This window comes from Trichomycterus rosablanca, chromosome 1, assembly GCF_030014385.1.
Source record: "Trichomycterus rosablanca isolate fTriRos1 chromosome 1, fTriRos1.hap1, whole genome shotgun sequence".
NCBI lineage: Eukaryota > Metazoa > Chordata > Actinopteri > Siluriformes > Trichomycteridae > Trichomycterus > Trichomycterus rosablanca.
The window spans coordinates 24,452,721-24,741,078 of NC_085988.1; the positions used below are offsets into that span (position 1 = coordinate 24,452,721).

The 288,358-nt window shown below is 39.4% G+C and overlaps 15 protein-coding genes, 2 long non-coding RNA genes and 2 pseudogenes across 19 annotated transcripts in view; 14 read left to right on the top strand and 5 right to left on the bottom strand.

The window, feature by feature from the left end:
• The first annotated feature begins 12,082 nt into the window (after positions 1-12,082).
• On the top strand, positions 12,083-15,544 carry LOC134315731 (protocadherin beta-18-like). Its single transcript, XM_062996453.1, has 2 exons — positions 12,083-14,500; positions 15,431-15,544. The coding sequence occupies exons 1-2, from the start codon at positions 12,083-12,085 to the stop codon at positions 15,542-15,544; spliced, it is 2,532 nt and encodes an 843-aa protein (XP_062852523.1).
• A 726-nt stretch (positions 15,545-16,270) lies between these two features.
• LOC134315888 (protocadherin beta-16-like) lies at positions 16,271-21,036 on the top strand (annotated as a pseudogene).
• Positions 21,037-21,111: 75 nt separating this feature from the next.
• Positions 21,112-23,819, top strand: LOC134316046 (protocadherin gamma-A2-like). Its single transcript, XM_062996476.1, has 2 exons — positions 21,112-23,544; positions 23,787-23,819. The coding sequence occupies exons 1-2, from the start codon at positions 21,112-21,114 to the stop codon at positions 23,817-23,819; spliced, it is 2,466 nt and encodes an 821-aa protein (XP_062852546.1).
• Positions 23,820-23,877: 58 nt separating this feature from the next.
• Positions 23,878-26,319, top strand: LOC134316189 (protocadherin gamma-A11-like). The gene has a single exon (XM_062996544.1). The coding sequence runs from the start codon at positions 23,878-23,880 to the stop codon at positions 26,317-26,319; it is 2,442 nt and encodes an 813-aa protein (XP_062852614.1).
• Positions 26,320-28,132: 1,813 nt separating this feature from the next.
• LOC134309155 (protocadherin gamma-A4-like) lies at positions 28,133-141,236 on the top strand. 3 transcript variants are annotated; one of them, XM_062990801.1, is made up of 4 exons: positions 28,133-30,559; positions 125,152-125,210; positions 133,373-133,470; positions 139,136-141,236. In XM_062990801.1, the coding sequence occupies exons 1-4, from the start codon at positions 28,133-28,135 to the stop codon at positions 139,417-139,419; spliced, it is 2,868 nt and encodes a 955-aa protein (XP_062846871.1). In that variant the 3' UTR covers positions 139,420-141,236. The 3 variants fall into 3 exon arrangements, with proteins under 3 accessions (XP_062846871.1, XP_062846879.1, XP_062846863.1); XM_062990793.1 differs by lacking the exon at positions 28,133-30,559 and adding an exon at positions 113,827-116,397; XM_062990809.1 differs by lacking the exons at positions 125,152-125,210; positions 133,373-133,470; positions 139,136-141,236 and adding an exon at positions 35,352-35,401.
• LOC134318189 (putative protocadherin beta-18) lies at positions 36,539-38,989 on the top strand. The gene has a single exon (XM_062998996.1). The coding sequence runs from the start codon at positions 36,539-36,541 to the stop codon at positions 38,987-38,989; it is 2,451 nt and encodes an 816-aa protein (XP_062855066.1).
• Positions 43,195-46,556, top strand: LOC134318199 (protocadherin beta-8-like). The gene is made up of 2 exons (XM_062999009.1): positions 43,195-45,591; positions 46,506-46,556. The coding sequence occupies exons 1-2, from the start codon at positions 43,195-43,197 to the stop codon at positions 46,554-46,556; spliced, it is 2,448 nt and encodes an 815-aa protein (XP_062855079.1).
• Positions 47,094-49,583, top strand: LOC134318205 (protocadherin beta-15-like). Its single transcript, XM_062999022.1, has one exon. The coding sequence runs from the start codon at positions 47,094-47,096 to the stop codon at positions 49,581-49,583; it is 2,490 nt and encodes an 829-aa protein (XP_062855092.1).
• LOC134318209 (protocadherin beta-18-like) lies at positions 52,917-56,780 on the top strand. The gene is made up of 3 exons (XM_062999034.1): positions 52,917-53,281; positions 54,572-55,343; positions 56,760-56,780. Exons 1-3 carry the CDS (start codon positions 52,917-52,919, stop codon positions 56,778-56,780), a joined length of 1,158 nt encoding a protein of 385 aa, XP_062855104.1.
• Positions 57,286-59,754, top strand: LOC134318219 (putative protocadherin beta-18). The gene has a single exon (XM_062999044.1). The coding sequence runs from the start codon at positions 57,286-57,288 to the stop codon at positions 59,752-59,754; it is 2,469 nt and encodes an 822-aa protein (XP_062855114.1).
• Positions 72,591-75,320, top strand: LOC134318228 (protocadherin beta-15-like). The gene is made up of 2 exons (XM_062999055.1): positions 72,591-75,020; positions 75,315-75,320. Exons 1-2 carry the CDS (start codon positions 72,591-72,593, stop codon positions 75,318-75,320), a joined length of 2,436 nt encoding a protein of 811 aa, XP_062855125.1.
• On the top strand, positions 76,557-80,922 carry LOC134318237 (protocadherin beta-6-like). Its single transcript, XM_062999064.1, has 2 exons — positions 76,557-78,983; positions 80,914-80,922. Exons 1-2 carry the CDS (start codon positions 76,557-76,559, stop codon positions 80,920-80,922), a joined length of 2,436 nt encoding a protein of 811 aa, XP_062855134.1.
• Positions 80,968-83,573, top strand: LOC134318245 (protocadherin gamma-A11-like). The gene has a single exon (XM_062999075.1). It carries the CDS (start codon positions 81,117-81,119, stop codon positions 83,571-83,573), a length of 2,457 nt encoding a protein of 818 aa, XP_062855145.1. The 5' UTR covers positions 80,968-81,116.
• Positions 93,958-101,151, top strand: LOC134318253 (protocadherin beta-12-like; annotated as a pseudogene).
• On the bottom strand, positions 96,080-98,210 carry LOC134309177 (uncharacterized). Its single transcript, XR_010011008.1, has 3 exons — positions 98,186-98,210; positions 96,413-96,513; positions 96,080-96,299 (listed from the first exon to the last, which is right to left on the bottom strand). It is a non-coding gene; the product is annotated as an uncharacterized LOC134309177 (long non-coding RNA).
• Positions 141,237-158,546: 17,310 nt separating the features above from the next.
• On the bottom strand, positions 158,547-160,521 carry LOC134319808 (uncharacterized). The gene is made up of 4 exons (XR_010013571.1): positions 160,469-160,521; positions 159,657-159,699; positions 159,318-159,361; positions 158,547-159,145 (listed from the first exon to the last, which is right to left on the bottom strand). It is a non-coding gene; the product is annotated as an uncharacterized LOC134319808 (long non-coding RNA).
• Positions 160,522-165,102: 4,581 nt separating this feature from the next.
• LOC134309184 (protein diaphanous homolog 1-like) lies at positions 165,103-192,310 on the bottom strand. Its single transcript, XM_062990826.1, has 4 exons — positions 192,151-192,310; positions 190,417-190,558; positions 180,763-180,852; positions 165,103-167,543 (listed from the first exon to the last, which is right to left on the bottom strand). The coding sequence occupies exons 1-4, from the start codon at positions 192,271-192,273 to the stop codon at positions 167,353-167,355; spliced, it is 546 nt and encodes a 181-aa protein (XP_062846896.1). The 5' UTR covers positions 192,274-192,310; the 3' UTR covers positions 165,103-167,352.
• Positions 192,311-192,566: 256 nt separating this feature from the next.
• LOC134316284 (protein diaphanous homolog 1-like) lies at positions 192,567-228,609 on the bottom strand. The gene is made up of 8 exons (XM_062996659.1): positions 228,552-228,609; positions 225,818-225,901; positions 198,887-198,982; positions 197,226-197,320; positions 197,036-197,137; positions 195,428-195,667; positions 193,450-193,579; positions 192,567-192,706 (listed from the first exon to the last, which is right to left on the bottom strand). Exons 1-8 carry the CDS (start codon positions 228,607-228,609, stop codon positions 192,567-192,569), a joined length of 945 nt encoding a protein of 314 aa, XP_062852729.1.
• Positions 228,610-275,961: 47,352 nt separating this feature from the next.
• The window catches only part of LOC134316375 (protein diaphanous homolog 1), a 137,716-nt gene continuing 125,319 nt past the window's right edge, over positions 275,962-288,358 (bottom strand). The window contains exon 19 of the mRNA XM_062996771.1: positions 275,962-276,209. Within this exon, the coding sequence (XP_062852841.1) occupies positions 275,962-276,209 (248 nt within the window). The remainder of the gene's footprint in view (positions 276,210-288,358) is intronic.

A 288,358-nucleotide genomic window follows, 5' to 3' on the forward strand; every position in this document is an offset into this window, starting at 1 on the left:
GCATCATACACACACAGTACACATAATTACCTAGATACTAACACTTAGGGGGAATTAAAATTAGTCTGTACAACTACTGGTAGGCTTAGTTCCTGGAGATAAACTGTTAAAAGTTGTAAGCACTTAATTTAGTTGTATAGAGTTTATACAACGGTTAACAATGGTTGTGGCTGAAATACCTAAACTAAACAATAGGTAGGTGTGTCCACATACTGTTGGAGTTATGTACTGGGACATTTTAGTGTATTTAGACCATTTTCAGTGGCACTCCAATAAGTAGGTGTGTCCACATACTTTTGGAATTATGTACTGGGACATATTAGTGTATTTAGTGTATTTAGACCATTTTCTGTGGCACTCCAAAATGGGGTGAGATCTATTCCAATTGCTATGTTTACTTCAGATGTGTTTAGAATTGATCTGTAAAAAGTTTACTGGTTTCAATTTGAATTTTGGGTCTATAAAGGCACACACATTACACTGCTTTGTCAGGACAAAAAAAAAAAAAGACAAGAACTCCAAATAACTGTCTCTGGATCTTTGCAATAAAATAGTGGCAAGGCTTAGATCAGAGCACGGGTATAAAATAGTATCTAATGCTTTGAGTGTCTCCAGGACCACAGTGGCCTTAATAATGTTGGAATTAACAAGCCCTAAACATTTCTAGAGATGGTCGTCAAGCAAAATTGGACTCCAGGCATGATCGTCTTTTCTCAGGAGGTAAGAAATTAGTAAATACTATATTACCTTATCTCTAAGTATGTTATCTTTTACTCAGACAATGTGTTTTTTTTAATAATATGTGCTTTATTCTTATCTGTGTGTATTAAATTGGATTGGCTCAACTTCATCTATCTGTTTGTTATGTATCTTCTGTAACTCCTATCAAGGGGTCTGTCCTTGTGTGATAGTTCTTTTTCATCCTACATATGTGGGTGTATATGCAGGAGAGAGAGCTTTAAGAGTTCATAATTCTGTAAACAAAAATAAATAAATTGGGTAAGTAAATTAAAAAATAATAATCTAACACAAATCTCTGTGTAATACAGAAAACAGTTGCCATGGTTACTACAGGGCTGTGGTAGATCTCTGTAGCAACTGTCTCATGGCTTGAGCTACTTAACAAAGGTAAAACTTAAAATAGAGAAACAGTTTTTATTGTCTGATAGAGTCACAGTTTACTAAATAATCTGACATAACAGTTAGCTAATGTTTAGGATATCATGTTTTCCACATGCAGATGGTTCCACATGCAGTGCCATTGAATGTGGAATGTAGAATACTTTACATGGATTGAGATTTTTCCTTACATTTTTTTTACTATTTTATGTATGGTAAAATGAGCATAACATCCTAAATCAGTGGAGATTTCTCTAAGACTGCAAGGGAAGCTCAGCTTCCCCTAAAATGTCAAAAATTCAATGGTCAAATATGTACAGTTGTGTTAACATTTTATTGACTACAAATGCTTTAGAACACGTCTCGAAGAAGAGTTCGTTTAGAATCAGCTACTTATCACAAATCGACTGATTCCCTTAGCATCAATGCATTTGCCCGTAGAAGCTGAGCGTCTATTGACTTCAATGGGACTGCATGGAATGTTTTTTTTTCATTGCTTCGAAACTCGCCGGTCATCGGATAAATGCCACGATTTTGTCCCGCCCCCGGACGCTGAGCGTCTCTGGGGGTGAATGGAGCTGTGGGCGGGTCTGGACGCTGAGCTTCTGCAAGATGATTGGAGGATCAGTCAAAAGGCTGAATCCCGTTTTGATTGACAGCTATTTTGAGATCTACACCTTCACTTAATCACTGGGAGCTTCAGTCCCATCGCAAATTTTGCGAGCGAAGTCGAAAGACAAACTGCAACCCATGTCAGGCCATTTTCTTGAAAAGGAACGGAGAGCAGAATTTATGTATAAATAAATTGACAAATTGTGTGATGTAAGCCGACAATAAGCTTCCCCTCTTTGAAAGACCAGCAGCCGCCACTGTCCTAAATGTGTTCACATTTACAAAATACAATGAAGCTAATCCATAAAAACATTGGACACTGTCACAGCCAGTCTCCAGTTGTTAATCACTGCCAGCTGTGTTAGTGTATGTGTATCTGTACCAGATAATTAGAATCTGTGATTTTTAGTTTGTGCGTATTGCAGCTCTTCTCTTGTTTTCTGTCCTGGCTCCTCTCTTGGTGATGTGTTGCTCTGGTTGTCCTTGTTAATGTTGTCACTGTCCTTGTTTGTCTTGCATTAGTTTAATGTAGTCATTAGCATTTGTGTTAGCACTCCTGTTTGTCTGAGTTAGCGAGTAGTTTAGTCTAGGGATTTGTTCTATGTTTAGAGTTAGATCAGCCTTTAGCCATTAGCATTAGCTATTAGCATATCATAGCATTTTACTAGCCTAGCCTTGGGTCTCCCCTGTTATTGTCCATAATACTGTGTTGGTCTTGTCTTAGTATTTTTGTGTAAAAAATCATGTTTAATGTCTGCAAGTGTGTCCACCCCTGTCCTTGTCCTCAGCGTTACAGAAATCTTTTTTTTGTACTTTTGTGAGTTAAAGATTCAAGAGAATTAACAATCACATTTTTCATTTTACTAAATGTCCCAGCTTTTCTGGAATTTTTATTTATTTATTTATTTTTCATGATTTGTTGATGAATAACAAGATAATAAACTACTACATTAGTGTGGGCACAGGGTATATTACTGAAAAATACAGGAAGGTAGCTTTCTAGATTTAGTTGTTGCTAATCTGGAGCATAACTGCTGATGGTTAATCTTCAGCATTACAAACCTAAGCCCATTGTGCCAATAAGAAATGCTTAAGGGAAGAAAATGTCCTTAGTTGGCCAAATAAGTCCTGACCCAATTCGAGCAGGTTTGCATGGAGAAATAAGAGAAATTCACTAGCCAAAATGGTAAAGACACATCTCAACAGACTAATTGTTGTAGATGAAGCAAAATGGCTATACAAACGTTTAGCCTATTAAACTATTTGAACAACCACTTTTTAAACCTTGCTCTTTCCTTTTGTTAATTATAAGAACGGTTGCTTTTTTCATGTAACCTTGTGATGCCAAATGTGTAAATAAAGCTGAAAGATTGTGCCGGTTCCTCCTCTACAACATCAAGGAAGATTCGACCATTTCTCTCCATGGAAGCTACTCAGATTCTGGTCCAGTCACTTGTAATCTCACGGTTGGACTACTGACCTCCTGGCAGGTGCTCCCATGTCTACTACTAAACCCTTGCAGCTCATTCAAAATGCAGCTCCTCGCCTGGACACTAAACACTGCCACATCACCTCACTGCTGCTGCACCTCACTGCTGGCTTCCTGTAGTTGCACGCATTCAATGTAAAACACTGATGCTCACCTACAAAGCCAAAAATGGACCAGCCCCAAGCTACCTTTGTGGTCTAATCAAACCCTGCTCCGCACCACACAACCTCCGAGCCACTAGTCTCGCTCAACTTGATCCTCCACTCAGGACTCGAGGAAGACAAGCATCAAGGATCTTATCTGTTCTGGCACCCAAGTGGTGGAACGAACTTCCTCTGTCTGTCCGAACATCTGAGTCTCTTGTTGTCTTTAAAAAACGATTAAAAACCCACCTTTTGACTAAGCACTTAAGCTGACTTGTACTTACTTACTAACACTCATTCATTTCTTTTATAAAAAAAAAAATGTTTCTAACAGGGTTTTAGCAGATTTGTGTTCTTGGACTGTTGTTTTTCTTAAACTAGAGTAATGAAATGTTTACTATGGAAGCACTTCTGCAAGCCGCTCTGGATAAGAGCGTCTGCTAAATGCCAAAAAATGTAAATGTAAATTTTGATATTAAAAACAGTGACTATTTCAAGGATTTATGACTTTATAGACACTGGACAGATATGAAAAGGTGTACCTTTTTCAGTGGTTCATTTATTGATATGTCTAAACTTAAATCAAGTCCTTGCAATGAAAATGTTATTGATAATTTAATGATAATTTATTATAGAATATTCATGTACACAGTTCTAAGTTGACACTAATGCTAACAGGTAAGACATCATGGCTGGGGTATAAAACCAGGATTGACTAATAGTAAAGTTAGTCAAGTCAAGTCAAATAATAAGTTCACCACTTTCTGGCAAACTGTAGGAGAAAATGTGTCAATTAAAAAGGACAATTTTCAATGCAAGACTGCAAATAATTTATGTCAAGCCTGGGTGACATGTTCTGTTATCAAAATCCTCCACAGTTTCACATTTAGAAATCATGCAGGAAATGCACATTAAAGTGGTGAATGTGTGCAGTGTCCATTTATTAACAGTGAAAATTGTTTTAGTCTAAAGTTATAATTTACTACTATTTTAAGGGTACAGAAAAGGCCACTGCAGTTCTTCAACATTTAGTGTTGCATCAGTGGTGTGTGGTCTTTGACATGTACGTATGTGGCAAGAGTAGCAGATGTGGGCTTAAATAAAATTGAGTCTACATTAGAACACAGTTTTAGATTTTTGTATATGCATAAAGGTTTTAGGAGATCAAAGGTGTATCTATAATCTGCCAAAAGAACACAAACAATTTTAGAAAGCACTACAAACTTGGAAGAACCAGAATCTTGAATCCAATTGTGAAAAGTTTTCAAGACACTGTTTTACACTCTGTGTGGAGTTTTTTCCACTTAAAGAGTCACGATGTAGTGTAGACACTCCCATTATGTTTAAACTCCAGGTATTTTGCCAGGATTATTTACAATCGTTATTTTCTGCAACAATATATAAATTACTTGAGCAGTTAATTTAGCTGCCAATGTATTTTTGTTTAGTAATTTTCTTATAATTTTCTTTTTTAATTTTGTTGGCAATACTATTACTGTCATTTTAACAGTACATTTATACTCCCCTTTAATTAGCTTTCAGGTTTTACATCTGAGCCCATTTTATTTCATGACGGCCATTTTTAAATACTAATATTTTAATAGTTTTAGGGTTAGGAATCCTATCATATAGCCAGACTACAATCCATTCAAATAAAGCTGCCAACAAGATGTAATCTATGTTGAATACGAGGTATATTCAAAAAGTTTCCGCACTTTTATATTTTCGTTGGTGTGACGTGACAGCGGGAGGAGAGGTAATTGGTCGTGTCTGAGAGACTGGTAGAAAGCTTATAGTCTGGATTTAACGTCATCTGATTTATATCGTTTTGGACTGCTCAAATGAGCTTTAAAGGGAAGAAGATTTTCATGTGATGATGTAAAAGCAGCGGTGCATCAGTGGCTACACGCACAACCAAAAACATTTTCTGCTGATGGCATTAAAAAAGTGGGTACGACGCTGGGAAAATGCATCACAAGGTGACTATGTAGAAAAGTGATGTCATATGTTTTTGAAATTCTTAATAGAGTTTAAAAAAAAAAACTTTTTGAAGAACCCTCGTATTTTTATTTAATAAAATGAAAATTTTTATTATGTTTAACTTTCTCTGGTGTTTCATGTTTTAAACTCATTAGTTAAGATCATTTTACTGTTTTAAACAGTTATTAAACAGATAGGGCCACTTAAGAACATCATATATTTACAGATTACTTCAGTGTGCATAATCATTATCTTGCTGAGAGACCCAGTTTAGGCTTTTTGACCGAGGGACAATCAAAGAGCTTACTGCACTTAAATTCTGCTTTTTCTTTTTAGACTGTCATAATAAGGTCATCATTATTCAAAAGTATTTATTATTTGTCCCTAATAGTCTGGGGATCGCAAGATGGTTATTTTAGACATTCATTCACACACATGAACATTCACAAAACAGACAGACAAACACAGAGCTGCTTATCTAGCCCTTACCGTAGCCACACCATCCCTTACACTGGGTTACACGGCTACCGGTAAGTCTGGATACCATGGCCGCAAGTCCTTCTGGGTAAAGCCCATTCCGGCCCCCCAGTGGCGGACGCTACAATAAGTTTATAACTGGGCTTTTGTGGAGTCCAAGAACCATGGCTGGATTACTGACCGGGCCAGTGGGGCCAGCGCCCAGGGGCCCTTGAGGTCAGGGGGCCCCGGGGGGGCCCTGGCCCAAAACATTTTGCGATGCCTATTAACATTTATGATACAATATATTTTTATTTCCGAGGGCCCTCCATTTTAAGGATCCTCTGACTATTAGGGACTTTGACCCCAGGGCCTCTTGGGGGCCCTAGCCATGCTTTTGGGCCCTAGCCATGCTTTTGGGGGCCCTAGCCATGCTTTTGGGCCCTAGCCATGCTTTTGGGCCCCTTATGAAAATGGATGAGGCGTTGTGGCACTGCTCTGACTTCGACTTCTGGCTATTAGGGGTCCTAGGAAAGAGGGGGCATATTTTTAGAGGGCCCTTGATCATGAGGGCCCCTGCTATGGGGCCCTTGACTTCCATAGAAGTCGTTTACCATGGCTCCTTGACTTTCTAGGGACCTACAAATTGCCAGGCAAGCTACCATATTTAATAACAGACGTTTTGTTGCAAATATGCGATTCAGGCCCTTACTTAATGTTTCTGAATTTGTATTGTTTCAAAATTATTATGTTCAATTTCTCTTAAGCGCAGAGACACAAATTAATTTAGCAATTTTGCAATTATTTAAATTTAAGACAAGCAATTTCAAGCAGTTTGAATGCATACACACACTTAACTCTTTGCCCAGGGGCCCAGACTATCCTTAATCCGTCCTTGCCAAGAACTATTAAAAATATGTTACTATTCACAGATTTTATTTACTATTTATTTTTACTATTTACACCAGATTTTATTAGCTCTACTGGAATTCCCTGAGATTATGGCATAATGTCCTGGAGGGAGCTTTAAGATAACAAATAATTAAATTAGCATAACAACAAACATTTGATAAAATTACATGAATTTTAGAATTACTTTGTTTTTGATATTTCCCCTTTTGCTGCAATTACAGCATTCACATAAGCTGGCGAGGATTTCACAAGTTTGGGCATCCATGTCATCTATGTTAATATTTAATGATCCATGTTATTCCGGCGTGATTTCACAATAATCCAGATCATTTTGGGATGTTACAGAATGCATGACTTCACCATACATTCTGATTAGTGTCAGAATTTCTAACTTTTATTAAAGTTGGATATCCTCTGACTGTATTTTTCTCATCTTTTTTGACGTTAATTTACTATTACTACAATTCGAACTGCATTTGTGTACTGTTTTTGTGATTTCGTCTCAGGCCTAAGTGTTGTACTCTCTTTAAACATTAGGTGGTGCTGTTTTCTGTGTAACTGTGACATTCATTAATTCTACAGTATTCTACCTAGAATGGGTTGTGTCGTGACGTATAGTTGAAGATGGCTCACACAGTCTGAGCCACGATTTTGCTGAAGTGCACGCACACAGCACAAAACAACCACACAGACCTATGTAGGATCTTTTTGAGGATTTGCATTTGCTATTGCATGCGGACATTTTGAGGACTGTTGATGGAAAAATACCATGGAAAGGGGGTAAACTTTGGTATTGTAAACTATATTCTTTTTTTCTTCTTTCTTGATGTCTAGAACCAACAGTGAACGGACAAACCCCAGCTTTTTTGTTTGTGATAAAACCCAGCTTGTTTGGTGGGGCTGGACGTAAAGAGATTTATATCAGGGCGAGCACGTCTGTTTATTGATAACAGTATGCGTCGAGCTTAATCGTAACAAAGCCAATATGGTGTTTAAGAAAAGAATAAACAGACAGCAACAATGAGGTCGGTATTCATATAATCTGCCTACAGTCACGTACATATTTACGAGTAAACTCAATATGTTTTAATTGTAAAAGGATAATATCCCAGTAATTAAAATTATATATTTTCAGGTAAACGGATAAGGGAACACGATAATAATAATAATAATAATAATAATAATAATAATAATAATAATAATAATAATAATAACAATAATAATAATAATAATAATAATAATTTGCACTTTTCTCCACGTAATACTGACTACTGGAACAGTTTAGTATGTGCTGTCTACATAATGTTTATGAACTTATAGAATTGCTGGTTTCGAATAAAAAAAATTCATTAAATAAAGTATATTTGTCAAACTAAAGAGCAAAAGTTTAAAGAGCATTAACAGTTTTTGGCACATTGTTAATATTTGACATAGTCTTGTGGTGCTCTCCATGGTGCTGATTAAGTTTGCTTCTATTATTTCCCGGCAGTTCAGAAATAGGAGACATCAGAAGGCACACTTCAAATTTAAAACAGTAAATATTGATGTCAATAATTTAGTCCTGGCAATTTCTGAAGTTCTGTGTGTAATGATACTTGATTTGATATTTTCTCTGCTTTTTGTGTGGTTCTAATGCAAACAATGCAAAACACTGAAAAATTGCAAATCAATTTGGCATTTTACCATTTATTATGCATAAAAACATACATAAAAATTCCACCTGCACAACTGCAACAATTATTTCACAAACTACTAAAAGTGTATTTAACAGGAAATGTCATATAGCGCAGTGATAACCATGTCAACTTAATCATGGTCATGTTGCAGACATCAAATTCTAAATTTGTTTATATTGCCAAAATACAATTAAGATGGTCAGTGAAAGTTTACCTGTTTTACCACTTCTTTATCATGGTTGCACAGTGGGTAGCGCTGTCGCCTCACAGCAAGAAGGGCTTGAGTTTCATTCCCCGGCCAGGCAGCCCGAGTCCTTTTTGTGTGGAGTTTGCATGTTTTCCCTGTGTCTGCATGGGTCTCCTCAGGCTAACTAAAGCTACTAATATGCATTAAGTGTGAGTGTGTTCCTTTTGTCCAAATTAATCTGACCCACCAAGACCCTAACCAGGATAAAGCGGTGGTAAAACATACAGTAAATAAATGGTCAGCCAAAGTTTGTTAAATAAAAATGAGAGTTAATGAATCACGTATTCCTGTTTTATTGCACTTTACAAAATGTCCAAACGTTTCTGGAAAAGAGGTTTGCATTGATATGTATGTAAAACATTGATAGTTGTTGAAACTAAAAAAAAAAGTGGATAAATGTTCTAATTAAAATGCAGTCTATGATAAGACTTGGATAATTCAAATTTACTCTCAAGCTATGTAAAAATGGCCTCAACTATAATTAATAAATCTATTGTTTTTGTTGTTGTTGTTGTTGTAGTTGTTTATTTTCTTTGGATGTTTGTTTGTTTTCATCTATCAAAATAAACATGACAAAGTTTATAAAGTAATGCATTTTGTGTGTTTTGATGTTTCAATTGACAACTAAAGAATAATCTAAATGAATCTTTTGAACTTTGGATCTAATTTAAAATGTCAAAAAAGAAGTAATGATTAACGCCTTCTTGCTATATAGTGTGTGTAAATAACAATACATTATGGTTGTCTTTACAAATAACCTTTAAATTGCGTTAAAATGCAATAATTACAATGTTAATTGATGTACATTGTATTATTTACGGTGGCCGAGAAGTGCAAAACAAATTTACATTTCAGAAAACAAAATTACAAAAAAACCAAAACAAATTTACAACAAAAGCAAAAACAAATTTACAAGTGCTCGGGTACCCAGTGTTTGTAAATTTGTTTTGGCATATGTAAAAGTGTTTCAGCACTTGTAAATTTATTTTCGGCATATGTAATTTTGTTTTCTAAAATGTATATTTGTTTTGCACTTCCCGGCCGCACATTTCTGACGGAAAAGGCAGGGACAATAAACCGGAAGTGCGTGTTGCTTACCTGCTGTCAATCAAACTGTTTCTCAGCGATAAAGTGAACGGAGTTTGTGATGGTGACGATAAACAAGGTTTTGTCTAGTTTGTGGAAATCATTTTATCCAGTTGATCCGCTATTGTTTTTCTTGTGGAAAGTTTTGTGCAGATGTTTAGACGTGGCGTGTGCATCTCTATTTACCGTCCGCTCTTCTAAACATCTAAGAAATTCCCACAAGAACAACAAAAGCGAAATAATGAAAATAATTAACACAAAATGGACAAAACATTGTTTATTAGGGACGGAACATCTGATACCGAGGCTTTAAAACTTGTTTCACTTTTGTAACACTGGACTCAGTGTATCGGAGCTTATATTAAAGCAGCATGTGCGGGACTGATGAAGCTTTGGTGCTGTGTTTTATCTCACTCACTATATAAGAGACAATCAAACCAGGGTTACCAACCGTCCTGTAACATACAGAATCCTTCTTTATCTGGAGACTAAACGCCGCGTTCAGTATTGAACTGATACAGGACGCTTTGTTCCGTATTTTTATCAATGGGAGACGGTGGGAATTATATTAAGTAGTATTCACTTTTATTCTTAGTAACGGTGTGTGTGCGCTGGTTATAGCAGCAGGGGGGACCTTACACAGTCATGAGAACAAAGGTTTTATTTATGGTGTTTAAAATTTATTATTTTCATTCTTTATAATAAGTCAGAACCATATTTTAGGCAAAACAACGCACTCCGCCCACTGTGCTACTCATACAGCGGTGTATTAAACAGGTTATGTCACGTTACTAAGAATAAAAGTGAACACTACTTAATATAATGAATTAAGCAGCAGTTTCCTTGTTTTATACACCACACCGTCTCCCACTGATAAAAATACGGAACAAAGCGTCCTGTATCAGTTCAGTACTGAACGCGGCGTTTAGTCTCCAGATAAAGAAGGATTCTGTATGTTACAGGACGGTGGGTAACCCTGGTTTGATTGTCTCTTATATAGTGAGTGAGATAAAACTCAGCACAAAGCTTCATCAGTCCCGCACATGCTGCTTTAATATAAGCTCCGATACACTGAGTCCAGTGTTACAAAAGTGAAACAAGTTTTAAAGCCTCGGTATCAAATGTTCCGTCCCTAATAAACAATGTTTTGTCCATTTTGTGTTAATTATTTTCATTATTTCGCTTTTGTTGTTCTTGTGGGAATTCCTTAGATGTTTAGAAGAGCGGACGGTAAATAGAGATGCACACGCCACGTCTAAACATCTGCACAAACTATCTAATAACTTTCCACAAGAAAAACAATAGCAGGTCAACTGGATAAAATGATTTCCACAAACTAGACAAAACCTTGTTTATCGTCACCATCACAAACTCCGTTCACTTTATCGCTGAGAAACAGTTTGATTGACAGCAGGTAAGCAACACGCACTTCCGGTGTTATTGTACCTACCTTTTCCGTCAGAAATGTGCGGCCGGGAAGTGCAAAACAAATATACATTTTAGAAAACAAAATTACATATGCCGAAAATAAATTTACAAGTGCTGAAACACTTTTACATATGCCAAAACAAATTTACAAACACTGGGTACCCGAGCACTTGTAAATTTGTTTTTGCTTTTGTTGTAAATTTGTTTTGGTTTTTTTGTAATTTTGTTTTCTGAAATGTAAATTTGTTTTGCACTTCTCGGCCACCGTATTCTGCACACAAAAGAGAAGATTTTTTGTGCAGAACAAAAGTCATTTTGTGTGTGCATTTTGGGGGCTGGTCGTGTGGTTTTTTTTTTTATATAGTTAATAATATAATATAATGAATATAAGTAATATAATTATTAATTATTATAATTAATAATTATAATTTTGTGTTCCTGAAATAATTTTTCTCTCCGTTTGGGTATTTGGGTACTTTGGGAATTCCTCGCTATAAACCAATGTCATGTTCAGCTAAGCTATTAAATCACGACATCTGTTGTGGTAAATATTTGGTTTTAGCCAGTGTGGTTAAATTAAAAAAAAATCACATTTTCGACATTTCATTATTGTTCCTATATTTTATTAGTGAAAACTGATCGAAATCGCACTATTTCGTTTCAAGTAGTACAAAGAATAACGTGATTTGGATTTAGACGCCGTTTAAGTGTTGTACTCTGTTTCAACTTTGAGTGGTGCTGTTGCCCATAGAAATGATCACATCGTTCGTATTATTGCTTCTAGAATGGGTTGTGCCCATGAGGTAGATGGAGAAAGCTTAGGCAGTCTAATTTTAGCACGCACTTTTGTCATAGCCACATAAAAACTCCGATCTCTAATCTAATGCGTTAAATCTGTTAAGAGGTTAAGACTTCGCACAAGTTGTACGTGGATATGACGTGGATTATCGATGGGAAAAATGCCTTGGAAATAGGCCAACCTTTGGTTATGAAAACAAGGTTTGCCATTGTTCTTTGTTGCCTCATGGTCGCAGTAAATGGACAAATCCGTTATTCCATACCAGAAGAGATGAAACCCGGCTTGTTTGTTGGAGATGTAGCCAAAGACCTGGGGTTGGATGTAAAGAGGTTGGTATCAGGGAGAGCCCGTCTAGTTATTGACGATAGTAAACAATACGTCGAGCTAAATCGCAACAATGGTCATTTATTAGTAAAAGAAAGGATAGACCGAGAACAGCTCTGTGCTCAAAGGTCTCCATGTAGCTTTGGTCTTGAGATTTTACTTGAAAATCCTTTAGAATTCTTTTCTGTTACAGTTGAAATTGAAGATATAAACGATCACGCACCAGCGTTTTTTAAAAAAGAAATTACCCTTGAGACCAGTGAATCTGCTCCAATAGGCACGATTTTCCTACTGGATACAGCAACTGATCCAGATGTTGGTTTAAATTCTCTTCAAACTTACAACCTAAAACCTATGGACCATTTCGCTTTAAAGCAGCATACTCGAGTTGATGGTAGCAAATATGCAGAGCTGGTGCTACAGACTCCACTAGACCGTGAGAAAAACAGCGAACATTCGTTAGTACTAACTGCTGTTGATGGTGGAAATCCTCCGCGATCTGGAGCAGTTAAAATACGTGTTACTGTCCTCGACGCAAACGACAATATTCCAGTATTTACAGAATCTGTGTACAGAGCAAGTGTAAAAGAGAATACAGCGCCTGGCACCCTGATTATAAAAATTAGTGCCACCGATGAGGATCAAGGCCTCTACGGAAATGTCACGTATTCATTTACCAATTTGGATGACACAAATCAAGTTGTTCGTGTGGATGCACAAACCGGTAAAATAAGACTGATTGGTATTGTAGACTATGAAGTGGTTAAACTTTATGAAATAAATTTGCTGGCAAAAGACAGCGGAGGTCTCTCAGGCACAAGTAAACTCGTTATAGATGTTTTGGATGTGAACGACAATATCCCTGTTATTGACATTACATCTTTCTCAGGTAAACTCCCAGAAGACTCTCCTTCTGGTACAGTTGTGGCTTTGATCAATGTACAGGATTTAGACTCTGGTAAAAACGGAAATGTTAACTTAAATATTGAGCAAAATGTCAACTTTTTGATAAAACAATCACCGCGGAAATACTATACTCTGGTCACCGCTGGAACATTAGATAGAGAAAAAAATTCCAGTTTCAATTTGACATTAACTACCTCTGATGAGGGAACTCCGTCTTTGTCTAGCAAGAAAACAATCGTGTTAGAAATTACTGATATAAACGATAATGCGCCATTATTTAGTAAAAGTGAGTATAGAACAAACATCGTAGAAAACAATTCGCCCGGTGTATCTGTGTGGACTATTCAAGCAACGGATGCTGATACAGGACCAAACGCACGCATCACGTACTATCTCGTTGAAAGTGAGATTAGTGGTTCGTCTGTCTCAACATATTTCTCTGTTAATGCGGATAATGGAGTACTTTACGGCATGCGTTCGTTTGACTATGAGCAGATTAAAGAGTTTAAAATACAGGTGCGAGCTCAGGATGGAGGTTCTCCGCCGCTCACCAGTAATGCCACAGTCATAATTAACATTCAAGACCAGAATGACAACGCGCCTCAGGTTCTCTACCCAGTGCAAACTGGTAGCTCTATGGCTGCTGAAATGGTGCCTCGATCAGCCGATGTGGATTATTTTGTCACCAAAGTAGTGGCTGTTGATGTGGACTCAGGACAAAATGCATGGCTCTCATATAAACTGCAGAGGGCGATGGACAGAGCGCTTTTTGAAGTAGGAATTCATAATGGAGAAATAAGAACTATACGTCAAATCACTGATAAAGACGCTGTAAAACAGAAACTGACTGTTGTTGTGTCGGACAACGGAGAGCCCTCTCGTTCATCTACAGTAAATGTTAACGTGGTGCTGGCAGACAGTTTCCCTGAAATGCTTTCGGAGTTAACCGACTTTACAGGCGATAAGGAATACAACGACCACCTCACTTTTTGTTTAGTTTTGACATTGGCTGCAGTGTCATTTCTTTTTATAACTTGTTTAATTGTTATAATGGCAGTGAAAATCTACCGATGGCGACAATATCGTATGTATCAGTCCAATCTACCTGTTATACCGTATTACCCACCATGTTATGCTGACTCTTCAAGAACTGGAACTCTAAAGCATGTAGACAATTGTGATGTCTACATGAGTACCGATTTAGGAAAAAATTATGTGAAATACGCCGGACCAAACACGCTGGTGAGACTTAACTGTGCTAGAGCAGATTTTCTTTTAAAGGAAATTTGCTGTGACGACGATACTGAAAACAACTACACACCGGTAAGTTAAAGATTATCTTATGTGGTATTGCTATTCGTGGCACTGATGTGGTAGTCGGCGTTTTCTGACAACATATTACGGCAGTAGGAAATCATGAATATGATCAAACCAAAATGTGAACTAATTGCCATGCTGTAGTTAAACAACAGAAAGAGACAAACTGGTGTGTAAAGTGGACTTACAAAATGGAGAACCAAGAATAAATCACCGAGAGTATTTTTAGTCTGGATACTGGTGAAATGCAGATAGGTCAGATGAACAGATTAGCTTAATCGTTGTTTTCAAGCCCTGATTTCAGTTTCCTTAAATAGCTTATAACTAATTAAATACATTGCATATATTACCCTTATAACCTGTCAGGTGTCAGGAAGGAGGGTGTCCATAAACCCTACATGTAGAAACAAGAGACAGAACACTTGTGTTTAACTTGGCTGCAGGATTATTATTATCTATGTTAAGGAACATGTATGTAATTTTAAGGAATATAAACCAACCTGTATGTAGAAACAAGAGGCAGAACACTTAAACGTGTTTAACTTGGCTGCAGGATTTATTCTGCCTCCAATTGCCTCCTCCGTATTAAAAAACTTTTGTAAGTTCAAGCTATGCAAGCTGCATTACATTGTTGAAATGCTTTGTGCTAGGCTTACGGTACTGCTGGTATAAATAAATTACTGGTATGAATACAATACATTTGCAATTGCTATCTATTGCATATCAAGGCGCACAATTAACCTTTCATCCATCCAAAAGCACGTCAAGTCTACAGTGCAAACGGGAGCACAATTCAGGAAAGAGAGGGCTAAGACAGGTGGAGGTCAATTATCTGCAACAGGCCTTACTGTGGAAGAGGAAGAAACAATGTTAACCCTAGGCCGAACATGGAGTAGATGTACAGTATGTTTAAAGCTTCCATCTACCCCACCTCAGCCTACATCCCCTGTGCAACCCAGTCAACAGGACATCAAGGCCAAGCAGCTTTCTATGGCAGAGTTTCAGCTAACCAATGCCATCTATTTCTGTGCCAGTTATACTGCCCTCTGAGCAAGTGTTTTATTTAACTGTATACCATTAACGCAGCCATCTTGCAGCCAATGCAGTCATGCCAATTGGAGATACTAAAAAGTGTGTGTGTGTGTGTGTGTGTGTGTGTGTCTGTGTGTGGGGGGGGGGGGGGGGGGGGGGGGGGGGGCGAACTTTCTGGTATGTTTCCCGGCTTTCGGATAGAGAGGTAGTAAAACAGACAACAAATGAATGATGCAAGATTATACTCAAAAAATGGTAAAGCATACTTAAATTATGTAAGTAATCCAATACAAATATATATATTTTAAGTCATCTTTACTCATATTGTTTGCATAGAAACAAATGCTGGTTAACAGTGTGTCAACATTGCGAATTAGCCACAAATAATTAAAATACATAGACTTAATCAAAAGTAAACAACCTGTTTATGTTATATTCGGTGTTTGTGTGTGTGTGTGTGTGTGTGTGTGTGTGTGTGTGTGTGTGTGTGGTTAGCTGGCTGTGCAGTTCAGTCTATTGGACATAGAGTGCCGCTCTTGGTCAAGTAGTTGCAGACTGCAGTGCTTTTCGCTGAACCTCCCACTTTATTTGAATTGAAAAAGTAGGTCTCTGTAATGCGGTGACCGAGAAACGACACCTTAGCATTTATGCAAACATTTTCGGTCGTCGCTCTTTACTTATATCTGATCAGATTCTCCAAAAAAAATTGTTTTATTTTGGCCTTTCAGAAAGTGCCAAACAACGATGGCGCTCCAAGTTACGTTGTTTTTATGGCTCATTCATTTTAGTGCAGTATGCGGACAGGTTATTTACTCAATTCCGGAGGAAATGCCAAAAGGTTCGTTTGTCGGTAACATTGGTCAGGATTTGGGCTTGGATTTGAAGAGATTAACATCGGGTAAAGCTCGAATTTACACTGGGGACAACGCGGAATACATCGACATGAACAAAGAACGGGGAGTCCTGCTTGTGAAAGAGAGAATAGACAGAGAAGCCATTTGCGGACAGACAACGCCTTGTGCTTTACATTTCCAGGTTCTTCTTGAAAACCCAATGGAATTTTATACTGTTACAGTTTACGTTATGGATATAAACGACAACCCTCCTTCATTTAAACGGGTGGAAATGAATTTTAGAATTAGTGAGTCGGCTTCACCGGGGGCAAAATTTGTCTTAGAAAGAGCAATGGATCCAGATGTAGGTGTTAATGGTGTTCATAGTTATTCATTAAATCGCACAGACAATTTTTCACTAAAACTGCACAATCAGTCAGATGGTCATATATTTGTCGAAATGATTTTGCTCAAACAACTTGATCGAGAAACTCTCGAGCACTTATCCTTGCTCTTGATAGCTGTAGATGGAGGTAATCCGCCGTTATGTGGGACTGCACAGATATATATTACAGTTTTAGATGTTAACGATAATCCGCCTGTTTTCACAGAGCCAGTAGGCTATATAAAGCAACCATTACAGAGAGTTCGCAAAAAGGCATGGTTGTTACACGAGTTAGCGCAGCAGACGCTGACAAAGAATCTAACGGTAAAATAAAATATTCAATTACAAATACATTAGACACTGTTCCTGTATTATTTGCAATTAATGAAACAAATGGTGAAATTAAAGTGGCTGGAAATCTAGACTATGAACAGGCTCGTCAGCATCAAATTCAGGTACAGGCAACTGATGATGGCGGTTTAACTGATTCTGGTAAAGTCATTGTAGATGTGACAGATACAAATGATAACACACCAGTTATTAATATAATGTCTAAACTTAACACCATACCTGAAGACTCAAAACCAAACATGGTCGTGACAATGATAAACGTCCAAGACCCAGACTCGGGTGTAAATGGGGAAGTCCATTGTTTACTGAATTCAAATATCCCTTTTACGCTTAAATCAACCGCTAACAATTTTTTCACTTTGGTCACTGATAGCGATTTAGACCGGGAAAAGGATTTTGAATATAACATCACTGTTATTTGTTCTGATGAAGGATATCCGTCTTTTTCTATAGCAGCGTTACACTTTCCTTACAGATAACAGATGTTAATGATAACGCACCTGTCTTTGAGAAAAGCTCATATGAGGTATTTATTAAAGAAAACAACAAAGCAGAACTGTCCATATTTACCGTTAAAGCCACAGACGCAGACTGGAGCCAAAATGCCCAAATTTCTTACATGTTGGAGGATTCGACGGTTAATGGAGTTCCTATTTTCTTTTATGTGTCGGTTAACGCTGATAGTGGTGTTATCCACACAGTGCGCTCTTTTGATTACGAGCAGATACATTTTTTTCAATTCCACGTTAAGGCACAAGACAGAGGAAACCCTCCTCTTGTTAGTAATGTGAGTGTAAAGATAATTATTCAGGACCAGAATGACAACGCGCCTCAGATTCTGTATCCAGTACAAACTGGTGGCTCTGTTGTGGCTGAAATGGTACCTCATTCTGCAGATGTGGGCTTTCTCGTCACTAAAGTAGTTGCTGTAGATGTGGACTCTGGACAGAACGCCTGGCTCTCATATAAACTGCAGAAAGCGACAGACAGGGCTCTGTTTGAAGTTGGATTACACAGTGGAGAAATACGAACTATACGACAAGTCACTGATAAAGATGCTGTCAAGCAGAAGCTAAATGTTATTGTGGAGGACAACGGAGACCCCTCTCGTTCAGCTACAGTCAATGTTAACGTGGTGCTGGCAGACAGTTTGCCTGAAATGCTCTTGGAGTTCGTCGACGTAAAGCACAGACAGGAGCACAACCACATCCTGACTTTTTATCTCATCTTGGCTTTGACTTTAGTTTCAGTGCTTTTTATCGCGACAGTTATAACCACACTTTCAGTCAAATGCTACAGGTGGAGACGTGAACGGGCTTTTTACAAATCTGGTGCCAATCTACCTGTAATTCCGTATTATCCACCCCTTTATGCAGACTTAGGGGGAACAGGAACGTTTAAGCAAATGTAGCCTACAATAATGAAGCGAATGGAACAACTGACTCTATAAGGAGTGATTTGAAATATGCCAGACCTTCATCTGGAAACATAATTAGTCTGAACAGTGATGTAACACAGACACTGACGCTTGCGCATAGAAGTAATTTGACTAATCATGGTTTCAGAGATCAGGTAAGTTTTTTTGTAGTCACTTTAATCTCCCTAGTATTTTGGCATATTAGAGAAAATAACTATTTTAAATGTCATTTGTTTCCTTGCATTTGGAGTATTACACTAAGTGGTTTAAATCTTTGTTGCTGTCCATGGTGCTTAAACAGAAAATGTGCTTTTCTTTTTTTTTTTTTTTTTTCCTAGAAGCAATTTGTTATTTAGCATTAATTAAGAAATTACATCATTCTAAAACAGTAATTTGTGTATTTATTTTTAATTCCTTTTCGTCTTGGTTAGGGCGCCACCACAAAGCAAGGCAGGAATACATGCTGAACAGTGCGCCAATCCATTGTAGGGTGACACATACTCAGTTACAGCTGGCACTTCAAAATACCCCATTCACATGTTGGCATGTTTTGTGAGAAAAAAAACATATAGTAAACTTCTCACAGACTGATTTAAGGCACCCACTTACTTTGCCATTAGCATAGTTGTGCCATGTTAATTGATATACTTTGTTATTTAGAGAATTTAATTCTGTTTACTGCCCTATTATTAATTTTATATCATTCTGCACTGTAAGGAATTTCACTAAAATAACAGTAAAATGCTGGCATCTTTGCATCTACTGTAAATTATTTTAACATTATTTTACTGTATACTGAATTACAGTGTATAACAGTATAACTGTTTTATGGTAATTTTACAGTAAATGTCAGCATGCTGCTGTTATTTTCCAGCGTATTTACTGTAATATAACAGCATATTAATGTAAACTGGATTACAGTATGACAGTAGAATGACTGTTTTCTACAAAATATGCAAGCATGTTATTGTTTAATGCTACTTTTGCATTTTATTTATATAAAACCTCCCAAATAAAAGTAGAATGTCTGAAGGATACACTTTCACAAACATTGCTGTAGTTCATTTCAAGTTCTTAATGAAATTTACAGCTGAATTAATGACTTTACAAAACCCATGAACATAAGATGCAGAGTTTAAATAGCGTCAAGAACAATGTAGCACTGGCTTACAATAGTTAAATAAATAAAGAGTAAGATGACCTTAAACAAACTTTACAAAGGTCCTAAACTTTGGTGCTTGGTTGCTAACACTGCATAAGCTACAGAGCTTATTTACTAATTTTAGTAACGTGATGTCACAGACCAAATTAAAAACATCTGAAATCTTAAAACCGCAATAATTATGCAGACAAAACAGTACTGGACACTGCCGACAACAGCTTCCCCCTTGCTTACACTTAACGTGGACTGCTCTTACCAAAGCAGTCCAGTTTTGTCGGTCGCAATTAAACTGGTTCGTGTTGACTTCTTTTTGTGAACGATAGAATTAGGCGCTGATTTTAGGCCCAGGCACTGATTTAAAATTTCTTTCTTTTGTTAACTAAAACAGTACGCATTGTTTGGCACTTCATGCACTGACTGAATGTTGTGCCGATGTGCGAAACAGTCTACCGAGCAGTGCACATACTATAGGAGTGCGCGAACAGTTGAAAACAAGATAAACCGAAAGAATCTTCTACTTCTATACCAAATAATCTGGCTCATCACATCGCATCAAGCTCACAGTTCATCACTCAAAACAAGTATGATTAGGGTTATCATGAAAAGAAAAACATTAACCTTTAATCATTAGTACGATGTTGATGAATATTAACTGGATTGTTGTAAATTCACCGTAATTTATTACAGTATGTGTTTTAATTCATTGTTTTCTTTGTTTTTGTCACAACATTCACCAATCTAACTATGTTCTATCACATACTCTACTTTAAATGTTTGTACTTCTACATGATATGATGCCGCTCTTAATTATGGTGTTGGGATAACTTCGTTATAAATATTTTGAAATTTTTTAAATGTGTTATAAATATGGTGCTACCAGTTATTCCTTATTAATTACACATTTAGCCATTTGAAGGGGGAACGGAAACTGTACAATTATGAGACTTATGAAACCACTGACCTAAATATAAGTAATCTAAAACCTTCCACATTATTAGCACCTGTAACATAAAGACTCACGCATGACAGTGGTAGTCGGGTGAAGAGTAGTAACTCTGTTTTAGGGGTTATGATTATCTGACATTATTTAAATATTTCTGAAACAAATAATTTAGCATGTATGTATACGATCACCAATATGTTTTCTTCATTCGTCAACTTACTGTATTGCAATGAGTTGTCTTTCATTTTTGTTGCAATATTTATTTAATGCTCTAGGGGCCGCTGTTGGTCAGCGCGTGTCTTTTAAGACGCTCATTAGCAAAAGTGTACGACCAAGCTGATATTACACACTGCCGAATTTCTTCTCATTTTAAGTTGCCTCTCCAGGTGTACAACCCGACCGGCATTCTTAAAACCTAAAGTTAACATTCAAATATTTTAATTTTATCGATTTATTGAGTTTTATATTTTAACGTGGATTGTAGTACTGGTAATATGAGGTTTCTTTGTCCCTTCATGACCCGGAAAACTGGCGTTTCTCTGTGGCCGCTTTTGTTGCCCGTTCTTTTTTGCTTTATCGTGACCGTTGCACACGGACAGGTTCGTTATTCTATTCCCGAAGAGATGACCAGAGGATCACTAGTCGGAAACATCGTTCAGGATCTCGGATTGGATATTAAAAGGCTAAAGTCTGGTCGAGCGCGGATCTTTACGGAGGGCAGTCGTGAGTATATTGGCTTGAATGTGGATAAAGGCACCTTGGTAGTACAAGAGAGAATAGACAGAGAGGAGCTGTGCGCTCAAGTGTCGCCTTGCTCGTTACATTTTCAGATAATTTTAGAAAGCCCAATGGAACTGCATCATATTGATGTGGAAATCTTGGATATAAACGACAACGCTCCAGTTTTTGCAAGGAATGAAATCAGTTTTCAGATAAGTGAGCTGGCTCTTTCTGGTGCAAAATTTTCTTTGGATAATGCATATGACCCTGACGTAGGTATGAATTCCCTCCAGAGATACACACTTAATCCAGCGAATATTTTTTCTTTAAAAGAATCAACTGATCAAAACAATATAAAACACGTGGAAATGGTTTTACAAGCACCTTTAGATAGAGAGAAACAAGAAGAACACACATTAACTCTAGTGGCTTTTGATGGAGGGAATCCACAAAAATCAGGCACTTTAAAAATAACTGTTACTGTTTTGGATGTAAACGACAATGCGCCTGTATTTAGTTTTCCTTTATATCGTGTTTTTCTAGTGGAAAATTCACCTAAAGGCACGCAGTTGATAACAGTGACTGCTAGTGATAAAGACAAAGGAGCAAACGCTAAGGTGACTTACTCGTTTTCGCAAAGCACAGGAAAGAATTTGGAATTGTTTAATATTGACTCTGTCACCGGCGAAATCACTGTTAACGGTGATATAGACTTTGAAAAATCAAAACATATTCAAATAAACGTTGAAGCTACAGACATAGGCGGCCTAACAGATTCATCTAAAGTGGTAATTGACATAACAGATGTTAACGACAATGCGCCTGTCATAAATCTAATCTCATTTTCTAATACAATTCCGGAGGACTCCAAACCAGAGACTGTAATAGCTATTCTAAACGTCAAAGATTTGGATTCCGGGAAAAACGGACAAGTAAAATGTGGAATAGCTCAGGAGACACCATTCAAAATTAAACTAACGTCAACCAATTTCTACAGCTTGGTTACTGCGCAATTTTTAGATCGCGAGAAATTGTTTGAATACAGAATAACTATCACAGCTAATGATGAGGGTTCACCGTATTTATATACAAATAAAACGTTGATGCTCAAAATATCTGATGTCAACGACAACGCCCCTGTTTTCCAGAGCTACTCCTACACTTCTTATCTGATGGAAAATAATTTACCTGGAGCGTCTATATTTGCAGTGACAGCAACTGACAAAGACTCGGGTAATAATGCGCGTATTTCATATTTACTAGAAGAACAATCTGTCAATGGTGTGGCTGCCTCATCTTATATTTCAGTTAATGCAGAAAGCGGAGAGATTCTTGCCCTTCGGTCATTTGATTACGAGCAAACGAAAGAGTTCAACATATGCGTAAAAGCGCAAGATGGAGGCAACCCGCCTCTCAGTTGCAACGTGAGCGTAAAAGTAATTATTCAGGACAAGAATGACAATGCGCCTCAGATTCTGTATCCGGTACAAACTGGTAGCTCCGTGATAGCTGAAATGGTACCTCGTTCTGCAGATGTGGGTTTTCTTGTTACTAAAGTAGTGGCTGTAGATGTGGACTCTGGACAGAATGCTTGGCTCTCGTATAAACTGCAGAAAGCGACGGACAGAGCAATGTTTGAAGTGGGATTACACAATGGAGAAATAAGAACTGTGCGCCAAGTCACTGATAAAGATGCTGTGAAACAGAAACTGACCGTTGTGGTGGAGGACAACGGTGACCCCCCTCGTTCAGCTACAGTAAATGTTAACGTGGTGCTGGCCGACAGTTTCCCTGAAGTGTTCTCAGAGTTCACTGACTTTACCCACGATAAGGAATACAACGACGACCTGACATTTTATCTAGCATTGGCTTTAGTGGTAGTTTCTTTTTTCTTTATTGTGTCCATCATAACTATACTGTCTGTTAAATGCTACAGATGGAGACGTGAACGGATGTTTAACAAATTAGGCGCAAATCTTCCAGTTATTCCGTATTACCCACCCCTTTACGCAGACGGAGGAACATTGCAGCATATGTATAGTCATGAAGCTTATAGATCAACTGACTCTAGAAAGAGTCATTTGAAGTACGGCAAACCTTCCACTGAGAGCGTCATGAGTCTGGACACCAATGCAACACAATCACCCAATCGTGCGCAGAAGGAGGAACTGTTTAGCCAGGTGAGAATTAACCAGGTGAGAATTAGTGTACAGTTTATTGGTAATATTTTCTTTCTGTTGAATAATAATTCAGTGATAAAAAATAATTGTGTGATAAAAATGATGTGTAATATATATTTTTGTTGCAATATTTATTCAATGCTCTGAGGGCCGCTGTTGGTCAGGATGTGCGGTCCTTAAACGCTCATTAGAAGATCCTCCCTTGCAATCTGACATCATACAGAATTTATCTTGAATACCGACTGTCTCAAACGTGTATTGCCCGACAGGCTTTGCTTCATATACCCGTCGAATATATTTAAACATCCATAGTGTTTCTTGATTTTTTATATATTTGACAAGAACTGCAGGATTTGGAATATGATGTTTCTTTGTTCTTTCAGCGGAAAGAGTGGTTCCATCACTGATGTTTTATGGTTACTCCGTTCTCTTGTTCTGTTGCTTTTTTCCGTGGCCTTTGCGCAAGGGCAAGTTCGTTATTCTGTTCCAGAGGAGATGAACAAAGGATCGCTGGTAGGAAATATCATTCAGGATCTCAGTTTGGATGTTAAAAGACTGAAATATGGCCGAGCGCGGTTGGTCACGGAGGACAGTCGTGAGTACATTGGTCTAAATGTCGAAAAGGGTACTCTTATGGTGAAGGAGAGAATAGATAGAGAGGAGCTGTGTGCTCAGATCTCTCCATGTTCTTTACATTTTCAGCTAATTTTAGAAAACCCTCTGGAACTACATCAGATAGATGTAGAAATCACGGATATAAATGATAACGCTCCGTTTTTCTCGAGGAAAGAAATCAGCTTTCAAATAAGCGAATCAGCTTTCACCGGTGCAAAATTTTCATTAGACAGTGCGCATGATCCTGATGTAGGAAGTAATTCTCTACAAAGATACACTCTGGAGCCGACAAATCATTTTGTTTTAAAAGATTTTACTGATCATAATGGTTTGAAACAGGTAGAAATGGTGATACACGCACCTTTAGATAGAGAGACTAAAGAAGAGCATATATTAACTTTGATGGCATTTGATGGAGGAAACCCACAAAAGTCTGGCAACGTGAAAGTAGTCGTTACAGTTGTGGATGCCAATGATAATGCCCCTCTCTTTAGCTCGCCTTTATATCAAGTGTCCTTGCTAGAGAATTCGCCAAAAGGCACACATGTGACAACAGTGACTGCCAGTGATAAAGACAAAGGAGCCAACGCTAAGGTGACCTACTCGTTTTCGCAAAGCACAGGAAAGAGTTTGGATTTGTTTAATATTGACTCCGATACCGGTAAAATCACAGTTAGAGGTGACATAGACTTTGAAAAATCAAAAAATTTTCAAATTAATGTCGAAGCATCAGACAAATGGGGATTAACAGATTCTTGCAAAGTGGTGATTGAAATTATTGATGTTAATGACAATGCACCAGCCATAGGTGTAATTTCATTTTCGAATTTAGTGCCTGAAAATGCCCCTCCTGAGACTGTAATAGCTATTTTTAATGTTAAAGATGTTGATTCAGGAAAAAACGGACATGTGAAATGTTTAATAGGTCAGGATGAGCCCTTTAAAATCAAACCTACGTCCACCAATTTTTACAGCTTAGTTACTGCACAATATTTAGATCATGAAAAAAAAAACCAATACAATATAACAATCACTGCTGTTGATGAGGGTTCACCCTTTTTGTCTACAAATAAAACATTGGCAATTAAGATAACTGATGTCAACGACAATGCCCCTGCCTTTCAGCGTCACTCATACACCGCTTATGTGGTGGAAAATAATTTACCTGCAGTCTCCATATTCAAAGTGGCAGCGATTGACAATGACTCTGGTAACAATGCACGTATTTCATATTTTCTAGAGGAACAATCTGTCAACGGTGTTGCTGCTTCTTCATATATTTCAGTAAATGCAGAAAGCGGAGAGATTGTTGCTCTGCGGTCTTTTGATTACGAGCAAAACAAAGAGTTCAGTATTTGCGTAAAAGCGCAGGATGGAGGCAACCCGCCTCTCAGTAGCAACGTGACTGTAAAAATAACTATTCAAGACCAGAATGACAATGTGCCTCAGATTCTGTATCCAGTACAAACTGGTGGCTCTGTTATGGCTGAAATGGTACCTCGTTCTGCAGGTGTGGGATATCTTGTTACCAAAGTGGTTGCAATTGACGTGGACTCTGGACAGAATGCCTGGCTCTCATATAAACTGCAGAAAGCGATGGACAGGTCGCTGTTTGAAGTGGGATTACACAATGGAGAAATAAGAACTGTACGACAGGTCACTGATAAAGATGCTGTAAAACAGAAACTGACTGTTGTAGTGGAGGACAACGGTGACCCCTCTCGTTCAGCTACAGTCAATGTAAACGTGGTGCTGGCAGACAGTTTCCCTGAAGTGCTCTCGGAGTTCACTGACTTTACGCACAACAATGAATACAATGATCTGACTTTTTATCTAATCTTAGCATTGTCTGTAGTTTCATTTTTCTTTATCCTATCCATCATAGCCATACTATCAGTCAAATGTTACAGGTGGAGACAGGAACGAGCATTTTACAAAACTGGTGCCAATTTACCAGTTATTCCGTATTATCCATCCCTGTACTCAGGAGAAACAGGAACTTTACAACGTATGTATAATTATGAAAATTATAGAACAACTGATTCTAAAAATAGTGACTTTAAATGTGCCAGACCTCCAACTAAGAGCATCATAAGTCTGGACATCAGTGGGACACAGACACTGACGCATGTACAGAAGGACATACTGTTCAGTAACTCAGATGATCAGGTAAGGAGTCATTTATAAGCCTTTTAGTTCTTAAAAAAATTATTTATAAGAAAAGATGAATTAAATGTATCTTTTTATGAGCTTAAATATAGCACTCTCGATGCACATTACTTCAATTCTCAGGGGGCTGCTGTTCGCCAGAGTCTGCAGTCTTTTGTTGAAATGTGCAATTTGCTTGTTAAACCCTTCAAATACCTTTTTGCTTATATTAAGGGTTAGGGCCTTCTGGATTAGTGTTGATACATTCTTGATAAATGTTTGCTCACTCCTTGGAAGGTTCAACACTAATCCTAGTTTACTCCATTTTGGGAAATGTGCTTTCCTGGACTTTCAAAGCCTTAGCAATCTCTAACCTTTTCCAGACTGGTGCCAATTTTAATGACTTTGTTTAACATATGTACGTATTTGGATCTCTTGAGAGTGAGCATCATGCTGTTTTTGAAAACTTCACCCTTGCTTCAAATTACCAGACAGGTTCTATTTAAATGAGTTGATTAGATTCAACAGGTCTAGCAGTAATCATCCTTGGGCGTGGCTAGTAAATTTAAACCCAACTGTCAATTGGTCAGCTGTTGATTTGAGCTAAGGGGGGCATTTACTTTTTCACACAGTGGCAGAAAGGGCTGAACAGCATTTGTCCTTCAATGAATTAAAAAAAAAAACAGCTAAAAAGGATTTTGCCTTTTAATTGTAATTTTAATTGGGCTATTGTGCTCCAATTTTAAAAGAAGTATTATAATCAGAGACATATAACTGTGACAAATATGCAAAAAATAGAAGAAACATGGAAAGGACAAGTACTTTTTCACAGCACTGTATAAGTGTATCAGGTGGAGCAACAGATCTGGGATTTAAATACTGTTTATACTGTTTATATGGGGTGTTTAAATACTGCTTTTTTAATTACTTCAATATAGATACAAGGTATCCTATTAAGTTGTTATTGTACATATATAGTTATAGCTATTTTTAATGTGCTAAATCTTCTCAAGTTCTTTATCAGTAAACAGTTTCTGTTTTCAGGATGCTGTTGGCTTCATATTTTTGGTTGAAACATGATTGTATTCCCAGATCTGACGCAAAGGTGTTTTAAGAATCCTAACTGTACACCGTTGCTCCTAATAAACGTATACCAGTACAATACAGAGTTCTATGTCATTATGCTATTATAAATGGTGTGTTCTCTGTGTTGTCTAACACCCAAATAACATCTTATCAGTGGTGGTCCTGTGGTTTGTTTCTATTGTTGGATGGGGTTGAGAGGGCTGGCAATGTGTACAGAGCAACATATGGGCAACAGTCAGTAATTGTATAGCTACTAGTTGGTATACAATTGTAAACTAGCTAAATTGTAAATGTACAAGAGAATGTAAATAGTAGATTTAGCACATGGCAAGGTCTGTACAAGATGTCACAAATGAAGTGTTAGATTAGAGAATTTACTTTGTGCCTTGTGTGTGTGTCTATTTGTCGTGTGTGAGTGATGTAAAATTACAAGTGTTGATAAACTGGAGAATTAAAAAACACATACACAGATCTATCAGATAATTAGAGAAAGAGGTCAGTCAGTTAATCCTTGACTTGAGGTATAGAGTGTAATATGTATTTAGTACTCTAAGTGCCGCTGTTGGTTAGCTTGTGCGAATGTGATCGCTCACATTAACAGCCTTCCTTGTACTGTACAGTACATTACACTTGCATGCAGACGAATTGTCGCTTTGTTTCCGACGACCTTTGGATTTTAAAAGCACCACTAAGTATTGTTATTGCATTTATTTCAGTTTATTAAACAACGTGTTGTCTAATTTAGTCTACATTACAGTGTTATATAATGGCTGTTTTTTGCCCTATTAATGTCCGGGTAAAAAGCTCAATCGTTCTTGTGTCGACATGGTTGACAATGCTTTTGTTCGGATTTGTTTCATTTGTGGCCATCGCACACGGACAGCTCCGTTATACTATTCCCGAGGAAATGAAAGAAGGATCACTGGTGGGCAATATCGTTCAGGATCTCGGTTTGGATATTAAAAGATTGAAACATGGACGAGCTCGAATATTTACGGAGGACAGTCGTGAGTACATCGGTTTGAACGAGGATAAAGGCACTCTGGTTGTGAAAGAGAGGATAGACAGAGAGGAAATGTGCGCTCAACTGTCTCCCTGCTCTATACATTTTCAGATTATTCTAGAAAACCCAATGGAGCTACATCGAATTGATGTAGAAATACTGGATATTAACGACCATGCTCCTGCTTTTGAGAAAAAAGAAATCACTATTGAAATGTGGGAATCTGTTGCTCCAGGTTCTAGATTTTCTTTAGACAATGCACATGATCCTGACGTTGGACTAAATACACTCCAGAGATACACTCTTAACCCAGCAGAACATTTTATTTTAAAAGAATTTTCTAGTAGTGACGGCACTAAATACGTTGAAATGGTATTAAAAACGCCTTTAGATAGAGAGCAGCAAGAAACGCATACATTAATCTTGACGGGTTATGATGGTGGTATGCCTCAAAAGTCAGGAACAGTTAAGATAACTGTAACTGTTATTGATGCAAATGACAACTCTCCTGTTTTCAGCCAGCCGATATACCGTACATCTTTGCCAGAAAATGCTCCTAAAAATTATTTAGTATTGACAGTTAATGCTACCGACAGTGACAAAGGATCTAATGCTGAAGTTACATATTCGTTTTCACAAAGCAGCCGAAAAGCCATTGACCTCTTTAATATCGATTCAGATACTGGGGAAATTAGAGTAAAAGGTGTCTTAGATTTTGAAAAATCTAAACACTACGAAATGAATGTTGAGGCGATTGATAAAGGAGGACTAAGTGACACGAGTAAAGTATTTATTGAAATTACAGATGTTAATGACAATTACCCTGTTATCAATGTTATCTCATTTTCCAGCCCTATCCCAGAGAATTCAGCCCCGGAGACTGTTATAGCTATGCTAAATATTAAAGACATCGACTCCGGCAAAAATGGACAGATAAATTGTATAGTGGATAAAGATCTGCCATTTCACGTCAAATCCTCATCTGATAATTTTTACAGTTTGGTCAACAACCGTATATTAGATCGTGAAATGATCTCTGAATTTAATATAACAATCACAGCAAGTGATGAAGGTTCACCATCTCTATCTAGTAACAAAACGCTGACGCTAAAAATATCTGATGTCAACGACAACGCCCCTGTTTTTCCTCGCCACTCATACACTGCTTATGTAATAGAAAATAATTTACCTGGAGTGGCTATATTTTCAATAACAGCAAATGAAAAAGACACTGGAAACAATGCACGTATTTCATATTTTCTAGAGGAACAGTCTGTCAATGGTGTTGTTGTTTCATCATATATTTCAGTTAATTCAGAAAGCGGAGAGATTCTTGCTCTTCGGTCATTTGATTACGAACAATCAAAAGAGTTCACTGTTTGCGTAAAAGCGCAGGATGGAGGCAACCCGCCTCTCAGTAGCAACGTGAGTGTGAAAGTAATTATTCAGGACCAGAATGACAATGTGCCTCAGATTCTGTATCCAGTGCAAACTGGTGGCTCCATGGTAGCCGAAATGGTACCTCGATCAGCAGATGTGGGTTTTCTTGTTACTAAAGTAGTGGCTGTAGATGTGGACTCTGGGCAGAATGCCTGGCTCTCATATAAACTACAGAAAGCGACAGATAGAGCAATGTTTGAAGTGGGATTACACAATGGAGAAATAAGAACTGTACGACAAGTTACAGATAAAGATGCTGTAAAACAGAAACTGACTGTTGTAGTGGAGGACAACGGAGACCCCTCTCGTTCAGCTACAGTCAATGTAAACGTGGTGCTGGCCGACAGTTTACCTGAAGTGCTCTCGGAGTTCACTGACTTTACCCACGAAAAGGAATACAACGACAACCTGACTTTTTTTCTGGTATTGGCCTTGACTGTTGTTTCATTTCTCTTCATTGTGTCCATCATGACTATAATGTTAGTCAAATGCTACGGGTGGAGACGTAAACGAGCGTATCACAAATCTGGTTCCAATTTGCCAGTCATACCATATTATCCACCTCTTTACGCAGACGCAGGGGGAACAGGAACTTTGAAGCACATGCACAATTACGAGACTTACAGAACAACTGACTCTAGTAAGAATTATCTAAAATATGCCGTACCTTCGACTGAAAGCATTATTACTCTGGACACCAGTGGAAACCAGACACTAACACAGAGGGAGAAAGGAGACTTTGATTTTCAGGTAGGCTGTACCACAAAGAAATCTATTTCATACGTTTTTGCAAGTGTAAGTGTGTTATTTTCAACTTTTCATGCACCGCGCTATGTGGGCAAGTGTGATACATGTTTACATTTAACGTAAGGTGGGATAAATCAGGTCACTCCCCATTCTCTGTGAAACAATCCACAATTCATTATCTAAGTAGAATATACTTAAAGTTGCAATATATAACCCACTTGTACCAAATATACACAACTGCAAATGTGGAACAATAAATATAACAATTAGTCGTGCTAATACACTTCACATGTAAGTTTGATTACATCGCTTCTTGATGTTTTGATCTGACGTATGTAACATTGTAATATTGTAGCTTTCTTCAGATCTAACTCGGCAGCTTTTTGGGTTGGAGGATGACTCACAGTGGTGTACGACCATAATGTTCGAAGTACGTATCTCCCCTGACTCAATAAGACTATTTTACTCAGCAAAATGGGCGGCACGGTGACTATGGGTTGCCTCGCAGCAAGAAGGTCCTGGATTCTGGACATATAATGAAAATTTAATAAAACTAATAAAAATATAATGTTTTCTAACAGACAATAATAAAAATAATAAAAAAATAATTGAATTTCGTGGGTAGCACAGTTTCCTCACAGCAAGAACGTCCTGGGCTCGGGTCCAGGCGTGGTCCGGGTCCTTTCTGTGTGGAGTTTGCATGCTCTCCCCGTGTCCGCGTGAGTTTCCTCCGGGTGCTCTGGTTTCTACCCACAGTCCAAAGACTTGCAAGTGAGGTAAATTGGAGACACTAAATTGTCCATGACTGTGTTCGATATAAACTTGTGAACTGATGAACCTTGTGTAATGAGTAACTACCGTTCCTGTAATGAATGTAACCAAAGTGTAAAACATGGCATTAAAATCCTAATAAACAAACAAACAAACTTAGCAAAAGTAGTCAGTGTATCCAAAGTAACCTAACTGAAGCTTTAATATTTATATAACGTTTATGCCAATGTACCAAAACACATTTTAAGGAGGTATATCTATTTATATGTAAAATTTAGCAGCTACTACTGGCTCATTCTGAGTTTTGTTTAATCTTGCTGTCTGTCACATTTGCTTTGAGCAATTATTGTTGTGCATGACTAGTATGTTATATATTATATTTTATATGACGTGTGGTGTAACTCAAATTATATTGTAACTCGTTCTAGTGCTTATCATGTTTAATATAATATATAGTATAATTATTATTATTATTATATTATGGAATATGGAAGTGGCTTTGTATCTGCTGTGAACTATGATCAGGTGCGCTTTATTGCGTTTTAGTTAGTCCTTTGTACTGCGCTTTTGCAATTAACTTACTTACAGTATGACTATCAGTCTGTGTCTTTCTATCTCTTTGGCTGTATAGCCATCCAGCTATTCATCCATTCACTCTTTTCATCAAGTATAAAATGTAATAATAATGTAGTACTCTAAGTGACGCTGTTGGGCAGGCTGTGTTCATTTCAGTGCTCATAGGTATATCTATCTTCTCCTGTGTACTGACTTTAGGCAGACGAGTTTTCTCTTTATTTGACTGGCAACTGATTAGCATCATCAAAAAACTGGCTTTTAGTACTTTTGGAGAGTACGTGCATGGCTGGATTACTGACCGGGCCAGTGGGGCCAGCGCCCAGGGGCCCTTGAGGTCAGGGGGCCCCGGGGGGGCCCTGGCCCAAAACATTTTGCGATGCCTATCAACATTTATGATACAATATATTTTTATTTCCGAGGGCCCTCCATTTTAAGGATCCTCTGACTATTAGGGACTTTGACCCCAGGGCCTCTTGGGGGCCCTAGCCATGCTTTTGGGGCCCCAGCCATGCTTTTGGGCCCTAGCCATGCTTTTGGGGGCCCTAGCCATGCTTTTGGGCCCTAGCCATGCTTTTGGGCCCCTTATGAAAATGGATGAGGCGTTGTGGCACTGCTCTGACTTCGACTTCTGGCTATTAGGGGTCCTAGTAAACAGGGGGGCATATTTTTAGAGGGCCCTGGTTATGAGAGCCCCTACCAGGGGGCCCTAGAGAAGAGCAGGGCATACCATTAGAGGGCCCTTGATCACGAGGGCCCCTGCTATGGGGCCCTTGACTTCCATAGAAGTCGTTTACCATGGCTCCTTGACTTTCTAGGGACCTACAAATTGCCAGGCAAGCTACCATTATTCATAACAGACGTTTTGTTGCAAATATGCGATTCAGGCCCTTACTTAATGTTTCTGAATTTGTATTGTTTCAAAATTATTATGTTCAATTTCTCTTAAGCGCAGAGACACAAATTAATTTAGCAATTTTGCAATTATTTAAATTTAAGACAAGCAATTTCAAGCAGTTTGAATGCATACACACACTTAACTGAGCTATTTGATGTTCTTTTCATGCCTGACAATATGTCCAACAGTGAGCTCACTTTAAAGGCTAACTCACTCGCTGCAGCATATCCTTCAGATCTGAACATGAGCCTGGCAGATGAATTGATACAATACAAATCATTCATAACAGAAAAAGAAAAATGTCCTAGTAAAATGCTTTGCCCAGGGGCCCAGACTATCCTTAATCCGTCCTTGAGTACGTGTACTATAATAATTAATTACACAGTTTTACACTTGTTTAGTTTACGGTGTTTTTACTATATGTGGTCATTGTTTCGCAAATACCGGGAGAGGAAACCCTACCGTCCGCACGTCGAGATGGCTGACAGTGATTCTGGTTGGATTTGCTTTATTCGTGGCCGTTGCGCACGGGCAGATCCGTTATTCTATTCTAGAGGAAATGAACAAAGGATCACTGGTGGGCAACATTGTTCAAGATCTCGGTTTGGACATTAAAAGACTAAAATCAGGCCGTGCGCGGATCTTTATGGAGGATACTCGTGAGTACATTGGTCTGAATGTGGATAAAGGCACTCTAGTAGTAAAAGAGAGGATAGACAGAGAGGAGCTGTGTGCCCAAGTGTCTCCTTGCTCCTTACATTTTCAAATTATTTTAGAAAGCCCAATGGAGCTGCATCAAATCGATGTTGAAATACTGGATATTAACGACCATGCCCCTTATTTTGAAAGAAAGGAAATTGGAATAGAAATTTCAGAATCCGTTGAACCCGGATCATTTTTTTCATTGGAAAGTGCGCATGACCCTGATGTTGGATTGAATACTCTCCAGAGGTACACACTTGATCCAGCTGATTATTTTACTTTGAAAGAATTTTCTCGTACAGATGGCACCAAATACGTTGCGATGACAACAAAAACAGCTTTAGATACATTAATTTTGACTGGATTTGATGGTGGTACTCCTCAAAAATCCGGAACAGTTAGGATAATTGTGACAGTTGTTGATGCAAATGACAACTCTCCAGTGTTCAATCAGCCAATATATAGAGTATCTTTGCCAGAAAATGCTCCAAAAAATCATTTCGCAGTGTCGGTTAGTGCTACCGATAAGGACAAAGGATCTAACGGCCATGTTATATATTCGTTCTCACAAAGCACCGGGAAAGACGCTCTAGATTTATTTCATATTAATTCGAACACTGGGGAAATAAACGTAAAAGGTTCTTTAAATTTTGAAAAATCCAGGCATTATTAACTTGATGTTGAGGCAATGGATACGGGCAAACTTACAGATAATTGTAAAGTGTTAATTGAAATTACAGATGTTAATGACAATTCCCCTGTTATCAATGTTATCTCGTTTTCCAACCCAATTCCAGAGGATTCTGCTCCGGGGTCTGTTATAGCTATGCAAAATATTAAAGACAGTGACTTCGGGAAAAACGGACAAGTTAGATGCACTGTAAATACAGATCTGCCTTTCCGCATTAAATCATCGTCCTCTAGTTACTACACTTTAATTACTGACCGTATTTTTTAGATCGGATTTTTTAGATCGTGAACGAGCTTCGGAATACAACATAACAATCACAGCTAGTGATGAAGGTTTACTCTCTTTATCTACAAATACAACTTTGTCTCTTAAAATATCTGATGTGAACGACAACGTGCCTGATTTCCAGGGTTACCCATACACCGCTAATGTAACAGAAAATAATTTACCTGGGGTGTCTATATTTGCTATAACAGCAACTGACAAAGACTCAGGTAACAATGCGCTTATAACATATTCTTTAGAGAACCAGTCTGTCAGTGGCGTTGTTGTTTCATCATATATTTCTGTTAATGCAGAAAGTGGAGAGATTCTTGCTGTTCGGTCTTTTGATTACGAGCAAACCAAAGAGTTTAATATTTGCGTAAAAGCACAAGACGGAGGAAACCCGCCTCTCAGCACCAATGTGAGTGTGAAAGTAATTATTCATGACCAGAATGACAATGTGCCTCAGATTCTGTATCCAGTGCAAACTGGTAGCCATATGATAGCCGAAATTGTACCTCGTTCTGCAGATTTGGGCTATCTTGTCACTAAAGTAGTGGCTATTGCTGTGGACTCTGGACAGAATGCCTGGCTCTCTTATAAACAGCAGAAGGCGACAGACAGGGCTCTGTTTGAAGTGGTATTACACAATGGAGAAATTAGAATTGTACGACAGGTCACTGATAAAGATGCTGTGAAACAGAAACTGACTGTTGTAGTGGAGGACAACGGAGACCCCTCTCGTTTAGCTACAGTCAATGTAAACGTGGTGCTGGCCGACAGTTTCCCTTAAGTGCTTTCGGAGTTTACTGATTTTACGCACCAAAAGGAATACAACGACAGTCTGACATTTTATCTGGTATTGGCTTTGACTATAGTCTCTGTTTTCTTTATAGGGACAATCATAACCATACTTTTACTGAAAGGCTACAGATGGAAACGTGAGCGAATGTTTTTCAAATCAAGTGCCAACCTACCAGTTATTCCATATCATCCCCCGTATTACGCAGACGTGGGAGATACAGGAATGTTGCAGCATATCTATAATTATGAGTCGTATAGGACAAATGACTCGAAAAAGAGTGATCTAAAATGTGCCAGACCTTCAGCTGAGAGCGTGATTACTCTGGACATACATGGAACACAGACACTCAGGCATGCGCAGATGGAGACACTTTTTAGTGACTGCGACAAAAAGGTGAGAAGTTAACGCTAATAATTTCTCACATTCTTAATAAATGCATTCTTGATACCGCATATATGTCAAAGGAGTTGCTGCATCATATTTTATTTCATGTGTTTATTTCAAGAGTGGTTAGACTTTTGTTGCTCGGTCTGTTGATTATGTACATACAAAAGAGTTCAATATTTGAGTCCAGTCAGGACGGACCATGTGTGCAATTATAAGCATTCGATAACAACAGACAGACATCGTGTAATTGGAACACTTCTTTGTGTTGAACTTCTAAACACATTTATTGCATTAAATAAAACAATACACTGGTTGAATTAAATATGATTTCCTTAACCATACACAAGAATGGTATAATTTATCTATATACTGTACTGTATCATTTCGGTTCATCCATCACACTATCCATTCATCCTTACAGTATTATTGGGCAGTGGTGGCATAGTGTTTAAGCTACTGGACTAGTGATTGGAAGGTTACTGATTCACGCCCACTGCCAAGAAGTTACCATTGTTGGGCCCTTGAGCAAGGTCCTTAACTCTCAATTGCCTGCATTGTATTCAGTCAGAACTGTCAGTCGCTTTATGCAAAAGTATCCGCTAATTGCCATAAATGTCGATGTAAAGTAACTGTGAAAGTAATATTAAAGTGTAATAATTTTTAAAGACTCTGAGTGACGCTGTTGGGCAGGCAGTGACAATTTAAAATGGTCATTTGTAGATACTGCCCAGTTTTCTGATAACAAGCAGACGGATTTTCTTCGTTCTATACGGTCTTTGGTTTACTAGGACTCACGACAGATTTGCGTTTCTGGAACACTGAAGTATTATGTATAACATTATCTAGATTGCTTTACAGTTTTTTAATTTTTTTTTATTTATTTGTTTTGCTATGGGTCTTCTTTGTTTCGTTGAGGCCTGGATAAGAGTATCTACCGTCCACGTTTTGAAATGGTTGACCATGCATTTGGTAGTTGCTTTTGTCATGGGCTCTGCGCACGAACAGATACGTTATTCTGTTCCTGAGGAGATGATAAAAGGATCAATGGTGGGCAATATCGTCCAGGATCTCGGTTTGGATATTAAGAGATTCAAATCTGGCCGTGCGCGGATCTTTACGGAGGACAGTCGTGAGTACATTGGTCTGAATGTGGATAAAGGCACTCTGGTTGTAAATGAGAATATAGATAGAGAGGAGCTGTGTGCTCAGGTCTCTCCTTGTTCGTTACATTTTCAGATTATTTTAGAAAACCCAATGGAGTTGCATCAAATTGATGTAGAAATACTGGATATTAATGATCATGCTCCTGTTTTTCACAGAAAAGAATTAAGTATTGACGTAAGGGAATCTGCTGCACCAGGTTCACGGTTTTCTTTAGACAGTGCTCAAGATCCTGATGTTGGACATAATACACTCCAAAGATACACCCTTAATCCAACTGAATATTTCACCTTGAGGGAACTTTCTCGCAGCGACGGCACCAAATATGTTGCAATGATATTAAAATCGCCTTTAGATCGAGAGCATCAAGAAGAGCATAACTTAATTTTGACTGCAATTGACGGTGGGACTCCTCAAAAATCCGGAACAGCTAGGATAACTGTAACTGTTATTGACGCAAATGACAATTCTCCTGTTTTTAGTCAGCCAATGTACAGAGTGTCCCTACCAGAAAATGCTCAAAAGAATCAATTAGTAGTGGCAGTAATTGCTACTGACCAGGACAAAGGATCTAATGGTGAATTTACCTATTCGTTTTCACAAAGTACGGGATTAGATGCCCTAGACCTGTTTAATATTAATTCGGACACTGGGGAAATACATGTAGTGGGGGCTCTAGATTTTGAAAAATCCAAACAGTATGAATTGGATCTCGAGGCAATGGATACGGGCGGTTTAACAGATAACAGTAAAGTGCTAATTGAAATTACAGATGTTAATGACAATTCTCCAGTTATCAATGTCATCTCATTTTTTAATCCGATCCCAGAAAATTCCGGCCCGGAGACTGTTATAGCAATACTAAATATTAAAGACATCGACTCCGGCAAAAATGGACAGATACGTTGTAGAGTTAATTCAAATCTTCCGTTTCGCATCAAATCATCCTCGTCTAATTTCTATACATTAGTCAATGACCGTATTTTAGATCGTGAAATGTCTTCTGAATACAACATTACAATCACAGCTAGTGATGAAGGCTCGCCATCTTTATCTACTAATAAAACTTTTACTCTTAAAATATCGGATGTCAACGACAACGCGCCTGTTTTCCAGCGTCACTCATACACCGCTTATGTGGCGGAAAACAATTTACCGGGAGTGTCTATATTCGCTGTGACTGCAACTGACAAAGACACTGGTAACAATGCACGAATTTCATATTTTCTAGAGGAACAGTCAGTTAACGGTGTTGCTGCTTCATCTTATATTTCTTTTAATGCAGAGAGCGGAGAGATTCTTGCTGTTCGGTCTTTTGATTACGAGAAAACAAAGGAGTTCACTATTTGCGTAAAAGCGCAGGATGGAGGCAACCCGCCTCTCAGTAGCAACGTGAGTGTGAAAGTAATTATTCAGGACCAGAACGACAATGCGCCTCAAATTCTGTATCCAGTACAAACTGGTGGCTCTGTTGTGGCTGAACTGGTACACCGTTCTGCTGATTTGGGCTATTTGGTTACTAAAGTAGTGGCTGTAGATGTGGACTCTGGACAAAACGCCTGGCTCTCATACAAACTTCAAAAAGCGACAGACAGGGCGCTGTTTGACGTTGGATTACACAATGGAGAAATAAGAACTGTACGCCAAGTCACGGATAAAGATGCTGTGAAACAGAAACTGACTGTTGTAGTGGAGGACAGCGGAGACCCCTCTCGTTCAGCTACAGTCAATGTTAACGTAGTGCTGGCAGACAGTTTCCCTGAAGCGCTCTCGGAATTTACTGACTTTACGCACGAAAGAGAATACGACAACCTCACCTTTTATTTGGTCTCGGCCTTGGCTGTTGTGTCATTTCTCTTTATCGTATCCATCATACTTATACTATCAGTCAAATGCTACAGGTGGAAACGTGATCGTATACTTTACAAATCCAGCACCAATCTTCCAGTTATTCCATATTATCCGCCGCTTTACGCAGACGTTGGTGGAACAGAAACTTTGCAGCATATGTATAATTATGAGACTTGTCGAACAACAGACTCCAGAAACAGTGATCTGAAACACACTAGAACCCCCACCGAGAGCGTGATTAGTTTGGACATCTGCGGAAATCGGACATTGATGCATGTACAAAGAGAGAAAGCAAGCGAAACCTTTAATCAGGTGAGCACTATAAAATAACACTTCTATTACATCTCTGCCTCTAGTATACTCTTTTCGTACAACTGCTATCACCATTAAGTACATTAATTGATCGTGGCATCATATGTAGACCAAAATCTATAACTTAAACAAAATATAAAATATAAAACAAAAACAATTAAACTGTATATTTACTAGTACCTATTAAATACGACAGTTTGTTCATAAATGTATTAATATTTTGTAGAGCAAAGATATATCTCCATGTTCACTGCAAAACACATTCAGGTAGTAAATTTTTTAATCAGCTGCTTACTTTTGCATAATAATTTTCTGAAATGGTCATTTATAATTCAAGATATTAAACTCTTTGTCACTTGAAGATCGTATTTACGTCGTGGTTGCCAAACTTAGTAATTCCTAGTAAAAACAATTCAGGTTTAAGTGGCAACCATTACAGAAAGTCAGGAATATCTCGCATGTAAGTTTTTTGGGTAAAGAAATACATGTCCATACATGCTGTGACATAATATGCTCACCCACTCTGTAACTAATGGACAAATGCAAAGTAAAAACGCATGTGGTGGTCTGAGAAGTCCATTTCTCACATCGTTTCCGGGAAATAGTAGTAGAACTTTATTGTCACTATAAATTGCAACAAGTACAATTACAGCGAAAATAGCCATCCACCCGTCCAACATTCAATATGACAAGGAAGGGGGGGGGGGAGGGAGAGACAGGACGGGAAGACAGGATAAGAAACAAGAAATAATAAACACATTGGGAGGATAGGAGATAAAAAAAAACCAGCAACCAGATTGTGCTCCCTGAGGAGCACATTATGGTAACACGAAAAAAAAGCTCCTTAAGCACACAAGCACATGTAAACAAAACATAACATAGTCACACAACCAGCCACGGGTAGGGATGAGGGGATCAAGAGTAACCAACTGCGACAAGCAGCCATCTGGTGATTCGCAGCCAAACCAGCGCGCACTACAGACCTGTCCTGCCGTGTTGGTGGAATTAAGCTAAGAGTGGAAAACGTTGGGTTGGGGGTTGGGGAAATAATCTGTCAGTCATTCATTCCCGTAGCAAAAAGTCTGTACAAAGTTCGCGATAAGATGGCGTTTGCAGCAGTTGCTAACCAGAATGAAAAAACAGTCAGGGAGCAGGGGAGGGTAGATACGAGATAACCATAGCAACAGGTCTTCCGGAGGGATTTCCTATCAGCAAGGCCGAAGCTGATAACAGGAGAAGCCGAATAGCAGATAATGACTAGTTGTTTTGTCTGAGCACTAATACAAATTTAACACAAACTCTCAGAATGAATGCGTCTCTGGTTCATCTCATTTCGCAAAGCCGTTAGTTTCTCCAAAATGGAATCCATATTGCGATTAATAACCACAGTCTGAGTTCCAACAGCTCTACCCACCATATCAATCAAATTGGGCAGTTTCTGGGGACCTTTGACAACTGACCCAACTTTTTTAATTTCCCGATACAGCAGGGTAAAGCCTAATCCAATCAGCAAAAACCCCACAATCAAAGTTCCGAATAGGTAAACATCCTCTACGTCCTCCAACGAAAGTGGTGCCAGGCACACGACCCTCCACTTCTCCCACGAGTCCATCGCATATCCTGCCATCTGCGTTCCATCGGGGCATGTGGGTTCCCCCGAACCCGAACTTCTCGATGAGAAGATGGTGTCAATAGCATTCAGAGACCATTTAACCAATTCCATCATTTGTTCTTTGAGGAGCTGTGCTAAGAAAACCTCTGTAGAGTAGAGTAGACGAGATAAGACGATACAGGAGAAGCCAAGCAGGGAAGATAAGGGAGGAGGGAGAAGTGTGACCGTCTTCCACGAGTGCGAGAGAGAAGAAACCAAACCGTTAGTAACCGTTGTTACTAAACCAAAGTGGTAAGGTGCTATTTCTTTTTCCAGTGAAAGTTCAAAAGATAGAACGCAGACTGGTATGGGGAATGGCAACTTACACATCTGTAAGGGCACCTACAGATAATGCTGAGCAGTACATATGCATTTGATGGCGACATATGCTTCTATCTAGATTATACCTTTTTTCATGGAATTTCCTGCTTGTTTCAGAAAGACAATTACCAGTCAAATTTTTCACGTGATATAAGAGTGTGTCTTAATAGAATGGAAGAAAAGGTGCTAAGACCTTGCATGCAGTCCAAACCCGTTTGCTATTAAAATTGTGTGCCACATTATGAAGCACAATGTTTAACAACAAAGACTTTGGTCTTTGTTAAGCAGCTTAAGTGATAAGGCAAGCAATAACTATAATAATAATAATAAAGGAAATATAAAATAAATTTTAAAACTTAAATTTTTTTTAAAACTTTTAAAGCCATTAAAATTGGAATCGTTTACATAGGCTATACAAAACAAGGGTAATTATTCAGGGGTGCGTTTCCCAAAATGTTCGTAACGCTAAGTACTTCGTAACCTCGTACTTACGAACAATCTTAAAGTTACGAGTGTTTCCCGAAACCCTTCGCAACTAACATAGTACTTAAAATCTTTCGTAAATTAAGAGTAGTATGATCCATTCGTAACTCACTAAGTACCTCTTAACTTGAACTTTGCGTACACAAAAACGATAAATTAAGCCAATTTGCCTTTAAGAAAGCTCACAGACGCACTGGTTCTATACACCGCAACATCACCTTTATAAAAAATATTAACTATCATGAAATATATATATATATATATATATATATATATATATATGCTGCTGTTTGAGTCGGTCATCTTCTAAACCTTCATCAGTGGTCACAGGACGCTGCCCACAGGGCGCTGTTGGCTGGATATTTTTGGTTGGTGGATGATTCTCAGTCCAGAAGTGGCAGTGAGGTGTTTAAAAACTCCAGCTGCGCTGCTGTGTCTTATCATACCAGCACAACACACACTAACTGGTTTTAATGTTATATATATATATATATATATATATACTATATATATATATATATACAGTACTGTATATATATATATATATATATATATATATATATATATATATATATATATATATATATATATATATATATATATATACGTGTGTGTGTGTGTGTGTGTGTGTGTGTGTGTGTGTGTGTGTGTGTAGGTCATTTATTCATTCAATTTTGACTATAAAATAAGCACTGTTGTATTTCAATGTTTAAATCATTTTATTATTTTTTATAACTAAATCAATAGATGGCACTACTTAGCTATAATTCTGCCATTGAAAACTGCTTGGCCATGAAGTCCAGTTGATCAGGTAAAGCTATTTGACTGGACTGTGCAGAGGAAGGCCCAGGAGATGACCCAGGACTGCTGCAAAGTGAAGGCTGCACAAAAGGGAACTTTAAACATACATCTACTCCCCCAGCTATCCCCTCAGTGGCTGCTGGACCTAGTATTGTCAGTAATGCTTCCTCTTCCACATAAGGCTTGTTGCAGATAACTGACCTACACCTGTCTTGACCCTCTCTTTTCTAAATTATGCCCCAGTTTGCGCTGTAGACTTGGCATGCTTTTCTGGATTGATGCATGAAAGGTTAATTGTGCGCCTATATATAGCCTTAATATGCAACAGATAGCGATTGCAAATGTAATGTTTTTATACCAGTAATTTAAAGATATATTGGTTAGTAGTTTATAAAAAAGGTTTTCTTGAAGAATTATTTGCTTTTTGTGATGTAATAATGAGAAATTATATGATAATCGGTGATTCAGTGTTCGACTGGCGGTGCCTTTTCAGAGGTGGTGCAAACAAAGAACTACTTACACCTCGTTCGTAGTTTCGGAGACTTACGAGGGCTTTTGGGAAACACTCGCAAAATTGGCGTTCTTAAAGTTACGTCGTTCTTAATGTTGTTCGTAAATCGCTAAGATCAGTCGTTATCGGGAAACGCAACCCAGAACAATAAAGACCATGTGATTGGACTGTTTTAAATTAAATTCTCTTCAAAACCATGTCCACATATCTGATGACTTTACGTACTGTCCCGTGTTTTTAAAACTGCGTTTAGGTATCAGATGTAATATTTATTTAGTACTCTGAGGGACGCTGTTGGCCAGGCTGTAGAAATTTATAAGCTCTTACGTATACGTATGCTTTATTTGATACTCTAGTAGTACAACAGATCTGTCTAACAGCGCATATGGAATTGGTTTTATTTGTGTATTGATGCTCTTAAAAATGTTCTTATAAAAAGTTAATAGTAGTTAAAACATGGGCTCCGCCGTCCGCAACTTGACATGGAAGACAGTTGGATTTCTTTTTACCATCGCCGTTGCGCACGGGAACGTCCGCTATTCTATTCCAGAGGAAATGAACAAAGGATCACTGGTGGGCAATATCGTTCAGGATCTCGGTTTGGATGTTAAGAGATTGAAATCTGGCCGTGCGCGGATCTTTACCGAGGACACCCGTGAGTACATCAGTCTGAATGTGGATAAAGGAACTCTGGTTGTAAAAGAGAGGATAGACAGAGAGGAGCTGTGTGCTCAAGTGTCTCCTTGCTCAATACATTTTCAGATAATTCTAGAAAACCCAATGGAAATGCATCAGATTGATGTAGAAATAACCGATATCAATGATAATGCCCCTGCTTTTGACAGGAAAGAAATCAGTTTTGAAATATCTGAGTCTGCAGACCCAGGTGCATTGTTTCCCTTGGACATTGCACATGACCCCGATGTGGGATTAAATACAATCCAGAGATACACAATTAGTCCGACAGAACATTTTGTTTTGAAAGAATTTTCTCAAAGAGATGGCACAAAATATGTTGAGATGTTACTAAGAACACCTTTAGACAGAGAGCAAAAAGAAGAGCATACTTTAATTTTGATAGGACTTGATGGTGGTACTCCTCAAAAATCTGGAACAGTTAAGATCACTGTTACTGTTATTGATGCAAACGACAATTATCCCGTGTTCACTCAGCCAACATACCGAGTATCGTTACCAGAAAATGTACAAAAAAAACATTTAGTAGTGACAGTAACTGCTACAGACAAGGACAAAGGATCTAATGCGGAGGTTAAATACTCGTTTTCAAAAAGCTCTGGGAAAGAAGCAACCGACTTGTTTATTATTGATTCAAACACTGGAAAAATAACAGTCATAGGTGATATAGATTTTGAAAAATCTAAGCAATACGAATTAAACATAAGGGCAATAGACAATGGCGGACGATCTGATACCAGTAAAGTGTTTATAGAAATTACAGACGATAATGACAATTCTCCCGTTATCAATGTAATTTCGTTTTCCAACCCAATACCAGAGGATTCTGCCCCGGAGTCTCTAATAGCTATTCTAAATATTAAAGACATCGACTCTGGAAGAAACGGACAGATAAAATGTTCAGTAAATTCAAATCTGCCATTTCACATTAAATCGTCCTCCTCTAATTTCTACAGTTTAGTCACCAACGGTATTTTAGACAGAGAAATGTCTTCAGAACACAATATTACAATCACAGCTAGTGATGAAGGCTCGCCATCTTTATCTACTAATAAAACTCTGACGCTTAAAATATCTGATGTCAACGACAATGCGCCTGTTTTCCAGCGTCACTCATACACCGCTTACGTGATGGAAAACAATTCACCTGGAGTGTCTATATTTTCAATAACTGCAACTGATAAAGACACTGGAAACAATGCGCGTATTTCATATTTTGTAGAGGAAAAATCAGTCATCGGTGTTGCTTCTTCACCTTATATTTCTGTTAATGCAGAAAGTGGAGAGATTCTTGCTCTTCGGTCTTTTGATTACGAGCAAACCAAAGAGTTTAATATTTGCGTAAAAGCTCAGGATGGAGGAAACCCGCCTCTCAGTAACAATGTGAGTGTAAAAGTAATTATTGAGGACCAGAATGACAATGCGCCTCAGATTCTGTATCCAGTACAAACTGGTGCCTCTGTTGTGGCTGAAATGGTACCTCGATCAGCAAGTGTGGGATATCTTGTTACTAAAGTAGTGGCTGTAGATGTGGACTCTGGACAGAACGCCTGGCTCTCATATAAACTTCAAAAAGCGACAGACAGAGCTTTGTTTGAAGTGGGATTACACAATGGAGAAATCAGAACTGTACGACAAGTCACTGATAAAGATGCTGTGAAACAGAAACTGACTGTTGTAGTGGAGGACAACGGAGACCCCTCTCGTTCAGCTACAGTCAATGTAAACGTGGTGTTGGCAGACAGCTTCCCTGAAGTGCTCTCGAAGCTCAATGACTTTACGCAGGACACGGAATACAACGACAACATGACTTTTTATCTGGTCCTGGCACTGGTTACAGTTTCATTTTTATTTATTGTTTCAATCATAGCTATACTTTCAGTCAAATGCTACAGGTGGAAACGTGAACGAATGTTTTACAAAGCCGGTTCCAATCTTCCAGTTATTCCATACTATCCATCGCTTTACGCAGACGTTGGTGGAACAGAAACTTTGCAGCATATGTATAATTATGAGACCTATAGAACAACTGACTCCACAAGTAGGGATTTGAAACACACTACACGTCCAACTGAAAACATGGATAGTCTGGACATCTGCGGAAATCAGACGCTGACGCATGTACAAAGAGAAAAAACAAGTGAAGTCTTTGATCAGGTGAGCATTACAAAAATCTGTATTTTATTTTTCTGTAATTTGAATACAACTTTTGTCCTATTGAATTAACATCTCCGAGTGCTCGAGTTAACAAAGGTGTCATTTCGTGAGTGCCTTTTATACAAAGAGAAAAGAATCAGGCATTTATCTACCATATCCATCTATCGATCTTCTGTAGATTTGGGATATCTAGTTACTAAGGTGGTGTCTGTAGATGTGGACACTAGACAGAATGACTAACTCTCATTTAAACTGCAGAAAGCGACAAACATGGCACTGGTTGCAGTGGAATTACACAATGAATAAATAAGAACTGTACGCCAAGTCACTGATAAATATGCTGTGAAACAGAAGTTAACAAAGTTTTTCTTTATCGTACTCATCACACATATACTGTCAGTCAAATGCTACAGGTGAAAACAGACCTCGGAAACGGGGGGGGGGGGTTATCGTTGTGTTATAGATAGAGTTATTTGGGACTGCCATGCTTTAATTAATCTATATTGATATTGATCTATAATTAAAACACTTGTTGTATGAAAAATCCATATCCATTTGGTAGGTGTTCATTTATTTTTATTTTTTGTAAAGCTTTCATTAAAGTATTATTCAGATAACCAGTGCAAAGTTCAAAAGCTAGCATGTATCATGGTATGTGAATAGATAACTTGTAATCTATAAAGGTACCTACAGTTTATGCAGAGCAGTACCTATGCTTTTGATGGCACCACATGCTTCTGTCTAAACGATGCCGTTTTCAGGCACTTGCCTGCTTGTCTCAGAAAGACAATGACCAGCCACATTTTGCACGTTAAATAATACTGTTGTTTTATAGAAGGAGAGTGCATGTGCTGGAATTGCCTGCATTCAGTACAAACCAGTTTTGTATTAAAATATTGTGTCATATTTTGTAGTACAATGTTTTACAACAAATACTTCAGATTGTTGAGCAGCTAAAGTGTTAAAGCATGCAACGATGAAAGAAAGTTCCACTTTCATAACTACAACAATTAGTGTTTTAGTTCCTAAGCAATTACAGAAAGATGTTTAAAAGAAAATGTGACACTAAATAACAAACGTGTCGATGTCTATTTAAACTTTTTGCAGCCATCAAGATCGAAAGAGCTCACATATGCTATAAAAACAGTTGGTTAAAACACTGCATATCTTTTCTTTGTGCTGTTTGAATGAATTACACTTCAAAACGATGTCCAAACCACCTATGCCTGTTTTCTGTTATAGATATGACATAATATCCCAACGTTTTTGGAACATTTTTATAGTATCAGTTGTAATATTTATTTAGTACTCTGAGTGACGCTGTTGGTCAGGCTGTGTAGATTTAAAGGCTTTTACGTATAACCTCCCCTGAACGCGAACTGCTTCATTTGGTACTCTAGTGGAACAATAGATCTGTCTGACCGCACATACGGAATTGATATTATTTGTGTATTGCATGCAGTTACATGTTTTCGTATATAGTTGTTTGTAAGAGTGAAAATATGGGTGGTTGTTTCACTGATCTTCTAAAAAGTGTCTCATCCATCCGCGACCTGACATGGCAGACAGTTGGATTTGTTTTTGTCATCGCTTTTGCGCACGGACAGGTCCGTTATTCTATTCCCGAGGAAATGAACAAAGGATCACTGGTGGGGAATATAGTTCTGGATCTCGGTTTGGATGTTAAGAGACTGAAATCTGGCCGTGCGCGAATCTTCACGGAGGACACTCGTGAGTACATCAGTCTGAATGTTGATAAAGGAACTCTGGTTGTGAAAGAGAGGATAGACAGAGAGGAGCTGTGTGCTCAAGTGTCTCCTTGCTCTATACATTTCCAGATTATTCTAGAAAACCCAATGGAACTACATCAGATTGATGTAGAAATAACCGATATCAATGATCATGCCCCTGCTTTTGACAGGAAAGAAATCAGTATTGAAATTTTAGAGTCTGCAGACCAAGGTGCATTGTTTTCTTTAGATAAAGCGCATGACCCTGATGTTGGATTAAATACACTCCAGAAATACACAATTAGTCCGACAGGACATTTTGTTTTAAAAGAATTTTCTCGAAGTGATGGCACAAAATATGTTGAGATGTTACTAAGAACACCTTTAGACAGAGAGCAAAAGGAAGTGCATAACTTAATTTTGACTGCAATTGACGGTGGTTCGCCTCCAAAATCCGGAACAGTCAAGATAACTGTTACTGTTATTGATGCAAACGACAATTATCCCGTGTTCTCTCAGCCAACATACCGAGTATCGTTACCAGAAGATGTGGCAAAAAAACATTTAGTCGTGGCAGTGACTGCTACAGACAAGGACAAAGGATCTAATGCGGAGGTTAAATATTCATTTTCAAAAAGCACCGAGAAAGAAGCAACCGACGTGTTTAATATTGATTCAAACATTGGAACAATAACAGTCATAGGTGATATAGATTTTGAAAAATCTAAGCAATATGAATTAGATATTAAAGCAATTGATAATGGCGGACTGTCTGATACCAGTAAAGTGTTTATAGAAATTACAGACGTTAATGACAATTCCCCTGTTATAAATGTTATTTCGTTTTCCAATCCAATACCAGAGGATTCTGCCCCAGAGTCTGTTATAGCTATGCTAAATATTAAAGACATCGACTCTGGAAGAAACGGAAAGGTAAAATGTTCAGTAAATTCAAATCTGCCGTTTCACATTAAATCGTCCTCCTCTAATTTCTACAGTTTAGTCACCAACGGTATTTTAGACAGAGAAATGTCTTCTGAATATAACATTACAATCACAGCTAGTGATGAAGGCTCGCCATCTTTATCTACTAATAAAACTCTGACAGTTAAAATATCTGATGTTAACGACAATGCGCCTGTTTTCCAGCGTCACTCATACACCGCTTACGTGATGGAAAACAATTCACCTGGAGTGTCTATATTTTCAATTACTGCAACAGATAAAGACGCTGGTAACAATGCGCGTATTTCATATTTCCTAGAAGACCGTTCTGTCAACGGTGTTGCTTCTTCACCTTATATTTCTGTTAATGCAGAGAGTGGAGAGATTCTTGCTCTTCGGTCTTTTGATTACGAGCAAACCAAAGAGTTTAATATTTGCGTAAAAGCTCAGGATGGAGGCAACCCGCCTCTAAGTAGCAATGTGAGTGTGAAAGTAATTATTCAGGACCAGAATGACAATGCGCCTCAGATTCTGTATCCAGTACAAACTGGTGCCTTTGTTGTGGCTGAAATGGTACCTCGATCAGCAAATGTGGGCTATCTTGTTACTAAAGTAGTGGCTGTAGATGTGGACTCTGGACAGAATGCTTGGCTCTCATATAAACTACAGAAAGCGACGGACAGAGCGCTGTTTGAAGCGGGATTACACAATGGAGAAATAAGAACTGTACGACAAGTCACTGATAAAGATGCTGTGAAACAGAAACTGACTGTGTTAGTGGAGGACAACGGAGACCCCTCTCGTTCAGCTACAGTCAATGTAAACGTGGTGCTGGCAGACAGTTTCCCTGAAGTGCTCTCAGAGTTCACTGACTTTACGCAGGACAAGGAATACAACGTCAACCTGACTTTTTATCTGGTCCTGGCACTGGCTACAGTTTCATTTTTATTTATTGTTTCAATTATAGCTATACTTTCAGTTAAATGCTACAGGTGGAAACGTGAACGAATGTTTTACAAAGCTGGTTCCAATCTTCCAGTTATTCCATACTATCCACCGCTATACGCAGACGTTGGTGGAACAGAAACTTTGCAGCAGATGTATAATTATGAGACTTATAGAACCACTGACTCCAAAAACAGGGATTTAAATCGCGCTACACGTCCAACAGAGAACATGAATAGTCTGGAAATCAGCGGAAATCAGACGCTGACGCATGTACAAAGAGAAAAAGCAAGTGAAGTCTTTGATCAGGTGAGCATAACAAAAATCAGTATTTTACTTTTCTGTAACTTGTATGCAATTTTGTGCTGTTGAAATAACATCTCAAAGTGCTCGAGTTAACAAAGGTGTCATTAGCAGTCTGTTTTTCGTTAATCCCTTTTATACAAAAAGAAAAGAAGCAGGCATCTATCTATCTATCTATCTATCTATCTATCTATCTATCTATCTATCTATCTATCTATCTATCTATCTATCTATCTATCTGTTTTCTGTTTATCTAGCTAAACTTAGCTTACTAAAATATCGCGTGTAAACGCTGAAAATTGTGGTGTCAGCAACAACACGTCTTTGTCCAGCATCATTAATACACCGCTTCTGTGATGGAAAACGGTATTCTGCAGATTTTGGATATCTTGTTACTAAAATAGTGGCTGTAGATGTGGACTCTAGACAGAATTACTGGCTCTCATAGGCTGCAAAAAAGCAACAAACATGGCACTGTTTGCAGTGGAGTTACACAATAAATAAATAAGAACTGTACGCCAAGTCACTGATAAAGATGCTGTTAAACAGAAGCTATATGTTTTTTAGTCTTATCGTTTAGCTACAAAGTTGACGTGGTGTTTGCAGACAGTTTCCCTGAGGTCTTGTAAGAGTTCACTGAGTAAAATTTCATTACTGATCACTGACTACAACAAAAACCTCACCTTTTACAACCCCAAATTAGAAAAAGTTGGGACAATACGAAAAATGCATATAAAATAAAAATACAGTGTTCCTTACATTTACTTTGGCTTTTATTTGTTTGCAGACAGTTTGAATCCAAGATATTTCATGTTTTGTCTGCTCAACTTCATTTCATTTGTTAATTTACCTCCATTCCTGCATTTCAGGCCTGCAACACATTCCAAAAAAAGTTGGGACGGGGGCAATTTAGGGCTAGTAATGAAAAAACTAAATAATGATGTGACTACAAACAGGTGATGCCAACTGGTAATTGTAATCATGGTTTGGTACAAAAGCAGCATCCAGGAATGGCTGAGTCTTTGATGAGCAAAGATGATCAGAGGAATCGGGAGGAATTTCAGTGCGTAAAAGCCAAAAGCACAAGCTTAAGTTGAATGCCTGTGATCTTCGATCCCTCAAATGGCACTGTATCAAGAACTGCCACTCAACAATAGCTGATATAACAACATGGACAAAAGATTACTTTGGCAAACCTTTGTCAAGCACTACAATACAGAATAACATGCACAAATGCCACTTAAAACTTTACTGTGCAAAAAAAAAGCCTTATGTTAACCATGTCCAGAAGCGGCATCGACTTCTCTGGGCTCAAAGGCGTCTAGAATGGACAGTGGAAATGTGTATTGTGGTCAAATGAATCAGCATTCCAGAGCTATTTTGTGTGCTCCGGACCAAAGATGAAAAGGACCATCCAGATTGTTATCAGCAAGTCCAAATCCAGAGTCTGTCATGGTATGGGGCTGTGTCAGTGCCCTTGGCAAAGGTCATTTACACTTCTGTGATGCATCATTAATGCAGAAAAGTAAATTAAGATCTTGGAATAACATATGCTGCCTTCAAGACGTTATCTTTCCTGGCACGCACATGCCTTTTTCAACAAGACAATGCAAAACCACATGCTGCACACTTTACAAAGGCATGGCTGCGGAAGAAGAGGGTATGGGTACTGGACTGGCCTGCCTGCAGTCCTGACCTGTCCCCAAAAGAAAATGTGTGGAGAATTTTGAAACAAAAAATGTGACAACAATGACCCTGTTGCACATCTTTAGTTTTGTCCCATTCCTCCTGCAAACACATCTTAAGCTAAAACACTAAATCACTTGGTATCCTCGGTGCCAAAACGTCTTTTAAGTGTGGTGAAAAGGAATGGCAACATTCAAAAGTGGTGAATGCTTTACTGTCCCAACTTTTGTTGGAACATTTTGCAGGCCTGAAATGCAGGAATAGATGTTTATTAATAAATGAAATGAAGTTGACCAGACAAAACATGAAATATCTCAAGTTCATTCTGTCTGCAATGAATAAAAGTCAAAGTAAACATAAGAAACTATGTGTTTTTTTATAATTTGCATTTTCCATGCTGTCCCATTTCTTTTTTATTTGGGGTTGTGTTTGTTTTATTTTATTTTTTTGCCTTGACTGTAGTTTCATTTTTCTTTATCGTACTCATCACACTTATACTATCAGTCAAATGCTACAGGTGAAAATGTGATTAAATCCGGCACCAATCATCCAGTCATCCCATACGATCTGCCACCTTACGCAGACGTTTGTGGAAGAGAATCTTTACAGCACATAAATAATTATGAGACCCCAGAAACAGGGATTTTAAACATACTGCACAGGTTAATCATTGTATTATAGATAGAGAGTTATTTGGGACTGTCATGCTATAATGAATTACACCAAAATCTATCATTAAAACAGTTTTTGGTTGCATGAAAAATCCAAATCCATTCATGTGGTAGGTCTTTATTTATTTTTATTTTTTTGCATAAAGCTTTGATTAAAGTATTATTCCAATTACCAGTGTAAAGTTCGAAAGCTAGCATGTATCATGATATGGGGATGGATGACTTGTAATCTATAAATGTACATAAAGTTAATGCTGAGCAGTACATATGCTTTTGATGGCACCACATGCTTCTGTCGAAATGGTACCTTTTTCAGGCACTTGCTAGCTTGTCTCAGAAAGACAATGACGAGCCACATTTTGCACGTTAAATAATACTGTTGTTTATAGAAGGAGAGTGCACGTGCTAGAATTGCCTGCATGCAGTACAAACCAGTTTTGTATTAAAATCATGTGCCATAATATGAAGCACAATGTTTTACAACAAAGACTTCAGATTGTTGAGCTGCTAACGTGTTAAAGCATGCAACGATGAAAGAATGTTCCACTTTCATAACTACAACAATTAGTGTTTTAGTTCCTAGGCAATTACAGAAAGATGTTCAAAGGAAACGCGACAATAAAAACCAAAGGTGTCCATGTCTATTTAAACTTTTTGCAGCCATCAAGATCGAAATAGCTCACACAGGTAATAAAAAACAATTGGTTAAAACACTGAATATCTTGTCTTTATGCTGTTTGAATTAAGTACACTTTAAAAAGTCCAAACCATCGATGCCTGTTTTTTATAGACTTGACGTAATATCCCATCTTTTTTGGAACCTTTTTTTATAGTATCAGGTGTAATATTTATTTAGTACTCTGAGTGACGCTGTTGGTCAGGCTGTGGAGATTTAAAGGCTTTTACGTATAACCTCCCCTGAACGCTTCATTTGGTGCTCTCGTGAAACAACAGATCTGTCTGACAGCACATACGGAATTGATTCTATTTCTTTATTGCATGTAGTTAAACGTTTCGTGTATATGTAGTTTGTAAGAGTGAAAATATGGGTGGTTGTTTCACTGATATTCTAAAAAGTGCCTCATCCATCAGCGACTTGACATGGACGACAGTTGGATTTGTTTTTGTCATCGCTGTTGTGCACGGACAGGTCCGTTATTCTGTTCCAGAGGAAATGAATAAAGGATCACGGGTGGGGAATATCGTTCAGGATCTCGGTTTGGATATTAAGAGACTCAAATCTGGCCGTGCGCGAATTTTCACGGAGGACACCCGTGAGTACATCAGTCTGAATGTGGATAAAGGAACTCTGGTTGTGAAAGAGAGATTAGACAGAGAGGAGCTGTGTGCTCAAGTGTCTCCTTGCTCTATACATTTCCAGATTATTCTAGAAAACCCAGTAGAGATGCATCAGATTGATGTAGAAATAACCGATATCAATGATCATGCCCCTGCTTTTGACAGAAAAGAAATCAGTTTTGAAATTTCTGAGTCTGTAGACCCAGGTGCATTGTTTTCTATAGACAGAGCGCATGACCCAGATGTTGGATTAAATACACTCCAGAGATACACACTTAGTCCGACAGAACATTTTGTTTTAAAAGAATTTTCTCAAAGTGATGGCACAAAATATGTTGAATTGTTACTAAAAACACCTTTAGACAGAGAGCAAAAAGAGGTGCATAACTTAATTTTGACTGCAATTGACGGTGGTACGCCTCCAAAATCCGGAACAGTTAAGATAGCTGTTACTGTTATTGATGCAAACGACAATTTTCCCGTGTTCAGTCAGCCAACATACCGAGTATCTTTACCAGAAAATGTGCCAAAAAAACATTTAGTAGTGGCAGTGACTGCTACAGACAAGGACAAAGGATCCAATGCAGAGGTCAAATATTCGTTTTCAAAAAGCAGCGAGAAAGAAGCTACCGACTTGTTTATTATTGATTCAAACACTGGAAAAATAAAAATAATAGGTGATATAGATTTTGAAAAATCTAAGCAATATGAATTAAATGTAAAGGCAATTGATAATGGCGGACTGTCTGATACCAGTAAAGTGTTTATAGAAATTACAGACGTTAATGACAATTCTCCTGTTATCAATGTAATTTCGTTTTCCAACCCAATACCAGAGGATTCTGCCCCGGAGTCCTTAATAGCTATTCTAAATATTAAAGACATCGACTCTGGAAGAAACGGACAGATAAAATGTTCAGTAAATTCAAATCTGCCATTTCACATCAAATCGTCCTCCTCTAATTTCTACAGTTTAGTCACCAACGGTATTTTAGACAGAGAAATGTCTTCTGAATACAATATTACAATTACAGCTAGTGATGAAGGCTCGCCATCTTTATCTACTAATAAAACTCTGACCCTTAAAATATCTGATGTCAACGACAATGCGCCTGTTTTCCAGCGTCACTCATATATCGCTTACGTGATGGAAAACAATTCACCTGGAGTGTCTATATTTTCAATAACTGCAACTGATAAAGACAGTGGTAACAATGCGCGTATTTCATATTTTCTAGAGGAACGGTCAGTCATCGGTGTTGCTTCTTCACCTTATGTTTCTGTTAATGCAGAAAGCGGAGAGATTCTTGCTGTTCGGTCTTTTGATTACGAGCAAACAAAGGAGTTCACCATTTGCGTAAAAGCGCAGGATGGAGGAAACCCGCCTCTCAGTAGCAATGTTAGCGTAAAAATAATTATTCAAGACCACAATGACAATGCGCCTCAGATTCTGTATCCAGTACAAACTGGTGCCTCGGTTGTGGCTGAAATGGTACCTCGATCAGCAAATGTAGGATATCTTGTTACTAAAGTAGTGGCTGTAGATGTGGACTCTGGACAGAATGCTTGGCTCTCATATAAACTACAGAAAGCCACAGACAGAGCAATGTTTGAAGTGGGGTTACACAATGGAGAAATAAGAACTCTACGACAAGTTACAGATAAAGATGCTGTGAAACAGAAACTGACTGTTGTAGTGGAAGACAACGGAGACCCCTCTCGTTCAGCTACAGTCAATGTAAACGTGGTGCTGGCAGACAGTTTCCCTGAAGTGCTCTCTGAGTTCACTGACTTTACGCAGGACATGGAATACAAGGACAACATGACTTTTTTTCTGGTCCTGGCCTTGGCCGTAGTTTCATTTTTATTTATTGTTTCAATCATAGCTATACTCTCAGTCAAATGCTACAGGTGGAAACGTGAACGAATGTTTTACAAAGCCGGTTCCAATCTTCCAGTTATTCCATACTATCCACCGCTTTACGCAGACGTTGGTGGAACAGAAACTTTGCAGCATATGTATAATTATGAGACTTATAGAACAACTGACTCCAAGAACAGGGATTTGAAACACACTACACGTTCCACTGAGAACATGAATAGTCTGGAAATCGGTGGATATCAGACGCTGACGCATGTACAAAGAGAAAAAGCAAGTGAAGTCTTTGATCAGGTGAGCACTACAAAAATCTGCATATTACCTTTCTCTTATTAGTATACTAATTTGTGCTCTTGCAATTACATCACTCAGTGCTCCATTTGCTAGGGGTGTCATTGGCAGAGTTTTTTTTTGTGGTTTAGTATCTAATCTAATTGTGGATGAGTTATTTAGAAGACAATTTATAATTTAAACAGTATTAATACTTATTTTATTATTATTATTATTATTATTATTATTATCATCATCATCATCATCATTATTATTATTTGATCTTTTATTAGCTATTTAAAAAAAAAAGTATTATAATCAAAGCTGAGTAAATGTTTCATATATAGCTTTAAGACTGTGTTCACGTATTTGTCGCCAAACTCAGTTAAACAGTTCAGGCAGGGGCATATTAGTAAGAGAAAATAACAACGATTTAACGCATTAATGAATATACTTTAACGTTTAGGCAGCCCATATAGAACATTTATTGTCTACACTTTGAGCAATGCCTGCCGCACCTGTCACTGTAACTGTTGCACCTTTAAAGCAGACACGATCCCGTCTTCTCTTTGTTGGCAGTTGGCACTTTTGGAGTTGTATTTTTACGAAACGAGCAGAACTCATACACACGTTACAGACATGTTCATTCCATTCCCCCGCCCCCCTCCACTCCCCTTCTCTTTCTCAAGTGCTCTCTACTGCCACCTTAAACTGGATTACAACATACTGTACATCAACTATTAACATAAATGAGATATTATGGAAAATATGTGCAAAATGAAAATATATTGGAAATAATATGTGATCCCCATATATTACAAATTAAATAAAAATGTAAATTTTTTTACAAAGTAAATGATTAGCCATTCTCTAGGTCGCAACATAACCTTGCACATGATTAACATTTTTTTGATTGTGTGTGTATGTTGTATGGTGTTATTTTTAGATACATTTTTCGTCATGGGATATTTTACCGTATTTCGTGACTTGATCAAAATGTTTACTACCATTGAACTGTGCTATTACACATTGCTTTACATACAGCAGCACATAGTAAAAATTTAACCAATACAAAGTGTATGTATGAAACTTTTACGTTTTGAAAATTTTCTTTCAAATAAAAGTAAAACATACACTAATGTTTGCTATGTCCATTTGCACATATGATCTATCTATCTATCTATCTATCTATCTATCTATCTATCTATCTATCTATCTATCTATCTATCTATCTATCTGTCTATCTATCTATCTATCTTACCAGCTAGCTAGCTATATCGCTTATTAACGCCTAAAAATCTGTGGTAAATGGCAACGCACCTTTTTCCAGCATCATTCACACACCGCCTATGTGATGGAAAATAATTTACCAAAAGTGTCTATATTTGCTGTGACTTCAGCTGATATAGACTCTGGTAACAATGCTCGTATTTTCTATAGGACAAGTCTGTTAAGTGTTAAAGTTTCATCTTATATTTCAGGACTATAAAGTAGCTAAAGTGTTTAGAGCAAGCAATAATAAAAAAAAAGTTCAAACTGCTTAACTACAAGAATCATTGTTCTTAGTTCCTATGTAGTTACAGAAAGTTGTAAAACATGTGTCCCTGCATTTGTTTTTACTTTTTGCACTTATGAAAATCGGAAAAGTTCACATAGATACACAAATACTCCTGGCAACCATGTTCAAATCACTGATGCCTGTCTTCTGTACATACAGTAATATGTACGTTTTTGGAACGTTGCTTGAAGTATGAGGTGTAATATTCATTTAGTACTCTGAGTGACGCTGTTGGTCAGGCTGTGGAGATTTAAAAGCTTTTGCGTATAACCGACCCCTGTATGCAAGCTGCTTCATTTGATACTTCAGTAGCACAACAAATCTGTCTGACAGCACCTATGGGATTGATTTCATTTATGTATTGAAGCAATTACATGTTTTCTTAAAAATTGTTAATAGTAGTAAAATATGGGTGTTTTTTGTTTCAATTATGTCCGAAACAGTGGCTCCACAATCCGCGACTTAACATGGCAGACAGTTGGATTTCTTTTTGTCATCGCTGTTGCACAGGGACAGGTCCGTTATTCTACTCCCGAGGAAATGAACAAAGGATCACTGGTGGGGAATATAGTTCAGGATCTCAGTTTGGATGTTAAGAGACTGAAATCTGGCCGTGCGCGGATCTTTACGGAGGACACTCGTGAGTACATCGGTCTGAATGTGGAAAAAGGAACTCTGGTTGTGAAAGAGAGAATAGACAGAGAGCAGTTGTGTGCTCAAGTGTCTCCTTGCTCGATACACTTCCAGATTATTCTAGAAAACCCAATGGAACTACATCAGATTGATGTAGAAATAATCGATATAAATGATCATGCCCCTGCTTTTGACAGGAAAGAAATCAGTATTGAAATTTCTGAGTCTACAGATCCAGGTACGTTGTTTTCTATTGACAGAGCGCATGACCCCGATGTTGGATTAAATACACTCCAGACATACACAATTAGTACGACAGAACATTTTGTTTTAAAGGAATTTTCTCGAAGTGATGGCACAAAATATGTTGAGATGTTACTAAAAACACCTTTAGATAGAGAGCAAAAGGAAGTGCATAACTTAATTTTGACTGCAATTGACGGTGGTTCGCCTCCAAAATCCGGAACAGTCAAGATAACTGTTACTGTTATTGATGCAAACGACAATTTTCCCGTGTTCACTCAGCCAACATACCGAGTATCTTTACCAGAAAATGTACACAAAAAACATTTAGTAGTGGCAGTAACTGCTACAGACAAGGACAAAGGATCCAATGCAGAGGTTAAATATTCGTTTTCAAAAAGCAGCGAGAAAGAAGCAACCGACTTGTTTATTATTGATTTAAACACGGGAAAAATAACAGTCATAGGTGATATAGATTTTGAAAAATCTAAGCAATATGAATTAGATATTAAGGCAATTGATAATGGCGGACTGTTTGATACCAGTAAAGTGTTTATTGATATTACAGATGTTAATGACAATTCTCCTGTTATAAATGTAATTTCCTTTTCCAACCCAATACCAGAGGATTCTGCACCGGAGTCTGTTATAGCTATGCTAAATATTAAAGACATCGACTCTGGAAGAAACGGACAGATAAAATGTACAGTAAATTCTAATCTGCCGTTTCACATCAAATCGTCCTCCTCTAATTTCTACAGTTTAGTCACCAACGGTATTTTAGACAGAGAAATTTCTTCTGAATACAATATTACAATCACAGCTAGTGATGAAGGCTCGCCATCTTTATCTACTTATAAAACTCTGACCCTTAAAATATCTGATGTCAACGACAATGCGCCTGTTTTCCAGCGTCACTCATATACCGCTTACGTGATGGAAAATAATTCACCTGGAGTGTCTATATTTTCAATTACTGCAACTGATAAAGACACTGGAAACAATGCGCGTATTTCATATTTCCTAGAAGACCGCTCTGTCAACGGTGTTGCTTTTTCACCTTATGTTTCTGTTAATGCAGAAAGCGGAGAGATTCTTGCTGTTCGGTCTTTTGATTACGAGCAAACAAAGGAGTTCACTATTTGCGTAAAAGCGCAGGATGGAGGCAACCCGCCTCTCAGTAGCAATGTGAGTGTGAAAGTAATTATTCAAGACCAGAATGACAATGCGCCCCAGATTCTGTATCCAGTACAAACTGGTGCCTCGGTTGTGGCTGAAATGGTACCTCGATCAGCAAATGTGGGATATCTTGTTACTAAAGTAGTGGCTGTAGATGTGGACTCTGGACAGAATGCTTGGCTCTCATATAAACTTCAGAAAGCGACAGAAAGGGCTCTGTTTGAAGTGGGATTACACAATGGAGAAATAAGAACTGTAAGACAAGCTACTGATAAAGATGCTGTGAAACAGAAAGTTACTGTTATTGTGGAAGACAATGGAGACCCCTCTCGTTCGGCTACAGTCAATGTTAACGTGGTGCTGGCAGACAGTTTCTCCGATGTGCTCTCGGAGTTTACTGACTTTACGCAGGACATGGAATACAACGACCACCTGACTTTTTATCTGGTCCTGGCCTTGGCCGTAGTTTCGTTTTTATTTATCGTTTCAGTCATAGCTATACTTTCAGTCAAATGCTACAGGTGGAAACGTGAGCGAATGTTTTACAAAGCCCGTTCCAATCTTCCAGTAATTCCATACTATCCACCGCTTTACGCAGACGTTGGTGGAACAGAAACTTTGCAGCATATGTATAATTATGAGACTTACAAAACAACTAACTCCAAAAATAGGGATTTGAAACACACTACACGTCCAACTGAGAACATGAATAGTCTGGAAATCTGCGGAAATCAGACGCTGACGCATGTACAAAGAGAAAAAGCAAGTCAAGTCTTCGATGAGGTGAGCGCTACAAAAAAATCTGCACCATTTTCTTATTAGTATACTGATTTGTGCCTCTGCATCACCCAGTTGCTAGGGGTGTCATTGGCAGTGTTTTTTTTTTTTGTTTTGTTTTGTTTTTTTGTGAGTGTCTAATATCTAATCTAACTTTGGACTAGTTATTTAAAACACAATTTATAATTAAGAAAAGTATTAATGCATATTTATATTATTATCATTATAAGATTTTTATTAGCCTTTTTAACAAAACTAGTTTTAATTATAAATGAATAAATGTTTCATAGCTTTAAGATTGTGTTCACGTGTTTGTTGTATGGAGTTATTTTTAAGTAGATTTTTTTCTCCGTGGGGCATTTTACGTTCGCTCGTTTCGTGACTTGCTCAGAGACTATAGTACTACTGAACTTTGCTATTACACAGCGTATATATATTGGCATCATTCATACACCGCTTATGTGATGGAAAATAATTCACCAAGAGTGTCTATGTTTGCTGTGACTTCAGCTGAAAAAGACTCTGGTAACAATGCGCGTATTTCCTATTTGCTTAAGGACAAGTATGTTAACGGTGTAGCAGCGTCATTTTATTTTTAAGAACTGTTGAGCAGCTAAGGTGTTAGAGCAAGCAATAATAAATAAAGGTTTAAATTTCATAACTACAACAATCACTGTTCTTAGTTTCTAAATAATAACAGAAAGTTGTTAAATAGGTGCCCCTATCTTTTTTTTCTTTTTGCACCCATAATAATCGGAAAGTTTACATGAAAACACAAAAAACAAAGTCAATTTTAAAAATCTTGTCTACTTTTTTAAATTAAATACTCCTCAAAACGATGTCAAAATTACTGATGCCTGATTTATTTACATATTACGTACGTTTCTAGAACACTGTTTATAGTATCAGGTGTAATAATTATTTAGTAATCTGAGTGACGCTGTTGGTCAGGCTGAAGATATTTAGAAGCTTTTGCAGATACACTCCCCTGTTTGCTGAATGCGAGCTGCTTCATTTGGTTCTCTAGTAGCACAACGGATCTGTCTAACAGTAACTACTGAGATTACACGTTTTCTTATGAATAGTTTATAATAGTTAAAATATGGGTGGTTTTGGTTTCACTACTGTCCGAAAAAATGGCTCCATCATTCGCGATTTGATGTGGCAGACAGTTGGATTTATTTTTGTCATCGCTGTTGTGCACGGACAGGTCCGTTATTCTATTGCAGAGGAAATGAACAAAGGATCACTGGTGGGCAACATTGTTCAGGATCTCGGTTTGGATATTAAGAGACTCAAATCTGGCCGTGCGCGGATCTTTACGGAGGACACTCGTGAGTACATCAGTCTGAATGTGGATAAAGGAACTCTGGTTGTGAAAGAGAGGATAGACAGAGAGGAGCTGTGTGGTCAAAAGTCTCCTTGCTCAATACACTTTCAAATTATTCTAGAAAACCCTATGGAACTGCATCAGATTGATGTAGAAATAACCGATATCAATGATCATGCTCCTGCTTTTGACAGAAAAGAAATCAGTATTGAAATTTCTGAGTCTGTAGACCCAGGTGCATTGTTTATTTTAGACAGTGCGCATGACCCAGATGCTGGGTTAAATACACTCAAGAGATACACAATTAGTCCGACAGAACATTTTGTTTTAAAGGAATCTTCTCAAAGAGATGGCACAAAACATGTTGAGATGTTACTACGAACACCTTTAGACAGAGAGCAAAAAGAAGAGCATACTTTAATTTTGATAGGACTTGATGGTGGTACGCCTCCAAAATCTGGAACAGTCAAGATAACTGTTACTGTTATTGATGCAAACGACAATTATCCCGTGTTCTCTCAGCCAACATACCGAGTATCTTTACCAGAAAATGTGGCAAAAAAACATTTAGTAGTGGCAGTAACTGCTACAGACAAGGACAAAGGATCCAATGCAGAGGTTAAATATTCGTTTTCAAAAAGCACCGGAAGAGAAGCAACCGACTTGTTTAATATTGATTCAAACACCGGAAATATAAAAGTGATAGGTGATATAGATTTTGAAAAATCTCGGCAATATGAATTAAATATTAAAGCAGTTGATAATGGTGGACTAGCTGATACCAGTCAAGTGTTCATAGAAATTACAGACGTTAATGACAATTCCCCTGTCATCAATGTAATTTCGTTTTCCAACCCAGTACCGGAGGATTCTGCCCCAGCGTCTGTTATAGCTATGCTAAATATTAAAGACATCGACTCTGGAAGAAACGGACAGATAAAATGTTCAGTAAATTCAAATCTGCCGTTTCACATTAAATCGTCCTCCTCTAATTTCTACAGTTTAGTCACCAACGGTATTTTAGACAGAGAAATGTCTTCTGAATATAACATTACAATCACAGCTAGTGATGAAGGCTCGCCATCTTTATCTACTAATAAAACTCTGACGCTTAAAATTTCTGATGTCAACGACAATGCGCCTGTTTTCCAGCGTCACTCATACACCGCTTACGTGATGGAAAACAATTCACCTGGAGTGTCTATATTTTCAATAACTGCAACTGATAAAGACACTGGTAACAATGCGCGCATTTCATATTTCCTAGAAGACCGTTCTGTCAACGGTGTTGCTTCTTTACCTTATATTTCTGTTAATGCAGAAAGTGGAGAGATTCTTGCTCTTCGGTCTTTTGATTACGAGCAAACCAAAGAGTTTAACATTTGTGTTAAAGCGCAGGATGGAGGCAACCCGCCTCTCAGTAGCAATGTGAGTGTAAAAGTAATTATTCAGGACCAGAATGACAATGCGCCTCAGATTCTGTATCCAGTTCAAACTGGAGGCTCTGTTGTGGCTGAAATGGTACCTCGTTCTGCAGATGTGGGATATCTTGTTACTAAAGTAGTGGCTGTAGATGTGGACTCTGGACAGAATGCTTGGCTCTCATATAAACTGCAGAAAGCAACGGACAGGGTTCTGTTTGAAGTGGGATTACACAATGGAGAAATAAGAACTGCACGACAGATTACTGATAAGGATGCTGTAAAACAGAAACTGACTGTTGTAGTGGAGGACAACGGAGACCCCTCTCGTTCAGCTACAGTCAATGTTAACGTGGTGCTGGCAGACAGTTTCCCTGAAGTGCTCCGGAAGCTCAATGACTTTACACAGGACAAGGAACACAACTACAATATCACTTTTTATCTGGTCCTGGCACTGGCTACCGTTTCATTTTTATTTATTGTTTCAATTATAGCTATACTTTCAGTCAAATGCTACAGGTGGAAACGTGAGCGAATGTTTTACAAATCCGGCTCCAATCTTCCAGTTATTCCATACTATCCACCGCTTTACGCAGACGTTGGAGGAACAGAAACTTTGCAGCGTATGTATAATTATGAGGGTTATAGAACCACTGACTGCAAACATTTGAAACACATTACACGTCCCACTGAGAACATGAATAGTCTGGACATCTGCGGAAATCAGACGTTGACGCATGTACAAAGAGAAAAAGCAAGTGAAGTCTTTGATCAGGTAAGCACTACAAAAAGTCTGTATATCACCTTTTTGTCATTACTATACTATCTTTGCGTTACTGCAATTACATTACCCAGTTCCTTGCTTGAGAGTCTATAATTGCTCTAGTGGAGTCTATAACCAGGTAAGCACTACAAAATAATACCTATATTATATTAGTACTATTGCTATCAACATTAAGTGCACGATTTAATTATTAATCATAGGTAGAGAGTTATTTGGGACTTTTATGCTCTAATGAATTAGACAAAAATTATCATTAAAACAGTTTTTGGTCGTATGAAGAAATGCATATCCATACATGTTCAAAGTCTTTTATTTTTTTGCTTAAAGCTTTGTTTTAGGTTCTGTTCCAATTAACAATGCAAAGGTCAAAAGCTAGCATGTATGGTATGGGGTTGGGTAACGATGTCCAAATCATTATTGCCTTTTTTATTTATATTTTACGTATTGTCACATGGGTTTTTGGAACCTAGGTAATAGTATCAGATGTAATATCTATTTGATACTCAGAGTGACGCTGTTGGTCAGGCTGTGAAGTTTAAAACGCTTTTAAGTATCTGTATGCTGAATGCGAGCTGCTTCACTTGGTACACTAGTAGCACTAACAGATCTGTCCGACAACAACCATGAAATTGACTTTATCTGTGTACTGATACAATTACACATTTATATAACGTTTATAGTACATAAGATATGGGTGTTTTTTGTTTCAATGATGTCCAAAAGAATTGCTGCGGCACCCGCGACTTGACATGGCAGACAGTTGGATTTCTATTTGTCATCGCTGTTGTGCACGGACAGGTCCGTTATTCTATTCCAGAGGAAATGAACAAAGTATCGCTGGTGGGCAATATTGTTCAGGATCTCGGTTTGGATATTAAGAGACTGAAATCTGGCCGTGCGCGGATCTTTACGGAGGACACTCGTGAGTACATCAGTCTGAATGTGGATAAAGGAACTCTGGTTGTGAAAGAGAGAATAGACAGAGAGGAGCTGTGTGCTCAAGTGTCTCCTTGCTCGATACACTTTCAGATTATTCTAGAAAACCCAGTGGAGCTGCATCAAATAGATGTAGAAATAACCGATATCAATGATCATGCCCCTGCTTTTGACAGAAAAGAAATCAGATTTGAAATTTCTGAGTCTGTAGACCCAGGTGAATTGTTTAGCTTGGACATTGCGCATGACCCCGATGTTGGATTAAATACACTCCAGAGATACACAATTAGTCCGACAGAACATTTTGTTTTAAAAGAATTTTCTCAAAGAGATGGCACAAAATATGTTGAGATGTTACTAAAAACACCTTTAGACAGAGAGCAAAAAGAAGTGCATAACTTAATTTTGACTGCAATTGACGGTGGTACGCCTCCAAAATCCGGAACAGTTAGGATAACTGTTACTGTTATTGATGCAAACGACAATTATCCCGTGTTCTCTCAGCCAATATACCGAGTATCTTTACCGGAAAATGTACAAAAAAAACATTTAGTAGTGGCAGTAACTGCTACAGACAAGGACAAAGGATCTAATGCGGAGGTTAAATATTCGTTTTCAAAAAGCACCGGGAAAGAAGCAACCGACTTGTTTAATATTGATTCGAACACAGGAAATATAAGAGTGATAGGTGATATAGATTTTGAAAAATCTAAGCAATATGAATTAAATATAAGGGCAATAGACAACGGCGGACGAGCTAATACCAGTAAAGTGTTTATAGAAATTACAGACGTTAATGACAATTCCCCTGTCATCAATGTTATTTCGTTTTCCAACCCAATACCAGAGGATTCTGCCCCGGAGTCTCTTATAGCTATGCTAAATATTAAAGACATCGACTCTGGAAAAAACGGACAGATAAAATGTTCAGTAAATCCAAATATGCCGTTTCACATCAAATCGTCCTCCTCTAATTTCTACAGTTTAGTCAGCAGCGGTATTTTAGACAGAGAAATGTCTTCTGAATACAATATTACAATCACAGCTAGTGATGAAGGCTCGCCATCTTTATCTACTAATAAAACTCTGACGCTTAAAATATCTGATGTCAACGACAACGCGCCTGTTTTCCAGCGTCACTCATATATTGCTTACGTGATGGAAAACAATTCACCTGGAGTGTCTATATTCTCAATTACAGCAACTGATAAAGACACTGGTAACAATGCGCGTATTTCATATTTCGTAGAAGATCGTTTTGTCAACGGTGTTGCTTCTTCACCTTATATTTCTGTTAATGCAGAAAGCGGAGAGATTTTTGCTGTTAGGTCTTTTGATTATGAACAAACCAAAGAGTTTAATATTTGCGTAAAAGCGCAGGATGGAGGCAACCCGCCTCTCAGTAGCAATGTGAGTGTGAAAGTAATTGTTCAAGACCAGAATGACAATGCGCCTCAGATTCTGTATCCAGTACAAACTGGTCGCTCTGTTGTGGCTGAAATGGTACCTCGATCAGCAAATGTGGGATATCTTGTTACTAAAGTAGTGGCTGTAGATGTGGACTCTGGACAGAACGCCTGGCTCTCATATAAACTGCAGAAAACGACCGACAGGGCTGTGTTTGAAGTGGGATTACACAATGGAGAAATAAGAACTGTACGACAAGTCACAGATAAAGATGCTGTGAAACAAAAACTGACTGTTGTAGTGGGGGACAACGGAGACCCCTCTCGTTCAGCTACAGTCAATATTAACGTGGTGCTGGCAGACAGTTTCCCTGAAATGCTCTCAGAGTTCACTGACTTTACGCAGGACAAAGAATACAACGACAACATGACTTTTTATCTGGTCCTGGCACTGGCTACAGTTTCATTTTTATTTTTTCTTTCAATCATAGCTATACTCTCAGTCAAATGCTACAGGTGGAAACGTGAGCGAATGTTTTACAAATCCAGCTCCAATCTTCCAGTTATTCCATACTATCCACCGCTTTACGCAGACGTTGGTGGAACAGAAACTTTGCAGCATATGTATAATTATGAGACTTATAAAACCACTGACTCAACAAATAGGGATTTGAAACACACTACATGTCGCACTGAAAACATGGATAGTCTGGACATCTGCGGAAATCAGACGCTGACGCATGTACAAAGAGAAAAAGCAAGTGAAGTCTTTTATCAGGTGAGCACTACAAAAAGTCTTTGTATCACCTTAGCACTACAAAAAGTCTTTATATTACCTTTCTGTCATTAGTATAATATTTTTGTGTTACCACAGTTAATCACCCAGTGTTCGGCTCGAGCTAATAGGGCTGTCACTGGCAAAGTGTTTTTTCCTGTATTTTGTTTGGACTAGTTATTTAGAACACGGTTTAAAATCTAAACATGTTAAAATACATACATAATGTTAAAAAAAATTTTTCATATTAATGCTAATCTTATTATTAATAATATTATTTATTTTATCAGCTTTTTGTTACAAAATTTTGTATAATCAAAGCTGTATATCTTTCATAGCTTAAACATTGTGTTCACGTGTTTATCGCCAACCTCGGTTAAACCGTCCAGACAAGGGAATATTAGCACTGTCTGTCGCATCTGTCACTGTAATTCTGCGCATATTTATTTTGATTTATCTATCTAGGCCAGTGGTGTCCAAACTTTTTTCTGGGAGGGCCAGATTTGATAATGTGAAAGTGCCCGGGGGCCAACAGTCCCTGATGACATTATTTTAAACAATAAAATAAGCATATAAATACGCTGTTATTAAATAATATTATTTTCACACAGCGAACAACAACCAGATGTAAGCATTCAGATGAACAAATTTCTAACTAAACTTTAAAACTTTCAGAAACGGGGCGCATTCACAAAAATAAAGTTTAACGTTAACGTGGCTTTATGTACTAAAAGAACGACACAGGAATTCTGAGTTTCTCCAAATTATTACTGGGCATCAGTGCTCTCCACCACTCAAATTCTTAGTCATTGTTTTAGTACAATACGTCTCGCTAAATTTTTTTCCCGTTAATCGTTGTTTCTACAACCTGTGTCGCTTTTATCACGTCATATCAATGAGTAAGTCTCATTCACTTTTTTGCCGCTTCTCATGAATGCGTACTCACAGTGTTGCTGCCACCAATTGGTAAAAAGGGAAATTTACATCTTGAATTAGTATAAATTATTATTTTTTTCTGTTTGACTGTGCTGGCGGGCCACAAGTAATGCAATTTAAGACAGAAGACGCCGGACTTTGGACATGCCTGATCTAGGCTAAAATATTGCTTATACACGCTTAAAATATCTGATGGACCAGTCTGTTAACGGTGTTGCAGCTTCTTCTTATATTTCAGAACTTTTAGAGCAGAAAAGTGTTAGAGCAACCAATAATGAAAAAAGGTTCAACTTTCAAAACTAATACAATCAGTGTTTTAGTTCTTAAGCAATTCCAGAAAGTTTTTCAAAAAAAAATCTGACATAACACAGGTGCCATCACCAGGGGCGATTTAATGCATGGGCTTACCTGGGCTTCAGCCCAGGGGCCCCGAATAATTGAGGGCCCCGGATTGGCTGTTTTATTTTTTATTTATTTTGTTAGTTATTTTGGTTAATAAGAATGGGGAAGCTTACAACCAATGATTTTGTAAATCATTTACACCAGAGCGGTAGAGAGAGCTGGTTAGAGCTAGTATGTGAGTGACATTTAGCTCAGCCAATCAGAATGCAGCACCAGGTTTATACGCGTGTGTTCGGACGTACTGCAGTTAGTTTTGTATATGAGACTCGCCTTATGGTCCCTGCATTAAAGTTCGGGTTCTGGAATTAGGCGGTCTAAAGTGCTGTAACGCTCATTGAAGTCCTGACTAAACAGTTAAAGTGACTCTACCCTGTTGTGTGCCTTTATTCCCACACCTCCACCACCGCACAGCAAAAGACCCGCAGCATCCCCACCGGACAGCGGCTAGGTGAGCCCACCCTCTACAGTAGCAAGTGGCTAATGCTAGCGGTAAAGTGCCGCGATAGCGAAAGTAAAAACACGACAATATTTTCGTTAAGTATAATGTAAAAATAACTAAAAGACAATGAAATATCAGAATACATGTAATCACAATACACAGTGAGTGCACAGCAAGGGATTTTGGGAATCTGTGTAACCTGCTTAACGTTACTAGACAATATATATACTGTATATATATATATATATATATATATATATATATATATATATATATATATATATATATATAGTACAGTCCAACGTATAGTTTTCATAAAATCAGTACACAACGCAAGTGTAATAATTTTGGGCCACCTCTATATACGTGGGGGCCCACAACCAGCCGTAGCCCCTGGGCCCAAAGGCAGGTTAAATCGCCTCTGGCCATCACAATTGGAATTTCTCACATGGACTATACAAAACAAGGTTAATCAGTTAAAAATGGAATATCTTGTCTACTGTTCAACCTAAATACTTTTTAAAACGATGTCCAAATCACTGCTGTCCGTTTTTATTTACATGTTAAGCACGTTTTGAAACCTTTTTTATAGTATCAGGTGTAATATTTATTTAGTACTCTGAGTGACGCTGTTGGTCAGGCTGAGGAAATTTAAAAGCTTTTACGTGTAACCTCCCCTGAATGCTGAATGCGAGCTGCTTCTTTTGGTATACTAGTAGCACAAAAGATCTGTCTGACAACAACAATAGAATTGATTTAATCTGTGTATTAATGCACACGTTTTATTATATATAGTGTATACTAGTCAAAATATGGGAGGTTTTGGTTTCACTGGTGTACGAAAAAGTGGCTCCGCCATCCGCGGCATAACATGGCAGACAATTGGATTTATTTTTGTCATCGCTGTTGTGCATGGACAGGTCCGTTATTCTATTCCAGAGGAAATGAACAAAGGATCGCTGGTGGGCAATATTGTTCAGGATCTCGGTTTGGATATTAAGAGACTGAAATCTGGCCGTGCGCGGATTTTTACGGAGGACACCCGTGAGTACATCAGTCTGAATGTGGATAAAGGAACTCTGGTTGTGAAAGAGAGGATAGACAGAGAGGAGCTGTGTGCTCAAGTGTCTCCTTGCTCAATACATTTTCAGATAATTCTAGAAAACCCAATGGAGCTGCATCAGATTGATGTAGAAATAACCGATATCAATGATCATGCTCCTGCTTTTGACAAAAAAGGAATCAGTTTTGAAATTTCTGAGTCTGTAGATCCAGGTGCATTGTACAGCTTGGACATTGCGCATGACCCCGATGTTGGGTTAAATACACTCCAGAGATACACACTTAGTCCGACAGAACATTTCGTTTTAAAAGAATTTTCTCAAAGAGATGGCACAAAATATGTTGAGATGTTACTGAGAACACCTTTAGATAGAGAGCAAAAAGAAGAGCATAACTTAATTTTGACTGCAATTGACGGTGGTACGCCTCCAAAATCTGGAACAGTTAAGATAACTGTTACGGTTATTGATGCAAACGACAATTATCCTGTGTTCTCTCAGCCAACATACCGAGTATCTTTACCAGAAAATGTACAAAAAAACCATTTAGTAGTGGCAGTAACTGCTACAGACAAGGACAAAGGATCTAATGCAGAGGTTAAATATTCGTTTTCAAAAAGCACCGGGAAAGAAGCAACCGACTTGTTTAATATTGATTCGAACACAGGAAATATAAGAGTGATAGGTGATATAGATTTTGAAAAATCTAAGCAATATGAATTAAATATTAGGGCAATTGACAATGGCGGACTAGCTAATACCAGTAAAGTGTTTATAGAAATTACAGACGTTAATGACAATTCTCCTGTTATCAATGTAATTTCGTTTTCCAACCCAATACCAGAGGATTCTGCCCCAGAGTCTGTTATAGCTATGCTAAATATTAAAGATATCGACTCTGGAAGAAGCGGACAGATAAAATGTTCAGTAAATTCAAATCTGCCGTTTCACATTAAATCGTCCTCCTCTAATTTCTACAGTTTAGTCACCAACGGTATTTTAGACAGAGAAATGTCTTCTGAATATAACATTACAATCACAGCTAGTGATGAAGGCTCGCCATCTTTATCTACTAATAAAACTCTGACGCTTAAAATTTCTGATGTCAACGACAACCCGCCCGTTTTCCAGCGTCGCTCATACACCGCTTACGTGATGGAAAACAATTCACCTGGAGCGTCTATATTCTCAATTACAGCAACTGATCAAGACACTGGAAACAATGCACGAATTTCATATTTCCTAGAAGACCGCTCTGTCAACGGTGTTGCTTCATCTTATGTTTCTATTAATGCAAAAAGCGGAGAGATTCTTGCTGTTCGGTCTTTTGATTACGAGCAAACCAAAGAGTTTAACATTTGCGTAAAAGCGCAGGATGGAGGCAACCCGCCTCTCAGTAGCAATGTGAGTGTGAAAGTAATTTTTCAGGATCAGAATGACAATGCGCCTCAGATTCTGTATCCAGTACAAACTGGAGGCTCTATTGTGGCTGAAATGGTACCTCGATCAGCAAATGTGGGTTATCTTGTTACTAAAGTAGTGGCTGTAGATGTGGACTCTGGACAGAATGCTTGGCTCTCATATAAACTACAGAAAGCAACGGACAGGGTTCTGTTTGAAGTGGGATTACACAATGGAGAAATAAGAACTGCACGACAGATTACTGATAAAGATGCTATAAAACAGAAACTGACTGTTGTAGTGGAGGACAACGGAGACCCCTCTCGTTCAGCTACAGTCAATGTTAACGTGGTGCTGGCCGACAGTTTCCCTGAAGTGCTCTCAGAGTTCACAGATTTTACGCAGGACAAGGAATACAACGACAACATGACTTTTTATTTGGTCCTCTCACTGGCTACAGTTTCATTTTTATTCATTGTTTCAATCATAGCTATACTTTCAGTTAAATGCTACAGGTGGAAACGTGAGCGAATGTTTTACAAATCCAGCTCCAATCTTCCAGTAATTCCATACTATCCACCGCTTTACGCAGACGTTGGCGGTACAGAAACTTTGCAGCATATGTATAATTTTGAGACTTATAGAACAACTGACTCAAAAAATAGGGATATAAAACAAACTACACGTCCCACAGAGAACATGAATAGTCTGGACATCTGCAGAAACCAGACGCTGACGCATGCACAAGGAGAAAAAGCAAAGGAAGCCTTTGATCAGGTGAGCATTACAAAAGTAACGTTTTTGTCATTCGTATACTATTTTGTGCTATTGCAATTATATCACCAAGTGCTCGAGTTAACAGGGGTGTCAGTGGCATAGTGCTTTTTGTGAGTGTCTAATATATAATGTACTAGTTATTTAAAACACAATTTATTATTTAGACAGAATTAATACATATTATTTCTAACAAAATAGTAATAAAATAATAAAAATAATTATTATTATTATTGCTAGATCTTTTGTTAAATGTTTCTAACAAAATTAGTTATAATCAAAGCTTAAGTGTTTCATATCTTTATTATTGTGTTCACGTGTTTATCGACATCCTCAATTGACCCATCCAGGCTGGGGCATTTAAATAAGAGAAAAAAAGTACCAATTAACACATTAATGAAATTACTGTTTAGACAGACCCATACAAGAGATTTATTTTTTAAACTTTTACAGTAATATTTGTACCAAATTTTTCACTGTAACTTTGAGCATGGTTAGCACGTTTTATGTTCATGTTCTATCTATCTATCTATCTATCTATCTATCTATCTATCTGTCTGTCTGTCTGTCTGTCTGTCTGTCTGTCTGTCTGTCTGTCCGTCTGTCTGTCTGTCTGCCTGTCTGTCTGTCTATCTATCTATCTATCTCTATATATATATATATATATATATATATATATATATATATATATATCTACTTATCAATTTATCAAACTTAAATGGCTATGTAGCAAGCAATTTTCGCTTATAAACGCTTTAAACATGTGATGTCAAAAACAACGCAACTTTCTTCCAGCGTCAATCACACTGTTGTTGTGGCTGAATTGGTACACCGCTCTGCAGATTCGAGCTATATAGTTACTAAATTAGGGGCTGTAGATCTGCACTCTGGACAGAATGCGACAGACATGCAACTGTTTGCAGTGGGATTACACAACAAAGAAAACAATGTCCAAATCATGCCTCTTTTTATTTACATTTTCCGTACTTTTTGGAACCGTTTACAGTATCAGATGTAATATTTATTTAGTACTCTGAGCGACGCTGTTGGTCAGGCTGTGGAGATTTAACGTATAACCTCCCCTTTATGCTGAATGCGAGCTGCTTCATTTGGTACTCTAATCGAACAACAGATTGACAGAACCTAAGGTATTGATTTTATTTGTGTATCGGTGAAGTTACACGTTTTCCTATAGATAGTTAAAAATAATTAAAATATGGGTTGTTTTTGTTTTAATTATTTCCGCAAAAGTGGCTCCACCATCCGCGACTTGACATGGCAGACAGTTGGACTTGTTTTTCTCATCGCTGTTGTGCATGGGCAGGTCCGTTATTCTATTCCCGAGGAAATGAACAAAGGATCACTGGTGGGCAATATTGTTCAGGATCTCGGTTTGGATGTTAAGAGATTGAAATCTGGCCGTGCGCGGATCTTTACGGAGGACACTCGTGAGTACATCAGTCTGAATGTGGATAAAGGAACTCTGGTTGTAAAAGAGAGGATAGATAGAGAGGAGCTGTGTGCTCAAATGTCTCCATGCTCGATACATTTTCAGATTATTCTAGAAAACCCTATGGAGATGCATCAGATTGGTGTAGAAATAACCGATATCAATGATCATGCCCCTGCTTTTGACAAGAAAGAAATCAATATTAAAATTTTAGAGTCTGTAGATCCAGGTTTATTGTTTTCCTTAGATAGTGCGCATGACCCCGATGTTGGATTAAATACACTTCAGAGATACACAATTAGTCCGACTGAACATTTTGTTTCAAAAGAATTTTCTCGAACTGATGGCACAAAATATGTTGAGATGTTACTAAAAACGCCATTAGACAGAGAGCAAAAGGAAGAGCATAACTTAATTTTGACTGCAATTGATGGTGGTACGCCTCCAAAATCCGGAACAGTTAAGATAACTGTTACTGTTTTTGATGCAAACGACAATTTTCCCGTGTTCACTCAGCCAACATACCGAGTATCTTTACCAGAAAATGTGCCAAAAAACCATTTAGTAGTGGCAGTAACTGCTACAGACAAGGACAAAGGATCTAATGCGGAGGTTAAATACTCGTTTTCAAAAAGCACCGGGAAAGAAGCCACCGACTTGTTTAATATTGATTCAAACACTGGAAAAATAACAGTCATAGGTGATATAGATTTTGAAAAATCTAAGCAATACGAATTAGATATTAAGGGAATTGATAATGGCGGACTGTTTGATACCAGTAAAGTGTTTATAGAAATTACAGACGTTAATGACAATTCCCCTGTTATAAATGTAATTTCGTTTTCCAACCCAATACCAGAGGATTCTGCACCGGAGTCTGTTATAGCTATGCTAAATATTAAAGACATCGACTCTGGAAGAAACGGACAGATAAAATGTTCAGTAAATCCAAATATGCCGTTTCACATTAAATCGTCCTCCTCTAATTTCTACAGTTTAGTCACCAACGGTATTTTAGACAGAGAAATGTCTTCTGAATACAATATTACAATCACAGCTAGTGATGAAGGCTCGCCATCTTCATCTACTAATAAAACTCTGACGCTTAAAATATCTGATGTCAACGACAATGCGCCTGTTTTCCAGCGTCACTCATACACCGCTTACGTGATGGAAAACAATTCACCTGGAGTGTCTATATTTTCAATAACTGCAACAGATAAAGACGCTGGTAACAATGCACGTATTTCATATTTCCTAGAAGACCGCTCTGTCAACGGTGTTGCTTCTTTACCTTATATTTCTGTTAATGCAGAAAGTGGAGAGATTCTTGCTGTTCGGTCTTTTGATTACGAGCAAACCAAAGAGTTTAACATTTGCGTAAAAGCGCAGGATGGAGGCAACCCGCCTCTCAGTAGCAATGTGAGTGTGAAAGTAATTATTCAGGACCAGAATGACAATGCGCCTCAGATTCTGTATCCAGTACAAACTGGAGGCTCTGTTGTGGCTGAAATGGTACCTCGATCAGCAAATGTGGGATTTCTTGTTAGTAAAATAGTGGCTGTAGATGTGGACTCTGGACAGAACGCCTGGCTCTCATATAAACTGCAGAAAACGACCGACAGGGCTCTGTTTGAAGTGGGATTACACAATGGAGAAATAAGAAATGTACGACAAGTCACTGATAAAGATGCTGTGAAACAGAAACTGACTGTTGTAGTGGAGGACAACGGAGACCCCTCTCGTTCAGCTACAGTCAATGTTAACGTGGTGCTGGCAGACAGTTTTCCTAAAGTGCTCTCTGAGTTCACTGACTTTACGCAGGACAAGGAATACAACGACAACATGACTTTCTATCTGGTTCTGGCACTGGCTACAGTTTCATTTTTATTTATTGTTTCAATCATAGCTATACTTTCAGTTAAATGCTACAAGTGGAAACGTGAGCAAATGTTTTACAAAACCGGTTCCAATCTTCCAGTAATTCCATACTATCCACCGCTTTACGCAGACGTTGGTGGAACAGAAACTTTGCAGCATATGTATAATTATGAGACTTATAGAACCACTGACTCCAAGAACAGGGATTTGAAACACACTACACGTCCCACTGAGAACATGAATAGTCTGGACATCGGTGGATATCAGACCTTGACGCATGCACAAAGAGAAAAATCAAGTGAAGTCCTTGATCAGGTGAGCACTACAAAATATCTGTATATCATCTTACTGTCATTAGCATACTATTTTTATGCTACTGCAATTACATCACTTAGTGCACCAGTTACTAGGGGTGTCATTGGCAGAGTTTTTTGTGAGTGTCTAATATGTAATAGAATTTTGGACTAGAACACAATTTATAATTTTACTAGTATTAATACATACTATTTATTATTGTTGTTGTTGTTGTTATAAGATCTTGTATTAGCTGTTTCTAACGAAATTAATTATAATTAAAGCTGAATATATGTTTCAATATATGTTTCATAGCTTTAAGATTGTGTTCATGTTTTGTCGCCAACCTCAGTTAAACCGTCTAGGCAGTGGCATATTAATAAGAGAACATAACAACAATTTAACAAATTAATGAATTTACTTTTTAGACAGACAATATTGCAGATATATTTTCTACACTTGTACAGTAAGATTTTTGCTGCGCACACTTGGCAATCTGAACAATGTCTGCTGCACCTGTCACGGTAACCTTGCGCATGGTTAGAATTCTTTGATTGTATGTTCATGTTGTATGGCGTTATTTTTAGATAGATTTTTTTCTCCATGGAACACTTCACGATCACTCATTTCGTTACTTACTCAGAGAGTTTAGTACTACTGAACTGTGCTATTACACAGTGCTTAATATACAAACGCACGTAGTTAGAATGTAACCAAGACAAAGTGTACATAAAACGTTAACGTTTTGAAAATTTCCTTTCAAATGAAAGGAAACATGCACTTATGTCTGCCTGTCAATCTGCACATGTAAACTGGGAGTCTATCTATCTAGCTAGCTAGCAGAATATCGCTTATGAAGGCTTAAAAATTTCTACCGTTACTCATACACCGCTTAGGTGATGAAAAATAATATACCATGAGTGTCTATATTTGCTGTGACTGATATAGACTCTGGTAACAATGCGCGTATTTTCCATAGGACATGTATGTTAACAGTGTAGCAGTTTCATTTCATATTTCAGGACTGTTGAGCAGCTAAAGTGTTACTGCAAGCTATAATGAAAAAGGTTTAAATTTCATACCTACAACAATCACTGTTCTTAGTTCCTATTAGCAATTGCAAAAAGTTGTTAAACAGGTGCCCAAGTCATTTTTTTTACTTTTTGCACTCATGAAAACGGAATAGCTCACACAAGCTATAGAAAAACAAAGTCAATTAGCTAAAAAATGTTAAATCTTGTCTACTGTTTTAAATTAAGTACTCCCCAAAACGATGTCCAGATTAAATGATGCCTGTTTTTATTTACATATTGCTTACGTTTTAGGAACCTCGTTTATAGTATCAGGTGTAATAATTATTTAGTACTCTGAGTGACGCTGTTGGTCAGGCTGAAGAGATGTAGAAGCTTTTACGGATAAATTCCCCTGAATGCGAGCTGCTTCAGTTTGTCCTCCAGTAGCACAACAGATCTGTCTGACAGCATTTTCGGAATTGATTTCATGTGTGTTTTAATGCAATTACACGTTTTCTTATATATAATTTATAGCAGTTAAAATATGGGTGGTTTTTCTTTCAGTGATGTCCGAAAAAGTGGCTCCGCCATACGTGACTTGACATGGCAGACAGTTGGATTTGTTTTTGTCATCGCTGTTGCGCATGGACAGGTCCGTTATTCTATTCCAGAGGAAATGAACAAAGGATCACTGGTGGGCAACATTGTTCAGAATCTCGGTATGGATGTTAAAAGACTAAAATCTGGTCGTGCGCGGATCTTTACGGAGGACACTCGTGAGTACATCAGTCTGAATGTGGATAAAGGAACTCTGGTTGTGAAAGAGAGGATAGACAGAGAGGAGCTGTGTGCTCAAGTGTCTCCTTGCTCTATACATTTCCAGATTATTCTGGAAAACCCAGTAGAGCTGCATCAGATTGATGTAGAAATAACCGATATAAATGATCATGCTCCTGCTTTTGACAGGAAAGAAATCAGTATTGAAATTTCTGAGTCTGCAGACCCAGGTGCATTGTTTTCCGTTGACAGTGCGCATGACCCCGATGTTGGATTAAATACACTCCAGAAATACACAATTACTCCGACTGAAAGTTTTGTTTTAAAAGAATTTTCTCAAAGTGATGGCACAAAATATGTTGAGATGTTACTGCAAACACCTTTAGATAGAGAGCAAAAAGAAGAGCATACTTTAATTTTGACTGCCACTGATGGTGGTACTCCTCCAAAATCCGGAACAGTTAAGATAACTGTTACTGTTATTGATTCAAACGACAATTATCCCGTGTTCTCTCAGCCAAAATACCGAGTATCTTTACCGGAAAATGTACCAAAAAACCATTTAGTAGTGGCAGTAACTGCTACAGACAAGGACAAAGGATCCAATGCAGAGGTTAAATACTCGTTTTCAAAAAGTACCGGAAAAGAAGCAACCGACTTGTTTATTATTGATTCAAAGACTGGAGAAATAAAGATGATAGGTGATATAGATTTTGAAAAATCTAAGCAATACGAATTAAATATTAAGGCAATTGATAATGGTGGACTAGCTGATGCCAGTAAAGTGTTTATAGAAATTACAGACGTTAATGACAATGCTCCTGTTATCAATTTAATTTCGTTTTCCAACCCAATACCAGAAGATTCTGCCCCGGAGTCTCTTATAGCTATGCTAAATATTAAAGACATCGACTCTGGAAGAAACAGACAGATAAAATGTACAGTAAATTCAAATATGCCATTTCACATCAAATCGTCCTCCTCTAATTTCTACAGTTTAGTCAGCAACGGTATTTTAGACAGAGAAATGTCTTCAGAATACAATATTACAATCACAGCTAGTGATGAAGGCTCGCCATCTTTATCTACTAATAAAACTCTGACCCTTAAAATATCTGATGTCAACGACAACGCGCCTGTTTTCCAGCGTCACTCATACACCGCTTACGTGATGGAAAACAATTCACCTGGAGTGTCTATATTTTCAATAACTGCAACTGATAAAGACGCTGGTAACAATGCACGTATTTCATATTTTCTAGAAGACCGCTCTGTCAACGGTGTTGCTTCTTCACCTTATATTTCTGTTAATGCAGAAAGTGGAGAGATTCTTGCTGTTCGGTCTTTTGATTATGAACAAACCAAAGAGTTTAACATTTGCGTAAAAGCGCAGGATGGAGGCAACCCGCCTCTCAGTAGCAATGTGAGTGTGAAAGTAATTATTCAGGACCAGAATGACAATGCGCCTCAGATTCTGTATCCAGTACAAACTGGAGGCTCTGTTGTGGCTGAAATGGTACCTCGATCAGCAAATGTGGGTTATCTTGTTACTAAAGTAGTGGCTGTAGATGTGGACTCTGGACAGAATGCCTGGCTCTCATATAAACTGCAGAAAACGACGGACAGGGCTCTGTTTGAAGTGGGATTACACAATGGCGAAATAAGAACTGTACGACAAGTCACTGATAAAGATGCTGTGAAACAGAAACTGACTGTTGTAGTGGAGGACAACGGAGACCCCTCTCGTTCAGCTACAGTCAATGTAAACGTGGTGCTGGCAGACAGTTTCACTGAAGTGCTCTCTGAGTTCACTGACTTTACGCAGGACAAGGAATACAACGACAACATGACTTTTTATCTGGTCCTTGCACTGGCTACAGTTTCATTTTTATTTATTGTTTCAATCATAGCTATACTCTCAGTCAAATGCTACAGGTGGAAACGTGAGCGAATGTTTTACAAATCAGGCACCAATCTTCCAGTTATTCCATACTATCCACCGCTTTACGCAGACGTTGGTGGAACAGGAACTTTGCAGCATATGTATAATTATGAGACCCACAGAACAACTGACTCTAAAAACAGTGATTTGAAACGCATTACACGTTCCACTGAGAACATGAATAGTCTGCACATCTGCGGAAATCAGACACTGACGCACGCACAAAGTGAAAAAGCAAATGAAGCAGATCAGGTGAGCACTACAAAAAGTTTGTATATTACCTTCCTCTCTTTAGTACACCATTTTTATGTTACTGTAATTACAGTACGATTTTTGCCGCACACACTGAGCAATCTGAGCATTGTCTGCCGCATCTGTCGATCACTGTAACCTTGCACAATGTTAGCATTTTTCATTTTTATGTTGCATGGCGTTATTTTTTTTGATAGATTTTTTTTTGTCAATGATTTTGTACAGTCACTCATTTCGTGTTTTGCTCAGAAAGTATACAGTGTATCACAAAAGTGAGTACACCCCTCACATTTCTGCAAATATTTCATTATATCTTTTCATGGGACAACACTATAGAAATAAAACTTGGATATAACTTAGAGTGGTCAGTGTACAGCTTGTATAGCAGTGTAGATTTACTGTCTTCTGAAAATAACTCAACACACAGCCATTAATGTCTAAATAGCTGGCAACATAAGTGAGTACACCCCACAGTGAACATGTCCAAATTGTGCCCAAAGTGTCAATATTTTGTGTGACCACCATTATTATCCAGCACTGCCTTAACCCTCCTGGGCATGGAATTCACCAGAGCTGCACAGGTTGCTACTGGAATCCTCTTCCACTCCTCCATGATGACATCACGGAGCTGGTGGATGTTAGACACCTTGAACTCCTCAACCTTCCACTTGAGGATGCGCCACAGGTGCTCAATTGGGTTTAGTCCATCACCTTTACCTTCAGCTTCCTCAGCAAGGCAGTTGTCATCTTGGAGGTTGTGTTTGGGGTCGTTATCCTGTTGGAAAACTGCCATGAGGCCCAGTTTTCGAAGGGAGGGGATCATGCTCTGTTTCAGAATGTCACAGTACATGTTGGAATTCATGTTTCCCTCAATGAACTGCAGCTCCCCAGTGCCAGCAACACTCATGCAGCCCAAGACCATGATGCTACCACCACCATGCTTGACTGTAGGCAAGATACAGTTGTCTTGGTACTTCTCAGCAGGGCGCTGCCACACATGCTGGACACCATCTGAGCCAAACAAGTTTATCTTGGTCTCGTCAGACCACAGGGCATTCCAGTAATCCATGTTCTTGGACTGCTTGTTTTCAGCAAACTGTTTGCGGGCTTTCTTGTGCGTCAGCTTCCTTCTGGGATGACGACCATGCAGACCGAGTTGATGCAGTGTGCGGCGTATGGTCTGAGCACTGACAGGATGACCTCCCACGTCTTCAACCTCTGCAGCAATGCTGGCAGCACTCATGTGTCTATTTTTTAAAGCCAACCTCTGGATATGACGCCGAACACGTGGACTCAACTTCTTTGGTCGACCCTGGCAAAGCCTTTTCCGAGTGGAACCTGTCCTGAAAAACCGCTGTATGACCTTGGCCACCATGCTGTAGCTCAGTTTCAGGGTGTTAGCAATCTTCTTATAGCCCAGGCCATCTTTGTGGAGAGCAACAATTCTATTTCTCACATCCTCAGAGAGTTCTTTGCCATGAGGTGCCATGTTGAATATCCAGTGGCCAGTATGAGAGAATTGTACCCAAAACACCAAATTTAACAGCCCTGCTGTGAGGGGTGTACTCACTTTTGTGATACACTGTATAGCACGTAATCAACTGTCTTACATCTATATATCCAGCTAGCTAGCTATTTATCTACCACACAGAGCCCTTCTGTATTCCTATAAATTGCTGTGTTTAATTTAAAATTAAGACAATTATTACTTTGGGTTTGACTTATTGACTTGTAAGATGTACCCCTGATTGGTAAATAATATACGCCTGAATAAGTGTTCCAAAAATAAATTGTAGTGTTTTTCCCCAGATTAATAATTAGAGGTTTTTTTGATATCTTACCATCTACGTTTTCACCCTGTCATCCATTCCCGGCTTTTAATATCAAGTGTAATTTTTGGTTTCGTGCTCTAAGTGCCGCTGTTGGTCAGGCTGTGTAGATGTCAGCGTTCTTATGTGGATCCTCCCTTGTAGGCTGACTACATTTTGCACGAATTTTCCCTTCATTCGGTACCACCAGTAGATTATAAAACCATAACTAGTGAACTGCATTTCAGCGTTTTTTACTTTCAGTTTTTTGGGTTAATTTGACATTTTGCTCGTATTTGTGTGTAGTTTTATTACAATAAACAAAATGGGTTTTCCGCGTCACTTTGATGCCCGAGGGAGATACTTAGCCGTCCGTATTTCGACACTGCTGACAATAAACCTGATTAAATTTGCTTTGTTTGTGGCTGTTGCGCACGGGCAAGTCCGTTATTCTATTCCAGAGGAGATGATGAAAGGATCACAGGTTGGAAATATTGTTCAGGATCTCGGTTTGGATATTAAGAGACTAAAATCTGGCCGTGCGCGGATCTTCACGGAGGACAGTCGTGAGTACATCAGTCTAAATGTGGATAAAGGCACTCTGATTGTAACAGAGAGGATTGATAGGGAGGAGTTGTGTGCTCAAGTGTCTCCTTGCTCGTTACATTTTCAGATTATCCTGGAAAACCCAATGGAGCTGCATCGAATTGACGTGGAAATATTGGATATAAATGACCATGCCCCTGCTTTTCACAGAAAAGAAATTGGTTTTGAAATAAGGGAATCGAGTTCCCCAGGTTCACGTTTTGCTTTAGACAGTGCGCATGATCCGGATGTTGGACTGAATACTCCACAGAAATACACTTTAAATCCAACAGAATATTTTACTTTAAAAGAATTTTCTCGTAGCGACGGCACTAAATATGTTGAGATGGTATTAAAAACGCCTTTGGATAGAGAGCAACAAGAAGAGCATAAATTAATTTTAACAGCGACCGATGGTGGTACGCCACCAAAAACCGGGACTGTTATAATAAACGTTGCTGTGATTGACACAAATGACAACTCTCCTGTTTTCACTCAGCCTATATACAGTGTACATCTGCCAGAAAATGTTCCGAAAAGTCATTTAGTAGTGGTAGTAAGTGCTACCGACGAGGACAAAGGATCTAATGGCGAGGTTACCTATTCGTTTTCACAAAGTAACGAAATAGAAACCATGAACTTGTTTGATATAGATTCCGAAACTGGGGAAATAAAAGTAAACGGTTTATTGGATTTTGAAAAATCAAAGCACTACGAAATGAATGTCGAGGCGAAAGATAGTGGCGGATTAACTGATACCAGTAAAGTGTTGATTGAAATTACAGATGTAAATGACAATTTTCCTGTTATCACTGTAATTTCATTTGTTAACCCAATACCAGAGGATTCTGCCCCAGAATCTGTTATAGCAATACTAAATATTAAAGACATCGACTCCGGGAAAAACGGACAGATAAAATGTAATATTAATTCTCATCTGCCATTTCACATCAAATCGTCATCGGCTAATTTTTATAGCTTAGTCAACGACCGTATTTTAGACAGAGAAATGTATTCTGAATACAATATTACAATCACAGCTGGTGATGAAGGCTCGCCATCTTTATCTACTAATAAAACTCTGACGCTTAAAATATCTGATGTCAACGACAATGCGCCTGTTTTCCAGCGTCACTCATATATCGCTTACGTGATGGAAAACAATTCACCTGGAGTGTCTATATTTTCAATAACTGCAACTGATATAGACACTGGTAACAATGCGCGCATTTCATATTTTCTAGAGGAACAATTAGTCAACGGTGTGGCTGCTTCATCTTATATTTCAGTTAATGCAGAAAGCGGAGAGATTCTTGCTGTTCGATCTTTTGATTACGAGCAAACAAAAGAATTCAATATTTGCGTAAAAGCGCAGGATGGAGGCAACCCGCCTCTCAGTAGCAACGTGAGTGTTAAAGTAATTATTCAGGACCAGAATGACAATGCGCCTCAGATTCTGTATCCAGTACAAACTGGTGGCTCGGTGGTGGCTGAAATGGTACCTCGTTCTGCAGATGTGGGATATCTTGTTACCAAAGTAGTGGCTGTAGATGTGGACTCTGGACAGAACGCCTGGCTCTCATATAAGCTCCAAAAGGCGACAGACAGGGCTCTGTTTGAAGCGGGATTACACAATGGAGAAATAAGAACTGTACGACAAGTCACTGATAAAGATGCTGTAAAACAGAAAGTGACTGTTGTAGTGGAGGACAACGGAGACCCCTCTCGTTCAGCTACAGTCAATGTTAACGTGGTGCTTGCAGACAGTTTCCCCGATGTGCTCTCGGAGTTTACTGACTTTACGCAGGACAAGGAATACAACGACAACCTGACTTTTTATCTGGTCTTGGCCTTGGCCGTAGTTTCATTTTTATTTATTGTTTCAGTCATAGCTATACTCTCAGTCAAATGCTACAGGTGGAAACGCGAGCGAATGTTTTACAAAGCCGGCGCCAACCTTCCAGTCATCCCGTATTATCCACCTCTTTACGCAGACGTTGGTGGAACAGGAACTTTGCAGCATGTTCACAATTACGACACTTATGAAACAACTGACTCTAGAAAGAGTTATCTAAAGCACGCTGGACCTCCCATTGAGAGCATTATTAATCTAAACACCTGTGAAAATCAGACTGTTACACGTTCACATGTGGGGAAAGCGGCTGAAGTATTTAATCAGGTAAGTCCCTTCAAATAAATCTTTGCAATTCTTTTTTTTGCGTAATTTCTAAACATTTCTTCTATGCATATTCGGTTACTGAGTCTGCATAGGGGCGCTGTCCATTAATGAGGAAACAAAGTTCAATTCTATAACTTTTATTTTTTCTTATTTATAGTATACAAAAATGCTGACGTTAGGAGTAACAACAGTTGGGTAAACTCTGGTTAATTCTTTGTGCAAATAGGGCTGTAATTATTTTATAGCCATGTTTAATAAAGAGTAGGCCTATATGTGCGTTCATGCAACAATAAGTGAGTAATCAATTCCTTACTCCATTTGTATTATGGTTAGACGTATCTAAGTAGTATAGTATATATAGTAGAGTTGGTAGCATTAGCACCGTTTGAAATCGTAACAGACCACTTGCACAGAGGTCATGCACTTTGCTGTGATTATTTTACATACACCGACAAGACATAACAATATGACCACTGACAGGTAAAGTAAATAACACTGATTATCTCTTCATCACGGCACCTGTTAGTGGGTGGGATATATTAGGCAGCAAGTGAACATTTTATCCTCAGTTGATGTGTTAGAAGCAGGAAAAATGGGCAAGCGTAAGGATTTGAGTCTGACAAGGGCCAAATTGTGATGGCTAGATGACTGGGTCAGAGCATCTCCAAAACTGCAGCTCTTGTGGGGTGTTCCCAGTCTGCAGTGGTCAATATCTATCAAAAGTGGTCCAAGGAAGGAACAGTGGTAAACCGGTGACAGGTTCATGGGCGGCCAAGGCTCATTAATGAACGTGTGGAGCAAAGGTTGGCCTGTGTGGTCTGATCCAACAGACGAGCCACTGTAGCTCAAATTGCTGAAGAAGTTAATGCTGGTTCTAATAGGAAGGTGTCAAAATACACAGTACATCGCAGTTTGTTGCGTATGGGGCTGCAAAAGGGGGACCAACACAATATTAGGAAGGTGGTCATAATGTTATGCCTAATCAGTGTATAGCGTAAATTCATTGCACTGTAGGTAGTATAGACAGTGTTTACTTTGTTACTGTCAGACTGTGTATTGTATCATGAAAGTGGGTTATGCAAGGTCATAGATGTCATTGCTCATAAGGACTTCCTTGTCCTGCTGCTTCACATAAAGGTTAGAACTATAAACTCGGTAAATACTTGGTGTGCTTCTTGGGCGAATGCTTTAAACATTGAACTAGATGAACTAAAGTCCACCCAACAACAAAATGCCACATGTTATCCAACATTATATAACTGTATAACCATACTGTATAAAGAGTCTAGCGTCAAGATTTGAAATATGGCTTTTAAAATTACTCTTAATCCATTCTTAATTCATTTCTCTGAGCAAGAACAAGTACAAATAAGTTTCTGGGATGCAAAAACAATTAGATTTAAGTGTCCATTATGAAACTGGTAAAGGTAAAGGAAATTAAAAAAAATCATATAAATTGAGGGACGGCGGCAGGAACTGCATGTTAAATGCCAATAAAGTGAAAAAAGAATCTGCTCTACAGTGTGAATCAACACCCTCGTTAACCCAAAAGAGACATCTCAAAGAGCTGACCCCTGTGGTTTACACTCTTTTCTAGTATATTATGTTGTAATATAAGTATAATTCGTATATGGTCACTTGTTTTGTTAAAGCTATGCAGTGTTTGTGTGAGTGTATAAACACAGTGATTGTAATTATAGCAGAAAAGAATTTTCATACTACCATTGAATTCCATCGAAGCAGGCAGACACAAGTGGTTTTCTTGTTACTGGTTTATATGAAGGCTTTAATGCAAATCCACCGTTAAAACTAAACAAACAGTATTCATGATAAAAAAACACAGTTTAGAATAAAATAATATCATGCACAGCGTAACACTTTAAGGTAAAATACAAACAAAACAAATACCTCGTTGGCTGCATGCTACGAAAGCTTGAATAGTATTTGTGTTTTTAGACATTTCCTTATAAATTATTCATATTAAGTTAAAGTCTGTTCTGACCAACCTAAACTTACACCAGAAGATATAAGTCCAGGCTTGTAGCTAGTTTGCAGTTACTGCTAAATAATTTCACTCAAGAGGCTTGCGCATAACTTGAGTAGAAACTTCAAAACAAAAGTATCATTTCTACTAAATGGAATAGTAAACAATAATGCCTCTTCAATGAATTTTAATCTATGACATTCAGTTGATTAATGATCACATAATAACGTTAAAACTTTTTGTAAAGAAAAAAATGTTATTATCTCATTTGGTTATTATTAAAAATGTTATTATCTCATTTTTCACACAGTAAAGTTTTTTACAATAAATACACCATTTAATAACTACCATATTTAAACCATTTTACAGCAGTCAACTGGCCAAAAACATTTTTTTATCAACTTTTGAAAAAGTTTACTAAATCATTGTTGCTGAAGATGCAAGTATAGGGTAACCTCTCCTAGATTGTGAACAAGATGCTCCAGACTTCTTTTTGCTGCTGCTACTACTACTACTACTACTACTACTACTACTAATAATAATAATAATAATAATAATAATAATAATAACAACCCCAAATCAGATGAAGTTAGGACAGTATGGAAAATGCAAATAAAACAGTGTTTATTTCATTTACTTTGACTTTCATTTAAATGCAGACAGTATGAATTCAAAATATTTCATGATTTGTATGGTAAACGTTTTTTTTTTTCCATTCCTGCATTTCAGGCCTTCAACACATTTCAAATATTTACCACTTTGTAATGTTGCCATTTCTTCTTTTGGCACTGAGAATACCATGCAATGAAGTCTTTTAAAAATGTCTTAAGGTGTGCAAAAGTACTGGGTATTTGTATATTGTGTTTCAAATTTCTCCACACATTGTCTATTGAGGATAAGGCAAGGCAAGGCAAGGCAAGTTTATTTGTATAGCACCTTTCATACACAGTGGCAATTCAAAGTGCTTTACATAAGGAAAAATTAAAAGCATTAAAACATTCCTGAGATCTAGAACCTCAGAAAGACTTCTTGCAAACATTTAGTTACAATTAAGACAACATGAAATTCAAACAAGAGAGATAAAAATTAAGAACATGAAAAATTAAAAGAAAATATTGTAAAATATACCCTACAATTTGGGAAATACGAAATTAAAACAAGAGAGATAAGCAATTAAAACATGAAAACTAAAAGAAAATATAGTAAAATATACACTACAATTTAGAATGTACACTACTCTATAAAAAGAATTATTAAGAGCATGAAAAACTAAAAGAAATAGGGTAATAGCAAAAATTTCGAGCTCAATCATAGGCACAAGAAAAAATAAAAGTTTTTAACCTGGATTTAAACATTTCTACATTTGCGGAACATCTAATATCTCCTGGCAGTCTGTTCCAGTTATATGCAGCCCAACAGCTAAATGCTGCTTCACCATGTTTAGTTTGGACTCTGAGCTCAACTAGCTGACCTGAGTCCATGGATCTAAGAGATCTACTAGGTTTATATTCTCTAAACATATCTGAGATGTATTCTGGGCCGAACCCATTCAGTGATTTATAGACCAGTAGCAGCACTTTAAATTATATTCTGTAACTAACCGGAAGCCAGTGTAGAGATTTTAGAACAGGAGTGATGTGCTCAGTTCTCTTCGTCTTAGTTAAAACTCTAGCAGCAGCGTTCTGAATGAGCTGTAACTGTTTAATGGTCTTTTTGGGAAGTCCAGTTAAGAGACCATTACAATAGTCCACCCTACTGGAGATAAAAGCATGGATCAGCTTCTCTAGGTCTTGTTGGCACACTAGACCCTTGATTTTGGCTATATTTCTAAGATGGTAGAAGGCTGTTTTGGTGATGGTTTTAATATGGCTGGTGAATGTAAGATCTGAGTCTATTAGAACGCCAAGATTTCGGACTTGGTCTTTGGTTTTTAGAGCCCGGGAACTGAGGTGCTCACTGACACTAGACCTCTTTTCTTTGCTGCCAAACACCACAATCTCTGTTTTGTCCTTATTTAACAGTAAAAAATTCTGGCTCATCCAGTTATTGATGTCCTCCAGACACTGACACAGTGAATCTATTGGGCTGTAATCATCTGGTGAGAGAGCCAGATATATCTGTGTGTCATCTGCATAACTATGGTAATCAATGTTGTTAGCCTGTAGCATTTGGCCTAATGGCAGCATATAAAGATTGAACAGAAGAGGTCCGAGAACTGATCCCTGGGGGATTCCACATGTCATATCCACCCTGTCAGATTCACAGCTGCCAATAGTGACGAAGTAACTTCGGTCTTCTAAATAAGACCTGAACCAATTAAGGACTGTTCCAGAAAGTCCAACACAGTTTTCCAACCTATCCAGCAGTATTCTATGATCTACAGTGTCAAAGGCAGCACTAAGATCCAGTAAAACCAGAACTGATATTTTACCCGAGTCAGTATTCAGCCGTAGATCATTTAACACTTTTATGAGAGCCGTTTCAGTGCTGTGGTGAGCTCGAAAGCCTGACTGAAATTTGTCAAAATAACCACTGGAATTCAAAAAACTGCTGACTTGATTGTAAACAACTTTCTCAATGATCTTAGCTATGAAAGGAAGATTTGAGATCGGCCTGTAGTTGTTTAACACAGACGCATCCAGAGTTCTCTTTTTTAGGAGTGGCTTAATGGCAGCTGTTTTCAGTGACTTTGGGAAAACGCCTGATGCTAGTGAGCCATTAACTATTTGTTGCAAATCAGTTTTTACAGAGTTAAAAATAGTTTTAAAAAATTCAGATGGCAGCATGTCGAGACAACATGTCGATTATTTAAGATGCTGAACTGTTTTCTCCAGAGTTTTTTGGTCTATTGTATTAAATTGTGACATAATAGTCATGTTATTTTTAGGTGTCTGTAGGGGCGGCATGGTTTCATCGTTTGACTGAGTGGCGTTGATGGTCAGTCTAATAGTTTTGATTTTTTCACAGAAGAAATGAGCAAATTCATTACATTTCTCTGTGGACAGAAGTTCTGGTGTGATCTGTTTTGGAGGATTTGTAGGCTTGTCGACCACGTTGAATAGAGTGCGGGTGTTGTTGATGTTCCTGTTAATGATCTTAGAGAAGTGCAGCTGTCTAGCCCTGCATAACTCCGAGTTAAAACTACAAAGGCTTTGCTTATAGAGATCATAGTGGATTTGAAGTTTAGTTTTCCTCCACTTACGTTCAGCTCTCCTGCATTCTCTTTTCAGAGCTATTACCATCATTGTGTTACGCCATGGTGCTTTCTGTTTGCTCAACGTTTTCATGACTTTTACCGGGGCAACCACATCCATGACAGTCAATATTTTCACATTAAAGTTATCCAGGAGTTCATCAACTGACTCTGCAATTAAAGTTGGTGATATAGCTATGGCCTCCATAAACTGAGAACTAGTGCTTTCATTTATGTACCTTTTCTTAACAGAAACAGAGCTAGTTTGAGCATCTGGAGTGATCAGCATTTCAAAGAAGACACAAAAATGATCAGAGAGGGCCAAGTCCTTGACCATAACAGAAGAAATGTTAAGACCTTTAGAAATAACTAGATCCAGAGTGTGCCCTCGAGTATGTGTAGGCCCTTTCACATGTTGCAATAGACCAAACGTGTCAAAAAGACCAAAAAGTTCTTTGGTGTTATTGTCCTTGTTATTATCTAAGTGGATGTTAAAATCCCCAGTTATGATGAAAAAGCTGTACTCAGTGGAGATAACTGACAGTAGTTCAGCAAATTCATCTATAAAATGTGCAGAGTATCTTGGAGGTTTATAAATGGTTAAAAATAAAATTTTGGGAGTACCCTTCAAAATAAAACAGAGGTATTCAAAAGACATAAAATTGCCAAGCACAGTCTCTTTGCACTGGAATACATCTTTAAATAAGGCAGCTACTCCTCCACCTTTCCTACCACTTCGACACACATTCATAGAACTGAAGTTTGCTGGTGCTGTTTAAGTCAGGACTAAAGGCAGGTCAGTGTAGTACCCACATCCTCTTCCTTTGTTAAGTGTACAGCATGTGGTTTTGCACTGTCCTGATGAAAAATGCATGAACATCACTGGAAAAGATGTCATTTTTAAGGCAGCATAAGTTGCTCTAAAATCTCATTGTGCTTTTTGCATTAATCCTGCTATCAGAGTCAAGATCACTGACACAAGCCCATGTTGTTACCCTGGCTTTTTGACTTGTTGCTTAAAACAGCCTGGATGGTTCTTTTCAACGCTGGTCTGGAGAACGCATCAGCCATTTCTTTCGACAAAGATCTGGAATACTGATTTTCTGACCACAATACACATTTCCACTGTGTGATGATAGATATGTTCCATCATAGATGCCTTTGAGCCTAGAGAACTTGACGCTGCTTCTGGACGGTGCTACTTTTTTGTACAGTAAAGCTTTAAGCATTTGTGAAATTGTGTATTGTAGTTCTTAATAAATGTATGCAAAAGTAATCACTTGCCTATGTGGTCATATAAACTATCGATGAATGATGAACAACATTGTTTTTTAAAGAGTTTGGGTTTTTTCTGTGTGGAGTTTGCGTGTATGTTCACTCCGTGTCTAGGGGTTTCCTCTGGGTGCTTCAGACAAAGACATGCAGTCAGGTTAATTGGAGAGACTAAACTCTCCTGAGTATGTGTGTGTGTGTGTGTGTGTGTGTGTGTGTGTGTGTGTGTTGTGTGTGTGTTTACCCTGCAATGGATTGGTGACCTGTCCAGGGTTTTTTGTCCAGTGAATCGGACCGGCCGAGACCCTGAATGAAGCAGTGGTAAAACAGACACATCATTTACTTTTGCGACCTCGTTACTAGCCCTGAATCACCACAATCCCAAGTTTGGTTGTTATGGCCAAAAAAGGCTGATTTTAAATGTACAGTGTATCACAAAAGTGAGTACACCCCTCACATTTCTGCAGATATTTAAGTATATCTTTTCATGGGACAACACTGACAAAATGACACTTTGACACAATGAAAAGTAGTCTGTGTGCAGCTTATATAACAGTGTAAATTTATTCTTCCCTCAAAATAACTCAATATACAGCCATTAATGTCTAAACCACCGGCAACAAAAGTGAGTACACCCCTTAGTGAAAGTTCCTGAAGTGTCAATATTTTGTGTGGCCACCATTATTTCCCAGAACTGCCTTAACTCTCCTGGGCATGGAGTTTACCAGAGCTTCACAGGTTGCCACTGGAATGCTTTTCCACTCCTCCATGACGACATCACGGAGCTGGCGGATATTCGAGACTTTGCGCTCCTCCACCTTCCGCTTGAGGATGCCCCAAAGATGTTCTATTGGGTTTAGGTCTGGAGACATGCTTGGCCAGTCCATCACCTTTACCCTCAGCCTCTTCAATAAAGCAGTGGTCATCTTAGAGGTGTGTTTGGGGTCATTATCATGCTGGAACACTGCCCTGCGACCCAGTTTCCGGAGGGAGGGGATCATGCTCTGCTTCAGTATTTCACAGTACATATTGGAGTTCATGTGTCCCTCAATGAAATGTAACTCCCCAACACCTGCTGCACTCATGCAGCCCCAGACCATGGCATTCCCACCACCATGCTTGACTGTAGGCATGACACACTTATCTTTGTACTCCTCACCTGATTGCCGCCACACATGCTTGAGACCATCTGAACCAAACAAATTAATCTTGGTCTCATCAGACCATAGGACATGGTTCCAGTAATCCATGTCCTTTGTTGACATGTCTTCAGCAAACTGTTTGCGGGCTTTCTTGTGTAGAGACTTCAGAAGAGGCTTCCTTCTGGGGTGACAGCCATGCAGACCAATTTGATGTAGTGTGCGGCGTATGGTCTGAGCACTGACAGGCTGACCCCCCACCTTTTCAATCTCTGCAGCAATGCTGACAGCACTCCTGCGCCTATCTTTCAAAGACAGCAGTTGGATGTGACGCTGAGCATGTGCACTCAGCTTCTTTGGACAACCAACGCGAGGTCTGTTCTGAGTGGATCCTGCTCTTTTAAAACGCTGGATGATCTTGGCCACTGTGCTGCAGCTCAGTTTCAGGGTGTTGGCAATCTTCTTGTAGTCTTGGCCATCTTCATGTAGCGCAACAATTCGTCTTTTAAGATCCTCAGAGAGTTCTTTGCCATGAGGTGCCATGTTGGAACTTTCAGTGACCAGTATGAGAGAGTGTGAGAGCTGTACTACTAAATTGAACACACCTGCTCCCTATGCACACCTGAGACCTAGTAACACTAACAAATCACATGACATTTTGGAGGGAAAATGACAAGCAGTGCTCAATTTGGACATTTAGGGGTGTAGTCTCTTAGGGGTGTACTCACTTTTGTTGCCGGTGGTTTAGACATTAATGGCTGTATATTGAGTTATTTTGAGGGAAGAATAAATTTACACTGTTATATAAGCTGCACACAGACTACTTTTCATTGTGTCAAAGTGTCATTTTGTCAGTGTTGTCCCATGAAAAGATATACTTAAATATCTGCAGAAATGTGAGGGGTGTACTCACTTTTGTGATACACTGTACATAACACTTTGCATCACCAAACAAACATCATATCCACAGTGAACCATGGTGGTGGATGCCTTATGTTTTTGGTGTATTGTTCCAAAAATAAGTTAATTTAGGCGCAAATACTTTAGGCCTCTGCCAAAAAGCTGAAAAGGTATTTCCTCATTCAGCACGACAACAACCCAAAGAATAGGTCTTCAAAAGAATGGGTCTTCTAGCAAAGAAGAGTGGGCACAGATTGCCAAGTCAAGATGCGCCATGCTGATAGACTTCTACCCAAAAAGACTTAGTAGGTTTAATGACATCTAAGTAGGTATTTTAAAAGATCAAACAATCTTAAAGCACAAAAAAGACATGTTATAGTGAATTGTAGATTTCAGCGCATTGTTTGGCCTTTAAAGTTTTGAGAAACTGTAGGAATACGATGGGCCATTAATATTACAACGTCTTAAATGGTCGACATACAGGGGTTGGACAAAATAACTGAAACACCTGGTTTTAGACCACAATAATTTATTAGTATGGTGTAGGGCCTCCTTTTGCGGCCAATACAGCGTCAATTCGTCTTGGAAATGACATATACAAGTCCTGCACAGTGGTCAGAGGGATTTTAAGCCATTCTTCTTGCAGGATAGTGGCCAGGTCACTACGTGATGCTGGTGGAGGAAAACGTTTCCTGACTCGCTTCTCCAAAACACCCCAAAGTGGCTCAATAATATTTAGATCTGGTGACTGTGCAGGCCATGGGAGATGTTCAACTTCACTTTCATGTTCATCAAACCAATCTTTCACCAGTCTTGCTGTGTGTATTGGTGCATTGTCATCCTGATACACGGCACCGCCATTGGATGCACATGGTCCTCCAGAATGGTTCGGTAGTCCTTGGCAGTGACGCGCCCATCTAGCACAAGTATTGGGCCAAGGGAATGCCATGATATGGCAGCCCAAACCATCACTGATCCACCCCCATGCTTCACTCTGGGCATGCAACAGTCTGGGTGGTACGCTTCTTTGGGGCTTCTCCACACCGTAACTCTCCCGGATGTGGGGAAAACAGTAAAGGTGGACTCATCAGAGAACAATACATGTTTCACATTGTCCACAGCCCAAGATTTGCGCTCCTTGCACCATTGAAACCGACGTTTGGCATTGGCACGAGTGACCAAAGGTTTGGCTATAGCAGCCCGGCCGTGTATATTGACCCTGTGGAGCTCCCGACGGACAGTTCTGGTGGAAACAGGAGAGTTGAGGTGCACATTTAATTCTGCCGTGATTTGGGCAGCCGTGGTTTTATGTTTTTTGGATACAATCCGGGTTAGCACCCGAACATCCCTTTCAGACAGCTTCCTCTTGCGTCCACAGTTAATCCTGTTGGATGTGGTTTGTCCTTCTTGGTGGTATGCTGACATTACCCTGGATACCGTGGCTCTTGATACATCACAAAGACTTGCTGTCTTGGTCACAGATGCGCCAGCAAGACGTGCACCAACAATTTGTCCTCTTTTGAACTCTGGTGTGTCACCCATAATGTTGTGTGCATTGCAATATTTTGAGCAAAACTGAGCTCTTACCCTGCTAATTGAACCTTCACACTCTGCTTTTACTGGTGCAATGTGCAATTAATGAAGATTGGCCACCAGACTGGTCCAATTTAGCCATGAAACCTAGCACACTAAAATGACAGGTGTTTCAGTTATTTTGTCCAACCCCTGTAAGTATTTGTAAAGTGCTTACTTTTGTCTCTGGGTGTCGCTGTGGATTGTACTGTGGTTTATTTTTCTGAACTATAAAAATCATGCGCCTTGTTGTTTTGTAGCATTTGCACATATTCTGTCTAGAAGGGTTTACTTCATTACATTTTCGTTAAGTACTGGATCTGACAAGTTACTTATTTATGAAAGGGCGTTAGGACATTGAGAAGTGATCTTGTAAGAGACCTAGGAACGCTGCCGCATTACCATGGCTGAAAACGGTTTTCTTGTATGGCGCACATGTGTTTGTGTCGTCTGCGCGCTTTTTCTCCATGCTGCTTACGGTCAACTCCGGTACGCCGTACCTGAAGAACTGCTGCCAGGTGCGTTAGTTGGGGATGTCGTGAAAGATCTGGGACTGGATCCTAAGCGACTAATTGCGGGGAAAGCTCGTATATTTACAGCAAGCGGACGCGACTATGTGCAGCTGAACCGGTGTTACGGAGAATTCAGTTCCCCCTGTTTCCCCTTTAACGCGCATGTGCAAAAATCATGACGTTTTTTTCAGTCGCTTCGTTGAGCGTCGGTTTATTTGGAATATGTGTTTATAGCGGTATGTTCTTTTCACATTTCATGTTGTATGTTAGGTAGTTTGTGATTAAATACATACTTTAAAGTATTGAATGAACTACTGTCAGAGGTTTTATTGCTCCACCGCAAGTCAGAGGTTTTCACACTGCTGTCTTCAGCCTTGCTGTCAATCAACTAGAATTAACGTGTCAGATTTATTTGTAAATAAATCCTAATACAGGACATGCTCTTATTCACACACTAGTTTAAGGTTATTCATCTCAGCTGCACTACCATTTACTTTCAAGAATAGTTTCATTTATGGTGATCTCTCTCGTTCATTTAAACTTCACAAACTGCATCCATGTGATTTTAAAATTAACAAACAGTATGTAGAACAAGTTTAACCTATAGATCAGTCCATTATACTAACAACACAGGGGGGAACACATTTACCTGGAGACCTGGGGAATATGGTTCCCCACATGTATATTACTGTGTGTGTAATTATAAAACACTACAGTGATGCTGGTGATGTTAACTGTTGTTATTATGTAGAACAAGTTTAACCTATAGATCAATCCATTATACTAACAACACAGGGGGGAACACATTTACCTGGAGACCTGGGGAATATGGTTCCCCACATGTATATTACTGTGTGTGTAATTATAAAACACTACAGTGATGCTGGTGATGTTAACTGTTGTTATTATGTAGAACAAGTTTAACCTATAGATCAATCCATTATACTAAAACACAGGGGGGAACACATTTACCTGGAGACCTGGAAAAAATGGTTCCCCACATGTATATCACTGTGTGTGTAATTATAAAACACTACAGTGATGCTGGTGATGTATTTAACTGTTGTTATTATGTAGAACAAGTTTAACCTATAGACCAGTCCATTATACTAACAACACAGGGGGGAACACATTTACCTGGAGACCTGGAAAAAATGGTTCCCCACATGTATATCACTGTGTGTGTAATTATAAAACACTACAGTGATGCTGGTGATGTATTTAACTGTTGTTATTATGTAGAACAAGTTTAACCTATAGATCAGTCCATTATACTAACAACACAGGGGGGAACAGATTTACCTGGAGACCTGGGGAATATGGTTCCCCACATGTATATCACTGTGTGTGTAATTATAAAACACTACAGTGATGCTGGTGATGTATTTAACTGTTGTTATTATGTAGAACAAGTTTAACCTATAGATCAGTCCATTATACTAACAACACAGGGGGGAACACATTTACCTGGAGACCTGGAAAAAATGGTTCCCCACATGTATATCACTGTGTGTGTAATTATAAAACACTACAGTGATGCTGGTGATGTATTTAACTGTTGTTATTATGTAGAACAAGTTTAACCTATAGATCAGTCCATTACACTAACAACACAGGGGGGAACACATTTACCTGGAGACCTGGAAAAAATGGTTCCCCACATGTATATCACTGTGTGTGTAATTATAAAACACTACAGTGATGCTGGTGATGTATTTAACTGTTGTTATTATGTAGAACAAGTTTAACCTATAGATCAGTCCATTACACTAACAACACAGGGGGGAACACATTTACCTGAAGACCTGGAGAATATGGTTCCCCACATGTATATCACTGTGATGATTCTTTTTTTTTTTAATGCAAACTACAGGCACACACACATTTTAAGAACAAAATATCTGTATTAGAAATTAGTGTTAAACTAAATTATGCATATATTACAATTATGCAAATATATAATAAAGAAATCCACCTCAATGCAAATTAAAACTTAAATACATATTTATAGCTTAATAGAAATATATATATTTTTAAACGAAATAAAATAAAATCTGGGATGGTGCCCTGGGATTGACTAGCATCACATCCATAGTGCACTCCTGCCGTACGTCCAGTTTCCCCAGGAACAGTTCTGGATCCTCCACGGCCATGACCAGGATAAAGCAGTTACTAAACAGAAATGAATGATTAATTTACTATCTACTTTATAAATAAACTAAAAGAGCAACATAAAATAAAATACAGCAACAAGCAAACTTTTTAGAAATAACATCCCAGTTAACCTTGGTCTAATCTTCAGTACATGCCAGACAATGAAGGTCTTCCTCTACTGGTGGGTTGCCAACACATGACTGGTGGTACCATCTGTCACATCCATCACAGGCTATAATAGATAGATCACTTTATTAATCCCAGAGGGAAAGTCAAGGACATACATATATAATAGCATGGTGCAATGAAAAAGCCAATAAAATTAAGGCATTATTACTATTTCTTTGGTACCACCAGTCATGTGTTGGCAACCCACCAGTAGAGGAAGACCTTCATTGTCCGGCATGTACTGAAGATTAGACCAAGGTTAACTGGGATGTTATTTCTAAAAAGTTTGCTTGTTGCTGTATTTTATTTTATGTTGCTCTTTTAGTTTATTTATAAAGTAGATAGTAAATTAATCATTCATTTCTGTTTAGTAACTGCTTTATCCTGGTCATGGCCGTGGAGGATCCAGAACTGTTCCTGGGGAAACTGGACGTACGGCAGGAGTGCACTATGGATGTGATGCTAGTCAATCCCAGGGCACCATCCCAGATTTTATTTTATTTCGTTTAAAAATATATATATTTCTATTAAGCTATAAATATGTATTTAAGTTTTAATTTGCATTGAGGTGGATTTCTTTATTATATATTTGCATAATTGTAATATATGCATAATTTAGTTTAACACTAATTTCTAATACAGATATTTTGTTCTTAAAATGTGTGTGTGCCTGTAGTTTGCATTAAAAAAAAAAAGAATCATCACAGTGATATACATGTGGGGAACCATATTCTCCAGGTCTTCAGGTAAATGTGTTCCCCCCTGTGTTTTCAGTATAATGGACTGATCTATAGGTTAAACTTGTTCTACATAATAACAACAGTTAAATACATCACCAGCATCACTGTAGTGTTTTATAATTACACACACAGTGATATACATGTGGGGAACCATATTCCCCAGGTCTTCAGGTAAATGGGTTCCCCCCCTGTGTTTTTAGTATAATGGACTGATCTATAGGTTAAACTTGTTCTACATAATAACAACAGTTAAATACATCACCAGCATCACTGTAGTGTTTTATCATTACACACACAGTGATATACATGTGGGGAACCATATTCCCCAGGTCTCCAGGTAAATGTGTTCCCCCCTGTGTTGTTAGTTTGATGGACTGATCTACAGGTTAAACTTGTTCTACATAATGACAACAGTTAAATACATCACCAGCATCACTGTAGTGTTTTATCATTACACACACAGTGATATACATGTGGGGAACCATATTCCCCAGGTCTCCAGGTAAATGTGTTCCCCCCTAGTGTAATGGACTGATCTATAGGTTAAACTTGTTCTACATACTGTTTGTTAATTTTAAAATCACATGGCTGCAGTTTGTAAAGTTTAAATGAACGAGAGATCACCATGAATGAAACTGTTCTTTAAAGTAAATGGTAGTGCAGCTGAGATGAGTAACCTTAAATAATAACACAGACTATTGTCCTGTGCGATATAGTTTATTTGTATGTGCACCAAAACTTTTTCTTGCGTGACAAAACGAAAAGAACAAACAAGTGTGTGAATAAGAGCATGTCCTGTATTAGGATTTATTTACAAATAAATCTGACACGTTAATTCTAGTTGATTGACAGCAAGGCTGAAGACGAACGCAGTGTGAAAACCTCTGACTTGGGATGGAGCAATAAAACCTCTGACAGTAGTTCATTCAATACTTTAAAGTATGTGTTTAATCACAAACTACCTAACATACAACATGAAATGTGAAAAGAACATACCGCTATAAATACATATTCCAAAAAACCGATGCTCAACGAAGCGACTGAAAAAAACGTCATGATTTTAAACGTCATGATTTTTGCACATGCGCGTTAAAGGGGAAACAGGGGGAACTGAATTCTCCGTAACACCTGTTAAAGGGGCAAATCACAGTGAAGGAGAGAATGGACCGCGAACTCCTGTGCGCTACTTTAACATCAACATGCAGCATCAGCTTTGAGATCATTGTTGAAAACCCAATCGAGCTCTATAGGGTAACACTTGAAGTATTAGACGTGAACGACAACAGTCCTGTTTTTCCAAGAGGAGAAATCAAGCTGGAGGTCATCGAGTCTGCGTCTATCGGGGCTCGCTTTTCTGTGGACAGTGCAGTCGACCTGGACGTCGGAATAAACAGCATTCAGAACTATTCAATCAACCCGACTGATTATTTTACTATAAAAAATCGGGCTGGTAGTGGTAGACAGGTTGAGCTAATTTTACAGACTTCATTAGACAGAGAAAGGGAAGAAAATTTGTATCTAACAATAACTGCTACAGATGGCGGCAATCCAAAACGCTCAGGCACTGTAAAAATCCATGTTGTTGTTTTAGACATTAATGACAATGCTCCTGTTTTCGAAAAGAGCTCTTATAGTGCATCTGTACCTGAAAATACGGCAAAAGGTACATTACTGATTACAGTTAATGCCACAGATGCTGATAAAGCACCAAATAGTCAGATTAAATATTATTTTGATCACACATCTCCTAAAATAAAAGAGCTTTTTTCGATTGACGCATCTACAGGTGAGATAAAGCTAATAGGAGAGCTTGATTTTGAAGAGGCGACCATTCTTGAATTTAAAATACAAGCAAAGGACCAGGGAGGTTTAGTAGACTCATGTGAGATGCTGATTGAGGTGACAGACGTGAATGACAATGCACCCAAAATTACTCTTATGTCCTTTTCCAACACCCTTCCTGAGAACTCCCCCCCAGGTACTGTAGTAGCCATGATTAATGTACAAGACAGTGACTCTGCTGAAAATGGGAAGGTTAACTGTATGATTTTTGGAAGCCTTCCGTTTAGGACGGAATCTTCCCTGTCCGATTACTACAGCATAGTGACCGACTCCAGCCTGGACAGGGAGCACACAACGGAATATAACATCACAATAACAGCGAGGGACAATGGACTTCCATCACTGTCTAGTACAAAAACCTTAACAGTAAAGATATCTGATATTAATGACCATGCGCCTCAGTTTGAACAAAATGTATATGACTCATATATTCCAGAAAATAATTCACCATCTTTAATTTTGTTAAATGTAAATGCCAAAGATGCAGATCTGGGCTCCAATGCACGGATATCTTACTTTATTGTTGACAAAGATGTGAATGGCAGAGCAGCATCGTCATTAGTCTCGATTAATCCTGAAAGTGGGACTATTTACGCAATTAAGTCATTTGATTATGAGCAACTGAAATCATTCAGTGTTACTGTTAGAGCACAAGATGGGGGAACCCCTCATCTAGATAACAATGCAACCATAAACTTTTTTATTCAGGACCAGAATGACAATGCGCCTCAGATTCTGTATCCAGTACAAACTGGTGGCTTTGTGGCAGCAGAATTGGTACCTCGTTCTGCAGATGTGGGCTATCTTGTTACCAAAGTAGTGGCTGTAGATGTGGACTCTGGACAGAATGCCTGGCTCTCATATAAACTACAGAAAACGACGGACAGGGCTCTGTTTGAAGTGGGATTACACAATGGAGAAATAAGAACTGTACGTCAAGTCAATGATAAAGATGCTGCAAAACAAAAGCTAACTGTTGTAGTGGAGGACAACGGAGAGCCCTCACGTTCAGCTACCATCACTGTTAATGTGGTGCTGTCAGACAGTTTCTCAGAAGTCTACTCAGAGTTCACTGACTATACGCATGAAATGGAATACAATGACAACATGACTTTTTATCTGGTCCTCACTTTGACTGTAGTTTCATTTCTTTTCATTGTTTCAGTCATAGCTATACTTTCAGTCAAATGTTACAGATGGAAGCGTGAGCGAATATTTTACAAATCCGGCAACAGTCTTCCAGTTATTCCATATTATCCATCCCTTTATGCAGACGAAGGTGGTACAGGAACCCTACAGCACACATATAACTATGCATTGTGTGGTACAACCGATTCCAGAAAGTATGACATGAAATCTATTCAGGCTTCCAATCTAAGTGTTCTGAAAACTGACCTAAGTGGCACAAGGACTGTGCCAAGACAAACCAAGCTTTCAGCCGACTCGGATGCTTATGCTGAGGTGAGAACTGTAAGATAATTAACCCATAAATTGAATTGATGTTTAACCTTACAATGTAGTTAATTGTATTTACGCATTTAACATACTAATATGACATATGTTGCTTGTTTTTAGAGGATTTATAATATTTGGCAGCATTTCACAGATCATCTGTAGGTTAAGTCATGGGTTCAATCCACTGTTTGGGTTACTGTGGGAAGTTTGGTATATACTTCTAGTTTCTACATAGGTTTTCCATCTCCTCCTAATTTTGCATTGTCCTTGGTCCCTTCATGAACTGGCTTTTTTTCCAGGAGGTATTTTCGGTGTTTCCAGGAAAGATGCTGGTGCTACTACACATCAGTAGTAACTGAGAATGGATAAATTCTATATGTGGGTGACTAACTAGGGTCTGTAGAGAAAAAAAGAGTTTAGGATAAGCAAAAATGACAGAGAAGCATAACATCAGACATGTATTTAATTCACAGTAAAATAGAATGAAACAGAAGTGACATAATTTCATTTAAATAAATTTGATGAAGCAAACATACATATTTGTACTACACCCTTGTATAAATTACAGTGATATATTAACTGCTTGAACTGTGCAATTTTATCCAATGCAGCTGGAGGCAAAATCCAGGAAAGACACAGTAAAAATTGAAGCTTGGACAACTTGAGATATGTGTCCCATTCTCAATACTAATTTATATCTTTGTGAAAGAGGTACTCTACATGGCCAAATTTATGTGGACGCCTGACCACAATCTGTTTGGGCATTCCATTTCAGTACCCCAGGCGTTAAAACAAACTCTGACCCCATTTTTGCAGATGTGATGGCCTCCAGGATTTTCACAAGATTTAAGTTTGTCTGTAGGAATTTGTGCCCACTTGGATGGACAAACAGTCATGCTGCCATCCACTGATGTTGGTCAGGAAGACCCGTGTCCTGGTTAACTGTCATCCCAGAGCTGTTCAGTGAGGTTAGGGTGAGGGCAGGCCACTTGAGTTCTTCCATACAAAATTTGTCAAACCATGTCTTTAAGGACTTTGCTTTGTTCACAGGGCTACAGTCATGATTGAGCAGGAAAGAGACCTGCCTAAACTGTTGTCACAAAGGTCCAAGCATATATTTAATTTCATATAATGGATTGAGGCCAGCACATAGTGCAGGGCCTGGGTTTGATTCCCTGATCGGACAGCCAGCAACCTTTCTGTGTGTAATTTGCATGTTCTCTTTCTGTCCGAGTAGGTTTCCTCCTGGTGCTCTTATATCCTCCCATAAGTCCAAAGACAGTCAGGCTAATTGAAACAACAAAAAAATGGCCTAAGTATCAGTGCGTGTGTGCGTCTTTGTGTATCTGCCCTGTAATAGACTGGCGACCTGTCTGGGGTGTTTCCTGCCTTTCACCCAATTAACCAAACATGTTGCGACCCTAACCAAGTTATAAAAGTGGTAAAACAGACAATGAATGAATAATTGGCTTTATACACCTTTTAGCAATGGGTGTTGCAGTAATCCATAGTTATATATTAGAAGGGGTGTTGACATAGAATTGGCCATTAAGCGTAGATTGCAAACAGTTGTTTGTTGGGTTCATATAATTTTATTTATTCTTTATTTACCTCACATACTTGTGTAAATAAAACATCTTTTAAAATCGTTTAAAATTTTGTAGCTAGTACTTTAGTAGCTAGTAGTGAGAGAACAGTATCCAATAAATGTTGTTTATTAAAGGGGAAACATGAAACTAGTCAAATGGCTTGTTGTTTTCACATAAGTGAAATCACACCCTTGGCCAAATTCACTCAATTTAATCGGTGTCAAAGATAGCATTCATCAGACAAATTGCTTGTCTTAAATTTAAATAATTGCAAAATTGCTAAATTAATTTGTGTCTCTGCGCTTAAGAGAAATTGAAACAATTTTGAATTTTGAAACAATACAAATTCAGAAACATTAAGTAAGGGCCTGAATCGCATATTTGCAACAAAACGTCTGTTATGAAATATGGTAGCTTGCCTGGCAATTTGTAGGTCCCTAGAAAGTCAAGGAGCCATGGTAAACGACTTCTATGGAAGTCAAGGGCCCCATAGCAGGGGCCCTCGTGATCAAGGGCCCTCTAATTGTATGCCCTGCTTTTCTCTAGGGCCCCCTGGTAGGGGCTCTCATAACCAGGGCCCTCTAAAAATATGCCCCCCTCTTTCCTAGGACCCCTAATAGTCAGAAGTCGAAGTCAGAGCAGTGCCACAATGCCTCATCCATTTTCATAAGGGGCCCAAAAGCATGGCTAGGGCCCAAAAGCATGGCTAGGGCCCCCAAGAGGCCCTGGGGTCAAAGTCCCTAATAGTCAGAGGATCCTTAAAATGGAGGGCCCTCGGAAATAAAAATATATTGTATCATAAATGTTGATAAGCATCGCAAAATGTTTCGGGCCAGAGCCCCCCCGGGGCCCCCTGACCTCAAGGGCCCCTGGGCGCTGGCCCCACTGGCCCGGTCAGTAATCCAGCCATGGGCGCGCTACGAGTAAAGGCCCACCGGGCTCTGCGCGTTCCAGTGTTGCCAGATTGGGCGGTTATCCACCAACTTGGGCGGATTTTGTTGGAAAACAATTTAAAAGCAGTTAAATAACACTTCTATTTAAAAGAAAATACTCCAGCATTGTAGAAGGCTATTAAAAGTAAAGTCAATTTTCAATGCTGATTTGGCTTAATAGTGTTGGTCAGTCTGTGTCATACTGTTGAAAGAAAATTAAAATTAGTTTTCCATGCATTCACGCTGGCATGTTCTGGGGATCAATTGAGTGTCATCATTACACACAAGTTGGCAGCCAAATGATCAAGTATTGCAAAGGAATATCTTTGAAATTCTTCCTCATAATGTTAAGGCTGCTATATTTTGGTTTTTTTACTTGTCAGTGAAAATGAAGAGAAAAAAAGCTTATTATTATTATTATTATGCGAGTCTTCGTGATGTAATTCTACATGGCACTAACTGCCTGTATAGGTAAATGAGTAAGTGACCACATAAAAAAAGGTATCAGTTTCTCAGTCTCGGTCTCAGTCTGGCCAGCCCTATGGAAATTGTCCGACTCCGCCATTACATTATGTTACATTAATTTTATTGGAAAGACAAAATACAGAAAAGTGTGTGTAATTCTTACATACTTCTTACATTTTTCTGTGAAGTGTTAACTTACATTAATTCTAAATAAAACCTGAACATTATTTTTTTTTTGCAATAGTGTTTTCTCGAAGTAAATAAAATATTTTTCAGTGTTTTGTTATATCGCCAAAAATATCATTATCGCAAAAATAACCTGAACTATCGTGATATTATTTTCGGGCCATATCGCCCACCCCTACATACAAGACTTAATGTGATATCAGTTGTATTTTAATGAGTGCAGTGTATAATATAAAAAAGTGAATCTACAGACATACATCGTGGACTTTATTGAAATCCCTTTATCTCTCTAAACTTGTTAAGACAACACATGCATTGTGACACAGATGCACATGTACTCAGTGATGTACAAAGCATGCTCTTTTTTTCCTGAGGGCAATAGGCTGTTCTTGGATAAAGGGTAAAGTGTGTGTAGGTTTTATGACAAGGTTCAACATAGTAGTGACATAACAAATCAAAAAAATAGTTTAATATTTAAATAGTTTGCAAGCATGACACCTTTAACCATTTTTAATATTCCATTAGGTGTTAGCTGTATTATATAGAAATAATATTATATTATTTCTCCCCATTCTTTTTCGTGTAAACATCATTGTGAACTGTTTGGTGTGTTATAAATCTGCTTTTATGATCCCACTTAATACACCACAGCACAGAATCTGTTATTCCAAACAAAGGTATTAATTAGGTACACTGTAAGATCAAAAGTATTTGGACGTCTGCCCATGAGCTTGTTGGACATCTAGTTTTAAAAGCAAATTGTATTAAAACAAAGTGAGCTCTATGTTATCATTTCAGATAGAACAACAACTTCTTCTTCTTCTAAGAAGGCTTTTTATGAGACTTTGAAGTATGCCTGTGTTAAATTGTGCTCATTTAGTCAAAAGAGCTTTTGTATGGCTGGGCACTGATGTTGTTCAAGATGTTATATATTATTTCATTTTGATTTATTACACCTGTAAGCAATCGTTGTGGCTGAAACACATAAATAATTTAAAGGGGTGTTCCAACACGTCTTTCATGTATGTCTCTAAGTTCATCTTTTTAATTAATCTTCTTAATGTTTCTTTTATTTTTCATGTGTTGCCCATGCTGATTTGCATTCTTTTTCTTGGATTTACTTTGGTCCCTTGGTCTGGATTAAAGGTAAGAACATTTTTTAAGATTTAAGATGTGCATCTTTTTGCTTTTGTTTTTTTACACTACAGCAGGAAAATCTAGGGCTTTTACATGACTATCTGTTATATACTGTATATGCTAGCACAAGGTAGGCTGTGGTGCTGTTTGGACAGCTCCTGTAGCTTTCATTCAAGAGAAAAGGAAGCACAGTAACAGTGTCTTTAAATTGTTTGCTAATTGTTACTTACTAAAAATAAACAATTACTTGACCAGTTGAAAACAAATACAATTAAAATCCTTACTGGTTTTTAAATATTCCATGGATATATTTTCTGATGACTCCACATGATTTTCAAATGTTCTAATATCCTATAAGGTTTGTGACTATGTTCTATGGCCCACAGTATTTTGTTGAAATGTTCTTAAACATTTGTCTTAAACTCATATATAAAGTTTTTGCCTGCCTACATCTATATGTTACATTTATGTTTAGCCTGGCAAAGAACACAGATTACAGAATCCTGCCCACCATGTCATTATCTTTGGAAGGGTTTATGGAGGCTGAGATGACTGAGAGTGCCTTTAATCAACAGTCTATGCACTTTATTAAGTGTGAATTTGCCCTTTATTACCAAGTTTTTCCAGTATATTTCAGTTGGCTCATTTGTTGTGTTGTCATACAGGGTTTGTCTCTGCCCTGCTCTTTTTTCTGTCATCTCACTTTTGCCAACATTTTTTAGATTTTTTTCTGAGAACTCTCATGGTAGCCTTTTATCTTTTGATTTTGGGTGCAGATAGCAGCATACATTGGAGTGGCTCTTCTTTAGTCTCTGCTGATTTTATTTATTGTAATTATTTCACCTAATTAGAATTGTGCTTTTAGATTTCACAATCCTTTATTTTTTAGAGTGAAAAAGTGTTACCACAATTTGCATTTGTTTTAACATGAATATAGTACCTTACATCAACACAACATTTAGCAAATGATCACCAAATTTGTAACAATGTAAATTATAAATTCGTGGTAATATTGGGTGTGAATATGTATTCTTAATCAGCGAATAATAAAGCTTATTATCACTGACTTCATCAATATGTTCAAATCACTGCGAAAATGGTACACATACTTTGTGATGTAGTAACCTTAAAATAACAGATTTTGAGGTTCTTACTGAAAAAAAAAACATGATTTCAAGCACGCTCTAAAAGATCTCGGAGCCCTTGGTTTCATTAGTGACATAGACCATCACTATTCTTTTTTATTTATTTATTTATTTGTAGTAGTAGTAGTAGTAAACACACATTCTAAATAACTTCGTGTTTGTGCTCGAGGTGTTTGTAAAGAGCGCGCCCTCTCTGTGTAGCGCTGTCCGCTTTTGTGGTGCTGAAAAATCCTCCTCTGACCGCTATTGATGTGAAATTGAAACAGAAAAATAGTCAGAATTTGAGAATAATGAGTACAAAACACATTCATATTATTATGATTATTATTAATAATCATAATAATATAACAATAATATATTATTATTATTTTACTATTATTATAAAAATAATATTTTATTGCAACAATTGACAATATCATTCTGTAATCAGAAAATGTCTATTGATATACGATTAGAGGAGAGTTAACAAACTGTTACAACCACTTTCTGTTTCTCCAAATTACAGTAAACCTTGTTCAGCTCATTAAGGATGTGAAGAGAATTATGAAAAAAAAATACTCCGGAGAGCCAGGCTTTTCTTTGCCTAAATGTTTAATGTTTCTAAAGGTTAGAAGTGACAGTATCACTGACTGACTTTTCTACATATCATCCTAGTAGTATATAAATATTATATGCACAAAATGAAGTTGGCAACCAGTAATGTAAAACAAAACAGAATAAAGTAAATGTTTAGGGTAATGTACAGTGTATCACAAAAGTGAGTACACCCCTCACATTTCTGCAAATATTTTATTATATCTTTTCATGGGACAACACTATAGAACTAAAACTTGGATATAACTTAGAGTAGTCAGTGTACAACTTGTATAGCAGTGTAGATTTATCTTCTGAAAATAACTCAACACACAGCCATTAATGTCTAAATGGCTGGCAACATAAGTGAGTACACCCCACAGTGAACATGTCCAAATTGTGCCCAAAGTGTCAATATTTTGTGTGACCACCATTATTATCCAGCACTGCCTTAACCCTCCTGGGCATGGAATTCACCAGAGCTGCACAGGTTGCTACTGGAATCCTCTTCCACTCCTCCATGATGACATCACGGAGCTGGTGGATGTTAGACACCTTGAACTCCTCCACCTTCCACTTGAGGATGCGCCACAGGTGCTCAATTGGGTTTAGTCCATCACCTTTACCTTCAGCTTCCTCAGCAAGGCAGTTGTCATCTTGGAGGTTGTGTTTGGGGTCGTTATCCTGTTGGAAAACTGCCATGAGGCCCAGTTTTCGAAGGGAGGGGATCATGCTCTGTTTCAGAATTTCTTGTGCGTCAGCTTTCTTCTGGGATGACGACCATGCAGACCGAGTTGATGCAGTGTGCGGCGTATGGTCTGAGCACTGACAGGCTAACCTCCCACGTCTTCAACCTCTGCAGCAATGCTGGCAGCACTCATGTGTCTATTTTTTAAAGCCAACCTCTGGATATGACGCCGAACACATGGACTTAACTTCTTTGGTCGACCCTGGCGAAGCCTGTTCCGAGTGGAACCTGTCCTGGAAAACCGCTGTATGACCTTGGCCACCATGCTGTAGCTCAGTTTCAGGGTGTTAGCAATCTTCTTATAGCCCAGGCCATCTTTGTGGAGAGCAACAATTCTATTTCTCACATCCTCAGAGAGTTCTTTGCCATGAGGTGCCATGTTGAATATCCAGTGGCCAGTATGAGAGAATTGTACCCAAAACACCAAATCTAACAGCCCTGCTCCCCATTTACACCTGGGACCTTGACACATGACACCAGGGAGGGACAACGACACATTTTGGCACAATTTGGACATGTTCACTGTGGGGTGTACTCACTTATGTTGCCAGCTATTTAGACATTAATGGCTGTGTGTTGAGTTATTTTCAGAAGACAGTAAATCTACACTGCTATACAAGCTGTACACTGACTACTCTAAGTTATATCCAAGTTTCATGTCTATAGTGTTGTCCCATGAAAAGATATAATGAAATATTTGCAGAAATGTGAGGGGTGTACTCACTTTTGTGATACACTGTATATAGCAAGGTTTTCAAGAACAAATAACAAAAACAATCAGAAAACAAGTGAGACGAGTGTACAGACAGTGCCAACGTGACTGGGCAGTCAGCCACTGCTAGTTCTCGGTATTATGCTTTCTATTAAGATGACGTTATTGCTGGCCCAGAGAGGGAAAAGATAAAAAAGAAACATACCAAAACAAAAATATGTCCAGGAACATAACACTCACATTACAGGTGTAGCTCATAAAATTATTAAGCAATTCACAAGACATCTTTCTAAGAAGTGGTCAGTGCTGTCGCCTCACAGCAAGAAGTTTGCATGTTCTCCCTGTGTCTCCATAAGTGTGTGTGTGCGCGCGCGCTCGCCCTGTAATGGACCGAGGTGTTTCCTACCTTCCGACCAATCCAAACCTACCTTCCGACGAACCTACCGCGACACTCAAACAAACAAATAAATAAATAAATAAATAAATAAATAAAAGTGATTGAATATTTTTGAGACATCAGGGGTGTGTAAACGCACAACTTGTTTAGGAAAGCTGTGTGTGTTGTGCGCCGCGCGCTGGTGATAAATTGCATGTAGCCTGACTCTGCACATTGAGAACAGAGTGCTATGTACAGCTCTACCACACGGCGGCACTAAACATTCATGTTACACAATACACAGCACACAGCAGTTAAACAATTCATCATGAGGATGTGTTGATTTTCGTGTTTTACTAAAGTAATGATGCCTTTAACCTTTTTTTTACAACATTAGAATATATAAAAGAGAGCAATGCCATATATATGTATACTTACTATACAGCTTGTGGGTTTAAAATAGCATAACTGTTAGTAGCCACATGTTAGTAGTAGCAATCACTACAACAACAATAATAACAACAATACTAGCAATTATAATAATAATCGTTATTATTATTTTTATTATTATTTTTATTATTATTATTATTATTAATAGTAGAAGTAGTTATTGTTGTTGTAGTAGTAATAGTTGTAGTAGTGGTGCAATAAAGACAATTGTATTACTTATTTTGATATATAGTATTTACAATGATCTATCACAATAAAATGATTTCATTTCTGAGAGAGGAGGTCATTTCATTGCAGCAAAAAGTGCTCATAAGAAAAATTTCCAAGATGTTAAACATTCTTAGAGATAAGATCATTATCCAGAAGTCCCAAACTTATGTAGCAGCACCAGTCCTGCCTGGCCATTAAAGAAAGCCCAAAGTTTCATCCAGAGGCCTTCTTAATCTCATCAAGACAAACAAGAAAAGCCCAGTGTAACTGTATAAAACATATAGGATAACATCGTGGGGAAGGCTGGGGAAATGTGTCAGTGGCAACCATAATGAGATCACCTAACAACCAAGGACTCCATGGCCATGACCATGAAGCACAGTAAGCAAGGACTAGAATATGCCAGAAGGAATTTGTATAGGCCTGCAGAGTTCTAGGACACAGTCCTATTAAGTGATTAATAAAAATTGGAACTGTTTGGTCATATGGATCAGCAGTTTGTATAATGAAAGAAGTTTATAAACAGAAGAATGCTATAACCATAGTCAAGCATGGTGGTGGCACAGTGATGATGTTTATCTGCTGCAGCACTTGACCGACATATGGCCGACATTATGACTTCACAAAAATACCAAGGTATATTGAGGAGGAACGTTTTGCGTTCTGAGCTGATATTAAACCTTGGACAATGATCCAGAGCATACTTCCGAGTCAACCAAAGCTTAGTTAAGGAATCATTAAGAAATAGAATCTGTGGTTTGCTAATTCTCTAAAATCTTTCTTTACCCGACAAAAGTACAAAGAAATGACTTTTAATATTTTGGCTGACGAACTTAAATGTAGTTTGTAAATGTAAAAAAAAAATCATTTAATGCCTGCAACACACAAAAAATGTACAATGTATGTTGTGGTCAGATGAATCAATGTTTTAGGTTGTTTTGGGGAGAAAACATATCAGGTTCTCTATTCCAAAGAAAAAGAGGGCCATCCACACTGGTATCATGGTTCAAAAGCCAACATCTGTCATGGTATGGGGATGCACCAGTGCCCACTGCATAGGTGGCTTGTATATGTGATGGTACCACAGATGCAGAGGCATATATTGGGATTTTAGGAAGCACATATGTTATCAAGGCGACATTTTTTTTTACCCCGGAAGTCCATGGTAATCTCAGCACAACAATGCCAGGCCTAATTCTGCATGTGCTACAACAGTGTAGTGTGTATGGAGGTGTGTGTGTATACTCACAGTGGTGTATATGGGTAGTGTGTTTGGAGGTGTGTGTGTGTGTGTGTGTGTGTGTGTGTACTACAACAGTTTGTACACATAGTGCCTGTGCTTTTCTGGCCTGACTGCAGTCCACATCTGTCTCCTATTTAAAATGTATGTAGCATCATGAAGGGAAGAATCAGACAGTGTCAACTGTTGACACTGAATGGGCAATATGTTGCAGGCATAATTTTCGTCAAGTAAATAAATGTTTCTGGAAATAGGGTTTTCAATTTATTTCATGCACATGTAAGAATGAAATGTTTTATTTAAAAGAATAACAGAGGCCACGTAGAGTTGTGACTTCCATACTGCTAGCAAAAAAGGCTTCACAAGGCCATTTTAGACCTTCACAACACAAAAGTGGGAGTAATTTTATTACGTTTTACTGAACAAAACCACAGGCTTTAATGTGTGTTGTCTCTAGTAATCTTACTGGTAGTGTAAAATTAACAACACAACCAGCAGTATTTGCTGTCTATAATGATTAGGGCCATGAAAATACCTGTTATGTATTAGGATTATTTAAATTAATTGAGTGTGAACTCACATAGCGTAATGTCAAAAGCCATACTGAGTGCTTCTGAGAGCCAGGGGATTGAATCCTGTATTGGGCCTACAAATAGAGCCATTTGGTGTACAAATATCAGACACCCTTAGTGCCAGTTCTAAGCTTGAATAAATAGGGGGGTTGTATCAAGAAGGGCATTCGGTGTAAAAACTGTGCCAAATCAATTATGTGGTTGAATGGTGGCATCCGAGGCAATCCCTAACAGAAGCAGCTGAAAGGAATTTTGTGTATCAAATATATATTATACATGAAATATAAATGATAATCATTATAAAGCTAAAATTTGTGTGTATATATAAACACATAATGATCTAATATGCGCAGGTGGCGTATATTAGAGTCAGCTCAGCTGTGGGAGCTGGACAGTTAGCACATTAATATGTGACATGTAACATGATATATATACTGTGTATATATATATATACAGTGTATCACAAAAGTGAGTACACCCCTCACATTTCTGCAGATATTTAAGTATATCTTTTCATGGGACAACACTGACAAAATGACACTTTGACACAATGAAAAGTAGTCTGTGTGCAGCTTATATAACAGTGTAAATTTATTCTTCCCTCAAAATAACTCAATATACAGCCATTAATGTCTAAACCACCGGCAACAAAAGTGAGTACACCCCTAAGAGACTACACCCCTAAATGTCCAAATTGAGCACTGCGTGTCATTTTCCCTCCAAAATGTCATGTGATTTGTTAGTGTTACTAGGTCTCAGGTGTGCATAGGGAGCAGGTGTGTTCAATTTAGTAGTACAGCTCTCACACTCTCTCATACTGGTCACTGAAAGTTCCAACATGGCACCTCATGGCAAAGAACTCTCTGAGGATCTTAAAAGACGAATTGTTGCGCTACATGAAGATGGCCAAGGCTACAAGAAGATTGCCAACACCCTGAAACTGAACTGCAGCACAGTGGCCAAGATCATCCAGCGTTTTAAAAGAGCAGGGTCCACTCAGAACAGACCTCGCGTTGGTCGTCCAAAGAAGCTGAGTGCACGTGCTCAGCGTCACATCCAACTGCTGTCTTTGAAAGATAGGCGCAGGAGTGCTGTCAGCATTGCTGCAGAGATTGAAAAGGTGGGGGGTCAGCCTGTCAGTGCTCAGACCATACGCCGCACACTACATCAAATTGGTCTGCATGGCTGTCACCCCAGAAGGAAGCCTCTTCTGAAGTCTCTACACAAGAAAGCCCGCAAACAGTTTGCTGAAGACATGTCAACAAAGGACATGGATTACTGGAACCATGTCCTATGGTCTGATGAGACCAAGATTAATTTGTTTGGTTCAGATGGTCTCAAGCATGTGTGGCGGCAATCAGGTGAGGAGTACAAAGATAAGTGTGTCATGCCTACAGTCAAGCATGGTGGTGGGAATGCCATGGTCTGGGGCTGCATGAGTGCAGCAGGTGTTGGGGAGTTACATTTCATTGAGGGACACATGAACTCCAATATGTACTGTGAAATACTGAAGCAGAGCATGATCCCCTCCCTCCGGAAACTGGGTCGCAGGGCAGTGTTCCAGCATGATAATGACCCCAAACACACCTCTAAGACGACCACTGCTTTATTGAAGAGGCTGAGGGTAAAGGTGATGGACTGGCCAAGCATGTCTCCAGACCTAAACCCAATAGAACATCTTTGGGGCATCCTCAAGCGGAAGGTGGAGGAGCTAGAAGTCTCGAATATCCGCCAGCTCCGTGATGTCGTCATGGAGGAGTGGAAAAGCATTCCAGTGGCAACCTGTGAAGCTCTGGTAAACTCCATGCTCAAGAGAGTTAAGGCAGTTCTGGGAAATAATGGTGGCCACACAAAATATTGACACTTCAGGAACTTTCACTAAGGGGTGTACTCACTTTTGTTGCCGGTGGTTTAGACATTAATGGCTGTATATTGAGTTATTTTGAGGGAAGAATAAATTTACACTGTTATATAAGCTGCACACAGACTACTTTTCATTGTGTCAAAGTGTCATTTTGTCAGTGTTGTCCCATGAAAAGATATACTTAAATATCTGCAGAAATGTGAGGGGTGTACTTACTTTTGTGATACACTGTATATATATATATATATATAAATATATATATATATATATATATGATATATATATATATATATATATCAATCATGTTACATGTCACATCTAGCAGTAATACCCCAGTTCCCTTATTTCTAAACCTAACAAATAAAAAAGAAAATAGAAAACAGAAAAAAAGAAAGACATGTATAATATTGTTTACAAGAAGCTGTTGTTGCCAACTGGAAGGTTGTGGGCTAGAATCCTGGCTCTGCCATGCAGCCACTGTTGGGTGCTTGAGCACGGCTCATAGATATGTGTATATATACATATATATGGCAAATAAAAGCATTGGTAAATATTTCAGAAAATTGATGAGATTAGGCTAATTAAAAACAGCGCCGTCCAGTGGCTTACTCGTGTCCTTGCATCAATGGCACTAATCCAAAGAGTGAATATTACCTCTCAAATCTTCTTTCTTCAGCCTCAGTTTAACAATAAAAAATATGCCGAGAAATATGTAAAAAAAATTTGTAAAGATATAAAAGATGTCAAACATATTAAAAGACTGAAATACAATACATTTGCCATATCATGAGCTAAGGTTCCCAGTATAGGTTAAAAATCATCCATAATTCACCCATACATTTTGCTTGCTGAACAGACATCTAAGCAGTATGAGCAAGCGGATTTCCAACCGAACTAAAACACACCGTGACTGTGCTGAAAAGTTTTGTGGCTCAGAAAACTCGGGGAGAAGTTGTGAGAAGCCTGTGGCTCTTTCTCAACCAATCAGAAGAGGCGCTTTGTGGTGGAGCCACCTCCCCCGTGCGCGATGGAGAGGCCCAGTCAGTGCGCAGAGCTTAGGGGGACGGATGGATTCTTGTGTGTTTTTTTCTTCAACTTTATGAATTTACCGACACGTTTTCAGGCGCCATGGACTCTCGTAGTAATTTTTTACTCTATGTCAAACGGATTAAGTTTCGAACGGTATGGTAAGAAGAACAACTTTGAAGCAAATATGGATTAATCAGGGGTGAAACTTGTAACTTCTATCATGGAGCGGAGAAAGAGGAGACGCTTGACGGAATGGCCCGCGCTTTGGCTCGCCTTTTCCTCCCTATCGTGCTTTTCCAGTGCGATGGCTGAGCTCAGGTATTCTGTACCCGAAGAGCTAAAACCGGGCTCTTTAGTCGGGAACATAGCCAAAGACTTGACGCTTAGTGTTCAGAGGATTAACCAGAGGAACGTGCGCGTTATTTCGAACCCCAGTGCGCAGTATTTCGAGATCAACTCGGATAGCGGTGCCTTAGTAATTAGAGAGAGGATAGACAGGGAGCACATGTGTGGATTGGAATTAACGTGTTCTTTACACCTTCAAATAGTTCTTCAGAACCCTTTAGAGATGCATGGAGTCCTAGTAGAGATAATAGACGTGAACGACAACTCGCCACAATTCCCGGCTCGCAACTCGACGCTTGAGATTTCAGAAGCGGCCGCGCCGGGAACCCGGTTACGCCTGGAGAGCGCGCGCGATCCAGACGTGGGCGTCAATTCGTTGCGCGCGTATCGACTCGAGCCGAACGACTATTTTCAATTAAACGTCGAAACCAAAAGTGACGGCAGCAAGTTTCCTGAACTAGTACTGGACAAAGCACTAGATCGTGAGATGCGCTCCGGATTTCGGCTCTTGCTGACTGCTGTGGACGGCGGACAGCCTGAGAAATCCGGTACCACTCTACTGTTGATTACAGTTTTGGATGTTAATGATAACGCACCGGCATTTGATGAGCCCGTGAAGCGAGTCACCCTTTTGGAGAACTCTCCAATCGGGACAGTCGTGGCCAAACTAAACGCCACTGATGTAGACTCAGGATCAAACGGAGACATATCTTTCCTATTTAGCAAATACACACCAGATAGGATTCTCAATCTGTTCAGTGTTGATGCTAAAACGGGAGAAATCCACGTTAAAGGAGAGGTGGATTATGAACAGGGTAATGTTTATGACCTCACAGTTCAGGCCAGGGATGGCGGATCCCCCGCTATGGAGGGCTCCTGTCACATCAAAGTGGAAATAATAGATGTAAACGACAACACGCCAGAAGTGACCTTAACCTCCCTAACCAATCAAATTAGTGAGGATGCCGAAACAGGCACTGTTATTGCTTTAATCAGTGCACGAGACTTAGACTCAGATAAAAATGGACAAGTGACTTTAAAAGTATCTCCTGGTCTGCCATTTATCCTAAAATCTGCTTTCAGTGAGCATTACACTCTTGTCACAGACGGCCCATTGGACCGAGAAAGCGTCCCTGAGTACACTGTGGTTTTGACTGCCACAGATGGAGGCTCTCCTCCTTTGTCTTCTCAAAAGAAATTTACAGTTAGTCTTTCTGATGTAAATGATAATGCTCCTGTTTTTTCTCAACCCTCCTACTCTGTTGACATTGAGGAGAATAATGCCCACAGTGCTTTAATAGTGACCGTCTCAGCATCAGACTCAGATTTAGGTGACAACGCCCGTCTTTCCTACTCAATCTTACCGACTATCATCAATGGTAGCCCTGTTTCTTCTTATGTCTACATCAACCCGGAAAATGGAAACATCTTCACAATGAGAGCATTGGACTATGAGCAGATGAATGCATTTAAGATTGAAGTGCAGGTGCAGGACAGTGGAAGCCCACCACGTAGCTCCAATGTCACTGTCCATGTCTTTGTCATCGACCAAAATGACAACCCACCTGTTATCCTTTACCCCTCTAGCTCAAAGGACTCAGGCCTACTGCTGAACGTGCCTCGCTCTGCGCCTGTTGGCCATCTTGTAAGTAAGATAGTTGGTTATGACCCTGACAGTGGGCACAACGCATGGCTGTTTTACAGCATTGCACCAGGTGAGGATGCTGCATATTTCCGTATAGGAGTTCACACTGGTGAGCTCCGCACTATGAGAAAACTGATTGAAGATGAGTCAAGTGGCCGGGAGCGCTACAGTTTTGTGGTCGTCGTGCAGGATAATGGACAGCCTCACCAGTCTACCAGTGTCTCTATTATTGTCAACTTAGAGGAGAAAAGTTCAGAGACAGCCATAGACTCTGACAGAACTATCTTTCCTCTTAAAAGTGGTGAAATTCCGGATATTAGCCTGTACCTCATAATAGCACTGGGCTGTGTGACTCTGGTCTTTCTCATTACCATTGTGGTGTTGCTGGTGCGGTGCCTCAGACATAAAGATGACCTGGCATGCTGCTATTCAAGGAAGGACTTTCGCTCCCGCCATGCTTATCAGCAACGTTCTCATAAGGACCTACACCTCCAGCTGAACACAGATGGGCCTATCCGGTACATGGAGGTGGTGGGGGGCCCTCAGGAGCCCCACACACGCACATACAGGCCCTACTACTCAACAATATCTAGTAGGAGTGACTTTGTGTTTGTTAAGACTCCACTCCTGAGCCATAACAACACATTGAATATGACCCTAACCAGGAAGCACTTAATGGACTCAACCAATGAGGTGAGGGCTAAGCTCAGCGTATAAGCTAACAACATAAATGTTTTGATATTGTGACAGGCTTGCAGTTTCTATGTGCACAAGGTGGATTTCTAGTCAAATTACCTAGTCTAATCAAATCTTTTTTTGTTTGTTTCTAAATAGGTGTAAATATGTTTTCAAAAATAACCATTTAAAGACAAGTATACAATTAACACAGTTTGTATATACTGTATAGATATCTGTATAGATTTAAAGCAAAACATGTAAGGCTGCTAATAAGTTAGAATCAGTGAAAGATACATTGAATGAATAATGAGGACACATAGGACAGGGATGTGTGCAGAGAAAAAAATGGTGGCTGAAAACAGGATTTCAGAGGTCATCCTCTGACCCTGGACTTCCTGTTGTGCTGGATGCTGGTGATTGATTCCATACCTTAAAATCATGTGACCTTTAGTAATGCATGCATGTCACCCCTGAGAAATCCCATAATTAATTTTTACAGTCGGTTTCAAAATACTCTACAGGGCAGGAAATGAAAGGGAAGATGTTTTCTGTAGATATGTAGTTAAATTACTGTATATAATAGGATAAATATTAAGCTGAGTAAAACATTTGCATCTCCCTTAAACAAATGAATAAGAAAAGCTTAAATGAAAAACAAAAAGAAAAAAATAGCAAAGAATCAGTTTGCACATTAGTTCAGTTGCACTGATGTATTGTCACATTATAAAAATGGGACCTGCACTGTATCAGCAAAAGTATTTGGACACCAGACCATATGCTTGTTGAAGATCTTTTTTTTTTTTTTATTGACCTCTGTGATCTTTTCAGCTATAACAACAGCCTCTTTTTTGAGAAGGCTTCTCACAAGACTTTGAAGTATGTCTGTGGGAATTTGTGCCCATTTAGTCAAAAGAGCATTTGTATGAATGGTCACTGATATTGGTTAAGAAAGCTCTGATAGATGTTCCACTTCATTCCACAGCTGTTTATAGGGGCTGAGGTCAGGCCCATGTTCATACCACTGAAGTTTCTTCAAACCAATCTTCATGTCTTTATAGACCTTGTTTTGTGCACAGGGGAACAGTAATCCTGAAACAAGAAAGGGCCTTTCCTAAACCGTTGCTAAAAACTTGGAAGCTTATAATTTCCTTTATATAATTGATTTATTACACATGTTACCAATTGTGGCTGAAACACATGAATTCAAAAAATTATATAGGGTGCCCCAATACTTTTGTCTTTATAGTATATTTCTTCTTAAAATAATAATAATAACAACAACAACAACAAAATCTAAATTTTACCACTTCAAATTTGTCATGTTTTGAATTAGATTTAAATCTGGTATTGTTTGAAGAATTACTTGTGAATGTCAGAAGAGAAAGAACCAGAAAACAGATCCTTATCTGAACAAAGAAATCCCTTTTATTGAACAGAAAACTCATCCTATCTATCTGTCTTCATTTGAGTGTATGAATCAGTACGTCTCTGGGGAATGACTTTAGTCTTTGGGTCATAAGGAGACCATCTGGCCTCTTTGGCACCACACATGTAATTCGTGTGAGTGTTTTGTGGGTGGGCATTTGAGCTGCAATGGCAGAGGGCCCAACCATTATCTCAGGGCTCTGAGATTGAATCCATGATTTTGAAGGTTTTCATGTTTCTGATATAATATAGCATTGCCATAATATAATTAGCATTGCCAAGGCATTATACTACATTTGTTATGCTTTTTTTGTTGTTTGCCTCTCTGTAATATTACAGCTTTTGCTTAAAGTAGGTGTAGTTTACCTTCCTTCTTTTACATTATTCCTTATCAGTTTTAGAAGTGATTTTAAAAGTAGTTTAACTTTCTTTTTAGCAGTTTAGCTGTATTTGCATCTTATACAACCAAATTGTCTTTTGCATTTCCTGGCAGCTATTTCCTCTTTTTCCTTATTTCCTTAGTCTCTGTTATGTATCCTCTCCATGTGTTTTCCTGTCAAACGGTTGGTTTACTAGACTGGCCATTGTCCAGTCATTTCTTGTTCAGGTTTTATTGTATGAAGCTCATGCAGCTCAGTTTATAGACAAGATTAGCCAATGTATCCCCCATGTGTTGACTGCTTCTAAATGACATTGTGAATGGGTTCTTCATTGAATGTCTAGTGAAGAAGTGAATTTTCTGAACCTTCAAAATGATCTGATTATTCCCAAGCAATTTTTACTGGTTTTGCTTTAAAACCCACATTTATCCGTTGCTGTTATGACCCAAAAGTACTTTAATTAGCAGTAACATGCTAATATTACTAAAACAAGCAATAATCTATTGTTAAAATTTCAGTGATGATCCAAATGATAAAACAGAATGCCTGTTTGGGACTCACTTTAAGGTCGACCAACAAGTTAAAAACCATAGTTCTAGATTACTTTTGAGGTACAGTTCTGGTATATTCTCTCTTTTCCTGGGCAGAAGTTTTACTAAGCTACTACAATCCAATTGCTTACAGCTGTTTAACCAAACAAATAGACACGTAGATGTGATTATTACAGGAATTCTGTAAAGTTCTGTTGTTTTTTAAATTATTGTAGAGAATATCTTCTTAAAATGTTAATAAGTGTAGCTTTCCTCTTTGATGTGGAGAAGGGGGTAGAGTTTTGTCTTTTGTGAGGTCAACCAGAGGATGTGTACTCTTGCAGACACCTGTTTTCCATGCGTTTTCTTTGTTATTCCTACCTGAGGATGTATCCTGTTTCCTCATTACTAAATGCAACAGTATTCAAAGTGTTAAGTCCTAGTTAAACATCAAAAATAGAGTTCCAAGTAGGGCTGGACGATATGGATCAAAAATAATATCTCGATATATTTTAGCTGAATGGCGATATACGATATATATCTCGATATTTTTTCATACCATAAGGTAATAACAAAGAGACACTTCTGCGATGAAGCTACATGTTCCAAATTTTTACAGGCACTTTTATTAATATTCATGCTGGGAAGCTTCACACAAGAACTATTTTTCCTTAAGAAAAAAAATAACTATTGTAAGAAAAAGTTTGTTATTTTCTAACGTCTCACCTGTCGTGTAATGTGAATTACAAATATATTGTCTGGCCCTTTAAGAATGTTAAGTGTACTATATGGCACAGGGAGCGAGTGTGTAGGGAAGATAACAGAAATTGACCGTTTCCGGCTGTGCTTGTGTGAGCTTGCGTGTTTTGCACTGAGCTTGTGTGACATTAAAAGTAGCGTTCTCGTTAAACCCCACTCATGTTTGGACTTTATACATTATTTTACATCAGTCGCCACAACATTAACATTTACATTAATATTTTCTTTTACCGTATAGAACTATCGTACATGTTACTGTGTAAATATTACAATATACAGTATAATGCAGTTTAATCAGCGTTCTGCTTCATGCACTTTATTATTATTTAACAGCTTTATTTGTTGTTTAATTGCTGTTTGCTCCTTGTTTACTGCAGAGTTAGTTCATGCAATTTTATTAATTTTTGGATGTTTATTGGCCGAGAACAAGAAATACTATAATAGAAGATAAATAAATAAATGAGTCTCGGACGTCGGGATATCATCCAGTATAAACTAACGTGCATGTCAGCGCGTGCATGCGCTTGTATGTTTATATTGGTTTTTGAAACGAATAACGACTCGTTTTCTTGTTTTTCAACTTTGGTATTTGAAGTGAAAAACGAATGGTACACGGAGCTCGAAGATTTTGTTTGGACTTGTTTTCGGCTTTCTCTACAGAATACATTATTCTGCTGCTCATCTGACACTTTGAATCCGAACCATCTCCAAATAACAGCCATTACTATTCTTTTTACTAACCAGCTCCTCTTTGATAGCTTCTGTCATGTCTTTATCCGTCTCCATGCTATCGCTGCCTGCAGGAATTACTGGTGAAGCGGTGGGGAGGGGCGAGTTGTGTTCAGTGAGGGAGAGGGGCGGGGCAGGTGAACATGTGCAGAGACAAACTGGGAGAAGAGAAAGACGAACTGTCGGATCTAACTGGAACGCAACATCTACTGTATATCGATATATGCGATATTGTCTTATCTTATATCGCGTATGAAAATATATCGATATATTATAAAATCTCGATATATCGCCCAGCCCTAGTTCCAAGCCATGTTGTCCAGCACATATATGTGGCTAAGGGCTGGCATTTATTAGTAAATCTTATTTCCTCTTGTTTGGTAGCAGAGAATGGGTGGCATCATTAGCAGATTTTGGCAGTCCCCTGATTTATCCAATACTTACCAGCAAACCATTTTTTTTACTGTATCATCCATCTCTTAGTTCTTACCTCCTGTCTCTTAGTTTCTGTCACTGAGAAGCACCCCGATAGCATGATGATGAACCACCATGTTTCACAGTACAGATGGTATTAGCCAGATAATGTGCACTGCCAGTTGTTGCCAAACATAGTGCTTACTGTTCTGTCCAAAATGTTAGATTTTTTTGTCTTATCAGAATAGAGAATTTTTAACTCATGTTGAGTCCTTTAGCTGATGTTTAGCAAACAAAACATGGTTTTGCAAAAAAGTGCCTTTTATCGTATCCTGGACCTGAATTATGGAGTGTTGCAGAGATAAATGTCCATTTGTTATGTTCTTTATTACCTCTCTTACTTATGCCCTTATTGCCAAAATGCCTAGCAAAGTTCAAGGTTGTGCCAAGTTTATTCATTTTAGGATTTAGGATTATGATTTAGGCCACTGCTGCCCTGGGAACACTTAAAGCCTTAGATATTATTATATAACCTTGCCTTGATTAATGCTTTGATCTTCATGGCTTTGTCATTTTCCTGACAATGCAGTTTGAAACCTTAAAGACCAGTTGAGTTCTAATTTCATCCCAAGGATAATTAAAGCAAATTAAAGAGTTTTAATTTGTAATGCCATATCAAAGGTTTTAATTACAGAATCACGTTGTCATCATGGGTATTTAATTGTAAAAATAATGGGTAACAGTTGCATTTAGATAAATAATCTAGTGTGTGTATATATAAATCCTGTATGTATAGATAAACAAATAGATTGCATATATAGGTAGCTAGATATGTAGATAGATAGATATTTAGATATAGATAGATAGATAGATAGATAGATAGATAGATAGATAGATAGATAGATAGATAGATAGATAGATAGATAGACAAAACAGGTGCATTTTTCATGTTCACTCATATCATTAAAGAATTAAATTCACCCTATCTTCACAAGTCACCCTAGTATATGATAGCTCAGTGGTTAAGGTACTGGACTAGTAAACAGAAGGTTGCCGGTTCAAGCCCCGCCACCACCAAGTTGCCACTGTTGGGTCCCTGAGCAAGGCCCTTAACCCTCAATTGCTTATCGTGTTCCGCTCATTGTGTAAGTCGCTTTGGATAAAAGCGTCTGCTAAATGCTGAAAATGAAAATGTAATGTAAATGTATGTTATTTTTGTTGGTTCTGAGCACTTACCCGCTGAGACACAGCTGTTTCATTAATTTCCCGGAACACACTAAACCATGGGAACCACGGTAGACCGAAGAGACTTAAAAGCTGTTATTTAGGTTAACCTCATTTTGTAAACTTTCTGCAGATTTTGATCAAACTGAGGATCCTGGTGGCCTCTGGTCATGAACAAGCTACTGCTGGTGTGCTGAAAAAACCATAACATGGTGCAAAATGTCAGCATGTATGTTTATTTAAATATAAACTGTTGATTATGACTTACAGTACTTAGTAATTAGAAGTTATTACATATTATACCATGGATTTAAATAACACTTAGCAGCTGATCATTTAAGTTTAGGTACTGTAGTTCTTACTGTAGCTTAAAACATTAAATGTATGGAATGTAGACATGAGAGAGATTTTACACTTTATCACCACTGTTGTGATAAATGTTATTTATATTATTATATTTATAATGTTGTAAATATAAAACAATTTAAAATTTTATTCCAACATGGGTTGGCCAAAGCATTAAAAGTAATTTTTGCACCCTCAGTTAAATAACGGTTCAAATGCAGTTTACAAAATCTCTCAGTTTTTTAGGAAATGGGGTTTGTATTTCGAAATTTGCTTGAATTTGTTGTTTAGTTACCTCCTATTTTTCTCCAGGTTAGAGCATAGTGCACCTTGCAAGTGCACAAAGTTTCCTAGCACTATGATCATTACAATAAGGAATATTGGCCTATTGGTGGTCATTTTAAGGACATGATTAATTTTTCAAGCCGTGTCCTCGTTTTGGATTCTGTCTTCTGGTTTCTGTCTTAGACCAGGGTTTGATTTGGGATTTTCCCAGTTTCCATTTTGTGTTTGCTTTAATTCTCCTCCAACTAAGTCTAGAGCTCAGTCTACTGCTCAAAGTAAGCAGAGAGTAAGTTATTCATTTTGTAACATACATTATCCTCACTCATGCTCAAAGTCACATATACAGTGTGGGTTATAAACAAGGACTGTTCTTCATAGCAGCAGCCCAAATCAAAGGCTTTGTTTTGTACACACTTACAGAGAGTATATTTGGACTACTAACATAAGAAGCATGTACCTGTATCAGACTTGTGACCCTTTTGAAAATGGGCCTGCATGTATTTAGTACTCTACTGCTCTTACTTTTAGAGGTCAAGTGGAAACATCAAACACATGAATGCTGGCAGTAACAGTGGTATTGCTTACTGTAGGTGGCTTTTCTGTGTCAACAATGCCGCATGGGTTTATTTATGTATTGTGGGACACTGATTTTATGTGTGATGTTGTGTACAATAGTACAGGTTGTGCACTTTTATGACTGTGCAAGGCTTGTAATAATTCAGCTTCTGTATTTCTCCTGGGGAGTGTGAAGCTGACACAGCAGTTATTCGGGAGCTCAGTACACTCATAGAAGAAGAGAGATAAATAAAGAGAATGTAGGAGTAAAAAGAAAGAGAAGGCATGTTAATAAAAAAAAACATCTTAAGCACTATCCTGTTAAAGCAAAATTCATTTTACAGAGGATAGGGTTTTAGTATCATTTGTAAGGGCTTTAACTGGCAGTTACAAATGATGAGTCTCTGTAATCAGCGTAAATAAACATTGGCAGTAGAGATGTTCTCTAATTATACGTAAAAGTGGTTCATTACTGGGGGTCAGTAAAGAAGAGGTATTCTCGTGCTAGATGTGAAGGAACCTGACTAGCCATCACAGCACACTGGCATTAAGCCCAACCATTCATTCATTCATTCATTCATTCATTCATTCATTGTCTGTTTTACCACCTTTTTGTCTTGGTCAGGGTTGCAGTGGGTCTTCTTCATTGTGTAAAAGGCAGGAAACATCCCAGACACCCAATCCATCACAGGGCGGACACACACACCCATACATTCAAACGCACACTCACACTCAGTTGCAGATGCAGTGCAGACACGGAGCAAATTATATATATTATAAGCAGTAACAATCATTTCTTTACAGAGTTTGGTTTGACTATGATTAGGAATATGGGAACTTGAGGGTAAAAACAGAAGTTAGCTGTTTTGGAATTAACTTTTATTTACAAGCATTGACAGTTCATCTTGGATTAAATTCTCATATGTGTTCAGAAATCATTTTAATTACAGTTTATTGTCCGCTAAAACTAATCCAGATTCTTTAGGGCGCATGGCTGTTTTAGTTCCTGTTTTGTGCTTTATGCTTCCTATCTGCTGAGTATGTCCTCTTCAACACAATGGCAGCTTTGTTATTTAGGCCAAAGTTTCATGGAGTCAATCAATTAGTGCTACTGCTCATTTTCCAACTCCGGGAACAATTCAGGATTGTGTTGAAGGCTCCCAGCATGATATGCTCTTTTAATTCTCTATTTTACCACTACCCTGGCTTTAGTCTTTAGGCAAATGGCCATTAACTAAAGTCATTTCAAGGAGACATGTTTCTGGGATTTCTCTCTGTTTGTGCTGGGTCAAATGCAAAATTCAAAAACATAGAGCAACATGCCCCTTTTTACAGACTGTTTTAGAAAGACTCTTCTTAATTTTTGGTTTTGCTATTAATAATTGATATAATGTGTAGTTCAGTCACCTATTGATTAAAATTACAACAGGAACCCTGGATATTACAGTTGTTCCAATGACTTAACTGACTGGAAAATTTTTCAAATATTGAGGATAATTTTACTGTTTACAGATTTACAGATTTCTAGACTACCTTGGTTATGATTGACTTATGAATTCACTTTTCAATATGAAATGAAATTTTTTGGAAACATTTCGGTTTTGGAGTATGCTAAAATCATAAACTTAAAAACAATTAGAAAGTGTACTCAAGATTTTGCCACTGTGCTAAAGTATTGATTGAGGTCTTCATATACTAACAAATGTAAAAATTTTACTTAAAATCTTACCTAAATACACATCTAATGGCAGCTGCTGACACAAACATTTTACTTTTATGTGAAATTACATTGTCTGATATAGAAATACATGACAACACCTCTATCAGAACAGTTTTTCATTTGTCACATACTAATACTATATTAGAAATATTTTATAGATAGAATTCCCCTAAGCTTTAATTTTATTTTTGCTTCAAGTGAACACATTTTAAACAAAAGAAAAATGTGTGAAAACAGTGGAAATTGCTGAATTGCTACAGATGCAACAGATTACAGGAAACAGTGGATTAAAGTTTTTGAAGTGTTTGTAGTGATAATGGTTTGTTTTGCTGGTAGATGGATTTGATCCAAAATAAACAATAAACAGATGCATAGATAACATTTCTTTTTTTCTTCTTCACAGCAAAACCCCCCAAACGCTGACTGGCGTTTCAACCAGAACCAGAGACCTGGACCCAGTGGGTAAGTTAGTTAAAACATTTGCATTTTTTATGTGTTTCAATCTGCATACATTAAAAATTAGGAAGGCAACAACTACATACTGTATATTAAAAATACATTAATTTGTATTGTATGTCCATGTGGGTCTGTTAACATGTTTATTAGTACACACCCGCAGACTCACACTATATTAAATACATCTTTCTTGGATCTGCCATTTTAAAATTATTAAACCCCAAAAGCTGTAAATAGATGAAGTGAGAAGGAAAGGTGGTTGAGGTACCCATGTTGGTTAAGGGAGGATATGTGTTTGTTTGTGATGTGGTTAATAACAGGAAAGAGGACACAGATCAGTTGGCCTTGGGGCAAATCGAAATTTTAATTTTTCCCCACTCATTATTAATTAAACACCACACCTTCTAACTACATTTGTGGTTTTAATTGATAACTGCCATGTGTAAACACATGTGTACAGAGCATGTGGAATGTGTGTATGTGTGTGTGAGGGGAAGTTTTAGGGGCTTGGGTACAAATACCTGCTCCATCAAGCTTCTATAATATCAATTTCTCAACATTCTCAACAAAGATTAAAAAAAAAATAATAATAAAGAAATGAAAAATACATTTAAAAAAAAGGAACTAGAAATAAATAAGATTAATTAAAAGGGAGCAAAATAAATGAATCTAAATAAATGAAAAAATAATCAAAAAGTAGTGTTTTTGTTCTCATAAAGAAAATTATATTTTGAAACAAATTAAATGTTTTATATAACATATATATAATGCAATGTTTTTTGTAACCTATGTAACTGGTTCAGTTATATGGTTATAAGGAGCCGGCACGGTGGCTAAGTGGGTAGCACTGTCACCTCACAGCAAGAAGGTCCCGGAGTCGATCCCCAGGTGGGGCAGTCCAGGTCCTTTCTGTGTGGAGTTTGCATGTTCTCTCCGTGTCTGCGTGGGTTTCCTCCGGGTGCTCCGGTTTCCTCCCACAGTCCAAAGACATGCAAGTGAGGTGAATTGGAGACACTAAATGTCCATGACTGTGTTTGATATAACCTTGTGAACTGATAAACCTTGTGGAATGAGTAACTACCGTTCCTGTCATGAATGTAACCAAAAGTGTAAAACACGACGTTAAAATCCTAATAAACAAACAATCAATATGGTTATATTGTTTACTGGGATAGATCTCAAACGTAAATGATAACAATCTCTTTGGACTTTTACCTTCTTAAAAGGTAAGGGTTTTTTATCAGTTTATTTTTAGGGATGTGCATTATATGGCTGTTAAAAAATTAAATGTTAAAGCAAAACAATGGAATTAGTGTTTCAGAGCACATTGGATATGTCACAGAATTGTCCAGCAACCATTCTGAGTGTATTTTTAACCCGTAAAATGTTTCTTATTTGACCAATTGTAACCATTAATGTTTCTGTCCTGTAAAGTCTGACGCCTGAGCATTTTTGCATGCCATCCAGCTTTAGTGCCCCCCTTAAATATTTTACTGACAGTTAACATGTTTTTAAGATTGAACCATTTCTTTGTAATTAGGTGTTTTTGTTTATCTTTAAAAGTAAGCTTCACAAACTGGCCTACAGCAGTGCAAAAACTGCACCACCCTTATGTTAACTGACAGTTAAGGTGGAATATTTACTATTTTTTCCATTTGAAGTTGTTTAAAGAACAATTAAGAAAACAAAGCCCAAGGGCAAACGCAGTATTGCATCAGTGAATCAGAAAGTATGTCATCTCTCCTGGTCTTCCCTTTAACATTGCTATGGAAATGCCTTGTGTATTGCTTTTGTTGTGTACTGAGCTATTGTTTTAGTAATCCTTGTATTCTGAGTGTTTTGTTTGATGTTTTTCTGTGTCTGACCCGTGCCTGGTACTTTTACTTTTGTTCATCAGAATCAGATTTATTGCCAATGTGACTTTTTGTGTGCTGGGGCATGGTGCAGAAACATAAATAGAGAGGATGTTTATAAAATAAGTTAAAGTTTTACGTTTAGGTGTAGATCCTGGAGATATGGCAGGTTGCAGCCAATCACCTTCTGAGCAGAGCTGTCCTTTCATGGGCATTTAGGACGTTCAAGAATTTTCCTGCTATTTGTCTTCTTGCTTTCTGATCAATGCTATGCTCATGGATTATGATTCTTGACCTTACCCTTGACCTTACCCTTACTAAGAAATCATCCCTATAGCCAGGATTAGCCAGGATCTGATGCGTATTGCCTGTTTTTGCCAACTCTAGAAAGGTTCACGGTTGTGCCAATTGCCTTTAATTTTGAAAATGATTAAGGCCACGGTGGTCCTAAAAACTCTCAAAGCCTTTGAGTGTTTTTTGGATACAGTTTTAGATCTTTCCCTGATCTATGTCGTGCTATAATTTGATCATGGAGATCTACAGACAGTTCTTTGGATTTCATGGCTTAGTTGTTGCACCGGCAATGCACTGTCAGCTGTGGGCCTTTCAAAGCTATGATTAATCAATTCAAATTGCAGGGAGCGGGCTCAAATTGAGTTCTAGACACATCTCAAAGATAATGAAAGCAAGAAGAATATGTCTTTAATTTGTAATGATTTAGAACGTTTTTCAAATATATTAGTGTGGTTATGGTTATTTATCTATTTTGAATGCCATAGGACTCCAGCAGGTGCCATTATCTCCAAAAAATAAATCTTAATCTTAAGAGCTCATTGACAACTTATACAGGTTAAAGGAAAAATACAAGGAACTGCCATTGCTTGCCTTAGATAAGATCAGTATTTATTCTACTATTAAAAAAGATTAGGCAAAATTGGCATTTAGCTGTAACATAAAGGTTTGTCTCACATTTCTCAAAAACACCTCAAGCCTTTGGGATAACGTTCTGTGGCCTGATGAGTCAAAAGTGAAACATTTTAAAAGATGTGGGTTATGTTACATCAGGCTTCACACTAACGTAGTATTCCAACAACAAGAACATTAAGCCAACAGTCAAATGTGGGTGGTAGTGTGGCAGTGTTGGGATGCTTTGCTACTTTAGGGCATAGGTATCTCGCCATAATTGACTGAACCATAAAATACTCTTTACTTTAGTATTATGAAGAAATAACTAAGAAAATCCTGCCTTGAACCCTACTGATATGCTGTGCCAAAACCTTAAATCAACAGTTCATGGTCAAAAATTGTCCACTGTTGATAAATGAAATAAATTCTGCTAAAAGGATGGGCCAAAATTCCTCCCTAGCCATTTTTTAGGAATGGTGGCCCAACCATTTAATATGGTTATGGAGGCAGTTTTTTTTGTTTGTTTTCTTAAACTATAGGGGAAATCTACTTTCATTTCTCTACATGGCAGTTTTCATGTCCAGTACAGATGTAGATTCTAATATGTTAATACATTTTCTTGTTGCTTTAGTTTTTTGTTGTTTCACTACATGTTCAAATCAAATCTGCCCTCATTAAATCAAAGCTGCACCAAAAGCAGAAGTACAAGAGAGTAAAGCAGGTCAATGTGTGTTAATACTCTGTTATTTGTGTGTTCTTGCTTTGTCAGCTTTTTGTGCTTTGATCAAGTTGTGGTGTGTGCTGTATTTAGGTGTAGCAGTGGCTGCTTGTCAGCATTTATATGGCTTTTATACCACTATAATAGAGTTTCCATTGTGTGTAATAATAAGGCATGTAAGGGTTTACATGCAATAAAGTAACAATAGTCCAGCAAAATTAATGTTTGGTAGATGTCTTTTATATTGTTTATATTGAGTGGTTTCTCCTTCTTTTAGGTTTTAACAAACAGCCTACAGCGTTTACTACAGGATGTGTTAATCTGATCACAGGATAAGAAAAATGCTGACCAGAGGAAGTGTTATTTCCTAACACAGTGGTGTAAAGCTACTTAGAAACTACCTAAGCATCTTAGGCTTTCCAATAGAAAGAAAAAATAGATAGCATGGACTTCTCAGCATAACATTGATACTTGTTTTAGCATCTCTTATAAAATACATGAGCATTAATATGGAGACATGTGCCTATAACTATGATAACAGCTTTTAGTCTTCTGACAAGGTTTATCACTAGAGTTTGGTACATAACTACAGGTATACTCTTTTAATTAATCACAAGAGCATTATTGAGGTTAGGCTCTAAAGTCTAATTAGGCCTGACTTGTAATTAGTATTTGAATTCATCTACAAGTTGAGGGATAAAGTTGGGGTCAGAGATTTGAGCAGATAACTTCTTGTACACCTAACTCTGAAAACTATTACTTGTTGGACCTCACTTTGTACACAGGAGTGTAACCATGCTGTAACCTTGTTTAAATTGTTTCCAGATTGTAACTATAACAGGCAGTTGTTATATACCCCAGATTCATTCATAAGGTTGCCCAATGCCAAACATAATTTATTACTCCATGAGACTATTTACTCTGCTCCAATGCCAGTGCTCTTTACAGCATTTCAGCTGACACTTGGCATTGTGCTTGATGATTTTTATTGCTTCATGGTTTTGTAGATGGTTTTGGGACCCAGGCTTTGTGTTTAGGAATTGCATGACTATATGCTTTATTTTGTGCAGCTTGTACAAATCTGGCTGAAACAACCAAGCCACTAATTGGAAGCCATTCATTTGAAATCGTTTTTTGATCCACTCTTAGATCATTTGTCATAATCTGTAAAAAACTGTTCACCTGATACTAAATTAAGTGTTTTGAGTGGTGCGTAAGGTTTAGTGATATTGATATCATGGCTATTTTCTTACTTAATGGTTATTTATTGTAACAAGTAACTGATCATTTTGCCTAATGTTTGCTAAAACTTGTTTAGTTAAATGCTGATTCCCTAAACTATCTTTAATTAAAAGTGTGGCTTCAATGCTTTGTTTTCTCCCTCAGTTTCTGTTCTCATGTCCCACATTCTTTCATTTTGGCTCTGAGAGTTTATTCCTCTCTCAGTGCTTGGCAGCACCATTCCTCTTCTCACCAGGGCATTCCAGAACCTTCTCTTTCATGTCGTTTTTCTTCCATTTAACATTTCTATTCTGTGGTCAACTATTAAGCTTCCTTGACTTTTCGTGTATCTTGTTTCCTTCAATGTTTCTTTCTTTGTTTTCTTTCTTATGTTTTTCTGCACTATTATTACCAACAAAGTCTTCCTTTTCATTCCTTTTCATTCTCTCTCCTTAATCACATCACGTCCTCTATGCAGATGTGTCATCTGCTGCCATGGCTAATTGTGACCTGATTCCTTGTTTTTATATCCTTTGGAATTATATAAAGCAGGACATAAGGCCCATGAGAGCTCAATAAATTCAGATGAACAAAAAATGAGTATGTACAAAAGTTATAATATAGTGTGAAAAGATTCAGGTCTTAGGCTGTGCAGGGCAAAGCTGGAAACCACTGTTAAATGTGCATGACCTTTGAGCTCTTAGATGGCATTGAATGAGAAATTACCATGCTACTGTGATCAGTATAGCCACATGGGCTTGGGAGTACTTTAGAAAACCATTGTCACTTAACACAGTCCACCACTGCATCAATAAATGCAGCCTAAAACTATTACACCGAGAGAAAGCCGGAAACCTCTGTTGAATGTGTGTGACCTTTGAGGTTTTGAAGAAACCTTGATGCTACTGTGATCAATATAGGCCATAGGCTTGGGAGTTTTTAAGAGAACCATTGTCACTTAACAAAGTTTGCTGCTGCATCAAGAAACACAACTTAAGACACTGTTACACTAAGAGAGGCGTACATCAATTCTATGAAGAAACGCCTCTGAAGAAACAAGTCTTCTGGGGTGAGCTCATCAAAGATGGTCCAAAAGACAGTAGAAGCGTGTCAGACAAGTCCATAATTCAGCTTGTTTTCAGGAAAAACAGACATCAAGTCCTCAGTGACAAAGATAAAAAGACCCATCCAAACTGTTATCTGTGAAAGGTTTAAAAACATCTGTCATAGTATGGGGGTGATAAGCCTGATGATAATAAAAGCCTGGGTGTGTTTCATAGATAGCTTGCAGGTGTTTTTTCAGAATTTATTTGATTTCATTGGTCAGTTTACTAAATGAACATTCAGGTAGTACATTTATCCGTTGCATATATTGTTTGCTTAGTGGACTTTTAATATAACTGGAGCCAATTTGTTTCTGTTAAATAGGGTGTAAAGAAAATCTAAAGTGTGTTTTCGGTTGGTAACCAGAAAAAAGCAGAAAGATAAAGTATATGTCCTCTTATATGTATATGTCATTATCTGTGAGTGTGCACGTTTGTGTGTATGACCATTAAACTTTTCTAAAAAGGTGTGCATAACAAAGATCTGCTCTAGTTTGTGGTTTGTTCTCTGGAGATGCAAATTTTATTTAAAAACATGGCTTTGAAGCTAAGATCATTCCAGATGGAAATGCTTGGTGTGTGGCTGTGCGTGCGTGTGTGTGTGTGAAGTTGTATTTTAAGGCAGCTGTTAACTCTCATGTTTTTTTGTTTTTTTTCGTTTTTTTTATTTAAAACATGACATGTTTCAGGGAATGAAATCAACCCTAAACGGTTGTGTGCTCAAGGTGTGAACAAATTAGTGATTTGGTGAGTGGGTGGTGCCCTGCAATAGACTGGCCTCTTGTCCAGAGTAGCTTTGCATTTGTTGTTTTCAGGGAGGTTTAAGATTTAGTATAACCCTGGTCAGAATGAAGTGATTTCAAAGATGAATAAAATTATGAATGATGGTTGCTTATGAATTATCATGTGGCTGTTGGTGTTATTTTAATGATATATGTAGAAGCTGTGTGTGTACTTGCAAGTGGTAATTGTAGTCATATATGTAAGTGACATGTTTGCATGTGAGTTTGTTTGTGTACTCCTGCCTGGTTTCCAGACGGTAAAAATTATTAAAAATATGTAAATGTATGATGTTTGCAAGGTCCTAGTTACACAAATATCAATATTTTTGAAAATATGCATTTGGCCTTTCCCTTTCACAAAAATGATTTTCTAGATCACAAAACTGAGCTTTTTATACAAGACTAGTCAAGGTTTCTAAAAGCTCCGTTTGCCTTGTTTTCTTGTGGATAAGTAAAACTGATGGAGTTTTTAAACACCTCACTGTCACTGCTGGACTGAGAATAGCCCACCAACCAAAAATATCCAGCCAACAGCACCCCGTGGGCAGCATCTTGTCACCACTGATGATGGTCTAGAAGATGACCAACTCAAACAGCAGCAATAGATGAGCGATCATCTCTGACTTTACATCTACAAGGTGAACCAACTAGATAGGAGTGTCTAATAAAGTGGACAGTGAGTGGACATGGTATATAAAAATTCCAGCAGCACTGCTGTGTCTGATCCACTCATACCAACACAACACACACTAACACACCGCCACCATGTCAGTGTCACTGCAGTGCTGAGAATGATCCACCACCCAAATAATATTTACTCTGTGGTGGTCCTAGGAGAGTTCTGACCATTAAAGAACAGCATGAAAGGGGGCTAACAAAGCATGCAAAGAAATAGATGGACTACAGTCAGTAATTGTAGAACTGCTAAGTGCTTTTATATGGTCAGTGGAGCTGATAAAATGGACAGTAAGGCGGTTTTAATGTCATGGCTGATCAGTGTACATTTATTTCATGTGTACACTGTCAGATGGAGGCTCTGCAATGTGCTGCACTCATTACAACTCTAGTACATCTAGAGGTTAATAAACTGTACAGTACTCATGCTTGTAATGTTCGTCTACAGACGTTTTACGGCAAATGTAATGTATCATTGCCATCTGATATGGCAATGGGCTGACATGCTCATTTAAGCACTTTTACATAAGTTTCTGTGTGAGTGGAGGATTAGAAAATGTGTTTATTGTGACTGGAATTTTTAATGACAAACAGTAAAAGTTTAAAAAAAAACTATTCATATGAATGGGGTGAGTTGTATATGTGTACATGCTAATGGCAGGGCATTTGTGATCATATATAAAAGGAAGCACGTTTGCATATGTGTTGTGTGTGTCTGGGGCAGTGTGTTTGAGGGAGCTGGAATAAACAAAGTAGCTCTAATACATCCTGCTCTGCCACATTGTCAGGTCTTATGTCTGAAGCCAGACATGAACAACAAACGTGCAGCTGTGCAGTAGTTAAAGAGAAAAACAAAATGGCTGCTCTCTCACTCCTGTTTCCTTTTTCTCTCTCTTTCTGTCATCCACAGAGCGGGTGCTGGTCCGGAGGTTGCCATGGCAACTGGACCCTGGCCAAACCCCCCAAGTGAAGCTGAGCAGTTCCAGGCCCTAATGGCTGCTGCAAATGGTGAGACCAACAACTAAATTAATCTCTTACACATCAGCATTAAACACTTTTTACATCTTCATCTCTGAGTGTATAGCTAACAGTGATGGCATAGTTACCTTGAAAAAGTAATCTGATTTCTGATACTGATTACTCCTTTAAAAAGTAACTTAGTTACTTTATTGATTACTTGATTTTAAAAGTAACTAAGTTAGATTACAAGTTACTTTATTAGTTACATTCAGCAGCTGCCGACAACACCCCCCGCCGCCTCAACATAAAAATGACAACCAGTTTTGCCAGTACTCACTTTATTGGAAGTGCATTTGTAACAGTAACAATGTATCTCCTGACATTTAAAGTTGAACTGAAAAACTATTTCCTGAAAAAAATACTTTATAAAATATAAAATCTTTAGCTGACACAAACTCAAAATAGTGCCTGTATTTCCAGCGCATCTCTCTCCTCCCTCCATTGTTTACGTTTGTGTCGCTGCGTGGTATTACACGTGAGTTGTCCTCATGCTGAAAACGTGACTTAAAAAAAATATCTTTTACTAAGGAAAATGACAAAAATAGTAACGCACAGTAACTTGGATAAGTAACTTTAATCTGATTACTGCATTGGAAATACAGTGGGGCCAAAAAGTATTTAGTCAGCCACTGATTGTGCAAGTTCTCCTACTTAGAAAGATGAGAGAGGTCTGTAATTTTCATCATAGGTACACTTCAACTATGAGAGACAAAATGAGAAAAAAAAATCCAGGAAATCACATTGTAGGATTTTTAAAGAATTTATTTGTAAATTATGGTGGAAAATAAGTATTTGGTCACCCACAAACAAGCAAGATTTCTGGCTCTCACAGACCTGTAACTTCTTCTTTAAGAAGCTCTTCTGTCCTCCACTTGTTACCTGTATTAATGGCACCTGTATGACCTCGTTATCTGTATAAAAGACACCTGTCCACAGCCTCAAACAGTCAGACTCCAAACTCAACCATGGCCAAGACCAAAGAGCTGTCGAAGGACACCAGGAAGAAAATTGTAGACCTGCACCAGGCTGGGAAGAGTGAATCTACAATAGGCAAGCAGGTTGGTGTGAATAAATCAACTGGGAGCAATAGTAAGAAAATGGAAGACATACAAGACTATTGATAATCTCCCTCGATCTGGGGCCCCACGCAAGATCTCATCCCGTGGGGTCAAAATGATCATGAGAACGGTGAGCAAAAATCCCAGAACTACACGGAGGGACCTGATGAATGACCTGCAGAGAGCTGGGACCAAAGTAACAAAGGCTGCCATCAGTAACACACTACGCCGAGAGGGACTCAAATCCTGCAGTGCCAGGCGTGTCCCCGTGCTTAAGCCAGTACATGTCCAGGCCCATCTGAAGTTTTCCAGAGAGCATATGGATGATCCAGAAGAGGATTGGGAGAATATCATGTGGTCAGATGAAACCAAAATGGAACTTTTTGGTAAAAACTCAACTCGTTGTTTTTGGAGGAAGAATGCTGAGTTGCATCCCAAGAACACCATACCTACTGGGAAGCATGGGGGTGGAAACATCATGCTTTGGGGCTGTTTTTCTGCAAAGGGGACAGGAACGGGGCCATGTATCGTGAGATTTTAAGCCAAAACCTCCTTCCATCAGTGAGAGCATTGAAGATGGAACGTGGCTGAGTCTTCCAGCATGACAATGATCCCAAACACACCGCTCGGGCAACGAAGGAGTGGCTCCGTAAAAAGCATTTCAAGGTCCTGGAGTGGCCTAGCCAGTCTCCAGACCTCAACCCCATAGAAAATTTGTGGAGGGAGTTGAAAGTCCATGTTGCCCAGCGACAGCCCCAAAACATCACTGCTCTAGAGGAGATCTGCATGGAGGAATGGGCCAAAATACCAGCTACAGTGTGTGCAAACCTGGTGAAGACTTACAGGAAACGTTTGACCTCTGTCATTGCCAACAAAGGTCATGTTACAAAGTATTGAGTTGAACTTTTGTTATTGACCAAATACTTATTTTCCACCATAATTTACAAATAAATTCTTTAAAAATCCTGCAATGTGATTTCCTGGATTTTTTTTTCTCATTTTGTCTCTCATAGTTGAAGTGTACCTATGATGAAAATTACAGACCTCTCTCATCTTTCTAAGTAGGAGAACATGCACAATCAGTGGCTGACTAAATACTTTTTGGCCCCACTGTAGTAACTCGTTAGATTACTTGTTACTGAAAAAATGTGGTCAGATTAGAGTAACGCGTTACTAAGTAATGTGTTACTGACATCAGTGATAGCTAATATAGCATTTCACAATAAGGTATTAATATTTTGATATACATGTACCGTACATACATTAATAAAAATAATGGTGGAATGAACCTCCCATGTCTGGTCAAACAGCTGAGTCTCTTGCTGTCTTCTAAAGACCCACCAATCACACGTCTCATTTACTTGAAAAAATACCCTTATGTTCAGTTGATATATCTTTGTCCTAAAAGGCTTTTAGCAGATTTGTGTTTTTTATTTTATTGTATTTTTTATCAACTGCTTTGTCCTAGTCAGGGTTGCAGCAGGTCTGGTTCCACTGGGAGACACTGGGCACAAGGCAGGGATACCCTGGACAGAAAGTCAATCCATCACAGGGCTTTTACCACCCCCTTCCCAGAACTAGCAAATCACGTATGTGTAGACACCCAGCCAGCGAATAGCACCACTGAGATTTGAACCCAGATGTCAGTTGTGGTGGGTTAGCATAATAGACCACTGCTCCACCTCAGCACACATTGTCAACTTGTCCTAAAAAAAAGTTTAATAAGGAAGCCCTTCTGTAAGTTGCTTTGAAAAAGAGCTGCTAAATACTGTACAAGTGAAAGTAATCTTAAGTTCATCTGTGTTTCTGTGTCTCACTCTGCATCTGCATCATGGCTACCTAATCTACTGCATAATCTTATTTTCTCCTTCAAGTCTCTATAAACTGTCATCTTTTTCTGTAATGTCTAATTTGGCCCAATCACCTCTGTGTAGGTCTTTGTAAAACCAACGCAGAAGTGCAGCAAGTAGTGTGGGTGCTGCCTAACCCACAGTTTTAGGGTTTAATTTCAGATAAACAAACCAGCAGGCTACTCTAAACTGCCCCTAGTTGTAAGTCACTAAATGTAATACAAGTAATATCCCGAGGTAGATTGGCATCCAGGGTGTATTCCAGGCTTGTGTCCATTGTTTTTGGGTAGGCTTCTGACCCACTGCGGTTGTTATCAGGATAAAGTCGTTAGTAAAGATGAATGGTATTTTTGTGTAGTCTTAAGTGAAGCAATAAGCCATACGTTTGTTCCATCTGTCTCCTCATTCCTTGTTTGCTGGCGGGGACAGCAGCTGCACACAGGATCACTGATAAAGCCTGCTCTGTTCATAAATGCTATTCGCTTTACATGCAACACACACACACACACACACACACACCCATGAAATGCTACTACAGAAAGCTCCAAAGATGGCAGATGCAACAGACTTTCCCAGCCACAGGCTAGTTTGTGTCACTGTTTTGGTGGTTGAGCTTAGTGTACACTAAGGTACAGTGCACACTGCACAAGATTCAGAAACTTAAATACTGTACAGTTCTCAGTGAACAACTTAATTTCATTCTTCAATGATTAAAGTGAAGTGCAAACTACACAATCACAAAATAAAACTGTCCTTCACAAATAAATATAAAAGGAGTAAATGTGTACACTGAGCAGTGAAAACAACTTTACCTTTGAGCTAAAAGGTTTTGTCTCAAACCAGGCATGACTCAATCGACAGCATGCTCAAAATGGAATTCTTGCTACTGGTGTTTCTAATTTAGCATACTATTTAGTATATACACACTGGCATGATCTAGCATTTACAGTTTGGGATATAATTCCCAAATATTCAATCCTGAATTATTACGTGCGTCCTGTTGTACACTCCACAAACTTTTAGTTCATGCTTTATTATATGATCATTTCTGGGGTTTAAACATTTGTATTTCTGATTCTATTAAATTTCCTACAAATTTCATATTAAATGTCATACTCATGTCTTATAGAGTATGACAAAGTCAAAGTAGAATTAGAAACCTTCTGCCTACAAAAATAGTGATATTAATATTAAATGCATGTGTAATTTGTGTTTTTATTTTGCAATACTAATAATTATTCTATAACAGCTGTCAGTTGATGAGAAGCCTTAGCTAGTGGCTGGGATTTGACAAAGATTCTAATGATAAAAAGGTCAAATCCATTGTGACAAACAGAAAAATTGTGAAACTTTAGAAGGGGAAGTTAATATTTTTTGTTTTTATGCTAACATTTAACTAAGGCAGAGTTTTTCCTCAGAACTACTAAATAGACACACACATACACAGTCATATAGCATAGTATTTCAACAAGCCAAAAGACAGCTCATTTGCTTACATCATCCTCTCTGTGCCTTGGCCTTTTTTTCTACCCATTCTTGCTTTTTCTCTGCCACAGTGACTGAGCAGACATACACCCAATCACACACACACACACACACACACACACACACACACACACACATACAAAATATGGTGGTCAGTCTGCATGAAATAGAAGATCAGAGTGAAATTGAATAATTGTGGCTGTTTTTTTAGCAATACTGTTTTGAGTAACAGTGCCAGGTAATTTAAGTCATGCTGAAGGAGCAGGCATCATTATTTCCATTGTTATTGTCAGAGTGTTCTCCTCCAGTAAAGCCTGCCCAGCCTCTATAGTTTCCATGAACACACAGTTTGTGAGAGGAAGATGAGTTAGAGTGTGTCAGAAAGAAACAGAGAGTTGTGACATGCAGGGAGAAATTGTACACACACAAATAGGAATTAGGTATACTAGATAAAAGCAACTGGTAGAAATGTATTCTGTTTATGCTGATTTTTAAATGTGTTTCATAACATTTAGGATAGACAGGCCAGGCTTTTGATTGTAGATGAGTGTTAATGTGTGTTATGGGTACAGCCCAGCATAGTTAACCATGGGGGATATTGGGGGAGGGGTTTGAGCTGAGAACTACATCATACCGAGGAAACAGGAGAAAGAACAGATTCAGATAAACATTTACATCCGGGTCTTTTCACATACACTTCTATCATCACAGCTTTTTACCATCAACAGCTTGACAGTAGAGGTTATCTTGTTGGTGCCTAATATTAAACCATTTTGTTCTTCAATACTGCTCAAGAGAGCAACCTTTGTAAATTACAGCTCTATAAACCACGAGTCAGTGACATAATTTTAAGCTGGTGAAGTTGTTCATGACAACTATAAAAATGATTACTTACAAAAGTAATATCAGGCTGGTGTAAAGTTTAGCTTTGGCAGTTGCAACAAGCAAGTGGGCAGTGGTAGCTAAGTGGTTAAGATGATAAGAAGGTTGCTGATTCAAGCCCTCCCTCCTTTCTGAGCAAGGCTAGTAACCTTCAGTTGTTTGGATAAAAGTGCTTAATGCTGTAAATATATAAAAAGATGGTGCAGATGTGGTTAATAATAATAGCTGGTTCCATGATCTAGTACTGGCACTATATAATAGTACAAGTACATGTAAAAACCTCAGTTAAATTTTACTTATATTTATTTACCCATTATTACCCATCTGCTTTACTGTCCTGAATAAAGAACTTAATCTCTTTTTCTCTTTTCTCCTCAGAAGTGAGTGAGGCGACCAACACTTTAGGTCCTGGCACCATGGGCCTGAGCACCCGCTATGGCCCCCAATTCACCCTGCAGCATGTCCCTGACTATCGGCAGAACGTCTACATCCCAGGCAGCACCGCCACACTCACCGCTAACCAACAGCAGCAGCAACAGCAACAGCAGCTACTGCAGCAGGCCCTGCCTTCTCCCCAGGTGCCCATTGCCCAGGATGAGCTTTCTAAAGCTGCTGGAACACCGGCAAGCAAGAAAAAGACAGCCAAGAAGGAGAAGAAGTAAATTTGAGGTTGGATTAGCAGCTAATTTGCTTTTAGGATCAGGTTTGGTGAGTGTAATGAAGAAGAAAGATGTGTTAGGGAAGGACATGTGTAAGCTTTAGGGAACCTAGCTTTGCTGGATTTCTTGACTAGGAATGGTAAAATAACAACTTTTGTGATGAATATGAGAGATTTCATTGTATCGGTTTGCACCAACAGCTGAACAATTGTCTTGTTTTATTCAACTCCTGAAACTGGTGGGTGTGTCACTTGTTTATATCACAGCACTCAGATGTATGTAAAATAAGCACATGTGGCTAAAATGACCGTTTATTTTACATGGGGAAAAAGATTGTTTTTATTTCTCATTCAGCAGAATAATCTGAAATTTGGGAGAGTAAACTCAAGCTGTTTCATTTAATTTTTTACATGTAATTATTAAAGACAGATCTTTTTACATATATCTAGTCATTGCAGTATGTAATAGCTTATTTTCTTCACAGTGACATGACGCAATGAGAGGTTAATAACCTTTGGCAATGATTATGACAGTGGCTGCATTGATTATGCATGTGATCAAGTATCACAATAATGTGCTCGCTTTTTAGAGAGATTATATTTTGTGCTGCATTTTCTGGTCTCATCCAGAAAGAATGGTGTTACAGGTTTTGTAATATTTTTTTGTGTTTGGATTTTTTCATGATAATAAAAAATACTTATTGATGTGTTTAGGTTACCACTATTGATCATTCACAGATGACACATGGTTCATTATGGAGGATTTTTTAGGGGTGGGGGGTTTGTGGGGTGTTCAGTAAAAAAGAAACAGTAAATATTTCAGCATGACAATTCTATCTAAATGTTGTATAAAGAGCTATGCTTGACAGAATGCTATCAACTCCATTTGCAAACTTAATTGACTGCAGTATCTGTTTTGGGCTTTTAGTTAGTCATGATTCTTTTTGTAATAACTGATGATATAATGTGCTTTTTCTTGCAGTTGTAGCTTTTAGCTCAGTTTTACACGTCTCAAAAGACAAAATCTGACTTGCGTAGTAAACAGAGAACTATAAAGCCAACCTAAACCAAAAAGCTCTGATTCAGAAGTATTTTACATCCAAAACAACTGAGAGTGATTAAAACAGTAAAACCTGCATTTTGCAGACACTTCATAAACACATCTCTAGAACTATAATCAGCAAAATGTGATGATTTTTCTTCCCTGTTCAGCTTTTTTTGTTCTATACCTTTTTCACTAACAGAATACAGCCATCACAGGGATGGATAAGCTCAAAAACCCAACCATCATACAAATTACATTTGACTCATGGGCCTCGTGCTGGAATGTGATGCCTAATTTGTTTTTTTAGTAAAATGGAGAAAATCAAAATAAAACACAGACGTAGTAATTTAGAACATAAAGTCCAAACTAACTTCACTGTAAATAAAAGAGATTTAAAATAATGACACAAGTAGTCTAACCTGTGATGTTTGTGCATATATTTGTATGTTTTACTGTCCCTTTCCTCTCTGATTACCTTTAAATAAATAAACACAATCTTTATCTTCTGTAATCTCACTTTTTCTTTTGGGATTTCTACTGTGTATATGTAAAGATGACTTCTTACTGTCTGTATGAAGAAAGAAATATAAATACTATCTATGTGTGTGTGTCTGGCAAAGCTGTAATGCTCTGTACCTGCTTTAACATCTTTCTTATAAAATTCTAATAAACCCACCTGCTCTTCAGTGTTACTCTTATTTCATATGCTAATATTTATATTGCTCTTTTGTTTCTTTAACACTGACATTTCAAATAAAAGGTTCAAATTAAATAAATCTTGTATTGATTGGGTCTTTATTAATAAAACCTTAAAGGTATATTGTTATATTGTCATTTCTATGTTGTTATGAAAAAAATACTGCCAAATACTCACAAGTTTATACTCACTCAGAAGTGCAGGGAAGCATTCCTTTTGCCTCTGTTGATTAAAGTGTCACTATTTAAATGCTTGCATGCAAACATTCCAGAATTAATTGTTTAAAAAGAATAATCGGCTGGCTTTTTGTCATGTTTTTCAAGACTTGAAACTGGCAAGATTGGACTCTGGATAAGCTTTAGTGATCGTCTTTCATTTTCATTTTATCAATTGCATTATCCTGCTTGCAGAAAGTCTGGTTTTACCTGGAAACACTGGAAGCAAAGCAGGAATATCCTGGAAAAGGGCACCAATCGACTGCAGGGCTATGGCCACCCCACCATCCTTAATCCCCCCCCAAAGGATCCCCCAGTCATGTCTGTGTAGACGACCAGTCGGCAGACAGGATCTCAGCAGTGGTGGTGGGCTATCATTATAGAGCACTGCACCACCCAAGTACCAGTGACCCTACTGTAGTAAACAATCTCTTAACATTGTGAGCAATGCGAAAAATTTAAAAATACTGTAATCATCAGTTCAGTGAATTAGACACAAGCACACATTTTCTTTAACATAATCCAGCTTTGTTTGGTGCAGGCCTAAAAATATAAAGCAACTATGCCTACAGGGCTGACTTTCATAGACAGATATTTATGCATGCTTAGCTCTCCTCAAAAGTGAGGGAGAAGCTGAGCTAGCTGACACAGTGTTTCCTTTCAAGACCTTTCTTGTTTTTATTCATTCATTTATTCTTCTCTCTCTGGGTCTCTCTGGCTCTCTCTCTCTCTTTCTGAAAGGCTTGTTCTCAGCTTCTTCTGGCTAAATTTTGCTGTGTTTTCCCAGCTGTGAGGTTGGAATACAGATTAAGCTTCACCAGTACATTCCTTTAAAAATGAGTGCAGTTTTTGGGGTAACTCAAGTAAAACTATACTATATTATTGCTGAATACAAACAAAAGTGATAGATACTATACTATACATGTTCATAAGTTTGTGGACACGTTTTAATTTGTGGGTTGCTTATTTTGTCAAGATAAATAAAAGTCAGTTCAAATACTAACTATATAAGTACTACATAAGTAACTACATAAGAGTGATAAGAGTACAAAAAAGATAACTTTAAAGCTTTAATTTATATATTGTATTATAAAACTAATTGCATTATGTAATGTAGTTTATAGCCAAAACAGAGTTTTTACATCAAAACTCAAGAGCTAAGAGTTATTTAAAATATTCATGATACATGCTGTTTAAACTTGAGTATGATTTTACTTTTTAAGAGCCACAGTTTTGAGCCAAGCAGGTTGTGCACAAAGCAAAATTCATGACATCATGGTTTGATGTCTGAAATCTTGAAAGCTATTGTTAAACTGGTATGAGCAGAGTGATGCAACAAAATTATCCCATAACCTTGAGATGGATGGATCAAAACCATCCTCTGCTAACCTAGTGGCTAGAGCTGTGGGTTACCAACTAGTAAGTTGTAGGTTTAAATCCTACCTCTGCCATGCAGCCACTGTTAGGTTAGGAACCCTCTCGGCTTCAGGGGCACTGTACAATGGCTGCCCCTTGCTATGACCCAGCTACCAATATACATATGTACAGTACACTGAAATGCTTGTTCTGAATATGACAGCCCTTATGTGGGAAAAAGCTTTTCATTGTACTGTACATGTGTACATGTATATATGACAAAGGCATTCCATCTGCCCCCCTTTATTATTATTATTATTATTATGGCTAAAAAGGTGTGTGGGGTATTATAAACCATTGTTTATTACAACTGGGTAACTAGGTTGTTAGGTATTTGCATCCTAATTTGAATATAACACCAGCAGAGCACTAATGTCATTTATTTTTAAACAAAGGCTAAATTCCAAGAAACTTCTTCTTTAATACAAACACAGTCTGCATGAGGTTTACACTGAATGTGTGAAGTCCTCTAGTGCAGTACATGGCTAAGACCCAGCCAGAGAAAGAAAAATGTAACAGAAAAAAGCCAAATGTGATGCACTTATGACCATCAAATAAGATTTAAAAATAAGATCTTAAATTAAAACTACTCTTAAAAGCTTAACTAAACACTATATCATGGTAAATATTGCAGTGGGTCCAGCACCACAAAGAAACACTGGGTACAGGGCAGGTGACAGGGCACCAGTCTATTAAAAGAGATCATGCACTCAAATTCTTATATGTATGGGCAATTTTTAAATGTTGGGCCGAGAACAGGGTACCAAGAGAAACCATATAAACATGGGGAGATTATGCCAAACCACTGACATACAGTGACCAATGACTAGGTTTGAACATAGGTTATAAAAACCCTGTTATAAGTATTTTACAATTTTTTTCAGTAGTACCAAGCTAGGACAAAAAGCACAGGGTTCTAACCTGTGGCTTGTGAAATATGCAACCCGCAACACTTAAAAAGGTGAAGTCTGCACCTCAGTTCTATAGATCTTTTAGTTTTTACAGCTTTGAACAACTGCTGCAACCCCAGCTGATAAAAACCTTAAAACCCACCAATAGTCTAAACAGTTCAGAGACTGTGAGTGTAAAATATGTGTGTTTATGTAATAGACAGAGTGAGTAAGAGATAGACACAAGAGGGAGAGAGAAAGTAAGGTGGAATGTGTGTGTATATGTGAGACATGCACATATAAGTGTGAGTGTGTGTGGGAAAGTGTGTATATTTGACAGTATGTGTGTACTACATAATTTTGGAGACAAATGTCAGATTAAACACACGTAAAATGAGTACCCCCTCCAAATCGGGACAAACACTTATAAAATATCTATATTTTATATTTAATAAATTGTGTTCTAACACCCTTTGTTTTCCATTGACCTAAACCACAACATGTCATTACTATATCTCATATACTCCCCATATTTATGTTACACAAGTATTGCCACAGTGGAGTGTGTTGACGAATGTGAGTGTGAGGGAGTTTGTGTATGTTGGTGTGTGTGTGTGTGAATGAGTAAGTGGAGGACTGTGAATATGTATGAGTGAGTCTGTGGCAGTGTGTGAGTACGCATGAGTGTGTTACGTGTGTGTGTGTGTGTGTGTGTATGTGTGTGTTAACTGAAATCATGTTAGACATGCAAATAGAAGAGAGATCTTTGTCCACACTTTTGCTCCATGCTGACAGGTGGACTTCAGGGCCAGCAGCTGCTGAGAGGAAAATTTTTAACGATCAATCCACCCACACGTTCCTACATCTAACTGTGTTTTGTAGCAACTTGAATGTAAATACGGATTTATGAGAAGCATGTTAGGCCTGAGTTTACATCTGGTCACTGCTTGTGAGGTTGTTTGGCATGTTATTCTGTGTCTGTTGGTTTCTTTTGGACATGCCTCCCCACCTCTCAGAAGCATGCAGAAAATGGACTGGCTGCATGGCTGGAATAACTGACCAAACTACACTTGGCAGACCGCTGGTTTGAGATCCCCTCACCACACTGTATGCTCATCTTCCATTTTACACATAATTCACACTGATTTATTCATTTATCCCCAGATCTGCTTTATGCTGAATAGGGTTATGGTGGTTTTGGAGACTACATTTGTACCAGATGTGAACCATCAAAGCCTTCTTGGGGGCCCTCCTGAAATGTTTAACCTTTATAGGATAATGTGCTGTGACTAGGACAAAAGGTAAACTGTTGAACATGCATGCTACATTTGGAAGCCAAGGTCACACCAAAATTAAAACCTAAATTCTGTCCTCTACTGTAAAGCATATGGAGGATGCATCATACCAGCCATTCATTGAAACCTATTCAAAGCTGGATAGAGAAACAAGAAAACAACACTAACTAATCAGTTAGAACAAAGAGTAAAAAGTGTTTTGATAGAAACATCAGAATCCAGACCTTAAGCCAAGTAACAAGCTAAATTCAGTAATCTATTTAAAATCCCCCTCAACATTGTGCAAGCAGGTATATATAATGAAATTGGTGATATTATTGCTTATGACAGATGTTCTTCTAGTTATAGTCATTATATGCAAGGGTTGACGTATTTTCACAAGCTGGTATGTACAATGTTACATTTATTCAATACAAACTGTTACGTGCCAGGGAGGCACACGTTTTTTTGTTCTTTCTCTGTTTAATTAGTTTTGACCTGTGAACCTGACTACCAATAGCTTCTGAAGCCTGCTGTCCTGGAGACGTGGAGTACCATGGAGGCCATTTTTTTGACTGAGGTTCTGAAATGCTGCTATCTTTAGTCTACCTGCCTGCTGTTAAAGTTTGATGTTTGCTGCTAGCTAAAACGGTTGTTTTGCTGTTTTGAAGTTTGATCTGCTAGCTAGTTTGTAATGGAAGCTATTACCTCACTTTGTGATGTCTCTGCACACTCCTCACTTGTTAGCTTGTAAAGCAGTGTGGACAGGTAAGCACAGGCGCCCACACATAACACCTTATAAGTATACCTGTGTATAGACACACTAGGTCAGGGGCAGGTGCCACCCACTGTATTTTTTGTGTTTTGTGTTAGGTAAGTTGTGTGGCTAGGTAGGTAAGTGACTTTATTCATTTCTTTAATTTGGCATTGTCCAAAGTCCACCTGTTTGCTCTTGTCTAATAAACAAGTTAAAAGAGGTATTGGTATTGTCTGGTTCATTCCTTTCCGTTGAGCACTAAAAACTTAATGTTACCCCTTTGTGTACCCTAGACAGTTACTCTACAAGGGGAATGTAACATAAAAGTTAAATTGTGTGATTATTTGTTTTAAAAAATGTTTATTATGATTTGAAATTAGGATGAAAACATTTTATGTGAAGAAACCCAGAGCTTGAAAAATAATGTACAATTTGTCTTGCCATGGTATTATGTAATACATGCATCACATCAAACATGATAAAGGAAGTAAGAGGAAATAGGATGAGTCACATAAGGGTGATGTTATACCAGCCAGGAGGCCAAACAAAGGCTTTGGTATGGGTCATGATATAAATCAGACATTTACATAAAACATGCCCTTGTGTGATCTGGGTTGTTCAGTACAGATAGGAGTTTGGAGGCTCCGTAGTGTTAAGGATCAAGACTGCTTACTTGAAAAGACCCTGGCAGTTACAATCAAGATGTTTTGGTCCCTTCTGCCTGACAGTATGGGATAAATGTTTAAAATAGTAGTGTAGTGTTATATTAATATAACTAAATAATCCGCAAAATGAAATAAACTTAAACTTTGCTTAAAGACCAACCAAATTTGTTTCCTCTAAATTTGAATAAGCACATCCCTCTGTCAGACAAAACTATGCACAAAGTAAGAGAGTTACAGTAGGCTGATGTGAACCAGAAGCAAAAGAAGAACTGGATACAGTAGTTGGTAGTACTCCCTATTCATTTCAAAACATGTTTTCAATTGTGCATTGTCCATCAGAAAGTGTGTAATGCACAACAACCTGTTAAGCTGGGTTCCTGACCAGAAACCTGACATTCTACAAGAAAGGTGTGACCCATTTAGGACTGGAAGAATTGTACTGAAAATAATGCTTAGTAGCATTTCCATTTTTAAGTTTGCTAAATAATAAAAAAAAAAAAAAAAAAAATACATTTAAGAATGGTTACTATACAGTCTGTATACCACATGTGACCTTGGCATCTGTTCCTTAATATTGGATTTCAAGAAAATATTTCTTCTGAGAAAAACAGTCCTACTAGAAGCTCCAGATTCATCAGCTCAGCATGAGCAGTTTGGCCTGTGTTTAGGCAGGATGTAATTGGTACAACACACATTAGGTATACCAGCTACTGGCATTATAATCTAACTGCATTAGCTGTTCAGAATGAATAAACATTAGTTATTCTAGAATTGGTTTGAGACAAAACATTATTGATTGAGTATTGATGACACCTTTAATGTAATGTGTATTAAATGTCATGTGACCCACCATGCTAGAAACACTGACTGACTGTCACGGGATGTTAAATCAATAATATCCATATAATTTACTTACAACCCCAAACATTCAAGTGCCTCACGTTTACTGATTAATTTGCACTATGAGGTAGTCCTAGCAATTCTACAGCAATTCAGTTAGCAATCAGTTAGTTAAAATGTCTAAGATGTCTTAAGCAGCTACTCCCAACCAATGGAAAACTCCCAACCAATTCTGTCAACGCATAGGGATATGTCAAAACACGGATGAGTATTTGCGTATTTGAGACATAGTCTTGCGCTGTCACTGGATGTTCTAGGTTTACATTCAACCATAAAAGTAGGCTGTGCTGTGTATTGTAGCTTTTATATATTCTATCATTCAATTTATGAGTGTAATTTAATGACTGCTGTGAAATGTGGCACTTATCTTTTATAATAGACATTTGTGGAAAGTCACCAATTATGTACACTTTATACTGAATATTGTGTGCTTCAACATTAGCCTTTTTATAAAGCAATTCTAGTTCTAGATTCTAGAAGTCAGTAATACTAATGAGAGTGCTCAACAATGTTAGTGGCTTTGCAGATGCCGTATTTATGGTAAGCATCTTCAGTGGCGAAAAGAGAGATGCTGACCATGCTCTCAGCTGTTTTCACTATTCACTGTAGAGTCTTACAGTCTGAGATGCTGCAATTCCCAAACCAGACAGTGATGCAGCTGTTCAGGGTGGTCTTTATGGTCTCCTTGTTAATTAAAGTGAAGATGAGTGGGGGGGAGGTTTGCTGTTGTCAGTCCCTGCAGGAAATGTAGATGCCGCTGAGCTTGTTCTGGCTTAACTTGTGGTTTGAATGTCCAGATGAATGCCCATATAAAGAAAAGCTCTGAAGCGTCTCCACAATGGAGCATTATATCTGTCCACAATTCTACACCCTTGTCTATGTAGCTATTCTCATATGGTTGCTGACCAGAACCACCACAATGGTGTCATCAGCAAACTTGATGCAGGGGGAAGAAAAAAAATGCTAGTGGACAGTGTGTCTGTACAGAGGTGGTGTTAACAACCCTGACTGACTGAGGTCTTCCAGTAAGGAAGTCCAGAATCCAGCTACAGAGGAAGAAGTGCAGGCCAAAAGAGCCCAGTTTCCTTTTAGGAAGAGAAAATTTTTTTACTCATTTAACCCCACCCACGCACCTACTCACTGACCCCTTCATTCATTTACTGAACGGATGTGAATCAGAACAACAGGACACTGTAGGCTTATTGAAAAAATGATGGTTGTTGCTGCAGTATGACTGGCACAGTGGAAGGCTGAGGGAATTACATCATTGTTTTATCACTGAGCCATACAAAATATCAAATGATCAAATCAAGATAGTTACAAAGGAAGCTAGTTAGTCATTTATAAATGTCCTCAGAGACTCTCTCACACAAATGCTGTTAGTAATGCCCTGATACTGCCAGATCATATGACAGTTATGACCCACAATCCCATTCATCCACAATATCCCAGTGCTAGAGGCTTAGTTAAAACTAGACCACACTACCGCTTCACATAAATCAATTATTTCCAATTCTGTCTCTATTCCCCAGTTACCCAGATATTCACACACAGCAGTGACTGCACAGTATATGATGACCAGACCTACAAAATTTATTTATTGCCAGATGGCCAGGGTCCTTTCTGTGTGGAGTTTGCATATTCTTCCTGTCTGGGTGGGTTTCCTACAGGTGCTCTGGTTTCCTCCAAAAAGTCCAAAAAGAGTGTGTGTGTATGTGTGTGTGTGTGTGTGTGTGTGTGTTTCTAAACTGTGATGGACTGGCGACCTGTCCAGGGTGTTCGCTCCAATAAACTTACTGTGACACTGACCAGGATAAGAGGTGGTGGTAAAACAAACAATGAATGAATAATAATAATAATAATAATAATATTACTACTACTACTACTACTACTAATAGGGCAGTTGTAGCCTAGCAGGTAAGGTACTGGACTAGTAATTTAAAGGTCACTGGTTCAAGCCCCACCACTGCCAGGTTGCCACTGTTTGGCCCTTGAGCAAACACCTTAACCCTCAATTGCTTAGACAATATACTGTCACAGTACTGTAAGTCGCTTTAAATAAGAAGTGTCTGCTAAATGCTAAATATGTAAATGTAAATAATAACAATTATTAATATTATTGAAAATAAAGATGTTTAATTTTTTTATCCACAGTCCATTTTTATAATTGATATTTAGCTGTTTTATACGGTGGCCGAGAAGTGCAAAACAAATTTACATTTCAGAAAACAAAATTACAAAAAAACAAAAACAAATTTACAACGAAAGCAAAAACAAATTTACAAGTGTTTGGGTACCCAGTGTTTGTAAATTTGTTTTGGCATATGTAAAAGTGTTTCAGCACTTGTAAATTTGTTTTCGGCATATGTAATTTTGTTTTCTAAAATGTTAATTTGTTTTGCACTTCTCGGCCGCACATTTCTGACGGAAAAGGTAGGGACAATAACACCGGAAGTGCGTGTTGCTTACCTGCTGTCAATCAAACTGTTTGTCAGCGGTAAAGTGAACGGAGTTTGTGATGGTAACGATAAACAAGGTTTTGTCCAGTTTGTGGAAATCATTTTATCCAGTTGACCCGCTATTGTTTTTCTTGTGGAAAGTTATTAGATTGTGCAGATGTTTAGACGTGGCGTGTGCATCTCTATCTACTGTCCGCTCTTCTAAACATCTAAGGAATTCCCACAAGGAAAACAAAAGCGAAATAATGAAAGTAATTAACACAAAAGGGACAAAACATTGTTTATTAGGGACGGAACATTTGATACCGAGGCTTGTTGAAGCTTGTTTCACTTTTGTAACACTGGACTCAGTGTATCGGAGCTTATATTAAAGCAGCATGTGCGGGACTGATGAAGCTTTGGTGCTGTGTTTTATCTCACTGATTATATAAGAGACAATCAAACCAGGGTTACCCACCGTCCTGTAACATACAGAATCCTTCTTTATTTGGAGACTAAACGCCGCGTTCAGTATTGAACTGATACAGGACGCTTTGTTCCGTATTTTTATCAATGGGAGACAGTGTGATGTGTATAAAACAGAAGGAAACTGCTGTTTAATTAATTATATTAAGTAGTGTTCACTTTTATTCCCTCAATGAAATGTAACTTCCCAACACCTGCTGCACTCATGCAGCCCCAGACCATGGCATTCCCACCACCATGCTTGACTGTAGGCATGACACACTTATCTTTGTACTCCTCACCTGATTGCCGCCACACATGCTTGAGACCATCTGAACCAAACAAATTAATATTGGTCTCATCAGACCATAGGACATGGTTCCAGTAATCCATGTCCTTTGTTGACATGTCTTCAGCAAACTGTTTGCGGGCTTTCTTGTGTAGAGACTTCAGAAGAGGCTTCCTTCTGGGGTGACAGCCATGCAGACCAATTTGATGTAGTGTGCGGCGTATGGTCTGAGCACTGACAGGCTGACCCCCCACCTTTTCATTCTCTGCAGCAATGCTGACAGCACTCCTGCACCTATCTTTCAAAGACAGCAGTTGGATGTGCACTCAGCTTCTTTGGACGACCAACGCGAGGTCTGTTCTGAGTGGACCCTGCTCTTTTAAAACGCTGGATGATCTTGGCCACTGTGCTGCAGCTCAGTTTCAGGGTGTTGGCAATCTTCTTGTAGCCTTGGCCATCTTCATGTAGCGCAACAATTCGTCTTTTAAGATCCTCAGAGAGTTCTTTGCCATGAGGTGCCATGTTGGAACTTTCAGTGACCAGTATGAGAGAGTGTGAGAGCTGTACTACTAAATTGAACACACCTGCTCCCTATGCACACCTGAGACCTAGTAACACTAACAAATCACATGACATTTTGGAGGGAAAATGACAAGCAGTGCTCAATTTGGACATTTAGGGGTGTAGTCTCTTAGGGGTGTACTCACTTTTGTTGCCGGTGGTTTAGACATTAATGGCTGTATATTGAGTTATTTTGAGGGAAGAATAAATTTACACTGTTATATAAGCTGCACACAGACTACTTTTCATTGTGTCAAAGTGTCATTTTGTCAGTGTTGTCCCATGAAAAGATATACTTAAATATCTGCAGAAATGTGAGGGGTGTACTCACTTTTGTGATACACTGTATATATATATTATATTCCATAAAAATAAAGGTAAACACTGTGGACCTCGGGTTTTGAGAATTTGTATGTGTACACTTTTGCTCTGTGTCAGGGTCTTGCTTGTCTGATTTATGTCACTCAGTTTATCTGATACAGCCTAAGGCTCAACACAAGACCCTTTACCACAGTAGAAGCCTTCATTCTCACTTTAATAACTACCATTCTAGTAAAAGCCTGAAGCATCATCAGTATTATGACCACAATCAATGCCTTCATTACTACACAGAGTATAATGTAACATTTAAAATAGTTTACTTATTTCTTAATATGTCACATGCCTGGCCACATATTAGCTGGCAAGCACTTTTAGCTTGCCAGCAGTCTGCAGAAAAGAAAAAAAGACACTGTTTACCATAAAAGGTAATAGTAAATCTTTGCATACTTGGTGATATTACAGGAGGTAGTTAAGAGAAGAGAAAATAAAAGTTTCATGGGTAAATAATAAGCCAAAACAAAAAAATTAGGTGACATTTGGTGAGAATACGTGAAAGTCACAAATACGTGAAATGTGTGTCCAATGATAGTTACTTATACTACACATGTTAAACGCAGCAGATATAGGCAAGTGTAAAGACCTAAGTTACTTTGATAAGTGAAAATCATTATGGCCAGAGGACTAGGTTGAAGTATCTTCAAAACAGCAAGGGATGGGCACTGGCAGCCATGATGAGTAACTGCCAACATTGAGGCACAGCCCTTGAACCACTGACAAGGTGTTAGGTGGCCAAAACTCACTAAAAAGCTATCAAAGGCGAATATAACAAATGCTGTAAAACAAAGAGAAGTGATACTATTGCTTATACCGCAAATAATTTAAATACCAGTAATAAGGTCAACGGGGGTGGCACGGTGGCTAAGTGGGTAGCACTGTCGCCTCAGAGCAAGAAGGTCCTGGGTTCGTCCGGGTTTTCCCCGTGTCCGTGTGGGTTTCCTCCGGGTGCTCCGGTTTCCTCCCACAGTCCAAAGACATGCAGATGAGATGAATTGGAGACACTAAATTGTTCAAGACTGTGTTTGATATAACCTTGTGAAATGATGATTCTTGTGTAATGAGTAACTGTTCCTGTCATGAATGTAACCAAAGTGTAAAACATCCTAATAAAAATTCTAATAAACAAACAAATAAGGTTAACGAGTCACAGCACACAGTGCTGTGTATGGGGCGGTCACAGGCCAGTCAAAGAACCCATGCTAAAGGCCTGTCCATAATAAAATACTGTAGATGTTTTTTTTAAATAAAGATATTGTACGAGAATAATGCACCCCCAAATCCCTTGGTGTTACTGTACCACTCTTGCATACATCAACACAAAGCCCACCCTTTTGATTTTAATCTTTCTTAAACCAATAACAGTGGATTGTGACGTCATTTTTAGCAGTGACATGACGGCAGAATGACTGGGGATTGTAGTAAGCTAGCCACTTAAGCAGATTTGCAACAGCAGACATAGTGACCCAAAGACTTCTTTTTAGATCAGAAAATAAGAGAAAAAACACTTGACATTAGATTCCCTAAGGGGGAAAAGCTAAAGGACAGAAGATAAAAATGTAGGTCAGACAATTCTACTTGAGTATTTGGCATTACATTGACAGCAAATCTAAGAAAACAGTTGTGACTGTTCTGTGCCACTTTGTCTGGAAACCAAGACAGACGGATTATAGAGTGATTTTCTTGAAGTGTATATTCTTTTGCTTCAGGAAATCAACTTACTGAGCAACAGCCAACTCTTGACAAAAAACAGTGCATATTAAGTAATTTAGTGGCACTATACATCCCTTCTGACAAAAGAGACATTTACGGTATGTCATTTAACATTTAGAGTATGAAGTTAGCATGTGTTTAATTTGAGAAACGTGTGATCTACCTAAATAAACATGTAACTCTTTCCCTGTCACCATGTTTCTTATTCTCACTCTGTAAATAAACCATAAAAATATCAAGAGTGATATGAAAATGTGCTGTGACAAACCCATGTGCATAGTGTTAAGAGTTCTTTTTTCCTCACTCTGTGATACTGCAAAATATTTACCACCATTCACATGGCTACCTGGAGACAGCAAGGACACAAAGCCAGCCAATCAGCAGCCCTGGGAACTGGTAGCCTGGCCTCTGATTGGTCAACTTTCTTCAGTAAGCTCATTATTAAATCAGTGTCCTTCAGTGTGTCGTTTGGCCAAAACAGGGAGAATTATGTGCCAACAAGCTTATAATAGAGAGAGAGTGAGGGAGAGAATAAATTACTGACAAGAGAAGAATTAAAGAGAATGAGAGCAGTCAGGAGAAGATTTAAGTCCTCGTGAGGGGGGTACATGAATTTTAAATACTCGACTCCTTGGCTGATTTTTATTATATAGACTTCATTTCCTAGTCTAAAAAGAAGAAGAAAAAAGGAAGAAAAATGTGAGAATGTAACATTTCAGTTTAAAACTTTGAGCCCACCCAAATGCACAAGATCCCACCCAGCAAACTGTGAGCAAGAACTTTTGCTGTATAAACGTTGCCTACAAAATGTGTTAGTTCTGATGTTATGTGGACACCCTACAAAGTATTAAGCTTTAGCAATAACCATTGCAAACTGCAAATCATCATCAACGTCATCTGTTCCACTTATCCATTCAGGGTCTTCGGTGGCAACAGTGCAAGCAAAGAGTCCCAGGCACCTCTCTCCCCTGCCACTTCTACCAGCTCCTCTGGTGGGATCCCCAGGCGTTCCCATGCCAGCTGGGAGATGTAATCCCTCCAGCGGGTCCTGGGTAAACCCCGGGGCCTCCTCCCAGAGGCGTCCAGGAGTCATCCTTATCAGATGCCCGAACCACCTCAACTGGCTCCTCTCCACGTGAAGGAGCAGCGGTTCTACTCCGAGCTCCTCCCGTATTGCTGAGCTCCTCACCCGATCATGGAGAGTATGCCCAGCAACCCGCCGGAGAAAGCTCATTTCGGCCGCTTGTATCCGCAACCTCATTCTTTTGGTCATTACCCAAAGCTCGTGATCATAGGCGATGATAGGGACATAGATCGACCGGTAAACTGAGAGCTTTAATTTGTGGCTCAGCTCTCTCTTCACCACAAAGTGACCGCATTACTTACCCGCACCCAACCTACAGTCAATCTCTTGATCCTTCTTCGCATCACTAGTGAACAAGACCCTGAGATATTTGAACTCCTTTACTTGGGGTAGGTTTGCACCTTCTACTCACAGGGAGCATGCCATCTTTTTCCAGGAGATAACCATGGCCTCAGACTTTGAGGTGCTGATCTGCATACCTGTCAAACGGCAAATAAATTATACAAAATAAATAATGTGTTTGGTGTAAAGGAACTCAATGGGATACAAAAGCCCTGACACAACCCCATTGAACACCTTTAGGATGAATTGGTAGATCAGTTAACAGCCAGGCTTTTTTGTCTAACATCAATGCCTGCCCTAACAAATGCTCTTTAGACTGAAAAAGCAAATTGTCACAGATACAGCACAAATCTTATAAAGAGCCTTCACAGTAAAGTATGCAGGCAACTCCATATTAATGTTCACTGTTTTGAAATTGAATTGTTCAACAAACTTAGGATAGAGATGTCTATGTACTTTTAGCCATATACAGTTGCAATCCGACATATTCAACCGCCGCTCACCTCAAAAGGTATTATGACGATGTGCATAGAAGTGAAAGAAAATCTACAAGAAGTTTCAGTAAACAGAGAAATAATATTTATAATATCTAGTTCTCATCTAGTTCTCCTCATAATTGTCCATGTGCACAATTATTTAACCCCCTGTCTCAGTACTTGGTGAAACATTCTTTTGACTTAATAATCTCTAATAAGTGATTTTGGATTCAGCGTTTGATACCTCTCTTGTGAAATTCTTCTCATGCAAAAGCTTCTAGCTCACTGTGATTTAATGACTGTTGTGCTGTAACTGCTTACTTTAAAGTTATCTAAGGTATTTACAACCCCAAATCAGAAAAAGTTGGGACAGTATGGAAAATGCAGATAAAATAAAAATGCAGTGTTCCTTACATTTACTTTGACTTTTATTTGATTGCAGACAGTTTGAACCCAAGATATTTTATGTTCTGTCTGCTCTGTTCTGTCTGTCCTGCATTTCAGATCTGCAACACATTCCAAAAAAACAGGGACAGGTGCAATTTAGGGATTCCAAACATGTGATGTCAACAGGTGATTGTAATCATGGTTTGGTACAAAAGCATCCAGGAAAGGCTGAGTCCTTGATGAACAAATATGATCAGAGGATCTCCAGTTTGTCAACAAATGTGTTGAATTATTGAAATGTTTAAAAACAATGTACCTCAAAGAAAGATTGGCAGCAATTTGCATATTTCTCCCTCTACAGTGCATAATATCATTAAACAGTTCAAGGAATCTGGAGGGATTTTCATGCATAAAGGCCAAGGGTGGATTAAGCTGAATGCTCGTGATCTTCAATCCCTTTATTATTTGCAATTTCCATGCTGTCCCAACTTTTTCTGATTTGAGGTTGTACATCTTAAAGACTAAGATTGCCAATCCTGAATGTACCAAACTGACTCCCTAACCAAGCTTTGGTTGACTTCTAAGTATGTTTGGGATCATAGTCTTGCTGGCAAGTCCAGTTATCACCAAGGTTCAGTTTCACCCCAGAAGGCACAACAATCCTCGTCAACATGTCTTGGTATTTTTGTGAATTTATGATTCCAGTCACACAGATTGCAAGATGTTTGCAAAATTGCCAGATCTTGCAGCAGGAAAAACATCCCGAAATCATCACTGAATGTTATTCATGTCTGACCGTGGTGATAGCGTTGTTCTGGTCATAAGACTCCCAGTTCTATCAACAAACCACTGATCCATATGGCCAAACAGTTCCTGTTTTGATTTGTCACTACATAGAACTGTCCCAGAATTCTGCAAGCTTATTGATTTATTATGTTTAGCAGAACTTGTCTGCCGTTATTATTTGGCAAGATGACATGGGGTGTGTGGAAAGAGCATATTTATTAGAGCATATTTCTAGATCATGATTCTTTTAAATAAAGAAAAAAGTGTGAAAATTTTCTAAGCTCTGTGAACATAAAGATAAACTAATGATTAATAAAAACTTTTAAGCACAGACATAACCAGATCTGTCCATATGCAAAACTTTCAAGTTTAACTACATATTTGACATTCAAATATCTCTACAGTTCATAGTCACATAGTGCCAATGGCACAGTGTAAAAGATTAATACACAGCAGATGTTCTATTGTGGTTGTCTTGAACAAAGGAAGTCACTCAGACTCTTTCATCTATTGCCCTTCATTTACTCAGTTAGCTACAGTAATTGTTTCCTTATGACTGTCTATTCAAATCTGCTTATTTTGCTCCCCTCCTGCCTTTTTTAAGACCTGTGCCTATTATTCCATGTTTCCTCTTTCCTCTCTTGCACTGTTACTTACCTGTTCACCTATACTAGCCCCAACAGGTTTTGATTACTTTTGGTTTGACCTTTAAAATAAGTAAAGCAAGGTGTGTAAGCACATAGCAACATGTTTTCCTAGGTCCTAAGATTGATATTGACTGTTTCATCTTTATATATATATATATGTATATATATATACCAATTTAGCATAGTCAATTTGTCTTCCGCTGCTGGGGATCCCTGATTGCAGTCGAGGTGGGTATATTGCTGCTCACGCCTCCGACGACCCACACGCAGCCCTTAGTGGCCCTTTTTTTCACCTATGCACTCTGCACAGGCGCCTCCCTATCTGCCGATCTGGGTCCTTACACAGCATTTGAAGACCTTACCCACATAGTCCGCTCATCCCGTCCTAGCAGAACCGTGTCTGCTGCAGGCACTGCCAATAATGCCATCTAGATGGCGCCCAGTCGACCGGTGGCAACGCTAAGTTTCGAATCGAGGCGCTGGTGTGCTAGCAGAATATCCCGCTGCACCACCTGGGCGCTGATGCAGTGTTTTTTTAACGGGCAATGAACCTACCTGGTATAATAACCTAATCATGGATTTAACAGGGTTTTGGTAACATTCCATTGGACATTTGATTTATTTTGACATGATTTCATCATGTAATCATTGCAGACTTGTCAGCTGCATATTTATGGTATGAAATTCTAAAACTGTCACATCGTAATGGAGTTCTACTGATGATAAATCTGAGGAATTGGGAGGTCAGTGAAATACACTAAACAGCAAGCTCTGTGTCTGGCAATAAACAGATGATGCACATCAACTGGCTAATAACATTGCTACAGTAAAACATGGTGGTGGCATCATGGGGCAGAATAAAAAATGGCAGTCACCATCCAATCTGACAAAGATGGAGAGATTCTGCCATGAAGAAAGGGGTAAGCTGCCCAAATCCACACTGTAAAAAAAAAAAAAGCGTAAAAAAAACGGTATTTTTCTGGCAGCAGGGGCGCCAGAGAATGTCTGCAAAAAAACAGGAAAAAACTGTAAAATTTAAAACAGAGATAAACTGTAAAAAAACGGTAATTATATTGACCATAATTAACATCTATCACTGTAATTTTACAGGAAATTGTCCTATAATTTCATGAAATCTTCTACTTTCAACATATATTAATTGTTAGAACAGTGTCATACACCTCTAAAAAAACAGAATAATTATCTTTATAAATGATAAACAAAAGTTTAAGTACAGATATATACTACTGTTTTCACAAAATATTTGCATATAAAACAAAAAAAACCATGTAATTTTACTTAGCAAAAGCCCAATTTTAAATTAACTGTCAGAGGTATTGCAAAAAATATCTGTTAAATTGTCTTTTTTTATTATCTAAATACATTAATAAACTGTCAAAATAAAAGCATTTTCTTTCTCTAAAACATAAGTTAACTGTATTTTTAAATTGTTATTCTTCATTTAAAAAAATATACAAAATACAAAAATTTGAAGTAGGTTAAGATTTGTCTGCATAATACTTACTGTGAAATTTTGCAGCTGTTACATGTTACATAGAACTTTAGAACATATATAGAACTTTATAAATGCAGTATATAAATAGCTTTTGTTAATTTCAGCTTCAAAATGGATCAAAATCCCCCACAGTTCAGCTATTTCTGACCCAAATAATTTTCACACAAAAACAGTAAGTGTAGAAACAAGGAGGTTTTAATGTTATGGCTGATCAGTGTAAAAATCAGATGTCTAACACAATACAGCATACAATAAGTGCAATCAGAATTCATTTCAATGGAAAATGTTTAACAAAGCAGCATACAGTTAAGTGAAATGTCTACAAAACATGAGCATGAAACACTTCTGAACAAATCTGAATTATGTACAAAAGTCAGTGCCAACATTAAAGTTTTCAGAAAGTGCAACCACAGTGGGATTCGATAAACAGTACGTCACAAGTGTAATACTCAGTATGGACCACATCTCACTGAATAGCTTTATATTTAGTAATTGAGCTTTATGAGACAGTTTGTTAGCATCTAGTTCCAGTTTTTGGAGTACATCAAAAGTGTATCTGAATGTAGGAGGGTAACTCAAGTTCTAAATCATAAGGTTATAAATATATAAGGCATAAATCAGCCCGAACTGCAAAGGCAAGGAACACACTGCCCAGGTCTTCTAGAACCACACCACCTAATACCACTCCAGTATTGGCAAGGGGGTCCATGGCTTCAGCTCCCTCAACTCTAGTCACATAGATCCCAAGAACAGTCTCCCGATCACTCGTTCAGTTGCAGCCATATCACCATCCTACAATGGAACAGAGGGGGAAAATTACTTTCTTAAACTTAACAGTACACAAATTTCCATTTAGGACTTACATATCTGACATCTCACTTCAACCTTTATTTGAACTCAGACGTACACTGGCCCAAAAAGATGGGGTGGTTGCTGTAACAACTCAGAGGAAACTTGTGCTTACCTTCACCCTCCTAGCGCTGATGGTATTGCGTGATTGGAGGAATCCTAAATTGTAGATGAAATTGGATACTATTAAAATGATATATAAATAAAAAATTACTAAAGAAAACTAAAGGAAATCAAAATCAGCAAGACAAATATTTATAAAGAAATTACCAGCTTAAATAAGAAAATAGACATAAAATACATAAAACTAAAAAGTAAGTAAAAGAACCAAACAGAATAAATAATAAGAATTTCCACATTTTTTCTTCTTCACTTAATCTAAACTTAACTCAGTGTTCAGTCAAAAGTAGCTCAATATTCTTCAATTTAGCATAAAATGTAGAAAAAAAATTACCAGTAAAAGGTCAGTCCAACTGCAACTACACATTTCCAACCATCTGTAAACAGAAGATACAAGACATCAATTATTTTGTTGTAAATAACTCAAATATTATTTCTATAGTAACATTACAAATTAACTGATTATCCAACACTGTTTACATGTGTGTGCTTTCCAGGATAACAGTCACAAAACTCAGGTTTGTAATGATACTAACGTTACAGAATCACTTTGTTTTTAAGTTTGTGCAGAACCTGAGCGCCAAACATAAAGCATGAAGTTCCACTCAGGCTCGAGCTGCCTGCTCACATCTTAGCTAGCTAGGTTGTGTGTCCATGTTTTTTAATGCACTGGCACCGCAAATATTACACATCTTTTTATTTTTTACCTTCTTCTAATATATTTCTGCATTAAGTAATTTAAGCCATTTTTACCTTTCGGGAAATAATCTTACTGCCACAAGTTGAGAATACTGGCTGTTGAACTTGACTAGCTTAGCACTAGCTAGCACCACGGCAGTGCAACGTTATCACACACAGCGCAGCCGGACTTAATATACAGTCAGCCAACGGCAATCTATTAAAATCTGCCTCAAGACTTTAATATGATTCAGAGAAACCCTGGAAAGATGTTAATAAATAAATCACTATAAGCAGGTCCGGCGTTAGCATTAGCACGCGCGAATTAGCGTTAGCATTTTTAAACATATAAAGCATGTACAGCAATATAACTTGAATATTATTCAACTAAAGAGCTATATTAAACAATATAATAAGATAAACATCAATTAGACATATGGAAAAAGATTTTGTAAAGCTTCACATTACCTGAGATGCCATTGAAACACAATGTGCCTTCACGATGTATTGCGTAATCCCCGGTGCGTCATATCCGGTTTCACCTGATAAACTCATTGCATTAAGTAGTTCCAGGGAAATAAAGCAACTAAGTTAAGTTAACTAATAAACACAATGCAGTCATGTTTAAATCTAAAATTTAATTGATTTGTGTCACACCAGCATATATTCTTTATGCAAAACCAACAGGCACTCAAAAGTGTGTAACTGGGAGGTTAGAGCATCATTTTATATCTGTGGTGCTCTGGTTGGAATGTGCACCCAACATGTTGCACAGATGGACTGTAATACATTTTTCTGTGTATTGGGGAATGTGGGGATGGGTAAATTATGCTTGATTTAAATATTATAAATGTGAGAATAAATCACAGTTAATAACATTTTAAATTTGACTATGGTTTTACACAGTTTGTATAAATGCACTTATTTAACAATTCAATCTTTAAATTAATACAAATGCATAAATAAAGTAAAAGTTAAAATCTGTTTAAATTGTATTGTTGCCTGTCTAATAAGGTAGGCAATACCTTTGTTTTTCCAGTTTATGTATATAAAGTAGTGGTTAAGAAATGCAAAATTACAAAATATTTATTTCTTTGCTCACATTTTTTTTTTGCAATTGTACATTTTTAAATGCATTATTAACAGTATTTTTATTTATTTGACAGTGATATATCGGTATAACAAAAGTTTTTTTTTTGAAAATTACAGAAGATTCTGCTATTTTTGTCAATGAAGATTACTTTATTTTTACAGTTAGTTTTGTTAAAAGTGTCATCTAAAAACTGTTAAAAAACAGATTTTTTTATGTATTTCATTTATACAGATTTTTTATGGTAAATCACATGACACTTTTCAATATACAGTTTATTCTTGTAATTTTACAAAAAAATTCTGTCTTTTATAAATACAGGGAAAAACTGTAAAAATGTACTGGGAAAACCTGTAAAATGTTTTTTATTTTTTACAGTGCAGGTGTGCAAACTTGCTGAGATGAATCCTACAAGACTTGCAGATGTAATCACTGCCAAAGCAGCTTCTACAAAAATGCAGCTTCTTCAATTCATATCGATTATAGTCATTCAAAATTATATCTACAACACAATAAAGTGTGCAAAATTCTTAATTCTTTTTCAGTACATGGTATTTTTATGCCCACCTTTTGTCTTTATACTGTAAAGGTCTTCAAATTCTTTTGTTATTATGCTTTCAGATTGTTTTTATGCTTATCTGTGTAAAATTTGACCAGCGTCCATACCAGATTCAAATATTTATTTATTTATTAGGATTATAAGGTCATGCTTTACACACTTTGGTTACATTCATGACAGTACAGGTAGTTACTGGTTACACAAGATTCATCAGTTCAAGTGTTTAATGTCAAACACAGTCATGGACAATTTTTTATCTCCAATTCACCTCACTTGCATGTCTTTGGACTGTGGGAGGAAACCGGAGCTCCCGAAGGAAACTCACGCAGACATGGAGAACATGGAAACTCCACACTGAAAAGACCTAGATTGCTCCACCTGGGAATCAAACCCAGGACCTTCTTGCTGTGAGGCAACAGTGCTACTCACCGAGCCACCTTGCCTCCCCCAGATTCAAATGAAAAAATTCTCTTAAGAAAGCAGATACAATAAGAACTGCTCTGAGAATAAATACCTAAAGAGGTTGGAGACAGAAGGCAGAGAGTGAGAATACACATTGCTGAACATTCTCACAGTAAATGAACAAAGTGGCATGAATTTGACAGTTTCACAGTAAATTTCATAACATGCCAGGTGTACTGACTGCTGTAAACTGCCTCTAGTGTGAGTGTGTAATGCCCTGCACTGAACTGGTTCTTTTTTTCAGGATCTATTCCTATCTTGTGCCCCGTGTTCCCAGGTGGTGCTCGACCCTCGGCAAAGAAAAAATTACAACATTGTTTTGCTTAAAAGGTGGCAGAGCCACTGTCTACAGTACATGAATAGAAGTTTGCTTACTGGTCATCCCACAATTGTTATGACTCATATGAGTTGGTATGAAATTGGTTGCTAAAACACACACATGTTAAGTCTGACAGAATGTTAAGCACATGTTGCTCTTTTCACACTAAGTTTAGCACAACAATGAGTTTTATTCTTAGCTAAATGATCCCTGTGGTAATAAAGAAGAAAATTCTGTACTTCAGTCCTGAAATATGGATTCCTTTCTCATCCCCATTGTTTTCATATGAGTCACTACGGAAATGGAAAAAAATGTACCTGCCCGTGAACAAGCAAGCGAGAGAGAGCCAGGAAAAGAAAGAAAAAGGAGAGAGCGCTCTCACAGGAACTTGAGGATAGACTGGATGCATTTGGAGGAAACGGAAGGAATTACAAGCATGGAAGTCAAGTCAAGTCTGCACACCCCTTTCACCTTCTCCACATTATATTACGTTACAGACTCATTCTAGAATAGATTGAGTTCATTTTTTGCCTCAAACATCTACACACAATCACCAATAATTACAAAGTGAAAACTATTTTATTTTACCGACAAAAATGGTTTATTTAGGGGTTACATATCTGTACACACCCTCAGCCTAATACTTGGTTGATGCACCTTTGGCAGCAATTACAGCTTCAAGCCATCTTGGGAAAGAAGCTACAAGCTTGGCACACTTGTTTCTGGACATCCATTCCTCTTGGCATATCCTTGCAAGCTCCACCAGGTTAGATGGGGAGCATCATTACACAGCCATTTTCAGCTCCTTCCACAGATGTTCGATTGGATTCAGGTCTGGACTCAGACTTTCTCCAAAGTCACTCCTTTGTTCTCTTGGCTGTATGCTTCGAGTCGTTGTCATGTTGGAGGATAAACCTTCGCCCCAGTCTGAGGTCCAGAGCACTCTGGAGCAGGTTTTCTTCAAGGATCTGGGTGTACTTAGCTGCATTTATCTTTTCCTCTATCAGGACTGGTCGCCCTGGTGCTGCTGCTGAAAAACATCCCCACATCATGATGCTGCCACCGCCATGTTTCACTGTAGGGATGGCATTAGCCAGGTGGGAAAGCGGAGAGTTGGAGTAAAACATAAATTAAAAATGTTATGATTAAGTACAACCTTGAATAACATTATGAGCAGCTTTGTGGAGAACGCCAGAATAAAATTGTTATAACTGTGATGTGACGTCATGCATGACATTACGTTGGTGAGATGGTAGACCATCTTTCATCTGAGATGAGCTCGGGCTCATAGACCCAGTGGTGTTTCTGCATAGAACTGATGTCTGGCTTTCTCTTTGTATAAGAGAGCTTTGCATTTCTTAATGCAGTGGTAAACTGTGTTAAGTAACAAAGTTTTTTTTGAAGTGCTCCAGAGCCCATTTACCACAATAGCATGATGGTTATTCAATTGTTAGTCAGCCCAAACTTTAAATTAAACATTTCTTTTTGCTTTTTCCTCTTTTTGTTTAGGGGAACTAACAAATCACATTATTGTTTGTGTTGCATTTGAAAAAAAAAGTTACATGTTTAAAAATCATTCATCTGAACAGCAGGAGTTTCTAATCATAATCCATGGCTGTTGAGAGATAGAAAATTGCTCCAGTTTCTTCTATTGATCAAAGCAACAGCAGCCAATTGCATGAGCTGCAGTAAATGAGAAAAAAACAGCACAATACCTTTTTTGTAGAGGAAGCAGTTTATAGCTTGTCTGTCAATGTCTGTAAGGACACGTTGTCCCCTGGGTTTCTCTCACCTCCCTGAATCGGATTGGCTGTTATGTGTATTGCCCTTGTGTGCAAGTGACGAAGTGAACAAATGTGTGATGCACTGCTATGCACTTAAGCCTAGTGAAGACGAATTTCTATTTCAAGCTCAAGGTTTTGGGGTGGACCCACAGCAACCCTAACCAGGGAAAAAGTGATTATTTAAGATAAATGAAAGAGTAAATGAAAGAAGCCCAACACCGCCTCTAACCCAACACCTAAAATTACTATTCATGTCTATTCATGTGCTGTGTAAATTGTTGTGGATTTGCAAGTAGAAAAATGTGATGTTTAAACATGGGAATAGTAAAGAAATTAAACTACACTAAAGAACCAAAAGTATGTGGACACCTGACCATGTGCTTTCTAAACCTCCCATTCGAAATCATGGCCATTGATATGAAGTTAGTCTCCATTCTACTGTTGGCATTTGTGCCAGTTCAGTCATATGAACATTTGTGAGATCAGGTGTTGATGTTTGATTAGAGCCCCTGGTCTGTAACTGAAGTTCCGATTCATCCCAAAGGTGTTTATTGATACCACTGGAGTTCCCCCACATAAAACTCTCCAAACATGTTCTTACAGATCTTGCTTTGTGCACAGGATCACAGTCATTTTCTGCAAAAAGGGAAAAAAGGCCCTCCCTAGCTTCTTTTCATTTCAGGTTGGCAGAAAGCTGAAAGAAAATCACACATATCATTATTTTATACAACTTTTAGCAATAGGTGTAGCTAAGAGGCCTGAAATGAATAATTAGGAGCATGTCGACACACTTTTTGCCACATTTCCCAGAGCGTATTTGCCTTTCACAGGTACACACAGTATTTCTGACTTTCACATAAACACACATGCCAAGGTGAGATACTACAGAAAGCATTTTTAATCGCAAGGGTTTAGGGAGGAACAGAATTAGAAACATTCAATACTCTAAAGATAATTCAATATACACACAAACGACCAAATTCTCATTACATTAATCTTAAAATAAAACAATCAGCAATAAAACATTTCTATAGAAAATCTGTCCTTAAAATGGATAAAGAGCAAATCTTATGAATCCCTTATTCCAGTGATCTAATCATCCCAGCATGAACATTATTTAATCACATAATAAGTATGAGAAAAAATGTTCAGTTGTTCAGTAAAAGTTGGTCCAGGTTTTCATTATATAAACTCCAGCATATCAACAACTAGAGCTGCTGTTTGGCTTCCGGAATGTTCCAACAAAATCTGGCATCCAAATGAACATACACAGCCTGGTAAAATCAACCTCACTTGGTTGTGTGGATTTACCCCGCCGTTGATAGTATGATGAAGCATTATTGAGCTTCTGGGTGTGGTCTACTGATAAAGATAACTAGATTTGGAATGTAATAGCATGGGTAAACCATGTGAAACTAGTATCAATGCTGCCGATTCTACCAATGAGATGATCCACCAATATTTTGGTTGGAAATTGAGGCATGAATAAATTGCTCAGACAACGAGACACAAAGCCAGAGACTGTGAAAGTCAGGATGATTTTACCAAGATGGACCAAATGCAGCTTTATGGCTAAATTTCCAGACTACAATTGCAAAGTGCTCTTCACACCAGCTTCAGAACAGTGTGTAAGGACATTATCATTTTTACATATATCATCCATACAGTAAAATCTCTTTGATGGAAGACTACTTCTCAGGATATTTAACAGAAACCTGCAAGCCTGGTGTCTACAGCAGTTCTCCAATGTCCATGTATAGAAATATTTGCATAAGTGTAGCCACAAACCCTGAATTCTTCTAGGTTTCTCACCGTGTGTTCAGACATCCAGTGTTTAAGTCTTTCAATATCGAGATTAATGTATGTTCAAATGTTTAATTTAGTCCAAAAATGGCATTCCAGGCCTTTACAGACAAAGAGAAAACAGCAGATATTGTACATTGGCTACATCGTTCCTGCAGAAAATATTCAGCAGGGTGGAAGCACCAAACCAAAATCAATGCATGCTGAAGTATTAAGACTCCTCTGTTCACATGTCTAGAGAATGCAAAGACAACAGTTAGCGGTTTGGACCTGTGGTCTGGCGACAGCTTGAGTTCCTTTCCTGCAAGCCACCAAACTATTGATCTGGCACAAATAAAGACAACAGCCATTTAAATTAAGACGCAATTGGCAGACTAGTCTAAGAAAGCATTTTCCGGGCATTAAATCAAGTGCTAGAACCTACAAATTGAGTATATAAATATATATGTCTCAATGCCTTTGAATGCCCAAACACAATGTTTATGAGATGCAACGTTTATGAGAGTTGGTGCAGTGCAGTAATTACACAGGGCAGTTGCGCAAACGCACAAACTGGCTCCGTGACCATGGTGAAGTAATGAGAGACTAGCCTATATTTAGTCGAGAGTTCTGCAGCCAGCACTTTCTAGAGGACCGAAATTTTAAAAAGATGTCAAACTGTAAAACAGCTGGAAATGAAAAAGAGAAAACATGTCTTTTGATGAGGTTCCAGCCCTTCATTAACCTGGTAACACACTCAAGAGAAGGAAACTGAACTGCCTGGATGGATGACTATGATTTGATAAGGCACTCCTAATGGACAGTTTGCTGACAGATTAAGAGGCATGTATGAGTCAGCTGGCACTTTTGCTTGTCACTTAAACGTATGTTCTTTTTAAACACTTTGCAAACATTTACTTCTGCCTAGTAGGTACAGTTGGTTTAGAGAATAAGTCAAAGTGTGATGTGTACACAAAATATACTAACAAAAAATTGCCAAAACATGAAGAACTCTAACGTAAGTGCAGGAATGTTTCAGGAATGCACAATGACCTGAACGTGTGTGGATCTTTAAATGTTTTTGGTTTAACTATTATCTTCATGAAACATGAACATGAGAAATGAAAATGATGCAAATGCACAGGGCGTGACAGGGCCAGTGATGTCACGCAAAGCTTCAGTGAAAATGAGAGCACAACAGAGTCCTGTCTGCACAGTGAAATTGGCCAATCATAAGCCATAAAGGCTTGAACTTAATAAGAGGGTTCTGCCCTCACATTTGGCCTCCCAAGCAATATTTGTCCAATCCCCTGACTCCTTAAGCAGAGTAGTGAGGGTTCATTCCTAATTCGTTTCCTAACTAGAGCGTGGTGGGACAACGTCTAGAAGATCCTCCAATGACTCTGCGTCCTCCGGCGTCTCGACTGGCGTCCTGCTCTCAGTTTCCAATCGGCTCTTTTTGGATGAAACACTGGGTTTGGGGTCTTCCTGCAGCAGCTCTTTGGCTAGAATGTTTGTGACTGCATGACCAGCCCCTCGTCGATTGGCTGGGGGAAAAAAGACGAGAAAAGAGTGATACAGGGAAAGATTAGTACACATTTTTTATATTTCTAGCAGACTTTTCTGCAGTATAATGTATATATACAGTGTATTACAGAAGTGAGTACACCCCTCACATTTCTGCAAATATTTTATTATATCTTTTAATGGGTCAACACTATAGAACTAAAACTTGGATATAACTTAGAGTAGTCAGTGTACAACTTGTATAGCAGTGTAGATTTACTGTCTTCTGAAAATAACTCAACACACAGCCATTAATGTCTAAATAGCTGGCAACATAAGTGAGTACACCCCACAGTGAACATGTCCAAATTGTGCCCAAAGTGTCAATATTTTGTGTGACCACCATTATTATCCAGCACTGCCTTAACCCTCCTGGGCATGGAATTCACCAGAGCTGCACAGGTTGCTACTGGAATCCTCTTCCACTCCTCCACGATGACATCACGGAGCTGGTGGATGTTAGACACCTTGAACTCCTCCACCTTCCACTTGAGGATGCGCCACAGGTGCTCAATTGGGTTTAGTCCATCACCTTTACCTTCAGCTTCCTCAGCAAGGCAGTTGTCATCTTGGAGGTTGTGTTTGGGGTCGTTATCCTGTTGGAAAACTGCCATGAGGCCCAGTTTTCGAAGGGAGGGGATCATGCTCTGTTTCAGAATGTCACAGTACATGTTGGAATTCATGTTTCCCTCAATGAACTGCAGCTCCCCAGTGCCAGCAACACTCATGCAGCCCAAGACCATGATGCTACCACCACCATGCTTGACTGTAGGCAAGATACAGTTGTCTTGGTACTTCTCACCAGGGCGCCGCCACACATGCTGGACACCATCTGAGCCAAACGAGTTTATCTTGGTCTCGTCAGACCACAGGGCATTCCAGTAAATCATGTTCTTGGACTGCTTGTCTTCAGCAAACTGTTTGCGGGCTTTCTTGTGCGTCAGCTTCCTTCTGGGATGACGACCATGCAGACCGAGTTGATGCAGTGTGCGGCGTATGGTCTGAGCACTGACAGGCTGACCTCCCATGTCTTCAACCTCTGCAGCAATGCTGGCAGCACTCATGTGTCTATTTTTTAAAGCCAACCTCTGGATATGACGCCGAACACGTGGACTCAACTTCTTTGGTCGACCCTGGTGAAGCCTGTTCCGAGTGGAACCTGTCCTGGAAAACCGCTGTATGACCTTGGCCACCATGCTGTAGCTCAGTTTCAGGGTGTTAGCAATCTTCTTATAGCCCAGGCCATCTTTGTGGAGAGCAACAATTCTATTTCTCACATCCTCAGAGAGTTCTTTGCCATGAGGTGCCATGTTGAATATCCAGTGGCCAGTATGAGAGAATTGTACCCAAAACACCAAATTTAACAGCCCTGCTCCCCATTTACACCTGGGACCTTGACACATGACACCAGGGAGGGACAACGATACATTTGGGCACAATTTGGACATGTTCACTGTGGGGTGTACTCACTTATGTTGCAGCTATTTAGACATTAATGGCTGTGTGTTGAGTTATTTTCAGAAGACAGTAAATCTACACTGCTATACAAGCTGTACACTGACTACTCTAAGTTATATCCAAGTTTCATGTCTATAGTGTTGTCCCATGAAAAGATATAATGAAATATTTGCAGAAATGTGAGGGGTGTACTCACTTTTGTGATACACTGTATATATGTAGCAGATTTAGCATTACTTTAAACATTTACATCAAATAAGATGCCAGTATTGGAAACAAACACTTTATACCTTGATTTTTTAGAACCTAGCATTCAAGCTGCACCGACAAGGTGGGACATATTTACAAATTGTAAATGTCACGGCAGACTACAGCCACTCATTAAATAGGTCTAAAGTGCTCCATATGGTAAGTGTACACAATAATAAATGTCCAGTGAGTGCACAAGGTAGGCGTACCTAACAAACTGACAGATTTGTGTACACAGTAAGGGGAAACAAGTATTCAGGCACTTTTTTGAAAGAGGGTACTGGTATTTCTTTATTTTATTATAGCTCAAAAACTTTAGTTTATATTAAAATATTTCCCAATTAGGATTTGCACATAGTCACACTGGGACACAGTCATCACTTTTAGATCAACATAATTCTTTCTTATCCAGATTATGCAACAATTATATTGACTAAATGGCACAATTTCCCCTATACACACAAAGTTCTTGTAATACGCCTTCCCAAAAACAGCTATTATAGCTGCAAAATAGGGCAACTCAATAATAATGTCCATGACTTTGGAACAGGATGCCCAACAAGTCCATGCTAAGTGTCCACATATAGTGCCGCATGGGAATTTGGAATGCCAATGCTTTTATATAGCAACTGCTCTATGCTTTTATGTGATCAACTTAGTATAGCACTAATGTTGGGACAATTTAGTTTCGTCTGGAAACATAACATGTAACTTGGAGAATTAAATCATCTTTTCCACAGCAAAACATGCCAACACTAACAGTAAACCTGAATTAGAAACCAAAGACCAGAGTATAATAAACACAAATTGATAAGGTAAAAAAAAACCCACACACAAACATGCCTGTACACGTCACTGGGCTTATTGACTTGGCATTTATCAATGTCAGTCAGGTCTTCATGCTGCCCATATCTGCTGATTTCAACATACAGTATGTACTATGAATAACTAACATTAGGAAAACAATAAATACATCACTAATTGTGACATGGGTAAATGGTATGCAATATACACTTTTAGAGATTGGTCATAATGTTTTGGCTCTAATGTACAGACAGAACAGGAAGGAAAGCAGTACAGCAGCCTACATTAGTGACTGTAGCTCTGATAATGCATTTTTCCACCACACACTGACTTCTACTAGATGTTGCCTTTCAATAATGGTTATTCATGCTGTTAGATAGTATGTTTTCTTAATGGGACCACTTTCGTTTGGAACACTGTAATAGCTTGAAAGCTTAGTTTAGGAATGTGAAGAATCCAGTGGTAAAGTTTATCTCATCAAAGAACTTCATTAGACTAGAAGTGATATACCATATGTGATGCATGGTGATATAAATCAATAGCACCACAATAATTCCCCTTTTTGGTTTTAAATATGTGCTTACCTCTGGTCTGTCTGTAATGAACAGTACCTGCATGCTGTTTGTTCTATAGCATTACATTAATTACATGCAAAAGCAGCACACAAAGAAAAAGCCATGCAAAGAGAACCATGGGTGAAAATCAATGGCAGCTTAGCTTACACTGAAGTACACACCCAAACTGTCATTGATATCACAAAGCCACATGGTTGACTAAACAAATAACACCTGCAATGAACACCAGCAAAGTGCAGTGCATAAAAACAACATGCGCACGCTCGCACACGCTCACACACGAGCACACACATTACCGAGCAGGTGTCCAATATGAGCTGGGACAAAGACAGCACAGAGTCTTTTGGAGGAGTAGAAAACAGTTGCCGGATATGTGATTGAGCCAGGATGAAAGACAAACAAAAAAAGAGCTAAATAAAGGAGGGCAGAAGACCAGAGATGGTGTTTGTAGTGGCAATTTAATCTTACTTTAAATGGGAGCATGACCTGTGAGAAGCAAATATGCATGTCTGTACATCTACAGTGGTTTCCTGTTTTGTTGCATTACAATCTGGAATAAAAATGTGTTTCCATAAATCTTCATGCATAGGTACTCCCACCTTCCTATTCTTCAAAGTAAAACTGTTCCAGCTTTTACATGTTTAATGGTTTGTGTTGGTGAACAGAAATTTTCAATCCATGCAACTGATTCTCAATTGGATTGAGGTCTGGGCTGTGACTAGACCCTTTCACTCAAGTGTAGCTTTAGCAGAATGTTTAGGGCTACTGTCACATTTCACAGAAAATCCAAGTAAAGATCCACAATTCCAGGCTGTAATGCAATAAATCAGGAAAAACACCAAATGGGGAGGGGGGCTTTTGCAAGTTACTGTACATCAGTGGCGATTTCTCTAAGACTGCAAAGGAAGCTCAGCTTCCCCTAAAATGTCAAAAATGAAATGGTCAAATATGTACAGTTGTGTTAACATTTCATTGACTACAAATGTGTTAGAACACGTTCATCTCGAAGACGAGTTCGTTCAGAATCAGCTACTTATCACAAATCGACTGACTCGATTTTGTTAACTTCTCATACATTCCCGGAGCGTCAATGCATTTGCCCGCAGGAAGCTGAGCGTCTATTCACTTCTATGGGACTGCATGGAAAGGTTTTTTTCATTGCTTCAAAACTCGCCGGTCATTGGATAAATGCCACGATCTTGTCCCGGGTCTGGACGCTGAGCTTCTGCAAGATGATTGGAGGATCAGTCGAAAGGCTGAATTCCGTTTTGATTGACAGCTATTTTGAAATCGACACTGTCGCTTCTCAAACTCAAAGAAGCTTTATTAGCACAACAAATAAGGACATTCATTTACATTTACAGCATTTAGCAGACGCTTTTATCCAAAGCGACTTACAATTATGACTGAACAAGATTTTGAGCAAGCTGATTCAGTGCTTGTAACTTTTATAGTGTTCATTTGTATTCCTGGGTAAGGTAAGCTTCTGGTTAAAGTGTATATTTTTTGCTGTAACTTGTTCTAGACTCTATCTTTGTAACTTTGATTATTAACATTGCTAGAATTGAAGTAGCATTTAAGTAGCATTTAACTATTGTTAAAAAATAGTCTGTTGATGCATTAATCTGTGTTTTGCTGATTGGTTAAAGTGGCTTCAGGTGCCTTTTGTTAGAGGCCTAGGTGTGAATTGAGGGGCAGGGCTAAGCTTAGTATAAAATTAAATCTACCGTCTGTAGCGGCTGGTCTTCTCTATCACTAGGTTTTTTCTACTAATCTAAACTAACTTGGGTAAGTACTATCAGTCTCTGACATTGTTTAATCTATCAAACTTTTTCTCAGCATGTGCTACTCAATTATTCCTGTGCTTATATCTCACAGACCCTGCAGACATCAGAGGGCACATTATAGGAACAGCAACGCCAGCAACCTCATCTACCCCCAACTGTTGCAACAGTCTCAAACAGTGGTGGTAGGTGGGGTCTGGAACTGTCAATCAGCCGTCCAGAAAGCTGACTTCCTGGCACTGACTGAGACATGGATCACCACCGAGAACTCAGCAACACCAGCAGCCTTATCCTCTGCCTACACCTTCTCTCATACACCGAGAGGATCTGGTAGGGGTGGTGGTACAGGTTTGCTCCTGACCAGGAAATGGCAATTCACTACTGTGAATGTTTCTCACCTTAACATTTCATCTTTTGAATTTCATGCTATTACTGTTACTTTTCCGATTACTCTTCATATCATTGTCATTTACAGACCACCTGGCGCACTGGGAGACTTCATAGAAGAGCTGGATGTTCTTCTGAGTTTCTTCCCTTCAGATGGAACTCCTCTGACTCTTCTTGGTGACTTTAATCTCCCTACACTTCAGTCCTCCTGTCTTCTTCCTCTTCTTTCATCTTTCGACCTCCTCTTTAACCACAGCCCTCCGACACACAAAGGAGGCAATCTTCTGGACCTGGTCTTCAGCCGCTTCAGAATTTATGTATAAATAAATTGACAACTTTTATGATGTAAGCCGACAATGAGCTTCCCCTCTTTGAAAGACCAGCAGCCGCCACTGCTGTACATAATGACATAACTGATACTATTAAATCCTCTGCTAAGAACATATTATAGGTCTAATGTGTCAAAGGGCTCGGTCTCCCTGACATGACTGAAATCCTGGTCACAGTAAACATACTGATGTCATATAATTTCTTCCCAAAAGTACAGTGATTATTTCGGCTAGTTAAAGTTTGCTTACAACAGTGTGTATAAGAATACCAGTGACACCATTGTTAGTGTACTTATTTAACATATTATTTAAAAGTCCACCACATGTACACAGATCAGCCATAACATTAAAACCACCTCCTTGTTTATACAGTTACTGTCCATTTTATCAGCTCCACTTACCATATAGAAGCACTTTGTAGTTCTACAATTACTGACTGTAGTCCATCTATTTCTCTACATACTTTGTTAACCCCCTTTCATGCTGTTCTTCAATGGTCAGGATTTTCAGTCCAGCAGTGACAGTGAGGTGTTTAAAAACTTCATCAGTGCTGCTGGGTCTGATCCACTCATACCAGCACAACACACACTAACACACCACCACCATGTCAGTGTCACTGCTGTGCTGAGAATGATCCACCACCTAAATAATACCTGCTCTGTGGGGGTCCTGACCATTGAAGAACAGCATGAAAATGGGCTAAAAAAGTATGCAGAGAAACAAATGGACTACAGTCAGCAATTGTACAACTACAAAGTGCTTCTATATGGTAAGTGGAGCCGATAAAATGGAAAGTGAGTGTAGAAACAAGGAGGTGGTTTTAATGTTATGGCTGATCAGTGTATATAAAGCTCAATATAAAGCTTTAAAGTGTCATACTAAGATACAATGTAACCTTCTTACTGTTTAAGCTTTACAATCCTCACCAACACCAAATGTTCATAGTATATCTAGGTACAATTCTGGGCCACCACAAGCCCCCAATAAAGTCTCTGTGTGCTTGGTACACATTCTGTTAGCCTCTGGATAAAGATGAAACCATTGTTCAACCATTGTTTTTATAATGGTGGTGAAGAGTGCTGTCCCTTGGTGACAAATGAATTAAGAAATAATGATTGAGAAGGTTGGAGCATACAAATGACATTGTAAGGTATTTAATCCATTCCCAACCCTAATGTACTTCCAATATGCTGTATCTAAATGCAGATGTCCCTTATAAAAAAAGGGCAGTTTAGTGGACTTTGCACTAAAGCTTCTCCAATTCATGCCTCAATAATAAACTGTCTTTCACCGTCACCTAGATTTCTTTTTGCCATGTTGCAATGTATCCAAAATCAAGGTCAGCTTGACCAAATTGGGATTTTAAATTATGCCACACAGCAGGTACGATGTTAACTGCTTAATTATTTCATGCAGTAGACCTGTCTGAAATGAATGTATGGGATAAAATACAGAATATTATGTAGGTCTCCACGTGGTTTCTTACATGAGGCAGGGCGTCTGAATCATCCACCAATAGGAGCTTTGAGGTAACTGGCACCACCTAGAGGTAGCAGAATATAGTCAGTTTCTCCCTATATTGGATTGAGCATATGTGACTGGTGCTCTCCAGCAGCATGAGAGTGAGAGTATGTGGTTGGCTGCTCACTTTGCTAGTGGCTAAGAGGGGTGTGTAATAAATTGAGGCTCTGGCTGTATTCTTTAGGCGTGTGTGCTTATGTGGGTCTGTGAATTATTGATGGAATGCTCAGTGGTCTTCACAGGAGTCATACTTGCTAGTCTTTGGAAAGGCATTTTGTCTGGACCCTTGGTGAAAGAGGGTGTGGTTATGTGTGAGAGGCAAGAAAGAACCCCCTTTGTGCAGTGGCCATTTTGGTCATTATTGATTCTTTTGTTGGTTTTTATGGCCAGAAGCGTGTGTGAACTCTTTTGTGACGTCGTGAGTGCGCCTGCTCACTGGCGGTGGAAGTGTGTCGGACTCTTTGTACGCTAGGTCGTGACCTGGCAGATGTGTCTATATGTTAGAGATTAAAATAGATGGAGGCATGGCTAAACTGAAATCACAGACAGAAGTTCAGACTAGAGCTATTTCTCAAACTTCAGTTCCAGAAACGTTGGGACAACACGTGGATTGCTGATAAAACATGATATTTAAAGGTTTATACATTATGAACCTAATTTCCAATAACTTCAATTCAAATTTGATAGCTGCTTCAAAAAGTTGGAACAGGAGCATGTTCATCACTGTGTTAAACCACCTTTCCTTTTAATAACACTTAAAGATCGATTGAGGAATTAAGACACCCATTATATCAAAACCATAACATTTGCCATTTTGATGTCTTTAGCAACACAACCATATAAGGCTTCATTGTTGAATTTAGGCTTTGTACTAGTTGTTTTACAATAGGGAACAGATCTGGACTGCAAATAGGCCAGTCTTTTTATATTTAAAAATTTTTTTTAGGCCAGGCCAGTCTAGCACCCTAACTTTCCTGTCATGCTAAAGCTTACAAGAGCAAGTGTTTCCAATCTATCTTTAAATGCGTGCCAATGGGCCATGATTCCACTGTCTGCAACAGGCAACTTTCTGCCCAATTAGGCACCTGGCTAAATAACCCGTGGGCAACAAGCGATTTTGCTTTAAGTGTTTGTTGTGGTAGTGCAGCAGGCTGCTGATGTGCGTGATAGTGGGTGTGCACTGAGCTGACCAAATATACATAGTCCACTGTATAATAACAATAAATCTGTGTGTTTCATTTGTTTTAACACAGATACAAATCCAGAACAGGAATTATACCTGATTATTTGTTTTTATAAATATGCCAAACACTGCTGAATGCAGAGGAAACTGGAGCTGTGACGTTGGACACTCATGCCTAATGATTCCTTTATTGTATCTAGCAGAGCCAATTACTTGTTGCTGTACCAAGTCAGTGACCATAATGTTGCACTTCTCTTTGTGCCATTTGCCTCTATTGCTAAAATGTGGTGCATGAACATGTAAAATGCTCACCTGCTGCTATGTTGCTCTTTAATTTGAATAGAATGTATGAGCTATAAATAGAATTTGAGATATAAACTCATACTTTGTTTTTCTAGACTTCCATTGTATCTTCTATACTTTTTACACTTCCACTGTATGAGAGTGATAAGTGAATAAGCTTTTTATTCTTTTCTAACAGAAAGGGATTTTCTTTTTATTTTTTGTTCTTTATCATGAGCCTTTCTGCCATACAGAATATAGATAAAGCAAGCGTTTAATAAAAGGATAAGAGTGAGAAGTAGCACATCAGGGGTTCATATACGCAGTCTTTGTGTGTGCCACTTGCACAGCAGCTGCTGTTGATGTGTCAATCTTTTGAGTGGCTGCTCAGTCATTACACTGGGTGAAGGGTTGGAGGTGGAAGGTCATCTGCTGACTCATTTGCATGCCTGCAGTCTGCCACTATTCAGCTAACATGCTCACATTCAGCCACTAATGTGTGTATGTGTGTGTGCTGGAATGTGAGTGGAACAGTGTGTGGGAGTTCTGTAAGTGGAAACTATACTGTTGGGTGGGGTGGAGTTCACTGGGAACGTCCAGGATGTGTCACATTTGAGGGGCGCTTGTTTTTTGGTTGCTTTCCCTTCCTAGTAGTCAAGGTCAGACTGTGTGCATGCAAGTGCAAGCGTAGACGGGCATCAGGCAACAGTGCGTGTGTGTGCCAGTGTCCTGCTTGGATGATTCAGATGGGATGTACTAAAAAGAAAAAGCTAAAAATACAAAGCTAACCATGACTCACTGCAGCCACACACCCACACACACAAAGGATGTACAGCACATGAGTGGGAGGTGAGAGGCAGAAGGACAGGGATGGTTGTATGGATTAATGGTAGCTGTGCTTGCGTAGCTACATACGTCTCCTATGTTAACTTCCTCTAAAAAAACAGGCTCAAAACAGCTCATGAAAACGCCTAGCTCAGTGGCAGTGTGGCTGACATCATGGAGTGTGTTTTGGTGGCTGGAAAAAGCCCAAGGTGAAAAAATAGAAGGAAGCAAGAAAATACAACAACAAATCCAAGCAACAATAATTTAAAGTATGTGTGTTTAATCTGAATAATTTTCCTGCCAAGAACAGTTGACAGCAGCACTGATTCTACTTTTCTCATATTCGAATTGTACTTTTTTTTATAGAGAATAAAGCTTGTTCGTAGCATAGGATGAGTGTAAATACTGAACAGCATCTGTTTTATTAGCTGCATGCCTCAGAAAAATGCTATTCTGGGCAAAGAACATTTTTGGAACATTTTTCAACCAATCAGTTTACGTGGTTGGAAATACCTGTTGTATAACTTTATATAGGTCTAAATGTTGTCAGTATACTTACTTTAGAATCAAAAATTTACAACGCAAAATATACAAGATCTATTGTATTGTCTATTAGTTGTAGCCTAGCGGTTAAGGTACTGGACTAGTAATCAAGCCCCACTACTGCCAGGTCTACTGTTGGGTCCTTGAGCAAGGCTCTTAAGCCTCAATTGCTCAGCCAGTATACTGTCACAGTACTGTAAGTTGCTTCAGATAAAAGCGTCTGTTAAATGCAGAAAATGTAAATGTAAATATTTCTAATCAAATCTGATTATTTGTGAGTTTACTTCCCAATCTTTTCTTTATTAAGACCTTTTTTGACTGTACTAAGACCTTCATGTGGCTCACGAGTACCCAATCTAGCTGAACAAGGTAAATACTTAAAAACAAATGGATTTTGCTTAATTTACTTCTGATCAACTGGTACCTTATCAGAAGATTTAGGATGTATTGCTATAGTGCTGATTTACATTTACATTTCGGGCATTTAGCAGACACTATTATCCACAGTGACATAAAGAAGTGCCTCCTCAGTAAACATTTCCTTACTTTTAAGAACACCCCCAACTACTCCAGCCCTGCTACCCCATTTAGCAGCATCAGGGTTAACGTAAAACCCTTTTTTGTTTAGTTTCTTTTGAAGCAGGATATGTGGTTCCCGAAAGACAGTGAAAAAGGAGCCCAGAAAGCAGCCACCCCCAAACCTAAAGCCATCATGGAGAAGGAATGTGCAAGGAAAAAGGGTGAGAGAGAGAGAGATAGTTACACAGAGGGAGAGAGAGCTAAGCCTTTTCAACAAATACCATTATTCCACATCTGGATTCTCTTAGTGAGAGGTCCAGTTACACACACACATGCGCACATGTACACACACAATCCTGAACCAGTTCCTTTCCAGCATGAAACAGCAGTGTAGGCACCGTTTCTGCAGAACTCCTTCAACCAGAACAAATGATTACAACATTGGCACTATACTGCGAGGGCTAAAAGTCTTCGAGCACTAGAGAACGGACTTATATTTTGTATTTCTCTTGATTTTACTACAGTGGTTTCATTACAAATCATAGATTCAGAATAACAGTTTGAGTGAAAAGATCGATCTTTAAAAAAAGACATTAATTTTAGAGGTTTTTGGGGACTATTGAAAAGCAAACAATGTGTTAATTATTTTGTACAAGAGCTCAGACGTCCTTAAGTCTATCCATTAAAGCACAAACTCAGAAGAATCTGTGAAGATTTGATCTACTCATCAGCAGCTCATTTATGTTTATTAATTTACAGCCATTGTTGATCTAACCAGAACATAACCAGAACCAAATACAAACAAATCTGAAATTCATTTAAATGTTTTGAATTTGACATTTTTTGTCTATTTTATTTATGCATTGTCTTCCATTTTCTCCCAATGTAGCGTAGTCAATTTGTCTTCCGCTGTTGGGGGATCCCGGATTGCAGTTGAGGTGGGTATATTGCTGCTCATGCCTCCTCCGACCCACGCGGAACCCTTTTTTACCCCACCCACATAGTCCGGTCATCCTGCCCCTGCAGACACTGCCAATTATGCCCGCTAGATGGCGCCCAGCCGACCGGTGGCAACGGCGAGTTTCGAATCTCGGCGCTGGTGTGCTAGCGGAATATCCCACTGTGCCACCTAGGCGCTGACTTCACTTCAACTTGACATTTTTGTCAAATGGATATAGTGAATGTTATTTATAATAATAACAAAAATAATCAAACTTCATTTTATTTAATGGCACCTTTCATGACACTCAAGGTAACCTAACATCAGGTACCTTAACTGTAGCTCAGCATTTAAGGTACTGGACTAGTAATCTGAAGGTTGTCGATCCAGCCCTTCACAGAGTTGCTACTGATGGACCCCTAATCAAGGCTCTTAACCCTTAGTTGCTTGGATTGTATTCAGTCACTTTGAATTAAAAGTGTCTACTAAATGTCTGCTAAACTGGTAGTGCAAATAAAATGATTAGCAATTATAATATGAGTAAGCAAGATATTTTATAAGGCATTTTCTCCCTTTTTCTTCCGATTTTTAGCACGTCCAATTTTTTTTTACCCAATTTAGTTATGCTTCCTCTCTACTGGTGCTGACCCCGATTAAGGAGAGCGAACTGACACACCGATACGTGTGCAGTAGCCGACTGCATCTTTTCACCAGCACAAGGCGAGTTCATATGCGGATCAGCCCTGTGCATGGAGAGCCACACCCTGACCACATTATTCCTCAACTCTATGCAGACGCCATCAATCAGCCAGCAGAGGTCGTAATTGCATCAGTTATGAGGTTGCCATCCGGCTCCCTCCCTGGATGAACAACAGCCAAACGTTGTTCATATAGCCGCCCAGCCCAGTCAGATGGCAGAGCTAAGATTCGATACAATGTATTCGAAAGCCCAGCTCTGGTGTGCTAGCGTATTTTACCGCTGCGCCACCTGAGTGGCCAAGGCAAGATATTTTTAGATCAGTTTAAAATTCTTATGTGAGGGGGAGATGAATTCCAAAGTTTTGGAGAAGCATAGGAGAAAGCCCTAGCAGCCATGGTGCTAAGATTAATCAAGGGATGTGCCAGTTAACCTGGTTTCATGAAAACACTAGTGGTTCAGACTTTTGGCCCCCAATATAAGAATGAATTCAGGACAAGGTTTCCCCTGATATTCTAAATTTAAGGTGGACAACCAAATGTATTTACATCCACCTACATAAAATGTATTAGTTTAGGTTTGGTCCGACTGTTTTAAGCTGGAAATCTGAAGGGGACTTATCAAGCTAACAGTTTACCTCAGAGCAAATTGGATTAGCTAAGTCTTAACCCTTCTTAACACACTTCTTGACACGTGTTTAGGTCAGCTTGCCAGACGCACACATCTCAACTAGGGTGAACTAAGAACTTAATTACTATTGCTAACACTATTTTAGAACCCACTCTGTAAAGGTGCTACACGAATTGTTTTTAGTCCCGCTGACACTCCTTGACAAGCAACTTCACACTTTATCGTTAAAAGGACCCTGAACAACCACTGTGAGTGAATCGTTACACCCCTATTATTGAGTAAACAGTTCCTGAGTTGTGTTAAACATGTCTGATTTTAGTTCAGCTGAATTAAACAGGACCCTTAGCACAGCACATGGCTTCAAAGACACTGGCATGCAGGATGGAACACAGCTGTACTAGTCGGTTCAGTTTTGGTATGTAAAAATATCTCCAGGGTCAGGGTCAGGTCTGTGTAAGTGCTTGTGTGTTGTACCTGCTTGCCGAGGTCCTCTCTTCCTCCTGAAAGCAGCTCCTGACTGCAGCGCCTCCAACAGGCCATCCATGATACCCGTCTCATCACCAGCTAAACAACACAAACATAATGCTTAGATCATGCATTAAAACTTGGAGACAAGGAAAGAAAATCACCAAATTACAGAATACAGTTCTCAGCAAATCATCAAGTACATTATTAATTTCATTTGATTTTATTAGGATTTTACCGTCATGTTTTACACACTTGGTTACATTCATGACAGGACAGGTAGTTACACGTTACACAAGATTCATCAGTTTAACTTTTTAATGTCAAACACAGTCATGGACATTTTTGTATCTCCAATTCACCTCACTTGCATGTCTTTGGACTGTGGGAGGAAACCCATGCAGACATGGGTGAGGCAACAGTGCTACCCACCAAGCATTTGTGCCACCCCATTAAGTACATTAAACATATGCACACACACCACCACACTTTTGATTCCTACCCTAACTACCCATCCAGTAGTGACCATCAGTGGTTACTGGGACAGTGGTAGCCTAGTCCTTGAGCAAGACCCTTAACCCTGTCTGCTTCAGGGGTGCTGTACGATGGCTGACCCTGAATTCTGACCCCAGCTTCCAAACAAGCTGGGATATGCGAAGAAAAGAATTTCATTGTACTGTACATCTGTATATGTATATATGACAAATAAAGGATATCTATCTATCTATCTATCTATCTATCTATCTATCTATCTATCTATCTATCTATCTATCTATCTATCTATCTATCTATCACAAGCATTATTATATTAAATGCTATTTGGTCAAATGTATGTGGGCACCTGTGGACCAAATTGTTATAACAGTCTTCACTCTTCTAAAAAGGCTTTGCACTTAATTTTGGAGTGTGAGGAACTTATACTGGACAAAAAACCCATTTTAATTCACCACAACGATGTTCAGTAAGGTTGGAGTCATGGCTCTGTCCAGTTCCTCCACATCACACTTGTCAAAACATTCCTATAATTATTTTTATACACCTGCTAGCAACAGGTGTGGCTGAAACATTTTAGGTCAATTATTAGTAGTTTCCATACTTTTAGCCATATAGTGAGTATTTAGTTAAAACAAGTACATCGTTTTAGTGTTTTCTTTGTTGAGGGGCCAGGTCCATACTTCCTGCCAGTCTCATAAACAGGATTACAAGTAAGAACTGGCTTAACAGCTTCATCAGTGTTGTGAATATAATCAAATAAATAAGACTCACTAACCAGCTCGCTAACCTGGACCATATGTAGTGCTTTAAACAACAAAGCAAAGGTCATCCTTGATTATTAAGCATGTCCTTCAAGGGCCAATACTGAAACATCAGATTGGTGTATCAGAAAGCCAGCAGACTGGTGCAAGCTCTGCCCTGGTGACAGAATGAGTGTACTTCATGTTTGTACTCAGTATGGCTTAAAGTTCAGGAATGGCACCACATAGTGGACGAAAGTACTAAGCTTGAGAGAAATGCTCCAGATACTATGACCTAGTGAAGGGTGAACTGGTACATTTTACTCTGATTACTTATGTTGAAACATACGTCAGTGTAAATTTTTTTGGCATGTAGAAAATCAAAATGTATTTTTATAGGTAACTTATGAACACATTCTGTCTTAGTTTATTAATTGTAATAAAAAAGAAGCTGGGTGCAATACAACAACACAACTTTGGAGTTAAAGATAGTATTTATGAATTTGATGTATAAACACGTTATTGGAGGGTTATGCCGTTATCCACAAAACACTAAATCCTCTTTAAATCCAAAACCAGTTTAATTTATTTATTTATTAGAATTTTTATGTCATGTTTTGCACACTTTGGTTACATTCATGACAGAACAGGTAATTACTGGTCACACAAAATGAATCAATTCTCAAGTTTAATGTCAGACACAGTCATGGACAATTTGTATCTTCAGTTTACCTCACTTGCATGTTTTTGGACTGTGGGGGAAAAAACGGAGCTCCCGGAGGAAACCCATTCAGACACAAGGAGAACATGCAAACTCCACACAGAAAGGACCCGGATTGCTCCACCTGGGAATCAAATCCACAACCTTCTTGCTGTGAGGCGACAGTGCTACCCACCGAGCCACCGCACTACCCCAAAGCCATCTGCATTATGGATTTTTAATGGATGGCTGAAATCTCTTTATTTCAGTCACACTCTGTGTGTTTCAATCTCATCTGTTAGCTGCGCCACCCGAGCTTCCTACTGACTCATCAACTACAGCTATTTAAAGTACCAACAAGCAGATTTTGAAAACAGGATGTCTGTTCTATAGTGGTGGTCTATTTTTATAAAAGGATAATAAAGATCTCGACCCAAATAGGCACTGACCCAATTCTGGTGTTGTTCAGAGGCATGTACGCATGCTTCACATTGAAGTGAGGAATATACTGTATTTAGCACGGTGTGTGTGTGTGTGTTTTAGTCAGATGGGTTTGATTATCTCCTCTTTGAACACGATTGGGTTTCAGATTTTTCCTCTCACACCATTACAAACACCCTACCCCCACAAACCACACACTCTCTCACTCACTCACTCACTCACTCACTCACTCACTCACTCACTCACTCTGAGAGAGAGAGAGAGAGAGAGAGAGAGAGAGAGAATGCTTATAAATGTTGATTCCTTTTTTCTCTGGCTCCCTGACACACTACCTTAAAACATGTATGAGATGCACAGAAACAGAGGCTATAATCCCCACTACAACCATGCCAGATGGCTTCCTGTCTGAGTGGTCACACAATGTACAATCCATTTACACACACACACACTCACACACACACACTCACACACACACACTCACACACACACACACACTCACACACACACACACACACACACACACACACACACACTCACACACTCACACACTCACACACACACACACACACACACACACACACACTCACACACACGCGCTACACCATGAGCTGCACAGTCCAAACACGCCATCCAGAGGATTCTCATTAAAACTACACAATACCTCAAGATTTCCTTCTTGTTAGACTGTACTGTATATTAAGAGTTATACAGAAAATGAGACGTGTGTTATAAAGATGGTGAACTTCTGTACATTTCTGTAGCACTGTCCTGTAATATCTATGAAAACAGACTGTCCTGTAAGCTGATGGCAGCCAGCTATCTACACACACAGTATTATTTTTTAATAAATAACAGCTTATGGCAGGTCTGTACACAGATTTATCTCTGCATTACAAATACAGGCAGCTAGTTGTTAGTGAGTAGTTAACAAATGTTTTTTAATCGCTCTGTGAACATGAACTACATTAAAACGATCATTTTAATTCAAAATCATGGTTAATTATTATTTAAAAGAGGATAATAAAACAACTGTGATAGTTGTACACCTGGATTATTATTATTATATGAATACCAGAATTGAACACATAATTGTTTTTACAAGTAACAATAAAGTTAATGTAATGTCTAATATAACATTATAAATAGGTATGTTGTTAAATTTAGGAAGTCATAATATTCAGTAGGGAAACCTGGCTTGGTATGTTTTCCCTATGTCTGTGCAGGTTTCCTTTGGGTACTCTGGTTATCTAAAGCATTTAGAGGGCTGTATATGCTTCCACACATCAAAAACAAATAAAAGAAGTGTTTTATACAGATCTTTTCTAACTAACTAGCTATTTAAATTTATTTTAAGTTTGTTTATTAGAATTTTAACGACAAATTTAACACTTACACTTGGTTACATCCATGACAGGGCAGGCAGTTATAGGGTAAACTATCAATGTTCAGTCTCCAATTCACCTAATGTACATGTCTTTGGACTGTGGGAAATCCTTGCAGACTTAAAACAGAAAGAACCTGTACCGCACCACTTGGGAAACAAACCCAGGACTTCTTTGCTCTGAGGCGACAGTGCTACCCATCGTGCCACCCAGTTATAAAAATTATCTTGTAAAACATATTTTTTTTCAATCATACTGAGTATAATTTACTGTACAGCAATTAAATTAATAATTTGGAAGGCATTTAATGTATAAAGTTCAGCCCAACATAAACATATAGATTTATACTGAACATATTTTATAAAATACTATTTTAAAATAATATTTTTTTATTGTGGTTAGAAGGCTCTTAAACTCAGCACTGCATTAGTATTAGAGTCCTTTTCGAGTATTTAATTGGTTGTATTTATGTTAAAGTATATACATTATGTATGTGTCTAAACTGTGATGAACAGTAAACACTAGATAGTGTGTGTGTGTGTGCTGAGAGAGAGAGAGAGAGAGAGAGAGAGAGAGAGAGAGAGAGAGAGAGAGAGAGCGAGAGAATGATGCACTAAACTGGTCAGTCCCACTGCGGCATCAGCTGTAGGATGCTCCTCCCCAACCATCACACATTTCCACGGGATTGCATGCAACATCCTTCCTACCCAGCACGCAACCCTGACACCTACTGACCAGCTTGTGAAATGAATTAGAGCGAGAGCGAGAGAGAGAGAGAGAGAGAGAGAGAGAGAGAGAGAGAGAGAAAGAGAGAGAGAGAGAGGGAGATTTACCACACATTTATCTCAAACCACAACCTGTCTAAAAAAATTGAAACCTTTTTTTCTGAATGTGTTGCCAATATGCAGACTGATACCAAACTAAATGTGCAAGGGTTGTTAATCAGTAATGTAGTACATGTAAAGAGACATTTATGCACTCACTATATAATGACCTATCATTCTGCCACACCAAAAATATGTGTACACCTCATCTAATAATTGAGTTCAAGTGTTTCAGCCACATCCATTACTTACAGGTCTACAAAATGAATTACATAAACTAAATTAAATGCCTTTAGGTTGTATAAACTGTCTGGGTTAATGCCTTTTTCATTTCAGCATGACTATGCCATGTGTACAAAGTGGCTACCACAGAGCCCTGACCCCATGAAACTCCTTTGAAATAAATTGGAAATTCAACTGCACAAGAGTTCAAGCTCTAAATTCTTTTAAATGTTAGTGTCTGCTGCAGCATTAGGTATCCCTTTCCTAAAAGTAAGAAGTCCAGTCTGAAGTAAAAAGTCTCAAAGGATTGAAAGGAATACACGTGGTAACCTTAGGGCTGTGTGCGGCCCTGGAAACACAATCCAAAAACGCTTAATTCACGTACTCATATCACAGTTACAAAGTGTTTCAACAAATGACAGGTGTAGGAACACCACACTTCAGCACTTGGCGGTCTTTCTCTATGCTAGTATGACCTTAACACTTAACAGCTAAGCTGTTGTTGCTCCTGGACATTGCCTCTGTTATTATACAACAGCATTTGTACATTTAAGGTAACACAATAAAAAACTGCCAAACTGACTTGTTGAAAAAGGAAGCATACTATAAAAGGGACACATTAAAAGCCACTAAACATTCATTTTACGCATCTGTTAGCAACGAGTATGGCTAAAATAACCAAGCCCATTTAAGTAGTAGTGTGCAGCTATTTTAACCGCTTAGTAAAAATAAATAATACCACAACAGTAAATATTTAAGTTTCAGATTCTTAGACTATGTAATTTTTTTCTTTCTTTGTTGACTGTGCGAATAAAAAGTTCATTTAAAAAATCTCCTAATTGCGTAATATTTAAATAGAAAAATACTTATTAAACGTGCCTGTATTTTGAGCTAAATTTAAATAAAGCACTGAGTTTTATCTTATTAGGATTTTACCGTAATGTTTTACACACTTGGTTACATTCATGACAGGACAGGTAATTACTGGTTACACAAGATTCATCAGTTCAAGTTTATTGTCAAACACAGTCATGGGCAATTTTGTGTCTTCAATTCACCTCACTTGCATGTCTTTTGACTGTGGAAGGAAACCAGAGCTTCTGAAGGAAACCCACGCAGACATGGAGAACATGCAAACTCCAGAAAGAAAGGACCCAGACCGCTCCACCTGGGAATCAAACACAGGATCTTCTTGCTGTGAGGAGACAGTGCTACCCACCGAGCAACCGTGCCACCCAAATGGAGCATTGAATGTATTCTTCTTGAAGAATGTAACATCATTAATTCGTGTAGTTCCATATTTTTTGTAAGCATGTTGTCTACTGTAATAAAAATCCCAAACTATTATGATATAAAATGTTAATATTAGCCCACTCCTAAAGCTGATGCACTTTCCTAACTTTGTCAGTGTCTCATGACTGAGTGTCCATCAGCCCTTCCTAATCTCACAATTTCTGAGAAAAGAATCCCTCATGACTCCCACTTCCTGAACACGAGCCTAACAGAGCATAACTGTTCCACCAATAAATCAGTTCCAACTGATTACCATTAGGAAAGAGGTAAATCTGCTCTTGACAGAGTGTATTACTTATCATCTACTACACACAATGCACAAACAATGAATGGGTGCAGTAGGAATTTTTGGGGAAACTCTGGGCAGCAGACGGGTACCGGACTGGCTTGGAGAATGGTTCAAGATACAAACATGCTTCAGTGGGAACAGGACTCTAAAACAGAGCTCTGACTGTAGACTGTAGCAGACACTAACGAAGCCTGTGTACTGATGAACTGTTAAATACTTTGTGAACTTAATTCCCAGGGTTTATTAGCAGACTGGACACGTTGTCCTGTAAAGTTAGGGCATTCCAAACATTTAGTGACCCTCAGGGTCAGTGAACCCTGTCTGTTAATGTTAGGATGTGAGAGATAGCAGGAAAAAGAGGAAGCTGGAGAGAGACACTGAGGCTTTTGTTCTGATGCTACGATCCTCTCACCCTGTACAAGTGAACATGTGTTAAACAAACGCACTGGAGTTTCAGACTGGCTGATAAATTATGTGATTTTCCTTAGCCAGGATTAGTACTAAACCAGTCAACTCTGCCATATTTATGCAAGTGCAATTCCCTGCAGAGGAGCCATGAAGCAATGGTGAACTAATGTCATGAGAAGCTTTTTTTGTCTGTGCAAATCTGTGGCTCTGGTAAAGTAATTAGGAATAAAACATATGTTAAAGACTGTAACATAAACCTCTATTTCGAATTTAAAATTTCCTCTTAAAATATGTGAACTTTTTTGGTTCTATTTTCATCTCTACTTACATTTTTCTATATTTTTTGTAAGAATTATTTCTATTGTGTACATGACATTTTTCTTTTGTTCTTTAGTACAGCGATCCTTAACCTTTTTTGTATCACGGACCGGTTTCATATAAGATATCATTTTACGGACCGTGAAAATAACAATACTACTCACAAATGAGCTTTTTTTCGCTGCAACGAGATGCTGCTTCCACCTAGGGGTGATTAGAAACAATAACACCCGTAAAAAAGTAGTGTTTTCATTTCTGATATAGCCATGTCTAATTATTTATTCTTTCTGTGTGGTCCAGTAATAAATGACCCACGAGTAGTAATGTGACCGGGAAGTTATTTAAAAAAAAAAGCATTTCACTGCAAGTTATACCTTGTATGACCTGTATGTGACTAACTTTAACTTTGATTTGATTTGATAGAACCACCTGTTTTTATTCCATGCTCAATTATTTTACAAGTTTTTTTTGAAAATAAAGTAAAAATAATAATAAAAAAAATTCACAAAAGTATTCAGTCCCCTTATTCAACATCTTTTGGCAGCAATTACAGCTGCAATAAGTCTTGCTACAACAGCTATGTTAATGAGATTCTATAAATCTGAATAAGTATAATTTGAGTGCAAATTTCAACTATTTCTATGCACAATAAACTTACCAATCTTAGGAAAATCTGTTTACAATCTTTGGTAGTAAAAGCAAAATGTCCTTCAAATGTCATACACCAATCAGACATAACATTATGACCACCTTCCTAAAGATTGTGCCTCCCTTCGATAGCTCAGTTGGTAGAGCGGAGGACTGTAGTGGATAGTGCTGGCATCCTTAGGTCGCTGGTTCGAATTCGGCAATTCAAAGGAGTTTATGGGACAGTGGTAGCTTAGTGGGTAGAGCTTTGGGCTATCAACTGGTTCAAATCCAGGCTCTGCTATGTAGCCACTGTTGGGTGCTTGAGCAAGGCCCTTAACCCTGTCTGCTCCAGGGGCGCCGTACGATGACTGACCCTGCGCTCTGACCCCAGCTTCCAAACAAGCTGGGATATGCGAAGAAAGAATTTCATTGTACTGTACACCTGTATATGTATATATGACAAATAAAGTATATCTTCTTCTTCTTCTATCTTCTTCTAATATTGTGTTGCTCCCCCTTTTGCTGCCAAAACAGCCCTGACCCATTGAGACATGGACTCCACTAGACCCCTGAAGGTGTGCTGTGGTATCTGGCACCAAGATGTTAGCAGCAGATCCTTTAATTCCTGTAAGTTGCAAGGTGGGGCCTCCATGGATCGGACTTGTTTGTCCAGCACATCCCACAGATGGTTGATTGGATTAAGATCTGGGTCAACACCTCAAACTCGTTGTTGTGCTCCTCAAACCATTCCATGGGCACCCTGACTGGTCTGCGGCTATGCAGCCCCATACGCAACAAACCGTTTGCTTGTTTTATTAGGATTTTAACGTCATGTTTTACACTTTGGTTACATTCATGACAGGAACGGTAGGTACTCATTACACAACACTCATCAGTACACAAGTTTATATCAAACACAGTCATGGACAATTTAGTGTCTCCAATTTACCTCACTTGCATGTCTTTGGACCGTGGAAGGAAAACGGAGCTCCCGGAGGAAACCCACACGGACACGAGGAGAACATGCAAACTCCACACAGAAAGGACCCGGACCGCCCCACCTGGGGATCGAACCCAGGACCTTCTTGCTGTGAGGCAACAGTGCTACCCACTTAGCCACCGTGCCGCCCCGCAACAAACTGAGATGCACTGTGTATTCTGACACCTTTCTATCAGAACCATCATTAACTTCTTCAGCAATTTGAGCTACAGTAGCTCGTCTGTTGGATCGGATCACACGGGCCAGCCTTCGCTTCCCACGTGCATCAATGAGCCTTGGCCACCCATGACACTGTCGCCGGTTTACCACTGTTCCTTCCTTGGACCACTTTTGATAGATACTGACCCACTGCACACCGGGAACACCCCACAAGAGCTGCAGTTTTGAAGATGCTCTGACCCAGTCGTCTAGCCGTCACAATTTGGCCCTTGTCAAACTGGCTCAAATCCTTATGCTTGCCCATTTTTCCTGCTTCTAACACATCAACTTTGAGGATAAAATGTTCACTTGCTGCCTAATATATCCCACCTACTAACAGGTGCCTAATGAAGAGATAATCAGTGTTATTCACTTCACCTGTCAGTGGTCATAATGTTATGCCTGTGTTGGTGTATAAAGCCATAGTAAGTATTTGCTCATTCCCCATATTATTTTGCATCAAATGGTTAGGTAGATGTCTTTTTTTTATCTTTACTGATATTTTAGCATTTTTAAAGATATAAAGACACTTTGGTTTACCCAGTTTACTTTCCCAACTCGTGAGCACACACACACACACACACGCACACACACGCGCACACACGCGCGCACACACACACACACAGATTTCATGGACTGTCACTGCCCTCAGCGGTTTAGCAGCAGAACTGCAGAACTGTAGTTTCACCTCCATCTTGAAGAGTGACTGACACGAGGCCTTACCGTCATTCATGTTGGGCATCTGTCCAGAGTTCATCTTTTTCTGTCTCTCCTCCTTCTCTTTCTCAGCTTTCTCTCGCGCCAGTTTGGCTTTGCGCATCTTCTCCTCTGCTTCCTTACGTTTCTGATTCTCACTCACAGCTTGCTGTAGGGCACACACACACATAGATCATGTTTCTGTTTAAATGCATTAACAAGCTTATTCTCTTGTGTGCTCAGTAGCATATTTGCATTGGCTGCACTGATTCAAACTTTTTGGACTTGAACATATGCTATTGTTTGTGTATTTAAACTGTCGCACATCTGCCCAATGGCTGTTTGTTTTTCTAAGTGTATTTAAGTTCTTACAGTGTACACAGGAGAAAGGTAGCACTGACTACTGGGGAAATGTTGGTGCCTGCATGGATGTCTGTACTTAACACACTAAACAAACAGTGGAAACATAATAGCCAAACCACCTGCTGCTGCTGCTCTTTCACTCACACATCGCACACACAACAGCTGGAACGCGAGTGATATAAACAGGTGCATTCATATCTAAATGTACGACGAACCCAAATCAGAAAATTTGAGACAGTATGAAAAAAGGCATGCTTTACATGTTCTTTGAATTGTATTTAACTGCAGACAGGTCAGACTGGTTTTATCTGGTCAACTTCATTTCATTTATTAATAAACATCCATTTCTGCATTTCAGGCCTGCATCACGTTTCAAAAAAAGTTGGGACGGTAAAGCATTTACCACTTTGTAATGTTGCTATTCCTTTTCACAACACTTAAAAGATGTTTTGGCACTACAAATATCAAGCAATAAAGTGTTTCAGTAGTTATTTTTGTCCCATTTGTCCTGCAAACACGTCTTGAGATGCGCAACAGTACGGGGTTTGTCACTGTTGAATTTTTTTGTTTCAAAATTCTCCACACATTCTCTACTGGAAACAGGTCAGGACTGTAGGCAGGTCAGTCCAGTACCCTTACCCTCTTCTTCCACAGCCATGCCTTTGTAAAGTGTGCAACATGTGGTATGGCATTGTCTTGTTGAAAAATGCATGGACATCTCTGGAGAAGATGACATCTTGAAGGCAGCATATGTTGCTCTAAAATTTTAATGTACTTTTATGCATTAATGCTGCATCACAGAAGTGTAAACTACCTTTACCAAAGGCACTGACACAGCCCCATACCATAACAGCAGCGGTGTAATGTAACGAAGTAATTATACTTAGTTATAGTACTTAAGTATTTTTGAAGTACTTAACTTCACTACATTTCCTAAAATGATACATTTGCCCTATGCAAATTTATTACTCATTACTACAAAATAAAACAGTAAAAAATTTGGTATCTAAATGATGTAAGATGTGTGATAAACTACAAGCAAGCCGGTGTTAACAGCATTTACTTGTACTTCTACTTTCAATACTTAAGTACATGTAATATAAGAAAATTACTTTTGATACTTAGGTACATTAAGCATCAGATACTTTAAGACTTTTACTCAAGTAATATTCTAAGAGGTGACAAACTTCTATCAAAGTCAATTTCTGGTAAGATATTTGTACTTTTACACAAGTGTGGCATTCAGGTACTTTATCCATCACTGCATGACAGACCTTGGCCAATAAAAGCAAGAATCTTTTTGTCTAAATATTAACTTTATTCTTACATTTTAATAACTATAGTTAAAGAAATTGTTTTAAATTCATGTTGAGATGACAGATTCTAGCCATGACTTACCTGGAACATGTTCTTGAAGTTGTTAAGGTCTCCGAAGAGCTCTTCGGGTGTCATCTTTTTAGGGTCAAACACAAAGTATTTTCCCAAGTCTTCATACTGCTTCTCCATGTTGCTGTGCATCATCTGGAGTTTCTCAAACTGCTCTCGTGCAGTCGCCACAAAACTGTACTCGGATCAGTTAAAGAACATCCCAGCAGCCAATGGCAAAGCATAACTACATCATAAAACTGTCCAGGGGTCAGTTATATTTACATTATCATTCCACACCAAAAGATTCAGTGAAAACAACTGTGGCTAATGTCTTTGTTAAATGAGGATAAATCATGAGAATGTAACTTAAACATGCAATCACGGTGTTCAACAGATTACCAGAAGTTTATTCTGCTAGCAATGTGTGGACACCAGAGTATTTGTGGTCATGTAAAGGATATGGTCATTTTCTCCACAAACTTGTCCTTTTCATTCTGAGGAGGAGGGAATGTCTCAATGTCCTTCTCTAAATTCGTGATCTGCTTTCCCATCTGGTCGATATTTTTCTGTAGTGTCTCTGCTGAGACTGTGAAAAGAGAAAAGTTGTCTATTTTACCTTGTGTGTGAATAAATGATCAAACTGAAGCAAAAGATTAGATTTAGTTCTTGAATTGGTGCAGGAATCCTATGGATTTTATCATTAGTATAACCAAACATATAGGGTCTGTCCGAAAACCTAGTGATCTCTCTACATAAACGCATTTTATGTCATCATACGCATGCTCCTGAGAAGAAGGCTGTCCGAATTCTTAGATTCCTTGAAATGCTGCCTACTAAGGTGCCTTATTTCGAAGCGATAATCTGACTGAATAATGTTGCTTTCTTAGCGATGAAGGCAATCCCAGCAACTTTTCTCACAAAAAATTACAAATGTGGCAGACGAATGCGGAGCAACAAATGAGTTCTATTCGAATGTAAATAAATTCTCATTGATATTTAATTTGTATAAAGGCGTACAAGTGTAATTGTACACCTCAGCCCATTGGTTTGAATGGCCTGAGGCTAACTGTGTTAACTGAGTAAGCGAAACTGTAGTAATCGCTGCAATCACTGTTTAAGAAGTGCGTCCAACTAATCTGCCTTATGACTTCGATGTCTTATCAGAATCCTCTCTACTTAGGTAGCTGCCTAGGCACGCAGTAGGCAGCAGGTCAGCTCACAAGGCTTTCGAACAGACCCATAGAATTTATTCAAATGTACCACTATTTTAGTCAAAGACGTTGCCAAAACAGGCTAATAGAAAAGAACTACAGTGATGAGAACAGGTACCTCTGCTGGCTTTCTCCAGGTGAATAAGCTCATCAGGAAAGTGCATGACCTTGGCATACTGCTCCTGACACTCCTCTGCCAGGAAATGTAAGAGGGTCTGCTTCTGATCTGCTGACTTAGTATCCCTTAGCTACATTCATCAAGAGAAAAATGTAAGAGAGACAGAAGCAGATGCTAATCATTATGTTTCTCCTCATGTTAAGCACTCCAAGCACTTTCCTTTTTAAAGACTTCTATTTTTTATGTATGGGGGGGCATCCACATTATATGAGTTAAGACTAAGTGTTTGTCTTTACTGGGCAGTGCTTTCTCAGCGGTTAAGGTACTGGACTAGTAATCAGAAGGTTGCTGGTTCAAGCCTCATCATAGCCAAGTTGTTGCTGTTCAGCCCTTCACTCTCAACTGCTCAGCTGCTTTAAATAAGTCTGATAAATGCCATAAATGTACATGTAATATAAATGCCCTTTAGTGACCTAACAGTTCTGACCAAATGACCTCTTATAAAATGGCATGTGGAGGTTAATTTATCCAATGTTTTTTTATATTTTAAATATCAAACTCATAAATAACAATAACTGACCTGTTGTTTTCATCCCACACTAAACTACCTCACTACAAATTCCTTGTACGTGCAAACATACATGGCGAAGAAAGCTGATTCTGATATTTCATCATTCCTTAGATTTTTTTAAAAATATATATATTTTATTATGCATTTTCTCCCATTTCTCTCCCAATTTAGTGTAGTCAATTTGTCTTCCGCTGCTGGGGGATCCCTGATTGCAATAGAGGTTGGTATATTGCTGCTCACGCCTCCTCCGACCTGCGCACAGCCCTTAGCGGAACCCTTTTTCACCTATGCAGTCTGCACAAGCGCCTCTCTATATGCTAATAAGGGTCCTCACACAGCGTTTAAAGACCCCACCCACATAGTCCGGGCATCCCACCCTAGCAGAGACAATTATGCCTGCTAGATGGCGCCCAGCCAAACGGTGGCAACGTCGAGTTTCGAACCGAGGAGTTCAGAATCTCTGCACTGGTGTGCTAGCGGAATATCCTGTTGCGCCACCTGGGTGCCTCTATTTCTTACATTTGTATTCAGTTTATTATTTGACCATAAAAGAAAAGTGTATATAAAATAAAATAAAAATTTCAGATAAATCTGAAATTTTTTTTTTTTTTACAAAACTTAGCTCTGGTGTAACCAGATATTAGCAGGAAATCTTGTGTGGCTAAATAAAAAATGCTATAACTCAAAAAATTCTTAATCAACTTACAAATCTCATGATCTGCTTTACTTAAAACATGGTTATGCCTCTTTCAAGTCAAACTACAAAAATAACATAGCAGCTAGGCAGTCTATTACTGGCTGTGTCTCAAACCAACCACATAACATGAATAGTAAGCCACATGTGGACACCATCAAGAGCATTTTCTCACATACTATTAGGTATGTAGTATGCAGATTAGGATGTAGCTTATGTTTGGAAAGAAGGATGTTCTGCATACTGTTCCTAGTGTCATTTCATACATTCCTAGCCTATTTCATTAACTAAGCAGCAGAGGAGCTGTGACAAGTTAGAATGTTTCATTTTAGGCTATACATGTGCAATCCATTAGATCAGTGATATTGATATTCACTGAGCTATTTATTTTGGACTGCACTGTTAGTGATTGTTTTTACCAGTATTGTTTGAACAGCAAACACAATGTGTACATATAATTACTGCCTTTTTACAACCATGACCTTTCAGTTCAATTGATGGCAAAGGGCAGACTCAACTACACTGTGCTTTCCCATGTTTACATAATGAAGCTAAAAATAAAACCACATTTTTGAATACTTGCATTCTGAATGATATTTTTAACAGCTAAAGTTGGTATCACTGCCTATGAATGTAATTACTTAAATAATATAATAAAACGAAAAAGGATCTATGTTAGTGTGTCTGTGGATGCTAGATGATGTGTGTCGAACCTTGCACAGGTAGCTGATGCTGAAGCCAAAAGCCTTGCCGTTGCGCGAGCCAGCGTTCATGTAATTGCCCATAACCAAGATCATCTGAAGCAGCTGGGCGAAGTTCTCACTTTTCTTTAGCTCCTCGCATGCCGCTGTCACAGCCACGATGTCCGGCTTGAAGTTATTCACCTGCTCCTCAAACTGCAGCCGGAACAGGATGGCGCTGAGCCTCGGCTTCAGACGCTTCACTGAACTGATCTAAAGCACAGCAAGAAAGACAGAGACTGGTGTTGCTTTCAGGATTTGTAATGTGTAAAAAAATGTGCTTATTATCTACTGCTGCACTCATAAAAGATTGTCGTTCACCATAGTTATGAGAAGATATGAATATTTTATCAGTTTTAACACACAACTGTTCTTTTAAATTGGACTATGAGGCGATCCCAGCAATCCTACGGCAATTCAGTTAACAATCGCTAAGTCAAAATGTACAAGATGTCCAAGTGTAAAGCAGCTAAAAACACTACTCAGGTAACCAGTTCTGTGAATGCAGAGGAGTGGTGTGTCAAAACACAGATGAGAGGTTTCGTCTTTGAGACCATCACTGGATGTTCTAGGCTTTCATTAAACCATGAAGGTGAGCTGTAGTGTGTATTGTAGCTTCTATTCATTTTATCATTTAATTTACAAGTGTAATTTAACAACTGCTGTGAAAAATCTGTGAAAGAACATAGAACTTAAACAGTAGCTGGTAGCGAACAGTTCATTACAAGCGCTAACTAAGCATGCTAATCATAATTAATAGAGATGCAGTCTATCTATTACAGCTCTTCCTGACCACTTTAGTGTAGTTATATTATATTGTAGCTACTTTAGTGTAGTTACATTATATTGTAGCTCAATGGTTAAGGTACTGGACTAATAATCAGGAGGTTGCCAGTTCAAGTCCCACCATTGCCAAGTTGCCCACTGAGCAAGGCCCTTAACCTTGAATTGCTTGAACTGCATTCATTGATAATAACAAGCAGAATTCAACTTTCATACTGAGTCATGATGCAAAATATCCACATCATTACACATAGATGAACTTGTGCAGAGTTTAACATGTGGTCAGATTCCAGAGTGACACAAAGCGAGCTCTCAAGTTTGAATCTCAGCTTAGCTATTGGCTGGCCTGGTGCTTACACAGACATGATTGACTATGTCTGAGGGAGGGTGGGCCAAAGGAATTCCTTACTGCTGCTGCAACAGTGGCCTCTGATGGCTGGAAAGAGAGAGATATTCAGAGATCCTGAATAATGGAGAGCAGTGCAGGTGAAAAGAAGCGGTTGGCTACTGCACACTTGTTCATAGGTCAGGGTAAAGGTCTACAGCAGTAGAGAAGACACTGCTGGGTAGCCAGATCTGAAAAATGCAGAAATAGAATTTCCAATATATTTATTAAATATGCATCTTATAAATAGCTGTTGGCTGACTTATGCTTAATGTGTGTATTTTTATGAAGTGTTCTCCATAGAACTGGATTTTTGTTTGATGAAACATACACATACTCATGTCATGAGTTTGCCTGGCTTATAAAAGTGTAGTTACTGATCATCTCTGTACTTTGTGTGTGTGTGAACTGACCACTACTGCAAACTGTTCAGACTCTGCAAGGTCATCATATTCCTCCTTCAACTCTGTTAACACGTTCAACTGCTCCTGCTCAGGAAGTAACTTCAGCAAGCTCTGAAATACACACAAGCAGGTCAAATCACATGCAAATGAAATTCTACTGTATATTCAAAGTATAGGCAAAGTTCCAACAGACACGCACCTGCACCATGTTCTCTGTGAGCACCTTCTCATTCACCTCCAGAATGACATTTTTCATCTCCTCGTACGGAAGCCTGTTCGATCCCAGGAAAATTGCTGCAATGCACAGAGACACACACATTTTAGGGAATTTTAACCTGTTTTTAAAGTCAATCTGTACTGGATGTCTAGATGTCATCTGACAAGCTGTGTCTAATGAGGTCTAATTAATTACTCATACAATTTATTACTGCTGCATCAGAAAATCTGATACATTTTTGACATCTGACTCATCTGTCTCTCACAGTGAGCATCCTCTCATTATGGAATCAAGTGAATATTGAACACACATGCCACCTGTATAAAGAACTGAATTCTTACCTTTGGTTTAAAAAGCTTTATTGCAATAATACACACTATAATAATAAATATAATAACAACATATACACATTGTGTCTACAACAAAGTCTTTTAATTGATAGTACGGCATCCTTAGACAATTACTTTATTCTATACATTTTGCTATGTACACAGGGAGTAACTGAACACTTATTTTAATAACCAGAAGTAGGCTGATGAGTGGTGTTTCACATACAGTGTAAGCATGTCAGTAGGACTACACAGTGTGAAGTGATAAATCTCAGGACTTTGCCATGATAGCACAGCAAACAGAGGTTTTTTTTCCACAGCTTGTAAGAAAGTTGAGGTCAGACCACAGGTCAGCCATGATATTGCACTGCTGGAGCAGTTGGGGCTTAAGGACACAGCTCAGGGACCCAAGAGTGATATTTCAAAAAAGATGTTGGGATTTGAACTCTAAACTCTCAACGAAGTAGTAAGAAATTCTAATCATTTTGAAGCTTGGATTTGACAAAGTATTTTATCCTTTGGTTTGGCTTTGGTTTCTATCCATATGTAACACAATTTTAACATTTACATTTACATTTTCAGCATTTAGCAGACGCTTTTATCCAAAGCGACTTACACAATGAGCAGAACATGATGAGCAATTGAGGGTGAAGGGCCTTGCTCAGGGACCCAACTGTGACAACTTGGTGGTGGCAGGGCTTGAACCGGCAACCTTCTGTTTACTAGTCCAGTACCTTAACCACTGAGCTATCACTGGCCCCATTTTAAAATGTTTAAAAATGAGAATAATAATATATAATATACATGATTTAGATGTGTAGGTTCAGCACTGATCCTAACCAAAATGTACATTGATGTAAGTAAAAGCTGGAAATAAACTATAGTGTAGTGGCAGTGGTTAAGCTACTGGACTAGTGATCAGAAGGTTGCTGGTTTAAGCTCTTGCACTGCTAAGTTTTTACAGTTTGGTTTCTGAGCAAGGCCCTGAACCTTCAATTGCTTGAACTATATTCTGTCACAGTTGTAAGTGGCTCTGGGGCAAAGCATCTGCTAAATGCAGTAAATATAAATGACTCCTGGTTGACATTACATTGGTTCACTACATTGGTTGGAGAAGGCTGTATGTTCTACACTATGTAGTGCATGGTCGTAGAAAGTAAAATGTGATTTGAAAGTCTGTCATTCATGTAACTCGCAAATCAAAATGACTAAAATTGACTAAATTAGCTACAGTGCCAAACTAAAGTATTATATAACACCAAAGTCTTCAAATCTAGGCTAGGTGACCTGGTTACTACTCTGTTCTATACTTACAGAGGTTCTGTGACGACTTGGAGTCAAGCACTTTCAGCTCCTTCACCTTCTTTTTCGAAATTGCTTTCTCCTCTCCTCCATCCTGGTCTTTCTTTGCTAAAAAAAAGTAGAGAGTAGAGAGAGGAAAATACGTAAGAATTCCTTGATTTACATATTGTATTTAGCACATGTACACATATACAATGCTGTGAAAAAGTATTTACCCCTTTCCAATTTCTTCCAAATTTTGCATTGCCAATTATGTTTTAGATCAAACTACTTTTAAAGTTATACAAAAATAACTAATCTTTTTAAATGATGATTTCAGCCCCTATTCAGCCCTATCTGGCAGTATGTGACACTAAGCTACGAAATCAACCATTGAACCAAATTTAATTGGCAATCGGGTTCATTTACACAACCACACCCAGGTATGATGACTGCCAGACCTGTTGAATCTAAACATTACTTGAATTCTATAGAACCTGCCTGATAATTACCAGCAGGCTAGTAGGTCTCAAAAAGCAGCACATGTTGCCATGTTCAAAAGAGATTCAAATACGGTGGCAAAACAAAGTCAATGCTAAGAGTCTGGAACTTCAGCGAACCACAGTGAGAGCCATTATCTTGAATGTTCGTCTGCCAGTTTGTGATTTAAGTTTTAAGCGCAGCTAAGTTATGCTTTAGGATAATAATCCAAAGCCCACAAGCAGGCTCAAAAGAGACAAAATGAAGATTCGGGTGTGGCCGAGTCAATGTTCTGAATTGAATCCATTCCTAATTCTGTAAAGAAAAGTGAGCCAAAATTCCTCCACAGTGATGTAGAAGTCTCACAAACGTTTGATTGCAGTTGTTACTGCCAAGGGTGGAACCACCAGTAGTTAGATTTTGGAGCAATTATTTTCACATACAGGTAATGTAGGTTTTTAATAAATCTATAGTAAATATAGTAAATGGAATGATCATTTCAAAGCTGCATTTTGTGTTTATTTGTGTCGCAATATTATATTCAAATTAGATCTGAAACAAAGTCTGACAAATTAATAAACAACAGGTGGGGGGCAAACACTTTTACAGCTAAACAAGCATGCTGCAAAAATAAAAAGAATTATACAGGGACAGAATAACTTATAAATAAGGACTGACAGCAGGGATCTGACAGCAGGAAAGAAGGGCAAGATTTGTGGACAGATGACCGGAGGCTGACGGAAGGATTTGGATGGTCAGACAGATAAATATGACCTTGATTCAAACAGAAAACTTGAGTGTAAGTAAAGCTAGAGCAATACAAAAATAGCTACAGGCTAGACTGCAACCGAACAACCACAGACTTGAGGAGAAACAAACTAAAGCCTGCTGCCCTTTATCCCACCCCCTCGTTCATTCTACCACACACACGGTCACCGGTCAGACAGAGCAAAAATGTGCTGTGTGATACTGAGGAAAGAGATTAAAAAAAAGAATATTTCCCAGACTTCTACACAAACCACATGTCTCCATCCAACCCACAGGCAGTGCGTACAGTCAGGATAATTTCAGAGAGGCCTTACGCCGATGGAGGCAAAGTACAACCACACACGGATACACTAACACACCCTTTACATTCCACAGATCATATTTGTACTGGAGTTGAGTGGTTCCACTTCACATGTATAACATTACTAAGAACAATGATCTAAAATGATTTAAAGTGTAAAAAATGCGATCACTTCTAACAATTCAATAGAGAAATTATTCCTGTTGTGTCTCATTGCATCATAAGGGTGAACCTGGTCCTGTAAATCTGCCTAATCTGAGCTAGCTGTTATACAACCTGTCCATTATACTGCAATCATTGTGCATCAATGATTTCATCCAGACGATTGTTCCTAATATTATGGATTCCCAATTGTACTGTACTTCAGATTTGAAACATGTTATTGCTATGTCCAAACATAAATCCATCTATATGTACGAGATACGGTAAATGGAGCTTTAATTTAAAATATTTAACTATATTATTATTATTTCCATTGCTCATGGGTCCAGGTATTCCTCTCCTTACACCAAGTTATGCAAAAGATTTCCAATGCTCTGAAATAAAGTCTAGCTCTATGAAGCTAATGGCACACAGTTTTTGTTAAGTCTGGCTCATTGTTTGTTTGTTTATTAGGATTTTAACGTCATGTTTTACACTTTGGTTACATTCATGACAGAAATGGTTACTCATTACACAAGGTTCATCAGTTCACAAGGTTATATCAAACACAGTCATGGACAATTTTGTATCTCCAATTCACCTCACTTGCATGTTTTTGGACTGTAGGAGGAAACTAGAGCTCCTGGAGGAAACCCACGCAGACACAGTAGAACATGCAAACTCCACACAGAAAGGACCCGGACCGCCCCAACTGGAGATCAAACCCAGGACCTTCTTGCTGTGAGGCCACCGTGCCGCCCAGTCTGGTTCATAGTGGTGCTACTTAAATTCCGGAATTTTTAAAAAATATTTTCTTTATACATTTTCTCCCCTTTTTAGCGTGTCCAATTGCCCGACTGCGTCATGCTTTCTCTCCACCAACGCTGATCCCTGCTCTGATTGAGGAGACGCGTGGGCAGCATGCCGTATGCATCTCATCACCTACACTTGTGTATGGAAAGACACACCCTAAGAGCACTCTTTTCTCATCTCTGTGCAGGTGCCATCAATCAGCCAGCAGAGTAATTGCACCAGTCATGAGAGAAAGAGATCTGGCTTAGTCCCGCCCATATCTGAACAACAGGCCAATTGTTGTTCATGTGGCCACTCAGCCTTAGCCGGCAGGCAGAGCTGAGATTCGATACGATGTATTCGAGATCCCAGCTCTGGTTCCAGCGTGTGTTTTTACCGCTGTGCCACCTGAGCGGCCTCAATTCTGGAATTTAGCAAATACACTGTAAAGTTTGTCCTGGTCAGGACATTTTAACTGGCAACCAGGGTTTCTCTTTGCTAATGATGTATGTTCATGTTGAACATGCACCGTCATGACATATCCTACACTATTATGACTTATCTTCTCAAGTGAAGGCAAAAGTATGGCCAATTTTTGTAAAGTACTGCCAATAATTGCTATTTTTAACAAACATTTTAGTGCTATCCATTTTCTTCACATAAAATCTTTCTTAACCCTTTAATGGTCTCACCAAGAAAATGATGTTTAAAAATTATTTCATGCATTTCTAAGTATCTTGGGACCATACCAACAACAAACAATACATTTTTTACTACTGCACACAGTATTTTTTAATGAGCCTCTACCAAACAGTTGAGATGATCACAAAAATCATGCAACTCTTACGGATGAGTTGACATATACAGTAGGTTAGAATGACTGTTTTTTTTTTTTTAAAACCACAGTGTCATCTACCAATATTTCTGAGTTTAACACGTCAATCAAGGAGTAGATACGACCCAAACAAGATTATTAAAATACAGCTTCTTTTTATCCAAGACTTATCCTAGACTCAAAGTAAGCTCAACCAAGTGGTTAAGCAGATCTTTAAAGGGTTAAATAAAAACTAGCTTTTGATAAACAGAACTTTGATCAACAACACACTACTTACTACTACAGCAGTATAAATATAAGGCATAGTCATGACAACTACAGAGTCGACCTTGGTATTTCAAAACATTTCAGTTTAAGAAGTGAACTGCTTGTTTACTTTGGCTTAAGTGGTGATTTAAACTGCAGAATAATTCAGCCAGGCTGAGTTTGAGAAAATATGAGTCCTTGCCTGTGTTCATTTTGAGTGCGTTTCATAATCATCTTTGCAAAAACTTATTTTACTTGTGTATTGTTATCACAAGTATGTGTGTAGTTCTACAGTTCTAATCTCAGCTCATTTTCATAATTAACATGCATTTCTTTAACTTTTTTCACACATTTGTCTCCCAATTTCAGCACAGCCAATCTGCTGCTGAGGACCTCGATGGTGTCCAAAGAGGGTGTATACCAAGGCAACCAAGGATTTTACACAGCGTTGATAATCCGATCCTTTCCCACCCAGCAGACTGGAGGCCAATTTTGTCTGCTCCAGGCATTAGCTAATTGTGCCTGCTAGAGGGCGCCCAGCTGACTGGTCTCTGGTGTGCTAGTGGTTTATCCCACTATGCCACCTGGTCACCTCGCACGTTTTTAAATTCTAATAAATCTTTTCCCGTTTCACCCAATGCAGTCATGTATCATGGAATCATGGAAGGCTGCGGTTGTTACATGCCCACTCCAACACACAAGCAGCCACAGATCACTTTTTTTCACCTGGCAGGGGCGGAGTCTCACAGAGTGCAGTATCATGCAGAAACAGCCACACACCACCTGTAATCATCTGCCCACTGTGCAGGCGCCTCGGCTGGTTAGCAGAGGTCGTAATTTCCCCAGAAACGAGGAGCCTTGTTTTGGTCATTTACCCTTCCTTGCATACACACGGCCAATCATGTGTCTGTGTAGGCGTCCGGCAGGCTGACAGCAAAGCTGAGATTCGGACCTGAGAGTTTGGGATCCCAGCATTACTTTACCGCTGCGCAACCGAGCACCAGTGAGTTATTAACTATCAATACCAATACGATAACACCATTGCTACTATTGTTCGACACTTGACACAATGGTCAGTATTTTATACAGTAATTGTATGAAATCACAATCCCCCCCCCCTACACACACACAATATCCTTGAAAGGAAACTTCTGTGATAAACAAAACTTCAGCACACAGGCCACATGCCTACACTTATTGCTACAGTGTTTAAAGCCCGCCTCCTCTTTTTTGGCCCCACTGTCCCTTCAGTTCGCCCTCATTCTGCCATCTGCTCATTTTTCTTTCACCCCTCTATTAAATGTGGAAACAGAGCCTGTCCTCCATTTTGTTCTTTAATTTCTCTTTCTTTCTCCCGCACTTTTGTTTCCCGCTTTATTACAGCACCTCTCTGTGGCCTTGACTGGTTTACCCTTTTCTTCTCCTTTTTTCCTGCTAGCTGCAGTGTGTTACATACAATACTGAATTACAGCAGCATATGGATGTGATAAAAGAGACGTCTGCATTACACAGCACATTTTACTCTCTCCGTCTCTGTCCGAACAGACTCGAACTCCACACACAGAGTTGTTACACAGCCGGCCACACAGACACTGCCATCATTCCTTTCTGTTATGAACAGACAGACAGACGTTCCATGTGCTGAGTCTTTCTTTATGGGCTGTGTCGCATTGCTTTGTCGAGTGAGAGCTCTGTGGATGGTGCTTGACTTGAAGACTGAGCCCCAGTGTTTTTTCTGGCACTTACTTCCATCCTTACACAAGTCTGCCTCGCTCTATCTCGCTCACTTCACTGCCATTCGCTCACCCCTGGCCTGAATTCATTCTCTTACTGACTTTTTCCACCACTTTTTCTCTCTCTGATGGTATTTAGGTAATGGAACGATGGGAGGTCAGAGCAGTTTTAGTTCAGTGCTTACACAGTGTACTGCTTATGTTTACTGTCAATCTTGGTAAAGTGTCTCTGAAGGTTTACTGGAACTAGTGGGCAGGAGAATGAGATCAGGCTATGCAACGTTTAAATCAAACCCCACATCAGCCTTTCAGACAGGTCTTCATTATCACCCACTGCACAGACCAAAGGTTATAACAGATCTGGGCAAACTACACCTTTCAGAGAGACACACCCTGATCCCATCATCCCTCGTTTCTGTGCAGACCCCATTAATCAACCAGCAGAGGTTGTAATTGAATCAGTTATGAGGAACCCCCTCTGACACCCTCCCTGCAAATGAGTCGAATACTGTTCACGTAGGCGCCCAGCTTGATAGTAGAAGAGATGAGATTTGAACTCAGCTCAGGTGTGCTAGTGTGTTTTTATTGCCACACCACTTGAGCGCCTGAAATTTTTTTTAAAGAATTCTAGCTACTGTAAGTGCTTGGATGGAGTGGTAAAATACATTATCCAACTACTGCTGAGAACTGGGGTTTGAACTTCAGTGGTGCCATCAGCCAGACATGACTGCCTACATAACAGCCTAGCCATTAGAAGGAGAAAACAGCAAAAAAGAATTTAAAAAATGCTAGCAATGGTCAATTTAGGTTTTACAGTTAAAAGTTTTTTTTCTTTATGAATTTTATATATTATTAGGATTATGACCTCATATTTTACACACATTGGTTGAAATCATGACAGTTCAGGTAATTACTGGTTACACAAGATTCATCAGTTTAAGTCTTTTAATGTCAAACACAGTCATGGACAATTTTGAATCTCCAATTAACCCAATTAAATGTTTTTGGACTGTGGGAGGAAACCGGAGCTCCCGGAAGAGAAGCCACGCAGACACGGGGAGAACATGCAAACTCCACCCAGAAAGGACCCAGTACACTCCATCTGGGACTCGAACCCAGGCAACAGTGCTACCCACCAAGCCACTGTGCCGGCCCAGACATTGGAAGAACATGCAAACTCCACACAGAAAGCACCCGGACCGCTCCACCTGGGAATCGAACCCAGGACCTTCTTGCTGTAAGGCGACAGTGCTACCCACCAAGCCACAATGCTTTCCATCTTTCAGTATTTTAAATCTGACTAAAAATAGAGGCCACTGTTGAGAGTCTAGCCTTAAAGCGACCAGGGCTTCGTCATGATTATGTGGCAGTGGTAGCTCAGTGGTTAAGGTACTGGATTAGTAATCAGAAGAACCACCATCACCAAGCTACAACTGTTGGGCCCTTGAGCAAGGCCCTTGGCTCTCAATTGCACAAATTACATTTAGTCATAAGTGTAAGTCGCTTTGGATAAAAGCATCTACTAAAAATCATAAAAAATTTAAGGATTATAAACTAGATGGAGTGTAGGGCGGCACGGTGGCTTAGCGGGTAGCACCATCGCCTCACAGCAAGAAGGTCCTGGGTTCGGTCCCCAGGTGGGGCGGCCCAGGTCCTTTCAGTGTGGAGTTTGCATGTTCTCCTCGTGTCCGCGTTTGTTTCCTCCGGGTGCTCCGGTTTCCTCCCACAGTCCAAAGACATGCCACCAGGCTAATTGGAAACACTGAATTGCCCTATAGATACCTAGCCGCTAGATGCACAAACCAGTGCATTGTAGTGCCGGTCCCAAGCCCGGATAAAATAGGGAAGGATGTGTGTAAGGGCATCCAGTGTAAAAATTGTGCCAAAAAAATGCGGATCATGATCCGCCGAGAGCCGACACCGCAACCGAACGGGACAAAGGCCAAGGAAGAGGAAAAACTAGATGGAGTGTAGCCTTGCTGTGTTGGATAAATCGGCTCCAAATGAAGATAAGCGTTGCAGAATTAGCTGGAATGAAGCAGTTTTATTAATGATTAGCCTGTAATGTTTGTCCCATCCCTGGTTTGCCAGTGTGTCTATATAAGGCTCGTATCCGCTGAATGAACAGTATAATGTGAGGAAAAACCAAGTGGTGACGGAACAAAACAGGAAAGACTAGGAGGAAATCCTTTCTACATCCAGTTACTTATGTGGATGAGTAAAACTGGCTTCTTTAATATTGTGTTCTGTCTGGCATTGTTAACGTGAACGGATCACATCCCTCAAGTGCTGTCCGGTCCAGCCATTTTACAGCTGAGGCTCAGTTACCAGTGTGTGAGAATGAGAAAATGGAAGCCATCCTTAAAATGGCTGCTGCCTGCTTCTCTCTCTCTCTCTCTCTCTCTCTCTCTCTCTCATACCAAGTGCTGGGAATGACCCTCATTTGTAAGCCGATGGCACCTCTGGTGGTTTTGACAGACACTGCAGGCAGAACTTTTCCGAGCTGTGTGTATCTATCTGTGTGTGAGAGTAAGAGAACTGAGCAGCAGAAGAACACACTATGTAAAATGTTATGATAGCTGCTGTCTGTGTAGTTGACGCAGAATGAATTTCCCTTCAAGCCACTTCACATCCTTCACATCCTCCTTTCCTGTCTCCTGCCTTTATAAACAGCTGGCTGCTGCCAGGGGGGCCCACAAAACAGGGAGGGGGCAGAGTTAACAACCCCACGATTCCACACACACACACACTTCAGCAAGTTCTCAGCTGTCTTACTCAATCACACTTGCAAAGATGTACATTTCTTCACGCTGCCTTTCATTAAGCACTTGTTCCTGTAAGTGTAATTAAAAAGCTAATCTTGTGTATATGCGATTATTTTTTTATCAGCTCCACTTACCATATAGAAGCACTTTGTAGTTCTACAATTACTGACTGTATTTCATCTATTTCTCTATATATCTTTTAGACTGCTTTCACCCTGTTCTTCAATGGTCAGTACCCCCACAGGACCACTACATAGCAGGTATTATTTAGGTGGTGGTTAAATTATTAAGCAGGCTAAAAGGTATGTAGAGAAATAGATGGAATACAGACAGTAATTGTAGAACTACAAAGTGCTTCTATATGGTAAGTGGAGCTGATAAAATGGACAGTGTGTGTAGAAACAAGGAGGTGGTTTTAATGTTATGGCTGATCGGTGTATATACTATATTCTATGTATATCTATCTATCTATTTAAAGTTGAAGCTAATGTGTTTTCCATTTTTTCCTCCTCAGAGAAAACAGCACATTTTTTCAGGAGTAATCAGACATGTGCCACATTTACACTACTGAGGCGTCAGTGATGAATTAGGTTCAAAAGAGAATCTTGTACAAGAGCTAAAAATAAATGTCCATGAACTTCAAAAAGATAAATCTCCCATTCACATGCACATCTATTCTCTTTCTTTATTCCATATAAGGCAGATGTTTATGACAGTATGAGGCGAGAGTGCGAGGTAGTGAATGAGGTAGACACACACACACAGACAGGGGGAACCTGGCCGAGATGTATTAAGTGGACACAAGTGCACTTTACCTGATCAGCAGGCTGCACACAGCTTCACTTTGAAAGTCTTACAAAGATGAGCTTTTCATTTGCTCTTCCTCCGTCTGTCATTAAAGCGCTCAGGTTATTTTTACTCTAAAAGCTTTTAGATGACACTCATTGTTCAGAGAAGTCAGAGAGTTCAGTGGAGCACTGGCGCCTCTGCTGGTCAGACACAGCTACTGCAGGCTGAACTTTCAGCTAACTTTAGTGTGCATTAAAACTTTGATGTGCTGTTCATCTGCTCTTAACTCTTGTACAACAAGCAGGACGTTTGATGATCAAGCAGCCTGAACAATACACATCAAATGAGCTCAGATGTTCTTTTAAATATATATTCATACAATGGAACAAAATATGCAGAGTGTCTGAAGCTGCACACGCTGGAGAAGAAAGACTGATGAAATCTGAGCTGTGTGTTTAAACACAAAAAATCCTCTGCAGAGTAGAAAGAATGTTCTTTGCAGGCGGCACTACACAGCTAACTTTAATCCAACACACACACACACACACACACACACACACACACACACACACACACACAGAGTATTGTCTACACTAGATAAAGAAAAGCAGGCAGATGTTGCTCTTTGTCTACAATTGACAGGTGATGGCAAACTCAGTCCCTTTAAACTTTAAAAGTCCACATGGACACACTTCTGTGCCACCCAGTGTGTGTCCAGTGTGTGTCCAGTGTGTGTGTGTGTATTACTTTTTTTTGTTGTGGTGGTGGGGTAGGTTAGGGGGTTTCCAAGGCTCTGGTTGCCAGGGGTAAGCCAGGAGCTGGAAGAATCTGTTCTTTGTGTTTTAATGCTGAAAGGAAGCGGAGAAAATGGAGGAAGGAAGGGGGGAGAGATGGGGGGATGACTCAGGGCCAGATGGCAGGGTGTGGCATGATGAATAGGAGAAGCAAGGAGGAGCCGGATAGAAAAAAGGAGGAGTAAAGTCAGGGGGAAGGACAGGAGGAGGGGCCTATGAGCTGCTCACTTGCGCTCCTCTGGTGTTTGAATGCTGCAAGTGCAAGATAGGACATTTTATTAGGGTGTTTTCATCACTTATAGTTAAAAAAACTAAAAAAGAGGTTTATTTATTAGCCATTTAATATGTAATTAATTTTTTCTATGGTAGAACTATTGAAAAAGAGGGCACAAACTTTAGTGCACATGACAAAGCAAAGGAATTGTACGCTTCAAGGTAGTGAACTTGAACAAGTCTGCAAGTACAAAGATTTATTTATTGAGCACTTGTTTATTTGTGGAGCTATAAAACGTTTACATTAAATTACTCAGACCACATTACAGGTTAAATTTTATATTTATTTATTTTTTTACTATTTCCAATATTTACTCGTACTAATAAAGCAGTAGTGCGCACAAAATATATATATAATGTTATTTATTATTATGGAAAAAAACCCTACCAAAGTATATAAGCAAAAATTTAAAACTTTAAACTGGTGTAATGAAACTTTAAACTTTCTCCAAGTGTGAAAATTAGTCTGCATATTTTACATATAAATAAATCATAAACTGGAAGGCATGGTGTCTCGGTGAGTAGAACTATCTCCTCAAAGCTTCTGGGTTTGATTCCCAGATGGAGTAATCTGGGTCCTTTCTGTGTGGAGTTTGCATGTTCTCCCCGTGTCCGCGTGGGTTTCCTCCGGGAGCTCCGGTTTCCTCCCACAGTCCAAAACCATGCAAGTGAGGTGAATTGGAGATACAAAATTGCCCCTAGGTATGAGTGAGTGTTTGTGCCCTGTGATAGACTGGTGACCTATCCAGGGAGTTTTCTACCTTTTGCCCAGTGAATTGTACCCACCGCAACCCGGAATAGGATAAAGCCGTGGTAAAACAGCCAATGAATTAATGGCAAACTAGGAAAGCTTGAAAGTAATCATATGTTCTGTCCAAGCTTTTACTTACAGTGTAAAGATCTAAAACAAAGAGTGTGCACAGAATTAGAGGCCATGTTAATTTTTTACCAGTCACTACAATCTGGTCAGGGTCACAGGTGGGTTTGGTGCCACCTGGAAATTGGTGTGAAACAAAATCACCAATTCATCACAGGCTAACACACTCACAGACTTGCTGACTTTTAGTGGCAATTTAGAGGAGCCTGTTCACTTTTTGTATGTCTTTGCAAGGTGGAAGGTAGCTGGAGTATATGATGGAAACCCATACAGAGGGGAGAACATGCAAAACTGCTTACATGGAGTCATAGTGTTTAGTTTATTAGGATTTTAACATGTTTTACACTTTGGTTACATTCATGACAGAAACGATAGTTACTCATTACACAAGATTCATCAGTTCACAAGTTGAATGTCCAACACAGTTATGGACAATTTTGAATCTCCAATTCACTTCACTTGCATGTTTTTGGATTGTGGGACGAAACCGGAGCTCCCGGAGGAAACCCACGCAGACATGGGGAGAACATGCAAACTCCGAAAGGACCCAGAACGCCCCACCTGGGGATCAAAGCCAGGATCCTCTTGCTGTGAGGCGACAGTGGGCATAGTCCCTAGCACTCATTTTGTTTTGCAACAGCTAGTCTACACTACAGCTGTGCCACAATACTCACAAGTATACAGCAAGTGTAAATTGATTTTAGCACAAAATGTATTGTGTTATATGACAATATATTACAATTCTACCATCACAGGGCTACAATCCCTAGTCTTTTTACACATTTCTGTTAGGAAATGGAAAAAAAAAAAAATACAACTAGAATAAACATGCAACTACATTAACATTTTTAACCTGATTTAAAAGCCGCCTCTCCATTAATGTTTTAAACTATAGATTTATACATAAAATCAGATTTACACGGGTCTTACATAAAAAACCCTGTAGTTTATGTAGCCTAACGGGACTGGAAGTCAATGGCAGTGCAGCAGACCAGTTTAGAAGTAAATAATCCCACAGCAAACCATTACCACCAACCACTAAAAATCACTGTGTCAAACACGCCCGTATCTGTTGAAGCGGTGCTTAATTTGACTGGGAACTGTTGCATCGATAGCTTTTCTGCAAAGACAAGGGAGCCATAAAGGAAAATGAACCTATATTTCAAGTGGTCGACACTTATTGTCTTGTTACCAGTTCTGCTTTCTTTTGTTTGCTGAAAAAGGGTCAACGTTTTACATTTCGACAACTTCTTGTTTCTGAAGGAGAATTAAGACTATTTAGATGAAAAATTTAACCACGAAAGAGTGCATGGAAGTAGGCAATAGTGGCCTGACATGATGACTGTGTTGTATTAGATTTGACATATTTTAATATGAAGACACAGTTCACACTCATGAACATGTGACACACACTTAGAATAGAATGCATTTATTTGTCATATATACAGTGTATCACAAAAGTGAGTACACCCCTCACATTTCTGCAGATATTTAAGTATATCTTTTCATGGGACAACACTGACAAAATGACACTTTGACACAATGAAAAGTAGTCTGTGTGCAGCTTATATAACAGTGTAAATTTATTCTTCCCTCAAAATAACTCAATATACAGCCATTAATGTCTAAACCACCGGCAACAAAAGTGAGTACACCCCTTAGTGAAAGTTCCTGAAGTGTCAATATTTTGTGTGGCCACCATTATTTCCCAGAACTGCCTTAACTCTCCTGGGCATGGAGTTTACCAGAGCTTCACAGGTTGCCACTGGAATGCTTTTCCACTCCTCCATGACGACATCACGGAGCTGGCGGATATTCGAGACTTTGCGCTCCTCCACCTTCCGCTTGAGGATGCCCCAAAGATGTTCTATTGGGTTTAGGTCTGGAGACATGCTTGGCCAGTCCATCACCTTTACCCTCAGCCTCTTCAATAAAGCAGTGGTCGTCTTAGAGGTGTGTTTGGGGTCATTATCATGCTGGAACACTGCCCTGCGACCCAGTTTCCGGAGGGAGGGGATCATGCTCTGCTTCAGTATTTCACAGTACATATTGGAGTTCATGTGTCCCTCAATGAAATGTAACTCCCCAACACCTGCTGCACTCATGCAGCCCCAGACCATGGCATTCCCACCACCATGCTTGACTGTAGGCATGACACACTTATCTTTGTACTCCTCACCTGATTGCCGCCACACATGCTTGAGACCATCTGAACCAAACAAATTAATCTTGGTCTCATCAGACCATAGGACATGGTTCCAGTAATCCATGTCCTTTGTTGACATGTCTTCAGCAAACTGTTTGCGGGCTTTCTTGTGTAGAGACTTCAGAAGAGGCTTCCTTCTGGGGTGACAGCCATGCAGACCAATTTGATGTAGTGTGCGGCGTATGGTCTGAGCACTGACAGGCTGACCCCCCACCTTTTCAATCTCTGCAGCAATGCTGACAGCACTCCTGCACCTATCTTTCAAAGACAGCAGTTGGATGTGACGCTGAGCACGTGCACTCAGCTTCTTTGGACGACCAACGCGAGGTCTGTTCTGAGTGGACCCTGCTCTTTTAAAACGCTGGATGATCTTGGCCACTGTGCTGCAGCTCAGTTTCAGGGTGTTGGCAATCTTCTTGTAGCCTTGGCCATCTTCATGTAGCGCAACAATTCGTCTTTTAAGATCCTCAGAGAGTTCTTTGCCATGAGGTGCCATGTTGGAACTTTCAGTGACCAGTATGAGAGAGTGTGAGAGCTGTACTACTAAATTGAACACACCTGCTCCCTATGCACACCTGAGACCTAGTAACACTAACAAATCACATGACATTTTGGATGGAAAATGACAAGCAGTGCTCAATTTGGACATTTAGGGGTGTAGTCTCTTAGGGGTGTACTCACTTTTGTTGCCGGTGGTTTAGACATTAATGGCTGTATATTGAGTTATTTTGAGGGAAGAATAAATTTACACTGTTATATAAGCTGCACACAGACTACTTTTCATTGTGTCAAAGTGTCATTTTGTCAGTGTTGTCCCATGAAAAGATATACTTAAATATCTGCAGAAATGTGAGGGGTGTACTCACTTTTGTGATACACTGTACATATACAGGTGTACAGTACAATGAAATTCTTTCGTCACATATCCAAGCTTGTTTGGAAGCTGGGGTGAGCGCAGGGTCAGCCATTGCACAGCGCCCCTGGAGCAGAGAGGGTTAAGGGCCTTGCTCAAGGGCCCAACAGTGGCTGCATGGCAGAGCACGGATTCGAACTCTCAACCTTTTAGTTGATAGGCCAAAGCTCTACCCACTATAACTGTTAAATAACTGTCCCTGGCACTAGACACTTCAATTAACTTTATTTGTATTTAGAATGAATTATTTTGCTAGATTTTGTAACCTAAGTGTTGTACTTTAAATAATTACCTTAATTAAGCATAAGCACCTAAGTGTAGTGTGTTTCACTTTTTATATAATGTACTTTATTTACGTATCTACAGGCTTGCTTCAAACATCTCATTGTACTTGTACAGTGACAATAAGGATATCTTATCTTATTTTACAAGCAATCTTAAAGCACCCTACTAGCATGCTTTATTGTATTGTATTGCATACATCAATACATCTACATTAAAACTTCTCTACAGACAGAAGGAGGCATTTGTAGCATTTCAGATTTTCCCTCAGTCATGCTGTGAACTGCCTAAGCGAACACATTTACAGAACTAGGCTCTATATTTATATCCATGCTTCCAGAGTGAGACTACACCACTTATTGATACATTACTTCTATCTGAGTGATGATTATACAGTATGTAAGACGCAATAACAAAGAAACACAATACAGAAAACCCACTGGGCTCTTTTAAACCAATCTCTACTTTAGATACTGCACTTTTTACTTCACAACACAGATGCACATTAAAAAAAATCCACCTGTGATAAGCGCACAACTTATTTTCAGTGTAAATGTACATAAAAGCCAGTGAGAAAAGGAATTCATTCGTGAGGGCATACTGCCACCTACTGACCAACCAACTGAACTGCACTTAAATTATTACACACTTTGGTTACATTCATGACAGAACAGGTAAGTTACTCATTACACAAGATTCATCAGTTCAAGTTGAATATCAAACACAGTCATGGACAATTTTGTATCCCTAATTCACCTCACTTGCATTGTCTTTGGACTGTGGGAGGAAACCCACGCAGACACGGGAAGAACATGCAACCTCCACACAGAAAGAACCCAGACTGCTTCACCTGGGGATCTAACCCAGGATCTTGCTGTGAGGCGACAGTGCTACCCACCAAGCCACCTTGTCACCCGGTACAGGTATGTTCTAACATAAAAAAAAAGCTTATAGCAGAAACGGTTACTCATTACACAAGATTCATCAGTTCAAGTTCAATGTCAAACAGTCATGGACAATTTTGTATCTCCAATTCACCTCACTTGCACGTCTTTGGACTGTGGGAGGAAACCGGAGCACCCGGAGAAAACCCACACAGACACAGAGAGAACATGCAAATCCCAAACAGAAAGAACCCAGACCGCTTCACCTGGGAATCGAACCCAGGACCTTCTTGCTGTGAGGCAACAGTGTTAACCACCAAGCCACCGTGTCGCCTGGTACTGGTAAATAAGTGAGTCATTTAGTAAAAACTTGATTACTTTGCTTAGTACAGCGGAACACTCCTTTCTGCCCATTTTCTAGTATTAAAGAAGGGTTCATCTTCAATTCACCTCACTTGCATGTCATGGACTGTGGGAGCAAACTGGAGCACCCAGAGTAAACCCACGCAGACAAAGGGAGAACATGCAAACTCCACACAGAAAGGACCCCCACCTGGGGTTTAACCCCAGGACCTTCTTGCTGCGGGGCAACACCGTTACCCACCGAGCCACCGGGCTGCCCTGGTTCATGACATAATGAAACAATGTATAGGAAGTGTACAAAATAAAGCAGCATTCGTGAGCTGCTCGTTGTTTTTAACTGCACAAAATGCAATCTGAAACAAGCACAGAAGCGATGAGCTTTTTCAAACCGGCTTCATGGTTTTTCCAGACCAGTTGATGGTTCTAGTCTGTCCAGTAAACAACAGAGTGTGTAGTACAAAGGCAGTAGCAGAACGTACAGGCTTGCGTACTATGTGCTAAACAGTTCGTAAAACCACTACAACCAACATCACTACTGGTGGGAGTACTTACAGGGATGTGTAAGCACAGTGTAAAACAGAACACTGTGGAGCTCTTGGCAACCACATTGACAACCTGAATTTGTTGACGGACAAAGATCATGTACTACACATATCTAAAGCTAGACACATCTCAGACAGCCTGTTCATATTCACAATAATAACACCACCAGTGCCTGTGTGTTAATTTGTAATCTATTTAATACAACATGGTGTAGTTTGGAAGACAGCCAGAGATGCTTGTAAGCTCCCGGCTTTCTCATATACTCTATATCACAGCCTGAATTGGAACATGATTACAGATGTGACTAACAGCAGAAACAAAAATTCTGCCTTTTCTTCTGCTAGTGTATGTACAGTGTATCACAAAAATTAGTACACCCCTCACATTTCTGCAGATATTTAAGTATATCTTTTCATGGGACAACACTGACAAAATGACACTTTGACACAATGAAAAGTAGTCTGTGTGCAGCTTATATAACAGTGTAAATTTATTCTTCCCTCAAAATAACTCAATATACAGCCATTAATGTCTAAACCACCGGCAACAAAAGTGAGTACACCCCTTAGTGAAAGTTCCTGAAGTGTCAATATTTTGTGTGGCCATCATTATTTCCCAGAACTGCCTTAACTCTCCTGGGCATGGAGTTTACCAGAGCTTCACAGGTTGCCACTGGAATGCTTTTCCACTCCTCCATGACGACATCACGGAGCTGGCGGATATTCGAGACTTTGTGCTCCTCCACCTTCCGCTTGAGGATGCCCCAAAGATGTTCTATTGGGTTTAGGTCTGGAGACATGCTTGGCCAGTCCATCACCTTTACCCTCAGCCTCTTCAATAAAGCAGTGGTCGTCTTAGAGGTGTGTTTGGGGTCATTATCATGCTGGAACACTGCCCTGCGACCCAGTTTCCGGAGGGAGGGGATCATGCTCTGCTTCAGTATTTCACAGTACATATTGGAGTTCATGTGTCCCTCAATGAAATGTAACTCCCCAACACCTGCTGCACTCATGCAGCCCCAGACCATGGCATTCCCACCACCATGCTTGACTGTAGGCATGACACACTTATCTTTGTACTCCTCACCTGATTGCCGCCACACATGCTTGAGACCGTCTGAACCAAACAAATGAATCTTGGTCTCATCAGACCATAGGACATGGTTCCAGTAATCCATGTCCTTTGTTGACATGTCTTCAGCAAACTGTTTGCGGGCTTTCTTGTGTAGAGACTTCAGAAGAGGCTTCCTTCTGGGGTGACAGCCATGCAGACCAATTTGATGTAGTGTGCGGCGTATGGTCTGAGCACTGACAGGCTGACCCCCCACCTTTTCAATCTCTGCAGCAATGCTGACAGCACTCCTGCGCCTATCTTTCAAAGACAGCAGTTGGATGTGACGCTGAGCACGTGCACTCAGCTTCTTTGGACGACCAACGCGAGGTCTGTTCTGAGTGGACCCTGCTCTTTTAAAACGCTGGATGATCTTGGCCACTGTGCTGCAGCTCAGTTTCAGGGTGTTGGCAATCTTCTTGTAGCCTTGGCCATCTTCATGTAGCGCAACAATTCATCTTTTAAGATCCTCAGAGAGTTCTTTGCCATGAGGTGCCATGTTGGAACTTTCAGTGACCAGTATGAGAGAGTGTGAGAGCTGTACTACTAAATTGAACACACCTGCTCCCTATTCACACCTGAGACCTAGTAACACTAACAAATCACATGATATTTTGGAGGGAAAATGACAAGCAGTGCTCAATTTGGACATTTAGGGGTGTAGTCTCTTAGGGGTGTACTCACTTTTGTTGCCGGTGGTTTAGACATTAATGGCTGTATATTGAGTTATTTTGAGGGAAGAATAAATTTACACTGTTATATAAGCTGCACACAGACTACTTTTCATTGTGTCAAAGTGTCATTTTGTCAGTGTTGTCCCATGAAAAGATATACTTAAATATCTGCAGAAATGTGAGGGGTGTACTCACTTTTGTGATACACTGTATATCTAACTTGGTTGGTATTGAAATCTGTCATCATAATATTGGACGTCCTTGGTTTAGTCAATAGCTAGGTTACTTGATCTGTTTTCCCAAAGTAAATGACAGAAGACCATCTCTGCTGAACATATGATTATGGATCCCTGCTGAGTCTGGTTCCTCTCAAGGTTTTTCCTTGGCACTGTCACCTTCAACTTGCTCAACGGGGGGTTTTTGGTCTGTCAGTCCTGGATTCTGAAAAGTTGCTTTGGGACGATGTCTACTGTAAAAAGTGCTATACAAATACATTTAAGGATCTGTCAAAAGTCCAACTCCAGTGAACTAAAATGAATAAAGAAGATTGTTTTTCAAGGCGTGTGCTTTGTCTACCTGTCACGGCCATAAAAATTAAATGCACAATTTAGTGCAATTCTGAGGGGGCCGCAAATGTTTTAATAGAACAGAATGCCTTTATTTGTCATATATACATATACACGTGTACAGTACAATGAAATGCTTTTTTTTTTTTTTTTTTTTTGCATATCCCAGCTTTTTGGAAGTTGGGGTCAGAGCACATGGTCAGCCATTGTATGGCGCCCCTGAAGCAGACAGGGTTAAGAGCCTTGCTCAAGGACCCAACAGTGCCTGCATAGCAGAACCTGGATTTGAACCGACAATCTTCCGATTGATAGCCCAAAGCTCTACCCACTACACTACCGCTGTCCCTGCCGTTTACTTGTTTTAAATACGTTAAATGCATTCTTATATCTTGCTGACCGGTTACTGTAAAAGTGGGTGATGAGCCTGCACAGATTAAAGAAAACAGAGGGCTCAGATTAATTATATCCTCATTTCATGGCATTTCCCTCTGGGTCTCCTGGTTCAATTCTAAGGAGAAAATCAAGGTAGCTTGATTGGTTTTCTGTAAGCCTGATAATGGCTTTAATCCAATTAAAAAAGCTCTGAGTGTGCCTCCTACATTTGACTAATCTGATAAGTGCTGAAGCCTGATAACGAGTACATTATTAGCGCACATGTAACAATACTTGTAGTTTGATCATTGAGGAGATCCGTGACTACAGACTTACAGGAGTCATACAATCGGACGCACAACGGCACTGCAGAGCGAAAGAGGTCGAGATAGAGGACTGGTGTCCTGCTCTGGAGAACAGCTATTAAATCACGGTCCTATCGACCGTCTCTCCGGGAGATGCACCGAGATTTACTACAGCAATTAAAGCGACATAATTGCACACAAACACTCAGGTACTGTCAATAACAGCCTCGCATGCTCCTTCTAAATAACACAGAGCAATACAATCTCAGCTACGGTCCACAGAGAGGAAGGAGAGAGGAGAAACTCATCTATGAGTCAGGCATCTGTCTTTCCCCAGCACCTACCTGAGCTCTGGGGAGTGTGCACACACACACACACACACACACAAGCAATAAACCCATGACTTTATGCACAAATATGAAGGTCACTCTTTGTAAACACTGTGAATGCCACTGCTCCACAGACAGACACAAATCTATCATCTAAAGCTTCAAGGTTAACGCTGCTCTGCCTTAGTCAAGTGGGCGCACGCAGCCATTGACACACACTAATGCATGCCCATAGGTCATCCGAATGCAGGCTGCTGTTTGGATCAGTAGAAAAAGGCCAGCGCTTGATAAAGGACGGTGGTGAAAAGAGTAAAGATAATGTCTGTGCGTATCCTGAGGGGAGGTCAGAGAGAATTTAGTGCAACCTACTTCTGCCAGACAGACTATTGATGCTGGACGACACTTTGGAACCCTGAGCCTTTCCAACTACACTTCCACCCACTTCCACCCACCGAGTGTTGTGGAAGGGTTTCAAGGCAGGAGGGTCGCCTGACAGCTCCCTCTAGTGGAGCAAAGGCAGTCTGTGTACGAATCACTACTGAGCTCTAAACTGCTTCTGGCAAACAGTACAAGCAGTGAAACTGAAAAGAATGCTAGACAAAAATAGATCCACACGGAGAGCCATAATTCTTTTTTAGAAGTTCAGCGGTACCTTGAAACCTTGAGACGTCGAGTTTTAAAGATATTGAGGTTTAAGGCATTTTTACCCATAAGGATGTATAGGAAACCTGTTAATGCATTCCATGGTCCCGTGGAACTACATATATTTTAGGCTAATGTAAAATAATGGGGTTGTTTTTGACACTTATACACTGAAAATAACACAAATATAATATAAAACACTGAAATACAACTGAAAAACGGTTAAAATACATTATACAACAGTTAGTTCCGACCTTACAATCTGATTGGTTGAGAAGCGTTCTAACCGTGCTGATATTGGTGATAACAGCGCGGCCTTTTCACACCACAACCGTATTACTCCGCTGACGCGTTGCCAGTAACGACAAGCTTCATGCACACAAACGCGCACGCAGGTGACACAGACTTTATTCCCGATCGCGTTTTAAATCCGTTATCTGATACACAATCTAGTGGACTATGTAGGGAACATAAATCCGCAATCTGATACACAATCTAGTGCACTATGTAGGGAACATAAGTCCGCAATCTGATACACAATCTAGTGCACTATGTAGGGAACTTTAATGTGTTTGTAACGCGAACAGTTAGCTTAATAGCCCAGTTAGCAGCTCCTAAAAGTTCTGTTATCACCCATAATCCTTTAGTGTGTGTGAGAGGTTTTTTATTTCTTTTTTCCCTTCGGAGGTTCTTGCCTTTTTCTTCTTCTTGTTCTTACCTCCCTGAAATGAGTTTTTGCAACTTGGGATGTCTGCTTTGTAGTGTTAAACTTTATATTCGTTGTGGCACTACTTTTTGGCGGAAGGTATTGTCAATATTAAAGCATATTTAATATGAAATTCAGGGCTTCTTTGATTTATTTTCTTTCTTTATTTTGTAAAAACTGTTGTATAAAAGCAATAGAACACTCGAGGTCGGGTGTTATCGCGAATAACATCACGGCTGTGAGGATCTACGGCACTCGCCTTCGGTGCGTGCCTGCGACCAAATCACAGCCGTGATGTTATTCGCGATAACACACAACCTCTCGTGTTCTATTGCTTAAATAAAACCTGCACTTTACCTCTACTTCTTTATTGTTTCCTTATGCTTCTTAATCATAGAGATGCTTGATCTTGAAATACTGTATTCTGTTCAGTAAAAGTGCATTCACATGAGAAGTGGCACAATAGCTTTTGCAATTTAACAGTGCACAAAGCTTGACGTGACTTATTGTACTAAACCAATGAGACTCTCTCGGAAAAGCTGATTCTCACAATTTCTCAGCACCCTTAGCTAAACCACAAGTTTACACTGATCAAGCATAACATTATAACCAACTTCCGAATTTTGCTGCCAAAACAGCCCTGACCCGTCGAGGCATGGACTCCACTAGACCCCTGAAGGTGTGCTGTGGTATCTGGCACCAAGATGTTCGCAGCAGATCCTTTAACTCCTTTAAGTTGTGAGGTGGGGCCTCCATGGATCAGACTTGTTTGTCCAGCACATCCCACAGATGCTCGATTGGATTGAGATCTGGGGAATTTGGAGGTCAAGTCAACACCTCAAACTCGTTGTTGTGCTCCTCAAGAGCTGCAGTTTTGGAGATGCTCTGACCCTGTCGTCTAGCCATCACATTTTGGCCCTTGTCAAACTCGCTCAAATCATTTTTCTGCTTCTAACACGTTCACTTGCTGCCTAATATATTCCACCCACTAACAGCTGCCGTGATGAAGAGATAATCAGTGTTATTCACTTCACCTGTCAGCGGTCATTATGTTATGCCTGGTCGGTGTAAAAGTAAAACAGTGAGGAAAATCCAGCTAAACACAGATGCATGTGGACGCTTTTAGACGGGATTTGACGGTTATTTCACACAAACGCAGATTCGTCTCATAGTCGCACTTTGATGACATTTTACAGCACTGCCCAAGCCAAGCGCTGATTAAAGCGGCAGAGTTTAAGGGTACACATTTCTCGATGAAGGGCGTCGAGTTACATGCTACCACTGTATATTTTCAGGTTTTCATGCTCTCTTATGGGCTGTTTTAATCTTTGGGCTTGTAAGCAATCAATGGGTGGTGAACACAATGAATGAACACACACTACACAAGCACTTGCTGTGAGGAAAAATCCTGCTGTGTGCATTAGCCTTTATTCCCACCTGTTTAACCTTTAAAACTTAAAAAAAGGTTGTTTAGGGCAACGCCAACTAAAGGACAGCACACGTCTATCAGAGAATCACACATGTACATTAGACTGATGCACTCAACAGACTGCACAACTCCCACTGGACGGTCACACACACACACACACATTTGTGCTTGCTCTTTTTCGCGCTAGAGCAGGCCCAATGGGACTGCACCACTTCTGCCTGCCTGAGAGAGTTACTATCAAACCCTTACGCACACGCGGAACAATCTCTTGTACCCAAGAACATCAGCGTAATACACACAGGACAGATGTGCACCACCACATTCAGACCACAGAGACACACAACTACTGCAAACAAAAAAGCCGTGTGGTAACCAAATATATGTCCATTTGGGTTCTTTAGATTTTTATTTATTTATTTATTAGGATTTAACGTCATATTTTACACACTTTGGTTACATTCATGACAGAACAGGTAGTTACTGGTTACACAAAATGTATCAGTTCTAGTCTAATGTCAAACACAGTCCTGGACAATTTTGTATCTCCAATTCACCTCATTTGCATGTTTTTGGACTGTGGGAGGAAACCGGAGCTCCTAAAGGAAACCCACTCAGACACGAGGAGAACATGCAAACTCCACACAGAAAGGACCCAAACCATTCCACCTAAGGACTCGAACCTGGACCTTCTGCTGTCAGACACTGAGCCACCGTGCCACCCAAGCGCTAGCTTTAAATAGCAATTCCATCTAACCTGGCAGAATGTCTTTGTTTAACATCAGGGCTAGTAGCTGTGTTGTTGTTTGAACTTTGCTAGCCCACACATGCTGAACTGTGCTAAATATGTCGATGTGGCTGGTGTCCAAGCTTTCACATTCCAGCTTGTCTTTACAGTGGTACCTTGTAACTCGACGTCCCCTAAACTCAAATTCTTTGAAACTCGATGCACTTCGTGGGGAAATCTGTTCCCTTAAACTTAACGTTTCCCTTAAACTTGACGTGTTTAGCTTTTTTTAAATGTATTTATTTAATTTCAAATTAACAATGAACAGCAGCTTTGTTCAGCGCCCGGCTTGAGCGATGCAGTAAAACGTCATCAAAGTGTGAATATGAGACGAAGCTGCATTAGTGTGGAATAACCGTCAAATTCACTCTGAAAGCTCAACATATATCTGTGGTCAGCTAGATTTTCCTCCTGTTTCACTTTTAAACTTGTGTTATAGCTCGGGGTTCTGACAAATTGTAAGAATCAGCTTTTTGAGTCTAAAATGTTTTTCAGAAAAAAAAGCTTGATGTGGCAATGTATTAAAAGAACAACAGAGGAACACGTAACCTCTCTTAATTATTACTGCTCATAAGTTCTGTCCTCTAATGAAATTCCTCGCTTGTTGTTTTAGTACAATAAGTCACGTTAAGCTTTGTGCACCACCACACTACATAGGAAAAGCAATTTTGCCTCTTCTCGTGTGAATTACTGAGCATCTCCACGAATAAGAAGCATAGATAAACAATAAAGAAGTAAAGGTTTTATTGTATTTCAGTGTTTTTATATTATATTTGTGTTATTTTTGGTGTATAATTGTAAAAAACAACCCCATTATTTTACATTAGCCTAAAATATATGCATTTCCACGGGACTACGGAACACATTAACAGGTTTCCCATACATCCTTACGGGAAAAAATACCTTGAAACTCAACTCACAGAACCAACTGACGTCGAGTTTCAAGGTACCACTGTAATTGTGATTTTTATTAGTGCTTTGTGCTGTACGATGAACTGAAATGAACTGTATTGTCATACATCAATAAGCTACATCATGCCATTGTTAGCTGGTGGTCGTCCAAACACCTTTAAATAATGCTAGGTTGCCCAGGATTTTCTTATCGTCTGGTGTTTTCCGGTGGACGGGTGTAAAAATAAGTTGTGTGTTAAACCCGTGCTGAGGGGATCGATATTAACACAACACCGGCCTTTCCTCTATCGTGCGGTTGTTTGTAACGCTGGAGGGAAACGATGTAATTTTTAACAAAGAACGCTGAGGTAAAGAATGGGGAGGGGGTGGTTGCTGGTTAGCGGTTGCTCGACTCATCATTAACATTCCTAACACAAAGGTTCTGGGTTGTTACTTTATCTGTGTGCCAGTTTGTTCTTATACTAGAGTTGCACTTTAAGACACGCAGTTCCTCTGATGTGGATAATCTCTCTCTCTCTCTCTCTGACACACACGATACGCCACCCCCGCGGCCAGTGCAATTTACAGAGAGCCTTATTGTGTTGACGGTGTGCGCTGACCCCCTTTCTCGGTCCGATTGTGCTTTGATCCTTCACACTCCATCATCCAAGTGGATCAGTCCAATTAGCGGAAGCAAGGGAAAAGTACATGAAGCCCCGCGGAGCATCAGTGTGAGGCTGAGTTTCATTCCCTCCAGCGAGACCCTGGGGAACTGACCTCCTTCACTCTCCATCACACCATGAATACATCGCCTGCGCTTCAGAACATCACACGATAGGTGAAAGAAAGAGTGGATGAGTTGTTTTTTTCTGGACCCTTTGCCCAGAACTGTCCTAATCATCTCTAATCATCAGCTGTCTGGACAGGGCAAGATAGCAGATAGCATGTAGCGAAAAACAGATTTGCATATTAGCGATTAGTGCCAGATAAAACACCTGAGCCATCCGCTGCTGACTTGATGCCGATAAGTCTGTTTAATTCTATTTCTGCATTTTTCTCTCTTTTCTTCCAATCTTGTCATATCACTGTATCTATATTTTACACATTATTACATATTACTGCCATGCATATATTCTCAGGTTTAAAGCACACTGCATTGTGTTTACTCCTTCTGGGGTCTGTCCGAAACCCTAGTGATCTCTCTACATGGACAGCATTTACATTTTATCCAAAGCCACTTACAGTAAACAGTCCAAGCAATTGAGGGTAAAGGACCTTGCTCAAGGGCTCAGCAGTGGCAACCTGGCAGTGGTGGGGTTTGAACCAGCAACCTTCTGTTTACTAGTCCAGTACTCTAACTGCTAGGCTACAACTGCCCATTCTCCTACATGCTCCTGAGAAGAAGGCTGTCTAAATTCTTAGATATCTTAAAATGCTGCCTACTAAGGTGCCTTTTTTCAAAGTGATAATCTGACTGAATAATGAGGGAGCATCCAATGCTTTTTCACTGTGTAGGGCAGTTGTAGCCTAGTGGTTAAGGTACTGGTCCAGTAATCAGAAGGTTGCAGGTTCAAGCCTCACCACTGCCAGGTCGTCATTGTTGGGCTCTTGAGCAAGGCCCTTAACCCTCACTTGCTTAGATTGTATACTGTCACAACTGTAAGTCGCTTTGGATAAAAGCGTCTGCTAAATGCCAAAAATGTAAATGTAAAGGTGAAGGCAATCCCAGCATTCAATGCGGCACAACTTTTCTCACAAAAAATTACAAATATGCCGGACAAATGCGGAGCAACCTATTTGAGAATTTGTTTACATTAAAAAAGAACTTAGTTTGTTGCTCCGCATTCGTCTGCCAAGCTTGAAATCTTTGGCGAGAAAAGTTGTGCCGCACTGAATGCTGGGATTGCCTTCACCTCTAAGGAAGCATCAGATGCTCTTATACAATCAGATTATCACTTAGAAATAAGGCACCTTAGTAGGCAGCATTTTAAGGTATCTAAGAACTCAGACAGCCTTCTTTTCGGGATGCACTTAGGATGGCGTAAAATGTGTCAATGTAGAGAGCTCACTAGGTTTTCAGACAGACTCCAGGTATTGTTTTAAAAAACTCAACGTCCCCTAAACTCAAAATCTTTGAAACTCGATGCCCTTCCATGAGAAATTTGTACCCGTAAACTTAAGGTTTCCCTTCAACTCAACATGTTCAGTTTGTTTAAAAAAAAAAATTTATTTATTTAATTTCAAATTAACAATGAGCAGTCGCATTGTTCAGCGCTCGGCTTGAGTGGTGTGGTAAGATGTCATCAAAGTGCGCATATGAGACAAATCTGCATTTGTGTGGAGTAACTGTCAAATTCACTGTGAAAGCTTCACATGTATCTGTGTATAGCTGGATTTTCCTCACTGTTTCACTTTTAAACTTGTGTTACAGCTCGGGGTTCTGAAAAATTGTAAGAATCATTTAAGTGTTTTTATATTATATTTGTGTTATTTTCAGTGTATAAGTGTCAAAAACAACCTAATTATTTTACATTAGCCTAAAATATATGCAGTTCCACGGGACCATAGAACGCATTAACAGGTTTCCCCATACATCCTTATGGGAAAAAATACCTCAAAGCCAGTCCCAGTACCAACTGATGTTGAGTTTCAAGGTACCACTGTATTTAGACCTAAGTTTAAAGTCTGACCTGTGTGCTAGACCTTATAACATTACTTTTATTTGAAATGATTACGTTCCAAGCCACAATGCTGAACTAAAGGCTATGTAATCATCACCAACATTAGGTCCAGCGCACTAAAGTACAAAAGTCGCAACTTCAAACTAAGAGAACACGACACGTCTTGACTGACTGGTTACATCTGGGGCGAGAGAAATTCATTTTTGATCAACTTTCTCCTCGAGCACTCAGACAGTAAAAACTAACCCTCACACAGCAACAGCGGGGAGAATGAGCCGCTACAAGACAGACAGACACACACATCAATTTTCGGGTGAATGTAAGAACGTCTGTTCTGAAGCAGCTCGAGGGGATTAAGCCCCTCTCTCTCTCTCTCTCTCTCTCTCTCTCTCTCTCTCTCTCTCTCACAGGGGGTTGTGCAGAAGAAAGAGACGGATTGCTGTGGGGTTTATTTCTCTTGAATGTCTTGTCATTCGCACATTACTCAAACCTGTCATGATGGCTGACTGGGCCAAGCCAGTGGAAGCACCACCAGCGATGATGAACTCACACGAGCACACACACACACGAGAGCCTGGAAGTGATCAAGAGAAGTTTACACAAATACACGTCATATCTGAGAATTTGTCATTCAAATGCATTAGAATATGCCTCAGGGTCCTCTGATTTGTGCATGCGGACACGCACACACACACGGGCCTGACACAAGAGTTTCTTTCCAAGCTAATATTCCATGCAATGTTCTGTAATATTGTTTTTTTTATTTATTAGGATTTTAGCGTCATGCTTTACAGGGGGAAAACATGCAAAATTCATACAGAAAGCATGCTAAAATGTCAGAAAACACATTTTCTGTAAGCCTATTTGCATCTTAGATGACCTCATGTGCAGGATCCAAACCCAAGGTTAAGAACTACTGGACTAACACAACAACTGACATCAAAAATGGGCATCCAAGGGCTTGCTGGAGCTCCTGAAGGAAACCCATGCAGACATGGGAAGAACATGCAAACTCCACACAGCTATGACCCGGACCGCCCCACCTGGGGATTGAACCTTCTCGCTATAAGGCGACAGTGCTACCCACTGAGCCACCTTGCTGCCCCCCTGCTGCAATTTAAATTCACTGATCAAAAAGGAGTATAACTATAAGGGCTCACAATTTATACTGCATTGTCTGGACAAGACCAAACCATGTGTAGTCCAAGGAACTGACTGTCAATCTCTGTGATTAAACTGTGGTAAAGCAGAGATTATAGATAGAATAAACAATAACAAAAAGCAAAGGCTTTGAGTGTTCCCATTGACTTCAATTTTAAAATGAAAGAAGCTTGGCACAATCTTGACCCTTGCAATTATTGTCCGTCTGGCCAAACTAGGAACCCATGCAAAAAGAGCCTTGGTCAGGGAGGTAAGAAGGAACCCAACAGTCACTCTAAGGGTCTGTCTGACCTAGTGAGCTCTCTACATAGACACATTTTACATCATTCTATGCGCGCTCTCAAGAAGAAGGCTGTCCGAATTCTTAGATGCCTTACAATGCTGCCTACTGAGGTGCCTTATTTCTAAATGATAAACTGAGTGAATAACAAGGGAGCATTCAATGCTTCCTTAGAGGTGAAGGCAATCCCAGCATTCAGTGCGGCACAATTCTCACAAAAAATGATTTCATTAGTTTGAATGGCCTGAGGCTAACCGTGTTAGCTTAGTAAGTGAAAACTGTGGTGATGTAGGCTTGAAAACTTGCTTCATAAGTTTGATGTCTTATTAGAATCATCTCTATTTAGGCAGCTGTCCAGGTAGGCAGTAGGCAGCAAGGCTTTCGAACAGACCCAATGACCCAAGAAGTGGCTTCAAGGCAAATCTCTGAATGAATGCCCTTGAATATCCTTAAAACTTAACTTAAAACCCATCAATCTGTGGGGAGACCAGACACAAGTCATCCGGTGTGACACAATTTGAGAAGACCATAGAATGGGATAAACTGCCCAAAGCTCATAGAAATCACACATCCAAAAAACTCAAGTCAGAATACCAAGTAGCCATCGTGTAGTCTCCAAACACAACCCAGCAAACAGAGTTGCAGACAGAAGCTAGCGGACTGTGATGTTTTATTCAGCGTCTTGCTAAAAGCCAGTGTACGTTTATGGATGTGTAGTTGTATTGTGTGCATATCTGTATATGCTTCACCAAAAGTGTCAGTTCTGGTTAAACTAAATGATTCATCGAGGGCTGACAGCTTTATTAAAATTTAAACCTGCATCTTCAGCTCCGAGCACTCACGATGTTAGGACGCGCTCCGAATAAAGAGCGATGAAGCCAAAGTGCATTCAAACTCATCAGATATAGACAGATTACGCACCCTACATACATCACTTTAATGCTTCCTTACTTATTCTAGTGCTTATCAGGGCAGGAAAGAGAAGAGGGACAATTAAGGCCATACGTGTGGGTGTGCTAGGTCAGGCAGTGGTCTCTTAATTAAGAGACAGTCCATAACGAGATACTAACAAGGCTGCTCTAATGAGGTCATGGGCCAGAAGAGGAGTCGCCATTGCTCATCAGCGGAGACACAGCAAGGCGTACACACCTCCCATGGGCCCTTCACAGGACTGACGTATTCCCACAGCCCCCCAAACTTTGACAGGTACTTTCCGTATCTAGCACATAAACACACAGTGCTCAGAACCCTGACACATGCATGCGTTCACACTGCACTCGCTCTTTTGTCTAAAAACCTGACATTCGCAGACAAAGGAACTGTGTGCGTGAGAAGACTGTAAGTAGATTGGCTTACTATTTTGAGCAAGTACAGCGAGAGAAGGAGAATGAGCTACGGGAGAGAATGAGAAAGAGGGTGAAGTGAAGGTGACTTTGGGCACGACGCTTGGTAATTGGCTACACATACAAATGACTTTCTCTCCCTCTCTCGCTCTCGGGAGTTCAGGCATTGTTCTATCCATCTCTCCCGTTCTCCATTTCCTCCCTCCTGTTCTCTCTCTTTTTTTTTACTGCTTTCCACCTTGAGCCTGATTATATTTCCAGGAGTGAGATGGATGATTGACTCGAAAACTGGAGACAGGAGGGCCAAGGCCATAAACAAACACAGAGACACACACATACACAATGTAGGAGTGCCAATGCTGGTTCACCGGATCTCATTGTGGGTGCTGCCGCACCTTCCTTTCTGCCATGTTGATGGAATTAGCATTCCTCCTACATACCCTCCATCTCACAGTTCCAGACACCCTTCCAGATTTTGCGGGAACGTTCCATCAACATGTTGACATTTTTCAATCCAGTAAGGGAAGTTCATGGAAGGTACTTGACTTCATCCTGGTCAGCAACTCAAACAATCTCAGCAGTATGTATATAGACTAGTGTCTAAGAAAGAGTGTTGGCTGTGATAGAGTAAGTAAAACCATCAGTGAATCAAATGATCTCCACCATATGGCTGGCCATACTATTAAGTTCTTTCACTGTTAGTCAGCTTTATCTAGCAACCACTGTTCCACTCTGCTAACACTGCTTGTCTATGATTGTCATAAACTGCCTCAACTTTTAAGATCAATACTTTTTTCCAATTTGCAGTAAAGTCCCTCCCCCCTTTGGTCTTATTATATTTTTTATTGGCCTTGTGTTGCTTTAAAATCTGGCACATAAAGTGCTAATGTCAATGTTTTTTTATAGCTGATACATGCTGTTAATTGGCAGCTAACATAATATAAAGCACTTGCACATCTGTGCTCGTAATTGTGAAACATTCGATTTAAAGTCGAGCTATACCGTCTACCCCATGGTGAAGAGCAGGGATTCTGAGGACTTCAGGGTTGGTTAACGAGAGCTTGTGTTTTGGGTTGCAAACTTCAGTAAAAGTGGAAATTGTTTTAAGGGATTATAGGTATCATAGTAACCAAAAGGATCAAATAGATCGACTGATGTTCTCTGTAGTATATAAGAATGATGCATGGATTGAGAGACAGATAAATGATTGAGTCATATGGATTGGATATAAAGTAAACAAGAGATATTGGGGGGGGGGGGGGGGAGCTATAGTTGACTCTACAGTCTGTATAGTAAAAAATACAGTAAAAAATCACTTAATGGTTTAATTTAAAGTCAAGCTATACTGTCCATCTCATGTATTACTGTGGCATGGTGAAGAGTGGCGATTCTGAGGAGTTCAGGCTTGGTTAATAAAAGCTGTTTTGAGTTGCAAACTTGAGTAAAAGTGGAAATGATTTACAGATTTGTTTAAATGAATGAGGTATCATGTATAGTAATCAAATGGCAAAGTGGAGCGACTGATGTTCTCTGTAGAATATAAGAATGTCATGTGGATTAAGAGCTAGATAAACGGTTGAGCCACATGGATTGTCTATAAAGTAAACAATAGATATTAGAAAAAGGAAGCTCAAGTCAACCTATACTGTCCACCTCATATACAACTGTGGCATGGCGAAAAGTGGTGATTCTGAGGTTTGTTTGTTTGTTTGTTAGGATTTTAACGTCATGTTTTACACTTTGGTTACATTCATGACAGGAACGGTAGTTACTCATTACACAAGGTTCATCAATTCACACAAGGTTATATCGAACACAGTCATGGGCAATTTAGTATCTCCAATTCACCTCACTTGCACGTCTTTGGACTGTGGGAGGAAACCGGAGCACCCGGAGTAAACCCACGCAGACACAGGGAGAACATGCAAACTCCACACAGAAAGGACCCAGACCACCCCACCTGGGGATCGAACCCAGGACCTTCTTGCTGTGAGGTGACTGGGTGATTCTGAGGACTTCAGGGTTGGTTAACGAGAGCTTGTGTTTAAGGGTCAAACTTTAGTAAAAGTGGAAATGAGTTGCAGGTATTATAGGTATTATTGGGCAACCGATGTACTCTGTAGTATAAGTATGATACATGGATTGAGAGCCAGATGAATGGTTGAGTCATGGATTTGGTATAAAGTAAACAATAGATATTGGGGGAAAAACAGAAGCTATAGTTGGTTAACAAGAGCTTCTGATTTGGGTTGCAAACTTCAGTTAAAGTGGAAATGATTTACAGATTTGTTTAAAATGACTGGTATCTTGTATAGTCATGAAATGGTAAAGTAGATCAACTGATGTTCTCTGTAGTATATAAGAATGACACATGGATTAAGAGAAGATAAATGGTTGAGACAAATGGATTGGGTATAAAGTAATCAACAGATATTGAGGGAGAAAAAAAAGCTATAGTTGACTATAGTCTATATAGATATAGATGGGTTTGTAGTGCAGCATCCTTTAATGGTTCACAATAAATGCTTTCTTGGTAAAAAATATGGTAAAAGTTTCAATGACAGTAAAAAATACATTAATAATAATAATAATAATAATAATGTTCTTATACAGCTGATACATGCTGTTAATTACCAGCTAACTTATTATGAAGCACTTGCACATCTGTGCTCGTAATTGTGAAGCATTCGATTTAAAGTCGAGCCTTGTGTTACTGCGGCATGATGGAGAGTGGTGATTCTGAGGACTTTAGGGTTGGTTAACAAGAGCTGTTTTGGGTTGTAAACTTGAGTAAAAGTGGAAATGATTTACATATTTGTTTGAAATGAATCAGTTATCATGTATAGTCATCACATGGTAAAATAGAGTGACTGATGTTCTCTGTAGTATATAAGAATGATACACGGATTGAGAGCCAGATAAATGATTGAGTCATATGGATTGGTTGTAAAGAAAACAATAGATAGAGGGAGAAAAAGAACCCATAGTTGTCTCCACAGTCTATATAGATATACATGAGTTTGTAGTGCAGCATCCTTCAATGGTTCACAATAAATGCTTTCTTGGTAAAAAATATGGTAAAAGTTTTAATGACTAAAAAAATACATTAATAATAATAATAATAATGTTAATGTTCTTATATAGCTGATACATGCAGTTAATTGCCAGCTAGCCCAATATAAAGCACCTGCACATCTGTGCTCGTAACTTCAAAGCATTCGATTTAACGACGAGCTATACTGAAGCATTCAGTTTAAAGTCGAGCTATACTGTTCACCCCATGTATTACTGCGGCTTTGTAAAGAGTGGGGATTCTGAGGACTTCAGGGTTGGTTAATGAGAGTTGCAAACTTCAATAAAAGTTGAAATGATTTACAGATTTGTTTAAAATGACTCGGGTATCTTGTATAGTCATTAAATTATAAAATAGAGCAACTGATGTTCTCTGTAGTATATAAGAATATCACATGGATTAAGAGCCAGATAAATGGTTGAGCCGTATGGATTGGTTATAAAGAAAACAATAGATATTGAGGGAGAAAAATAAGCTATATTTGTCTCTACAATCTATATAGATATAGAAGAGTTCATAGTGCAGCATCCTTTAATGGTTCACAATGAAATGCTTTCTTGGTAAAAAAAATATGTAGTAATAATGTTAATGTTCTTATATAGCCGATACATGCTGTTAATTGCCAGCTAGCCCAATATAAAGCACTTGCACATCTGTGCTCGTAACTGTAAAGCATTCGATTTAATGACGAGCTATACTGTTCACCCCATGTATTACTGCGGCTTTGTAAAGAGTGGGGATTCTGAGGACTTGGTTAACAAGAGCTTGTGTTTTGGGTTGCAAACTTGAGTAAAAGTGGAAATGATTTACAGATTTGTTTGAAATGAATCAGTTATCATGTATAGTCATCACATGGTAAAATAGAGTGACTGATGTTCTCTGTAGTATATAAGAATGACACATGGATTGAGAGCCAGATAAATGGTTGAGTCATATGGATTGGTTATAAAGTAAACAATAGATATTGGATAAAGGAAGCTCTAGTGGACTCAACAGTCTATACAGACATACTGTAGACTGGTTTGTAGTGCAGCTTCCTTTAATGGTTCACAATGAAATGCTTTCTTGGTAAAGAATATGGTAAAAGTAAAAAAAAAAAATAATAATAAAATAATAATAAATCTTGTGCATTACAATACATGAAACTTGTCATGATGTATAGTAACAAGCTTTACAGCAATTATTTTAGATAACACTTCCATGCAAATGCGTACATGGTGCAGTACTCTCAAACTATTAGAATCCAAAATTTTGCCTGGTTCCCCAAAGACTTGTGGAAGAGAGTGAGTCAGACGCTCAGTAAAATGCCTTCTTACATAAAGATAATCTCTCCTCAACCCCTGCAGCAAAGCCCCATCCTGGAACTTGCTGATGTTATGACACTAAGCCGACTAATTAACAGCAATAATAGCAAGCAAAAAAAAAGACGCAGCTAAGCATACAAAGTGATGCCACAGCAACCACCTGGACTTAAATGCCAGCCAAACAAAAAAGCTCATTACTGACTCCAGCAGGTCCACAGAGACTGCAGACAGAGAGGAGGAGTAGAGGTTGTTAGCTGCTGTAGACTCCAAAACAGCCCAGTCATTCTAAACAGAATGTTTATGCTTAAGCTAGCTATGCCACCGCTAATTATAAGCAGCATGTACGACTTCTACAGACATTTTGCTGTGCTCTAAGAAGACAGTTAATAAAACACCCAGTGGCATTGCCGTCTGGAGCGACATTTACACAATGCAGTCCCAAATGCCAACCCCAGGGAGGAGGAAGCAAAACTTTTCTACCATCCACTTAGTTACATTCAAGTACAGCAGTATGAATCATTTATTTACTGATTCAGCTTCAGCAACTGCTTCATCCTGGTCAATCCTGCGGTCGGTCAGGAGCTGTGCCCTTTCATTTGTGTATAGCTGAGGGCAAATTACAGTCAACAGTTTACCTCCTGCCATTTATCATGAGGTAGGAGCATAACAAGTTTTCAAAGTAAAGCCAACAAAGTAACTGGAGACGAGATACGCAATGCCAGCGCTACCTGAAATGTCATCTACTGTGTATATTACTGTTAAATGCTGTAATACACAACACAACCAAGTGTATGGGCCATTCCACTGAATTGGTGCCATGTGTGTGTAGTAACTCGATGAAATTAAACTTCATTTTTTACCTTTTTTTTTTTACCCTCTTTTTCTCCAATTTCCCCCCCAATTTTCTACCCTAATCAAGTCATATCCAATTACCCCGATTATGTTATGCTTCACCTCTACCGATACAACTCTCCACTGCTGACTAAGGAGCTTCGCAACTGCACCAGTCATGAGGAACCCTGGTCCGGCTTGTTCCACCCTGTGAACAACAGCCAATCGTTGTTCATGTAGCCACCCAGCCTAGACGGTTGGCAGAGCTGAGATTCAATATGATGTAGTCGAGATCCCAGCTCTGGTGTGCTAGCGTATTTTACCGCTGCGCCACCTGAGTGGCTCTTCATTTTTTATCTTTGTTCAACACTGAATCTAGTAACAAATACTTAACTACTTAGAATGTGTGTCAGGCAACTTTGATTCATTTTTACAAGGTTTCTAAGTGGAAGATGGTTGTATATAAGCAACAGGAGTGAGTTTTTAACTAGAATGAGTAAATACATGAAATATAACAGCATGGAGTTCATGCTAAAAGTTTATTTTTTAAATAAACAAATAACTAAGAAAAATGTAGGTAACAGGAATGTACGTTGAGATGAATCTTCTTAGTCAGAGTTACAATATTATCAAACAAAAAGGGAGAACTTACTTTTGGTCTCCCCATGGTCTTGAGTAAATACAGATAATGTACATTTCTGTTGAAAATGTGACTTGTAGAATATTTCCAAATTTTTTCAAAGGTTGAATATGTTAGGGTAACAGGACTGTGTGAAAATCTGGGGACATGACTAAACTTATGTGTTTAACCACAAAATTATAAATTTCTTATTGAGAACAAGTATTAAACGTAATATAATATATAAACATAGATGCACATGGCTCTAGTTAAGATGCAATCCAGCAAGATTATAGCTCTTTACTCATTACTTCGACAGATTATTGCTGGGCTTTTACAGGTGTTAGATATCCTTTCACATGAGGAAATTATAACAGAGCATTTATACTCTCGAAAGTAATGGTGGTATCAGTCGACCCCACCCACTCAGTCTTCCTATTGCTTTTTACAGGTTGGCATCAACGTATTTCCACTTCCTTCTGGTGACAATGCAAAGTCGCTCTATTTCAGTGTTCCAGTTATAGCAAATTTCTTATAATAATACAGTATAATAATAATCAGTAGTCTTTGCTGCATTTACCAGGATACTAAATCTAAATAAGAGTTTGACATCCTTTCGACAGTAAATATTCTCATCTAAAGCTTTTGCTCCTGTAATGTTCAGAACAACCTTTCAGGAGTCACTCAGTTCTTTTCTATTAGTGTAATGTGATGGAGGACATTTCTTCTCACATCCTCAAGGTGTTTGCCGAAGACTGACAGAAAAAGTTGGGTATGGACTACAGGGATATGGAGTCACCAAACAATGCAAGGAAAAAAGGGTTTCTGGAAAAAAAAGTGTAGTGTAAGACAGTGGGGACATGAAAAAATACTATTTTTTAGTGTTATAGAGAGTTCTTATGTGCTTTTTAAATTATACTGTATATCCTAAATCTGCAATTAGATCAATGTGCAGGACACTTTGCTCAATTAAAAATGCATTTTAAAGTTAATTTTCACACACATTTATACATATAATGTCCTGGGGACAGGACAGAATGGCCCTTATTCTCATGAATAAATGTATGAACACATTTTGCACCTTGGTTGGACATATGGCTGCTAAAACAGAAACTGTCATGCCCACAACACAAGTGAAACATAATAAAAAAAACTCAATTGCTAAACAGCATAATAAACAACACAGACACAACAGCATTATTTACTCAACACTGCACAGCAATTTCATCTTGATTTACTCTCACTGAGGTCACATGTGAAACCTGTGAGTGAACAGAAGGCAGAGAAGGGTAAAAGGGTGAACTGCTATAAATTACTGCATATTTAAGCCACTTTCACACATGCATGTTTACCCAGGTATTAAATGGCAAAGTGTGAAAGCCCTTCAAGGTGGAAATGCCAAGTAATTGGTAAAGCTGCTGAGTAAATATTACGACGGTTCATATGTAAACAGAAGCCAAACCAACAGAGGTTTTATGAAATACTAAGGAGGCCAGTTCAATCATTAATGCAGAAAAAACACACCAAGAGGAAGCAATACAATCAGTGGTTCAGACAGACAGATGTGTCTGATCTAATGCTATACAGTTGTGTTACAGGCATCTTAATCCTTCTGAACAGAAATTCCACTGGATTTATTGAGACTTAATGTCACGTTGCACATATCTGCTTTTTAAAAACTATTTAATGAAGTAAATCGAATTCTGCGTGGGTGGACAGAGCCGATAATGTCATGCCCTGACTGATAATAGTAATAAGGTATTTAACAGGTTTTTTTGTGTAGAAGGGGATTTAATCTCATTTATTTCTTTAACAAGTTGTCATGTTATAGGATTTCAGAACTGAGAGTGCTGGACAGCGACAGCCAAGTGGGTAAAGCTGTGTTACCAACCTACAAACTTACCAACTCTTAGGCCCTTTAGCAAGGCCCAATAATAACAAATGATGATTGGATAGAGGTGACTTTTAACGTCACTATACACAATGACTGGACAAAGATAAGGCACAGTGACTGAATGTAGGCAGCTGTAATGTAGTTATTAAGGTCCTGGACTAATAATCAGAAGGTCGCTGGTTCAAGCCCCACCACTGCCAGGTTGCTGTTGTTCCCTTGAGCAAGGCCCTTAACCCTCAATTGCTCAGATTGTGTACTGTCAAAGTACTGTAAGTCGCTTTGGGTAAAAGAGTCTGAAGGTCGCTGGTTCAAGCCCCACCACTGCCAGGTTGCTGTTGCTGGGCCCTTCAGCAAGGTCTTTAACCCACAATTGCTCAGATTGTGTACTGTCAAAGTACTGTAATTCACTTTGGATAAAGTTGTAGCCTAGTGGTTAAAGTACTGGACTAGTAAGCATAAGGTTGCTGGTTCAAACCCCACCACTGCCAGGTTGCCACTGTTGGGCACTTGAGCAAGGCCCTTAACCCTCAATTGCTCAGATTGTATACTGTCAAAGTACTGTAAGCCGCTTTGGGTAAAGGTTTCTGCTAAATGCCGAAAATGTAAATAAGCATAAGGTTGCTGGTTCAAACCCCACCACTGCCAGGTTGCCACTGTTGGGCCCTTGAGCAAGGCCCTTAACCCTCAATTGCTCAGATTGTGTACTATCAAAGTACTGTAAGTCGCTTTGGGTAAAAGTTTCTGCAAAATGCCAAAAATTTAAATCTAAATAAGGGCAGTTGTAGCCTAGTGGTTAAAGTAATGGACTAGTAAGCATAAGGTTGCTGGTTCAAACCCCACCACTGCCAGGTTGCCACTCTTGGGCCCTTGAGCAAGGCCCTTAACTTTCAATTGTTTAGACTGCATACTGTAAGTCGCTTAGGATAAAAGCGTCTGCTAAATGCCAAAAATATAAATGGACAAGGGTCACTTCAGCTTTGTTGTTTTGATAGTTCAGCAAAAATACCATGTGAGATAGATGGAAGGCCATTCAAACAATAGAGAATTCCCATGCATTTGCCTACAAGTTAATTGGATCAAACCACATAAGGCTTAGCCACTGTGTCGGATAATTCATTTAAAGCCAAGGCATCGTTGTGTATGAGTTTGGTAAAGCTATCAAAAAGAGCAGAAAAGCATTCTGTAACTGTTTCTCCAAACTGACAGCACAGTAAAAAAGGAAAATGACTGCTATTATACTGTCACAGATAGCAGGTGTCACTTTCACATGAAAAACCTGAGGTAATGCACAGTTCATTTTACTGCTGACGTGTCACACAAGCAGTATACTGTATTCAGCCCATATACACACACATTCAGTCCTCTACACAATGTCACACACACACAAAAAAATCTGCATGATCTGCAGACGACTCACTGACAAATGATTCTAATTTCTTAAATATGCAGACATTTGTTTTGTTCAGTACTTGTTTTGCTTTAAAAGGATGTGGGTAAAATAATATTCATTAGCTGTGCAAATAACCTCGGGGGAATATTTATTTCCATGTTAATGGACATGTTTGTAGGATTACTTTTGTGCTTTTGCTGAATGGAAGCTCTCCAGAGATGCAGTTTTTATCGTCTGTCCACAAAAAACCCAAGATTGGCAGAGTGTGAAAACCCTAAATAATAAAAATACACATATAATTACGGCCCTACCTGATTCACAGCTGTGAAAATCGTGTCACAGACCATTACATGAACCGTTTCCTGAGTCAAGTGCAGTTTGTGTTTAGCAATTTAACATTTTTTATTCGTGTAGCATTCAAGTGCCTCAAGCTTAGTGGTTAATCTGCACTTGCAATTTTACGGCAATTCAGTTAGTCAAAATTTCAAAATGTAAAGCAGCTTAAAACACTACTCGGGTAACTGAGTTGGTAAGGTTGGTGCAGCTGTGTCTTGACTAGACAGGGGGTTCAACAAACACAACTGGCCGTGTTTTAGAAGTAAAAGACATCAAAAGCAACTCTTCTCAGCGCATTCACATAAGAAGCATTTTGAGGTGCGGTAAAACGTCATCAAAGTGCGAATATGAGACGAATATACATTTGTGTGGAATAACCATCAAATCCACTCTGAAAGCGTCCACATGTATCTGTGTTTAGCTGGATTTTCCTCACCGTTACACTTTTAAATTTGTGATATAGCTCGGGGTGTTGAGAAATTGTGAGACGCAGCCTTTGCAAGAGAGTCTAAAATGCTTATTGTGAAGGAAAAAAAGCTTAACGTGGTTTAATGTATTTTATAAAACGGATAGTTCCGGTCCTAAAAGCCGTTGTAAAATCCCCAATATACGCACAACTATGACCACCTCGCATCATTCCATATTAATACGCCACTGAAAAAAAGAGTACAAACTTGGTTGAACAGTATTTTAAGTCATGTACTATACATGGAAATGTCCAGATTAATATAAACAGTAATCCTAATCATTAAGTGGGTGTTTCGTCCAAAAAATAATGTAATAGTGTTTGTGGAGGAATGTTTATTGCGAATGTTATGTTCGCCCTCATGTTGCCTAGCAACACTGTTAACGGACTACCTGATTTCGCTGAAGAATGCTTTTTGTAAGTGTTTTTGTAAATAAAAACATTTATAAATTGAACATTGTTGTATTTTATTATATTTTATGTTGACCGCCGTTTCGCGTTGTGCCAAAACATCCTTCCCAGTGATAAAATTTCTCATTAAGGCTTATTGCTTTATTAATTTAACGTTTTTGATTCGTGTAGCGTTCAAGTGCCTCACACTTACTGGTTAATCTGCACTATGAGGCGGTCCTAGCAATCTTACGGCAATTCAGTCAGTCAAAATTTCAAAATGTAAAGCAGCTTAAAACACTACTCGGGTAACTGAGTTTGGAAAACTACCAACCAATTCTGTTAATGCAGTGAGGAAGTATTTTCATTAACATGAAGCCTCACACTATTGCTGAATGTTGTAGGTTTACATTCAACTCTTAAGGTAGCACATTAAGCACATTTTCCCATAATTCTAAGAGAGCACTACTTATAATGTTTCCATCTGTCCACTCTGACTGTGCTCACCCATAGGTAAGTAACAGGCTACATACATAATGAATATGTTAATTCTTGCTCAGCTCACTACGGTGCTAATCTTTACAGACATGCTCCAGTAACAGAATCAAAACAAAATGAGTGACATTTCACCTGAATTCCATCTACTTTCTACATTCCACTTATTATTTTTCACTGCATAGACCCAACTTTCTGCATTTCTGCATGTCAAGTCAAGTCAAGTCAAGTCAACTTTATTTATATAGCGCTTTTTACAATAGACATTGTCTCAAAGCAACTTTACAAAATCCAGGACCAACAGATACAAAAAAACCCTGTTGAGCAAGCCGAGGGCGACTGTGGCAAGGAAAAACTCCCTGAAAATTACAGGAAGAAACCTTGAGAGGAACCAGACTCAGCAGGGCCCATCCTTCTTGGGTGGTGCATATCCACAGGGGACCCCTGACACTTGCATGTCCCTCTTGTAAACCAAGCAGTTCCACAGGCAAGCACAAGCATCTAGATGTTTCTTGTGTAAAGCCACCAGCCTCTTCTATACATCAGCATGAGCGGACTGCAGAGCCCTAACACATACAGAATAGGACCACACAGTATCAGAAATGTTGGATAAGAATATATCAAAATGTCTTGGGTGGCCACTTGGGTTGGTGCAGCTGTGTCTAGACTAGACAGGGGGTTCGACAAACACAACTGGCCGTGTTTTAGAAGTAAAAGACATCAAAAGCAACTCTTAGGGTGCATTTACATAAGATGGCTTTAGCAGTGCGGTAAAACGTCATCAAAGTGCGAATATGAGATTAATATACATTTGTGTGGAATAACCATCAAATCCACTCTGAAAGCGTCCACATGTATCTGGATACATTTAGCTGGATCTTCCTCCTGTTTCACTTTTAAACTTGTGTTATAGCTCAGGGTTCTGATAAATTGTAATAATCAGCTTTTCCGAGAGAGTCTAAAACGTTTATCAGAATAAAGCTTAACGTGACTTAATGTATTAAAAGAACAACATAGAAACACTAAACCTCTCTTAATTATTACTGCTCATAAGTTCTCTCCACTAACGAAATTCCTCGCTTGTTGTTTTAGTACGACAAGTCACGTTAAGCGTTGTTTGTACTGCATGAGTCGCTTTAACCAGGGCATTTCAAACAGTTCGTCTCATTGGAGGTGCTTTGAAAAAGTCAATGTCAAACTGGGTCAAAGCTTAATTAGGCGAACTTTAAGCGTCGTGGCAAGTGCAAAAATCATGAACACAATGTGGCAAAAGTGAGAGGTGCCACACTCCATAGGAAACAACAGCATAAAAATGGTTTTGCCGCTTCTCATGTGAATGCGCCCTTACTGCAGGGTAAAGGCAGTCGAGGCCAGTAGAGTAGTAGAGAACCACAGTGAATATGCCCAGCTGAAACTGGGGAGTGGGCGATTAGAAATTCTATCATGGAAGGGGGTGAACCTTTTATTTTTTGCTCTTTTATTTCCCACTCCTCATGTCTGACAAACACCTAAAACCTCCCATGCTTTGCAAAGTTACTTTTGATTGGCTCTTCAAAGCTGTTCTGGTATATTATTGTACATAGCGTGGTAATATGTGCAATATGGCAATATCTATTCAGGTTGAACCTCTGCTCCTACATATTTCCAAGCACTTTGCTGTGTAAGCTATGAGTAATTTTATCTTTTAAACAGTGTTCAGCTAGAGTGTATTTTTTTTTTTACATAGTAGACATCCTTTATTTGATGATATCTGAAGTGCACTGATTTTTAGCTCAAAAGGCTCCAGGCTGTTTTCCTCCTGTTTTACAATTTCCGTTGTTTAGCAGGTGGAAGTGCTTAATGAGTCTGACTTCACCGGAGATAAAGGAAGTTAAGCTGCAGGTCTAATTTATTGCAAAAGAGCAGGAAAAAGCAGGGCGCTGTGGGTCGTCAATTAGGAGATAAGACTTTCAGACATGTAATTAGAATTTGTGTACATCTGTGCGTCAATAGCAGCTCAAACAAACAACAATGAACATTATCAGTAGGTCCAGACCTTTTATCTGCCAAACTCATTCCCTGCCTGGAGAGCACCGAGAAGTCATTTCAGCGTGTCAATGTCTACGTGAGTTTGCACTCTGAGGCCAGACGTAGGCTGAGCCAGGATGTACATGCCTGTGTGTGTGTGTGTGTGCCTGAGCGAGACACACCAGTGAGTAAGAGAGCAGAACAAGGGGACGAGTCATGGGCCCAAAGCGTATAATTAAAAAAGAAAATAGGAATGAAAAGCTCAGCCGAGATATTAGAAAGAGAGACAGACACTTCCACTTACGACCTTTAAAAAGAAAGCAAGCGGGGGGTTGAATAAGTGATGAAGAAACCGAGAGCAAGAGGAAAAAGGTCAGACTAAAGCTCAGTATGAACAACAAAAAGAGAGGGAAAGGGGTTGATGGAAAGAGCAAATCAGAGCAGCGAGAGCAAGAAATCAAGAAACAGCGAGAGAGGGAGGCAGGGCAGAGGGAGGTCGGCTCTTAATCAGCTATCTAAAGGGACTCAATAATGAGAGCATCTGACAGTAAATGTCAGCGGAAGACAGGATACAATGACAGTAAGGTGGAGGGCAGAAGAGATGGAGTAGAAACCAATACACTGAAGCAGAACTAGACGGGGACATAAAAAGCTGTAGTGGTAATTTCCCCGAGCACTGTGAAGAATAGTGATAACGTACAGCTAATGTATTTCACAGCTCACTACTTCAGTCTCAGGACGTGATAATCCTGTACAAATGCCTCGCGTGTGCGTCCGGGCTTTCAAACCAGCGTAGCAGCAGTTATCTGTCGGCTTTTGTTGCTAAAATTCATCATTTCTTTTTTTTTTCTCCAGAGATTAGAAGGTAAAAAGACAGGGATATTAGACTACCAAGGTTTAATGTTGGAATCTCTGGGGGGTTTTCTCTCCCAATTTAGCATAGCCAATCCGTTGCTAGGGAGGGTGTATATTCACCTGATACACACTCCCTCTGACGTGTGCACAGTCCACCAGTCCCTCCTTATTCACCCATACATCCGTGGATTTGTGTGCGAGGTCGGCTTCGCATACATTTACATTTACATTTTCAGCATTTAGCAGACGCTTTTATCCAAAGCGACTTACACAATGAGCTGAACACAATGAGCAATTGAGGGTTAAGGGCCTTGCTCAGGGACCCAACAGTGGCAACTTGGTGGTGGCGGGGCTTGAACCGGCAACCTTGTGTTTACTAGTCCAGTACCTTAACCACTGAGCTATCACTGGCCCATACAGAGAGCCACACCCCGATCTCTGCACACCTCCTTGACTGATACACAAGACTTGTGTATAATCTACCTCACCATTATTTACTCAGTGCCATGTACTAACCAACACTTGTCTCTAGTCTTGTCTTCCTTTATTTATTTTAAGCATTCTCGTATTATTGTAATGTTGTCTACCTGCACTGTACTGTACTGTCTTGCACTTTTTGTTCTATGTTGCACCTTGGACCTGGAGGAACGTTGTTTTGTTTCAATATGTACTTGTATATAGCTGAAATGACAATAAACCTCTCTTGACTCCTGACCTCCACTTTCTGTACAGGCGCCCTGGGCAACCACGGTCCTTACACAGCGTTGTTAACCCCACCCCTTAGTCTGGTCTTTCCCACCCAGCAGACTGGATGCCAATTGTGCCTAGAGGGCGCCCAGCTGACTGCTAGCAGAGCTGAGAATCAAACCTCGGAGCTCAGAATCTATGTGCTGGTGTGCTAGCAAATTATCCCGCTGCGCCAACTTTGTTTGTTTATTAGGATGTCATGTTTTACACTTTGGTTACATTCATGACAGACACGGTAGTTACTCATCACACAAGATTCATCAGTTCACAAGGTTATATCACACACAGTCATGGACAATTTTGTATCTCCAATTCACCTCACTTGCATGTCTTTGGACTGTGGGAGGAAACCAGAGCTCCCGGGGGAAACCCACGCGGACACGGGGAGAACATACAAACTCCGCACAGAAAGGACCCGGATCAAACCCAGGACCTTCTTGCCGTGAGGCGACAGTGCTACTGAGAGCGTGTAGAATGATGTAAAATGTGTCTATGTAGAGAGCTCACTAGGTTTTCAGACAGACCCATAGAATTTTAAAGGTGTTAATTGTGACATTCATACTGTTTTGTCATTTCTTACTAACTGCTAGGATATAAACTTTGACCTCTGTAATGTCCCTAGTAAATATGTAATAGAATGTTTGCAGCCATTATATTTTATTATATATTCTATTATATTAGGTTTCTTTAGGGAGCCACAAGCCTGTAATACATGGTAGGATGTTTTGACCACAATGACCAAGCCCTACATCAGACTAAGAATCTAAAGTCCCCATTAAACTCTAAATGTCAGCCAATGTAAGCCATCCAACCACACACACACACACACACACACACACACACACACACGAACACACACACACGAACACACCTGTCAGCCCAAAAAAAAAACCTTAGTGGTCATAATCCAGTCGACATACTGCCAAAGTTATAATGACCATAACATTTAATAGAGCAACTACACTTGTCCTTCAATCTCCACACACACACACCCATATCAGGGTGGACGGCGTGTTCTCTCGCTCGCTCGCTCTTGCTCTCAGCCTGGGGGATGAGTAATAGCTGGAGCCAGGGATGGTGACAGAAGGCTATAAAAGTGTAATTTGCTCTCTTTTTCTTTACCACAGGAAAGCAAATTCACGGTGCCACTCTCGCACCTTTCCGAGGACGCCTGAACCGAGGCCCCGCAAGAAGGAAACCGAGCGAGAGAGGGGTGAGAAGAAAGCGCGAGAGCCAGGTGGAGAAGGAGCAGAGGTGGAGGAGAGTGGGCGAGCGTGATTAAGGACGGAGCCGTCTCCTATTCCCTGCTTCGCACTGCCATTAGTTCACTCCTTTGTTCGTTTGAAGTGAGGGAGAACAATGCCTCCGAGTGCGAGCGTGTGCTAAGAATAACACGGGCTCGCATGCGGCTGCGTGAACAAAGCACCCAGACAATCGAGTTGTTAGCGATATAAAAGCACAAAGACCTGTGGCTGATCGCTAATTACAACTTCCCCTTCACACCCCGGTATTACAGAACTGCACCGAGAAGGAGAAGCCGTTCAAAGAAACAAGGGAAGAAAAGTAACAGAAAGAAATGAAATGAAGTAAGTAGTAGAAGAAAATGCAGGGATGGGCGGCACGGGTGAATAGGGTGGCCAATTCTGACAATTTCTGCCGACTGCTTGAGGGCGAGGGAGTTGAACTGTTACTGTGTGCCAGTTTAAATCTGAACGTCTGTATTCACTAAGCACATGACGTCTAAAGCAACAGAATATCAGCATCAGTTCATCTGAGCTCACCAGTTTCCTATTCCTTTCTCATTTTCCTTAGAATTTGCTTTGTGTTTTTCTTCACCTGACATCCCAAAAGTCTGGTACATGCTACACCAGAGTGCTTCTGAACTCTATCAGAAAGTCTGGGGAGTTTGGGGGGCACTAGGTTCCCCCCCACTTTATCTTTTCTCTGACTGAACAGTCAGTGGTTTTTCACACTTTATTCACCAGACATGAAGGGTAATATATAAAAAACCCACATTTTTTTTACTGTTCAACCTTCAACAGCTTCAAGCAAGACAAAGACGTTGCCTCTTCTGATTTCTACTATTCTAGACTGACCTTTTTAAAAGAAGTTACACTAGAACACTGAATACAGTCGTCGAAACTTCAAGTACAAGCTACTCAATTAATATAAGAAGTACTTACACTGATCAGCCATAACATTAAAACCACCTCCTTGTCCATTTTATCAGCTCCACTTAGTATAAAGAAGCACTTTGTAGTTCTACAATTACTGTCAAGTCCATCTGTTTCTCTACATACTTTGTTAACCTGCTTTCACCCTATTCTTCAATGGTCAGGACCCCCACAGGCCCCCCACAGAGCAGGTATTATTTGGGTGGTGGATCATTCTCAGCACTGCAGTGACACTGACATGGTGGTGGTGTGTTAGTGTGTGTTGTGCTGGTATGAGTGGATCAGATACAGCAGTGCTGCTGGAGTTTTTAAATACCGTGTCCACTCACTGTCCACTCTATTAGACACTCCTACCTAGTTGGTCCACATTGTAGATGTAAAGTCAGAGACGATCGCTCATCTATTGCTGCTGTTTGAGTTGGTCATCTTCTAGACCTTCATCAGTGGTCAGAGGACGCTGCCCACGGGGCGCTGTTGGCTGGATATTTTTGGTTGGTGGACTATACTCAGTCCAGCAGTGACACTTCTGGTTAGATGCTACTGCATTTCGTTGGCTTGTACTTGTTTACTCTGCACAATGACAATAAAGCTGAATTGAATCTAATCTAATCTAGTCTATTAGGATTTTAACGTCATGTTTTACACTTTGGTTACATTCATGACAGGAACGGTAGTTACTCATTACACAAGATTCATCAGTTCACAAGTTTATATCAAACACAGTCATGGACAATTTTGTATCTCCAATTCACCTCACTTGCATGTCATTGGACTGTGGGAGGAAACCAGAGCTCCCGGAGGAATACCACTCAGACACGGGGAGAACATGCAAACTCCACACAGAAAGGACTTGAACCGCTCTACCTTAGGATCAAACCCAGGACCTTCTTGCTGTGAGGCGACAGTGCTACCCACCAAGTCACTGTGCCACCCCAGGTCTGTATGACTTTATTGACTTGACTTGCTGTAACATGACTGTCTGAATAAACAGTTTCATTAATGTACAAGTGTTCCTAATAAAATGGCCAGTAAGTCTAAATTTTAGAAGTCGGTTTCTACAAAGCACGTTTTCTAAACTGTCTCACTTCGCTCTCTCTGAAGTGACCGGTGGCATTCTGATCGTTTTGGAAGCCGGGCAGAATTTCCCCATCAGCTCAAACCCTAAGCCTGATCAGACAGGCACAATTCCAGATGAACAAGAAAGAGAAACAGACAGACAGGATGATGGATGTAGAGTAAGTGCAGGGGAAAAAGGGGAGGCAGAGACGCAGACAGTGAGACAGAGAGAGCGATAGAGACAGCAAGAGAGAAGCAGCAGTCGTTCGGCTGTCAGTGTTTTAGCGTTTCTACATTAGCGAGCGGCCAGGGAACGCGTGTTTCACTCAGCCGCTCTCAAATCTGCCTGCATTATTCATACTCATCTATCCCGCTCTCGCCTAAACGTAGCTTTAAATGAAGCATAGATCTTCACACGTGACAACCGACCTCACTTCAGCACTTACACTAAGAGCTTATTCATCTAGTCGAGCCCAGGTTGTGGGGCCGTGATGTATTTTTTTTACCATCGTAGTAATTGATGAAAAAATTGTCACGATGACGCTTCACATGGACGTTGCATAAAAGACTCGCTGACAAAAGTATTAAGGTACAAGTGCTTGTGAGGAGCTAGAGCGGCAGTGGTCAAATTAGTTTTATTTCATCTGCTGTGCTGAGCAAAGGTGTAAGCAAGGTATTAAAATGACTAATGCCTTCTGACTTGTCCTTCAGTGCTGATGATATTTCAGGTACCTGTAAAAATCTAAAGCTTATTCTTCAGTCAGCTTGATCTGTAATCATCTAAATTTAGTTTTTTATCAGATGAAGGGCATCAGAAAGAAACAGTCGTGTGTGTGTGTGTGTGTGTGTTTGGAAGACAGGAACAGAAAAATCTTCAATATACACCGATCAGCCATAACATTAAAACCAACTCCTTGTTTCTACACTCACTGTCCATTTTATCAGCTCCACTTACCATATAGAAGCACTTTGTAGTTCTACAATTACTGACAAGTCCATCTGTTTCTCTGCATGCTTTGTTACCCCCCTTTAATGCTGTTCTTCAATGGTCAGGACCCCCACATGACCACTACAGAGCAGGTATTATTTGGGAGGTGGATCATTCTCAGCACTGCAGTGACACTGACATGGTGGTGGTGTGTCAGAATATTCCACCAACCAAAAAAATGTCCAGCCAACAGCACCCCGTGGGCAGCGTCCTGTGACCACTGATGAAGTTCTAGAAGATGACCAACTCAAACAGCAGCAATAGATGAGCGATCGTCTCTGACTTTACATCTACAATGTGGACCAACTAGGTAGGAGTGTCTAATAGAGTGGACAGTGAGTGGACACAGTATTTAGAGACTCCAGCAGCGCTGCTGTGTCTGATCCACTCATACCAGCACAACACACACTAACACACCACCACCATGTCAGTGTCACTGCAGTGCTGAGAATGATTCACCACCCAAATAATATTTACTCTGTAGTGGTGCTGTGGGGGTCCTGACCATTGAAGAACAGGGTGAAAGCAGGCTAAAAAAAGCATGTAGAGAAACAGATGGACTACAGTCAGTAATTGTAGAACTACAAAGTGATTCTATATGGTAAGTGAAGCTGATAAAATGGACAGTGTGTAGAAACAAGGAGGTGGTTTTAATGTTATGGCTGATCAGTGTAAATTAGTGCAGTGAGGCTGAATTAAAGGAGCTTCAACTTTCAATAGAGTTCATTCTGTTCACTCTTAGCCTCAATTTTAATCAGACCTACCTGTAAAATTCCAGACATAAAACATTTCTATTAAAAAGGCTTACAGCTCAGTTTAAAACCCTTTTCACTTTTAATACTGTACACTTTCTCTAAATGTATTTATTTGTTAGGATTTATTTATTTATTAGGATTTGGTTACATTCATGACAGGACAGATAATTACTGGTTACACAAGATTCATCACTTCAAGTCTTTTAATGTCAAACACAGTCATGGACAATTTAGTGTCTCCATTTCACCTCACTTGCATGTCTTTGGACTGTGGGAGGAAACCGGACCTCCCGAAGGAAACCCATGCAGACACATGGCGAACATACCTAAAACTCCTATTAATAATATTAACAAGTATTAAGCATTTTTTTTTGCTGTAATGTACAGTACTGTAAGTTAATAAGAATAAGGATAATCAGAAGGATAATCTAGGCCAGATAGAATGCTGTTGCTGTATATACAGTACATATACATTCACATTTTCGGCATTTAGCAGACGCCTTTATCCAAAGCGACTTACAGTTACAGTATACAGTCTGAGCAATTGTGGGTTAAGGGCCTTGCTCAAGGGCCCAACAGCAGCAACCTGGCAGTGATGGGGCTTGAACCAGCGACCTTCTGGTTACTAGTCCAGTATCTTAACCACTAGGCTACGGCATATACAGGTGTACAGTACAAGGAAATTCTTTATCCACATATCCAGGCTTCTTTGGAAACTGGGGTCAAATCGCAGGCTTTAAAAACCCAACAGTAACTGCATGGCAGAGCCAGTATTCAAACCCATTAATTTAACCAAAGTACAACACAAATAAAAAGAAAACCAAGCCAACCCAAAAATATTCATTTAATATTTATATTAGTGTGTCAGTAAAGCTTAATTCTGTTTACTTTTTAGCTATAATCAGACCCCCACTACCTTGCATGTTAATGCACCGAGCACTTCACCTCAATCACCAGAAAGACAATCCACCTACCTAAAGAGCGAGAGAGTGAGAACGAAGACTGCGAGTGGGCGTAAAAAAGGAGAAGATGAAGATGGACTGACAGAGAGAGAGATGCCTGCTGAGTAGGCAGACGGAGAGAAAGTGAGATGAAGGCTGAAAAGTAAAACAAATGAAGAAATATAAAGAGCAGACAAAGATAAAGATGCCAGTGAAGAGGGAATAAAAATAAGAAAGATGAAGTTGAGAGATGAGTATAGGCGAGGCAAAGAGAGGCGTATGAAGCGCTGAAATGTGACGACGCAGAAGGAAGCTAATGTAACATGAAGTATTGAAGAAACCCTTGAGCAGAGCCCTTTTGGTGGCCCTGAGAAAGTTTTATTTCCTGCACTTTTATGCAGCTAGTGAACCAACACAATCTACAGACACAATGTAATAAGGTCATCGTATAGTGCCATGAAAATCTTTGCTGACTAATATTGAAAAATGCTTAGATTTGTTCCCTGTGGAGGACGTGTGCACACTTCCACATAGAAGCAGACGGATGGTCACTGCACCTCGGCAGAAAAGGCTTTAATTGTCACTGCGGAATCGGAATTGGACCTCGGATGATTGGAAAAGGTTGCCTTCTTAGATGAGTGATGTTTTCTGCTTCATCAAACAATATACGTTGGCATGTCGGGCGAGAAACATCAGAGAACAAACACCTGCAACCATTGCTGGAGGAACACAAGCTGGTGGTGGCAGCGTTTTGGTCCGAGTAAGGTTTTCATGGTATTCTCTGTGAAAGGCACTCTCAACTGATTTGGGTATGAATCCATCCTTGCAGATCACATACACCCATACATTCTGATTGTCTTCCCTGGGGCGGATGGGATCTTCCAGCAAGACAATGCGCCCAGGTGGCACAGCAGGATATTCCACTAGCACACCAGCACCGAGATTCTGAACTCTTTAGTTCGAAACTCTGTGTTGCCACGGGTCAGCTTGGTGCCATCTGGCGGGCATAACTGGCAGTGCCTGCAGCAGATACTAATTTGCCACCATATCTGCAGGGTGGGGACTACGTGTGGGCCGGACTATGTGTTTCTTCATACCCTGTGTAAGCACCCTGATTGGCGGAAGAAACACCTGTGCAGAATGCAGGGGCGAGAAGAGGAGGGCTGTGTGCACGTGTCCGAAGAGGCGTGTACAGCAACGAGCTCTCCTCGGATGCAATCAGGTATCCCTCAGCAGCAAAAGACAAATTGAGTGTGCTAACTCCAGCAGCTGTGGGATGCACTGCAGTCAGCATGGCTCTAGATACCTATGACAACCTTACTGAGTCACTCCCAGCCAGTCTAGCTGCTTTGTGCAGCACACGGCGGTTACTCTAGATATTAGCTGGTGGTCATAATAATGCGACCCCCTGTGTGCCGGTTTCATTTCATCAGTTGAACGATCAAGACCAGTCTATTGGTCTATTTGACAGACTTTGTAAAAAAAAAAAAAAAAAACAGGTTCAGTTCATCTACTTGAGTGTGTGTGAGACAAAGATACAGACAGACTTTACTGAAGCTCGGGCAGCCATACTAAATCAATCATGTTAATGTTAGCTGAACAAACTTGGCTAATTATACATTTTGTTGGCAATGGTTTGAAATGATTTTGAGAAACGATCTAGCAGTCACTTCACTCAGTGATTATGCAGAATGAGTGAGTAATTGGGTGTGCTGATGTGTTTACAGCACTGTAAATCACTGGTGTGACAGGATCTTTGGGAAGACATGGAAGCCTATGCCTGGTTTACACTTTGTTCTTGACCATCGCAGCCGGTGTAGCAGCTTTTGGTTCTCTTTGGAGCTCCGCAGCTCTGTTAAACTTAGCGGTTCATGATATTATTGTAGTTGAATTTGTAATCTAGTGCAAATTTACATTTACATCTTCGGCATTTAGCAGACGCTCTTATCCAGAGCGACTTACAGAAGTGCTTCCATAGTGAACATTACCTTACTCTAGTTTAAGTAGACAGCAGTCCAAGAATACAAATCTGCTGAAACCCTGATATAACTAAAGAAGTTTTTAATTAATTAATTTATTTATTTTTAATGCAAGAAATAAAAAAGAGCATTACTAAGTATGTCAGCTTAAGTGCTGAGTAAAGAGGTGATGGTTTTTAATCGTCTTTTGAAGACAGCGAGAGACTCGGATGTTTGGACAGACAAGGGAAGCTCGTTCCACCACTTGGGTGCAAGTACACAGAAGAGCCTTGATGCGCGTCTTCCTTGAGTTCTAGGTGGAGGATCAAGTCGACCGAGACTGGTGGCTCGGAGGTTGTGTGGTACAGAGCAAGCTTTTATTAAACCATTAGCCAGTGAGGAGAACGCAGCAGTGGTGTGATGTGGCAGTGTTTAGATAGGTTAAAAACCAGACGAGCAGCTGCCTTTTGAATGAGCTGCAAGGGTTTAATAGTGGACATGGGAGCACCTGCCAGGAGGGAGTTGCAGTAGTCCAACCGCAAATCAAGCACATTCAGCTTTTACTGAATATCTTGCTCTTTTAAATGTTTTTTTTCCCTCTGATAAAGTGTGTTTGTCTGTTGTTTTTTTTTAGATGAATAGCAATTCTCTTAAAGTGAGAAACATGACTGATCCTGCACTCAACAAAGTGAGGAAAATATTGCCTTCCTAACATATGAGAGTGAGTATGACACAAGCCAGGTTCACAATGTACCAAAAATCAACCAAACGACCAGTTTACCAATTAACAAAAGGAATATTCATAAGGGCAATTTCTAATTTTTGGCTATGAAATGGCTTTTTGCCCAGTCACACTGGAACCATGACTTTCGACTTTCTTTTCAAGTAGTACACCATGAAATCATGAAAATGCCTGTTACATTCAAACTTTAGTGCTGAAGAAGACCTTAAATTGGTATTAAAATAATAATAAATAAATAAAAATAAATAATCTTCACTCAAATCCTCAGCAAAATCAAACCCAACCTCTAACTCACATGTGTCAATAAAATACTCTGTAAAATCGTACATAAACTGCATCTCCCACAATGCATGCCGATTTTGTGACCCGCAAAGTGACCGCATCCCGACACTAGATGGCAGTGTTTCCACATCAGCGTTTAACTGAGGCGGTTTTCCAACAAGTGATGTTGAGAAATATTTACAAATAATCCCAAAATGTACAAGAAGAGAAAATTGAAGCAGAAGGAGGTAATTTAATGAAAGATGGGAAAGTGAATACAAGTCTGTGCTTCAAGAAGAAAAAACGGTATGCTCTAGTGTTATGAGGCCGTGTCTGTGGTAAAGCAAAACAATATAAATGTTTATAAAATTTTTACACCAAAGACAGAATTTAGCCTCCAAGAAAAACAACCAATTGTCCAAGACTTAAAAGGCAGACTGCAACCACAGCAGGTAACGTTACAATTGGCATTCGGTAAAAATGAGTTTGACACCCCTGCTCTAACTCAAAGCCCAGATAAACAAACCAAAGCTCTCTTATTTTGGACACATTAAGCAAATAACCAGTTCACTTGGGGGGAAAAAACAGTTTTGCTTGGAAGAGTTAAGGGTTAAAGAGTATGAGAATGACCAGCAACAAGATGGATGGTACAATTAGAGGAACAATGAATCAGCCAATCAGCCATACCCTGAAGACCCAATCAGAAGACAGGATGCTTTAAATGATACTATTCATAAGGTCACCAGAAGACAAAATCAATTTGACGGCCCTTAATAATAACAATGATAATAATGTTCATTCAGCGGTTCTCTTAGGCCACCCAAGACCTTCACACACCTGAGCCACCCAATTCAAATTAAAGGATTGTACAACAGTGAGTACAGTCAGGTATCACTGCTTCAGGAACTATTTTAAAGGTCATTTTTCACTCGTCCTCAATTGATCTAACTGTTGTCTAGACGTTTGTGTTTACACAACTCCTTACTTTTTATGATTAGCTCCCTTTGTTCACAAAAACTCAATAAACCCTTAAGCAAGGTTCAGAGTTTCCATCTGAAGAGTATGAAAGTCTGAGAGACGAGCAGAATGAAGGGATTAGGATTCATGAGCAAGGGAAGAGGAGGAGTGTGGCAAGGCTTGCAAGCCGAGGATAAATGTTTAATTACACATTAATAAAAAGCGTATCATTAGACTCAACTCCGAGCTGCCTGTCTAAAACACACACACACACACACGCTGCACTAATTCAAAAAGACAAATCCATTATAGTAAACTTCCAAATATAAAGCCATCACAAATGCATCCTGCACAGCAGCTCTGTGTCATTGACCGGCAGATGCAGTGTGGAGGAGAATGATGGACATGGAGAGAAAGAGGAAATGTAGGAGATGGAAAGAGAGAGTGAGAAATAATGACGGAGGGAGTGCCATATCAACTGTGGAGAATAGACGAGGGGGATAAAGTAAAAGTTGCAGGAGAAAGTAAGAGAAAGAAAAGTCTATCTAATTCTGTGTGTGTGAAAGGTTTGGAGCCTTAGGGCTGGATATAATGAGACTCGCTGTACTAGTATGCTATACCTCACACATGGCCTTTACACACTGGCCTGGAAAATTCACCCTTCCCCTCTCACACACACAGAAAATAAATAAAACCTGAGACCAAATCCCATATCAATGCAGCCGCACTATCAGTGTATGTCAGGTTCATACCACACAGCTATGGTTTCAAAATTCTCCTTACACAACACTCCTGTCCACACACAACGAGTAAGGCTTAGGCTGTTGGTGGGTTTCTGGAAGAGGTGGTCACAGAATTATGATGAAATAGGACTCCAATAAAATAGGAATAAAAACAACTTATATTTCCCAATATTATTTTTCTCTCACAAATGTTCAACTCTAATCAGAAAGGTAGAATGCTGATTTATATGTTTGGACATTTAAAACATTAAAACATAGGTACTGGCTACTGTGATTACTGGCTGTCAGTTGTCGACATGCTTATAGCAGAGATGAGCACGTAAGTAACACACACAGCGTCTTCAGACTTCGACTCGGACTTGTTTCAAATGACTCGGACTCGACTCGTGACTGACTTGTGGACAACAAAAGTCAGCAACATTAGTTACGTATATATAGGGACAACAGTGCTACCCACTTAGCCACCGTGCCGCCCCAATTTTAAATATATATCTTGTTCCTCATCCTTTGTCCCATTTTTACGGAAATGTTACGGGGTCGGCATTTCCGGCTTCTTTCCGTTAGGGGTCGCCGGCGGGATTTGGCACAGTTTTTACGTCGGATGCCCTTCCTGACACAATCCTCCCTATTTATCCGGGCTTGGGACCGGCACTACAATGCACTGGTCTGTGCATCCCAGCAGCTAGGTAACTATGGGACAATTCAGTGACTCCAATTAGCCTAGCGGCATGTCTTTGGACTGTGGGAGGAGCACCCGGAGGAAACCCACGCAGACACGGGGAGAACACGCAAACTCCGCACAGAAAGGACCCGGACCGCCCAACCCGGGGATTGAACCCAGGACCTTTTCGCTGTGAGGCGACAGAGCTACCCACTTAGCCACCGTGCCGCCCCAATTATATATATATATACGATCCGAAATCATTCTGATTGTGTCATTTTCTGCTCTCTAATAACGCTCCGGCTGTCTTAACCCACGTCCTAACGCACACAATGGGTAAATGTTCCAGCCAGGTTCCAGCGTAGTGATGAAGTGTCACTCCCTACTCCCTACAATGAATTCAAATCTCACTTAAAATGATGGAATACGTAGTGCACTTCACAGTAACAGATAATGTGAATGGAACACTCCTACAGAATTGGCGCTAATGATTGAAAGAACCGCTTTCTAAACCAATCAGACCTTCTGATTTTAATTTTTAATAAGAAATGCTGTTATTTGCATGTATTTTGTTTGCAGCGTCACACAGATGATGTGTCAATGAAACGCTTGATTGGCTTTCTAACGAGTTCGTGTTTTACTTCACAACCGGGAAAAGTTTGGAGGTTTTTAATTATAAGCACATTTACAAAATAACGGATTATATTCCTAATGGGACACACGGTTCACATTTAATAGCATCTGGAAGAACATAAGCTAAGGTAAGCAGTGGTTATGGATTTTTTTTGCTGTGTTTTGGATTTTGGCTGCTGTGCCGTAATTTGCAATAAAAACAAAACGTCAGTTTAAGCTTTTAACTGGTAGCTAGGAAAGTAAAGGCACTAAGTGAAACGGCAAAATACAGTCGCTAATCTGTTGTAGTTTTTTTATCTGAACTTACAGATTATTTGTTCATTTCTACGCTACATTTCCAATATATGTTTTGTGTTTATTATATTGACTCGTGACTTGACTTGGACTCTAGCCTAAAGACACGTGACTCGACTCAGACTCGTATTTTGTGACTTGTGAACATCTCTAGCTTATAGCACCCAATCCAAACAGAAAACGCATCACTGAGCTTCCTATCAACAAGTCTTTATGCTTAAGCAACAAAAAATGGTACAAAAACCACCCAAACATGCTAAACTAAAATAGAGATGCAGTGGATATATTGACGCAAAATGTCCATTGGTCCACGCAGCACAGTCTTTAAGACAGGGTATACAGCAAGGTCTTTTTCTCCAAAATTTCCTCCAAATCTAGTCATATCCAACTACCTTGCATTACGCTTCCTCTCTACTGATGCTGACCTCCACTCTGACTACAGAGAGCCGTGACTAACAAACGACACCCCCCTTCCCCTGACACATGTGCAGTACTGACTGCATCTTTTCACCTGCATGAGGCGAGTTCATATGTGAATCAGCTTTGTGTATGGAGAGTCCCACACTGATACTTATTATTCCCTGACTCTGTGCAGGTGCCATCAATCAGCCAGCAGAGATCATAATTGCATCAGGTATGAGGAATCTCCTCCGGTGGGTGAGGCTTAGTCACATTTCAGCATCGCTCACTCTGCACTCTCATTAATGCTGCTCTTTGTAAAAGAGATCACTTTAACAGGCAGCATTAATAAATGTTTTTTTTTTTCTATGCTTAATGACTAATTAATCAACATTCTGAGTGCAAAGTTTTAAAACTTCAGTGAAAAGAACCAGACTGTAGTTCCTACACAAGCCCCTGCTTTGCAATCCTTATATAAAGTAACACAACTGCTTTTATTTCACATAACTGCAGAAGTACACAGTGAGATTAAAAGGAGAAAAGATTGAATCTGATGCATTCATCTTTATTGCTTTTGCTCAAGCCCTTTTTTTGTTATGTGAAAATAACATTCATGTAGCTCTATAAACCGAGCGCCCACATCAAAACATTTCAAGCATAGAGCCTACTGTGATGTTCAAAGTGCAGATCCTCTGCATGTACAGAATACACTCATGACACTTTTGACTTAGCAGTTGTGTAAAAATCAAAGCACTGCAGACACATTCTGTCTTTCTGTCTACTATAATATAAAAGAAGCTTTAGGAGCCAGGTGTTAGTAAAAAATATCTGAATTTCTGGAATATTGCTAAGCTCAAACAAAGATTTGCATTTAAAAGTGAGTATAATATGGTAACGATGGGCTCAAGTTGACTTATTGTAATTACAAGCAATGAGTGATGAAATGCATAGCTGAACTTTGTCAGTGGTAGCCTAGTGGGTAGAGCTTTGGGCTATCAATCGAAAGGCTGAGAGTTTGAATCCTGCCTTGAGCAAGGCCCTCAACCCTATCTGCTTTAGGGGCACTGTACAATGGCTGACCCTGCGCTCTGACCCCAGCTTCCAAACAAGCTGGGATATGTACATCTGTGTATGTATATATGACATATGTGTGTGTATATATGACAAATAAAGGCAATGCAGAAAGTTCCTGACCAAATAACAACAGCTGGAACTGATTTACATTTCACTGCATACAATCAACTCAGATGCTGAAGCCAGTGAGGTTGTCACTATTATACTCTGTGAAAGGTAAAACATACAGCATACATTAATACAAAGCCTGTAATTAGAACCATCTGCCCATGAGAATACACGGTAAAATGAGCTTTCTATTTAATTATGGGCCTGCCTATAATATACAATATAACGTACGTGTCAATGTGTTTTATATATTAAAAAATACACACACACACACACAAATATCCTCAATATCCTGGTTCAGAGGGACAGAACAAGGTGCAAGGTGTTGGTGGTGCCACAAGATTTCCATGTCTTGATGTGCTTTGAATGATACTCTGAATTTTGAAGGACAGTTAAAGCTGCTAAAATTATTTTGTATCATTCTTCTATTCTCGTGCCTGTCCATATCCTTATCAGTGAGCCTTTTTAAAAGCCTCTTTCCAACCACGGTGAGTTTTTCTGTTACTATGCACTACTAGTAGTGAAATCCTCAAGGAACAGCTAAACCACTACAGTGATGTCAGTTGTGGTCTAGTAAGCCTTGTGTGTGATCTGGATGGTCCCACACAAGGCTATAATTAGGGCCCTACTAAATTCACAGGAAAATGTGCTTAATTTCACTGACCGTGTTTTTCATAAATCACAGATTTAACTAATGTAACTGAGCGTCTTTAGAGTTTGCTGAGTTTTTAAAGAAAAAATAATCTGTACATAGATAAATTGTCAGGAGTATAATACTTTACTGGCTTGTTCTTTTGAGATGCAGCACAAACTACTGTACAGTGATGATCACATGTGTAGAGAAGCACACTTTTCCATTAATTATGGAATCTCTAAAGGGACAAAATGCACTTAATACGTAAACACATACAAACACTGTCAGCACACTGCACCTCAGAAAAGTCGTTTACACTAACTTATGATGCCGTATGATTGCTAGGACCGCCTCATTTTGTTTGTTTGTTTGTTGCCATATCAGCAACATATTGGCTATTTTATGGCAAGGACAGGTATTTGAACTGTAAAATATTACATGTTCTTATCATTTGTTTTAAATTTAGACTTCCTAAAAAATTAACTGGAGGAATCCTCTCAAACAGTACTTTTATATTGTCGACGCTGTAAAAAATGTCTCTGATTGTAGAAACCGTAACGCACTCTAATAAAATATGTTTAGGACCGCCTCATATTGCACCTCATATTTCATACGCTACACAAAGGAAAAATACAATTCCTAAGCACAAGTTTAAATTCCTAAACACAACCATCAGATTTTGAATTTAACAGCAAAGTGCATATTTCACGGAAAACGGCTCATTTCACAGTCCGTGATATGCAATTTTCACAGATGTGAATTAGGTCGGGCCTTAATTATAATAGAATTATATTATAGCAGAAAAAAATTAGAATATAGTTTTTTTATTATTATTTTCATGGTATAATGCGACAAAGGAAAAAAGATTTCAATATGCATATGATGATTTTCTATAGGCAGTGTACAAGCACATGCAGAACACCTCACAATTAAAAGTCTGCAGTCTAAACTGTACAGGAAAGTGTAGCACTCAAATTCACTTCATAGCGAGCATCATGGGACACTATGCCACACGACAGCTATAGTGATAGTACACGGAAATATCTCTGGTGGCACAAACTGGATCCTGGCTGAATGAGTTACACCCCATTAGAGAGCTGTGTGTGTGTGTGTGTGTGTGTGTGTATCATAGTCTATCATTAAAACTCTTCTCAGTTTGTTGACAGAACATAAGATTCACAGTCCATCATGGGCACTAGGTTGCCCACTAAGGGGTAATTATGTTCTATATCAGAGAACAACACAGCAATAGTTACTACAGCACATTTTGTTCATTCATAAGTGATAAAATGTACACTGTGCAATAACATCCACCCACCATCTACTAACACTTCTATAGTGATTACAATAGGAGCAGATTTTAATGTTACACAAGACCATTACAGCGGACCATAACCTTTCATGTAAACGCCGCACATCAGGTGAAAAAGATGCTTAAGTAAGAACCACAGTCAATAGCTAACATATGGACCACTGACTTGTGCCAGCAGGTTCTAAGCAGGAAACAAACACCTTTTACACTACATGACTTTTAAAGTGTTCAGATCACTGTACAGTTCACACTACACAACTGGATCTCTTGTAAGAGACGGGCTGGGCTTCTTACTTACTTAAAGTTTGAGAATCGTTTCGACCGAGATCGTTTCGGCCCCAATGCCTCTAATCATTAGCTTTACCAGATAAAACTGCTGTAAGAGCTCCAGCCATCCTGAGGGAAACTTCGCCAGCTACTAGGTGATTTGATTAGTCTTTCGCCCCTATACCCAGGTCGGACGACCGATTTGCACGGCAGGACCGCTGAGGGCCTTCACCAGAGTTTCTCCTGGCTTTGCCCTGCCCAGGCATAGTTCACTATCTTTCGGGTACCATCGTCCTTTAATTTCATTGCGCCGTAGGGTTTGGTGCGAGCCCTCTGACTCATGTGCGTTGGACTCCTTGGTCTGTGTTTCAAGACAGCGGCGTCTGAGGCAGAGGTGCCCCAACCAGAGTCTTTCAGGTCCTCAGGATTGATTATGATAGGGGGTCACACACTACACGATCTATCACCAAAAGAAATTGCAGACGAGTCTGTCTGGTCTCCCAAACTATGTTTCGTCATGAAAACACATGGAAGAAGTGACAAGTGGTTTAATGATACCGTGTGTGAGACGTCAGCAAGAAGCGAGCAATCAAAGTTGTTTGTGTGCTGATGTGCAGCGTAAAAGCAAAGAGGATAAAGAAAAGAATCTGGGTGTAGGAGTGGATTTGGCTACGCGGCCAGCAGGGAGGAGTTGGAGATGAATAAATATTTTTTTGTAATGCAGTGTTTGGTATGGTTTGGCGTGGACGATAAGTCACAAATACTGTAAAGCTTGTGTTTGGGCCAATGTATTCTTATAGAAATTATATTATGTCCCTGTCCCACACATGTAAAACTCCTTCCCCCAGGTTCACTTTCACTCTGTATCTTGCGTTCTTATTGGCTGTAGCTCGACACTGCACTCACTGCCAGTCACAACCTGATCACAACACTTACAGTACTATACTACAGGATTTTGAGTTGCTGATAGGTCCAGATATTTAGCATGCTAGATATTTTTCTTGAGTCAGCGAGTGCTCGGATCCAGTCGTTCACACATAGCAATCGAGAGCCGATTTTCAAGCCCCAAACAAACACAGATTTGCCTCCGAGCTGCCACATCCAGCGGCAACCTGTTGGTGTGCGAAAATGAGGGCAAAAATCTTGTAGTGTGAACTAGGCATTACGTTATTTAAAACAATGTGCGTCAGCACATTTATGAAGGTCAAAACATGGTGCACGCTATCTCAACAGTTGTAGCCTAGTGGTTAAGGTATTGGACTAGTAATCTAAAGGTCGCTGGTTTAAGCCCAACCACTGCCAGGCTGCCACTGTTGGGCCCTTGAGCAAGGCCCTTAACCCTCAATTGCTTAGAATGCATACTGTCACAGTACTGTAAGTCGCTTTGGATAAAAAGCATCTGCTAAATGCCACAAATGTAAATGTAAAATGTCAACAGTCCCTGTTCTCCATAAACATATCAACATTAAACAGAACGTAAGAAACCTAAATCAGTCCTGAATTGTCTTGTACAAAAGACTGAGAATTTCTGAAGGAGCTAATGGATTTATATAAAAAAAATTCTTGCAGCACCAAAGCAGCTAATCAGCTTACATTGGAATGCAAGAGATCTTCACACATATGCGAGCGAGAGAAACCGAGACAGAGCAAGAAGAATAAAAATAAATAAAGCAAAGTGTTCGCTGGTACATGGATTAGGTTGATCAGATTACAGAATAAAGTCCTAATTAATCCAGATTAGAAGGATTATGTTCACTAAGCCCGAACTGACAAGTTTGCTACGCAGCCTGAACACAGATAGACAGAGACTGCATCTGTGTGTCCCTTGTGTGCTAAGCTAACAGTTAGGGTTATATGGGCTGGATAATGAGATAACTCAGCCTGAGTGAAATGTGCACTTAAAACGACACAGTCTAAACTGTGCAGGGAAGTGTAGAACTCAAGGACTTTTTATACTGAGCATCATGGGACAAGGCAACTTACCATGCAACACCACAGCCACAGTGATGATACATACAGATATCTCCTGTGGCCGAGGATGTATCCTGGCTGAATGAGTAAAATGCCAGAGTGTAAGCCTTGTCAGTAAAGCTCATCTGTCTGTTGACCGAAAATAAGATCCAAAGTATTTTTTTCTTAAAATGCAATTTCCTCTCCAATTTTCCTGTCAATTTAGTCCTATCCTTTTTCTCGATCGTATTTCGCTTGCTCTACTGCTGTTGACCTCTACACCTGACCGAGGAGAGTGTCTCTAATGCTAAGTTCACACTACACGACTTTCCAAGTGGTCAGGTCGCTGTACAGTTCACACTACACAACTGGATCTCTTGTAATCGGGAGTCTTTCAAGTCGGTGTGGCTTTCACACTACACGACTGATCAGCGACTGAGGGTTTCACACTACATGATCTATCACCAACTGGAATCGCAGGTGAGCTTCTCTGGTTTCCCAAACTACGTTTGTCATGAAAACAAACGCGAGAAGTAATTAGGGATTTAATGATACCATGACCAAAAATGCACGTCAACAAGTAGCGAGCGATCAAAGTTTGTGCGCTGATGTGCAGCGTAAAATCAAAGAGAAAAATAAATGAATCTGAGTGGATTGGGCAACGCGAACAGCATTGTTCTATAGTGAGTTGGAGGTAAATAAATATTTTTTGCAATGCAATGTTGGTGTTATGTTTTGTAGAGAACGATAAGGTCAGAAATACTGTAAAACTTGTGTGTGCCGATATATTCTGATATAAACTATATTATGCCCCTGTCCCACCTTTTTACACCCCTCCCTCCGACTCGCATTTCGTCCATGATTTTTACCGCGACCTGGACAACACAAACAGTGCATAAAAATAAAACACAAGACAAAATATACTTATTAATAAAAAATCTGGTCCTACTGTGGTTTACAATGTGTAACCTAAAAAGGGCATTCATGTACTTTGTAGTTGTAGTTTATTACTTGTAGTTTCTTTTTCATATCCCTGTTAACATCAGTATTTTTTTAGGGATGTAACGATACACTCTACCCACAATGCGATACGATTCATGATACTGGGTTCACGATGCGATTTTTCCCCGATTTTTTTTACACAAAATGAAATTGAAGACAAATGATGACAAGTTTCCTTTTATTATTTCTCTTTAAAAAATAATAATAAATAAAATACTGTATTTGTGATTATCTTTTATTTATCTAAATAATGAATGCCCTTTTATTTCTGAGGTCGGTACAAACTATGCCAAATAATGCTTATTGTGTAAAAAAACATTATTTTAAATAAATGAATAATACAAATAAAGAAAGTATCCTCACATAAATTAACTTGGCTGGAAAATCCCCTACCTGGCAACTTTGTGAAGTGCCATCAACCAGGCGAGGTGAATAGCGCCAGTGCCCTCGATTCATCTTAATTGAATAATCGATTCGAATGTTGGCACATGTGCACCGATTTTTAACTGTCCTGTGGTGCATCGTTACATCCCTAGTATTTTTTAAATTATTATTTTTTTTTTTTAGTCTGCGAACCATTTATTTTTTTTGGCTTGCGACAGTTGAAAAACCCTGCAGTAGCCGACTGCATATTTGGCAGAGTATCACATACAGAAAGTAATCGATGCACTGATCATTGCAGCAGTTCGGAGGGATCCCCTCTGGCAATCCCACCCACAGATCTGCTGGTAGCAGAGCTGAGATTTAAACCTGCGAGTTCGAGATGTCAGCTCTGGTGTGCTAGAGTGCTTTACTGCTGTGCCACCCGAGTGCCCATGAGGGGTTTTTGTAGAAGGATGCATACTTTGAATTTATTACATACTAAATCGTTCACACAGCAGAGTTCTCAATCCTTCTTCTAGCACATTTTGTTTAATCTACCGACTTTACAAACTCAGCCTGTGATGCCAACTGGTTTCTGAAATCACAAATGAACCCATCTTCTACAGAGGTCAGATATCAATCAAATATGTCTGACAAAATAGGAAATGCTCCGATGCTTACATGCCCATTGTTGGTGCTTTTGGACAGGTGGTGGACAGGGGTCAGCATGGGCACCCTGACTGGTCTGCGGCTATGCAGCCCCATACGCAGCAAACTGTGATGCACTGTGTATTCTGAACCAGCATTAACTTCAGCAATTTGAGCTACAGTAGCTCGTCTGTTGGACGGGACCACACGGGCCAGCCTTCGCTCCCCACCTGCATCAATGAGTCTTGGCTGCCCATGACACTGTCGCCGGTTTACCACTGTTTCTTTGTTGGACCACTTTTGATAGATACTGACCACTGCACACCGGGAACACCCCACAAGAGCTGCAGTTTTGAAGATGCTCTGACCCTGTCGTCTATCCATCACAATGTGGCCATTGTCAAAGTCACTCAAATCCTTACGCTTGATCATTTTTCCTGCTTCTAACACATCAACTTTGAGGGTAAAATGTTCACTTGCTGCCTAATATATCCCACCCACTAACAGGTGCCGTGATGAAGAAGAGATAATCAGTGTTATTCACTTCACCCGTCAGTGGTCATAATGTTATGCCTGGTGTACATGAACAGTGGGATCTAAGTGTATTTTGACTTCTAGACTTTTTTGAAAGTGTATTACTACCTTTACCCATCAAATTACACTTTTTATTCTTTTGTGCTGCTCCCGTATTTAGGGATCACTACAGAGGATCATTCTGATCTACATGGCTGATTTGGAGCATTTGTTTTTAAACTGGACACCCTGCTTGACACAACCCTCCTTATTTTTTAGCATAGCCAATTAGTCCTCCACTCCTGAGGATCCCAATTGTGTTTGAAGAGGGTATATTTGCCCGCTCCACGCCCCCTCCGATGCATGCGCAGTCCTCAACCCCTTCTTTTCCGCCCGTGCTTTGGTGGCTTCACACGAGGCTCATTTACTTCTGGCACCTCGGTCTGCTAACCAGGGTCCTTACACAGCGATTGAAGACCCCACCCACTTAGTCCAGCCTTTTCCCACACAGCATACTCTGTGGCCAATTTAGTCTGCTGCAGGCACTGCCAATTGTGCCCGCCAGATGGCACCCAGCCGACCGGTAGCAGAGACGAAATTCGAACCATGCTGTTCAGAATCTTAGCGCTGGTGTGTTTGCGAAATATCCCGCTGTGCCACCTGGGTGATTTGTGAGATTTTTGTTTGAATTGTGCTTGTCTGGTGAATAGTGGTAAGTAGCAAACATTTCTGAATGGCATGCACATAAAACAAATGCACTTATACACAAATCTACTGCCTCCCTTTTTTCTTTGTAAGATTGTTTTCTACGTTATTTTCCAGACAGTCTTCATAACAACCCAGCATAAACTGATATGACCTGTTTTGCTTCTTGATTAGAAAGCATTAAGACTTGTTTGTGTAATTGCAGGTAGAAAATGAAGAAAAGCCAGAGTGTTAAAGCTTTAGACAGCAGTCAAACTAGTCCTTTGGTTCACTATTCACCAGTATGGATCATAATGGTCCAATTTTTGCTTCATCCCAGCAAAGCCATAAGAAAGCAATAAGCTGTTTGACGACTGTATCCTTTCCTCCACAAATCTTTCCACTATTCTCCTCCCTTTCTCCATTCTCTTTCTTGCCTCTGCTGGTCTCCACGAAGGGAGATGGCGGAACGCCAGGCTGACAGACAGACGCATTAACATGTCTTATTCATTTTTTATCTCTCCCCTTATAGTTCACTAAATGCCTGTTCATGTTCAACTCTGAGTGACATTCAGTTTCAGCACTTAGTCTCTGTGGATACAGCATTTACTCAGTGTGTGTGTGTGTGTGTGTGTGTGTGTGTGTGTGTGTGTAATGCTTCACAAGATTGTTTCCTAGAGGTGAGCAAAACAAATACACAGCACAAATCATTTAAATGATACTTTTCAAATAGTTCATGGTTGGAACAAAGACACTGATGTGAATGTTGAAGCTCTGCTTTTTTATTCAACCTGATAAAATGTTAATAATCAAACAGGGTTTAAATTAAAAAATCAGAATGGGTGCCAGGTGGTGCAGTGGTAAAACACGTTAGCACACCAGAGCTGACATTTCGAACTCGTCGTTTCGAATCTCAGCTCTGCCATCCGGCTGGGCTGGGCGCCTACATAAAGAACAACAATTGGCTGTTGTTCATACAGGGTGGAAGCGGGACGGGACCTCATAACTAAGGCAATTACGACCTTTGCTGGCTGATTGAGTCGAGGAATAATGCATAGATCAGGGTGTGGCTCTCCATACACAAAGCTGATCTGTATATGAACTCATCTCGTGCAGGTGAAAAGGTGCAGTCGGCTACTGCACAAGTGACGGTGGGGGCGTGTGTCAGTCTCGGCATCAGTAGAGAAAAAGCATAACGTAATTGGGTAATTGCACCAACAAAGGGATTCTGAACTCTCCGAGTTCGAATCACAGCTCTGCTACCAGTAAGCTGGGTGCCCCCTAGCGGGCATAATTGGCAGTCACTGCAGCAGACAAAATTGGCCATTAAAGTCTGCCAAGTGGGAAAAGACCAAACTGAAAGTGGGTGGGATCTTCGAGGCTGTGCAAGGACCCTTGTTAGTAGCCCAAGGCGCCTATACAGTAAGTGGAGGAGCACGGATATCAGGGCGTGGCTCTCCCTGTGTGAATCGTATGTGTGGGCGAATAAGAAGGGGTTGGTACGGACTGCTCACGTATCAGAGGGAGCATGAGGCAAACAAAATTACCCTCCACGAACACAACCGGAGTGTCAAGCAGCGGAAGTCGAATTGAATAAACTAAATTGGGAGTGAAGGGGAGGAAGTTCAAAAATAAAATAGCAAAAAAAAATCAGAATTAAGCAGATGCTTTTATCCAAAGCGACTTACAATTCTGACTGAATACAGTTTGAGCAATTGGGGGTGGTTTTTCATGCCTCGCTCAAGGACCCAATAATGGCAACCTGGCAGTAGTAAGGCATGAACCTGCGGCTTTCTGATTACCAGTCCAGTATCTTAACCGCTGAGCTACCGCTGTCCCCTAAAACAAATCATGTGTACTTCTTTAGCCAGGTTTACCCGGTGTGATTTAAGAAATCTCACTTCATCGTTACCCGTCACATTATATGACAGCATTCAAAAATATCTGGTCTGATCTTGACACACCGCGATTTCATGTGTTCTTAGTGTCAGCTTAAACTATTAGATTATTTAAAGACAGACCTGTGAACACACAGTCATTTCGCTGAAAGTCACTCACAAAAACGTACTGGCATAATGGTGTCAATACAACAAGATTCAGAATGCAAAGAATAAAACAGGACAACGTGAAACAGACATTATTTAAGGGGTACATGAGGTAAAACGACGTTTTCCATTGTAAGAAGGGTCAAGTTTAGTTGCACATTGGTTAAAAATATATAAACGTGAGTAATTAATGGTATTGTTTTCTCTTTTTCCCCAATTTTCTCCCCAAATCTAGTCGTATCCAATTACCCTGATTGCGCCACGCTTCACCTCCACCGATACAACCCTCCACTGCTGACTGAGGAGCTTCGCAACTGACACACGCCCCCTCTGACCAGATCAGTACCAACTGCATCTTTTCACCTACATCTGATGAGTTCATATGCGGATCAGCCTTGTGCACGGAGAGCAACACCCTGATCAACATTATTCCCCGACTCTGCGCAGGCGCCATCAATCAGCCAGCAGAGGTCGTAATTGCACCAGTTATGAGGAACCCTGGTCTGGCTCATCCCACCCTGAACAACAGCCAATCGTTGTTCATGTGGCCGCCCAGCCTAGACGGATGGCAGAGCTGAGATTCGATACGATGTATTCGAAATCCCAGCTCTGGTGTGCTAAATTAATGGTATTTTTAATGCTGCTTGTTTTGTTAAAACGAAAAGTTATAATGTTAGTTCAGCATCACCCTCTGCCATCTTCTAGTAGTGAATTTTACACAAGCCAAACAGCAGCGGTCACACTGTAACTTTTCCACTGCATGGTACCCTACAGTACAATATCCAATTCTTACACATCCAATTCCAGAACTATCTGTGCCATATCTGATATGCTATCACCCATTTCCAATTGGACAAGAGTAGCCATGTCAGTAGAGGAGTCTGCTGAAATTGAGGCTTTAGCAGCATTCCCCAAGAGATGCTGAGAGTAAATGCGACATGATAACCTGTAGAACATCAGGAATGGAAAAGCACAGGATGATTTTTTACCCGGTTTTACCCTGCTAATGTTGTTGTGTTCTTTATTTATTTTTTCTCTTGCTCTCTATGACACTGCTTTGCAGACCAAGGGTAAAGAAAGGCTAGACTTGCTCGCTCTGGTATGCTTGGGTATTCACAATTGGCATGGGTATTTAGGTGCAGTAAGGGTCACTTGGCCATAAAAATGTAAAAAATGGATTTAAAGGTGTAATGTAGGAACAGTGACAGACACTGCAATGTGCAATCAGTGGCCCCAGTGCAAAAAATAACATTTTAGGCCCCCTAAACAAATTTCATATATATTTCATATATATACAGTGTATCACAAAAGTGAGTACACCCCTCACATTTCTGCAGATATTTAAGTATATCTTTTCATTGGACAACACTGACAAAATGACACTTTGACACAATGAAAAGTAGTCTGTGTGCAGCTTATATAACAGTGTAAATTTATTCTTCCCTCAAAATAACTCAATATACAGCCATTAATGTCTAAACCACCGGCAACAAAAGTGAGTACACCCCTAAGAGACTACACCCCTAAATGTCCAAATTGAGCACTGCTTGTCATTTTCCCTCCAAAATGTCATGTGATTTGTTAGTGTTACTAGGTCTCAGGTGTGCATAGGGAGCAGGTGTGTTCAATTTAGTAGTACAGCTCTCACACTCTCTCATACTGGTCACTGAAAGTTCCAACATGGCACCTCATGGCAAAGAACTCTCTGAGGATCTTAAAAGACGAATTGTTGCGCTACATGAAGATAGCCAAGGCTACAAGAAGATTGCCAACACCCTGAAACTGAGCTGCAGCACAGTGGCCAAGATCATCCAGCGTTTTAAAAGAGCAGGGTCCACTCAGAACAGACCTTGCGTTGGTCGTCCAAAGAAGCTGAGTGCACGTGCTCAGCATCACATCCAACTGCTGTCTTTGAAAGATAGGCACAGGAGTGCTGTCAGCATTGCTGCAGAGATTGAAAAGGTGGGGGGTCAGCCTGTCAGTGCTCAGACCATACGCCGCACACTACATCAAATTGGTCTGCATGGCTGTCACCCCAGAAGGAAGCCTCTTCTGAGGTCTCTACACAAGAAAGCCCGCAAACAGTTTGCTGAAGACATGTCAACAAAGGACATGGATTACTGGAACCATGTCCTATGGTCTGATGAGACCAAGATTAATTTGTTTGGTTCAGATGGTCTCAAGCATGTGAGGCGGCAATCAGGTAAGGAGTACAAAGATAAGTGTGTCATGCCTACAGTCAAGCACGGTGGTGGGAATGCCATGGTCTGGGGCTGCATGAGTGCAGCAGGTGTTGGGGAGTTACATTTCATTGAGGGACACATGAACTCCAATATGTACTGTGAAATACTGAAGCAGAGCATGATCCCCTCCCTCCGGAAACTGGGTTGCAGGGCAGTGTTCCAGCATGATAATGACCCCAAACACACCTCTAAGATGACCACTGCTTTATTGAAGAGGCTGAGGGTAAAGGTGATGGACTGGCCAAGCATGTCTCCAGACCTAAACCCAATAGAAGATCTTTGGGGCATCCTCAAGCGGAAGGTGGAGGAGCGCAAAGTCTTGAATATCCGCCAGCTCCGTGATGTCGTCATGGAATAGTGGAAAAGCATTCCAGTGGCAACCTGTGAAGCTCTGGTAAACTCCATGCCCAGGAGAGTTAAGGCAGTTCTGGGAAATAATGGTGGCCACACAAAATATTGACACTTCAGGAACTTTCACTAAGGGGTGTACTCACTTTTGTTGCCGGTGGTTTAGACATTAATGGCTGTATATTGAGTTATTTTGAGGGAAGAATAAATTTACACTGTTATATAAACTGCACACAGACTACTTTTCATTGTGTCAAAGTGTCATTTTGTCAGTGTTGTCCCATGAAAAGATATACTTAAATATCTGCAGAAATGTGAGGGGTGTACTGACTTTTGTGATACACTGTACATATACAGTCGAATCCGGTTAATCGGACCACATCGGGACGTGATCGTTTTGGTCCTAATAACCGGCTGGTCCGATTACACGAACATGCCCTATGTTACAAGGAATGATAGTGGAATGATAGCTTTCTCGTGTACACTTTAATCGTGATTGACAGGAGGGAATTCCTTGCACGTGTTGCCGGACACTCTTGTTTACGCTTGACTTCATTTCGCCGAAAAGCGGAGATGCAGATGGATCCAATAACCACGCTGCTGGCTACTGGGTGCTTCGTTGTGGGAAAGAAAGTGGTGGGCGTGTTCACCTCCCGCTGGTTTTGCTCTTGTCAACACAACTTTTCGGATTTCCTGACCTTTGAAAAGCATAAATTCTCCCGGGGAGCCCAGGAATCCTCCCATATCTCGCTGACCCGCTTTGCATCCGCTCTAAGTGGCGACTTGTGGCTTCTTTTTCTTATTCGCTCTCACGTTCTTTGGTCCGATTAAACGGAATTTTGGTCCAAATAAGCGAATAACATTACACGTACATAATAGGATTTGTTTCGGTACTTTAGGATTCGGTCCGAATAAGCGGCTGGTCCGATTAACCGGTGGTCCAATTAACCGGATTCGACTGTACATATATATATATATATATATATTGGTCTTGTAACGTTAGGCAGGTTACACAGATTCCCAAAATCACTGTATATTTTGATTACATGTATTCTGATATTTCATTGTCTTTTAGTTATTTTATTATTTTACTTAACAAAAATATTGTCGTGTTTTTATAACAATAAAGGCACACAACAAGGTAGAGTTTACTTTAACTGTTTAGTCAGGACTTGAGCGTTACAACACTTTAGACTGTCTAGCTCGAGCACCCGAACTACCTATTGGGTTCAATGCTGTGGCGAGTCTCATATACAAAACTAACTAACTGCAGAACGTCTGAACGCACATGTATAAACCGGGTGCTGCATTCTGATTGGCTGAGCTGAGGGCCCCCGCTATGGGCCCCAGTGCACTTGCCCCCCCTGCCCCTCCAGTAGTTACGCCCCTGTGTGCAATGGCATAAGATGTTTATCTCTAGTTACACCGTTGCATATTCCCCAGATCTCACACATCCCAAATACAATGTTTGTCGTCTCAATGAGGCTGTACGGTATTTCAAAAGCTTGCGGGTGTTATAGTATGTGTGTGTTTTCCATTTCACTAGCCTCGCTCTCCTAAATGTGGTCAGAGTGCTAAAATATTCTGTGAAGCGAGTAGAAAATGCAAACAGAGAGATAAAGCAATAAAATAGCCTCCTGGACTTTTTACCGCACCAGTTCTCGAGTACGCGCCGTCAATCCGAGTCTGCATGCAGGTGAAAGTTAAGCTCTGAATGAGGCTCTGAAGGCAATCAGGCTGCTGCCACGGCAACACGCATCTCACCAACGTCAATGAGCGCTGAGCTATGATCCTACACCGCTTGCCGGTTTCTTTTTCATCTCCACCCTCTTTTCATCTTTAAACCTCTCCGTCAGTCTGATATTCTGTACCTCATGCTGATGTGTCATTTTGATATTACCGGGATTCTCTGCTGAGGAGGTACCGATGGTGTTTTATCTTCTGACAGCACAAAACCGTTTGAAATGTGCTGTGTAGAAAAGCTAGTTACCAGGATTCTCTTGCTTTACTAATTACGTGACTACTAAAATATTAACAATCTGTACATCTCTAACAAACACATTTAATTGTTAAAGCACTTGTTATAAATGTAAGACTTTCCAACTTGAAAAGTGGTCATTTGAATTGCGTTGACTTCGTCTAATAGTAACTGTGGTTTTTGAAACAACTACAGGAAGGGCGCTCAGGTGGCGCAGCGGTAAAAAACACGCTAGCACACTTGAGCTGACATTTCGAACTCGCCGGATCGAAACTCAGCTTACATTACAACGATTGGCTGTTGTTCAAGGAGGGTGCTGGAGGGAATTCCTCATAACTGATGTAATTATGAGCTCTGCTGGCTGGCTGCACAGAGACAAGGAATAATGTGTTGATCAGGGTGTGGCTTTCCGTACACAAAGCTGATCTGCATATGAACTCGCCTTGTGCAGGTGAAAAGATGCAGTCGGCTACTGAACACCGACTGCAGGGGGCTCTCCTCAATCAGGGTGGAGATCAACATTGGTAGAAAGGAAGCGTAATGCAATCAGGTAATTGCATACGACTAGATTGGATGTTTTAATTTTTGATCTTAAAACTCATTTGAGAATATGAGAAAATAGGACGAAAAAAATTCTCAGAAGCAGATCTTCCGTAATGAATCAGAGCCAATAACTACACAACTGAGGATTACAGGCACATTCTACATTCATGAGTAACAAGAAACATAAGAATAATAAGGACAAGGATAAAGATAATCTAGGGCAGAGCGCCTCAAAAGACTCCCATGTGACAACAAGTAGTAAATCAAACCTGATGTGTTAAAGTGGCTTGGGTCAATAACTAATGATTCTGCCAAAAACGTTCTTTTTCCTATTTGCTTTCATCGTCATATAAAAGAGAGTTTCCTTAGATAGATGGCTATCAAAAATTAGAGCTTTTTTTCTATTTATTTATGCATTCTCTCTCCGATTTAGCATAGCCAATTAGTCTTCCGCTGCTGGGGATCCCGATTGCGTGAGAGGAGAGTATATTTGCCTGCTCCACGCCCCCTCTGACACATGCAAGTCCCTCAAACCCTTCTTTTCGCACATGAGGCTCATCCACTTCTGCACAGGCGCCTCGGTCTGCTAACCCAGGGGTTTTCAACCTGTGTCACCCCATCTAGTCCGGTCTTTCTTTAATTATGCCTTGAATTTTCCATGGCATTGATTAAACAACCTTATACAACGGCACAATATTGATTTTCATCCAGAGGTATTTATGTTAGGCCGATATGTTAAACTGACAGAAGGAACAAAGACTTTCATTAGGGTTAAGGTCAGGACTCTGTGGTGTTTAATTCACGTGTAAAAATATTCTTTATGCTCTCTGATTAACTCCTTTACAATTGAGGATGGATGTATTGTGGCATCATCATCCTGGAGTCTGCCCATGCCATCAGGAATGGGAAGAAATCCATTGATTAGACAACCTGGTTACATTCAGTACGTTTAGCTAGTCAGCCCAGATGTGACCAATTGAAGAGACATCAGATCCTAACACTGCCTCAAGAAGTGTGTACAGTAGGACACTGCTTCACCTGCTTCCTTTCTAACCATGACATGCCCATTGCTCTGGATAAGACTACATCAGACATACACTCATCAGACTACAAGACCTTTATCGATTGCTCCAGAGTCCAATGATTATGCTCTCTGGCAAACTTAAACCTTGTTTCCTGAGTAGCCTTACTTTCAAGTGGTTTCTTATGGCCCGACAGCTATTTAGTCCTTATCCTCCCATGTGGAAATGCTCTTACTTTCACTATTAAACAGAGCTGTACGTTCTTTTGATGACTTATTTTTTAAGATTCAACTTCAAGTCTTTAAATGATCTCTGATCATGGTCATTTAAGTTTTTTTCCAACCACATTTCTTCTAAAGGTTGATTTTTTTGTAGAACCAATGTAAACTGAGCATGTTAAAAAATCATATAGCTTGCATATAGTGTCATTGGTAAAAAATATTAATACAGTCTGTCTACATGTGTGATTTACTGAAACCTCCTCTAACTGCAAAATCCAGCAGGCAGTTACCACAATTTCTTCACTTCAACAACCCCAACACAATTTCTCACCTATAATTACATTTCAGACATGACTTAAAGAGAGCATGAATATTCCACAGTATGCTTCAGAGAAACAAAAAAAACTAAGCCCAAATTTCTTGCATCAGTCCAGACAGCCGAACCTACAGTTCAAACAGCAGAGAAATGAGAACGCCAGGATGAAAGAGTGGGACTAAGCGAAGACGACTTGCAGCATTTCTAATTAAGGACATATGAAGGCGGTGCATTGAAATAAACATGTAAAAATATGGTTAAAACAACATGAAAAAGGAAAATATCTCCTCTCTTCTATTTCTTCTCTTGAAAGAGAAGTTTTTTTTTAATTCAAACTCCGTTTAAAAATCTGGACTTCATGAAGGTACTGGGTAGACTATAAAAAGTCAAAATGAAAGCAGATTTCTCTAGTAGGAGACTATGTGAAATATTCAGCATTGGAAAAAAGTTAGAAAAGGTTTCTACACACACTGTCCATTTTATCAGCTCCACTTACCATATAGAAGCACTTTGTAGTTCTACAATTACTGACTCTAGTCCATCTGTTTCTCTACATACCTTTTTATCCTGCTTTCACCCTGTTCTTCAATGGTCAGGCCCCCCACAGAGCAGGTATTATTTGGGTGGTGGATCATTCTCAGCACTGCAGTGACAATGACATGGTGGTGGTGTGTTAGTGTGTGTTGTGCTGGTATGAGTGGATCAGACACAGCAGCGCTGCTGGAGTTTTTTTAAATACGGTGTCCACTCACTGTCCACTCTATTAGACACTCCTACCTAGTTGGTCCACCTTGTAGATGTAAAGTCAGAGACGATCGCTCCTCTATTGCTGCTGTTTGGTCATCTTCAAGACCTTCATCACTGGTCACCGGACGCTGCCCAGGGGGGTGCTGTTGGCTGGATTTATTTTTGGTTGGTGGACTATTCTCAGTCCAGCAGTGACAGTGAGGTGTTTAAAAACTCCAGCAGCATTGCTGTGTCTGATCCACTCATTCCAGCACAACACACACTAACACACCACCACCATGTCAGTGTCACTGCAGTGCTGGGAATGATTCACCACCCAAATAATATCTGCTCTGTAGTCTTCCTGGGAGAATCCTGACCATTAAAGAACAGCATGAAAGCAGGCTTTAAAAGTATGTAGAGAAACAGATGGACTACAGTCAGTAATTGTAGAACTAAAAAAAATGTAAAAACCAAGCGGTAAATAGAAAAATTCGGCATGGTTCCATTAAACAGGAGAGTAAAAGTCAAAACTAAAATGTTCCTGCAGGGAAACAAGAGGGCACAGACTGATATGAATGCTAATGTACACACAGACTTGCTTCACCATCCAAACCGTTGGAGTGGCTAAATAGGTTCTAACCAGGGCAGTTTGGAAAAGTTAATCGCCTCAAGTTTCTACTCACCCTTTTAATCAACCCAAATGCTGCCAGGTCTCCACAATCCTGTCACCCCCTTCATTGGCTTCCTTTAGCTGCCCGTATTTAATTCAAAACAATGATGCTTGCCTACGAATTCAAGACAGACCAGCCCCAAGCTAGCTCAGAGAACCTAGTGGATCCTGTTCTGTACCACATAGATTTCAAGCCACGGGTCAAGCTTGTCTTGCTCGACTGGTCGGAATTTGATGGACAGAGCTCTTATCTGTATTAGCACTCAGGTGGTAGAACAAACCTCTCCTGTCTGTTTAAACATCAGAGTCTCTTACCATCTTCAAAAGACTCTTAAAGATCCACGTCTTTAGCAAGCACTTAAATTAACTGCATTTATAATTCTATCTAGCTTTGTGTTCTTAGACTCTACTAGAGTAAGAACATGATTAATAATGAAACACTACTGTAGATTGCTCTAAATGAGAGTGTCTGCTAAATGCTTGAAGTGTGAATAAGCTTGTTGGTTAATGGTTAAGCATTGACTAATGATAGTTGATTATTGGTTTATTTATTTGTCAAAATCTGTGTTACTAACAGTTATAATCATAAAACAGTATAACTTGGTAAGCTGTTTCTAGCTCCGTTTTGTTTGTTTATTAGGATTTTAATGTCATGTTTTACACTTTGGTTACATTCATGACAGAAATGGTAGTTACTCATTACACAAGATTCATCAGTTCACAAGGTTATATCCAACACAGTCATGGACAATTTTGTATCTCCAATTCACCTCACTTGCACGTCTTTGGACTGTGGGAGGAAACCGGAGCACCCGGAGTAAACCCGGATACGGGGAGAACATGCAAACTGCATACAGAAAGGACCCGGACCACCCCACCTGGGGATCGAACCCAGGACCTTCTTGCTGTGAGGCGACAGTGCTACCTATTGAACCATCGTGCCCCCCAGAGACATGTCTTACAAAAGGTGTTTTAATAAACAATGACTGAGGGCTGCAGACTTCTTTACTGTAGTTTCAGGTGGCCTTCGAACCAAGGCAGTTTGGAACGGTTACTGGCCTCAAGTTTCTTACCACCTTTTTAATCAACCCAAACGCTGACAGGTCTCCCCAATGCTGGGACCCCTTCACTGGCTTCCTGTAGCTGCCAGTATTTAATTAAAAACCCCAAGCCCCAAATTAGCTTAGAGAACCTAGTGGATCCTGTTCTGTAAGTTTACGTGTTTAAAACCCCCAACATGCTTAACCATGTCAAAAATCTTCAACTGTTTTAATAAACTATGACAGAGTTTCAGGTGGCCTTGTGAAGGACCTCTGATAAAACATAACCGAGAGTTGCTAAGGCAAACATAAGGATGATTCCACAGAGCTAAACTTGTTATTAAGAACATTCTGATGAACACACAATGCAGAACGTTGAAAAAATTGATAAGCACTATGCACCCACACACAGAAAGCCACTTGAGCACATGCACCATCAAATAAGACACTAAAAAAAGACTTTAAATACCATCTGCACTTAATGCCTGTTTTAAAGGCCAGTCTGGGTTTGTGGGTGTAGAGGTCAGCACTCTGAACACTTCCACGCCACTTGAGCTCCACAAGATGCACTTACTTTAATCGTTCTTCTACAGCCTGAATGCTGCTCTTTCATCTAACCTGGTCATTTAAAGTGTGAACAACACATCACTGACATTTTCCTTTATCATTACTGAAATGAACTGTTTCTCACAGCAGACGCTTGATGGCTGAAAGTTTTTTAGTGACTGACTAGAAAGAAAATGCAATGAATACAAAGTTGTTCGAGTTAACTTCGAATGTGTCTTTAGGAAATCTTCATTTTGCAATACCCTGTCTAGTTACATTTGGGAAATGGTTAGCTGTACAGTTATGAGCTTATAATTGCATTTTGCCTGTTTTGCCCTAAAGATGAGTTTGCATACTACAATTCTGGATGGAAAAAGCTGAAAAAAATAATAAAATAATACAACTACATCTGAAAATGAAGAAAAATAAGTCAGTGCTCAGCTTTAGGCAACACGACTTTAATTTCTTTGAAAATGTAAATTGGTTTAACTGTTTGCTTGCTCTCTCTCTCGCTCACTCTCGCACACACACACACAATGCAAGTAGTAGCTACAGTACTCTGGATCCCATTAAATAAAAAACCATCCCATTATACTAAACGTGCGTATCTTTCACTTCTATTGCTCTAATCGTTTCTCTCTGCTTTAATTGCAAGAGCCTGAGTCGCCCGCTGCTCCTGCGATAAGAGCGTGGAGCGAGCATGGAGCGAGCGTGAGGCGAGACGAAGGCCTGTTAATGCTGCTATCTTGTCATCTGTTCTTTTGAAGAAGAGTCTCCCCCCTCCACTCCTCTCGCTGTTATCATCAGCATCAAAGCATGAGGCTCGAGAGAAGCCACAGTGAGCATAAAACCCATGGGAGCGGCGCAGGGCGGCTAAGACAGTTCAGAATAAATGTTAAGAAATCTTCATACATATGTCCAATGTTTTACTGATCAACTTGTGTTTGTGTTTTGTAAATAGAAACAAATAGAGATAGAAATAGAATTTGATGCCTGCAACACACACTGCACAGAGGAATGTTCCATCACCTTTTCTATTAATAAGACCTTTTTAAGATTTGGGAACTGAGGACACTAACTGTTGCAGTGTACCCCATCTATCAATGAAAAGAGACCCATTTGGGTGGAGGACCATTCATTTGGGTGGAGGACCATTCTTTTGGTTTAAAAAGTGTAGTTTCTAATCTGTCACAAACTAAGAAAGCTGAAATAACACATCTGCCTGCTATTTATTTTTATTTGTGTGCATCCCCCCCCTTTTCCAACCGATTTAATCATATCCAATTACCAGATTGCATTACGTTTCCTCTCTACTGATGCTGACCTCCACCCTGATTGAGGAGAGCCGGGACTAACACACACCCCCTCCGACACGTGCGGTAGCCGACTGCATCTTTTCACCTGCACCAGAGGAGTTCATATGCACTCAGAGAATCAGGCACTGATCTCCATTATCCCTCAACTCTGTGTAGGCGCCATCAATCAGCCACCAGAGGTCATAATTGCATCAGTTATGAGGAATCGCCTCTGGCACCCTCTCTGAACACCAAGGCAATGGTTATTCGTGAGGTTGCTCATTCTGCCGGATAGCAGAGCTGAGATTCTAACCAATGAGTTCGAGATGTCAGCTCTGGTGTGCTAGCGTGTTTTACCACTGCGCCACCTGAGCGCCTACCTTCTATATACAGGTACTACTGCTGGAATGCTGGGTTTAATATCTAGTGGTGCTATCAGTCAGTAGGGCATCAACATACAGACACGATGGACTGACTTCCTGTACAGGGTGTTACTGCATTGTGCCCAGTGATTCCAGGAAAACCAGGGATCCAGACCTACTATGAACCTGACCAGGACAAAAAGATGGTTAACAAAAAAAGCACACATTTCCAATCAACCTTCCTAATTCATATGTTGGCTGTAGAGGCTAGTCCAACCTTTTCTAATTTAGCCTGTAGACGTTAGAAGGAGGCACATGCACGCTGTAGTGACGTGTTGAGTAGTTACGTCATCACAGGCAAGTACAGTGGTACCTTGTAACTCGACATTTGTACCCTTACACTCAACGTTTTCCTTAAATTCAACGTGTTCAGCCTTAAAAAATATTATATATATAACTTCAAATTAACAATGAACAGCCGCTTTGTTCAGCGCTCTGCTTGAGCGGTGTGGTGAAGTGAAACGTCATCAAAGTTCGTGTAGGAGACGAATCTGCATTTGTGTGGAATAACAGTCAAATCCACTCTGATAGCTCCACATGTATCTGTGTTTAGCTGGATTTTCTTCACTGTATCACTTATAAACTTACAATCATTGCTCGGGGTTCTGAGAAAATGTGAGAGTCAGCTTTTTTCGAGTCTAAAGTGTGTATCTTCAAAAAAAAAAAAGCTTAAAGTGGTTTAATGTACTAAAAGTTCTCTCCACCGCCACAAAACCTAACATGAAAAAAAGCTACAAGTGCTCACGTAAATGCGCCTTTACTCAACAGAATATGGTATTCCAACATCAAGCGATTTAGAAGCGTAAGGAAACAATAAAGAAGTAAAAATAAAGTGCATATTTTATTATTATTGATTTTTAACTGTTTTTCAATTGTATTTCAGTGTTTCTACATTATATTTCAGTGTTTAAGTGTCACAAATAACCCCTAATTTTACATTAGCCTAAAATATATGCAGTTCCACGAGACCATGGAACACATTAACAGGTTTCCCCATACATCCTTATGGAAAATAAATGCCTTGATAAGCCTTTTAAACTCAAGACACCACTGTTTACACAAATTCACAGTTTAAGATACCATCAAAGCATAGCACATAAACATAACAAATCACTGCTACCACGTTATGGCTCCTACATTGGCCGTTAAACAACGTTCTGGATGATGCTACTCTCGGCGTGTTATTTTCGGGGTGTGTGTAACAGGCTCAGGAACTGATAACATATGTCTTGTTCTAATTATCCAAAGCCCCAGAAGCATTACATATGGTAAAAGGAGCACATATGCTACCTCACCAGCCTGCAAAAAGACACACACAATCGAGCAACTCGTACCCATTCCAGAACAGTAGGTAGGTCATTTCAACAGTCTGCACACATTTTCTGTCCTCCTTTTTTTGCTTTTCTTGTCTCTGTAGCTATTATGAAGTGGTAATGTAAACCCGAGTGCAGCTCTGTGATTAGAAGCTCAGTTCTGCTCAGCCGCCTTAACACCATTTCACCAAATCCCTATTAAAAATCGTTTTTTCTCTTCCTCTCCTCTGCCTCCTTAATGATAATAAGCATTTAAATGGTAATGGACCCTCTTCCTCCTCATCTCTCTATCCGGCACTCTATCTCTCTCGTTCTGTCCGTGTGTGGAACTTGTTTGAACGACAACTAGTCTGGCAGATAAAGCTGAGATTAGGGCTGCTGAGCTCTGTAATGCACGGGAGGCTCTAGCATTAGTTCTGAATTTGCATGTAAACGAGTGCTGGAATAAGAGTGCCGCGCTGGCACAAAAGAGCCTGTTTGGGTAAATAATCTGTTGCGTTTGGCAGCAGCGCTGAGGCGAGCCGACAGATGTGTTTGAGTGTGATAAAGAGGAAATGAATGCAGGGAGACATCCTCGAACCAACATGTTACACAACACTATAAGAGTGAAAACGAATAACAAGTGAAGCTTCATCAGGCCGACAAAACACTTAAATAGAGTGTCGGAGCAGAGCTCGGCTTCTAAAGCCAGGAGAGTATATAAGCATTCAGTCTGCATTACAGTGAGAACCTGAAGAGATTATTTAAGTCATGCTCATCCTGAAACCCACAAAAAACATGCAGGTTTTAACACAGCTCAGACCTGGACCTTAATGCAAGGGAAAATAGGGACGCAAATGTTGCCAATTTCTTTTAACCGATAACTGACAGTCATTAGCCAACCGTAAACTGTTAAAAAAGAAAAACTGCAGTGAACAAAGCAAAGTGTTGTAGGCAGTTGCAGTTAGGGGTGGGTGATATAATATCTTTCACGATAATACTGGTATAGTTGTAAATTCGATATGATTTTTGCCATATCGCAATATTGTTAGCAAACGCACGTCACTCACTCTCAAGCGCGTAACAGTGAAATAATGGCGACCATTGCAGAGAGTAGTGCCGCAGTTAGCACTGAGGACGAACTAGTCCCTAAAAGCCGAGCTACATCACTAGTGTGGAAGTTTTTCGGATACAGAAGGTCAGACTCCAAACAAACGACTGTAATTTGTAAAACGTGCAAAAATACAGTGACGACAAAAGGTGGCAACACATTAAATTTATTTCGGCACCTAAAGCAAAAGCCCCCACGTAAGTACGAGGAGTGTCAATCAGTACGCGAGTCCGAGAATGATGTGAGGCCATAGAATACACAGGTTACCACACAGGTTACCATTTGAGAACGTTTAAAACACAAAAGCGCTGAGCGGAACGCTTTCCTTCGCGTATGAGCATGAAAACTGAATCACTGAGTCAATGAGTCAGAAACGACTCTTTAAACGAAGAATTATTCATTGCAATCAAATCATAAAACTGTGCTCTTATCTATGGTAAAGATTCATTCGTTTTGGTCACTCTGTGGGCAAAACAACTCCGGTTCAAGAGATTCAGATGTATAAACCAATCAGAGCTTCGAATTAAAATTTTGGGTGGAATCTCTCTCTTCATTGGTTGCTGTATAATTGACATATAAGTGAACGAATTACCAGTTTCAGCTTTAAACCGCGACAGCCGAGAGAATAAATGAAGTTCTAAGACGGTTTTCATTAGTTAGGGGGATAAACACAGTAAAATATGGATTTTTATATTCTGGAAATATTCTGGAAATATACAAGATGGCCTTCAAGGTAAGCTGCCGTTATGATTTAATACTGCTGTGTGGTTGATCTGGGTCACGGTGCTGCTGTTTACTGTATAAGGCAACAGTGCTACCAGCCAACAATTGTTGCTTGTGTGGTTTTGTTAAAATTAATTATTTGGTGATGATTAAGGATGATTACCAGTATTTACAGACATTATCAGCAGTCAGGAACACATATAAATACATGTCAAGTACTAGATTCGAGGAAGTACGCACCGCTCGGTCGGTAAAGAAGTATGCACTTTCAGTACAGAAGTATGCAGTATGCACGCAACACCCCTACGTACTACATCCACCATCTTACCAATGTCACGTGATGATGTAATATCACCATAGTTACAGACCGTGTGCTCATTACAAGCCCCACTCGGCAAAATTTTGGATATTTATGGTGTTTTTGCGCTAATCATAACGTTATTTAGGGCTGTATTTTGTTTATCTTACTTACACTTGTAAACAGAGGACTCTCTGTTTTCCGCCATCTTTCTTGTTTCTTCTTCCGCTTCGAACGCCTACGCAGCTCCAGTTGAATTATGGGATACATTAGCGGACCGAAAGTGTGCATTGTTTGCATACTCAAACATGGCTGCTCAAGAAGTAGGTCATCCGGGTACTTCTCGCGTACTTATGTATACTATGTATTCGGACATACTAACCGCTCTCGCGTACTGCTTTCGCGCACTACTGAGTATGGAAGTATGCGATTTCGGACGCAGCTTATGACTTACTATGTACGTTAGTCTCATAGTTCCTGTACAAAACAAAAAGCTAACTTCAGGCACTGGTTTTATAATAATAGGAAAACAAGTGTGTATACATTCTCAGTGGGTAGCACTGTCGCCTTACAGCGAGAAGGTCCTGGGTTCGATCCCCGGGTGGGGCGGTCCGAGTCCTTTCTGTGCGGAGTTTGCATGTTTTCCTCTCACAGTCCAAAGACATGCCGCTAGGCTAACTGGAGACACTGAATTGTCCCATAGTTACCTAGCCGCTGGGATGCACAGACCAGTGGATTGTAGTGCCGGTCCCAAGCCCGGATAAATAGGGAGGGTTGTGTCAGGAAGGGCATCCGACGTAAAACTGTGCCAAATCCCGCCGGCGACCCCTAACGGGAAGAAGCCGGAAGTGCCGACCCCGTAACCGAAAAACGGGACAAAGGCTGAGGAACAAGAAGAAGAAGTGTGTACATACATTATTGGAGGAACTGTGGCTTTAAAAATCTGCCTGACATGCACAACATAATAAAAAAAAATCTCTGTACTGGCACAGCAAAGAGGTATGTAATCAAAGCAGTGTGGAGTGTGGAGGGGATAAAAGAATCAGAAAATGAGTTGTATAAGGGTATCTGCAAAACAGAATGAGAGCTTTTCTTTGTGGCATTAGTGGCCTATGCATTAACCTCACAAAGAAATCCGAGCGCGACTGAGTGAAAGAAGATGAGAGAGGGTTTTCTGCCCAAACGCGATATGATTTATTTACTAGCAGGCCTGCGCATGGTGAAAGCTTTCTTTATCTTTCTTCCTGTCAAACAAATCCCAAATACATGCACTCTGATAGCTCTCTAATCTGTTGCTTTTTCACACACGTACACTTCCAGCTCTCAGAGTGTTTGAAGATAGTTCATGCACGAGATGAAAATAACTCTGCTCCGTCTCGTGTGTTTACTTAGTCTGATATCCCAAACTAATAAAAGAAAGTGCAAATAACCAACGAAAACAGCATCCCTCTGCGGCTCGGCTGCATGAAACTACAGGTGAGTCGAAACTCATTTCCTCCTCGCTAAGCAAACATAGTACTACTTCTCACTTCCAAAACAAAGGCAGCAATTTATTACCACATGAGCTGTTTACACGAAGATTTTATAACCTGTCTCTGGAGGGAGAAACAATACACAAACCAACATGAGATGAAATGAATTGAAATGCCAAGCGTAGCACTCGTCTCCCAGTATTCCTCCCCTTCTCCCTACCATCAGCGAGAGAAAGCTCGCAGATAAACCTCAATTGCTCGCACTTCGCTCTGATGGGAATACGGACAGCATGTACGTGCACACTCACACACACACACACACAGAGACACATACACACTTTATTTCTGTGGAAATCTTTGATGGTGTAAAACATTCTCTACTCATTTGCACCCCATGCCTAATGTTTGGAATTAGAAATCTTTCAGTAAGCCTGTATGCAGCTGTATAACACACACACACACACCCTTTATTTCTGTGGAAATCTCTAATGGTGTAAAACATTCTCTACTCATTTGCACCCCATGTCTAATGTTTGGAATTAGAAATCTTTCAGTAAGCCTGTATACAGCTGTAAACACACACACACACACACTTTATTTCTGTGGAAATCTCTAATGGTGTAAAACATTCTCTACACATTTGCACCCCATGTCTGATGTTGGAATTAGAAATCTTTCAGTAAGCCTGTATACAGCTGTAAACACACACACACTTTATTTCTGTGGAAATCTCTAATGGTGTAAAACATTCTCTACACATTTGCACCCCATGTCTGATGTTGGAATTAGAAATCTTTCAGTAAGCCTGTATACAGCTGTAAACACACACACATACACACACAGACACACACACACACACACACACACACACACACAGACACACACACACACACACACACACACACACTAGACTACATTAGAGTAAAACTTTCTTTTACAATTTTAGTACTGAATAAAAGCTCTAAATGGTCCAGCATTAAAGCACCTAGAGTTGGTAACGGCTGGATCATAAAATTGTATGTGCACAGTGGGACGCTAAATGGGCACGTGTGCTGCACACTCACTACAAAGCACTGAGAGATCATAAATGTTTTATAAGGACTGCAAAAATTTTATTTTATTAGTATGTAACAAGTGCAAAATAATGCACACAATTTGTCTGTAAGGTTTCTTCAAAAAGGAGACATAGCAGACCAAACAATTCCACTACATGGTAAATATGGACATCAATTCTTGACCCAACTTCAAGTAGTACATTACCTGTAACAGGGTTGGTCAAACTTTTTTTCCACCGACCCACATTACGACCATGATTTTTTAGGCGACCCAGGCAACACAAACAATTCATCTTAACTCTCTCTGCTATGCTCTGCACAATCTGGTCCCACTGGGGTTTACAAGATGTAACATAAAGCTTCCTCAAGGGAGCGTTTGGGTACAAATTTATTTCATTATTATTATTTTTCTCTGCAACCCAATTTTTTTGGCTTGTCAGAATCAGGATCAGATTCTTGATTTCGAAGTGAGCATTGATAAACTATGATAAAACTATGTTAATATAATGTTAATGTAATATACGCATTCCATTATACCAATTATTTCAAACACTAAAGTCCTTCGTGTTCACTCGATGCCCTCTACATAGGGTACACAATACAACAGTGTAAGTACAGTCAACAGTTACTAATACAGTCTGTGAGGCGCTTTAAGTTGCATTCACCATTAGAGATGGGACGATCGGGGTTTTTGGCACCGATTCCGATCTCCGATCTCCTTTCAGGGACATCGGCCGATAGCCTATTGCGATCGGGGGGGGGGGGGGGGGGGGTTTGGGGGGTTAGCAGTAAATAAAATAAATAAACTTAAAAAGAGCCTCACAGTGAAGATAAACCGGAGCAGCGCGCGCGTGTGTGTGTGCCTTTAGAAGAGACGCTTTGTTTACTGTATCGCTATAAGTGATTCATTGATTCACGAGTCATTTTTCGCGAAGCGTAAGTTTCTCTTCTCAGTTATCTCTCCGTGTTTACTGTTATTAATTAAATGTCGTGGTTTTAAATAAACACCAGCTACTACAGAACATTTTGTGTGACTCTCTTACATTAAAAAGCTTCATTAAAAAGCTTAATTAAACTGCTATTACCACAGATCTGTAACCGAGTCAGACTCGTTCCGTCTAAGGAGCTAAAAGTTCAGCAGATGATTCTGAACTAACGAATTTGGTAATGAATAAACTTTTGCCTCTGATTGGCTCTGTAACGTTTTCTGTTCTCATCTACATCACAAGTAAGAACCGCTTACGATTTACTAAAGTGAACCAGGAGTTTATATAACGTGCTGATAGAATCGACTCAGATGTGACCGGGCTGAATTATCTTTTTAAAGTAAATATTACAATCAGCAAAATTACATCGTATGTATGATGCACAAAGTTAATGATGTTATTTTAGGTCATGAAGAGCTTTCACTGTGGTTTCTGTACGATGGTTGATGAATGGTGATGTGATGGTTGGTGCGTCGTAGCTCAAAGTCTGGATCAATCCACTGAGCTGTTAACTTAACATGATCTTTATATATCACATGATCGGATCGGCTACTTTTAGGAAATATCGCCGATCGCCGATAGCATATTTTGATTAAAAATCTGCCGATACCGATTCATAGCCGATCGATCGTCCCATCTCTATTCACCATGATACATGGCAAAACCGCTTTGCGCTTGCTGTGCCAATGTTTTCTAATGGAGAGTGGTGGTGCCATTTATTTACTTGCCCTATCGCTACACTGGGGGTCTGTCTGAAAACTTAGTGAGCTCTCTACATAGACACATTTTACGTCATCATATGCGCTCCCCTGAGAAGAACACTGTCCAAATTCTTAAATGCTGCCTTATTTCGAAGTCATAATCTGACTGAATAACAAGAGAGCATCCGATGCTTTGTTAGTGGTGGAGTCAATCCCAGAATTTAGTGCGGCACAACGTTTCTGACAAAAAGAATTACAAATATGGCGGACGACTGCAGAGCAATGAATTTTTTTTTATGGTTTTAAATTTGTATACAAGTGTATAGGTGACATTTATTTGTAAATTTGGGCTCGTTAATGACAATTTAACCATTTTCAGTACACTGAGGGAGTTGTTAGCTGGCATGCTAGCGAGTTGTGCCACCTCAACCCATTGGTTTGAATGCCCTGAGGCTAACTGTGTTAGCTTAGTAAGCAAAAACTGTGGAGATCTAAGTAGTGCATCTGAATAACCTGCCTTATGAGTTACTACTTAGGCAGTAGGCTCCAAAGCAGCTCGCTAGGTTTTCAGACAGACCTTAAGTGTTGCATTTGCCGCTTTAACACTCGGCTTGCCACCCTGCCCAAAGATCAGTTTGACTGAACTCTGAACTAATTAGCTGCTGACCTTTTCAAAGCACAGCCAATGACAAAACCTGTTTGTGACATAGAGTGATGACTTTCTGGTAATTAATCCCAGTCTTTGCAAGCTGCTGTTTTGTTTAAAACATGATAAGATGTGGCAGCAGGTATTAATACATGCTTAGGATTGTAAAGTCACAGTGGATTAGATTCTCATATACAGACGTACAATACAACAAAATTATTTATTCGCATATCCCAACTTGTTTGGAAACTGGGGTCAGAGCACAGGGTCAGCCATCGTACAGCGCCCCTGGAGCAGAGAGGGTTAAGGGCTTTGCTTAAGGGCCCAACAGTGGCTGCATCAATCTTTCAGTTGATAGCCCAAAGCTCTATCCACTAGGCTACCCTGTAATATGGTATTAAAGACAAAATTCTAGTATTAGGAGAGCCAATTTGCTCACAAATACTTACAAGAAATTAAAAACTAAGAAAGTGAATTAGTTTGATTGTGTAGAAATGAGCCAGATAAGCTGGGGTTATGTATTATGTGCAAACACGGCCACATGGCAAAGCAGGCAGCTTATGGCCATATTTCATTCAACAAGAGTCTTTCGGCGTCGCACAGGAACAGACTGGAATAAGAAATTAGACAGCAACAGATGGCGAAACGGGTGACCGACAACAGCTAAACCCCTAGACACGCCAATGTGTGTGTGCATGTATACTGAGGACATAAATATGCAAGCATAGGACTTTTTTCTGAGAGGTCGCGTGTGTGCCATTGCTGGAACAGTGTGTGTGTTTGTGTGTGTGTGTGTGTTGACAGTGATGAAGTCGTGAGCAGTGATTTAGAGAGTGTCTTAACAGCGCTGGTCGCTGCTGTAATGAAGTTGACTGCTAGACGCATCACAGAAGGAGTGTGTGCGAATAAATGGAGACGAGGTGAGGGGTAGGGCCGTGCCGGCTGGCTAAGTGCGCTCCGTGGAGAGTCGCGAGTCTCTGAGGAGAGCAGCATTGCAGACTGGTAGCAGAAGTGAGAGCATTAAAAAACCATCATCATGATGAGTTACAGCGGTATCACACGCAGATGTGCATGCATAACTTTCTACCTCCGTACTCTGTGTTCTGCTCCACCTCCAATCAAATTATTCAAACCATATTGCAATATAGGTTTATTAGCTAATTTTACAAGCTTTTTGCAATAAACCAATCAAACAAGAGCAATTTAAATAGCTTAACACAGCTAATAAAACAAGTGGTTTCTCCAAATTCAACACAAAATGCCACTGCAGTCTCAGAATTATTCAACCCCTTCATGACGAGTGTCTTTAGTACTTAGTAGATCACCCTTTTGCTGTTAATGTGATGCATAGCCAGACACCAGCAGTGTTCCTGAGGAATCTTAGCTCAGTGGTCCCCAAGCACCGGGCCACCGGTACTGGTCTGTGGGTCATTTATTACCAGACCGGACGAAAATAATAAATAATCAGAGATTGCTACAGAAGCAATAAAAACTGTCAACATCCTATCTTTGTGAAGCAGGATTTTCTGCAGTGACGGCAAACAAAACAAAGTTACGGAGTAGATTGCACACCTCTGGTGTTATTGTCTCCTATTACCCCTAGATGGGAGCGTCCCATTGCAGCAAAAAAAGCTCAGGGTTCCCACTGATTTTCTATCACTGGTGAGTAGTAGGGCTGGCACCGATCCGATACTCTGTATCGGTATCGGTCCGATATTGGGCCAAATCACTGGATCGGATATCGGAAAGAAAAAAACATGTAATCCGATCCGATACTGTTGCTTAATGTAAATAACACTTAATGTAAATAACACTTAATGTAAATAAGGCCATTGTTTGTGTGTAAAGCAAATAACAAACGAAGATACGTTCCAACAGAGCGCCGTTTATTGCCACTCACGCTTGATGACATCATTAACATGTGCCACTGATCTACAACTCATCCACAACAGCCATTCAGAAATTAAAACACACTGATCTACTTAAACTTTTAACATAAAAAAAAAAATTCATCTACTACTGCCACATTTAAAAACACTGTTTAAACACAATAAAAATCGCTTTATACATGATAAATCATTCACCTGAGATAAAGAACCTATCTTGTCCGGGCTTGGAGATATCTCACATCCTCAACGATTAATCCATTAGTGTTATTAAATAAAACAAACTACACCGTTTCCATCTTGTGCTTTGGTTTTTAATCATCTAAAATTGTGACAGAACTTTAACGGAAAAACTCAACTCTGCATCCACTCTTATTGGTCCATCGCGTTTGATTGACATCCACATCTTCCAATTGTAGACCCTTTCGTTAAACGAGCCAAAATGCTGCTAAATGTTCTGTGTGTAAAAGTTGAAATAAAAACAGCAGTTTTGCATAAGTGTGATGTATTTTCTTATTGCTATATAACCACGTGTATGTAAGAATCATCCTCCTGATGATTCTCTTGTGTCCGACTTCAAGGAGGAGGGGTTGGCGATGGAGAGGGCGATAGAGGTATAAAGGACCTATGTAAATTTACTTCATTGTTCTTACTGCGGTAAGCTTCTATGTTGTATGTAAGAATCCACAATTGTGCTTTCATTAAACTTCAATCCAGCTAAAAAGAATCTCGTGTCTGAATTTGCTTTCTGACAGGAAAAGTTCCACCACAATCCTCCCACCCCCGCCGCTCCGTAAAATTATATCTTATATTTACATTTAAATTTGTGTCATTTAGCAGACGCTTTTATCCAAAGCGACTTACAGTTCTGTGACAGTATATTATCTAAGCAATTAAGGGTTAAGGGCCTTGCTCAAGGGCCCAACAGTGGCAACCTGGCAGTGGTGGGGCTTGAACCAGCAACCTTTGGATTACTAGTCCAGTACCTTAACCACTAGGCTACAACTGTCCTATTATATAACTGCCATCTTATATGAAACCGGTCCGTGGTGCAAAAAAGGTTGGTCTTAGCTCATTCATTATGAGCAATGGTCTCATGTTACTAATATTTTTGGGTCTGTGTGCTGCATCTATT

What these genes read in the sequence shown, in the direction of transcription:
- LOC134316046 (XM_062996476.1), top strand. Translation starts at nt 21,112, where the DNA reads ATGAGGTTTCTTTGTCCCTTCATGACCCGGAAAACTGGCGTTTCTCTG. An exon ending in TTAACCAGGTGAGAATTAGT is followed by an intron (nt 23,545 to 23,786) that starts GTACAGTTTATT and finishes ATTGCCCGACAG; the next exon opens with GCTTTGCTTCATATACCCGT.
- LOC134318205 (XM_062999022.1), top strand. Translation starts at nt 47,094, where the DNA reads ATGGGTGGTTGTTTCACTGATCTTCTAAAAAGTGTCTCATCCATCCGC.
- LOC134316284 (XM_062996659.1), bottom strand. Translation starts at nt 228,609, where the DNA reads ATGTTGATGGAACGTTCCCGCAAAATCTGGAAGGGTGTCTGGAACTGT. An exon ending in CTGGAACTGTGAGATGGAGG is followed by an intron (nt 225,902 to 228,551) that starts GTATGTAGGAGG and finishes GATCACTTCCAG; the next exon opens with GCTCTCGTGTGTGTGTGTGC. An exon ending in CTGAACAGTTTGCAGTAGTG is followed by an intron (nt 195,668 to 197,035) that starts GTCAGTTCACAC and finishes GCTGTGCTTTAG; the next exon opens with ATCAGTTCAGTGAAGCGTCT.
- LOC134316189 (XM_062996544.1), top strand. Translation starts at nt 23,878, where the DNA reads ATGATGTTTCTTTGTTCTTTCAGCGGAAAGAGTGGTTCCATCACTGAT.
- LOC134318219 (XM_062999044.1), top strand. Translation starts at nt 57,286, where the DNA reads ATGGGTGTTTTTTGTTTCAATTATGTCCGAAACAGTGGCTCCACAATC.
- LOC134318209 (XM_062999034.1), top strand. Translation starts at nt 52,917, where the DNA reads ATGGGTGGTTGTTTCACTGATATTCTAAAAAGTGCCTCATCCATCAGC. An exon ending in GAAAACCCAGTAGAGATGCA is followed by an intron (nt 53,282 to 54,571) that starts TCAGATTGATGT and finishes CAGTAGCAATGT; the next exon opens with TAGCGTAAAAATAATTATTC. An exon ending in CAAGTGAAGTCTTTGATCAG is followed by an intron (nt 55,344 to 56,759) that starts GTGAGCACTACA and finishes TATTTTCTATAG; the next exon opens with GACAAGTCTGTTAAGTGTTA.
- LOC134315731 (XM_062996453.1), top strand. Translation starts at nt 12,083, where the DNA reads ATGACGTGGATTATCGATGGGAAAAATGCCTTGGAAATAGGCCAACCT. An exon ending in CTGAAAACAACTACACACCG is followed by an intron (nt 14,501 to 15,430) that starts GTAAGTTAAAGA and finishes ACCCCACCTCAG; the next exon opens with CCTACATCCCCTGTGCAACC.
- LOC134318245 (XM_062999075.1), top strand. Translation starts at nt 81,117, where the DNA reads ATGGGTTTTCCGCGTCACTTTGATGCCCGAGGGAGATACTTAGCCGTC.
- LOC134309184 (XM_062990826.1), bottom strand. Translation starts at nt 192,273, where the DNA reads ATGATGCACAGCAACATGGAGAAGCAGTATGAAGACTTGGGAAAATAC. An exon ending in GATGCCCAACATGAATGACG is followed by an intron (nt 180,853 to 190,416) that starts GTAAGGCCTCGT and finishes TGTGTTGTTTAG; the next exon opens with CTGGTGATGAGACGGGTATC. An exon ending in GAGAGGACCTCGGCAAGCAG is followed by an intron (nt 167,544 to 180,762) that starts GTACAACACACA and finishes TTTTTCCCCCAG; the next exon opens with CCAATCGACGAGGGGCTGGT.
- LOC134318237 (XM_062999064.1), top strand. Translation starts at nt 76,557, where the DNA reads ATGGGTGGTTTTTCTTTCAGTGATGTCCGAAAAAGTGGCTCCGCCATA.
- LOC134309155 (XM_062990793.1), top strand. Translation starts at nt 113,935, where the DNA reads ATGGAGCGGAGAAAGAGGAGACGCTTGACGGAATGGCCCGCGCTTTGG. An exon ending in TAATGGACTCAACCAATGAG is followed by an intron (nt 116,398 to 125,151) that starts GTGAGGGCTAAG and finishes TCTTCTTCACAG; the next exon opens with CAAAACCCCCCAAACGCTGA. An exon ending in CAGAGACCTGGACCCAGTGG is followed by an intron (nt 125,211 to 133,372) that starts GTAAGTTAGTTA and finishes TGTCATCCACAG; the next exon opens with AGCGGGTGCTGGTCCGGAGG.
- LOC134318228 (XM_062999055.1), top strand. Translation starts at nt 72,591, where the DNA reads ATGGGTTGTTTTTGTTTTAATTATTTCCGCAAAAGTGGCTCCACCATC.
- LOC134318199 (XM_062999009.1), top strand. Translation starts at nt 43,195, where the DNA reads ATGGGCTCCGCCGTCCGCAACTTGACATGGAAGACAGTTGGATTTCTT. An exon ending in CAAGTGAAGTCTTTGATCAG is followed by an intron (nt 45,592 to 46,505) that starts GTGAGCATTACA and finishes CATATTTTGTAG; the next exon opens with TACAATGTTTTACAACAAAT.
- LOC134318189 (XM_062998996.1), top strand. Translation starts at nt 36,539, where the DNA reads ATGGGTCTTCTTTGTTTCGTTGAGGCCTGGATAAGAGTATCTACCGTC.